Genomic DNA, 287,641 nt, shown 5'->3' on the forward strand with positions numbered 1-287,641 from the left:
TCGATTCCACTCACCCTCAGTATTGGATTTGTCCTTTATGTTTAAACAGAGTTAAGTATATAATTTATAGTGAGCTAGTATCAAATCAATTGGCCACATCTGTACATAAGTGTGACGACGATACATTGAACCAGTTAGTATTAAGTTGATAGCAACCTTTGTGTATATTCCCCCCTATATGTCTGATGGTATTACTTTTGCTCTATTCTGAGTTTAGTTCTCTTTTGTTCACCTTCTTTAGGGTCCCAGTTAGTTGATAATTAGATATATTTTTTTCTTTTTTTGGGATAATTAAAAATAAACTGGTATTACCAGTCCCAAATTCACTGGATGAATATCTTAGTCTGGACACGCTTCATTGAGGATTGTTCCCAGGCGTTGCATCTTACTGGGCCTAGACCTCGAGTTACTTTTGGCATTTAACCAATCGGCATTTACCACCATATATCGTGCACCAAAACTCTACCAGGCTCAATTGTTAGAACTACATCTAGAGACAAATGTTTCACTTGTCGCTGAGTGCCCTTCAGTGTGGCTGAGCAAACCTTAATGTGAACAGCATTTAAAAATCATAATCACAGTGAAGACTGAGGCTTTCAGCAGCATTTGGGTGGAGCCAGGCTAAAATGAAAATTTAATTAAAAAATGTTCAACCCTACATCCAAATTTTTCTGCTCAGTTGGAGACAGATGCCCTTTTCATTTCAGACTAATTTAAAAAAATTTCCCCTCGGGGATTAATAAAGTAAATACCTACCTACCTACCTAAAGTCAGTGTTTGTCACAGCTGCCTGTACAATGTAGGAAAAAAATGCCCAAAACACAAAGACGTGCCAGTTTAAAAATGATTTAATTCACTTCTATGGCCACCCAAACATGACCAAATACACATGATTGATTGATATAATTAGGCACAAATAGAGCTGTAAGATCTCTGGGTAGAAGTAGGCACACACAGTTTACCTGGGAAATAACCTTCTGGTGCTGCAACCATATCTGTGACCACAGCTGGTTTTCCCCCCAGATGCTGCAAAGTTGTGCAAGTTGTCTGTCATAAAGCAAAATTCCCAAATGCATCTCAGTCCAATTTCAAACAATGTGCTATCAAATTTAAACACAGGGCTCTAAAATGCAAAGCAAAAAAAAACCTACAGGGAAGTAGTTCCATGATAAACATCTCTTCCACAGAAATCAGAAATCTATTCAAATATCACTCAAACCTTTGTTTGACAAAACATAGTTATCTACTGTGTTTACCGAGAAAGGCTGAGGAAGCCGCCCACATGAGTCATTTAAGAGCTCGTCGAGAATTAGACCTTTAACCACCACCACAGAGTTTTAAACAAAAGTCTCCCACTCTGACCCCGATCAAGCCCTTCAAGCCCGCTCCCCCAATCATCAGCCAGTATTCCCTTTAACCATCCCTCCCAGTTTTCTTTATTTAAAATACTTTCCTTCCACCACCTGCCTCGGCCTCGCCCCACCCCCTTCTCCCCCGTCCCCCATACCCGCAAGGGTCAGTGCTCAGCTGTTGATGACGTGTCCTGCCCAGGTCTCGTGTTTGGTTCCTGGGTTGAGATGGGTGATGGTCACTTCCACCGCCTGCACCTTCTCATATTTGGGAGGGATGGAGCACACCTTGTAGCTCATCTCGTCGCCTTCCACCGGCACGTACTCTCCCTCGATGCTGGAGAGGAGGAAAGGAAAGAAATGACAATTTACAAAAGCAGTGGAAGCAAAGAGCAAGTATGGCATGTTGTAGTGATGTACTGAAGTCTTTCATTTCTTCAATCCTATTTAGTGCAGGAGTAACTGCGCATGTTTATTCAGATACTCTTTTTCACATGCACAGTGTTGTTTCGGGGTAACAGCAGCACTGATGGGGAAAAAAGAAAGAGTTTATTTTCCAGCCAATTAAAGCAGCAACATAAACTCAGCAGCAGAGGTTTGCTGGTTGTGTGTGGTTCTGCTGCTAATATTTTCAAGTAGAGTTTGCCCATGAAGTGCCCATTTGACTGCAAAACAGTAAAGTGGTGGAGTGAACTGTTAAACAATGAGCTGAAATTCACTTTAAATCTCTGTGAAGATGAAGGCAGCAGCAGGAAGTATTGTATTGTGGTCAGTTTTTCACACACACACACACACACACACACACACACACACACACACACACACACACACACACACACACACACACACACACACACACACACACACACACACACACACACACACACACAAACAGCCTTTTGGCTGGTTGGAGAAGAACACGTGTCCAAACCGACTCTAGAAGGAAGACTTTGTGAACTATTTAACCGTGTCCTGTTCTAAAGTATACATTGTGCTGCTTTTTTTCCCCCACCCCTGTGTGTGCGTAGGTGTTTAAGTGTGTGTGCATGTGTGCACTAGCGACGTCACTGTGTTTTAAGCCTGTCGGTGATAACAAAGGCACTGTGGTGAAGGTCATCAGATATTCTGTTGTCCTCCTACACACTCCTGCAGCTGCCGCCAAGCCCTGTGTGTGTGTGTGTGTGTGTGTGTGTGTGTGTGTGTGTGTGTGTGTGTGTGTGTGTGTGTGTGTGTGTGTGTGTGTGTGCGTGTGTTTCCCCTGTACACCTACACACAGCCGTGACATTGCTCAATGTCAGTAATTAAAACCAAAGCAGCCCTCTCACACTTCATCAGTGACAAAGAGGAAAAACCCACTCACCAGTTCAACCACTGTGTGAGTGCTCATTCACAACCGCCAATCCCACCACACACTTACTCTGAGATGTGGACAAAGATGTCTCTGCCCCCGTCCGATGGCGTGATGAAGCCGTGGCCTTTGGAGCGGGAAAAATATTTACACACGCCAGAAAACAGAGGACCCTCCGACGCACGAGCCGTCCTAAACAGAGAGAGCGAAACAGACGAAGGCACGGAGGAAGAGGACGAGAGAAACAACAGCGAAGTGATCAAGAGTGACCAACTTGGTCCAAATCAACTCTGAGCCACTTCATGAGTTAGCAGATTCAGAGTCTTTTCTTTTATGTCATAACTTGGAATCATATGGCAGTTTAACTAACAAATAATTTGTCATGTAGTTTTTACATTAACAAGGAAGGGAAGTTCTTATATTTTCAAATAAAAATAGAACTCCTTTCAGCAAAATTAATTCATTAGCTTTTTTAATCAAAGAACTACATATTTTGGACTGATGATGTACTCGGGCGTCTCCTGCCAATAAAAGCAGTAGAAGTGCTCCCACTCGGAGTCATTTAACATTTTCTATTGAAGAAATCCATTGGATTTTTACTTCTAGAAGCAAGGGCATCCAAAATACCTATTTGGATACGTGTTTCTGCCCTCCGATGAATTAAAAGTGCAACATTCACTTTCTTTTCAGCTGTTACAGGTTGGTGGAGACCAACCTGTAAGGGAAATATTTACTGTATGTTCATCAGCTAGTCTCTAATTTTGTCCGCTGTTTACCGGAGCCTTTCTCCTGAGAAACAGCTGCAATTAGTTTTAATTAAAGCAAAAACAATGTGCTAAAAAAAAGGCTCAAACTATGCTCAGATCTGAGGATAGTTTGAGAGACCATTTGATCGACTGTATATATAGAAATATTGATAAGTGCGGCTTTAAGAACTTAGGAGAACACAGAGACCCCGACCTCATTATGGATTTTGTTATACACATCATCAGCAATGTAAGCGTGCGCCGCCTTTTGTTTCCAGCAATCACGTCTCATACATGTATACATGCCTTCCAACATATCCCTTGGAATACACAACAAGCAGGCAAATGACTACTGTTGAAATGAGTTGTGTCAAAATAAGAGTTTTTAAATATGAAAAAACTTGGAGCAGTTTCTGTTTATAATCAGCAATACTTCTCCCAAAGAAAAAGCTTCCTGTGCTGGCTGGAAGTTCCCACACGAGATGACGGGATGTCACTGTCCACGGATCGTTTCATTGCTTCCACACGAGTGCTCACTAAACGGGGTCATCCGACATGCTCTAAAGGGTCCTTTCCCTGGATCTGAAAAAACTGATTAAGTCAGAGTGTCCGACAGGAAACAGTCGAACAGTTTGCCTCTGTTTTGTTCAACAGATTTTCTATCTGTAAATAATGCATTCAACCAGATTGACTTACAATGCTGCAAACATAGCATAATATTAAATACCGTTTTATCTCATTTAGATCTACAGTGTGTGTGTGTGTGTGTGTGTGTGTGTGTGTGTGTGTGTGTGTGTGTGTGTGTGTGTGTGTGTGTGTGTGTGTGTGTTTGCGTGCGTGCGCGTGCGTTTGTGTCCTTACGCTGAGCAGGTCCTGTTTCTGCGTGTAGGCAGAGGGCTGGGGATGAGGTAGCCTCTCATGGGGGAAGGCGAGCGGTCTCTATGTCTGCAGGCTGGAGGCTGCAGGGACTCTTATGGGACAAAAGAACAGTGTGTTACATCATAACAAATATCACACCTCATTACGGTACGTCACTGTCGGTTCCAGTACTACACCTCCCTACACCGGGTACCACTGTGGGACAGCGGAAGGACTGAGCACGTGCATTGATAACATTTTACAGCTTGATTGTCTTATATATGTTGTAATATCCCAGTTTATGTCCAAGGGGCAGAAACACTCTCTCTAGCTTTAAGGTTAGACTCAAAACTTTCCTTTTTGCAAAAGCTTATAGTTCGGGCCGGCTCAGGTGGCCCTGAACCATCCTGCAGTTATGCTGTTATAGGCCCAGCCGCTGGGGGACACTGAGCTTCTTTCCTCTCACTCTTTAACTCTCTGTAGACTCATATCTCACCATCACATGTCATTAACTTCATGCTTTTTCTCTCCCATAGTTTCTGCTTATTGTCTGTTGCCTCTCCATTCAGTTCCCTCGCTCACGTAGTTTTCTGTTCTTTATTTTGCAGATGTCCCAGCTATGGAGCTGCATGGCTCTGCTCTGCTGGATTAAGTTACCGCTGATGCAACATATCCAACTGCTGCTTTACGTTACAGACGTTCAACTGGTGAAGCATCTCTTGTATTTTACAGAGTAACGGGACAAGCAGAAGCAGCCACAGTGAGCTGTCAGGTGAAGAGGTGCAGACGACAAGCTGTACAGCTCCGACTCCTAAAGCAAGGTCAGCGAGGCGTGACACAAAAAGACTAATTTCTAGTCTTTCGAAGGACCTGTTTAAGACTGTTTAAGACACACTACTTATTCTGACAAAGCAGCTGCTCAAAAGGTGGCTCAAGTATGAAACAGCGCTTGTTTTGACCACTTATAATATTTAATCAACAGGACTGAAAAAAGTGGTCAAAATGGAGACATCTGAGGCCAAGATAGTCAGAATTTTATTAACTTCTGTGGCCTCCAAATGTCCTGGTTTCAACTTTTCAACAAAATTCAACTTGATAGCATCTTTTATGCCGTCTGGCTGAGGTTTTTTCCAACTTCAATATTACAGGACACTGCTATTCATTGTGTTAAATCAGTGGACTGCCTCTTTAAGACAGACGGTGTTGTATGTGTTGTCAACAGTCTAAAAGTTCCTAAAAAAATATATGTCTTTACCTGGAGAACGTGGAGATCCCGCAGAGGGCAGCGGAGGGGTCACAGGTCGAGCCCCCTGGATGGGCGTGGCCTGGGAGGACATGATGAAAGACGCAGAGCCAAAGGGTGGGGAGGAAGGAAGGGGGTGTCACTCAAACGTTGGCACAGCAAAGCTTGTTGAAAAACCTGGGGAGAAGATAATAGGAGAAGATTTAGAGTTGTCACACAAACAACACATTTATTACTGTCTGCTTAAGACATGAACACACACACACACACACACACACACACACACACACACACACACACACACACACACACACACACACACACACACACACACACACACGTGTTAAGAGTGTCACTGAGCCAGGTATAATTTCAAAGCACTTTTGTTTCAGTCCCTCAAAGAATATAATCTTTTCAAATTTACCTCCTGAAGCACAGACACACACACACACACTGAAAGCCCTCATTTCCACGGCAACAATAATTTGAGGACAGGTCGATGACACTGCGACCCATCAGAGATGGAGAAGGAGAACAGTCCCGTTATTCACCTCGGCCCGGGGGCTTACATCATCGGTTGTTACATCACCGGCTCTCTTAACCAATTAGGGAGAGGCAGAGAAGAAAACCTCCATTGATTTCTCCTTTCCATTACTGGTATGTTGTTGAATGGGCGCTACGGGGAAAAACACTGGGGACGGTAACACAAATATAAGAAAAGGATACAATGACAGAGGCACAAGAAGAGAAGTTCAGTGCCTGGATTCAATGTCAGTGTTACTACAGTTGTTAAGAAATAAGGGAGAAGCAGATTTTCCATTTTTCAGGTTACCAAACGCAGCATTTAATACTATTACAGGTGAATCCAATTAATAGAAATTTAAAGCTGCATTAACTAATATTTTTACACCTCTAGTGGATCAAATGACAAACCCAAAGCAAATTATAACACAATTATTTAGGTCTGCCCAGCTGAGCGCTCTAGCTTCTTTTAGCTCCTTGTTTTGGTTATCTGGCCCACAAACTTTGCCCTCAGCAAAATCTCAGCAGAAAACATTTTTCTGTAAAGTTCTAGTAAAAATCCCTTTAAACTACATGTTCAACACCAAACAGCAGATTAACAAAGTTGGTGGCTAGTTGGTGAAGAGGGTGACGCATTTAGCTGCTATAATGTTCATGTTTTTCCATAAGGAGTTGGTGGGACCAACTTAGTTTTTCCAGGCAGATCAGAGAAAGACTTTCTACAGTCAAAAAGGGTGGTTGTGCCATAAACAAAGAACGGAGGAATAATGTAACTTCAGCTTTTTCTTTTTTTTCCCCCTTGGTTTTAACATTAACAGTAAAATACTTAGCTAATAATTCCCAGGGCCCAACTGGCCAAACAAATAAATAAATCGATAAATGCAGCTTTTGGTTAAATATTTCTAGGAAACAAATAGTTAAATGATCATTTTAACAAAGCAAAGAGTGAGCAAAGAGAGATTGTGAACACTTCTAAAAAGGTACATGAAACCTTAATATCTTTGTTATTTACAAACAAATAATTACTGCTGTGTAGTTTTAGTTTAGTTTTTGCTTTAGGGATTATATCAGTTTTAGTTTGTCGGTCAGTCCACCGTACTGATCCAGACATATCTCAACAACTGTTTGGTGGATTGTCATGACATTGTGCGGACATACTGGACCACCCAGACGATGAATCCTACCAACTTTGGAAATTGAATTAGTCTAATAACTTTTTCAGACTAAACACCTGTAACATTAACATTCACATCTGCCTCGGCCGCGCTTCACAGAGGCCGAACTACAGCCCCACGGAGCTGCTAGCACGCTTTGAATTGTTTTTGATTATTAATGCTCCGTGTAAATTCTTTGTCAAACTGTGGTCTGACTATAGGGCTAAACTGAAGAGACAATAAAGTGTGCAATACAACAACAGAGAACCTCTGTGACTTCCTGTGGGTGTCAGGTAACGGACAGAAAACAGCCCTGATAAGAAAACAGGCACAATAACCGACAGGCAAGGCTGCTTGCTTGTTTTGATGGATTATCTAACACGGTGGAATCTGGTTTTTGTACTGGAAAAGGATGATTAATAGATATTGAAGGGCAGAAAAACAACCACCAATAACTTCAACTGGAACAACTGTGTGCAGACGAGACAGAAATATCTGTCTAAATCTGCTTCCAGATGTTAACGGGCTCTTTGAAGATCTGCAGATGCACAGCTAATTTCCGGGTTTCTTATCTCTGCGCGGGAGTTTTATCAAATCTACAGCACATGTATATTTTATCTGGGAAGGTTTGATCAGCGCACAGCTACTTGTTTATCATTCATTCTACGGGGGACACACACACACTGGCGAGCAGAGGTCTGAATATACACACAGTACATACACAGTTTCCAACCCGAGAGAGCAGTGAGCATGGCATCGGATCCATCTTAACTCAATAGATGAGAAGTTAATGCAATCAGGACAGCACGCATCCTTCATGACCATGACCGACCATCAACACACACTTGCAAACATTTTTCGATCTTCTGTTTACTGGGACATAGGAAACACCCTCCAAAAAAAAAAAACCTGACCTAAATTTATTAAAAGGTGTAGAAAGAAAGAAAGTAGCTTCTCCTGAACCCCTGCAGGGAAGCAGGGAGGGTCTATAGAAGGACATGAGAGGGAAATGAAGCAGAAAAGTAGCAGATAAGGACAAGATATTGGCCTGAGGGAGGTTTGGAAAACATGATAAGGTGAGGACAGATTTAGCCTGCAAAATCTTCACTTCATGCTGCTGTTAAAGGGCCACAATCACGGTTTTTGACTGCCTGCAACACCGTTGTTTTAACTCCTGAGGACAATTTCTGCAGCACACTGTACGTTTTCAGGTTGCGTTTGATTTCAGCTGATCCACGAAAACCAACTTGAAACTTGCAGTACGATGCTTTGCTCACTGTCTTTGGTGGTGCACACAAGGGTACTGACTTTAAAAAGGTTTGGCATTCATAAGCTCTATGCTTTTCAGAATCTTAAAGCAAACCAAACCTGAAACCATTAAGGCTGCAACCATCACTTTTTTCCATTGGTGATTAATCTCCTGATTATTTTATTGGTAAGTGTGTTATGATTTCCCAGATTCCATAGTGCTAACTTCCAGTCCCTTGTTATATGACCACTAGTCCAAACATTCAAAGATATTCTGTTTACTTTGTATGACAACAAGAGGCAAACTTCAGGAGTTTTGCACCTTTGCTTAAAAAGGATTGTAATCATTAAAAGATTGTCAAATCTCTATTTCAAACTGTCAAAACAAAAATTTTCTAGCAACTGACACATCCAACTCATTATTCAATATGTATCATGGCCAGTTAACATTTATCATATTAGCTGGCTTCATCCTCTCTGTTGGGCTCTGTAGAAGGGTTTGGGTCTCAGACTCATGGACGAACACTGAATCCTCTTTGGGTAACAAGTATAGCTGGCTCTCATTACAGTTTGAAAAGTGACAGTTTTATTCCTTATTAAGTATTTCATTTTCATCGGTTGCCATGACAACGTGTCATTTGTCAAAGTCACAAGACAAAAGAATAATCGGGCACGCTAGAGACTCTGCTGTGCTGACACAGCCGTTGTTTGAGCTAAATGCTAATGTGCTCACAATGTTTAAATGCTGCCGTTTAGCATGCAGTGATGTGCAGTAATTCATTTCTTTTGATTTCTTGTGAAGATTACGTAATATGCCTATTTTTCAGTAGGGCAAGGGACTATAAGTTAAAATGTAGTAATTACATAATTGTAGTAATGATGTAATTTCTACATTTTAAACTAATTGGAGTAATGCTCCATTACTCTGACATGTTATCAGCTGGTTTTAGTGTCCTCCCAGAAGCTAACACTAGATGGAGGGTTGATAACAGCTCGTTTTATCAGGAATCAGAGCAGCCTTCAGTTCTGATACAATTAGCTTAATGCAGAGGAGAGTTGAGGGAAGGATCCTCTGACCAAACAGAAGAAATGTGACTCTAGGTAAGTGTTGAGTTCGTCACTAGTTTTCTATCACACAAACAGTCAAATGTCACCCAGTTTTTATTCAAGTTCTGGATAACTCCCAAATGCCACCAAATCGTAGAGCAGCCTCTGTCTACACGGGTTAAATACAAGCTGTCTGCAGCAAGTGTGTGTGGAGGATGTGGAGTTGGTCGAAGGCACATGAAGAAGCTGGGGTGAGTATCCAAAGTAACGAGGGATTTTTACAACAGTCTTACTTCACACTGCTCAACAAAACATCTGTTTTGGACATAATTAACCTGTTTATGTTTCCAAAGGTTAACAGGAACAAGTAATGGCAACAGAAAATAAAGTAGGTAATGTGACTTTGCAAATGTGTGGTCGAAGTCCAGAAGAAGCACAAAAGGATGGTTAAAATACTATCCTTACTGCATAAAACTGAGCAGATAATTAAACACAATGGAGGAAAACACATTTTACTATTGTTAGAAAGGTTATTCTGTAACCAACAGGTTGAACGGCCGATCCTTCTTTCTCATTAAATACCTTTGAGCGAAGCACTGAGTGTCTCCCTTTCTATTCACTAAGGACTAATCGACATAAAAAAAGAACTGAATATACAGTATATATATACAGTGGGTACGGAAAGTATTCAGACCCCTTTAAATTTTTCACTCTTTGTTTCATTGCAGCCATTTGCTAAAATCAAAAAAGTTCATTTTATTTCTCATTAATGTACACTCAGCACCCCATCTTGACAGAAAAAAACAGAAATGTAGAAATTTGTGCAAATTTATTAAAAAAAGAAAAACTGAAATATCACATGGTCATAAGTATTCAGACCCTTTGCTGTGACACTCATATTTAACTCACATGCTGTCCATTTCTTCTGATCCTCCTTGAGATGGTTCTACTCCTTCATTGGAGTCCAGCTGTGTTTAATTAAACTGATTGGACTTGATTAGGAAAGGCACACACCTGTCTATATAAGACCTTACAGCTCACAGTGCATGTCAGAGCAAATGAGAATCATGAGGTCGAAGGAACTGTCCAAGGAGCTCAGAGACAGAATTGTGGCAAGGCACAGATCTGGCCAAGGTTACAAAATAATTTCTGCAGCACTCAAGGTTCCTAAGAGCACAGTGGCCTCCATAATCCTTAAATGGAAGAAGTTTGGGACGACCAGAACTCTTCCTAGACCTGGCCGTCCAGCCAAACTGAGCAATCGTGGGAGAAGAGCCTTGGTGAGAGAGATAAAGAAGAACCCAAAGATCACTGTGGCTGAGCTCCAGAGATGCAGTAGGGAGATGGGAGAAAGTTCCACAAAGTCAACTATCACTGCAGCCCTCCACCAGTCGGGGCTTTATGGCAGAGTGGCCCGACGGAAGCCTCTCCTCAGTGCAAGACATATGAAAGCCCGCATAGAGTTTGCCAAAAAACACATGAAGGACTCCCAGACTATGAGAAATAAGATTCTCTGGTCTGATGAGACCAAGATTGAACTTTTTGGCGTTAATTCTAAGCGGTATGTGTGGAGAAAACCAGGCACTGCTCATCACCTGCCCAATACAATCCCAACAGTGAAACATGGTGGTGGCAGCATCATGCTATGGGGGTGTTTTTCAGCTGCAGGGACAGGACGACTGGTTGCAATTGAAGGAAAGATGAATGCGGCCAAGTACAGAGATATCCTGGAAGAAAACCTCTTCCAGAGTGCTCTGGACCTCAGACTGGGCCGAAGGTTCACCTTCCAACAAGACAATGACCCTAAGCACACAGCTAAAATAACAAAGGAGTGGCTTTGGAACAACTCTGTGACCATTCTTGACTGGCCCAGCCAGAGCCCTGACCTAAACCCAATTGAGCATCTCTGGAGAGACCTGAAAATGGCTGTCCACCAACGTTCACCATCCAACCTGACGGAACTGGAGAGGATCTGCAAGGAAGAATGGCAGAGGATCCCCAAATCCAGGTGTGAAAAGCTTGTTGCATCATTCCCAAGAAGACTCATGGCTGTACGAGCTCAAAAGGGTGCTTCTACTCAATACTGAGCAAAGGGTCTGAATACTTATGACTATGTGATATTTCAGTTTTTCTTTTTTAATAAATTTGCACAAATTTCTATATTTCTGTTTTTTTCTGTCAAGATGGGGTGCTGAGTGTACATTAATGAGAAATAAAATGAACTTTTTTGATTTTAGCAAATGGTTGCAATGAAACAAAGAGTGAAAAATTTAAAGGGGTCTGAGTACTTTCCGTACCCACTGTATATATATATATATATATATATATACATACATATATATACATACACTGAGCTATATCCCAAATATTTAATCCAATGTGGAAGCAAAAAGATTAAACTCAAGAACTTGCAGTAAACAGTGTTCAAAACATGTGTAAACATAGAAAAATGCCAAAAAGCCAAGTCATTAGAGGTGCAAAACAGGATGATAGTAAAGCATAAATGGTAAGAGTTCAAGATGAGGACAGGCAGACTGTCAGCAGGTCACACATGAAAAATGCCCATTTGTGTATATGTAGATATAAATGTGCATACAAAAACCAGAACATTCATCCAAGACACACGCACATGCACACGCACGTTAAGGAAACTCATAGAGAACGGTTTTAAAACACAATTCCTGTGAGGTGAGACCTATTGCTGACAGCTTCAGTTTTCCACTGTGATTATGGTCTGGACATACTGTTCACCTTAACGTTCGCTCAGCCACTCTCAAGGGCAGACCGAATCAGTGACCGGTGTGGTTAAGTGTGATGACGTGGATGTCAAATGTTATTTTCTAAACGTAGCTGACCCCAGACCTGTCTATTCATCCAGTGAATTTGGGTCTGGTATCACCCGGCGAATAGATAAGATGGAAAGTTACAAATCTGTGATGAGAATGCAGCAGGCTTCTACCAGATATACAGCAATGCTGCTGACTGGGTGTCTAACATGCGTGTAGAGGCATGCAGAAAAAGCATGATGAGGCATACACGTGTGTGTGTGTGTGTGTGTGTGTGTGTGTGTGTGTGTGTGTGTGTGTGTGTGTGTGTGTGTGTGTGTGTGTGTGTGTGTGTGTGTGTGTGTGTGTGTGTGTGTGTGTGTGTGTGTGTGTGTGTGTGTGTGTGTGTGTGTTGTATCTTAAGAGGCTCGACCGCAGTGCCTGGTAAAGATGTAATCAAAACTATAAGGAGATAAAGCGCATTTGGCCAGGTTTGGGCTGACATTTAGAATCATTCTTTCAAAAAAGGAAGGGCTGTTAATGCATGACTAAATAGTCTTTTAGTATATACGTGTATGCAGCTACAGTCATGTAAAAATGTAATTACATCCCATGAAAACCGTTTGTCTTTTTTGACATTAGAATAAGCAAGCATTTTATCCACTTTAATACAGTAGTAAAATAAAGTTGCTATGCTGAGGAACAAGTAACACCTCAAGGAAAATTATCTTTTTCAATAATTCATTCAACAAAAATATCAAAAGATGTAATTCTGTGGAAAAAGTAAGTTCACCCTTGGCCTCAGAAGGCACTCACGCCCCTCATGTGATTTGCATAATTGTCCGCCAGTCTCTGACCACTGCTTGGTGAAATTTTTGACAACTCTTTCAATTTCTGACACGGGATTTGAATATGGACATTTTTCTATCCCTCCATGTCTTCTTTTGAACTAATTACTTGCTTAATTTGCTAAGTGCGTTTGGGAACATTATCCTGAAAGGTCCACTCCTTGATCAACTTGAACTTTTAGACAGATTACCTCACATTATCTTCAAGCACTGATGCAGAATTCATAGTTGAATCAATGACTGCAAGCTGCCCAGTCCCCGAGGTAGCGAAGCAACCCCAAACCATAACATTTCAACCACCATCTTCACAGTTGGTATGAAATCCTTGTCATGAAAAGTTGTCTTTGGCCTGTGCCAGATATGTCAACAGTTAGAGGCCTAATAATAACACTATCATAAAATGAAATCATCACCTACTGCCGATGGTCGCTTAGCCAGTCAACGTCAAATAGTACAACACGAGTTAGCTGCTATTTCTTTGGTCAGTTCCAACTTTGGCTGACTATTCTCATGTTAACGAGTGACTATGTCCATATATGAGGCTCAGAAGTTCCCTTTGATATGAATATATAAAGTCAGGTTTGAGTTGTCTGCCTGAACTCTAGTAACAGTATCTATAAAATATCAGATCCAGCAAATCAGTGGTTCTGGGGCTTTCTGAAAAACCAAACAAATGACTTCTTTTCTTTTTAATTTCCTCTGTATAAACAGAGCGTTGACCATCTTTCTGTCCCCCGTACAAATACAAACAGTAGCCAACACTCTTTGTCATTCTCTCTTGTCACGCACAGCTCTAGATTAAACCTGTGTCCTATGGAATTTTCCATGACAGTTCTCTGGATAACAGGCCACTGAGAGACCCTGCTGATTCAGCAAATACCAATCCACTGGGATGCAACACACACACACACACACACACACACACACACACACACACACACACACACACACACACACACACACACACACACACACACACACACACACACACACACACACACACACACACACAATGCATTCCGTAGCCCCTTACCCTTGCTTTAACCATCACAACTAAATGCCTAATCTTAACCCTTCCCTTACCCTAAACTCTAACAATTAAAACCAGGTCTTCACCCTCAAAAAGCATACCTTCCCCACAGGGAGCTCGATTTTTGTTCCCACAGTGGCACGATTATCCAAGTCTATGCGCGCATAGATTCGTACATTAACACATGCGCACCTCTGAAACGGCAGGATAAGACACGAACCACGCAGACTCCAGGTTTCATGGTGGCACCCTCTATGAGATTAGACACATTCATCTAGAGCTGCACTCACAGAGACAGCAATCTCGATAGTGTCTTTGACATTACATCAGCAAGTGCAGCATGTAAAGTATTGCTTATCTGTGATAATGAGTTCCTGTCCTAACCACTCAAGAGTCAGGACAACACGTTCATAGATATTATCTGCCGGACAGGGTTGTTTTCCTGCTTGGAGCAATTACAGCAAGGTACAAAAAAAAAAGTAGAAAGGGGAAGAATTGGATGAACTGATAAATACAGTGATAATTTTGTTCTTCCAATGCGGAGAATAATTTACTAGACCACTAGATCTTCATCATACTTTGTGTCTCCTTGTCTGAAAGTGGTATAATTAACACATTATATGTCAGTTAGTAGATACACATAAATCCAAATCGTAAAATTGCAGTTTTATGGGGATTTTCTGCAGCAGTAACTTCCTTTGGACGGAGACCGGTTGGCAGTTTCTGCCTGTGTTATGCCAAGAGGACTTAAGCCACAGCATATACTTTATATTTCCACCATTGCATCACAACACTCCGTGCCGACCCACGTTATTGCTTGACTAGGTTGACCATGGCTTGTCTGCAATGAGGCATCTTGATTAAATATTTCATGAAGTTATTTGTGATGCACTACAATAAATGTTTTGGCCTTTGGTGAAATCAAACTATTGAATCCTGAGGAGCAGAAAGTTCTGTTCCCTCGGAACACCTGACTTCTTATGGCTGGAGGAGGATGGACAAAATACACAAGCGGGAAGAGAAGACAACTGACAACAGTCACAGACCAGGAAAAACAGAAGCATATAATAAGTGCACAGGTTATCCGATTTTGAGTTCAATTCTTTTTCTGGCAACATCAACCTCAAATATAATCAGCCGGCCTTTTGGCAAATCCAAACGCAAGAAAAAAGAAACGGGGTAAGGAAAAAAAATGCTGTTGTCTTTGCACAACCATCATCTGAAACTGAAAAGTAGTAATTACGGCTAAGACAGGCTAAGACATGTGCCGAAGGTATCAGGGTGCACACCTGCAAACATCAGATCTCTCCCATACGGATTACACATTTCAATTACCAAGAGACAAATCACACAAAAGGACAGATGTGTTAAAGTGGAGAAAAAAATAGAAGTGGCAAAACGGGACAAACTTTTAACGAGGTCAGTGTCTTTGTCTGCTTCTCCATTTCTCTCCTCTGATGCTCGTCTTTTCCTTTCATCTTTTTCTTTTCCTCTATTATTTGTCTCTCTCAGCAGCTTCTTCACAGGTTCACTCCGGGGTAAAACAGAAAGGAGAGGAAATGTCAACGAGGACAAGATGACGGCAAAAGGAAAGAAAGCTTAAAATGAGGGACCTGCCTTTCTAAATGACGTTCGTGCCCCTTTAATATACTTCCTTATCGGAGATGGTGAGACTCAATGTGGCACCCTCACTTCAGCCCTAAAATAAAGAGCTGCTGCATTAAAGTGGACGGAGCTTCTGGGCCAGAAAATTTAGGCCAACTGCAATGCCACCAAGGGCCACAAGGGGTTGGCTCCAAAAAGGTTCAAGCTCCATTGACTCCCATTTAACTTCTCTTATGAAACACAAAGTCGATGCATTTGTTCCACGAGTCATTATTGTGTCATTCGCTCCTTCTTATTCATTTTCTAAAAGGTCAATCTGAAAATAATCCTATCATTAATTAGATAAGGCATTTTTAGGGGCGTGTGTGTTTGATTGACAGGCCTGTGGTGTCAGGTTCCTGCTATCGATGGGAGGGGCGTGGTGTCTTCGGGTTCCTAATCAGATCGAGTCAGATCCACCGCTCGCTCGTCCAAAAACGGTCACTTCTGGTTCACAAACCGATGAGTGACGTCACCGTTGGTTACCACTTGGCTAACATCAAGCGTAGGGGTGCAAATAAGAAAACACTCCATTACGGATTTATCGGAATTATTTATGCTCAGTCGACTGTTTGATAGAAAATATCCGAAAATAGTTCAAATCCACAGAAGAACTTATCTCACAGCTTGTCGCGTCTGTCCCACTGAGTTAAAGTGAACGGACGCTGACATTAACCACAGTCACATTATTGTTATCACTGTGGACCGATGGCGGTCCGGTTGGTGTGGCGTCTCAGCGATTTAGCAGTTGAAATGAATGACGTGGACGAGGCCACTCGTTGAAGACCTGCATGCGCCGAAGGAGAAAAACGAGACAATCTGCTTCAGACGCGTTACGCAACCCGTGTGGAGGACAGAAGGAAGAAAGCATTTACCTTCAACACAAACAGCCTATTATATTAGGCTTTCTGTGCTTTGAAGTCAGCGTGGGTGTGTGTGTGTGTGTGTGTGTGTGTGTGTGTCTTTCCCTTTATGTGTGTGCGCAAGGCCAAATGTGATATGCTTGTGTGACTGCAAAAGATGGTCTCGATCCTACAATTTGATGACTCAGCTGCCACTGTGCATCAATGCAGTGTCTCCCGTGTCAATAACACGCACAGACTGATGAGGGCTGAGCTCACGCTGCTGTCGGCAATCGGCAGCCTCCCGTTCACACGAGGAGCCGCGCGTCCATTTGCACGTGAGCTTCCGGCTTTTTCCAGATTTCAAACTCATACATTCGGCGTACCGTCTCGCCTACTTTGAACGTGATGTATCAGCATCGAACAGGACCGAGTCTAAAACAACGCTCACAGCTTTGTGACGCCGCACTTCATCAGGACAACGATGGGACGTCGATGTGAACAGTTCTCACGTGTACAATGTTAATCGGCTTAGTGAGCTAGTTGCTTGTATGTGCTACTTAGCTGAGGGTGATGAACGTGCAGTTTTACAGGTATTTTGTGGTAAAAAAATATTTTTTTTTGAAAAATATAAATTTAAATGATGGATGTTTTTTTTTAAATTTTTAAACGATGTACCAAATGAAGATGTGAAAATAATGTGGCAATGTGAAAATTGGTTGCTTGTACCGAGAGAATTATCAACACAATCCTCGGCTCCCTCCGCGGCTTAAGCAGCCTCATCATAACAGTAAAAAAAAGTTCCAACAATCTCCGCTGCACTAACCAACTTTAGTTGAATTCAAAACACTTCTTGTCATTTCATTTGGGGTTTCTGAAATTTTGGTTTGAAGTGAGAGGTTCTGTTGGAAAATGATATTATCACGCTCTTTGGATCACGATCAGAGTTCAGCAGTTACACTGATCTTTTTGGTCAGCTTAATGTTACCTAAAAAACCCATAAAAACTATGTTTTGTGAGGCCTTCAGGGCCCCAATCTTTGTGTGTCTTGTCTATCAGGATGATTCATTTTGTGCATAAAAATCAAACAAAGGAGTTCATTTGAATGGATTTATTCATACAGATACTTGTGCCTTTGATTAAAGTATTTTTACCTCATCTTTTTTTTTTTATCAACCTTTGAGCTCATGTTAATGGAAATCCTCTCACAAAGCTAAAATAATGTTGGCGCGCATTAAGAAACAAGCCTAATGTTGTAATTTACTATAGCTGTTCATTAACATGGTCTTCTATTATGAAATTGCAAACAGACACATATGTGCAGTCAGAGTCTCCACTCTGCTACTTTGATTCGTCAGTTGTTTATCAGGCTGTCAGATTTCACCTGCATTGGTTGACAACAGCAATAAATGTATATGTATATGTAAGATGATACCTTTGCTGTTGTTTAAGAATGACAACACGCATAATTCTTCGTTTGCTGTCGAAGGCACCCTCTGTGGCGTTTTTGACCACTAGCTGGGCAACCGAGCGATGTTTTTACAAATGGGTCCAACACGTATTTATCATTTTGCCACAACAAAATCCCACAAGGTAAATCCAGAGTTCTCCTTTCTCTCACCCGACTCTTTCCTTTCCCTTCAACTCCTCCTCGGTCTGCCCTTTCCTCGGGGCGTCACAACCTCAGCTGACGATCACCGCTTCCTGGATACGACAGGAAGAAAAGGAAGCGGCCGAGTTTCATCCTGTGTAATCACCGGAGAGGGGAAATTTTTTGCGGCTGTGCGTGATTTGACTTTTCGGGGGACTCACCTAAATGCCACACATGTTAAAAAAATTAAAAATTAAAAAATCATATCGATACGAGGTGCAATTAAAAAAACGTTCTGGCTGCGCCCGTTGCGTGCAAATGGAGCATGCCAGCGTGACATGCATGTACCAAGGTGAAACAATAACTTGCGAGTGTGAATATTCAAAGTTACGCTGATGGACTAACATCAGCCACCAAGTTACGCACGTTTTTGGGAAATCTGCAAAAAGAAAGTCTGAGACGTTTGTGGGGGGAAAAAAAACCATTTGAGGCAAAGGGTTTGAGCTCCCGTGTGACGGCACTTAGATTCACATCATCAGCTGAGTTTTAACTGCAAGAACTGAATGTAGAAGTATACACACCGTTGGATTTTTAGAGGTTTCGGAGATAATTAATTCAATTTCACATGTTTACATTTAGTTTCACGTTTCCTGAAATCCAATTTCAAAATAATACATTCAATTTCAAACTATGCCATTCGGATACAGTTTTATTCGGATTCAGATTCGGATTCAGTTTTATAATGCAATAAAACATCAAGCAAATTCAAATTTTGCAACCCAAATTCAGTTTTTTTTTATGCAGTCATTGAAGGTGAGCAATTCAAATTCATATAGAAATAAAGCAAATTCTGTCTTGTAGTGACAAATATTTCTGCCCATACCTTTAGGCTTTGGGCCTTTTTCTCCCTCCTGTGGTACCAGCTCCCGGTTTGGGTTTGGGAGCCAGACACTCTCTCCACTTGTAAGATTAGGCAACAAATTATGTGATAAATCTTATCATCTCTTAGTCCTACTGCCTTAGGTCTGTTTTTTATACTACTGTTTTGAATATCTTTTTTGGTATTAGTTTCTTTACTGCGTGTTGTTTGGCCATGTTGCATGGTGATTTTACACTCTAAATAAAATTGGATTGAATTGAATTCCTGTTTTTTTGACTGATTGATAAATCAACTAAATGGGGGAAGTTTGAGTGGTAATCATCATTCAACTGTCGAACGAACGGTTTCTACTCTCTTGCACTCTCTTTGCACTGCATTAGACGGTGAAACTGAGGCCGTGGTGAACTACGTCAGACAAACAAGACGCTCTGAGGGAGGCAAATTGTTAAGCCTGCAATGAGATACTGAACCTGAAAATTAAAGGAAAATTGCATGTTTTGGCCCACTTACACGGCTATTTACCAACTGGTAAATTACACACACCAGTGAATGATAACGGTGAAGAAAACTTTGCAGTGAACCCATTTTCTTCAGTCAATGCTGTCTACCATCAGAGAACTCAGAAATCCTTTTTTTTTTTACATGTTGGTGAGGCAGAAAATGGTGAAATATGTTGGACACAAAAATCCTTTCTGATGATGATTTGGATGGAAAAACTTGATGTGATACTATTAATAGCACATCTACATTTGGCCGGTTAGACACTTGCAATAAATACATTAGTGCAAGTAATGTAAATTCCATCATCTGCCCAAGTTTCAAGTATTCAGGTAGACTTGGTTTGTTTTTATTTCAAAAACTCACATTTAAAATGTGTATAAAAGCTATATATAGCTTGTCTTACACATTTTAAATGTGAGTTTTTTCTTGGTCACCTCCCTGACTAAGGCCCTTCTCCCCCGATCGCTCAGTTTGGCTGGGCGGCCGACTCTAGGAAGAGTCCTGGTGGTTCCAAACTTCTTCCATTTACGGATGATGGAGGCCACTGTGCTCATTGGGACCTTCAATGCTGCAGAAATTTTTCTGTACCCTTCCCCAGATCTGTGCCTCGATACAATCCTGTCTCGGAGGTCTACAGACAATTCCTTGGACTTCATGGCTTGGTTTGTGCTCTGACATGTCAACTGTGGGACCTTATATAGACGGTGTGTGTCTTTCCAAATCATGTCCAATCAACTGAATTTACCAGGTGGACTCCAGTCAAGTTGTAGAAACATCTCAAGGATGATCAGTGGAAACAGGATGCATCTGAGCTCAATTTTGAGTGTAATGGCAAAGGCTGTGAATACTTATGTACATGTGGTTTTTTCATTTTTGATTTTTAATAGATTTGCAAAAATTTCAAAAAACATTATTTCACGTTGTCACTATGGGGTACTGTGTGTAGAATTTTGAGGGGGAAAAATGAATTTAATCCATTTTGGAATAAGGCTGTAACATAACAAAATGTGGAAAAAGTGAAGCGCTGTGAATACTTTCCGGATGCACTGTATGTTCGGCCATCGTGGCTAACTTTGCTTGTGCCAACGCAGAAACAGTCGTTTTCATTTCGATGATTATGAATTTATCGTTTTAATAATGCGCTACCTTGTTTGGTGATATCCCTTCACACACACACACACACACACACACACACACACACACACACACACACACACACACACACACACACACACACACACACACACACACACACACACACACACACACACACACACACACACAAATCCTATAAATATTCCCCAAAGTGTAACAATGAGTAATGTGGTGAGAAGCACAGATCTGCCTCCAGGAGCCATTCTAGTCATATTTCATTAATGCGAGTGGAATTTGCCCTTTCGGCAAACAGCAGGAAACAAATATATGCAGACAATAAACTCGCATGCATTGGGCTTGTGCACACATATATTCAGTTTACGGAGCTGAATGAACAAACATGGGCCACAACAACATAAATCACTCCCTTTTATCCCGTCTTATCTTCCTGCCTCACCTCCATATTTTCTCTCCAAACTTCCATTTAAATGTTTTCCTTTTTACAGTCCACTGGCTCTGGACAAACACACGGGCTTTGCCCAAAGCACAGTAATGTGCTGCTTTTAGAGCACTTTTATAGCGACAGTTTGTGTTTGTCCCTTTTCCTGTCTGAAGGGATGGCGACACCCCACGTGCTCAAATCCAGCTCCATAAAAACAAATGCTTACCCTGATTTTCTGTGAAAGAACTTGACTGGCCTGACTTCAAGTTCACCCGACGCCTTTAGAATTTGCGGGTACAGAGACTGCAAGCCGAGTTTTGTCACCCAGCAGTATCACTAATGTCATTGTGGCTGAATGAGAGAAAATCCCTGTAGCCACTGTCAGATAAATCAAATAAAAGTCTGAAACCAGAAGAGTGGCGCATGTTATAGCAGCAGATTCATTTAAGATGAATGGCCATGGTTTGGACTGAGGTGTTGAACTATCTCTAATGGTAATGATCAGGAGTCCACATACCTCTTCTATTCCCTCCGTCTTCATCACTTCCTTTCACCTCTGCCTATCTCCTCCCTCGCCCTCTCGTTGTCAGTGTCTTTGGTTTTTTTTTGCCAACGGCCAGCGCTCACAGGGGACTATTAGAGCTGATCATATTGAACAACAACATGCGAGGCATCACCACATGCTGCATCTCGCTCGGCACGGAAATCAGTAAAGTAGGCACCCTGAAAACAAACGTTTTAAGATTTGACCTTTTTCTGCAGTGTCAAGTAAACCAGCTCAAAACAATAACATGTAGCATATGAGCTGCCTGAAAGATATTCAGATACATTTGCTCCTATTACTGCTCAAAGAACATGCCTCTGCAATGCCGAGATGAAATGCCAACACCACACCGAGGCCCATATAGAACCGTGAGGCGGTGCGTGTTTTAAGATACTATTCAAACTTGTTTTGGCTTTCGGTTCAGTTGTTATGGAGAAAAGACAATAATAGTTTGACAGACAGCAAAAAACACTGTGCCAACATCCGTGCATATTCTAGATTTCTCAACTCTGCCCAAAATAAAAAAGTAGCTGCCCAAGAATGTTTGTAATTGGCTGGTTGTATTTGGTCTTCAGTTGGCAATACTGATGGTGCGTATAGTTACATATATACTAACTATAAGAAGGTATAGTCGTAACAATCAGTACAATGAAAAGAGTAATCCTGTAATAGTGATGGACTCGTGAGTGACCTTGAAAAAAATAAAAGTAACAAATCAATCTATCACGACCAGAAATATTGCCTTTTGAATTACCCGTCAAGCTGGTACCTCCATTTTCCTAATATGCAACTCAACCACTGACAGTTCATTCGGTTATTTGTGCTTCCAGCCTCAAGCAGAGATTAGAGGCTGACTGGTGAAATCACTTCTTTCTCGCGCTACACAGATTTTGTTTTCGTTTTCGAGCTTGCAGTCGTCAGACACAACCAACGCCGACCTAATTGACATTACTCGTGGCAAGTTATCAGTCTTCCTGTAGCTCCTTCGGGAGCCACTAAAGGCTTTGGATACTTTTTTTAATTTATTATTGTACTCACCATCACAGTACAGACACGTACAATTTGTAATTTAAGTAACTAGTTTTTGAGCATGTTGCTGACTAATTGTCGAGGATTGGGAATGCACCTTAGAAAAACAATAGAAAAAACTCCTGGGGACAAATTTTGCAGACTCTTTGTGAAGCTCAATCGGCAGAGACTTTTCAAAGCAGCAGTTTGATTGGCATCCGATGACGCAAACATTATAAACTCCTATAAACCAGAAAAATATGTTTTTGTTTACCACTTGCCTACTATTTTATGCACTTATGGACTCCGGGTACAGCATGGGATTGATTCTGATCTATTATTCCCAGCATGGGATGTTTTCTGCATTGCATTCTTGTCTGAAGCTGTAGGCTATCGTTCATGAATGACTTTCAAATTCGAGCAAACATTGATAAACCTTCATGTCAGGGAGGCAGCCACCAAATGTAATGTTTACCATGTTGTTATTTTAAATCATTTCTGTTAATATACTCCACATTAGCTGACTTAGAACTGTCTAGAAGAATTTTGTTGTTGTCTAAATCGGAGAGGATTTTCAAGACAGTACAAAGAGCGAACAATAAAATGGACCGAACATTTAGGCCTGCTGGAAGCATCCATATGAAAGTCTTGTCAGTCCTGAACACTTCTTAACAAGCTGCAACATACACTGATCCACCATACATGTGGGTTAATCTGTGGGAAGATCTGAAGAGGAAGGGGGCACCTTAATCTTTTCAAATCAGCCACATCCTGACTATGTGATCACAACTCCACCTCTATAGAAATCGGGACATTTTCAGACACAAACAAGCAAATTCACAAACATCCTTTGCCCACCACATCAGCTGATGTTTTTCCTTGTTACAACCAACAACAGTCCAGAATCAGGGCTCAAAACAAGGGCTTTCCCTCCACCTCTCCTCTCCTATGTGCCTCATGCACAATCATCCTGAGAGTTGCTGAAAGATATCTGGCAACATCCTGCAGCTCTTAAGCGCCCACAAAAACTCATCATCATCCCCACACTTCATTAGCTCAAAATGAGCGATGAGAGGGGTGGGGGTGGAAAAAAAAACAAAAAATCTTTTCAAGTCTGTGAATTAAGGCTTTTGTCTTTCATAACACACACGCGCGCGCGCGCGCGCACACACGCACACGCATCATCGGCTCAGGTCCAGGTTTCATATTTTGCTCCCTCCCAACACACCCCTCGAGTAATTGAACGCCAGCTCGCGCCAGGAAAACAGAATCTGCAATGGAAATCAAGGAGTATGGAAATTCGTGATCTTAAGAAGTTTCAAAGAAAGAAAAAAAAAAACAAGTGACAATCTCAACAAGCTACCCCGTTTTCCACTTCGACCGCGAAACATACTTATTGACGTTATATGAACTGAATTCTTTGATTAAAATAACTTCCACTGAAACTTGACTGGAGGATTATTGAGTAGTGGACAAGTAAGACAATCAGCATACAGCATCAAACGAAGTGAACTAGCTCCTGCTGAAATTATGCGCGCGACGTTCATGAAGTAAACAGTTGGTTGTTTGTGAGTGTTTTCAGCGCATCACTCACCTTGTTGTCTCCAACCTCCGGACTGGAAAAAGAGCGTGCGACAGGTAAACAATAAAACTCGGAGGAGTTTAATTAAGTAGGTTATGTGTGTTCTCCGCTCCGCTGTGTTGGACGTGATAGGTATGAGCATCCGTTTCCAGGAGTCCAGCACGCGTGAATACTTTCTTTCTATTCTCCCCTCTCGCTCTCTTTTTCTGAATGGGCGTGACCGATCTGTAGGTACGTCATCTGTTACCGTAATGGACTCTACAATGCGACGTCAAAAACACGCAATGTACCGTAAGTACAAGCCACAACCCGCAAAGCGTCCATTTCTCTTTTAGGGCATTTTTTTTTCTTTGCTGTTAAGTCGTTACCCAAATGTTGACATTTTTGAGCCATTCAAATTGATCTCAAAATAGGGCAGTGAAGTACAATGCCTTCATACATTGTTAAAATATGTAAAAAAAAAATTAAAAAAAAAGTGCAACAGAAGTGCAACTATGACTAACTCAAAAAGCCAGATTTATTGAGTCAAATAAAATGGCAGACTTAAATAAAAGGAGGTCTTATCTTCAATTAAATAAAACAGCGGACATCTTGAATTAAATAAAAAGGGGCACTTATCATAAATTAAACAATAAAGCAGAATTTAGAATGAAAGGTTCAGTATATAGGAGGATATGATGGCAGAAATAAAGTACAATACTCATAATTATGTCTTAATTACTAGATAATTACCGAAAACTAAGAATTGTTGTCGTTTTATTGCTTTACAATGAACCTTTAATCTCCTTGGGGAGCGGGATCTCTTTCACAGAAACCTATATGTTGAACCACTGTGTTTCCATAGTGGCCCAGAGGGTACAAATCAGGCTCTCCAGAAGCCCTTTTCCTGTTTTTCGTGTGTAAATTGTCCTGAACACATGCAAGGGAAGGATAAGGAGAGGGGTCTGCTTCTAAATCCTTCATAATGATCCTTTAAACAAAAAGGCAGATTTCTTTAGAATAAAATTTTACAAAGCAGACTTACCTTGAATTAAATTCAAAACAGACTGAGCTTGAATTACAGGTAGGCTATATATGTTTTATAAACAAGTTAAACTGGTGATGCTCATCAAGTTTCAAGAACATAAATTTAACTGGAGCGGAGATTACCAATCATTGCATATGTACCGAACAGCTTGCAGATGGACCCAGCACTCAAACTGTTGGACCTGTTTCACAGTTCTAAGAACTGTAGGAGCGAGAAATTTTTTTTTCTCGTAAATACTACTACTCCATTTCTGAGAACTTTAGCTCTTCCTTCAAGGTAGGTACCTTCCCCCTCATAAGAGGAACTATGGTGACATAACTGTCCAGTGATTGGTCCAGGTGAAAGTGTACATTGATTGGTTGAACATATGAGCCAATGAAGCACAGACAACTGTCACTTTAAAAACCTTGTGTAAACAGTAAACCATGCAAACAAAAGCGATGAACAAAACAACAATGAAACAAGCACACAGACAAATGGACTGACAATGAAGTCCAAGCTTGATTGACAGAGGTCATAAAACATGATTTTGAAACATCAAAAATATATAAAAGCTTTCTCGACCCATCTTCTCTCAACTTGCTGCGCTCAGCGTCCTGCACACAGCGAAGCACTGTCGATAGAAAATAAAATAAAAACTGAAGCGTGGCCATAAGAAAAAAAGATAACCAAAGTGGGTCTGACCAAAAAACAAGCAAGCGGTACACTGACTGGACACTATCATCTGTCACAGAGGGGTGTATAGTGGTGTAATTGGGGCAATCGGCAGCGGCACAGGGAGCTGCAGATCACAGGCGGAACTCTCTGGCGATAATTTGTGGCTCTGTGTATACTTAACCTTAAAGACATATAAAGAAAATACTTATCAATATTGTAATGTTATGCAGCTCAAATGACCACAGAGTGGTTTGAGTCCTCTAACGTTTGCTGAATGCTAAATCTAGCACCCAGTCAAAATCAGTCAGCCAGAAATCTAATCACGAGTTTAAAAAAATTATCAATTGAGGTAATACAGCTTACATAATAAATGAGGGGGTTAAAAACAGAGTAAATGATGGTAAAATAAGTTTGAAAACAGAGTAAGGTACTACAGGTGAAGAATAGAAAGATGTTTGTAATGCACATTTTTAAAAAGCAAAAATCCAACATGTCCTCTTTTAATCAGTCTCTTTCACCATCACAGACTACTGATACCTTTTGTACAATCCATGAAGGAAAAACAAAGAGACCAGAGGCAGGAACAGAACATATACTACATATAACCTGGCGTTACCTCAGGAGTGACACAGTGGGAGCTTGTCTCACAAATTTCACAAGCGATGACGCTGAGATAAGACCATCTACCGTTTGAAATTCAGATGACAAGAAACACAACCCATGAGAAATTACGGTAAAGAGAAGAGACTTATTCATAATGGCAGCAGTGCTAAAGGAGAATAATATTAGGTTGAAAACTTGCATTTCAAAGATCAGCATTTATCAGTTGTAAAACTGGTCTGGCCACTCAGCATTTAAACGTGCTGCAAGGGTAAATTAAGAGACAGGCAAATAGATGAAGGTATCTCTCCTTAAACGGCTAGTATACTTTATATAAAAGCAAAATTGATTAATGGACACTTTCTACCATGTTAATATAAGCAAAACATGGGAAGAACATGATATAAATTTTACATCATTTGTTTACATCAACCACTCATAAAAGATCTATTGATACTTTTATTTTGAGTACTCAGTCCGTCTGTCCTTTTCTCTTGAATGCGGTATCTTAAGAGCGCAAAAACATTCACTGAAGAATTTTGGCAATCGTTAGTTCCCCATTGTGAAGTCAATATTTCAGGAACACGTTGAGGGAATCTCTTCAAAGGATGAAATGATAAGATTTTGATGGTCCAATGGTCAAATGTCACTCCCGCCTCACCTTGACTCGTGCTCATGAACATGATAACTCAGCAATGGCTGGAGGCAATTTCTTTAAATTCGGCAAAAATGTTCACTTGGCCTCAATGATGAAGGGACTAGATCTTGGTGGTCAAAGGTCAAGATTAAACCCAATTAATCATATGCTGATTATGACTACATTAAATGTCTAATGGCTTAAAATGATGACACATTTTCTATCCAAAAGATCGATTTCACTGTGACTCGTTACCAACACTTAGCTTCATCAGCCTCATTCAGCTGGCTACCTGGGAAGCCTGCAGACAATTTCAGTTGAGCAACCACAGATCACAGAGGCTCATCAAAATCAGTACAGTTGAGTGCCGATTACAGAAAATGTCAGTCTGAGCTTTTCATAGATAACATTAGCTCACATTAAAGAAAAAAATGTGCAAAGTTATCCCCAATGTTTCACCTCAGTCTGTTAGCACACTAATGTACTGGTTAGTTTAAAGACTTCTCCCAAAGTATGATCAGACATTGTAATGTTAAAGAGACTTTAATTGTATTTGTTTTAATCTTTTTATTATTATTATTTTAGAGGTAAATTGCCTTTGCTCTTCAAGATATCCAATATTTAAAAATGCAGAGGACAGGCCTTCCTCTTTTAATGTTGTTTCCCCTCCCCTCTATGTATTGAATATGTATTGAACAACAGGATCATAGGTTTGAGGAGAAATGTGTCCTTCAGAAATATCCTTCACCCTCAGCCCATTTCTTGCTCCTAGAGCTAAACAGCTAATCAGCTAAACAACAAAAACAAGCAATGCAAAGAAACAGGCACCCGCTGATTTACTATAACATAAAAACTTGCATCGTTTTAGAAACTTATTATTGAAACCACATCGTGTAGAAAACCCTTCATGGCGCTAGGACCAAGCAAAGCCATTTTATATGCACTTGATATTGAAAATGAATAAGGTTTGGTGAGAAAATCGATCCATTTCCTTCCTTCTCCTACAAGAGCTTAATCTATTGAAGAGCTTTGTTTTGGCAGGATAATGATGTTCCTTTTGCACCTTAATGGCACCAAATGTCTAAAGTGGAGAGGATACAGTATAACTGAGTTTTACACAGTAAGATCAGTTTTCTCAAAAATATTTGGATAGTATTTTCTGTGACTCTCGAGGATCATTCCAAAGTATAGGAAGATAAACCCTGTTGTCAGGGCCATCTCTTAGATTTTGGAAAGTACATTGTTTTAAAAGAAAGACCAGAGACTGAGTGTATAAAAGATACTCATGGGTCGTGCAAGTACACATTGCTAGAAAAATGCTTTGTGGGAAGTGTTGTTTTTTTCTCTTCTAATTCAATGTACTGAAATCAACCTTTGATTTTGACAATTTTTTAAAAATCAGTCTCCTTTGAGCCCCAAAAAAATGTAAATAAGTGCAACAGTGACAAACTGTTGAAACCATGGCATATTGGGAATGAAAACAAGGCTCAAGTTTATGACAAAGTAATGAGATAATCACAATGAAAATGTTGAAACCATGTAAAATAGTCCTACAACAGGGGAAGTTAGACTGACTCAGTCTGTACAATCTCTCAAGTGAAACAACTTTATTGCATATACAATGTCAAAATATTTGTTTTGAGTTGACTTTCTGGGGCTGATAAAATGAGAAATTTTCCACTTTTAACAATGAATGCACTTTTTTTTTTCACCCTTACCTTCAGTTCTATGTCATGTAGAAAATCTAAGATCTGCTCACTGATTGACACTCTGGATCAGATTGGTAAATCATTCTGAAGTGCAACAAAATGCAAATAAAATCGAGGAACTACAATGTTGCTCTCTGACAAAGTTCCCATTTACATCATTTGTCGTCCACTGAGAGATCTCACCAACGTTTGGCACTTACTAGGTGCTAATTTCGAAGCCTGTGTGCATATAAAAACATTCGCACAGACACACACACCTGCATGGATGCAGGTACACAGGGTGGAGCATGTTTGTGTTTGGAAACATTACTTCCTTTTTCTTCTAGAGGACCGACTTAAAGATCTAATCTGGGCCATATTTTAAAATCTGGATTAACAAGTGGACATTTCTCTACATTAGCAGCAATATTACAGCCATGGAGCAGACACTCAGGGCTGTAGTCAGTTACCATTTAAAATGTTTTGAAATAATGACCCGAGCAACTGTCCCTTACTCTTGTATGAATTATGCAGGGAGAAACATTTGGAAACAATGCAGAGGCCATTTTGATTGGAATTATGACCACATTTCTTCAAACAGTACTGTATAACATGCGAGTTGGTTGTGAACATTGCGTTGCAGTAAGTACTGACTGAGTGCCATTTTATAACATGTTTCTTGATCGATGTAACTACTAGTTACTTGTACAATTATTGCACACAGCAAATTGAGAATTTATTTATTTCCAAAAGGAAAATTCACATTTCTATTGAATAATGTACCCTTCTACATTGTGTCTCAAAGCTTCCTGTGTATAAAAAAAACTTTATTCTTAACTACTAGCCTGTTAACTCAGAGCTAGATTCATAGGTCAATTACATTTAACTTGTGAATCTATTTTCCAAACTGGAATTGAATCTGGATTCAGTTTATACTCCAATGGGGACAAGGATGGATTATCTTCCAACTAGGCCTACTAACAGCATAGAATAAACATACATATTTAGAGAAATTTATATATTAGCTTAGTATATATAATATACAAACAGTATACATAGTCTCTGACAGTACAGTAGTGAAAAGAATGAAGGGGCGGAAGAAAGATAGGCAGGGTCGAACCTTTAGTCTCTGTACGATTTTCCAGTGTATGTGTTACACCCCTTTCACACCAAAACAACAACCTGTGTTTTTCATTTGTGTGACCATACGAGTCAACATATGTGACCCCGGTCCTCCGCTGCCTGGCCTGAACGGCGCTCCGACACTGCTCGGCTTTGGAATGACTGGGGAAACACAATTACAGTAACTATGGGATTCTGCGATATCTATATCCTTATTTATATATATATATCTATATCTATATATATAGATATATATATCTATATATATATAGATAGATATATAACACAATCCTGTGGTTTTACCAGAGGTGTGTACTACGAAGCAGGTTTAATATACCCAGAATATGTTTCAGTTATCTGGCTAAACTAAACCTAACAAACGTGATCACACTGAGCAGTCACACAAAAGTGGTTTTCTAGAGTCATCTATGATCGCGTTTAAATAAAAAGGGGGAGTGGTTTGCAGCATCTGACCGTCAGCAGAGCGGCATATTTCATACAAAAAACACCAAACTATGAATTTAGACACATATGTAGAAGTTAAACACGTAATCCAGGTAAAAGGTTAAAAACAGACACAGCTGCCAAATGCAGGAAGGACAGCAGGCACAAAATAAATAAATCACTGGCTATGTGAATGTGTAAATTAAAAGGCTTTTAATATCGCAGCCCCATTATTAGAGCACAAGTAAATCTGACAAGCTGCAGATAAGTTGCCATGGCAATATATCCCGGTTAGAAGTGAAACACCTTCGCAGTCCTGAAAACCCAAAGATACACCTGAAGTTACCTAGCCAACAAATCCGGCTTCGTAGTACAGGCCTCAGATCAGATAATCTACCAGTAACACAGTGATGCACTTTTAATGATGTTGCAATGCAAAAACCCTGCAAACCCGAACTTCATGTGAACAGTGCCAAATGTGTATTTAATCCAGGGTGAACGGTCAAACACAGGTTGAACCTGAGTCCTGTTTCTAACACAGGGTGCAGAAAGCTGTACAAGGTTGAGAGTGTGTGTGTGCGTGTACATCTTGGTGTGTACAGGGGAAGACTGATGACAATAGGAACAGTTGCCCTCCTGAAAAAGAATGTGAGACAGGGAAAAAGAGGAAAATCAGACATCTAGTGATGGACAAAGGTAGAGAGAAAGCAAAAAGGTACCGCTCCTGTCACCACAACTCCCACCCACCATGTTCTGTCACATTGTTCTGCTGTACTGTATGCCGGTCTTGGAGGCGATGTTGGACCAGGGGAGGAGGGAGCGCAGCAGAGACTGGGCCTGTCTGTACAGCCTCTGAGGGATGGAGCAGGGGCTCATGCTGGCCAGGGTCGAACCGATGTGCTGGATATAGTCAGTGGGACAGGAAGTTAAGGAAAATGTGAAAATACTACATTTGGTTTATATGGCAGACATGTCTGTGTGACTGCCCGAAAATAAAAAGGATCTGCAGCAAAGAAGACTATCACGTCTCCTCTGATCAAGATGCCGTAAAACTGCAAACACTGGAGCAAGTTGAGTTCTCATGTAGAAGTAGCCCCCTAAAGAACACTGAATAAGTGGCGTGTTTTCCTGCTTCCGCAAAAGGATATAATATTGTCCAGGGTGGATGACCTCCATTTATGTAGAGCACATATGTGAAGCCATCTTTGAGGACACCTCGTATGGAGTAGTAGTAGGGCAGGTAGTGGTGCTGCCTGAAGTCCCTGTTCTCATAGAAGTGGATGGCAGTGTTGTTGGTAGTGAGGACATGTAGGTAGATTGCCTTACAATGGTCCTGGGCTGTCGTTGAGATGTGCTCCTTCAAACTGTCCAGCAGCAGAGAGCCTGAATGGTTGTAAGGAAGGAATGGGAGAGAGAGAGAGAGAGAGAGAGAGAGAGAGAGAGAGAGAGAGAGAGAGAGAGAGAGAGAGAGAGAGAGAGAGAGAGAGAGAGAGAGCTCCATGAGTGAAAGCAAGACTGGGTCGTGTAAAACATTTTCTTATCTGTGCGTCAACAAAGAACCACAGGAGAAAGATGAGGGAGACAGTCGACAACCAGGAGATAAGGTTATAGAGATGTTAAACCCTCCCATGTGATTAAGTATTCATGCGTTTGGCAGCAAAATAGCAAGACTTCATGCAGTTGTAGCATTTTCCGAAACTTCTACATCACTGCACCAAAATACAAAAGAGAGTGGATGAAGACCTGATAACATTAGCTTGTATTGGACCATTTGAAATTTCAATCTGTTTGAATCAATTTAGCTTTTATAATTTTTTCACAACTTGCTGTTTTTAGCCTATATTTGTTTACATTATGGCAAACTTCAAAGAAAGCTGAATTACCTTGTATAAGTTGTGGTTTTACACTAAAGAAATTTATGAAAATCAACAATTTCTATGGAAGTTCTGCAGTTATAGTATAGAATCATTTGGCTACAATTTCTAAGCAGATTTATTAGATATTTAGTTGCAGTTTACTCCAGTCAGGCCACCGCCTCATCCATGTGTTACAAACAGCCGGGCTGCAGCTCCAACCGCTAACTCGTTCGTGTGTGTGTGTGTGTGTGTGTGTGTGTGTGTGTGTGTAAGCCAGTGGGAAAGGGGAGCAGTACCTATGCCATGTTTCCTGAACTCTTTGACCACTCCCAGACTGAGGATGTAGGCTACCTGTGTGTCCACAGGAAAACTGGAAGCCAGGATATCTCCATCCTAACACACACAGAAACAGGCAGAGTCAGAGAGAAAGTTGTGGAATAAGATGCACCAGTCTCTATGAGCATAAATAAGATTATTTTACCAACCACAATGGATTCTAAAATAAAACCTCAATTTGATTCAGTTTTGATTTCTCTTTAAAGGATCTGTCAGCTTTGTAACGTGACTTTTTTTTTTTTTTTTTTTAAACATGCTCTGAATTTCCTCTCGGACCTGCCCATTTCACTCTTCATCGTTGCCAAGGCCAAGTACCCACAGGGAAAGCAGATTCCGAAAATGCAAATCCCCTGCCTAAGAGAAATTACTAAGCAACCAGCTTGAAAACAAACTGTAGCCCAAAGTTCAAGGAGCAGAAGTCCCGTGTAATAAGTAGCTGACACCATCTCCGAGGAGTACAACATCAACGAATTCATATCGGTCTTGTGTTTTGTGTGCGAGTGTGTACAGTGCATCCAGAAAGTATTCACAGCGCTTCACTTTTTCTACATTTTGTTATGTTACAGCCTTATTCCAAAATGGATTAAATTCATTTTTTTCCCTCAACATTCTACACACAATACCCCATAATGACAATGTGAAATAAATTTTTTTTGAAATTTTTGCAAATCTATTAAAAATCAAAAATGAAAAAACCACATGTACATAAGTATTCACAGCCTTTGCCATTACACTCAAAATTGAGCTCAGGTGCATCCTGTTTCCACTGATCATCCTGGAGATGTTTCTACAACTTGATTGGAGTCCACCTGGTAAATACAGTTGATTGGACATGATTTGGAAAGACACACACCGTCTATATAAGGTCCCACAGTTGACATGTCAGAGCACAAACCAAGCCATGAAGTCCAAAGAATTGTCTGTAGACCTCCGAGACAGGATTGTATCGAGGCACAGATCTGGGGAAGGGTACAGACTTGAACCTGATTGAACATCTCTGGAGAGATCTGAAAATGGCTGTGCACCGACGCTCCCCATCCAACCTGATGGAGCTTGAGAGGTCCTGCAAAGAAGAACGGGAGAAACTGCCCAAGAATAGGAGCCAAGCTTATAGCATCATACTCAAAAAGACTTGAGGCTGTAATTTCTGCCAAAGCTGCTTCAACAAAGTATTGAGCAAAGGCTGTGAATACTTATGTACGCGTTATATTTTCGTTCTTTATTTTTAATAGATTTGCAAAAATTTTAAACAAACTTTTTTCACTTTGTCATTATGGGATATTGTGTGTAGAATTTTGAGGAAAAAATGAATTTAATCCATTTTAGAATAAGGCTGTAACATAACAAAATGTGTAAAAAGTGAAGCGCTGTGAATACTTTCCGGATGCACTGTATATTACAGAACTAAACATTACACCTCTTTGTGTACTTTGGTCCGGCCTTTGATCTCGGCCACAATCATTCCCACGATGCCTCCTCTGAAGGTGGCAGCGAGGGAAAAGAACTTCTTGTTGGAGGTGATGTCTTGATACCATGAGTCTGGGTACCTGGGGTTCAAAGTCAGACAGGACAGAATTCCTTAGTCAGAATTTTACTCAAACCCTGAAATGTTTGCAAGGTGTGTGTCTGCAAGGTGCAAAGCTCAGTGCACTGAGGTGGCACATATACACTAAAAAGTTAAGTATTAATGATAGTTTCTGCACTAATCCTATGTAAAAAAAATGTCTGCAAAAATAACACTGAATGACATCTTACTCGATTGGGAACCAATCACCACAGAGCAACTTGACATTCTCTATGTCATCGTGGCAAAGGAAGCGGAGCTGGACTTCACTGAGAGCTGTGGGAGGCACCACGTCACTCATTCACCCCTGCAGGGACCAAGAGAGAAAGGTTTAGTGAATCTGCTAAAGGAGGCATAATATCAGTCACACGCCAACAATGTCCATTAGTTTATATAAATACTCAAAAAACTACCCGTGGCACCCAATATTGTGTGTAATGAAGGAGGGTGTAAGTCACTGTGTGTGCATCCAGTTCACTCAAACTCTAGCATGTATGACTCTACCAATGTGCATTTTTCAGAAAAAAAAATCAGAACATAATCTTAATCTTAACATAATTTAAAAAGCAAAATACATTGCGAGCAAATAACAGAATGCTAAATAATTAAAACATAAAATGAAACGCAATCATGAACAATCTGCTAAATAGTCAAAAGAAAATGAATCAGGCTTCAATCTCTTTCTGATGAGTACATGACATGTTCCTACAATTACAACATGTCTCCTGGACTTATTCATCTCCTGTTGCAGATGTTGAAAATACAATGCACCCTGCTAGGACTTCTATCAACATCACCGCTGTCTTTTAGCAGTGCAACCTCATTTTTTAGCGTACTATTAAATTAAAACAATTTGACAGTAGCAAAACAACGGACATACATGTAGTGGCCTGTTAAAGCGCGCTCTTACAACTTAAAACACCTGCCTGATAATTGCATATGGGCTCAACTTAGCTGACGCTAGCTAACGCTCTGTTGTTACGCTAACGTACCTTGTTTCTACACCCTGACCGGAGGAAAGTCGAGCAGAATTAAATTCCCCGGGTATCAATCGATACTGTCACTACGCCGGACATAGCATGATAGACCACCGGTTTATTCCCGACTCTCAACGCTGTTTCATTCCTGTGCCAAGGCTCCACAGAATGCTAAGCTAGCTACAGCTCTCCCTCCTTTGGTAGCAGCTGGATGTTTTCTTCCTGTTTGTGGCTGCTACGACAGTGACGTCACACTAAAGGCGGTGTTTTTTTTTTCTTTCTTTCTTACAGGAGGTCGGTGTGCATCGAACATGTTGGTGCTATACCGCCACCTACTGGCCTGAAGACTACAGCAAGGATTCCCTATTACTAATGACTTGCTTATACCTTAAGGGTTAGGTTAGGGAGTTACTTTACTCATCTCCGAGGGGACATTTTTTTCGCTACAGCAGCATACAGGAAGCAATAAGATAATAATAGAATAATAGAAAAGCAATAAAATAGCAATAAAATAGCAGTAAAATAGCAGTAAAAAATATAAAATATAAAATGCACAGTATATACAGTATATACAGTACAGTATATATATCTACATATATTATATACTTAATATTATATTAAAGGGGGTAATTTAGCAGTTTCCGAAATTGCAAGTTTGCAAAATTAACGAAAATAATGTGTAAAAAAACCCCCAAGTCTTTAGATTTCAATCAAAAAGAGAAATGACTGCATTGAGTCAGCTGTAATGAAAACTAGGTTGGAAAAAAGCAGACAAGTCTAAATGGATAGCTAAACGTAATAAACTGTTATCTGAAAGAAATAGAGGAAATAATTTGCTAAAAGTAATGGATAAATGCTTGAAATAGCTACAAGTAATCAATAATTAACTAACAGGAACATGTTGCAACATATTAATGGTAGATTTATCAAATTGATTCTGATGCCAAAAGTAATAGATAAATGATTTTCAAAAGCTATGGGTAGTTACTTAAAACTAAGTGGAAATCGCTAAGATGATGCATACATTATGAAAATATCTAATAATGGGATGGAAAGGAAATGGAAAAAGAGTTAAAATAGTTTAGCTAAATGTAAGTGATGGCTAAATTGTCCACTGTCTGCCGATAAAGGGTGAATTAGAAGTATAGTACAGCTAATTGCATTTCTGTGAAGAAGAGAATAAATAGTTCTATGAACAGCTTTGAGACAGTTTAATAATATAGCTTGTCTGCTCTCCTGATAACTGAGTCTGCCTTACAGACAAATTGCTGCATTGTATGTTGGGATAATTGCTACATGCGTTGTCTATTATTAAAATTTGCCTAGCTCCATTGACACAAAAAATAAGAGTAATCAATTTCAGTGAGATCCTATTCAATGAAATTCATTCAGAAAGCACAAGCGAATGTGTTAAGACTTCATGACAGCAAATGTTGGTGACTTGTATTGAAAGATTTTTTTCATTTTAGAATTAAAACACATGTAAACGTGGTTCAAAAGAGCAGAAGGTTTGGATCACATGACCGTAAACCAACCCTCTTCATCATTAGGCCATCTGTTGCCTTCCCATCGCTACTTCAAACACTACAAACAGCCTCTGTTGATAATCTGTACTGAAGTTCAAGAGATCAACCAGCTGAGTTGGTCAATACTGATTGCATTCTAAACTTTTAGCATTTATTATTTGCAATGGTTTAAAGATTTAGTAAATTTTTGTCCATGACTGCTGAAATAAATTGTTTAAAATTACAAGTTGACTGCATACTACATGTACATATTTTTCCATGCATATTTTAGTAAAATATGTACATGATATTGCATTTTTGACAACTTTGAAAATGTATAAGGCTCATTTGTGAAAGTGTGTTTTTGGAAAATGGACACAATTCCTCTTTTTATCCTCTTTTATGCATCACAAAAATATTTCAAAGCATCAAAGCTACTGCATTTTTTAAATATTTTTATTTATACAGATTGGATGGGAAGCATCTATGAACTGCCACCTACAAGTCTCTCTACAGATGTTCTGTGATCTGAGTCTGGGCTTTGGCTTGTTCTGAAACCACTCCAGTGTTGTGTCGGCTGCTTCCTTCAGCTGCTGAAAGGGGAACCAGGCCTCAGTCTTGGGTTGCTGCACTTTGGAGCAGATTTTCTTCAAGGACCTCTCTTTATTTGATTGCATATTCTTCCCTCAGTTCTGACCAGTCTCCCTGTGAACCATGCCAGAACAAATGTCTGTTTTTCATTTTTAATAAACTTGCAAGAAAACTCTGAAAACATGTTTTCGTTTTCTCATTATGGGTTGAAAAACAATGATTTAATCCATGTAAACCAACCAGCTTGCAACAAGCCAATTTCTATAACTGTTCAAATGGTCTTAATATAATTGTGAGATATTGGACATGTTTGAATTGGATACATATTTTGCATATCACACTGATTCAAATTAATATTTTCTCATCAATAAATTCATAATTCAATTCATAATCTTTTCAAGGCCCAAATGCATCGATTCAGAGAAAAAGCAAGAGAGTATCGAACTTCAGCTGGTGCTCACAAGAAACAGGTCGGTAATCTAGTTTTAAGCATTTATAACTAAAATGTCATTTTCATAATCTATAGACTTAAAATCTAAGATCTGTTTATTAGTTTTAAGGTTGGATCATTTTTGTGGTTGCTAGATTTATATATGGCACTTTAAGAAAACAAGTATTTTCTTTTCACCACATTAGCAGATTTCTTTGCTTAAAAATGAGAAAACATTTCATTAGTTAACTGTATATATTGTTGGTTTTAGTGTTTGTTCCTTAGTTTAGTAGCTAGTATGAAATGTATTGTGTTATTACTTCAAGGTTTGTATGTCTTTGTTTGAAGATGTTAATTCTAAGGTGAGCTATATCAAAAGAAAAATATTCTAAATTGTTATATTTTTATTATTTCATGATGGAGTAGCTTGTAAATGGCATCATGTTTTAAGAATGACTGTTTTTTATATAGATTTGTATAACGTTCTGTGTAGTCTTGATTCAAGATACAAATTTCTGGGTGCCTTTCTGGGTCAAGGCACTGGCCATATCACTACAAGGTCCATGATTTTACTGATTGTTGTTGGGGAAATTTTGCAATGCAAATGTACTAACAGAAGAGACACAGTATTCCTGATGAGTCAAATTATTCCAGAAAATAAATCGAATCAGTGCCAAAGTGCTACACTTCCACTCATACTGAGAAAGATCTGTGAGTATAATAATAATATAAAAACTCAAAGTATCCATTATAGCTAAGCTATCCCAACAGTAAAGACCTGAACACCTGAAAACACTGCACACCATTCACAACACACATCCTCCCTTCACTCCTCCCCGGCCTGATGGAGTCACATGCACTCGCAGGTAAATAAAAACCTGAAAGGAAACACTGTCAGTGGTTCTGTTCAGTGGTTGCAGTTGAGCCTCTGAGGATTTGAAGCAAGCCTCTGTCTTCTATTTGCAAAAAGCCTTTTCCTTCCCCGTATACAGAAGAAGGTAGATATGCACCTTTGACTCTTCTTTACCACAAAAATAACTAAGCTAAGCAGAACAAAGCTTATTTGTTTTTTATAGATGAATTGTTCAGTATAATACTATTAGCCCATTTGTTGTTTAAAATTACAGTTTTTGCAGGCTACATACACTACACTCAGTAACTGTTATCCACTGTAACTAAAACATTTTTACTTTACATTCCATGTTCCTTTAAAGGGAAAAATGTTATTTTATTTTACAGTAACACAGGTTGTGGTCTTACAAATTAGTAACACACCACAACTGTGTATGCAAGCTACCACACGACAAGTGTTGCTCTCAATTGACAACCTTGGTCCAAGAATTGCTCCCGCACTGACTCCAATAGGACTATGTAACAGGATCATATCTTATCCTACTGGAGTTAAGCCTCTACTAAAAGCTGCACATTAAATAGCAAGTTCTTGACAGATCATGTTATCATGTGTATAGTTGAACAGGTGTTCTGTCTGTGCTCACTCCCACAGTGAGGCTAAGGTCAGTAGAGGGTCAGGGTCCCGATAACGATCCCACAACTGCACTTTTGAGTGCATTCAGTCCCTGCAATCATTTGGCATAAAGTCAGTTGACCCACTGATCCTGACCACAATCAACAGGATATCAATTAGCCATGTTTATTTGGATCTCCATTAGCTTGTGTCGTAGTAGACTGAGGCTTCACATTAAAACTTTAACTTTAACTACCTAACCTAAAAAAAAATTATTTTTTTTTAAAACTTCCCCTCGGGGATTAATAAAGTAACTACCTAACCTAACCTAACCTAACCTAAAAATGTCAGAATAAAGCATAGGAAAGCAAGTTCCAAACCAAACCAAAGAAAGTACTAGATAAAGCAAAGCAACTAATCCTAATCCAACATGGCATTAGTAAATGGTTTAAAATAATGATAGTGAACAATCAGCAGCTTTATTTTGGGCTAATTCAATTCAATTTAAATTTATGTCAATAAGGGAAGATCATTAGGAATGAATGACAACTTGCTGGAGCAGTTTCAGTGATACATTTTGGTGATTAAAGACACCTCAGGATCCTAACAATTCAGCAATTCCCACATGAATGACAGTTGGAAGGAAAAACTCCCTTTTGAATAGGAAGAATCCTGCTAAATCCTAACAAAAGTTGTCTTAGGTCACTTAAATAAGATCCTTACAACACAACATTAGAACATTATAGAGAGGAACCCAACAAGTCAACAACTCCCACATTAGTGACAGTTGGAAGGAAAAACTACCTATTAACAGGAAGAAATAGAGAGAACCAGGCTCAGTGGTGGGTGGTCGGGGTGAGGGGAGAGGGGAGAGGGGAGAGCGGAGAGCGGAGAAAGAACAGCATAGAAAGACAATATACAATAAACATTGAGGAGGTTGGTGTGTCCAGTAATGGCGTTTGTAAATACCCATATAATGAATCTTTCGATTTTAATTGAATTTGAATGTTTACGGAAGTCCTTTTGAACCTCTTTGACCCAGGATGCGTTTGCTGTGCACTCTGAGTCTCTTTTTGGTCCTACTGCATCTGTCCACCTCTCTGCTGCTGGGGGCTTTCAACATCAAGTCATTTGGGGACAAGAAAGTGTCCAACACCACACTGATGAACATCATCAGCACGGTATGGAGCTGCCCTGTTTAAAAAAAAAAAAAAAAAAAAAAAAAATCTTTCTTAGTTTTATAAAAAATTTGGGCAAATCTTGAGTTTGTTAATTTTTTAAGTTAAGAAGTAACGGCAGACGTGCAAGCAAACAGACATAAAAAGGAACCTGTCTTTGGAAGTTAAAGCATTGTTGATTGTGCTTCTAGATCATGATGGATTTTGAGGTCCTCTTCTGGACACACTGCACGACATTTGCATCCAAAATTATTGGATATTTAGTTTAATCTATTCACCCCTATATCGGTGCAATCTTTTTGTTAACCCATGAGTAAATTATTTCTACTGTCATGCTTAAGGCTCGAGGCTGAGGGGTACTTGATCAGCAAACTGATCGTAATGTGTACAACTAGTTGTTTGCTCCTTTACTACATAGACCAATGAGGAACATCTGATTATTATGATACAAATAAACATACAAAGGGACTTAATGCCACAGGAACAACAATCACAGGGTATTCTGTTGTGTTTTGCAGATCATCCACCGCTATGACATCATTCTGATCCAAGAGGTCAGAGACGTTGATCTGTCAGCAACCAAAAAACTCATGGAGCATGTGAACAAGTTAGACTGACCACACCTTACAAATACATATACAAAGTGACATTATGAAAGTCCAAAACACAGGGACTTATTGTACAAGTTTGTAGAAACGAGGCAAACTCAACAACTCACATGATACATGATAAACAAAATAATGCTTTTTAATCTAAATCTGTATGTGTGTGTTTCCCTAGAGGTTCTCCACAGTTCAGGTATGTCGTCAGTGAGCCTCTCGGTCGCAGGACTTATAAGGAGAGATATCTCTTCCTCTACAGGTATATTGAGGGGCAAAAACAAAACCATTACAATGGTAAAGTTAAAACAGTACACATCTTTACCCTTTACAAAACAGAAATATCTCTGCTCTGCAGGCAGGTAACAGATGTAGTATTATGACTATAAATATGAAAGTTGATCATACTTTATTACCATGCAGTAACTATTTGGTAAATGCATTTTTAGAGCCCGAGCACCGATGGTGCGAAAGCCCTATTGTTATTCAAGCGATTATTATTCTTGTTCCTTATTTTTCTCCGCAAAGAACTGCATTTTTGGCGGTTTTATCATATTCAAAAACTCATGAAAGTTGGTACACACATGTCTCCCGGTGAAAATTTTTGTATTCTAGTGGAGTCGCGAGTGGGCGTGACCAAATGGTTCGCTAGGGCCCCCAAAAAAGATATGCCTAAATGCACGAAATTCACACCAAGATGTACAAAAATTTTCCAACGCACCATTACGTCAACTCAACAGGAAGTCCGCCATTTGGAATTTAGTCGCCATTTTTGGCGATTCGCAAATGTTGTACTTTAACGAACTCCTCCTAGGGATTCTGTATACTCTTGACATGTTTGGGATTAAAAGTTGAGAAAAAATTTCATTTTTGTCGATGGGTGTGACCGTGGCGTGGCGGCCATTTTGAGCGTCTCACCATGAAACTACAAATGGCTGTAAATCTTATTTACATGGACCGATCATCTCTAAACATTGCATGTATGATAACAGTTCGGCCCTGAAGACACCTGTGTGGTTATATTCGCTCATAGTCATAGCGCCCCCTGGTGGCAACTGGAAATGACACTTTTCATGTTTTCACATACTACGTCGAGCTGGTTGGTCACATGAACATAAAGTTGGGTCAGAATAGCCTAAACATGTGGTTGATGATACATTGATAATTTTGTTCAACTTTGTCAAAGTGGGGATGCGGCAAAGTCTGACATTTTGCCGCGACACAGGAAGTTGATGTTTAAGGTCAAAGGATGCTCCAAACCTCACGAAACTTTGGACATGCGTCAGGCACCAACTTTCATGAGTTTTTGAAGATGTTAAAGCCTCTAAAAATGCAGTTGTTTATGGAGAATAATAATAACGCGGAATTAAAACTGCAAGCAGTGATATGCGGACCCTCGTTGGGTGCGCAGAATAAGAAATGAGATCGAGAAAAAAATGTAAACTACAAGCGGGAATATGCGGACCCTCGCGTGCTGCACGTCGGAGGCACCGCTGGATCCCCCGCTGGATTCCCCGACGTGCAGCGTGAGTCCCGCATATCACTGCTTGCAGTTTTAATTTTTATTTATTTTTGCTGCACGAAATGTATGTTTTATATACAGTATTTGACAGTAAGCATACCATATGCATTCATTCACATATGACCAATTGTGGACAAGAAAAAGCCTCTGAACCTAAATACACAGCACAGCAAAACAGATGGAATTAAGTAGTTTCTCTTCACCCAAGGGATCAGAAGGTGTCCGTGGCTAAAAACTACACCTATGATGACGGCTGTGAGCCCTGTGGGACAGACACCTTCAGCAGAGAGCCATATGTTGTGATGTTCTCCTCCAAATATACTGGTAGGCTTTTGGACACAGAGGAAATATTTGCTGTTGTTTCACTGTCACATGCTTAGTGATGTAGAGTTTCACATTCAAAGCAATACACCTCTGTAGAATGAGGTCAAGAGCTGTGTTGGTAACCAATGCCCCTCTACAACTTAAGTTTAAAACCTCATTAGGATTTCTATTGGTTTGTCAAAAATGTGTCTTTTCTCCCCCTCTTTTTTTCTAGCTGTGAAGAACTTCACTCTGATCCCTCAGCACACCTCTCCAGCCCATGCTGTGAAGGAACTGAACGCTCTCTATGATGTGGTGACTGATGTCCGCACGCGCTGGAACACCAACGTGAATACTTGCTTCAACGTCGACAAGCAAACACCTTCACACAAAATCAGTTATTTAGTGGAACTGCATTAAAAAGCATGCATTAGGTAAAATATGAATTAAGGTAAAGAGCGGTTGAAGCATCACTCTCTTCCTGCAGGACATTGTGCTGCTGGGCGACTTCAACGCAGACTGCAGTTATGTAAGGGACTCCGACTGGCAGCAGATCCGTCTCTTCACCGACAAGAGTTTCCACTGGCTGATCCCTGATGAGGCCGACACCACAGTGTCCCACACCAACTGCCTTTACGACAGGTACAAAGACACATGTTGAAGCAGCTCACTCGCACAAATGCACGCAGACTCTCAATCCCACTCATCCTCCTGCAGAATTGTGGTCACTACCGACATGATGAAGGGAGTGGTACATGGCAGCGCTGAGGTTTATGACTACATGATGGACCTGAATCTCAGCCACAGTCTGGTAAAAAAACTATTTAACTTTAATTCTCCTCCATTCACTTCAATTGCAAGCTACCAAAAACGCTGAGTGATTTATTCGCAGTCTGGATGGATTGTTTTGTCGTCTGGGAAATGTTCATCATAAAAGATTTGTAGCTGCTGCGGTAAAACAAGCAAAACCACCTGTAGGGAAGCTGCTACAAAGGTTTTTGGAGGTCATTGAGTTTTAGAACACATAACAAAGCGTATTGTACAAGATAAACGCTCTTTTTTTTCTGTTTAACTGTAGAAACATATCTTCTCTATCTCTCTCAGGCACTGGCTGTCAGTGACCATTTCCCGGTGGAGGTTAGGCTGACTGGTCAGACTCCTGCTGCTTGAATCAGGACTCCCACAAGCTTTCCACAGGCTCTTCAATCAGCTCAATGATTATTCAGTGGGAAACCTCTCTAATCATATATGCATTAATTACAATATCATATATATAAATAAACAAACCTGCTAAATGATGTTATTGTAAAGTTATTTCTTGGAACAGGAATATTAAAAAAAGAGAGTCAGGCCTCTTATTGAAGGAGAGTTGAGGTCATAAAGCAAAAAGCGTCTTCTGAACATTTACGAAGAGACTACTTTTGATCTGTAAATCCCTTTGTTGAAGCACCAGTGTTGAAAAAAAAAAGTGTGTTTGGGGTCATATTTCTGAGAGGGCACAGTGCTGCGGTCACATTGTGTGCAGCACGAACTGAAGTTCAGTGATGGGATGCTCGTGGAATATAATGACACCTGTAGTCATAGTAGACCTTGATCTGACATTTTTTTTTTAATTGAGGATGTTCAAAAAGCCCTGAAATAAAGTATCACAAATGTAAGTGACAGTGAAGGAGAGCTATGTGAATATGAGTGTTTGATCACACCATTTAATTAACTGACCATACGAATCCACCCGTTTCAGAAATGTCACACTGAAGAACAGACAGAAAATACTAAAGTAGACAAATCTGTTAAAGAGATGAAAAATGGCAATTCACCAAAGGTTACTATTAGCTATTGTGAGGGCAGGCACATGTGATGAAGACCTGTGTGGGACAGCAGTTAACTTTTTGCTAAGCCCCTCCTCCAAACACCAATTGGCTAATCACAGTTAGGCAACCATTACTAGACATGGCGAAGTGCACGGAGCTGTAGGAAGAGTCGCTCTGCATTTAGAGAGCTTCAGTGATGTCACTGTAAAATCATTTCCACAACCAAAAACACGGATAAAAGTGGAAGGAATTGACGAAACTGCATTAGTCTGGTTGCTGATATTAGCTTGTGCAGCTAATTAGCTTAGCAGTGACCCACTTTACACTGCTTAAAAAGGCTTTCATTTAGACAACGATATTCTTTAGTTACAGGTTACATTAGAAAAATACCTGGAACATCCACCTCGGAAGATTCTGAGAAGATGTTACTTTATCTGCTCTGTCCTGCTCTTTATTTCACCAAAATCTTTTCCTTTGCAAAAGTGAAACATTGTCTGAAAATATGAACATGAAAGGATAAAATATAAAGCAGCCATAGCTGCCTTACAGTGTTAGCTGACATCTGTTATCCATAGCTGTTAAACCCCACAGCCCTTTTATTTATTCATTCACCCTTCCAAAGTCCCAACATTTTTTTGAGTTACAAAACATTCAGAAGGACAGTAATCAAGAGAAAGTTATAAATCCGCAACGTGTTATGTTACAACAGCAGGTTGGCAGGTAAGCTTAGCGTACAGTAACTTTCAAATCCCTCAAATGACAAAAACTTTGAAAATAGCAAACATATGATTTTGGACAGAAACCTACTACTCGGGGTCAGTCCAGGGTGTTAAGGTACAGTGATTCATTCTTATTTGAACATTGTTATTAATATCTGTCTTTGAAGATTTAGTACAACTGTACTTTGAGACACTGAAGGCAGATGCATTTTCAACTAGTGTCACAAAGTCCCTCTGACGTGTGTGTGCATATATGTGTTAATGTTTCCCTCTCTCCTCTACGCCTTTCTCTTTTTAAGCATCTCCAGATACATGCCCAGCGACTTCTGGATGGAGTCTTTGGTGATGAAGCCGACAAAGTTTTTGATGTCAGCATCTCTGTTGGACGTCAGCTTGTCGATGGTCGGCTTCCTCATCATGGACTTAGTGATCTGCCTGGCGTGGTCTGAAAAAAAATGAACAGATGAACAGTTAACTCAGAAGGCTCCAATGGTTTTTCCCAAAGCTTTCTTTAAATTCCATCATCTTCAACGGTCTTTTATTTTTTTCTTTACAACATACACTCTTTACCTTTAACCACAACAACCACAACAGTGATGTCACAGTGTCCCCTTCAGAATCAGTGAAGCAAAGTGACAACTTCTATCACTGGAGGTCAGCAAAAACTAAGTTTATCCATCAGTGACTCTGTATAACACACCACCACCATATACTGCATATACCATCATTATTGGGTAAAAAGTATTGCACAAGCAGGAGTATAAAAGGTTACAATTTTGCCAAGTAGTTAACCATTCCTATTTTCCAATAAACAAATATACCCAGAAAGGATGCATTTAGCTTTGGGGGAATAATAATGCATCTTTTGTGCAACTAAAAATCACAAAACTGGTGTAGCTTTTAAATCAATTATCACAAGTGTATTTACCTAAAAGAAGGAATTTAATTTAATTCTCTCTTTATATGTCTATATGTTAATTCATCTTTTTTTGGTGCAGTATCTGTGGGCATTAAAAATATATCAATTTAACTTCAAATATTCAGTTTATCTCCCCTTTTAACTTGGAGGGACCATTTTGACATACATTTAAGTTTTGAAACTTGAACTTCTGATATCATAACAGTATGTAAATGACAGAAAGAAAATCACAAAAAGCATCCAGTCTGTCATCTTTAAAACAGTGCCAGCACGATGTACTGCAGGCAGCAGGACACAAGATGTCGACAGTGGGTCTCCTAGCAATGCTCATTTTTAAATGTGACCTTAATAAGAAATACCTACCTAGCGGTTTTAAACTAAAAAGTAAAATTCACTTAAAATATATATATATATTTTTTTATTGAGCCCAATTACAGCAACAGTGTATACTTTATATTCCTTACACAAACATTAAAAAAAGGGAGGAAGAATTTAAATTTTGGTTGGACTATATGTATAGTGGCAATTCAGTTCACAATGGTAATATGGCTTGCAGCTTTGTTTTTTTAGTTTCCACCTCATGCGCCTAGATTCTCTCCGCGTACAACTTTATACTTCCAGCCTCCTTGTGTAAACCCAGAAAGATTGTTTGCTTCAAGATAAACTCGGTCTTTGGCTTAGATCTGACAAATATTTAGACACAATGTCTGATTTGAGATGAAGGTAAATCACCGCAGGTGGAAGAGAAACAAGTATGGCTGGATGAGGCGGTTCAGTGATACGTTTGTGATGACTTTAGGGTTTTAGATGATGGTGTAATGTACCTGGAATAGCCAACCACTTGGTCATAGTCTTTGTAGCTGCGGCGAGGACCTGGTCTTCAGGGACTATCTGGTCCACCAGTCCAATCTTCAGGGCGTCTGCAGGGCTGTAGAGCAGCCCCAACTCCAGGGATATCTCTGTGTTCCGGTGGCCAACAGTGTTCATCATAGTGTCCTTAAACCTGCAGATGGCAGCGATAACAGTTTACAAAAGTGACCCATGACAGGAGCCAAAACACCACAGTGGTTTAATTTACTCTATACACTATCACTCATCATCCTAATTAGCATAACCACTGATGCTACGACAGCTGTCATACTCATAATTCTGAGCTTCTGTTCTTTCTTTTGCAGATGTCCCCGACCATGGAGCTGCATGTCTCTGCTCTGCGATTGTCAGCCCCACTAACAGTTCATGTTTTGTATCTCTATGCTGTCCTTTTCTCTCTCTGCTCTCCCCTCACCCCAACCGGTCGAGGCAGATGGCCGCCCACCTCTGAGTCTGGTTCTGTCGGAGGTTTCTTCCTGTTAAGAGGGAGTTTTTCCTTCCCTCTGTTGGAGGTTTTTCTCCCTTAAAGAGGAGGAGCTTATGTGGGAATTGTTGAATTTTTGGGATTCTCTGTATAATGCTGTTCAATGTAATAAGTTCTGCTGAAAGGACTTTAATGTTTTAAATGCCATGAAATTCCCAGTGTTGAGATTTGACGCCATAGATCTAAAATTGAATTGAAATGGAATAATTCCTTACCAAAATGGTGCTACAATGCCGAGCAGCGTCTCATTAAGGCCGATGCTGTAACGAGGGTTATCTGCCATTATCCTGTAGTCACAGGTCATAGACATCAGACAGCCGCCTGCAGGACTGGAACCCTGTGGGGGGAGGGGAGAAGGAGGCTTATTGCTGTATGGGTCTTTGCACTGCACCACACTTGTATCTCTGGGTAATGTTGGGACAGAGTGGAGGTGGAGGTGGAGGAGGAGGAGTTGCTTTATACAGTGGTTGAAATAGTAGTCAGATCCTTTACTTAAGTAAAAGTACTAATACAACAATGTAAAAATACTCTGAAAAAAACCTGAATTTAAAAAACTACATACGAATTAGTCGCAAAAATGTAGACATGTAGAAGTGCTGGTTTGGTCCCTTTGACAGATATATAATTAGAAATGACATCCCTAGATTATTAATAGTGAAACATCAGAGTGTAAGTAGCATGTTAATGTTGTAGCAAGTTTGAATTACTTTATACTAAGTTATATATAAATAGGGACACCAGATGAATCTAAGGGGTTGTGAGATGATTACTGGGAGAGGGAAAAAAAAAGAAGTTCTGATACACAAAATCTGTTTTCAGTTTGTAGACTTTTTCCTCTAATCTTAGATTTTTGGTGAGATACTGGACCATTTGAACATTTATTGAAATGAAACGATGTGACTAGTCAAACGTACATTGATGGCTGCTATAGTGACCATGTTGGAGTTGTAGAGTTTCAGCCACATCTCCTGTACAGCTTTCCAGAACTCCCCGCAGCGCTCTGGACTCTTCCCGTACATCTCCATGATGTCCAGCCCGGCCGAGAACACCTTGGGCTGGCCCTGGATTGAAGTGACAGGACACGGCATACATAAAAAAAACAGTCACACACTCTGTCAGTCAGCCACATTGATTAAATAATATTCTAAAACTTGACTGCAGAGGAATTATAAATATACTTCGAGGTATCAATACATTAGTTATGTTGTAATATAAGACATCTTAACAAAATGTCCTATCTGTCTGTCTGTCTATCTATCTATCTATCTATCTATCTATCTATCTATCTATCTATCTATCTATCTATCTATCTATCTATCTATCTATCTATCTATCTATCTATCTATCTATCTATCTATCTATCTATCTATCTATCTATCTATCTATCTATCTATCTATCTATCTATCTATCTATCTATCTATCTATCTATCTATCTATCTATCTATCTCTCTACCTTAGATCTATGTATCTATCTATCTATCCATCTTAGATGTATCTATCTTAGATTTATCCATCTATCTTTGATCTATCCATCTATCTTTGATCTATCCATCTATCTATTGATCTATCCATCTATCTATCTTTGATCTATCTATCTATCTTTGATCTATCTATCTATCTATAAACAACAATGAGGTGATTGTGTACCGAAGTGATGATGAGGCCTCTGCAGCTCTTATCCATCTCCAGCTTCTCCACACTGATGCACAACTCTGTGAGGAAATCTAAACTGAGGCTGTTGACTGGAGGACTCTGCAAGCACATCACCGCCACACCTACAGAGAGACACACACAGGCTGGTCTTTAACAAAAAACTGTCTAAAACAGATCTACTTCCCCCCCCCATTTTTTTTTTTTTTTTTTAAATAAATAGCAATAACAATGTGAAAGTGTAAAAACATTTTCCTATGGTAATTTTAACTCCAAAGCATAACTACATCAGCTCCATTTCAACACATACGATCATGCAGAACACACAGCCATCTCCCGTACTGGTTATCTGATCCCTGGTCAGTTCAGTCAATTCTTGAATCACAGTATTGATTTGTTTTTCTGCCTATGGATTGTATCTAGTTAGCAAATCGGTGACTATTGTAACGATGAAACTGGATACCGGATTCAAAGATGGTGCCCACTCATTTGAATTGATTGCTTCCTGTTGTTGTTTTGTGTCTTGCTCTTAATCACTAATGAATGAATGAATGAATGAATAAATAAATATATAAACCGTCTATGGGTTTATCATTTACAACAAATTACACAAAACAACTTACTTCAGAGTTTTAAAACCAAACAGCTCCTTCAGCAAACAATTCAACATCAACATAAACGCGGTTCGACCAGTTTGGACATTTCTAGATCCAAACAAGCAGCGATCTAACAGTTGTGAATTCAGACGGCTCACGTGTTTGTTTTTGTAGGCTTTTCTATTTCCATCCATCAATCAATTATTTCGTACAATATTATCCTCAATGTAGCTTCACACAAAAACAAGTGAATCTCTTCCATAATATTAACAATCATTATGTAGTGGTCTGCTGGGGCTGTGCAGGCACAGAGAGGGACAGGAGACGACTGAACAAGCTGGTCCAAAGGGTCGACTCTGTCCTGGGCAGTCCTCTGGACTCCATAGAGGAGGTGGGTGAGAGGAGGATGTTGGCCAAGCTGACATCGATCATGGACAACACCTCTCACCCCCTCCATGAGACTGTAGGAGCTTTAAGCAGCTCCTTCAGTGGCAGACTGCTGCACGCTCAGTGCAGGAAAGAGCGCTACCACGAGTCGTTTGTTCCGACGGCTGTCAAGACTGTTCAACACCAGCCTAAAATAATGTAGCACTGTACGTCATAGCACCTGACATTTTTTTTTCATCCCAAGTTGTATTTATTTATTTTTGTACATAGTTTGTTTGTGTACATTTTTTCATTGGTCTTACTTGCGTATTTGTCATTTTTTCTTATTGTGTGCACCTTTTTCCTAACTGTGTTTAAAATTATGCAAATTATGAGTCTAAATACTACAAATACTACAAATCCCCAATAAACCTCCGCTGCCACAGAGAAGAAGTCAGTAAGAGGCATGTTGAACCTCATTGGGTCTCAAGCATCCCTGAATCTTTACCTGTGCTTTGGTCAAAATCCACTTTGATCTTAGGTGAGGTGGAGTTGTTCCTCCTCTGAGACACGATGACGGGAGACACACACACTTTGCCATGACTGCTGCAGGGGGACAGCTGGGAGTGAAGAGCTGCACGAAATCACAGAGACACATAAATGTCCATGTCTTTGAAATGTGTTCAAAACGTGCAACAGATCTACGGGAAAATAATTCAACATTCAGCAAATCACAACCGCAATAAACCACACTCGCGTGCGTCACTCTAAATATTAAAATATCATATGTCGAGGCTGTCACAGATATGGATTAGTGCAGCATGATGTCATAATGTCCATTAGTGATGTATCCAGTAGCTTTGACTATGTGAGTTAACATGGAGGTTGGTTTAAATAGTGTATATAGGGAGATTGTTATGTAAAGGTGTTTTATACACAGTTTAATGGTTTAAGTATGACTGTTTATTAGTATAAAGTCACCTTTACCGTCTCATAATCAGGAATTATTGTATTCATGTAAATTCTCGTATATAAAGTGTTAAGTGTTGTTCTTACGTGGGAATTTCTTGTCAAACTAGAAAACGTTGACACCAAAATATCAATAAAGGAAGTAGGCGGATGGATATTTCTTTTTTTGCATTAAATACACGAGAGATGCGTTCAGTGTCTTTTATATCTAAATAGCTGTACGCTTACGTATTCTGCGGTGACAATGTGTGATAACTGTAAGCCACAAGCTCTCATAATTGACAATAAAGGCTTGTGTAGGTATGAAGTTACAAATACAGTATAGGCTGTATAGGAAAAGTTACACAGTGGTCACAAGCAGCAGCGTCCTTCGACCTTTGCTCTACTTTCTGCAGCGTCCAACTGGCGCAGCTAACAGCCGGTGTCCAGTCGTTGTTATAAAGACATAAAGACAAGAATGGCGATGCATACAATTAAACTTCCCCTCCATGATGTTTACTATGTCTACACTCCTACCTGATAAGCTGAACTTGCTTCTCAAAGCAGCTCTCAAAGCCATTGTACGTTTCTTGATAGAGCTGCTGGTATTTAGTTTTCTTCTTTTGTGGTTGTGGAAGCTCTTCTTCGTTCATTATTTTATAGCGGGTGCATTCAATATTAAGTTGCATTACCGCCACCTACTGTATCTGTGTTGGATTGCGGACCAAACTTAATTTACCCCTCAGCGAAAAAAATCTAATCAAATCAAATGTTTGCGTCTACAAAATAGCCTGTCTTATATTAAGGATAAAAATAAAGACAAAAAAAAATGTAATTGACCATGCATCAAAAAGATTCTGCCAGTAATAGAGACAATACTAAGGCCGAATTACCGATCAGGCAAAACCATCAACTGCCCACAGACCGTAGAAACCCCAGGTTTACTCATTGAAGTCTATTTAATTTGGCAAATGTCCCTCTTCCCACACAGATATGAGCAATGATATGATTTTCTGTAAAACCAAATTTGATGTTTCAAAAGCTCATAAGACAACTCATCCCTTTCAGAAGAGCTGTAAGATACTCTTTTATATACAGTCTATGGGGGGATACTAAAACCTTCATCAATGTTACTCAGCTCCTCACAGTTGCCCATTTCACCAGACTCCAACATGTTGACGACAAGAACCGAGAGTTCACTTATCGTCTAACATATCCCAAAATTTTCATGTGTGCCATTTTTACACAATCAAACCTTATATTGAATAAAATGGCGTATGATGACGAATGAAATGTCGGTGAAAGGTGAGCAATGGCAACAGACTAGCACAAGTCTGGCTGGGTTGGGTACAGAGTTAAAGTTTAACTCTCCATGTAGGACAGCCTAAACTAGCCCTGCAAGTATTCACCATGTCACCAAGTTTCTGGCTGCACTTCTTTCATGTAGACAACCAAATTATGGTATGTAGGCTGCTTTAATCCTCTAACGACCCCTCAGACTTATCATGTGACCCTTTGGAGGGAACCAAACCCTCGGTTGGGAACAATCAGATTGAAGCAAAGTTTCTACAGAGTACTTAAAACTAGCTCCATCTAATAGTTTTAGTTGACTAAAGGGTCTGTATTTAAAAATGAATGAAACATAATTTGATTACTTTTAAGATCAAACTGTCTTGAAACTCATAAAACACTGTTTTATTTTGAGGTGTAAAAAAAAGTCATTGGCATGTTGGTAAACTTAAAGTGTCCTCATGTAAACATGTATGATGTGTAACGGGTAGTGCAGACAACAAGTGATGTGTGTGTGTGTGTGTGTGTGTGTGTGTGTGTGTGTGTGTGTGTGTGTGTGTGTGTGTGTGTGTGTGTGTGTGTGTGTGTGTGTGTGTGTGTGTGTGTGTGTGTGTGTGTGTGTGTGTGTGAGACAGAGGTATAAAAGGTGAGAGAGAGTGAAAAGAGAGAGAGATCATAGGTGTGTAAGTCACGGCCAAAGCAAGTGTGTGCTCGCAGCAGAGATACACCAAGGCTCCTCTTCGTCCGTGAGTATATCATTTTTTTAAATAAAATCACGTGGTTTTGTGTGTGTGTCATCTTTTTCTAGCTGTGGACACTAATGTATAGTTTTAATCCCATATTATTTTTGTGAGATCTTCCAAAAATGAACTGACTTTTTAAATGGTTTGTTTTATTGGCATTAATGTCAGTGTTAAAAAAAATAACAAAAAAATAAAAGTGTTTCAGAAGATTCAATTAAATGGACATTAACTCTGTTACTGTACAGTTTTCCGTGTAAAGGTTGATCTTTTAGACATAATTGGTGCAGAGTGGGCAGACAGAACCCTGAATTTAACTACGCTGTAGAATGTATGCACTTAAATAGCTTGTGTTCATATGTGTCGGGCATTTATCTCTTGTTTTGACCGGGCAGCACTTTTCCACCCTGACTATCCTCTTCGGTGTTGGCTGTTATCGAGCATCATAGGAAATCCATCAGTGTGCGTCACCTTTTTCGCCCTGTAACCTGAGGGACACACTGGTCTCTGCGGTCACTTTTCCTGTCCACCCCACCCATCATCATCATGGACCTGATAGACTTAGGAGACGTGGGCAGTGGCTGTGAAGAAAAAAACTGTGGCCTTACATCAAGCTTCCAGGAGGACTGCTCCAACAATGACTGCCACTGGGAGGAACCTATGTTTGGACTGATTGAATTAGGTGGGTAAAAACAGTGGTTATAATTGTGCTGATGCATAATGTTTTAGAAAAGTTTTGTAAAAAAGAAACATATCAGCAACTTTGGTCTTTATTATGTTTCACTGAAGGAAATTGTTGCGTCAACTCAAGATGGCAGCTGCCAGTCTTCTTGTGCTGCTTCTCTCTTATTACCAAGGATTCCAGCTGTCTTGATCAATAAACACTGACTTAAAAAAAAAATGAAAGACACAAATATTAACTGTAGAAATCAAGAAACCTGTGAAAATTGTTCGCTGGAAGCTTTATTGATGGTTTCTTGAGTGTCATTTGGAAAAAACAGTGTGATACTTCCCTTAATATAGTGTATATTACCTTTGACAATAGGTTGGCTGTTGAAAGTTGTCCATGCTTGCTTGCTTTTAATGGTATATCTGTCCTTCCCAGCTATGACTTGGATGTGAGGAAAATTAATAAAGAATATTCTCACTCTGATTATTATTTAAGCATGGCATAAATACACAGCCGATGCCAGCTATTGGTTAGTTTTGCCTAAAAAACATTGTAAATGGAGGAAACAGTTGACCTGGTTCAAAGGTAAAAAAAAAAAATCCACCTCCAATCTTTAAAGCTTTTAAGTTAATGCGTCATTTGTTTGATTTGTAAAAAAAAATGGCATATTGTGGTTTTATGGGAGGTTATACCCTAAATAAATATATAACGTTAATTAGAGAACCAGGCTAAGACTCGAAGTGTCCCCTTTTCCAGTCTGTGCTAAGCCAAGCAAACCAGCTGGAGGCTTTAGCTTCTTTGTACAGTACAAATTGTTTCATCTAGCACTTAGAAAAAGATGACTGCTTCAAGATTTCACATTGGTAACAGTGTGCTAAAAACTAAAGATTTCAATTCTTAATTTTCCAGACAATGTGTGTATTTGTAACACTAATGATGGCAAAATATTTGTTTTGTTTTTTTCTAGTGTGTGTGACTGTGATTTACATCCCACTGATGCTATTTGGCCTTCTGGGAAATATACTGACGATTCTAGTGGTTTTGCTCCGCCCACACATGAGAAGTTCCACCTACCTGTACCTGAGCAGCATGGCTGTTAGTGATCTACTGATCCTCCTACTGCTGCCTTTGGATCTGTTTAAGGTACACACACATAAACAAGGTCCACCTTTCTCTATGCATGCATGTTACGGCAATATGGAATCAGATCATGTTGCAGCTCAAGAGGAAGTCCAAGCAGAATTTCTAGATGAGTTGTTTGAATGAAGCAGCAGGTACAATTTGCTTCCTGTCAGGAGTAGAGATGGTGGTTTAAATTTGTTTCCCTCAGGGGGAATCCCTGCCTCCAAATTAAGTTTTGTTACATTCGAGGGCTGTGTCACAGCCAGAGTGCTTTTAAATTCTTCTATCATTTCCTCTGCACAATGGCATCATCTTTAGGTGTAAGTAAATAACAAACAATATTTCATTGTTTAGATTTATTTTTTGCTGTTATTGCAACCTAATTCATCTAAATGACATATCAATTCTGACAGCATCATTCAGTCTCAGTCTCCAAATTGTGTAAATGTGGTGGAGGGTTCTGAAGATGACGTCCCCATTTTTAATCGCTGAAATGTCTGAAATGTTAATGACAGTTTCAAAGTCTGGAGCCAGGCTGACTCTGTGGTGATGTGGTAGTATCATATTGTATAATGGAAGTGAAGAGGGCCATGTTAAACAAGCTTTGAATTGAAATACATATGCCGCCTAATTGCCCTTCCAGTTTTCAATCTATCTGAGTTGTGTCTCGTGAAATGACAAGACTTATCAAATGAACACAAGGGAAGATTGATCAGGCCTTCTTGGAAAAGCCGAGAGCAAATATCATGGCAATCCTTTAGTTTGCCATAGCAACAAAAATGTGGAAAATCAGGGGATCTGCAAAGTCATTCTGAGAGGAACACAAATGTGTGCACCATCTTTCATGGCTATCCACTCCATAGTTGTTGATACGTTAAACTCTGAACCAGAAATGCACACCTGATGGTGACACCTAGTGTGTACACCACGTTGTAGGATTGATCATCTAAGAACCATGAATGTTGTAGATTTAAAGTTACAGAAAACATTGACATTGAGGCATTGAAAATCTGTAGGAAATGTTTCATTCATTTGATGTCATTTTTCATTGTAGTGCCTAGTGCCATTTTGTTTGTTGTGAAAAATGTTTTATTTAGAATGTTAACGTAAGCTAACTATCTGTGAAAGTTTTAATGACTAGTTCTTACGCTTGAAACTCCGTCCACACTACACAATGTGTTTGACTCTGTCAGTTCCAGTTTGTCATCATATATAATTGCTTTGTCTCTCGTAGCTCTGGAAACCCAGACCCTGGACATTAGGGGACCTTACCTGTAAACTGACCATGTTCCTTTCGGAGTGCTGCACCTTCTGCACCATCCTCCACATCACCTTCCTCTCCCTGGAAAGGTACCTGGCGGTCTGCTGGCCGATCACAGCCAAGACACTGGTGACACGGCGCAGAACCAGGACTGTCATTGGCTGCCTGTGGCTGGGTGCGGCCGTTAGTGCTGCACCAGTGTTGGTCATGGTTGGAGTGGAAGAAGTTGGGGGAGAGGAGCTTGGGTTTAGCCAGTGGAGGGAGGACAGAGGCTGGACAGGCAGCAAAGGAGAACAGGGAGGATTTAGGATTGGTGGAGGGGAAAGAGGAAGTGGACATATGGCCTTGAAGGATGGAGGAATACAGGAAATAATGTTGGGGGAAAGAGAGACAAAGGGATGGGGTGAAAGAGTTGGGGATTTGAAATGGTTTAGCAATGATGGGGAGGACAAACTGAGAATAGGAGATTTTAATGAAAGGAAACAAGGAGATGGAGGTGAAATGACGGATAAAATACGAGCAGATGAGGAAGGAGGTGAAGAAGAAGGAAAGGTGGAACTTGAGGAAGAGAAGCCAAATAAAAAAAAGGAAGATGAGGGAGGAGGAAGGGAAGGGAGGGTTGATGGAGGTCTTGGAAGAGAGATTGACAAGAGAGAGTGCCGCTGCACAGACTATGCCGTCTCCTCTGGTCTGTTGTCGGCCATGATGATTCTCTCCAACTTGTACTTCCTTGTACCCCTCTGCATCCTGGGACTGATGTACAGCCTGATTGGAAGGACGCTGTGGCTCCGTCCAAAAAGCAGCCGTAGAGACCAGAGTCACCGACATACTGTCAAAATGCTGGGTGAGGAAAAACACACATCACTATTGCTCCAGTAATAATTACTATGGTCACAATGAATGTTACCTTCTGGCTTACTGGAAGATGCAGGTTGCCCAGTAGATTGAGTAGGCTCCCTTTATGTGGAACAGAAATGTGATGATAACCACCTAGGAATAATATAAAGATATAAAATACATTTTAAATTTTGAGCTGTTTAAGAATTACATTTAAATAAGACATAGGCTGTGTTTCAAATGACATACTTCCCTTAGCACACTAATAAACATGTTAGGATTCTTGTGTAGTGCATGAATTTCAGCAGAGTAGCCCTGTCTCAAACTGCACAATGACATGCTGCGCTTACCGGAAGTAACTGTAACAATTGAATGCATCATCAACATATCTGCCGACTTTAACTATTTTACCCAGAAATTAATTTTGTGTTGTTTGTTTCACTGATGGCTTCAATCCAACAGCAGTATGGAAGTACTTAGTGAAAAATAAACACTTGTGTGTTGTGGTCTACAACCACTGCAGCTTCCTGAGACAATTTTATTTTGAAAATTATTAATGTCAGTGGTTCCCTCATTTTCCACTACGTAGCCAACATGGCGACCATTGAGCGTGGAAAGTGTCCAGTGATTCACGCTCATTTTTTGACTGTTTTGAATGCATCGTCCAAATACCTGTATTGCACTGCATGTCTCCATACTACCTCACTGTGAATGCACTTATGCACTCAAAATAATGAATGTCAGTATGTAAGGATTAAAACACATCAAGAGACATGCTTGATAGTGACTTCCTGTTTTATAAATGTTTTTATGGTTTCTCAGGATGTGGGTATCTAATTAGTGATTGCTCTATTGAATCAGTTCTCAATATTGGAAATCTATGAGCGTTTTACTGATACTCTGGAACCAGTTGGAACCAGTTTGCAAGTTCAAATTTAGCCTCCGTATAAACCAAGCATACAGCTGGAATATATGAACTGTTTAAACTGAAAAATTAATGTGGAATATTGCTAGCATGATCAAAATCATATTTATTGTAAACTTAACATATTTTGAATTACAATTGCATAAATGACACAATACAGCTGAAATTACAAGATATGACATCACAATAGTTAGAATTACCAAAGTAAGTGAATGAGATTATTATTGGCTGTCCTGATCCACCTAACCAGCTTTTGTTTTGTTTTACTTAGCAGGTTAATGTAAGCTTTGTCAGTTAGTTTAGTTATAGCCACCACAGTGCTGTTACTGTTATGTAACTGTTGAAGTTATAAGGTTCGCTGTTAGTTATGTCATGATGCCTCTTGTTTACAGTAGAGGGATTTTGATTGGACAAATGAATCTTAGCGACAAATTTACACAATTGCTTGAGTTTTCACTGGTTATCACATGTCTTATGTTTAAATGGTCCAGACCAATTAGAAAATCAGCCCAGTCCAGGAAGGTGTTTGGAGACCTCATGTCATTTTTACAGGTCATGCGGCACAGGTCCAGGAAGCCAGGAGTGGAACAGGACTGATTTTAATGTTCTCCTCCTGTGTCCCTCTCCCTCATTTGTCTTTCTCTCTCTCCACCTCCTCCAGGAGTGATTGTCCTGGCCTTTGTCCTGTGCTGGCTCCCTTTCCATGTGGGTCGGACAATATTCTCTCTTTCTCTGGGCACTGGTACTGACAAACAGGAAACACACACAGACACAAACTCAGACATTAACACACTCTCTGATATCAGCAGAGACAGCAACGATATCAACACACATGCTGTTACGAAATCTTTCGGCCACATGGACACACACTTCTCTGAGGCCCACTCCCAGACCGGAGAGATGAATGAGCACACTCTTACAGAGAGAGATGAAATATACTGTGAGATCTGTGGAAAGACAAAAGTCAAAATCAACACACACACTGATGATATGGACACAGACACACAGTCATTTCCTGCCATTTCAAACACTGGCACAGGCCCACATGATCTGGATCCTAGCATTAAAACAAATACACATATGGAAACACACAATGATTCAGCACATGATAATACTCTGCTGAGAAGATTTGCAGATGACAAAATACAAAACAGGACACCTATATGTAAAAATTCACAAAACAATCAAACTAATCACACACAGCCTACAGCAGGTACAAACACATATGCTGCGCCACCCACCGACCTGTATAATGATAACACACACAATCATGCACGCTTCAACTACACAAAGTCGCACCCTGACACACACTTGTATTTTTTATACTATCTGTCTCAGTATTTTAATCTTGTGTCATCTGTTCTCTTCTACCTCAGTGCTGCTGTCAATCCTTTACTGTACAACCTGATGTCTGCCAGATACAGACATGCTGTACACAGCCTCTTACACACACATTCTCACACACAGGCTTATCGCCTACGAACACTTACGACACAGCAGTCCACGACTACTTTGTAAGGGCAAATATTATATGCACAGGAATAAATGCACACACTGAATGCAAAAAAGAACAAGCCTTGATTTCTTTCAAATGTTCTTCTGTAAAATCCACGACCGTATAAATTATAGCATACTGACATATATTTAAAGAGTAAATAAAAAGGGCAAATGTGTGTTTCAGTTAATGGATGCTGTTCTGTTTGATGTAAATGTTACATTACTAATGTAAAAGCTTAAGAAAATTGTGACATTTGAATTAACTTAGACCAGTTCCAATTTGTTCCAACTGTTGCTTTAAAGCACAGCAGTCATTTTGACTTGCCACAGGTGTCACTAATAAAATTTAAAAAATGGTTGGATTCCATTTAGGCATTTCTGCCATAAACTGTGTATAAAAGCTTAAGTAGCTTCTTCTGAGTCTGAAAAATGAGGCCTATGCAGAAGTGCCTTAAAGTGTCACTAGCGGGTTGGCTCCAAAATGGCTCCACAGACTACCATTACTATCTTCCACAACCCATTATTTTGTCATCCGCTACAGTTACTCCTTCTTAATCGTTTTCTGGCAGTCTATCTGAAAATAATCGCATGATTGATTAGATATTAAGCCTCAAAAAGCGGTAAAACTTGGGGGCGTATGATTGACAGGTCTGTGGTGCAGTCAGGTTTCCACTGAAGTTGGGCTTGGCGTGATGTTCTTTTGGTTTCCAATCAGATCGAGTCAGAGCCACAACTTTCTCCTCCTTGGCTCATCCAAGCATGGTCACTTCTGACTCCAAACCGCTCCGAACTGTTGCCTGGTTTTATCCAAAGTTGGAATATGGGTTCACCTTGAGGCTTTATTGTGAGGAAATTGTGGCGAGAGGACTTTAAGGATGCTGTGTGCAGTCAGGGCTTACGTTTACCTACAGTAGCTCACTGTTGATGGTCAGTAAATATCTCCAGGCTTCAGGCTAGGTGCTTGTTCATCCACAATGTTGTGTTTTCTTTTCTTATGTGTTTTAAACAACGGATTATTTTTGACACATTAATATTTATATAGAACTGTGTGGCTGGTTATTCAATTATTGTATCATAAAGTAGGTCCTGTATTTACTCTCTTTTAACTCTGTTTTAGGACTTTAGCTGCTAAAAGCACCCTCAAGTTAGTTGCTAACTGTGTCTGTCTGGTTTGGTGCTGAGCACATAGTGTATATGGCGCTTTTAGAGCCTTAAAAAAAACACACAAAAAAACAGCTGCATGACGTGGCTAAAAAGGTTCACTATATACCTGAGGTATGTGACCCAAAAGTGTATAGTTGAGGGGTGGTCAACAAAACAATGACCTATTTCATATTGAAACTTTGTTTTCGTATTGTTTTTCATACCACAATGTGAGTTTGTAATGAGCAGTTGACTTTTCTTCCCAGACATGAAAGCTACACCTGCAATGTTCACAAATGCATCCCTAGAAATGTTTCCAAATTCTGTTGTCAGTTAACCTATTTAGTTGTGAGATGTTCAAACAGGTGTTGTTGTTTTTTTTTACCTTTACACAACTTTTCCAGTCTTTTCTTGCCCCAGTCACAACTTTTTTAGAAATGTGGATACCAGCAAGCTATCAAATTCAAAACGAGCACAAATCTTTCATAAATCAAAAAATGTATCAGTTTCAACATTTGTGTTGTCTTTGGTCTATTGTCAATTAAATAAGGGTTTATGAGATTTGCAAATGATTGCATTGTTTGAATTTACATTTTACACACATCTAAGAGAGAGAGAGAGAGAGAGAGAGAGAGAGAGAGAGAGAGAGAGAGAGAGAGAGAGAGAGAGACAGACAGAGACAGAGAGAGAGAGAGAGAGAGAGAACAGGGCTATTGTTTTGATTCATGTAGTTTCATACAGGCTGATGTGTTTTGATGTAGTATATATTACATTACGTGTCAAATACAGATATAAATGCCTTTATTTGCTTCACATTTGAGGTTTTATCTCTTCTGTGAAGGAGGTAATGTTTTCTCCCATGTTAGTCTGTCAGCAGGAAACACTTTAAAATGGATTTCTTAAAGTGGTGGACAGACCGGCCTCAGGCTAAAGGACAATTGATTCGATTTTGTCAGTAATCCAGGCATTTTCTGCCATGAGATCTGATCCTGTTTTAGAACTATGTATATATAAAACAGAATTTATTCTAAATTATAGTTGTATGAGAAATGTACAATTACAATTTCTATAGTTATTGACATCTCCCTTTGTTTTTTTTTAATTATCTTTCTAGTGTCTCCCATCTTGTTTAATTGCCATTATAGCTCACAATCTAGTTAACTATGACTCTTATAACTGCACACTATTAACCAAGAGGAGGTTTAATGGTCTGCTTGTATTTGACACATTACAATATTTCATATATAACTGCTGACAAAGAACTGTTTTTGTTTAATTTTTATTGTACTCTATTAATCCACGAGGGGAAATTATTTCGCTACAGCATCATCCCGAGGGGGAGCTGCTGCAACAGGCTGCCTCGACCGCGGCGCCAACTAACCTGAGGGGCATGTTTTGGGTGTTGGGAGGAAGCCGGAGAAACTGGAGAGAACCCACGCAAGCACAGGGAGAACATGCAAACTCCGCACAGAAAGGCCCAGGACCGGATTCGAACCCGGAACCTTTTTTGCTGTGAGGCGACAATGCTAACCACTGCACCACTGTGCCTCCCTATTTATTTATTTGATTGATGTAGTTTCATACAGGCTGATGTGTTTTGATGTACAGGTTTTTACAGGTTTTTCTTGCTGTAGTGTTATAAAATGTTGGCTGACTCAAATGTTTTGCATTGCTTTTTGTCTTCTGTTTAGAGTGGCCTTTGAACACGCTTGCATGAATATAGTGTACAGTGTGTTGAAACAATAGTGGATTGTAACATTACAGTATTTTATGGTCTGAGGCTGGAGAGGGACTGATATTTTTCTTCTTTTGGAGAAAACTTTTTAAAATCTTTGGGTTGAAATCGGATCGTGCACCAGCACAGTCATTTGCATACACACACACCTGCCACAACTTCTCATTCATACCAAAACAAAGAAAATACAGATACACAAAAACAACACTACGACCACAGTCGTAACACTGGACAACTGGCATATTCTGTCATGTAAAACTGACAACCAGTTAATCACATGAATTTGACACTGTGGAAAATACATACATTTGCTTTCTTGTCAAGAGTTAGAGTAGAAAATCAGTGCCAGTCTCACATCTGGACATTGAATATGAAGCTACAGTGCATCAGCAATTAGCCTGGTTGTTTTATCTTGGCTTTATAAGTCACTCAAAAACCAAAATGTAATAATTGGTACATAGTGTAACAGAGGTTTATTTGTTGGCCATCTCTTTGCTATAACTAATAATAGTGTACGGTATAGAATAGTATTCTTCACAACCCTCCAGTACAGAGCAACCCGGCAACATGGTGCACCATTTTCCAAATTATTATCCAGATGTCATCTTTGTTTATCTACAACAGTCACAAAATTAAGGACTTTTTCAGCTTCACTTATTGCAATGTGGATTACTGCACAAGCAAAAACTGATGACAAAAGATTTTTTTCATTTTAAAACAAAATACATTGTACCAAATCATTGAGCAGATTGCCTACAACTCAAAAAAGAAACTGTTTTAAAGAAGGCAATACTCCTCAAAAATAAATAATTTAAAACTAGTTCCAGACAAAGCTACAGTACAGTCTAATTACAGTCCTTCTTTAATATCCCTTAAACAACTCTCTAATTTGTTGAACTTGTTGGCCATGTCAACCAATTCTCATCCCTAGGGTGTAATATGAGGGTTTTACAAAAGCAAAGTAAATACATTTGTATCTTCTACACATGGAATAAATGTTAAGGTGTGGTGTGTAATCGGACCCAAACGCAGATACAGGACAGCAGAGTTCTTTCTCAAGCCAGGATTCTTTATTTTCCCAGGCAGGAATAAACGGGGAACAAACAGAATGTCTAAGTTCTGAGGCGGCCAAGCGCCAAAAAAGTCCCTTCTCTCTCCTCTGAATCCGAGAGTGGCAGGAAAACCGGCAGAATACAGTCACGTCAGACGGAGGTGCATCCATGTGCTCCGCTTGGGTCCGAGCTGGTGTGTGGCTCTGCTGCGGAAGCGGCTGGCAGGCAGGCAGGCAGAGAAGGCATGGCTTTGCTGTGGGGAATCCCGAGGTCCGCCACAAGAGCAGCAGACAAGCTGGATCGCTGTGTGGATCTCCGTGGTCCTACACAGGAGATCAGGCAGGGTCGACTGTGTGACACCCGAGGTTCGACACAGGATTGCCAAGACTTTGGTAGGTAGGTAGGTAGGTATATACTTTATTAATCCCCAAGGGGAATTTTTTTTAATTTTTTTTTAGGTAGGTATATACTTTATATACTTTGACAGCTGATCTCCGAGGAACGAACTGGAAGACTTCTTTGCACAGGTGAAACCTGAGGCTCGACACTGGACGGCAGGGCAGACTGTGTGACACCCGAGGTTTGACACAGGATTGCCAAGACTTATACAGCTGATCTCCACGGAACGAACTGGAATCTTCTTCGTTCAGGTGAATGCCCGAGGCTCGACGCTGAATGGCAGGTACAGGAAACAGACGGGGAGTCAGAACCGGAATTTCTCAAGCAAAGAGACAGACAGACTTACGGGACGTGATACCTGGTAGGTGGACGGACGGACTGACAGCTTGGAGGAGAATGACCGGAGCATTTATACCAGCTGGAGGTGATCACAGGAGATGAAGCACAGCTGTGCTGACGGAGAGAGCGCATCAGTGGGCAGAACTCGGAGGAGGGTACTGCTGAGGAGATGAAAACAAAACAGAAGCACATGGCACAACAATAACAAACAGAGGGGAATGACAGCACACATGAGGAGAGGGATTGGGGGTTAAACAGAGGAAAACACACTAGGGATAGACAGGAATCCTCACAATAAAGAGCACAAGCCCGACCTTTCAAAATGAACAAACAGTGGGGAAATAGTTTTGCTGAAGGAAGCGACGTTGCAGTCTGCTTTAGGCTATGTACAGTAGATAACTTTGAGGTTCACTAATCATTGAAAGTAAATTAAAGTTTTCTTATTGTTTGCCTCAGTTTGCTTGCCAAATACACCCTCACACCCCACTAATGTTGTCTGTTAGCTAATGCTAGCGCATATCAGCTAACATGTTGCTGTAAGCTATGGTTCAATAAAGAAACACTAGAGATGGGTATCATTCAAGCATTTTTGATACCAGTAAATATTTGACTTCAATACCAGTTCCTCAAATAAAAAACAAATGTTTTTATTCCAAATTTAACAAATCAGTTTTAAGAACAATCAAATTACATTACATAATGGTACAAATCCAGTTTTAGATAGATAGATAGATAGATAGATAGATAGATAGATAGATAGATAGATAGATAGATAGATAGACAGACAGACAGACAGACAGACAGACAGACAGACAGACAGACAGACAGACAGACAGACAGACAGACAGACTTAATTGATTCCACAAGGGGAAAGGTGTTCGCTACAGCAGCATGGAAAGATACACGATAAAACCAATACAAATTGCCCGAATAAAAATAGAGTCCAGTTTGCAGCCAATTATGGAGCCAGCCTTCTTCACCAGTTTGTTAAGTCTGTTGGTGTCACAGGCTCCAATGCTGCTCCCCCAGCAGACTACAGCAAAGTACAGTTCACTGGCCACAACAGATTGGTAGAACAACTCCAACATCTTGCTGCACACATTGAAGGATTGAAAGTTTTCTCAAGAAAAAGAGCCTACTTATCCCCTTCTTGTAGACAGCGTTGATGTTGGCCTTCCAGCTCAGTCTGTTGTCGATGGAGACACCCAGGAACTTGTACTCCTCAACCATGTCCACATCCTCTCCCAGAACCCACAGCAGTGGTGCAGCCGTGGTCTTCCTTCTGAAGTCGATCACCATCTCTCTGGTCTGGGCCACGTTCAGAAGCAGCTGATTTATACCAGCCCACTCCACAAAGTCACCCACTACTGCCCTGTACTCCTCCTCCCGTCTGTCCCTTATACACCCAACCACTGCAGAGTCAGCAGATGGCATGATCCCGAGTTGTACTGGAAGTCAATGGTGTACAAGGTGAACAAGAGGGGAGACAGCACAGTCCCCTGTGGGCCTCCCGTACCACTGACCACCGTATCAGACAGAACACCGCTCAATCGGACAAACTGTGGTCTGCCTGTCAGGCAGTCAGTGATCCAGGAGACGGTGGACGTGTCCACCCCCACCACCTGCAGCTTCTCACTCAGCAGCAGTGTCAAAGATCATCATTTTTTTTAAATGTTAAACTTGTTGTCATGTGTCTTTCTGTAAATTTATGATTTACTGTATCTCTCCGTCTGCAACCCAATCAACAGAAAAAAGACCTTCAAAAAACAAAAAGGCAAAGAAGGAATACCAGTTTTACTTCTCATCCAGTGTACAGTTACAGTGTATCTGTAACACTACTACTGGAAGAGTAGTAGTTGTAGTAGTAGTAGTAGTAGGAAGAGAAGTAAAACTGGTATTCCCACATACGATCATCAACACAATGATCTGCACACCAGACAACTCTGCACCACTTTCTCTGGATTGTTTGTCTTTTTTATTTTTTGAAGGTCTTCTGTTGATTGGATTGTAGAGGAAGATATATATATATAAAGTATGGTGGACCGGGGGCTGGTTTAATGTTTAAAATTTCAACTCCACCTGGATGTGATTTCAACAGGTAAGTCTTTTATCCAAAGTAATTTTTTTTTCTTTAATTGGCCTTTGCTTTGTCTTTTCTCACATGGTGGTTCCCCACCAAAGATCTGGAGTCAGATCTGTTTATGTGGTCCAACCCAGTAGTCAGAAGAAAATTTTGACCAATTTTCACACTTTAGAAATTTGATTCCTCCAAAACAAAGTTCAACTAAAGCTAATATGAGACTTCACTTTGTCAAATTCCGAAGTTAGTGAGAAATTGACGTGGATACTGTTTCCTTGGTGATACATGAATGTCAGCACGATGAGGTCCAAAGGACCGAGTATATTTTCTGTAAAACTGACTGATAGAACCGAATGAAAGGGGAACAGATACAAATCTGTTTGCAGGTTGTAAGGGTTAGAGTTAGGGTTGGGGAGTTCTATTCCATTTGTGAAAAATGTTTTATCTCCAGACAGAGTAGAAATAGCAACTGAGGTATAGCGTTTGTTGCGACTGAAAACTAAGAGTCTGAAAAATTCAAAAAAATCAGTAGGCGTGGAGTTAGAAAGTGAGTATAGTAGACTTCTGTAAATATACAGTATTCATTATTTTAATTCCTCATTGATTTGCACAATCCTCTGAAAATACAAAAATCTTGAACATCCAGGAAATCTTCAACTCCAGCCTGTCAAACCTGTTTTTTGTTACTTGTGGAAAACTTTCAGAGCACTAATCGTTCAGGCATTGATTTGGCATAGTATTGAGGAAGTCAGTCTTTGAGCAATTTTAACACCATTATTTTAAAGGTGTCAGTAAAACTGTTGGTATATTCTTTGGTCAAATTCATGTTAAATGAGATTCCCTCTGCTGGCTCTGTCTATCACTGTAACTCGTTAGGGGAATAAAAACAATTTTCTTTGGATTCACCCTGGATCTCAGTGCAGTGTGTATTTGGCTGCAACCTCAGGCAACATGATGACAGTGCAAGTGTAGGCCCAACCCACGCCCTGTTACAAGTTATGACTTGTTAATTAATTCCTATCCTAAGTGGCTGCCTTTTATGTTTTATGAAGGCAGCTGAGTGGAGTACCTTGTGATCTCATTCACTAAAGGTAAAATAAAATCTGACCAGTTTTCCTTGCTCAGTTCAAAACAACTTAATATTTTATCCTTATGATTCTGTTCTGTCTATTATTCGACCGAGGAGCATTAGGGGAGATTGTGAACATATTTCAAATTTGTGACAGATACTGAATTGATATTGATATTAACCCTGGATGTCCATCCAAAAATGTTGGTAATTGTATAGATATTCTGTGCTGTAAGTATTGAGGTTGTATGCAAAGCGTCCAGGATTTAAAATTTAGACCTTTTATGCAACAACTTCTATATGAGTTTGGAGAGATATGCATGTAAACTACAGTTTGAGTGATGAGCCGAGGCATAAACCACTAGGTGGTAATTCTAGTTCTTTAGGTATTGTAGGTATACAGAGATTTAGACTTTGTGCAGTTTTGTGAAATACAAGTTAACATGTTAACTGTATTTCTTACAAGGTCTCTGGTCAGCAATGAGTCAGTCTGAGAAGAGGGAGGAGGGAGTCCCTCCCTCCAAATCCACCCTGTCCGGAAAACATGGGAGCCAGATCAAAGCTAAGAGGTGAGCTGAAGATCTCAGTGTGTTTGTAACCATCCTCAAGAGTTCAGCTCTCAATTAACTCCATCATCATTATGCAGTTAAAAAGATATGTCTGTATTGTGTTAAAGGCCATCGCAGCAAGAGGCAGCAGACTCTACCACACCCAGCTGTGTGTCCCTGCAGAGTTATCGATCTATGGAACAACCACTTGCTTTTCAAATGCATTTTTCTCAAGCCAAGTAAGTCAGCATAAATCGACTGTAATAGTGTTGACATTAAAGCTATAATGCCTTACATATGAGTGAATGTCAGTCACATTCAAGTCTTGACCAAATTAATTCACACAGTGATGATTTAAACCATCTCCACCAGTTAAATCTCTCTGCATTTCACAGTAATAGTAGTAGTAGAGTTTTTAGAGCTGGTGTCTGGTGGGACATTCCAATGCTGGCTGAATGTATGCAATAGTGGGCATACTGTATGGGCAGACCATGCATGAACCAGAGGCTTTTGCTGGTCAAGCTGATTAACTTCTGTTTAACCCCATCCTAATTTAATGGGGATAAAATAATTAAATCACGGTGCTCTGCTAGACTTTCCAGAAGTTATCAAAACTGGATTAAATTCATATAGTGAGACAAATGTTTTGCGGGGGTTGGGATGCTCACAAAAAAATGATCCACAGTTTTACAACTAAAGCAGTAGCGACAGAGTATAGGCTACAGAGGAGATGTATGCCCACGTTTCAATTATCAGTAGAACAAAACTCTGCTGTAACAAGCTATATGTCTATAAGTAGACACTAAGTAAGTAAGGACACTGCTCTGCTGAGCAAAGAAAAGAACATGTGTTTATTACTGTGTTTATTACTTCCAAAAGATATTAGTTTATGTCTGGCTGGTAAGTATCCTTCACATAATTGCATCCTTTAATTATCATTTACGGTGATGTAGATCTTGGGTTTCTATCGAGAGTGAACACAGCAACTTTAAGCAGATGTGTCAGTGTGTTTGTTTTCCTTTGAATCTAACACTGTGCTGTCTTGACAGAGTTCACCAGGAGAAGTCAGAGGTTCCCAGTGATCAACCAGTCCAGCGGCATTCGGCAGACCTCGCCTCCGTATTTATGGTCCACACATTAAATGCTCTTTAGAACTTTATAAAAGTGCACTTTAGATCAGTATTTATCACTGAATCACTCCCATGAATTGTCCAGAGGATTTGATTATGGGCCTAAAATGACCCCCGACCTCGGTGATACTGATAATGTGTACTACATGGATATGTATATGTATATGTATATGTATATGTATATGTATATGTATATGTATATGTATATGTATATGTATATGTATATGTATATGTATATGGACTAAAAGTTAAATTTCTGTTGAAGGTGCTCGAGGAGAACATGATGTCTTTTGTGAAGAGTGAACTTAAGAGGGTCCAGAAGCTTCTGAGTGCAAATTACCCTAAGTGTCAGAGTGAGGATGAGGAGGAGGTGGCCAGTGAAGAGGAGAAACGGAAGAAAATTTGCAGAGAGTCATTTTTGAAGTTCACAGTGCATTTCCTGAGGAATATGAAGGAGGATGAGTTGGCTGAAAGTCTGCATACCAGTAAGACTGAACAGGTTTAATGTTACACTAAAGGTAGTTTGAATCATATCAAGCAAGAAAACGCTGCCGCTTGACGCTTCCATCCATTACATTCAAACCCTTGTGAAACAGGTTCACACAATGCTGATTAAACCTATTACCGCCAGGTTGATCTCTCTGTGTTTCACTGTATACACAGTTTTAAAACATGATGTCTTGTGAGACATTCCCATGCTGGCCCGATGAATGCGTACTGGGCAGAGCATGTGTGCACAGACTTCCGCCAGACTAGAAAAATAATAATCAAATAATCAAATTATATGGACCATACAGACTTTCTAAATGTTAGCCAAGTGAATGGATTCAATTCCTTTGAAATAATGTGCTCTGGACAGAGGAATAGAATATAGAGTTGTTCGGCTACAGTAACAGCAGACATGTTTGGTGCTGACCAAAAACAGCTTTTCAGGAGAAGAACCTAATACCAACAGTGGTGGAAGTGTTGGAAGTGGACAGGGCAGCTTCCAGTCATTTTGCATCATACCAAAGAGTGCTTGAAAATAATTTGAGGTCATCTGTCTGAAAGTTGAACCAGAAGTGGACCAAAGAGTTTAAAAATGAAAAACTCTGGGTATGTCTTGTTTAAAAAATTGTTTAGCTTACCAGACGTCCTCATCTCTGCTTAAGGCAAGAGGCTCGAGGCTACATTAGCCGCTGCTAGTATAACACACCCGAATCTTTGGAGCTACTGTATTTGTTGGTGGTTTAGTTGCATTATGGGTAATTTAGGTGGCAGGGACAAGAAAACTCTGAATAAAAATATGATTTTGCTGCAACAATTTTTAAAATCTGTCCATTGTGAGTCCGATAGTGTAGTAGGAAGGCAATGCTAAATCAGTGTGGTAAAACACTTTTTAGGGAACAATGTAATCTGTACAGTCAGCCTACATCTAATTAGAAGATCAGAATCTCCCCATAGAAGCACAGTGAGGGCAGTATAATTATATAAAGTGTAAATTCACACACAATTCAGCTTTTCTGTTTACATTCACTAATTGATTTAATTTGTCATATCTTCATTTAGACAGTCTTACAGCTCTGTGCCAACGCACCCTCAAATCTCACCTGAAGGAGAATTTTCAGTACCTGGTTGAGGGCATCCCCAAAGAAGGAAACCCAACACTTCTGAAGGATATCTACACGGAGCTCTACATCACAGAAGGGGGGAACGGAGACGTCAATGACGAACATGAAATCAGACAGATTGAAGCAGCATCCAGGTACCCGACAAAGATGGAAACCCTGATCAGATGTGAAGACATCTTCAAACCCCTACCTGGGAAAGGTAATTCAAGCAGAACTGTTATGACTAAGGGTGTGGCAGGGATCGGAAAAACAGTCCTAACACATAAGTTCACTCTCGACTGGGCTGAAGGCAAAGCTAACAAGGACATACAGTTCACCTTTCCATTCACTTTCCGAGAGTTGAACTTGCTGAAAGGAAAAGCCTTCAGCTTAGTGGAACTTATTCATCTCTTCTTTACTGAGACTAAAGAGGCAGAAATTTGTGGCTTTGACAAATTCAAGATTGTGTTCATCTTCGACGGTCTGGATGAGTGCCAACTTCCTTTGGACTTCCAGAATAACACGATCCTGACTGATGTGACAGAGGCCACCACAGTGGATGTGCTGCTGACAAACCTCATCAGGGGTAAACTGCTTCCTTGTGCTCGCCTCTGGATAACAACACGACCTGCAGCAGCCAATCAGGTACCTCCTGAATGTGTTGACATGGTGACAGAGGTGAGAGGGTTCACAGACCCACAGAAGGAGGAGTACTTCAGGAAGAGATTCAGAGAGGGGGAGCAGGCCAGCAGGATCACCTCCCACATCAAGACGTCCCAAAGCCTCCACATTATGTGCCACATCCCGGTCTTCTGCTGGATCACGGCCACAGTTCTGGAGGATGTGCTAAAAAACAGTGAGAGAGGAGAGCTGCCCAAGACCCTGACTGAGATGTACACACATTTCCTGGTGGTTCAGTCCAAATTAGCAAACGTCAAATATCACAGGAAAGCTGAGACAGATCCACTCTGGAACCCAGAGACCAGCAAGATGATTCTATCTCTTGGGAAACTGGCTTTTGAGCAGCTGCAGAAAGGAAACCTGATCTTCTATGAAGCAGATCTCACAGACTGCTGCATTGATATCAGAGCAGCCTCAGTCTACTCAGGAGTGTTCACGCAGATCTTTAAAGAAGAGCATGGGCTGTACAAGAAGAAGGTTTTCTGTTTTGTCCATCTGAGCATTCAGGAGTTTCTGGCTGCCTTTTATGTCCTCCTGACTTTCATCAACACTGGAGTTAATCTCCTGTCAGAACCAGAATCAGCATCCACATGGTCTGCAATGATAAAAAGCAAATCCAGATTAACACATCTCAGTCAGAGTGCAGTAGATAAGGCTTTACAGAGCACAAACGGACACCTGGACTTGTTCCTCCGCTTCCTTGTGGGCCTTTCACTGGATCTGAACTCGAGTGTCTTTAAAAGCCTATTCAAACACAAAGGATGTAGTTCAGAGAGCCGCCAGGAGACAGTGCAGTACATAAAGAAGAAGATCAGAAATAATCCATCTCCAGAGCGATGCATCAACCTGTTTCACTGTCTGAATGAGCTGAAGGATCATTCTCTAGTGGAAGAGATCCAACAGTACGTGAGTTCAGGTAGTCTGTCCTCAAGGAAACTGTCTCCTGCTCAGTGGTCGGCTCTGGTCTTCATCTTACTGTCATCAGAGAAATACTTGGACATATTTGACTTGAAGGAATACTCTGCATCTGAGAAAGGTCTTCTGAGGCTGCTGCCAGTTGTCAAAGCTTCTAATAAATCTCTGTAAGTAAATAACTGGACTGTTTCAGAACACTGTTGTTCAAGTTAGAAAAACAAGTCATTTCAGGCACTTCACTTGTAATTCTTCTTTAGGCTGCGTGGCTGCAAGCTGTCCTGGAGGAGCTGCAAAGTTCTGTCCTCAGTTCTTAGCTTGGAGTCCTGTAACCTGCAGGAGCTCGACCTGAGTATTAATGACCTGCAGGACTCAGGAGTGACACTTCTGTCTGCTGGACTGGTGAATCCAAGCTGTAGACTGGAAACTCTCAGGTTAGATGATGCTATGATGCATTTATGTGATGTTATTACAATCAAGAAGGGTTGAGCGCACTCTAATAAGGTTCTAATGGTTTGACCTGTAAATATTGTGGATGTACAAGCTCAGTCTAGAATAGGCCTGGTCAATTTCTTTGAGGAATTACTTGTTAAACAGGACACCACCACCACCAGTGTCCCACTGAAGTGACCCACTGAAAACTTCAGGCCACAAACACCAAACATTCCTGCAAACTAGGGAGACAACAGTTCTTCTCAGAGGCTTCACCTCTGTGACAATTTACATTCCAATACACAACCACAGTTGTCTGGTACTCCAGACATGACAAATAATGGGACAAACAACATAAATTGCTGTCTGTCATTAAATTAAACAGCTGACTTTAACCTCACAGAAATCATAGTTTAGCTCTGAACTTTATGCCACATTCCAGTGTAAGTCTTGATTTGATTTAAAACGGTCAACCCATGGAAAACCTATCAGAACCCAGCACACACACATTCATTTATATAAAAAAAAAAAAAGAGACCCACTCCAAAGGAAATCTGAGAATTACACTGGATCCAAAATGGGTTCGAATGATACATTTAAATATCATAACTAAAACAACAACAAAAAGTTGTACAATGACTGATTTATAAACTTAATTAAGTCGTATTTTTACCGTCTGAACCAACGATTAAAAGATTCTGTAGAAAGGTGGTGTAGCAAGGTGATAAATGGGTAATCATTTTCTAACCAATTTGATAGCTGTGAAATTATATTTTAAAATATTATTGTCATTTGCTAGAATACATTTTAACATATGCCACTGATTTCCTAAAATATCTTATTCTGTAGTTATTTTTGATGAGATCAAAGCTAATAATTAGTGTGCTCTGATCCATTCTAATTTGTTTGGTTATTGGACAAATTGGCACATAGACCAATGGAAGTAAATTAAGTAAAATTTGGGTCCAGTCTGACTTGGGTCTTTAGGTAAAGGCTATAGTACAGGATACTATGGTCTTCAAGCCCATGTAAAAAAAAAAAAAAAAAAGAAGACACTGCTGATGCTGTAGTTTGGTTCATATTTGAAATCACACAAAATTTGTCATTTATTGCGCCAGGTTGATTCAAACAGGCCTAACGGAGGTTTCGTGTCTGGAGCTCTCATCCGTTCTCAAATGCTCCAGTCTGAGTGAGCTGGACCTGAGTCACAACAACTTTCAGGATTCAGGACTAAGGTGGCTTTCTCTGGGACTAGAGAGTCCACAGTGTGCACTGAAAACTATCAGGTCAGTATTTGTGATGTTGTGATGAGTTTCTGGTGTATACAGTGTTTAATAAGATGCTTTACAAGTAATTATAGAATATATCACTATAATTATTCCATGCATCCAGCTATCGACACACAGGCAGTAGTGTTTGTCAGAGAAACATTTTCATTAAAACTAATCATTATGTTTATGTGTGAAGGCTCAGTGAATGCAAGCTGTCAGAGGGAAGCTGTGAAGCTTTGGCCTCAGTTCTCAGTACTCTGTCCTCCCGTCTGAGAGAGCTGGACCTGAGTGATAACAACCTGCAGGATTCAGGAGTGAGCCTCCTCTCTGCAGGACTGGCGAGTCCAGGCTGCACACTGGAAACTATCAGGTTAGGATCCCCCAAGAATTTAAACCTTTATCCAAAAGCTGAAATGACGATTGTTCCACTGAATGAATATCTTTCTCTGAAACAGTAAAACCCTTGTTAGCTGACATTGGTAAGGGTTTTTATTTACAATCAACATTTGGTTCCATAACTATATTACTTAAATTTCTAAATGTACTTCTTAGTCTTTAATGTTTCTGTGAAATAAGTGTAATATCATTTGGGTCATGTAATGCCGGTAGGGCTCCACAAATCTAAAGTTGCCGTATGTTAATGAGTTTTAAGGGGTTTCATTGCCCCTCAGGTGCTCAGCAACAAATGATGTAAAAACGAATTATAATATATAATAAAGCAATAAATACAGAAATAAATCCATTTACATATATTCTTTATTAAATTGTTCCTGTTGAAATTCTTCTTCAGACTCAGTGGCTGTGAGCTCTCATGGAGAGGATGTGAAGCTCTGTCGTCAGTTCTCCGCTTACAGTCTTCTAACTTGACAGAGCTGGACCTGAGTCACAACTACCTGCAGGATTCAGGAGTGAAGCTTCTCTCTGATGGACTGCAGCATCCACACTGCACACTGGAAACTCTCAGGTAAGCTCATAACACCATCATTCTGCACAATCAAGTTATTGCTGCTCATTTAGAACAATGAAGGCTGAAAGAGAATTTTGTCTTGATTTTGAAGGTTGACTCAAACCAGCCTGACAGAGAAGTGCTGCGAGGAGATTGCATCAGTTCTCAGCTCCCGTTTTTCTGGTTTGAGAGCGCTGGACCTGAGTAACAATGACTTGAGAGATCCAGGAGTGACACAGATTTCTGCTCGACTGGCAAGTCCCCACTGCACTCTAGAAACCCTCAGGTAAGAGAAGAGGAATAAAGCATGGGTATACTGTATAACACACATGCAGGAGAATTAAACTGCTCTATTATACAAAGGTGAACCTGGCAAATAATTATCAAGGACATAAGACAAGAAGAGAACTCTAAGTAGTCAGCACGCTTCTTTTTTTTAAATATCTTTATTGTAAAAACAGGCCTTGAAATAGTGACAACAATTTGCAATCTAATAGTGCATTGCCAGTGGACGGAGTCCACTCTCACTGCTGCACAGAGCGCCAGTTGCCTTTTTTATCAAAGTTTATTAATATCAAATGTGTCACGTGTCCAAATCGCACTGAATTTGTCAGTGCACATCCTCGAGCTGTCCACCCACCAAGTTTGAAACAGATGGGACGAACGGTTGTTGAGATATGTGAGGTACAAACAAACAAACATAGAGATCTCTTGTAATATAGTATGAAGATAAGAAAATACAGTACTCTCTCTTTTTTCTTCATTTTTCATCATTTGAGCTCCAATTACACATTCACTGGGGGCAAAAAGCACAGCCACGGGTTTATAATATCAAACATCAACATGTCATTATCCTTTGATTCCCATAAAGCCTGAGAGGATGCAAGCTGTCAATGAAGAGCTGTGAAGCTCTGTCCTCAGCTCTCAGCTCCTTCTCCTGTCTCAAGGAACTGAATCTGAGCAACAATGACCTGCAGGATTCAGGCGTGAAAATGCTTTCTGCTGGACTTGAGAATCCAAACTGCAGACTGGAAGGTGTTTGGTAAGATCAAAGTTGCACTATAAATTCATCTTTTTTGTCTCCATTTCTCACTTTACCAGCAGGGTTTCTTTTCTGTGTTTAGATTTATTTAAAACAACATCCTTATGAGCAGTTAATTTACTAAGTTTCCACAGCATGCAGACAATCTCTTATGTTTATGTCCATTAAGGCTGAGTGGCTGTAAGTTGTCTTGGAGAAGTTGTGATGCTCTGTCCTCAACTCTCACCTCCGAGTCATCTGAGCTAAGAGAACTGGATCTTAGTAACAACGACCTGCAGGATTCAGGAGTGAAACTGCTCTCTGCTGGACTATCGAGTCCACGATGTAGCCTGGAATCTCTCAGGTCAGAGTTATTCACTATTTTTAAGAGGTGGTCTTTGAAATCTTGTTTTACATGCAGGTTAATGCCCTGCCAAAGATCAGACAACCTATGTGGCAGCAATTTCCTGCAGAGGATATTTTTAAATGTGACCTTCAGAAAACTCAATGCTAAAGACCCAATATAAATTTCTATACCAGAAATATTTTATTAACAATGTAGTAAATAAAAACACTGAACACGGTGGCAGCATTGGAAGTCCAAAGGAGGCTTATGCAGTCCATAATACAGGAGTGTTGGCTTAAACTGTACATTTAATACGTGAATCAAATTAACCCTGAATTAACAACTGAAGAAAATAAACAATGTGGGACCAGACTGCTCTAAAATGGCAAGTGTAGAGTTATGTGTTAACTGATGAAAAAAAAAAAAAAAAAAAGACAAATCATAAGATATATATATATATAAAGTCAAAGCTGGTCTGCAGCACTACAATTTGCAACTCACAGCAGCTAAGGTGACTCAAACCAAAAGACAGCTACGCTAACATTTAGTCTCCACGCCAGCAGATCAGCCAGCCCCACCACCAAAGAAAAAGAACAAAAAAAATTCCCAAACAATTGAGGGATTAAAGGTACAGCCAAATCTAATAAGTCTGGTACAAACAGTGGCTGGCTCCTCTAAGTGTATCTTTGGTAAAAAACTAAAAAAAAAACTAAAAGAAACAGGAGCAAACCAATATACAAAAGGATACTTTTTTTTACGTGTAAAGCAGGAAGCGGACCCAACAGCAAAACACAGAGGCTAAATTATTAAGAAGTAACCTGGAAATTATTGGCTTTGTGATGCAAATGTAAAGTAATGTAATTACTCTAAAAAAGCAACATACTAAGAAAGCAAGATGCAAAGGTTGATGTTTGAATCTGGTCCTGCAAATTTACAAAAGTGGGAAAACTTAAAAAGGCAAATCTTAGAATCAATAAAATGTGTGTCTGTGTGTGTATGTAGGTTGTCAGGCTGTCTTGTCACGAAGCAAGGCTGTGCCTCTTTAGCCTCAGCTCTGAGCTCCAACCCGTCCCATCTCAGAGAGCTGGATCTGAGCTACAATCATCTAGGAGACTCTGGAGGGAAGCTGCTCTCAGCTGGACTGAAGGATCCACTGTGGAGACTGGACACTCTTAGGTATGCAAAGACAATGACTGCTAACAACAGTTGATGGTTAATATGGAACAAAAGTAATTAGTCATTAGAGGGGGTTTATAAAAGCCTGTGTGTTAATTGAAGAGAACATGACGGTCATTTCTTCATCCAGGATGGACCATGAGGGAGAGCACAGGTTAAAATGTGGTCTGTTGAAGTGTAAGTTGAAGTTTGATTACGGAAAACAAAACGGCACGAGATAAATTGACAAAATGAAATTTAGAAGCTAAAATTCATCTTTTTCTCTCCATCAGATGCCAGTGAACTTGCACTGGACCCAAACACAGCACACAGAAAGCTCATAGTGTCTAAGAACAAGAAAGAAGTAACACTGGTGACAGAAAATCAGTCACGTCCTCATCACCCAGACAGATTTGACTACTGGAAGCAGCTGCTGTGTATGAACAGTCTGACTGGCCGATGTTACTGGGAAGTGGACAGAGAAGGAGGGGTTTATATGGGTGTAACCTACAGGGGTATCGGCAGGAGTAGCAAAGGAGATGACAGTAGGCTCGGGTGGAACGAGGTGTCCTGGAGTCTGTTCTGCTCTGATGAGGGTTTCTCTGCTTTTCACAAAGACAGAGAAACAGAGATTTGTGTTCCCTTTTCTTCCAACTCTAAAAGAATAGCAGCATATCTGGACTGGCCCGCTGGCACTCTGTCCTTCTACGGAGTCCAGTCTGGCACACTGACGCACCTCCATACCTTCCACTCCACATTCACTGAACCCGTCTACCCTGCGTTTAGGTTGGGCTGGCCTGGTTCCTCACTCACTGTGTTTTCGTGCACTGAGGTCCAGAGATACCTGTACCCGGTTTCAGATAATGAAAAATGATGATTTTAGAAATTAGGAGCATTCTCGAGGGCAATATGCTCTTAAAGAAACAGATACTACTCTTAGCTGTACTATGAATTTGAAGCTACTACCAGCAGCTTGTTAGCTTATCTTAGCATAAAGATTGGAAAAAAGGGGAAACAGATCACCTGTATCTGTCCAAAGGTGACACAATCCACCAACCAGCTATTCTAAAACTCACCAATTAACACATTATATATTGTTTGTTTATTCAAAATTGAATTAAAAAAAAGCAACAAATTTGTAGTTTTACGCAGGGCAATGTGACTGTTCATCGGCTGCTGGCATTTTCCAGTTTTCATAGCGGGCTACTGAAAGTGATTTAAGGATACTGATGTTTAAAAGTCAAAACAAGTAACATAAAAAAAACCCTGACCATTTATAGCAAATAGCTAAAAAGAGGTGGAGGAAAAGATGGACTATGATGGAGCTCTCGATGAATCAGAGAAGTGACACTTACTCTACTCAGTGATCCTGGCTCCATGAATAAACATACATGAGCATACATTTATGTTAATATAGTTACTACTTTAAGAGAAGCTTGGGTTGGTGGACGGAACTGAAGCAGCAAAGCGTGTTCTTCTTTTAATTTGTTCTTCAGGCTACTTTAAAGCACTTGTAAAGTCTTTTGTGAAATAAATGGAAACTATTTTAATCCCCTTTATGATGTTTGAAAATAAAGGTTATGAACAATCAAATATGCTTACCCTTTTATGTGACAGGTTACGTGCATAAGACAAGGTGAGATACATGTTTTGAGTCATTTCTCGACTGTGTAAATGTGAAGTGTTTAGTGTTACTGGTGCAGACAAAGAATGTGAGAGATGCTTCTCCACCAGCAGATGGCGCTGTGATCCAAAGATCTGCACGTTGCAGTTGAACTGTTCAACTCTTGGATTTTTTTAATGGAGGCCAGCCAACAAAAACGGATTATCAGGTTTAAGATCCTCATGAATGTTCAAAAAAATATACATTTTGGACAACTAGTGATCAAGCTTCACTGAATATCAACTCACAGTTGGTCTAACTTGTATGAAACCTGGTGATAGCCACATTTAGTGTTACATTAATAACATTATGTTTTGGTAAATAAAAGGAAATAAACAGTCTAAACAATTATTACATATACTACTAAAGATGAGTAATTTAACAAACCACAATTAAATAGTTGCATTCTTTTTTTGCTTATTCTGGTTTTCATAGTATAACCAGGTACTCTCTCTCTCACACACACACACACACACACACACACACACACACACACACACACACACACACACACACACACACACACACACACACACACACACACACACACACACACACACACACACACACACACACACACACACACACACACACACACACACACACACTATTGTGTAAGTGCTGTATATTTTGTTCAGTCCAACAAGGACAGAGCAATCAGTGTTTTAAAACCAGCTCCGTTGTTGTTCTGTGGATTAAAAGTTTGTACAATACACACCTTGCACAGCTAGATAGTTTTTGAGAACTTTGTGAATTGAGTTATATCATGTTCATGATGTGGAAGTAGTCTGTCCTGTAACTCTTAGTGAAAAGTGAATAAACCTGAGTGTATATGTCCCATAATATCAAACCATCCCTTTAATGTTTGGTACCAAAGTTGATTATTGGGAAAATAATACAAAGTAAAGATCCATGAAAAGAAAAATGCATTTAATTACTTGTTCATTTCCATCTGCCTCCATCTTTCTCTGAACTACACTGACTCTGCAGCATTGAGGGCAATTAGAAAAAAACAAAGCAACATTTATTTCATGGAAGTGATCCCAAGACATTATACAAGGCAGAAATTAGCAACATGGATCTCTCTTTCTGACACAAACTCAATACACATCTTAATACTTTTTAATGGACCTAAGCGGCAGTGTTTCAATAGGATTAATGCTTGCTTCAGTCCAGTAGCACGTGTGAATTTTATACAAATGCATCAACCAATGAAGCTTCCACATAGAGCACTTCAGAGCACAGAAGTACATGCGAAATATACTGAAAAAAGATTATATTAAAATGCTATTACAAAAACACAACCCCACACATCCAAACACGCTGCACAGAGACATAACTCTCTCTCTAAGCCCCCAACAAGGCGAACATCTCCGCAGCAAATGATTGAGTAATCTAATTATAAAGTGGGTAAAACATCCAGTCATGTTTACAGCCAGTATTTGTTACCTGCAGTGGGGCTGCTCTGGATTTCAGCAGAGACCTGTAACATATGGAGCAAATTAATGTGATATGGATTCAGTGGGCTTCTGGGCTAAGAAAGAACTAGGAGCAATAGCTGTTTTTGCAGCAATATTGCCTGAAAGACAGCTTCTATATCTTAGCAGTATTTGAATCAGGGTCTTGGGCGGGGCTCCCCTGTTGGAAGGTCTGATGAAGTGGCCAGCAGAAGTTTAAGGCTATTCGTTTAAGGTGTGATGTGCACACGGGTGCAGGTGGATGGTTATGTTGTGGCTTTTTTCTAATGTGGTCCAAATATACAAAGACAAAGGTAAAATAATGTATATTTCCATTGCTTTAATTTAAAAAGTTGACAATATGATCGCGCTGTTTTAAACTGTTATTCTTGACCACTCATCTGATTTAAGTCACAACAAATTCCTGCAAATGTTTCACAATAAAAGCCATGTTAAGAAAATGGTTTCTGCTACTGAAACACAAGAGTGCTTTTAATTTTAAACAGATACATTAATAGTTGAGTTTATATTAACAGTGTAATGCAGTAACTTTAAGAGGATTCACAGCAGCAGATTAAGACAACTACAAACATTTTATTTCCTCACTGAGGAAAAAGTCTCAGTTGTTCCAGTACAGTGACGAATTTCTCATAAATGCAGCTGCTACTTGTTAAACAAAGCAAACAAAAAATGTGGAAAACAGGTTACAAAATAAACTTTTGCATGAATATATTAATGAGTAATATGACAGCTGCATCTCTCCTCCAAAAGTATTAAACCACTTAAAGTGAGCTTTGACTAGTGTGCACGTGGACATGCATGTGCATGTGTCACCTATAGATATCAACAGAATTACAAATGCCAAAATGTGCATTCCATCTCGATCAAATATGTGTCAGCATTTTATAAGAATTCAAACACAGGTGTAGTGGTGATGTATTCCCACCTCGGGGCACAACTATTTTTGCAGACTTTCTCATACCATGAGTGATCCTAAATTGCAAGGAGCAGTTGCATTGTGTAAATACTTTTTCTTTTTTGTTATTTTCTGCACTGATGTCCGGCTCATTTGGGTTTGCATCTTCAATATCTGCTGTTTAGACCGAGAGACAAAAAGAAAGCGAAAGAAGAGAATAAGGTCAGGCGAAAAGCAAAGAGAGGTTAAATGAGTATGATCAGACAAATAAAAGCTGATTGGATCTGCAGGTGGCAGCACGACAGCAAGCCACCTCTTGTCCCCCCCAATCCTGGACCTCAGTGTACCTCACAACATTGACTAACCATGACTCATTTACAGGGTGGCCGAGCACAGATTTGTTTTTCTTCCATTATACCAATTTCACTTTGTCTCATCTGAAATACCGTGGAGCTTCTGTAGAAAACTGGACGACATGGTGAGAGAAGAGATTCAACGGAAGTCATGTGTCAGCCGAGTGTCGTCATATTCCCAAATATATGCATAAATAGTGGTTGACAATCTATAAAAGGAATAAAATAAAATACAATTAATTGTTCCTATGCTATACATGAGTTTATTGGTAATACCCCTGACGAGCCAGGAATTTATGACAAATCAGTGTCCAATATAAGAATATCACTCAATAACTGAAGTTTTGGAAGGTAGCATCAAACATATCAGCATTGAGTTGACAATGTTTTTCTGTATTGATGATCAAAACTATCCAAAGGGTTCACATTTTAATACTGTAACTAATTAACTGCAGTACATACGTACATCCATGCAATTCAAAAAAAAGTCCCACGTAAGTGTTCCTCTGCCTCATGGAGTTTTAGTGTTAGCATTGACTTAGAAATAGCTGCTGTTAACAAAATATTCCAGGCACAGTAATTTCACCTCAATTTTAAATTTAAGACTCACAAAAGCAAATTTCAAGTGGAGAATTTTGCCACTGTTTTCAAGTAAACTGCATAAAAAATGTCTGCCTATTGCATACTTGTAGCAAAAGCTGCTCAGTACAAGATAAGTAACCACAGTGACTTCACACAGTACGTTTAATGGAGACAATCCTCAGCAATTTACACACCGGAGTAAAAAACCAAAAAGCGGTTGTGCGCTCTTAAGTTTCCCAGCTTCAGAACACAACTGTGTTGAACAGTCTTACTGTTGTCAGCCTTTCAACGCCATTTCTTTGCCATCTTCTGTTGTCAGTATGTGAGAGTCAAGACTTCCAGCACGTTACTGTCCGACATGTATATAGAGAAAGAGCAATCAGTCAATAAGGTGAACAAGAAACACCTGTACCTCCCTCCCTGGAACCACTCCCACTATTGCTGCGGGTCGACCCAAATGGGGTCGTGTTTACCGTGTGCACAAGTAGAGTCCATCTATGAACAGCTCCCCTATGTGTTATTCACAACGTCAGAACTCAAAATGTTCTAGTTCACGAGTTGTGACGTGTTTGTTGACATCTACGGGAATGGCAGAGGCCATGGAAATTCATTTTTGTTTGGATGTTAAGCTGATACATTGTAATTTCAGTCAAATAGTTTGTCTACATAACTAATTTAATAGCCTACATCTGAGGAAAATATTGATCTCCCCAACTTCTTATGTTTTGCCTCGGTGCCTTTGCATTTCCTGTATTGTGTTATCTGTTACATATCTTATCTGTTATCTGTTTGCTTGCTAAATTCTTAGCCTGTGTAGCCACACAGGCACACCGTCCATATTGCCTAGCAACAGCGTTTTTGCGACTTAACCATTTGGACGCCAAACATGCAGTACACAGGACTTGCCATGTTGTAACCAAGAGCTCACGAGTTACATTTGTTTGCAGCATGTCTCCTTGGCTCTTCGGCACCTTCCATGTACCACAGTCGTTGGGACACGATAGGAAAAATGTATCAGCTACAACCTAAAATGGAATAGAGAAAATATGCAGTGGGTTTCCTCTGCTTATCCCTTGAGAAAGTGGTGGCAGCCAGAGTGATGTCTCTTATTTTGTTTGGCAAAAACGGCTCCCCTGGTTGTTAACTGGATTCAAATTCAGCTTCATCCATCATGTAAAAAGCTAAAGCAATGCAGGGATGAGAGCTAAGAAAAGGGAAAATAAATATTTACTCCTCATGTTTCACAACAATCTTCTTTTTTTTTAAACAGATTTCTTCTTTTGCTGAATCCTAAAAGTCAAATGAGAACAACAGACCTCTTTGGAGGTCTTTAGAACACAAATGGTTTGTTGCTGGCATCCTTGATGGTCACTCCTTCACTGTCCGCTGAGGCCACTATAATAATATCATTTTTAAATATGCTGTAGTGTAAACCTTGAGCTGAAATCATAACTTTCGGAAATCCACTCCAAGTCAACATCCAAATGTTGATCGCCTTTTACGGCTCATCATGCCGAGACATATCTCTCCCAAAGCTTGGAACAGACAGTCAATACTAAAGTCTGGACTTCTCAGAGAAACAAGTGATGACTCATAGTTTAGTTTTTATACATTGCCAATAAATGTGGAATGTAATTTGTCTTAGTTGAAATTCAATGCAACAGTACCCAAATTAGTGCAGAAAACAGACAGTGATGAAGATTTATTCTGTCCCTTATTGCCAAGCAGCTGCTGAAAGTAACTCAAGCAGCTCAACATAGGAACAAAAGGCAGTTTTCCTGGTCAATATAGATGTCCACCAAGTGCCATGGTGCCTCCGGGAGAAAGAGAGAGGTGGTTAAGAGACACACACGGCTGATGCTTGCTTTTTATTAGAGTTCCTTTCCATTAAACATGACTCTCACTTCCAGGTCTAAACTCACACCTGTAAAGTATTTTGTCATGAAGATGATTATTCATTTCTTTTTTTCCACTTTGTTTATCTAAAGCCATGCTTCCACAGAGTTAACCATGTATATTAACCACTATTGTGATAGCAGGGACAGTTGAATGTAATGAGAACGCTGACCTGCCAAGTCAGTCCATCACTTCTGTTCCACATGGAAATATCTTGTTTGGACATCTCTGGTCCCTTCAGGAGGAATAATGCTGACTTTTGTGATCTTCGGTTCTTCCTGTGGAACCACAGTGAGGATAACATTTGCGTCAACTATGGGATGTTTGCCATGAAGTTTGTCACACACACATTCATGTTTTCTTTGGGATAAATTGTGATTATTTTGGAGATCCCTTGAAACAATTATTAGGAGATTATTGTCCTGTAAAGTAGCTGTCACCATGTAATGTTTCTGCCTTGGCGAGTACAACATTTTGTGAACAGGGTTAATGAAATGTTGTGGATATAGGACTTGTATTTGATATTTTCTCATGAACTACTGCAGTAATGCAAAGGAACATAATTTGGCACGTACCACCGGACTGTCCATATCTTTAATCTGAGGATTGTGTCACTTTTGTCTGAGGTTTCTTGCAGCTTTCTAATTTGGAATTCATTTTAAAGTTTAGTTTTAGAGAAAGTTATTTTGGTAGGGTAATTCATATTATATAATTTATCTCCAGTTTGTGAACTATTCAACTACTTTAGGTGAACATTTTAAGACTGTAGAACTGAAGCCCAGCACAGATCCTCAACATGTTCTGTACTCTTTGACGTAATTTTTATTGTGAATGTTCATTCCAACAATTATGTGAGTCATTTAGTCATCATGGTAGAGTGGTTAAACATAACTCAGCTGACGACTTTGTGATTTTGTTCTGTGAACCATGCAGCCGTCCAGCGTCAGATCAAGGCAGGTGGTCCGTGGATTTCACAACAGTGCAGGTGTCTAACTAAACGACAGATAATCATTAAAAACAACAACATCACATTTAGGTGCTGTTTGACACTCACTTACATGGTGCTGATGGTATAAGGCACAGAACGATACTGCATGGTAACGCTATCAAACCCAAACGGAAATGTGACAGCATCTAAAGTAATTGTTTTTTTGTATGGATTAACCAAACAAAGATACTGAGTTTTACTTAGTGAATTTTATAGGTGCTGAGAGGTGGATTTTATTACCAGGCTTGCTTTTTTCCCCCTTATTCTAGTCTTTACGCTTAGCTAAGCCAACCAGCTGCTAGTAGCTTCATATTTGCTGTATGAACATTAGGATGTCTCAAGTGAATATTTCCCTTTCTTTAAGCTGAAGCTGCTTTAGCTGTATAACACTGAATCAGGTAAGTCTCTGCAAGCTTTAAGTAGCATCTCACTGTTAGTTTCCTGGTCCAACAAACCAGAACAAACCACTTCAAGGACAGAAATTCACTCAGACTGATTGTGCTCCACCTGCTCAGCGTGAAGCAGCAGAGGAATGATGCAAATAAGTGGCCGGCAAGGAGAGCTGATAATTTAGATGGCCAAATAAAGGTGCAATATTGTTGTGATGGGTTGGCAAATCAAACCATACCTTGGTATTTGAGTATCATGAACAGGTATCACAACCTGATGTTTCCTGCTAAATTAAATGGAGGTAGTAGCTGGGTTTTGCTGTACTATACAACAAAATACATAAAAGCAATGCTTTATTGACAGTTGTCTGTGGATATCTTTGTTGGCTGAGCTGAAATATCCATGGATGGATTAAAAGGAAATATTGTCCCAAGATGATGAAATCGAATGACAAAGGTGATCTGATTTTTTTTTTCCTGTAGATCCACCAGCCAGCCAAAATGTTTTATGTATTTGGTGAAAAATTTCAACATTGACTACATGGATTGTTACAAAATTCTGTACAGATAAAAACAATTTTCCCCCTGTGCTTTAAAGGAAAATATCCCAGAAAATATATCATAGTTTGCCATCAAATTTGGTACACAGATGAGTTTTCTCCATAGGGTGAGCTGCAATGACTTCAGTGATCCCCTGAATTTTTCATAGCACCATCATCAACCTCAGTTGCACCTTGGGTTTTTGGCTAGTTACAGTTGTAGTAAATGTTAGCAATTAAAATGCTAAACTAAGCTAATAAACAAGGTAAGGAGTCCTGCTAAACATTAGCATGTTAGCACTGTCACTGTGCTGAAGGCAGCATTTAGATGGAAACTGTGCACAAGCACATTCTCATACTGCAGCTGACAACGCTGTAGACTCTTCATCCTGTTAGGCTCTACATTTTTGTTTGCACATTTCTCACGTGTTGCATATGTACTCATTACTTACTAGTAACTACTACAAAATGATGCTCCCTCTTTGATTCTCAAAAGGTCTTGATTGAACAGACACTGATTGCACTCTCACACACAATCAAAATGGTGAGTGATACAGAAACTTCAACCACTGGCATTAGAATAAAGAAATTGATACATAAATGACTGATCAACTGGTCAACCGCAAAACTGTTTGTAGATGTCTGATTAAGGTTCAGCTACTGACCCACAACTGGAATGTGGATGAATAAAATGTATTTATTTTACGATGGATGTTGCTCCTGTTTGACATGTTTCACTAAAATGCACCCAAGACATAATGTGCACTGACAATGAAGAGCATAACACAGGTTCTATGATAACATATGCATACAGAGCTTTTTTAGTTTGTGTAATTAGGTGTTAGTCCAGACGTGATGTGTCTCTAACCCTGCTGTGTGTTTTTGTCTGTGAAGCCGAAGTCTAATTTCCTCCATTCCTCTTCAGCACTGACTCCCAGAACACTGGCAGGATTCTGCAGAGAAGCTCAGAAAACTCGCTTGTGATCATAAAAGAAAAGCGTTTGTGAGACTGATCCTTGGATAGTCAGTTAGAACACTTCTACCTCTTCTCTTCTGTGAATACCATAATATAATATAATATAATATAATATAATATAATATAATATAATATAATATAATATAATATAATATAATATAATATAATATATTATAATATAATATGGTCCTTAGCGCAACTCAATTTAAATCAAGCAATAAAGTTCCATAGGTGAATTGGAGTTTGATGTGGGTTTAGCATCACCAGTATTAGTTCTTTAAAGAGAAAACTGAATTTTTTTTCAGTGTCTTGTCCAAAGAGACTTCAGCATGTGGACAGCAGGAACAAAGGATTGAAGAACCAGCCATAAATAATACATGTGTCTGCAGCACTTCACAGACACGTCTCCCTACTAGGTAAAAACAAAACTTACTTGCCAACAATTGTATCTGCTTTTTTGTGCAGCTGGCAGGCTAATGTCACCCCTATTTACAGTGTATCATGTCAGGCTCGTTCCTCCCCAGAATCCCAAAATGCCCTGTGAAGCTATTTACTTCTGTCCCACAGAAATCTAAAGGGGACCTTAAAGAAAAAGAGACGTCCGCCAAGGCAAACATTTCTCTCTTCTCAGATATGCAAATCTTGATCCACAACCACTATAATCAATATATTTACAATTGTAATGATTCCCCCATGAAACCACTGTCCCAGAAGGCTCCATAACGACTGCTTGCTGTATTAAGTTTGAGCAAGTCCACATGTATCAGAGGATTACTGGTACCTGTCATTGTGGATACTGATATGGAGTCATCGTATTTCTAGAAGTGTGTTTTTTTTTCATAATTTATTGGACTTTGAGATATATGGCATACAGTAGACCACATGCATGATCTCACGATGTTCATCAAAGTGAAAAATAATTTGTGGATCTGCCCTGATACTCGGTTCCATTCCAAAAATGTTATGTTTCTTCCTTTGCCCATGGTCCACCACTCAATCAAGTTTCATTCAAGTTAAGCCGGTAATTTGTCCATAACAAAAGCATCATATTGTACTACACTCAGTGGGTCTTCAGCCATCACCTTCACAGCAAGCTATTTTTCAATAATGATGTAAATTTATATTTCTATGCATGTACAGTATTGATGTGTATTAGCCTACTCATGTCGTGAAGACAAACTGTGACTTTGAATCTTTGAACTGTAAATTAATATCAGCAGATTGATTTGATGGTTTGAAAGAAATTAGAGTTACGAGGTTGTATGCCTTCACCAACAACCATGTTGTAGTTTACATGCATGTCTGTACAGACTCACATGATGTAGTGAACACTCTTATGGCCAATAATGGTGATACTGATGAAGCACAAAGCTGCAGCCATGTCAGTGGACAGGGCTTCAAATATGGATGTTGCTCCAAAAAAGCTATAAATTCTAAAACATGGATGCCGCACACACATCTTAACTCTGACAGCACAGACACATTTTTAAGATGGACGCCCAAGATTAGTGTCACCAATTCAGTATCTGACCAAATGTGAGCTGTGGTCACAATCTTCCCTTCTGTTCCTGAGTTAAGGAATTAAATAATGGCCAGAAAAGTGTTTGTGCAAAATTCTTTGGTATCACAGTGACCTTTGCTCTTATGGATATTATGAAATATACACGTCATCATTTTATCCTATTTGACAGTTTTGTGAGATTTTGTCATAATTAGTATTAGAATTCTTGAGTTATTGCCACAAACGTGTTTTGTGAGGTTAAAGTGACTTTTGAACCCCAAAATCGAATCAGTTCATCCCCCGGACCAACTAAACATTTGTGCCAAATTGAAAGACGTTTCTTTATGATGTTCTTTAGATATTGGAAAAATATGAATGTGTTCTTGCTCGGATTTGAAGGCTGGTTTGATATCTGAAAAGATATAATCATGTCAGTTTTCTTTAGGATTTGGATTGGCATATTTATTTAAAAAAAAAAAAATGTGTATGTTTCATACAACATTTTGCTTTCACTAGTGAAGAAAAATGTTTGGAAGAAAACAAAATAAACACATTAATCTCTCAGTTTGGGAAGTTGTCAGATGGCTTTAGACAAAGAAAAGTTTACCCGATGTTTCCGCACGAGTCATACAAAGAAAAAAAAAAAGGGTCTGCCCTGCAGAATGTGTTCACTTTAAAATGAGGCTGCAGGAAGTGGGGAGGAGCGAGCAGAAGGAGTTTATAAGAGCAAACGGAGACCTTCACTCAGGATCAACACACAAAGTGCAGAAAAATACACACGCGTTTGGGGGGGAGGTTGAAACTAGTTGGCTACTGTATGCGTCCAAACCAGGGAAGTTTTTCTTGACCATCTGCTGCCCTTTTTATTTCTGGCACCCTTCGGTGACGATGGAGGCTCTGAAGTGTGTAGTTGTGCTGCTGGTCGTGTTCGTGCAGGTTTTCGGCGCGCTGGGGACTCCGCTCTCTAATGAAGAGGACAACGGAGAGATCTGGACGGTGGACAACTGGCAGGTAAAAAAAAAAAAAAAAAAAAAAAAAGAAGAAGGAGAAGAAGCAGAGACGTGGATTTGTGGGTTTTTATTGAGGTTTCACCTTTTTGGAGGATGAACAGAGTATGTTTGCATGACTTGAGAAAGGGGAAAATATCGTAGAAAAATGCCATAAAACCAACATTTCTCTGGGATACTTTTCCAACTTCAAGTCTGGATATACATTTCGATTAAATCCTAAAATGAAAAACAAAATCTCCCGCTTTGCTTTTCCTTCAATTATCTGCAGTTTATTTGACACACACATTTCAGCACCATGGAGAGTGACATCCAGTCCACAAGTCCACTTGTCACATGCGATCTAAACATCACCAGTGATATTAAACAAATTGTACACAACGATTCGCTTCAATCAAGAGTCAACATTCAATCTAGCGCAAGTGACTGACGCAAAAATCAGCTCAAACCCCTGCACCGAACCAGTAAAAGAAACCAGATCTTCTTCTTTTGGATTTAGAAGTAAAAAAAAATCTGCTGTGTAGGCTATAACTGTGTTTTACAGCTGGAGTTTGTAATACCTCAAGAGTCATTTTATATATTAAACTTTTGAAACATACAATCATTTCAAAACGATGTTTATACACATTTCTTATAACACTAGAAAACATATTAGAAGTATTCAGCTGATCATATAATGTTAACAGTGTTTTTCGAGCTGTGAAAGGGAGCCAAATGTCCAAAAACAGACATGTGTTAAAAAGCATGTGTTAAGATGTGAAATGATAAAGTGATCACAGTTAATTGCACAGGATTTAGTGAGGATGTTTTAAAATGCTTTGTGAGAGACTTTGGAAGGGAATTGTAGCAATACTCTAATTTGTGTTCATTTACACAAGCTCATCACATCCTAAACTGTGATGAGCACTTTTCAGTTTCAGCACCATAGACAGAACCAGCTCCCCATCAAACAGCAGCTCGTGATCGGATCATTTATATGAAGAATTACTTACAGTTTACTCAGTCCTGTAGCCCACCAAAGCAGTGTGTGTTTCTGTGTGTGTGTGTGTGTGTGTGTGTGTGTGTGTGTGTGTGTGTGTGTGTGTGTGTGTGTGTGTGTGTGTGTGTGTGTGTGTGTGTGTGTGTGTGTGTGTGTGTAGGGTTACCCACTAGAGAGAGGAATAACTATCCGGCTGGCGGATGTGATCAAGCGCTCCAAAGCACAGCAGTTCCACGGGCTGATGGGAAGAAGCTCGGGTAAACAAAATAATAAACAAGTACAAGGGGAGTTTAAAGTTGATTTGTAGTAACCATATTGTACTTTGTGGTATTTTTCCCATGATATTTTACAATAATATCTGTATAATCTTCCAACTGAAACATGTGATTTCCCTGTTGCATTTATTTATTTTTTTTACATCATTTTTACCACTTCTTTATTTCAGGTGCATCTCAACCTGTGAGACTGGGCAGGAAAAGTGAGTATAATCCCATCATAAGAAAAAAGACGGTTCTGTTTGGCCTTTCTTCTCTCCATTTTGTCAGCTTGAGAATAATTCGATTTCTTTTTACCCTCATGAAGATCTTTTGTCTCTCTTTATGTTTGTTTTAATCAGGAAATAAAGGGGAGATGTTTGTTGGACTCATGGGCAAAAGAAATTTAGAAAGAGGTAAAAAACAACAACATTGTCTTTCATAATTCTCCCAGTTTTATATTTTAAACAAATTGGTTCATAATTCTGTCTCAATGTGTTCGTCCTTGACAAGCCCTTCTTCCTCATTATATTCTGCTCTTTTCTCTATTGTCTAGACATGGCAGACGAGTGGAAAACTGACTCTTACTGAAGATGAAAACTGAAACAAAACTTCACCTTAACCACCATAATCAAAGCTTCATTTCAACTACAATGTCCTTATTCAGTCCTTTGTTGTTGATCAACAGGACGTAGAGTGATGCACTCCACCAAGGTGGATAGTCTAAACACCTGTTGCAGTTAACTGAGATAAATACAATTTGCTGCAAACCACTAAATTCATTGGCTGTCCCTGTTCAACTGTTTTGTCACTGATAATATTTAGTCTTGTTAAAAAATAATGTATATGTAAGCCAAATGTCTCTTAAAGGACTTTGCTTTTTCTTGCCAAATCTAATAAAGATAATTACATTAGCCTAATGTGTCTTCTTTCTGCATTGCTACTGTAAAGAATCAGACTGTTACAACAGCATGACAAATTATTCAGTTCGTTGCTGATTTGAGGACCATTTTTTTAATTTTCAAGAGGGGTAAACATCATGTTCCAGTCCCCTCCATAATTCCACAGAAATGGTATGAACTTGCAGATAAATGAATAAAACCTTGTTTTGTTCACAGCTGTCTCCACTTGCTTTTGTTCTGAAAGATTGTTTATTTCTTAGTGTATCTGTAGAGAAAACGGTTTTCTACCTGAGCAATTCCTTCACTTAGAATTATTGCCTCCATCGTTTCTTTAAAGGGAAACTTATTACCGTATTCAGTATTGTATTTCTGAACTGGATTGACTAACAATAGACAGCTTGAAAAAACAGAGGCTGACATCTTGACTTTGAGTCCCTACCATGCATACCTGTATGCTACAAGTCCGTGCAACTCAGCAGTATCGCTTTACCAGAAGCTCCATGCCTCATTTACAGTCACATTGAACTCTATGTCCCAGTTTGTAACATCGATGCCGTCATCGATGTCTCAAAGCCAACGCTGAACCGTTGACGTCACCATGACATCATCAGGATTTATTTTGTCAAACTAGACACGCTGACGGCCACGACACGTAAACTAACCTTTCCATGTAACATCTTTGCAGTCACCCTTTTAACTGTCAATGCTGTTTACCACAAATAAGCTGTCTGTGATATTTTCATGATTTTCTGTCGCATAACCCCAATTTCAAATTTTTCGTTTATCTATCGAATATGCAGTCGGAAGCTTTGACTCTCATAAAGTGTCTTGGGTGTTAAATGTTAACGTCATGATTAAACTATTTAAATTTTGTCTACAAGTTAATTATGCATCCATTTTTTAAAACACCGACGTTGTTTTTTAAATGTGCTCCATACAATGATTTGACTTGACTTGACAAAGTCAATAAATGACATGAGTATTGTAAGCTCCCTCATTAGCCATTTATGTTCCTTATTATCTAGACACACTGACCAGACCCAAGCAATCCTTCACCCCCTCAGCCTGTTACTAGGAAGAACAGCCAACACACAAACAACACATCAGACAAACCTCAATATTATTTCACCGTTTTGCATTTATTGAAGAGGAAGGCAGGGGGAGAAGCAAGTACAAAAGCACAACTGAGCTACATATCAATGCCACGCTACTTTTGTGTCGCTGCTTTGTGTAAGTAATTGAAATAGCTAGCAGTACCACAACAGGTTGCTGGTGACTTATGGAAGGTGACGGAATGCCTTTTGTTTCTCTAAGTGACTGTGATCCTATTCAGATGCGTTAATAGCCGGCAAAGGTGCTCTGAAGCTGTCCATCTATAGCTGCCATTGGCACAGAGAAAAACAGGAAAACAACAGGATGCAAAGGACATGTAACAAATAAAAACATCGAGACAGATACGTTTCTTAAAAACGGCACATTTGTAAAGGAAAAGAAAAATCTTTTTGGATCCATCACGTGGTGAGATTTGAATGACTTTGATGTTCAGCACATTCTGGGGAACTGTTAGTTTTATCGAGTCTTTTCCAGACAATAAAAATTTTACATTCAGGTCCATTTACCGCGAAGGTGAGAAAAGAAAACGCTTTCTCTGCATATGATGGATTTCTCCCTATATGGCTGTTAAATATCAGTACAACGGTAGCCCTATAACACACCCATCCTCTGTAATTGTCAGGCATTTGAGCCAAAGCCTGATATTCATGCAGATCATTTAGAATCACTTCATCATATTATGCAGGTCAAATCTCAGCAAAAAAAAAGAGAGAAGTATACTAAAATTAAAAAAGGCCCCAGTTATTTATAGAACATCATCATCAGGAGTGTGGTTTCAAATGTTTTTTTTTATTTTTTTATATATATTCCTTTGGAAGTCCTTCAAAAGAGTAAGTGCACTTTCCTGTTAATGCACTTAAGGAGTTGGCAAAAAACTCCCCACACTCACAAAAGTCATGAGTAATTTCAGTCAGCAGCACGTTTCACAGATTTATTGAGAACAGGTGCTGAAAGGATGAACGTGGTTCTTTGAAATCAACGGCCTGTTTTACGTCTGCCAGTCAGCGCCCCGACTCTTCTCCCTCATGTAAGACCCAAAGAGGACATTTGACCACAAGATTAGAGTAAAAAATTAACATGTAAAATACAGGTAAAGGAACATTAAAAAAAAAAAAAAAAAAAGAAATTGAAAAGAAACATAAAACAACATCTTCAACCATATAAACTTTAAAGGCAACATCTCTTACACCGACAAAGAAACGGAAATGTAACTTTAAGCTGAACTCTGAAAAAAAAGAAGATTCCTCCACTATTCAAATTACAACACAAAAGCAACAAAAAAGAAAAAGCACCACGAAAGCAAAGATGATGGTTGATTTGATCTGACATTGTTGGCCACACACCTCCAATTTCACAGCCAACTGCTGTCTAACGTCAGGCACAATGTTTCAAGGAATAGTTCGACATTTGTTTTTTTCTTGCAGGGAGATAAGATGAATCAGTTGAGACCACTCTCATGTCTGTATGGGCAAATATGAAGCTATAGCCAGCAGCTGGTTAACTTAGCTTAGGACAAAGACTGTAGACAGGGAGAAACCTTTAGTCAAGATCTGTCCTAAGCTAATAAATCCACCTACCGGAACCTCTAAAGCTCAATAATTTATGACACATTGTGCTTGTTTAGTCTGTGCAAAAAAAAATAAACTGAAACAGTGACAATTTGTTGTCTCACAGGAGGCTGTGTGCCGGAGTTAGGCTAATGATTTCTCCCTGTTTTCATTCTTTGTGCTAAGCTAAGCTAACCGGCTGCAAGCCGTAGCTTCATGTTCAGCGTGCAGGCATGAACGTGATAATGATCTTCAATCAGTTTTTGAGCATATTTACCAAAATATTGACCGATTCTTTTTACAAATCTTAAATGTCGATCCAAATTGATCAAATATAGAGATTGTCAATAAAAGGAAATCAGTTTCCGACCAATCACAATGACCTATGGAGAACTAAAACATTTTCCAAAAATGCTGCCAGCCATGCGTACTGCGCTCACACACGACCCTGTAATTTATCCCTTTCAGCTGCTCGCAGCCGTAATTACGGTGGTGACAATGTGCCAACGAGACACGTTTTGATTCAATCCTGTCACTTTTGAAATCTAAATGACTTTTGTCATTGTCTTTGTTGGTAGCGGGATGCCCTAGATTCGCCCTCTGGAACCTTTAAAGAGCTTCTAGAAACATTCAAATCTACATACAAGTTTTAGATAAATATTTATATTCACAAGGAAGCAGGTCCTACAAAGTAGACATTCCTCTACGTTCCTTAATGCTCTACACAGTTAGCATATTTTTTTTAAGTATATAAATAGCTTATCTTTTTTTTTTTTTTTTTAAATCTAGTAACAAAAAAAAAGAAGAAGAAAACAGCTGCTAGGCAAACACAGCTACACATAAAGAATAAAAATAGGTCAACATAGTAGCTTAAAATGGGCCAATCTAGCTTTAATACAGTGGTAAAACCTTAGAGGTAGAAAAAGTATTAAAAAAAAAAAATGATTGAGAACTTCAACGAAACCAAACAAAGGACACAGAAAAAAAAACAGCAACATATTTGGGAGCTCACACACTCTTAACAGCGGAGATTTCCCAGAATGAAACCGTAGACATCAGAAAATATCACAGCTGAGACAAAAGCTTTAAAAAAAAAAAAAAAAAAAAAAAAAAAGGGAAGGGGTGAGGGGGGGGACAGGTAGGTCCCTCCCTGGTGATGCAACAAGGTCCAAACAGGGCCAGTGGCAGCTATAGCTTCCTGCTAACCGACTGACTGGTGACATGGGCTAAATACTGGACACAATGTGGAGTTCCTGACTGGCTCTGGGTTCAAACAGCCGCCAGTTGGTGCGAGAGCCATTTCTGTTCTCTGACTGAAGAAGACGGTAAACTTGATAAAAGCATCTCATCTCCTCATACCACTCCAAATATCTTACACGTCTTTCCAAAACAACATTTTGAAAAACCTAATATGACGGGTCGCATGATGTCACGCAGCTGATGTCCATCCTTCAGATTGATTAGTGTTTAAATATGTGAAATGACTCTTTTCCAGTGTTTTCCAGTTTCTGTGTCAGCTGTCTATTTAGTCATGTGACACGAGCGGCAAATCAAGGGCGCCTGTTCTTAGACGCTGTCCGTGTGCCTCGGCCTTCTCCTGCTGAATCACCGCCAGCTGGTCTTTGTCGGCTAAAATGTGTTGACGAGTCAAAAGTGCTGCTGACTGACATTTGTAATGAAATGTACGTTGGACTAGCTGTAACAGGTTAGATTGGCGGGCATGCACGGTGCTCGGTGCTGATTAAGCATTAACAATGCACAATTACTTCGACTTTTTAGATAACCAATCATGGTCGAGGAGAAAGAATCATTCATCCTACATATATTGATATCACTGGTTTTCTATTACTTTGCATTTTAGTCTTACAGTTTGTTGGACAATAATTTATGGTTCACATGAAGTCTAAACATTGACAATAAATATTGCTACAAACCTGTTAGAACCATGAAATAACATCTTAAACTTGAGTTTGAATAACTTTTTCACAAATTGTTGTTCATTTACCTATTCATGTGAGTATTTCATTCATAACTATTTATTAATTGATGTATTAATTATGGAACACTCCATACTTCTGGGCTTGTCATTTAAAGGCAGTACTGTGTGCGTTTTCATCATTTGAAGTGAACAGTAGTGTTTAAACAAACGTTTGAAGTGACGAGGTGTTTCATTCTAATGAACTGAACATATTTTTGATTAGACATCGCTGTATTACTTTAACATTCATGAACATTTTTCTTTTTTTCCCCTCTAATTTTGTGAAATGTCTCAACAGAGTTTTACCTTCTGAACAGGCAATACATCAGCGAGCTCATGTGGTATTTGTTGGACTTAAGTCATCTCAAGGACTGTTTGAACCCGGAGTAACAGCTGACTCTGGAAGTGGAATTGGAAGTAACTGTGCTGTAGCTGCTGAAAGCGTTTAGTACAAGACTGTGTGGGTTTAGGCTCAGGGTCTGTGAGCATGCCAGTGAACGGAGGAGGATCTGTTTGTGTGTGTGTGTGTGTGTGTGTGTGTGTGTGTGTGTGTGTGTGTGTGTGTGTGTGTGTGTGTGTGTGTGTGTGTGTGTGTGTGTGTGTGTGTGTGTGTGTGTGTGTGTGTGTGTGTGTGTGTGTGTGTGTGTGTGTGTTTTGGGTTCGGAGTGTGAAAAGAAAGCTCCTCTACGTCCCTTTAGGCGGGGTCCATTTTAAGGCTGTGGGATCGATGGTCTTTCCGTTACCACGTTTGGTCTCCTTGGCCTTCCAGTCATCAATAAGGTCCTTCAGGAACAAAATGAATCATAGTTGTTAAAGAGACATTTTAGCTTCAACAATAACCAATCAGCTAGCAGCTGGATGAAGTAAGTAGAAGACAGGAGAGCATGAAGAAAAAAAATCTGACTTTGTTTCCTACCTGTCTCTTTAAAACCAAGTGTTTTCCTTTCCAGTATTTGAGCATCTGTAGGGACTGCAGAGTGCTGACGATATCTACCGGGTTCACCGCGGTCTCCTGGCTGATCTCTATGAACACAAGAATGAGACCAAAGTTAGAAGGATGGATCAGGACGGTACTTCTCTGAATGTAAAATCCAAATAAAGTTGAAAAAAAAAGAAAAGAGACCAATCAAAGGACTTTTACAAGATAAAACCGCCATTGTACAACAGGGATGTGTTTTCTAATCTCTACAAGCGCTGCAGAGTACAACAGAGACGGAGCCGGCAAATCATGACAGTACAGAAAGAACGTCTTTTGAATGCAGGCTCAAAAGAAAAAGACAAGAAGAGGCTCGGATGTGAGAGAACACAGTGTTATAACTATGTCATAGTGTTTTGGCTGCTGTCTGACCCTGGTCACGATCTATTATTGGATGCTTTCTTTAACCTTTTTATTTCTGTGATACAAGGTTTTGAATAGCAGTGAATCAGTAATCCATAAAAAAACGATGTGCAATATTGTGTCTTGGTAGCTGTAGTACTAAGACTAATTAAACTCTACAATGCATGTAGTAATAAGTATAGTTCTGCTAAACATTTCCTAACACTTCAAACACAGAAAATCGCACTAGATTATATTTAATATGCATTGAATGAAAAGAAACGTGGCCGCAATGGCAGACAACCGCATCTGCTACTAAACAGAGGTGTAAATAGTGCAAATGCCTTCTGAAGAAGGACGTATTAAACACATTTGTTGGACCAGACGCTGTTGTTTATGTTGAAAAAAAAAAGGTGAATGCAAACAGTGTTTGTTTGTTTACAAGAACACTTGGCCGGTATCACTGACAGCGTGGCGGCTCTAAGGATGGCAGTGTTGTTAGACTACCACTTCAGTTTTAAGTGAACTACCTCAACATCTGTAGTATGAATCAGCATGAAAAATGTTACACACATTCATGGTCTCCAGGGGATGAATCCTCCTGACTTCAGGGATCCCCTCACTTTTCCTCCAGTACCAGGTTCAGGTGGTTTGGTGGAAAGAAATCGCTCCACATTTGGAAGCGTTGTCATGAAATCTGGCATTGACATTCTTGTCCAGCATCATTATCTGGTTAAAATGTTAATTTTGGCCAGGACTTTGGTTTATGACCAAATTCTTGCTAAACTCACAATATTCCCATGAACTCTGCTGCACTTTGTGTCTTGTGCAAGCAAATGTAAGCCTGCTAAGATGGTGAACGTATCAACATTATACCTGCTGAATGACGATGTTTACAGCGTCACAAAGAGCTTGCTGATATTTGCATTTCACTCGAAGCACTGCGGTGCTTATGTACAGCCTCACAGAATTGCGAGTGTGGGACTGTAGAGTCTTGTTTTCATCACAGAAGCAGGTCTTCTCTTTGCAAAGAATACAACAAGAAGAAACAAAACTGATGTCCTAAGCAAGCAGGATGTTCATCCAGTCTTCTGAATGTGTTTGGGATGACTTATTGTTGTTGTAGGAACCACGGGTGAAGTCTCGTGTGCGTCACCTTCATTCATCGTCCGAACATGCTGACTTGGTGCGGCCTCAGTGCTCTCTGATCCATTCAGAAAACGGACACACTTGAATGCATGCATGCACATATTAAAACACACACACACACACACACACACACACACACACACACACACACACACACACACACACACACACACACACACACACACACACACACACACACACACACACACACACACACACACACACACAAAGAGCTCCAACTTTGCTTTGTCCTCATAAATCTAACATGTGTGGGCTGTGATTCAGAGGTCTGGATCAAGTTATGCAGGTATGCTGCTATGTAGTTCTCCCTCGCTCCCTCCCTCCCTCCCTCCAACTTCATTGAAATGGGTCATATTCAGACCTTTGATGGAGATCTCCTTGCCCTGAAAGTTGTTCAGGTAGCGCAGCAGCACCTCCTTCCAGTAACTTCGGTAGCTGATAAGTCCGAGGTCGGACAGGGGGCGCTCAGGTGAACCCACCTTCTCCTCCACCTTGGACAACAGGTAACCTGGAAGGACAGATCAAATTCAGTTCTTTGTTGGCTACTTTTCTTTAAGCATTTTCTTGTTCTAGTGAGAAAATGGGAATAATAATATTATGGAGTGTAACACCCAAATCACAAGAGTGTGCAGTGTTTTTCTAAGAAGAGCGAGTGCTTTAGACAGCCTCTTAAATCTGGTGTTATTGTGCTGGGCTGAGTTTCTGGCCAAGGGTGTATTGGTAGTAAAAATTATGAGACAAAAACCACAGAAGGACACATAAAGAGGAACACTTAACTGTCTGTACTCACTGAAATCTATGAGCATTTTGCCGTAGCCTTGTCTCATGTACTGTGGCATGGTCAGGATGCAAGACACGTTGTAGTTTAGGAAAGAGTTCTTCTCCTGCAGAAGGAGAATGAATGCATAAACACAGTGGCTGGACACACATGGGTTTTTCATGGGTGGCAGTAGTGCTAATATTTTTTTAATTTGAGGTTACTGGCAATTTCATAGCTGATGTATATGGTATAAAAAGTATAAAATGATGTCTGATCTTTACTTTTCCCAATCTCCTGATTACTTTTGATATTTAATTTGCTTATACTCACTTGTTCCCCATATGTTGAAATTCCGTGAAAATGAATTGAACTTAGACTGTTTGTGCACCAGATTATATATTATATCATGTCCTAACGAAATAAGCAATAATAAAGAGCATTTGCTAAAGCCAGTTTAGAACCCGCTCATCGGAATTTGTGCACATTAACAATTCACCCCTCAATTTGCTGACTTCCCACATCATCAAGCAACTGACATTCCAAAGTGTACGTAACATGCATGCTGATTCCATAGGTTTTAAATTCAGCTTCATTAATGTTTTGCTTCTCACTAAACACATTTCTAAACGATTAATGAAATGAAAACCAAGTGTGTGCAACATGTTAGATATGCCATTGTAGAACATTTCTTTAAAAATCAACCATTTGTAAAGTTACTTAATGACCCTTAACTCCCTTAAAAGAGTTCAGTAGTTTTAAATACTCACTAATTTTGATGTCTTTTTGGAAAACCCTGTATGTTTGAAAGGAAGACTGTAATTGGCTACCTTGGAGAAGTATCCGACAAGATGGCACCCTGTGTTATCAGCCTCGGTCATGACGTAGAAGAGGAAAGGTTCAACGTCATAATATAGAGTCTTGTGGTCCAGGAAGAGTTTTGCCAGCAGACATAAGTTCTGACAGTAAATCTGAAAGACGACGAGAACAATAAACATTATGATGTATAAAATCTGACAGGAAACGCCGATGACTGATCTTGCAGTCAGACCTCCATTATGCTCATCGTGAGGTTTTTGGGAGTTAAAAAAGGTCAATCTTTAATACAAAGAGGTAACAGTCCATGAAACCAACCAGAAGTGACATTTTAACACTCAGCCAATCAAACAAAAGACTTGAAGGCAGCATTTCCTCTCCTTAACATTCATACCATTCACAAACTCATCTGTTGAAGCCTCTGTAGATGTCAAAGGGTCTTATTGTGTTGGGAACTTGTTGCATTGACAATGTTTCTCATTATTCAAATTCTGGCTTTGTAATGAATGAAATTCACAAGTGGTCCATGACTGCATTGTGAACAGACAGTTTTCCCTTTATAGCATTATAATACCTGGACAAATTGGGAGTTAAGTGGGAAATTCAACTGAAGTAAAATATGTTACGAAAACAAACTTCATACAGAATTAATATCCAGCTCACAATGTCATTATTATCATGGCTTGCCAAATTAATAGAGGTATATTTTGACAGAACAAGTTCAGTTGTTGCAGTTCTGACACCTGCCTCATACGAATCTCTGTTCAGGGGAACATCCTCTATTGCACCCAATAGCGTGGCATCACGCACCGTATAATGTATTTACATCCTGTTGACCACCTTCCATTTAAGTTGCGCATTACTTTACTTTGGCAAGAATGTTATCTAAGTTAATGTCATATCGTCCTATCTTAATCTCAGCACAGTGCAGTTCTGGTGACACATTGCGTCACTAAACGTTTCAACTTGTGTAATATGTGTTGTGTTTCCATCGGTTGATTTTCAACAGAACAGAGCAGAACACATAGCCGATGCATATCTACTTACAAACAAGTGGCATTCATCAAGCTGAATCAATTTTCTGAGTTCTACTCAAAGCACAAAAAAGTGAGAAGTTTAGAATAAGACTATAAAATGTTCTTCTTGCATGAGGTTCATTGATTACTGGACCTACTGGGGGGAGGGGGGGTTGTCTCTCACCTTGTTCTTCTTTCCATCCACCTCAAACACAGAGATGTTGCCCTTCCTGTAGATCTCATCCCCTGGAGGGTGCTTCCACACACACTTGGCCTTCATAGGAGACGGCAAAGACAAACAAGACAAAACCAGAGCAGAGCAGAAGTAAACAACAAGTTAGTAAAACATCTCACTTTTAGTTTTACATAGCAGTCTAAACTAAATCTAAACTAAAATAAAACCTCTTTTTAACATTCTGAAAGAGTACTTCCAGTGAGTCATTATAGCACTAAAATAAGATTAGAGACTTACAAGAGCCACATTAAACTTGCATGTTCAAACCTGATGCAACAGAGGACTGAATTTTAGTCAAAGTATCAGCCAACCTGCAAAGACACTGGATCCCACAGTTCCAACAATCGCACCAATACCATCATTATCACAACCTGCTTTAAACCCTACAAACCAGTTTTAAATGGTACGTGATAAAGTATAGTGCTTCATCACCTTACGGACTCAAAGGGCTTTTACACGGTTTCCCACCAATGAGAATGAGCTGCCATGCAAGGTGCTCGCCATCAGGAGGACATTCACACACTGATGGTACGCCATCGGGAGCAACTTGGATTTCACTGTCTTGCCCAAGGACACTTAAGCTTGTGGACAGGAGGAGCCGGGGATTGAACCACCAACCTTCTGATTAGTGGGGAACCCTCTCTACCATCTAATGAAAATCCACAAAATCCACAAAAAGTTTAACACCAGTGGTCTGTTGTATTGATGTTAAAACAATCAAATTGTGTTTTAAACATTTTAAAAAAGGTCTTTGCAGAACTCTCACTCAAATACCAAAACAGTTTGAACTGCATGAGAAGGGCAAAGTTATACAGTCTATCTGAATAGAGTCAGCACAGTCTAGGAATATAATTAGCCTTAGGTGTTGCGATAGTAAGGTTATGGTATGATCTCAGGCAAAGGCACAGGATCACAGTCCATTTTCACTTCAACATCAACATTGTTACTGATCAGAGACATTTTAGCGGCGATAAAGCGCGGCTCCTAATCCACAGCATATTTGACTTTTCCTCTCACAGAAATATGGTATAAGCAAACCATAAAGCTGCGCCAACGGGGGAAAGACCAATGAAACTTCAAACAACATATTGTATTTTACAAGGTTGGTACAGATGTGCATTTGTTTTTGTAATGGCCTGTTTTATTATAAATGCGAAGGAAAGTCAAAAGTGGTCATGCTTGATGATACGTAGAGTATCAGCTGACTGAATCTGGGAAATTAATCCTAATGTTGAAGCTACACACTTATACAGCACTTAAAATTATAATGCATGGGTTTCCCCATGTGAAAATCAAAACGTATCCGTGATGTTCATGACAGGAGCAGACAAACCACAATGTACGAAATTGAATTAAAAAAAATAAATGAATGTGTATTGGAAAAATATCAAAAAACCTACAACAGCAGGATTAACATAAACGCACTGTAGACCAGCAAATTAAAAGACAGACAAAAGGGTGCAGCAAATTGGTGTATTGTATCAGCCCCCTTTGATTTAAAAAAGTCAATACTTGATAATCCTGATAATAAGAAAGAAAATGTAAACAGGACTTTTTAGACCATTTTTAAAGAAAGAGTTTTAAGATAAATCCCTCCCATGTTCAGTAAATTGAGATTTCGGACATCTGTTGGTCATTTTGCATCATCACCGCTTTAGTATCACATCACACTCAGAATTCAGACACTCAAATAAAATGACAGAAAAGTAAATTTTGTGCACAAAGTTGTAAATAGGGAGAAATTTTGGACACCGCCACTCTCTTCATGTTTATGTACCTGCAAGATCTGCTGAAAAAAATTCCTTACCATGTGTCTGCGCAGGATGGTCTGGCTCTTCATATACTTAAGGCAAAACTCGCACATGTAGAGCCTCCCCAGGCGGGCATACTCCTCTGGGTATGGAGAGTGGTACCACGTGTCCAGCTCGTAACGTCCAAACACGATAGTCTTTATCATGTTGCTACCCTCTGACACTTGGCCGGAAAGACGGAGCTTCTCCTGTACAGCCAGGACAGGAAGGACAGGGAGGCAAAAGGTACAAAGGACAAGCAGAGAGAGTCGGCAAGCAGGCAGATGGGAGAGAGGAGAAAGAGGAGAGAAATATCTCAATTAGTCAGGGAAGAGGACGAGATGAACCAACGAACACACTAAACCTCAGTGGAGGGAACCATCCAAAAAAATAAAAAAGATGCAAAGTAGAAACATTTGTATGAAGAACTAATAAGAAAAGACTTCATATGAAACACATTTCCTCAGACAAGTTTAGAGAGTACCTGTTTTCTGCGAGGAGACCTTTTTCATTGACACACTTTGACACTAAAATTATGACAACTCAAAAAGTATGAGAAAATTAGTCCACTTGTGGTACCACAGCATTTCAATAGATCATTTAGGACTAGCTGCAATGACACACAACACTTACATAACTGACAAAGTGACAAGTATGGGGTGTAAAAAAAAGTTGTTGACAATCTTCCTTTTTAAGTTTTCAAGATGGATTTTCTTTTGTCGCTAAAAAATAAACCAATAGCAGCTTGACAAGTCTGTAATTAATCAAAATCTATTGTTTGCAGAGCAAAGAATTTGCCATTTGAAGTTAACAGGTCAAAATACTCAAAGCAATCTACGTGATTGTGTAAAGTAAGCCTAGTTGAATAACAGTGCCGTCTCATCTGCATGGGGGGGGGGGCAAGTAACAGAGGAGGAGAAAAAACAAACACAGAATGACGGGAAGTGATTTTCCAAACTACCAAAAATATCTCAGACTCCTCCTGTGGCTGCAGAGGAGGGTTTGCGGACTGAAACAGAGAAGGAGAGGAGTAAGGCAGAAAGGGGCGCACAAAAAAAATAAAAGGAGGGAGAAAAAGGGAGGGAGCTGATGATGAGTTTTCTCTCTTACAAGGTCCTCCGAGGCACGTGCCTGCGCTTTCCTGAACAGCTCGAGGTCGTAGTCGCTGGTGATGTTCTCCAGCAGCGGCTCCCGGCTCATCCCGTGGCTCTGACGGTGCTCCTGGTGTGTGTGTGTGTGTGTGTGTGTGTGTGTGTGTGTGTGTGTGTGTGTGTGTGTGTGTGTGTGTGTGTGTGTGTGTGGAGAGGGGGGGTGGGGGGGGGGGGGGCAAACGTTTACATTTTCGTATTTGGCAGAGAGAGGCGCATTAAAGGAGGTACCGACATTTGCGGGTTGTGTTGGCATTATTTTTCCCCATCCATTTACCATGTACTTTTCCTTCTGATCCTTATTGAGGCCGGAGTTCCTCTTCCTCCTCAGCTCCGTCACCTTCTCTTTGTAGCGCAGCTGACGGTCCGTGGCGGCCTGACGAGCACACAGAGACGAACACGTTAACACCGGTGCTTATGTGATCTATAAGAAGCCTTTTAGCTCAGTGCCTTTGAAAGAGGGGTAACAACGGAGCACTTCCTTCAATTCCAAACGTCTGACGATAAGATATAAATAATTTCTTGCGAAAGAGTTGGGTATTATTTGAATAATTTTTGTATTTATCGGAAAAGAAATAACTTCCAAAAGAGCGGTTATGCTGTATATGAAGGCTATAATCATCCCATGTTTCACATATTGAGTGGTCGCAAGCTGAATGCACAAAACCTATATTGATATAAGCATAAATCTAAATAAACACAGAATATTATGTATCAGAAACCAAACAGCTTTCACATCCCACACATTTTAAGTACACATAACACCCTGAGCTGGAAAAATGGGACAAAGTATTTCAAAGTGTGACAAAGGTTTTCATAATAAGAATCAGCCAAGTATTATTCCTAACCCACATTTTTTTTCACCTTACTTATTTAGTTATGGATTGTAGCTACCTCACGTATGGTGTATTGTGTCATTATTAATTGGTGGATTTGTACAGTACTAATATGTGCATATTTATTATCTTGTGTCAAACTATTTTCTACGATTAGATCATATTAGATTAGATTTAGACTTTATTAATCCCACAGTGGGGAAATTTAGTCATCGCAGCAGCATAGAAACACAAAAAAGGTGCTCACAATATGAAGAAATTTACAAATACGTATACATAAAATAAGATAGATAAAAATAATTATTTTAGAAAAGAATTTGAGCAATGAATGAATACACACACACACACACACACACACACACACACACACACACACACACACACACACAAATAAATAAAATACAAATAAATATATACAGTTTAGGATGAATAGAAAAAGTGTCAGATGCTATGAAATGAAATGAACAGTGCAAAGTTATTTTATGGTGGTGTTGAAGAGTCTGACAGCCGTCGGAACTAGATAGGTCATTCTATTCTGTTTTTAGGGCGTCTTTTGATACCTGGTCAGGGATAATAGTGTTTTTTGTATATTAATGGAGCATCTGTGCTCATCAAAGAAAACCAATCCACTACGTCAGTCAAGGAGTCCTCCCAAAATAACTTTCACTCAACCTCAGGCAACCCTTCATCACTTTGCCTCTGACCCTGCTACACTGTCAAATCACAATGTGATCTGAGGTATTCCTGCTCTTAGAGTAACGTTGTTGTGTGGGGAACTTCTCACTCCAAAACGCAAACACACAATTGTATCACAGTCCACAAAATGGACAGGGGAATTTGCTGAATAATGATAATAATAAACTTTATTTGTATAGCACTTTTCTAAACTCAAGTTACAAAGTGCTTCACATAAAATAAGACATTAAAACAAAACAACAAGAGAATCCTAACAAGCCTGAACAACACAACACCCAACAATACAATGATCGCATTAAGATTTAAAAGATGTCTCTGACTCTGCAGACTTTAATTCCACAGGCAGTTCGTTCCATAACTTGGGGGCTCTGACTGAAAATGCTTTGTTGCCCTTAAATTTTAAGACGCGTCTCCGGTACAGATACAAGTTTTTTGTCTGAGGATCTCAGACTAACGGGCAGGCTTGTACAGAACAATCAGGTCAGCTAAATAGGAGAGAGGGACGCTGTGAAGTGTCTTAGAAGTCAACAGTAAAGTCTTCAAATCAAATCTAAAACATACTGGGAGCCGGTGCAAGGAGGCTTAAACAGCTTTTCCTGGTTTTAGTTAAAAGTCTGGATCACAACCGTCACCGGAAAAGTCAGTATATGTGTACGTGTGTCCGCTGGTTTTAGCTGTGGAGAGTGTGTCACTGTGTGCCAGGCTTGTTGGATGGACCTGTGCGTTACCTGATTTCTCGTGGAGTGTCTGTTCTCGTCCTGTCGGTGCGACAGCGTCCTTTCTTCGGCCTGTTTGTCGCGCGTCGATGACTTGCCCTGACAAAACATCAACACCGTCTACCACCAAACGACTCAGAAGCCGCCCCGCAGCAGAAACATTGCGGCGACCACCGGCATGTTCCTGGAAGCTTCGCAGCTTGACAATTTCAATTTCATTCTGTTGGTTCTCTTCAGTTTCGTAAACTGGACACGAGGTCACAGCGTGACGGCAGAGTGGAAAAGTGGTTTGACTAATCAGCACTATTTTAAATATTTAAAAGTGGAATGAAGAATATCTATTGCAAAAATGCGGCACATTTCTTCTCCAATGTGGCAGACAGCTGTCCGAAAAAATATGAGGAAAAAAACAAACAAGAAACTGCAGGATAACAGTGAACAAAACAAATGATCACAGGTTTTCTGTTTTAAAATGCCAAGTAGTGTCATGGTTTCACACTCACTTCTTAGGTTGGAATTATTGCTGATAGATCTTCATGTGTGTGTGTGTGTGTGTGTGTGTGTGTGTGTGTGTGTGTGTGTGTGTGTGTGTGTGTGTGTGTGTGTGTGTGTGTGTGTGTGCGTGTGTGTGCGTCTGTACCTTGCATTCATCAGCTGAGAGGTTGTGGTAGAGAGGGCATCCTGATATAGAGAAATGTCTCTCATGTCTCCCTGTTAGATGGCCTGAGAGAAAAAGAAAAGGAGGACGCAGGGAGGGATAGAACGAGGGAATTTTAAGAGATGAACGCAGATATGTAAAAGTTGGTCGGAAGGGGCAGGGTATCGAAACCAGTAAAAAGAAATGTGGTAGGATAGCGTCCGTTCCCTCACCCAATGAGTTGCACCCAGGTGTGGGACACTTCATGTTGAAGTTGTAGCTCTCGTGGAAACGCCGTCGTTTGGGCCGGTGGGAAAGGTCGTGGGCGGCAGCCTCTTTCAGAGACAGCTCTTTGGCCAATCTCTCGTCCTCTTCTTGGGAAACTACAATATCGTTGTTCGAAGACACGATGTCATTGCTCGGGCTGGAAACTTCAATGTCGGATTCCGAGGACGGGGCGTTGCCTGTTGGGGTGCGAGGAGGGGTCTCGTCCTGCTCCGCCCCCTGCTTTATATCTGCTGAGTCAAAAGGGACAAAAACAAAAACTAAAAAACACATAACTATTAAAAATCACTGTCTATTTATAATTCATACAAATCAATAAATGTTTTACACATTTTTGTGCGATGAAAGTATCTATCTAGCTCTATACCGCAACACATCTATCTTTGTAGGTTATTAACATCGTCCAGCTGAGGCTGCCAGAAAAGAAATCCAATAATAAAGAATGATGCTCCCGCGCGTGAGCCGTTTCAACCCTTTCCCTTGCCTATTGTTCCAGTCACACCGGGCTATTCAAGATGTCAGTCTCACACCGTGTCTAAGCAGAAGGTGTAGTGTGAGCTGAATGTCCTGTAGTCTGTTTGTGTCTGGACAGGAGGCTCGCAGGCATATTACTGAATTCATGGTAAAACTGCTTGCAGTCAAACCCACTGTAGCTATGCAGGGAAACTGACTTAAAGCCTAAAAACATGCTCCAGCTTTAGAGACTTATAGCACAAGTAAGAAGTGAGGCGTGATACCGCCTGTGGAGAAAGCTGGATCGATTCAAATGAGAGTGTATATCTTCTGTCAAGACGTACACTTGTTTCTTAAAAACATATAAACAGCTGAACTTTACCAAGAAAACCGGCAGACAGACAAGTAAATGAGTGTGTATAAATGTACCTATGACAAACCTATTTTGTAAAATTATGTATGTGAGATCATAATATACACCACCGACTTAAATAAGATCTATCTTATGACTTTTGTTGTTTTAGTTTGCCTAAAATTTGCACTCCAGAATAATAATTTGTAAATTATATTAGCATTTATTATTCTCACAGAAACCTTAATATTGAACTCAAATATTTATCTTTAAGGGCTTCAGCTCAGCTAAAAAGAGACCCAATTTAACTTTATTTGGATCTCATTAACCACGCTTTTGGAAAGAGGTAAAGGTACAATCTCAATTCTCATTTTGTTCTTTTTGGCAGCACCTTTGATGACAACTGGTAATTGCTGCTGTGTTTTTGGACTTCACCTCGCAGGGATCAAAACAGTGTTGCCTGTGTGACATCATTCAGTTGGCCGCTGGGTACGGATGAATTGAAGAGAGCCTGTTGTGATAGCTCTCCCTACCCTCTCTCGCAGCACTGCCAGCTGATTGACAACATGTTAAAAACTTCACCCCGCTTGTAATTTTCCCAGCGAATGCCACCACAGGCTCTTTCAGTTTGTAATACTGCAAATGCATGGGCATAAATCAGCGTAATTACCAGCGTTACCTCATTTAACCGAATAAAAATGGATTTAATCAAAATCTTATAGGGTATCACTTTAACGTGATTCAGTGGAGGAATGATAAATAATTAGTTTAACTAAAAGGCACATATACCAATGATTCATTTTAACTATTAAAAAGCCTGGGTGTAATTGGCATGGTAAGATACATAAAACATATTAGCACAACATCATCGTTACCATTGCTCCATGATTTTAACTTTCATTTACTGTAACAGTGTTTTGGTTAAAGGTTTACAGATATAATTGCAATATTGTTATCTGTGGGTATTTTGTTCCTGAACTGTTATGTTTTCTCCTCACCAGGGAGCCACATGATAAGTCTCTCAGGATTTTGGCTACCCAGTGTTTGTTGTTACTGTATGATTAATTCCTTGTGTTTCACCCTGTAAGAATTTTGCTTTGACTTTTTACATTTCTTCTTTCTATTTTTTTTTTAATGGGTAAACAAATGAAAAGAGACTGCAAGGCAAAGCCTAGCAGAGATTGTCATATAATTAAAATAAATGCAATGAAAACAGATCAAATCTAAACTGTGTAACATGACATTTGTTTTCCTTCTCAATATTAATGAATTGTAAGGCAATAAATGATCAAATGGAATAAATAGAAAGTCTAAATGCAGAAATATCTGCTTTAATGGATGTAGATCATCATCTCCAATAGTATCTAAAGTTAGATAAAAGTTCTTGGTCTCTGTCAAGTAATTCATTCATTCTGGTGACAAAACACAGGATACTTACTGAGACATATTAGTCTGCTTTAAAATCAGGAACACACTGTGATCACAGACAGGCCTCATGATATTAGCAGAACAACACCACGATGTAAGAATGACACCCTGATCCTCGCCCTCCATTCTACCTCTTCATCTTGTTCCTTCTTTTCTCTGCCCTGTTAGCTTCCTTTTCAATTCTCCTGTTTACTCATCAGCCTTTTCTATTATTCTTTTTTTGCGTTTCTCTAAAACGTCCCTCGACGTTGCTGCTCTCCTTTTTACTTTTCTTTCTGCAGTGTCACTGCAGCCCAGTCGTCTACTCTACTCCTGCCTCATTCATGAATTTATCCCTACTCTCTAGCAACTAATTCATCTGCTGTCTGAGAGGAGGAACATGACAGAATACTCCGCTGAAAGAACCCCCAATGAAGAGATCTTGATCTTATTTCTAAGACATACAGAAAGCACTACCAGTCTCACCATTAGCCTCAGTGTCTGAGCCAGATGACCTGCTCTGACGTAATGGGTACTTTTTGGCTGCGGTGTTTGTCGCCCCCTGCTGGCTGCGTGTGACTCTGCGCCCCGAGGAGAAGACCGATGCTGCCACAGCTGCTTCTGCTGCCGACTCTGCTGCTGAATCCAGGCCTTCCTCAGGACCCACAGCTGCAGGAGAACTGGTACGTAGTGAATTGCAGTTATCTAGAGTAGAGTAGAGTAGAGTAGAGTAGAGTAGAGTAGAGTAGAGTAGAGTAGAGTAGAGGAGAGAGAAGAGAGGAGAGGAGAGGAGAGGAGAGGAGAGGAGAGGAGAGGAGAGGAGAGGAGAGGAGAGGAGAGGAGAGGAGAGGAGAGGAGAGGAGAGGAGAGGAGAGGAGAGGAGAGGAGAGTTTTTCAATTAAAACATAACCTCATCATGTGTTAGAAAAGTTTCCATCTTTTTATGAATTTCTGATTAAAGATTACAACCTTAGTGTTTTAATGCTTTATAATGACTACTTTACTTTGGATACAATTCTCTGAAACACCTTCTATTTTTACTTACCCTTCAAATGTTCTTTATTTTTTCATTGCTACTTATGTCTACTATAGTTAGATAACAGACTGACTTAGAGACAAGGCCCTTTAGTGCAGTGTTGGAATGATTAGTCAATACACTGAGTCGTCAATCAAATCAAATCCATCAAAAATAATTAGCAACTACCCTACAAATCAATTTTTCAAGCTAAAATGACAAACATCTCTGGCTTCTAAACTGTGACGATTTACTGCTTCCCTTGTCTTCAGTGATCGAAGTAAACTGCACATCTTTAGGCTTTAGACTGACCAAACAAGCAAATCTGACACCACCAAACAATATTTCAAGAAAATAATCAATCATGAAATGATACTTAAACTATTAGTTGCAGCCTTTTTTCAGTGCCTGTATGAATTCTTCCATGAAAATGTACTGCAGAAACTTCTCTGAACAGATTGATTTCTTAAACCTCTGTAACTGATCAAGTCCAAGAATAAATGGTAAGAACAAAATAGAGTTACTTGTTGCGAACGGCTTCAGCGGTTATGAAGAAACTGATCCCATCAAAGAAAAGAAAACGAGATGTCTGAATCCCCTTCTTTTAGATGATAACTGGCCTCTGTGCTTTTTTAAGCTTGTGTGAAGACTATGACAACGTAGGCATATTTCTCTTCGTAGCAGAGGCCACAGTGTTAGTCTGTCTTTCTGTTTTAAATCCCCCCTGGCAGCCACAACAGAAAGAGGTCACACAGGGGGTGGGAGTGGAGTTTATGTGGGAGTGGTTGGGGGGAGGTCAGGCTGTCTGAACTCATTCATGCTTTATGGCTGCCCATATGCAATAGCTACTTCTGTGCTGGTAAAGTGAGGAGGTTTTAAGCCTCTATGTGGTCTTCTTCCTTATTCAAATGATCCATATAAATGAAATTAAACTTTCAGAAGTGTTTCTTGGCCCAGACAATGTTTTCACTACAGATTTGAGTCTGTTTTTAGTGCTGCCTGAGGCCCCAAAGATCACGGCCACCCAAAAATGAGATTTTTCCAGATTCTCAGGACCTTTTAATGATTTTATGTACCATAAATGATGAAATCCCCAAATTCTTTACAATTTTACATTGAGGAACATTATTCTTAGATTGTTCATTATCTTCCCACGCAGTCTTTCACAAGGTGATGAACCCCCCCCCCCTCCCTATTCAGAGCCTCTCTGAAATTCTCTTTTTATACACAATAATATCACTGGCCTGTTGCCAAGTAACCTAATTAGTTGTGAGATGTTCAACCAAGGTGTTGTTGTTTCTTTAGCTTTGCACAACCTTTCCAGTCTTTTGTTGCCCCTGTCCCAACTTTTTTGAGATATGCTGCCGGCATCAAATAAAAAATAAGCTTATATTTTTCATAAAACAATTAAAAGTTCTCAGTTTCAACATTTGATATGTTGTCTTTGGTCTATTTTCAAATAAATATGGGTTTATGTGATTTGCACATCATTGCTTTCTGTTTTTATTCACATTTTACACAGCATCTCAACTTTTTGGGAAATGAGTTGTACAATAACTTCAGAAGACGTTCCATTATTCATTATTCATCTGCCCTCATGAAACTGTCCTTGCATAATTAATACAAATAAATTAGTTTTGCCTTCTGGGAAGAATTTACTCTTCTGTATTGCTTTAAAAAATTAAATAAGAGTAAGATCCAAGCTTTGACTTTTACACAATACTATAAACTGCTACACTGTTTAAACTATTTAAAGAAAACCCAAACGTTAGCATGTACAGTTATAAGCCACTGAGTCTAACCTGTATTTGTTAATTACTTTCTCAGCTCTAAAAGCCTCTCCTATTGTTTTTGTACAATTTCTAGTCCCCAACTTTCTGTTGTTCTTGTTTACTTACGCCTTCCTTGGTTCATGTGGTTTGTGGAACTCCTGAAGTCGATGTTGTTGTTTTTTTTTTAAAGAATTTGAATTGTTTACCTTGTGAGCTCCGGCTGAGGCGCAGGGACGCACGAGTCAGGCGCGTGCTGCTGCGCCTGTGCGCACTCTCTGTAGCTTCGGTGTGCTCGAGATCGGCGGAAAAATCCGAGTCCTCTGTCCCATCCGAACTGCTGCCGGCGGTCCTCTGAGAAAGCAACAACAGTTATCAGCGATGTTATTGTGCTGTCATTAAAACTGCGTCAGACCAGTTATAGAAATTCTGTATGACCAACTCAAGCATTATATTATTATCATCGTTATTATTTTTACCAGTGGATAATTTAACAAAGATCCCATGCTGGGGGAGGAGCATCACCCCCTCCACATCTCCGCCGGCTCTGCGCCCCCTCTTACCACCACGGACCTGTCAATAAATACTCTGGATGAAGCTAATGGTATCACCACGGGTACACTAGTACCGCATATCTCTCGATCCAACCACAATTTACCACAAAGCATGAGATGCACCTTCCTCGTAAATTTCCGGATTATAATCTGTTAAATTGCCTATTTGTTTAAAACACTATCGTCACCAGCACCTAACAATTCAGGAAACCAAACTAATGAAATTCTCCCGGAAACTTGTTTTACAGCATCACCTGACGAATTTGCAGGCCGCCAGGCTGAAAAAAAATTAATGGGGTGATGCAAACGGAGGGCTCACCCCACAACAGAGACCAAAATCCGGCCGGGTGGGGGTAAAGGGGACAAGCAGCATCCAACATTTGCACTACACAAATACCATACTGTGGGTCCCTTCCAGTCTTTCAAATACCCAAAATATTCTACTGCAGGACAAGCTTAGCCTGCTAATTCATGGTGAAATAAAATGCTCTGTATTTCAGTCGCTGCACTTTTTATTGGTTCACAATCATATTTATTAATTTTCCTAATTTATTTCCCTTTGTCTTTTTTACTTTTTGTTGTAGATCAAACTTTACATTTAAAAAGACGATCCGTAGTTCCACTCAGCAAATGTATTGATTTGGGGAAAGTTTATTAATAATATATAAAGTTATAATTAATCAAGACACAAAGGTGATAAACGGAAAAAGCCAATAAAGAATAGCTGCAACATATATAACAGACAGTACAAATGTAAACACAAAAAAAGGGATAGGATTTATTGAAATTACAAAGTTTTATACAATAAAATGCCACAAGCTCGTCGGCTATACTGAGTGTGCTTTCTGTGGGCCAAGCTTAGTTGACAGCTTCACAACAAGACCCTGAGCACTCAATTTGCATGCGACCAATTAAATTAAAGAGAAGGCGGGGTTTAACAAAGCCAAACCAATGAACACTGTGTTTGTCATCAGTCTGTCCAATCACAGTGTTGTTTTGGTGCGTACGGACGTTTCATCCTCGCACCCAAAGAACAGCCTGTTCCTTTGCCATTAGTTAGCTAAAGCTGCCGTTAACGACATGAAACTGTAGCCACCGTCTCTATTAGCTAGTAGAAAACGTGTCAAAACTCCCTAAAACAGCATTTTTTTAAAGCCTTTCTTCATGTACCACCAAGACGCGATACCTACCGAACAACTACACAATTTTGCAACTTAGCAATAAACATTAGCAAGCGTAGCCTGATAGCAACACTACAAACTGTGCGACTCTAGCAACACTGATATTCACTACCAAGCTGCAACTTATTATCGGCGTTTTGTACAAACGCATTTCAGCCCACAGGCCCGTCGGTTCTTTCCACGGAGTTAGATGTTACGGAGTTGTGGTCTACATTGACTAACATTAGCTATGACGTTATGTTGTGTCCGATCTGCAGGCTGCACTAACGGCTGAGTCTGCTGCCTTACCTTTCTCCGGGGCATTTTCAAAGATGTGGCGTGTCGACTCTGGGGGATTATTATCCCCTACTTCGGATAATGATGTATCTCAGGTTATGAATAAATTGTAACAAGAACAAACCACCAGCAGTTGGCATGAGCTAACTCAGCTGAAAAAAAAAAGCGCATAAATGTCTCCGCACTTCCTAGTCAGCACGGCGCAAGCGCCTTCTTTTTTGGTACGTTGACAAAATCCCTCCGTGTGGAAGTACACAGCTATAGTGGATCAGATATTTACAAATATTTCTCAGTGCACCTGAGCGGAATCTAAAAAAAAAGGACTGGAATCCGATTTTTTTTTTTCCCCCCCAAAAAAAAATATTTCATGATGATTCGTATTAGAAAAACAAAACCTTTACCAATGTACATGGTCACAGGGCGAAGACACCGGAAGTAAGTAGGAGTGACACCTCTCGCTCCGCGCTAGTGGGTCGTTGCCCTTTGTCAGTGGGCTGGAAGCTAGCGCGCTATTATTGACGCGGAGTGCCAACTCAGTTGCCTTTCTCCGAATCTTTTTCTCCTCAAATCCTTCCTGCTTTCATCTTACGATCTTAAAACTAGAAACTTTCACTCTGAACGCAATTCAGAAACGCGCACACAGCGACGGCGAGATTGATCTCCTCATTGGCTTCTTACAGTTATGGCTGATAGCAGCACCGAGGCAGTCTACGATATTTTCCAAAGTATGGAGTACGGACCACCTGCAACTTCTAGCTCTGCTACTGCACAGGTACATTTCCGGGATAATATATAATAGAAAAGAGAAGCAGTATCTGTGCTAGCTTTAAAAACAAAACTGTCCTGCGGTCGTTTTTTTCCTGTTCAACTATTTGACCATGTGAAGTTCATTAACTGACTAACTCACAAGGCAAACATGTGACTCAATTTGACAGTACAGAGTGTAGTTATGAAATGTCAAGGGGGGATGCTAACTTGTTTCAGTCAATAAATTGTACTAGTTTCATGAAGCTGGTATCTGTCATGTCCAACATTCAGGCCCATGTATGTTTTAGGGGGGTGGTATTACAGGGTTATCTACAAGCACTCTAACATTTTGACAGATTAAAGGCAGCTCTTATGAGACTCTTTTCAAAATTTGAATTTGGGCTTTGAGACTACAGATTTATAACATAAAAGCCAAATTAAAAACTGAGGCAGGGAGTGACAAATGAAAAATGCTTTTGAGTTGCATTGTAGAAAATGTGGGACCCATTCTTATTTTATTTTTTGTTGAAATGAAATGCTAAATTGCTGGATTACCACCTTACCTTTTGAAATGGTTTAATTTGTCATATTTAAATTGAACTGCCATAAAAATTGACTGGGGCGGGTGCTACCATTGTGTGTCAGAGAAGCTTTAGTTTAGGAGGCTCAAAGTGATGTTGAACTCTGTACTTTGATCTTTTATCTGTAAATAGCTGACCCAGTCTGCTTGGCTTACCCAAACAGACAAACCTTCAACCTCTTTCTGACCAATAAAATGTGAGCATGGGTATGGGTATTTTTCATTTACAGTGTCTGAACGGCCTCATTCAGATGAATATTGGTATTATATGGAATTGAATTTGATATTGAAAGCATGCTTGGCTGTTATTGTTTCCTGTGTGAGACAGATTTACAATTATTTTCAGTTGTTGTGAAATTTTCCAGGTCAAATCCAAAAATCTATCCCCCCCCTGATTTTCCCCAACTTTTGTGCTGCTTCGCTTGAGACAAATTGCAGTAGTTGCATGTGAATTTATTCTCTATTTGCCCTGATTTTTATCTGCAAAGATCACAGGTGTACAGATGCAGATGTTAAGACCATGTGAGAGTTGTTCAGCAATCAACTGTGAGCATATGTATTCAGGATGTTTGTTGTACCGTACCCACGCAATGTGGTCCCATATTAAAGGGGAAGATATTAGTTGATGAAGTGATCTGCAACAACTTGACTACTCATTAAAGCCCTTTTCCTGATAAAAATGCTATATTTTCTCTTTGAGGTGTGTAAATTTGCTGCTTCTCTTTATCCTTTGTGATAGCAATTTGCAAATCTTTTGGACTTTTGGTCTGGCAGATCAAGCAAATTGAAGAGCCCTTATTGTCTGAAGGAACTTTTGTTGTATTTTTTTTTTTTTTTTTTAATCTTGTTTTGACATTCAGCAGACCAAACAATTATTAGTTGCAGCACTAATGTGTATTTTAGGGATGGGCTGCACCCTGTTTTGGTTAACTTCTGTGCTCTTGGCTTTTGGGCTGAGCCTATTTTCTGTTCTCTGTTTTCTCCATCAGGCCTGGCTGGATCATCATTCCCGTTCTCTGGGTTTCTTCATCGATGGCAAGTTTGTCCGTCCAGCAGACAGAAAGACCTGCTCCCAGGCTGATTCTAAAGGTAAGAGAAGCCTGAATTTGCACTGCATGGACCGCTGGCACCGAGATCTTTCGTTCTCTTTTTATCAGTGGGGATTTAGCTCATTTAATAGAGGTCAAAACTTTCTGATAAAGTTCATGTTTCAGCCTAATCATGAACATCCTTACAAACTGAACTAAAGAAATACAAGTCATCTTGTTAGTGATGTTGTCTCCCCCTCATTGTGGTTGTAGCCTTACAAATTACATTCAGATTTGAGTAAAAGGCCATGATGAAACTAACCTCATGCATATTGTTTTTCCCCTCTGTTCTCCAGGTAATATTGTGTGCAGCACAGCATGCGCTGAGGAGGACGATATTTCCCAGTGTGCCTCCTCTGCTGTTAAAGGCCACAAAGCCTGGAGCGGCCTGACCTGCTACCAGAGGGCCAAAGGGTTGCTCAGGTCCAATAAACTCACCTTCTTACATTTATGGAAATTATTTGTTTCAACTACAAGCTTAATATGAAGAGTAGTGTCTGTGTTGCCTGTTCTGCACTAACAGGTTGGTGAGCGTTCTCGGGCAGCACGGACAGTGTGTGTCAGAGCTGTGTGAACTGTGCGAGGCTTCCTGCTCGGCCTCCACCCTGGTCCGACTGCTGCAGTACTACAGCAGCTGGGCTCAGCTCAGAGACACTCTCATCACCAACTGGACACCTCTGGGTGAGGGAATGACAGTGTCTTTACGACAAAGCATTTAGTCTGAGTGCTCATTTTAAATGTCAACATATTTTGTCATTTTGCTTGCTGTTCTTGTTTTGCAGGTGTGGTGGCAGTGGTCGCTTCTGATGACTGCTCTTTCTACTCCCTCATGCTCAAAGCCCTACCAGCGCTGGCCATGGGTAAAACAAACAAACACACACACACACACACACACACACACACACACACACAGAAACATATGTTTGTACTTCTATCTTTGTGAGGGGCCCTCATTGACGCAATGTGTTCTCTAACGCCTTGCTCTAACCTTCACCATCACAATTAACTACCAAACCTCAACCCCTTAAAACAAACCCAATTCTAACCTGAGCACTAAAACCAAATGTGAACCCTCAAAGTCAGTCTGTCTTCACTTTCCACAAATGCCCTCACTCCCAAGGTTTAAAACTCAAGACACAAGTGCACTCGCACTCCAAAAAAGTCATAAAAAAAAATAATTGTCAGTTAGGGCTGCAAGCTTTGAATACTTTAATTATATATTAATCTGCCTTTTAATTTCTTAATTGATAAGTTAAGAACAGTGACCCTGTTCAGGATAAAGGCATGTATAGATAATGGATGAATAGAAAACAATCGCTGATTAAATTTCTGTCAATCAACTCGATCATTGCAGCTCTAATCAAATTCCAAGTTTTTTGTTTCAAACTGGTGTAAAGGGGTGAAGTATAACTGAAAACTGCTTTCGTTCAGGCAACTCTGTTACCGTTGTTCCTGGCCGAAGCACCGCCGCTCCAGCGCTCCTGTTGGCTCAGCTCTTTACAGGAGCAGGACTCCCTGCTGGGGCTCTTAATGTGTTAACAGGAAGTGATATGACGCTGGGTGCCAAAGTGGCCCAGAACAGCAGCATCAGCTACGTCACTTACTGCGGCAACAAGCAGGTTTGTGTGAAAACTGAAGTTATATTTCTATCCATAGTTTAGAACTGAGCTATGTGTGCATTATAAATCTGATTTTACATCATAACAACAGTGTTTCCTTTCTCTCTCAGGATGGGGTGATGCTGTGTAAGGCCACAGCAGGGATGGGGGTTCCCGTGTCCGTCTCTCCATGCGTAGGCGCCTCTTGTCCCTTCATCCTCTTTGAGTCAGCTGATATTGACAGCGCTGTGGAAGAAGTGATAGAGACTGCCTTCAAGAAGAACAAAGAGGTGATGCACACAAAAAAGTATCAACTCGAGAAGGATGAGGTAACTCTCGTGTGACCAGAACGTCCCCCAGTCTGTTTAACAGGCCTCTCTTCCTCACTGCTCTCAGGTACACTGGGTGTTGTGCGTGCAGGAGAGTGTGTTGGACAGTGTTGTGGACCGTCTCCGCCTGCGTATGGCAGGCATGAAGTGTGTCGTCATGCCCAGTGATGCAGACAGGCTCCTTCTGGATGCTGCAGTACAGGAGGCTCAGCAGCAGGGGGCCACGGTTAGTAAAAAAAAAAACTGAGAAAGAGGTGTTGTGTTGACACAATCACTATAAACATGTTTAATGTACAGATGTAATCTAATAATTAAAATAAAATACACTTTTTGTTCAAAATTTGTTGAACAGATAAATTATACTAAAGCCATTAACCACGACGGCAGATTTAATACAGTGATTTTTGATTTCAACCAGGTAACCTACATTAAATTATAATAATCTTGCAAATTAAAAGTTCAAAGACGCCATTCTTCTGTTTTTACAACAATGTCTTCATCTTTTAATGGATTTTTCTTTTCTTAATCAGGACTGCAAGGGACATAAGTCATTGAATTAATTGTTTTATTCTTAGTTTTTTGTTTATTTGTCTTAATCTCTTTGTTTTTATTTCTTTCAGATATGTCAAATTAATGAGTAGTGTTTTCTAACTATCTAACTATTGGGGTTTCAGTACTTTCTGAGACACAAGTGAAGGCCAAAAACGGACAGAAATGTTGTGCTCTTCGATAAAGACAAGAGAAATGCAATTGAGTGGGAGCATAATGTTTATAGGGATAGAAGTGTGGTGTCTGTGAACCTCCATGTAATGGCAGCGAACGTGGTGAGCGTTGCAATCTAAAACGCTTTAGCTGCCATTTCACGAGTTTATACTGTGATGCCACATTAGTATAGCATCATATGCATTGTCTGGTGTTGTTTTATGAGGAAACTTAGCTTCTGCTTGGTAGCTAACTTCAAAGGCAACTGCCCCGTGTCTTTAGTAGTTTCATGTAAACCAGCTCAGCCCAGTCTTCTCCTCTTCTGCAAAACTTTGTCTTTTGTTTGATTATTCAACTAACATTAGTGATGTATTGATGTGTCTACATTCAGTTCACATTTTTATTTAATTTACTTTTGCTGTACTTTTAGTAATAATTTTTTTTTTTTTTAAAACATCCATTATATAGTTACCATAGTGCTGTTTTATACTTGTTCAAATTAACCACTTGTGCAAAACCCAAAGTGTTCGCTTTCACACTCATACGAAGAAAAAAGAGAAGCGAGCAGCAACATTTGAGAAACTGTATACTGATTGATTTGTTTCCAGGGTGAGTAATTATTGTTTCTCTCTGTCTCTCTCTCCTCAGCTGGTTCAGTCATGTGCTGCTCCCCCTTCAGGTGCCCTGTACCCTCCCACAGTGCTCTGTGGGGCTGCCCCCTCCTCACCGTGTGTTGTCAGCCCCGCTCCGGGACCGCTCCTGCCTCTCATGACCTTCAGAAGCAACACCGAAGCAGTGACCCTGGGTAATACAGGAAGCATTATCATCATTACTCTTATCTATTATCACAGAGACTAAGATAAAATGTTGAATGTTTGGGCCCGTAGTGGCTCCTACTCTGCATTTTCAATAGCTTGTACTGATCTCTCTGTTGAATAAAACACATTTCAGAGGAACGTTAGACTCCATGTTTTAATAGTGAATTTTCCATTTTAATCACAGTAATGGTCTCTGTTCTGTGCAGGGAACCACACTCCTCATGGCCAGGCAGCATCCATCTGGACTGAAGACCTGACGTTGGCTTTGGAGGTGGCTAAGAGGTAAACACATTCACACATTTCTCTGTATAATTTACCTCTTCTATTTGTTTTTCAATGAAATCTTCAAATTTTTGTGTGTTTCTTTGTCTCTATGTTCACTATACAAATAATAACATTAATTTATAGGAATCTTAAAGAATTAATAATTATATTTCTTTAGCTTTTGTCATCTCCTCTATTGTACCTTCCTGAATGGCCACTGATTTCTTCTTCCTCTCTTCCCAGTCTGTCAGTCGGCTCTGTGTGGGTGAATTCCCGACCGTTGTCTGACCCGTGTCTACCTGCCTCTGGTCACAAAGACAGTGGTACCTGCACTGACGGAGGACAGGAGGTGGTTTTCTCTCACACGTTTAACCCTTTGACTGGTGACACCTAAAAAGCCCCACTGGAATTTAGTAAAAGATTGTGATTCTTAACAGAGATGAGAGACATCATTTGAAGATTAGGATATTTTGCCATGAAGTTAGATGTATGGTGTTTCTGAACTTCCCAATAGTGTTAGATCGCTTACTGTACCTAGCAGCTGTGATTAAGTGGTGCCAAATTATGTTTTAACAATGACATTCACGTCATTGTCATTGGCAAGATTAACAAACAAACAAACTCTGGACCAACCACTGCTCTGTAAATATTTATAGTTATTTTTAATTAACTGAATGGTGGAAAAGCTTTATAACAAACAGCTCCAAAAATGTTTTTTTTTTTTTTTATACCCAACTAATTTTAGGTTAAAGGAAAATATATTCTGTATTTAGTTATATTTGTACTCATCTCATATGCTTTTACTGTATTTTGTTGGTTCTGGAGCTCCCGCACAGATCAAACAGTCTTACTAACCACTCTGCTGGTAATTTTTTATGAAATATTAACCGCCTTTCTGCTTTCTGCCAGGGTCTGTACCAGTTTCTACGCCTGTCCTCTTCCTCCCCTCCTCTTCCACGCTCCTCCCCTGTCTCTATGGACTACTCAAAGTTTGGAACAGGAGCATCTCCAGCTATCATTCCAGATGGTTCAGACTCTGCCAGGTAGGTTTGCAATTCTCAGTCCACCTCATGTCATGTTTCTAAGGTATCACAAGACCTCACGGCCACAAAAGTAACACAAGTATTTAACTAACAGTATGCTACACATTAATTCAAGCAGGGTTAAAGAGATGACGTTATGTTCTGTACATATCTCTCCCCTCAGTTCTCCTCAGTCCTACCTGCAGTTTGTTGGTGGTAAGGCATGTAAATCAGTGTCTGGCTGCAATGTGGCTGTGCAGTCACCAGGGGGCGGTGGTGTAATGGCTTACTATCCAGACGGAGGTCGCAAAGATGTCCGCAATGCTGTGGAGTCTGCTATCAAAGTCCAGCCTGGGTGAGAGCTTTGCCAAACAAAAATATTCACAAACACATACACACAAGCAGCACACTGAATTACAAAAGTGCAACTATAAAAAAAAAAAACAACAACACAGACATATATTATAGTTGCAAACTCCCACATCGGACACAGTTGTACTTATTAAATGTGAAGAAGAGATGCATCCTGTTCCAAAACTTGGGTTTAACAAACTTTAAGACTAACTCTTGACGAAGAAGAATTTTCTAAATGGTTACCTCTAAGTATGTTAGCCTAACCCGTAAACATCATCAGTGGATCTCTGATAGAACTATTTATCATGGCAATGGAAGAATAACCAGCAGAGCCTCCACTTACTACCTCCATGTAAATTGTGCCTCATTTAAAAGTTTTTAAATAGATACATCCAGCTGACATTGGATGGGGACAAAATGCACTTGTTAGGAATTAAAGATGAAATACATAAATATAGATCAGAAGGGTGACGAAGACAAGATGGTTTCTTTTGCATTATGTTTTTCGTTTAAATTATTGTTGGCCCAACAGCAATCAGTCACTGTATATCTCAGTATGTGTTAGATGTAAATCTTGTCACCATAATGTTAAAACTCTCTAGATGGTGCATATTCAGCTCATATTTACAATCTCTTATCTCTAATATGATAACTATCATAGAGCTGTGACATCAGTGTGACCAATCAGACAATGACAAATTTCACTGATCAGTGGATAAAGTTTTTACTCCTGGATTACCACAGTAATGTGAACTAATGGTCCTATTACAGGAGAACTGCTGATGGCCTGACAGTGTTCTCATTTCATGTGCAGAGTGTTATAATAAAATCTTTTACTTGAGAAAAAAAAAGTAAGGGCAACACATTGATCCTGAGGTGTGGAGGATTCCACAATATTTAATATTCATACAGTCAACTTACAGTTAACAGACTGACTTTTCTCTTCATATAAATCACAGACAGCTCAAATTGTGTATCGCATTATTTCAGGGGATTTTTGACCATCCTCTAATCCTTCATTGTAAAAAAACATTCAACTGAGACTTTGAATTCCATCATTTCTATATCCAGTAGTGTTTTTAGTTAGTTTACTTATGCTTAGCTTACGTACAGTACACTTTAGAAATAGCCCTATCATGTCAGTGGTCTGAACAATCATGATCAGCAATTAAAATATATACATTCAATTCTAGAATTACTTGTGATTGGTGTGATGTGCGTTGTGCAATTGACTCTCACAAGGTCTCGCGTGTTGTAAGTTGTTTCGCAACTCAGTGAACTGTGTTTATCATCACCAATCAAAGTCCAACTTGACTTTGAGAGCCGATAAAAAGACAAATTTGCTGAGTCATTACACAATATATCAACAAAGTACATGGGTAAGCACCAACCAGGTGTCTCAACAGTGTAATTTCACAATAATCCTATAAACACAGGTCATCGTGTCAGAATAAAAAACATTAAAAGCCCAGGACAAGTTCACTCTTATTTTCCTGCAGGGCATTCATACGTTAAGTTTTTTACTTTTATTTCCAGTTTATAGAGCTTAACCAAAACAATGAAATGTAAGATGACACCACAACGATGTTGGCACATCTGTACCGGCACCAATGCTTCTTCACAATCATTTTATTTTTTGAACATCTTTCCCTTCTCTAGCTGGATGAAAAAGAGTCCATCTGCACGCGCTCAGTCACTGTACTCTCTGGCTAAGGGCCTGGAGGCAAAAAGGAGGGAAATAGCTGCATCAATCAACATCCAGACTGGTCTCCCAATGGACCAGAGTGACAAGGAGGTGGAGCTGAGCATCACCAGGCTCAGTGTCTGGGCAGCTTACTGTGACAAAGTCCAGGGAGGATCTCTGGTGAGGCCTTTTATATATAGAAAGTTACTAAAGCCATGAGAATATAAAGTGGTATTAGGTGAGATGATAGTCAGGAAGATTGAGCAGAGTCTACTGATCTCCAAACTTTTGCCTCTTTTGGTTTCCCTCTCTTTCAGCCCATGCCGCAGTCTGGCTCTGCTCTCTCCCTCCCTGAAGCCCTTGGAATCGTGGGGATTGTCCTACCCGACAAAAATCCCCTCCTCTCCATGGTAACACTTCTCGGGGCAGCAATTGCCACCGGCAACGCAGTCATCATGGTCCCCAGTCAGAAGCATCCACTCCCTGTCTTGGCATTCATCCAGGTAAGTGTGAAGATGTTCAGTGTGCTGCGCTGCAAATTTGTTTATGGAGGAGGAAACATTTGGGCTTTTCAGATATTATTACATTTTTCAGCATCCATTTTGATTTAAGAGGTTAAACATTCCAGAGACTGCTGCAAGGTCTTTTTTAAGAACTCTTGAGACAACCTTGTTTAAACTCATGCATAATTGCGACATCCAGCATGTTATGAAGAACAAGGTCAATCAACTTTTTTTCTGATCCACATAAAGCTCAAGCCTCTGCTCCACTAAGGAGTCTAAAGATAACAGCAGACATAAACGTCAGATCTATGTGAAAATGATGAGGAGACTTCAAATTAATACATGAAACAAACATAAGTATCTTATTGTTCAATGTGGTTTTTCACCAATTGATGTTTCTTTTAAATATGTCATCTTGTTGCACCCTCTTCTTCTACAATGGTTTAGTGGCGCCCATCAGGAGAATCTGTGCTGCCAGCTTTTCAATTCAATGATCTAACTCCCTATGTTTTGCATAATGAATAGTGGATTCAAACATACATACATACATATATACATTTTCATTTTCTAATTTTCAGGACATTAGGTTAATATCTGCACTAAATTAGAATGAAAACCTGACAATACAGTCAGTGCTTCAGTTTACTGAGACCATTGGGTTTGACAGACAGATGCAGATAAGAGCAAGGATACACCACAGTCATAAATCTCCATCATGTTGCTGTGCGATAACATTACTAACCGCCAATGAAAACACCTGTGTCTTTATGTACCTGTAAACACTGATTTAAACTTAATGGCACCTTCTTCTCCTCCTCGACCCCCTTCAGGTGCTGCAGTATTCAGATCTGCCAGCAGGTCTGGTCAATGTCGTTACAGGAAGTAGAGACCAGCTGACAGCGGCTCTTGCTAATCACAGTGTCATCAAGGCCATCTGGTACTGGGGGAGCGCTGAGGTGAGGACAGCACACGGACAACACTTTCCAATTTCCAACACTTTTGTCAAATTAAACCGGGTTAGTTAATATGGGTAAGTCTGTGGGCATGACAGTTCTGACAGGACTTGGGTCACAACCCGGAGAGATACATAACATTTTAACTCACAGACAGAAAAAATGTCAGGAGCCTTTCTGGAGTTAAAATGGAGCTGAACTGGATTGGCAAGTGAAGCATGTTGAAAACACTGCTGCACAGATCACACTCCTGCCATTTCACTTTCTTACAACCACTTGCGGCTTTTCTTTTGGTTATGGGTCTTTGTGTACTGTTTCTTAAATGCCTTGAGTTTGCTTATCTGCTTTTGTAATCTGTTTGATTCAACAGCATTTACAATGCTGCCCTTCACTGCCTGGACTGTATCTTGATCTTTTCCATGTAAAGGAGCTCCTGCACTTCAAAATCCTGCCAAGTCTCCATGTTAATTTGATTCTTGTTTATCTCAACCCATTTCAAAAGATTCCTACCGGCGCTGCAGCTTTATATGCAACAGCAACCTGTGACAGTTGCGTTAAAACCATGTGCCTCCATTTGAAATGAGTGACATTCATTTGTTGTTAGCAACCCAAGTAGGTACACCTCGCATAGAAATCGACAGCTGTGCGACCCTTGACCCTCAAGAGGTGTTTCGCAAAACTGTGTTGGACATAATGAGTTGACTCTTTAAACACGACATCAGTGTGGGTATAATACTGGCTGACCCCTCAGTGTGAAAGCCCAAACCCAGATATGAATGGGGGAGGGATCAGAGCTCCTGAGAGCAGCCATCTCCCTAATTAACAATGCCTTAGAAAATGGAGAGAATTCTTTTGACTGAGCCGTATCACATATAACCATCTTCATTCCTGTTCTGATTTACTGCTGTAGGGCTGTCAGTACCTCCAACACACCTGCACCAGCCCCCTAAAAACCCTGCGCCTGTCCTGTCAGAAGGATAAGGAGGGGAACGGCGGCAAGGACTGGACTCGGTCTCATTCCTCTCTTCTAGAGGAAACGTGGAGGAATGCTGTCCAGTGGAAGAGTGTGTGGATTCCTACTGCATAAAGAGACAGAGGCAGGGTGAAGATGGTGACAGGTTTACAGATCTCAACTGTCTTAACATCAGCTTTTAGTGTTTAACAGTTACCTGTAAGATGTAGATTTAAAAAAGAGATTTAAAAACTATTGGAAACAGTCAGAAATAGCAAAACAACATGGATTCAGAAGCAGAGAGGAAATGAGTGGGCAGAAAAGATTATATATTAGATTTGATTTTGAGGTTATGGCAGAATGCCATTGAGACTCAATCTGGGGAGAAGTTTGAAATTAGATGCTTAAATATTTCAGGAAAGAAAACATCGACTTGTTCTTGACTGTAAAATATTTTTTCACATAAATGTATATAAATAAAAGGGTTATTTTTTGCATATTTTATTTGTTTTATTAGATGGCATCCAATAATTCTTTGTTGGTTTTTGGCATTTTCACACAATTTGTAAAAAAAAAAAAAAAAGGAAAACAAAAATGATGCCAGCCTTAACCTTCAACCAGCAAACATAGATCCATTGGAGCTCATGTGACATTTTGCTTGTGTGGCCAAAGACTTTGATACACCACAACAGAAAAATAATAAAATGGAAGGTACATCACCAATAGCTGCTCTTAAGTATGATTCTTCTTTGGTATAAAGAGATGCTATTTAAGCAATTAAAATGACAAAAGCTGTTGATTCTCTACCTCTGTTTTCTGCTATCATGTCATCATATGCCTTAGAGTTCTGTCAGTGATTGAAAAAAATTATCCTGTGTCAATTCAATCCAAAAAATGTTTACTGTGTGTCTTCATTACTGTAGAACAATACTTTAACTTGTTGCCATTGAAGGTTACTTATTATTCTGGGGTGCAAACATTCCTCGTGAAATCCCTTTTTTCCAAGTTGAAGTTCACACTGAAATATATGTTTTTCAAATTTGTATGTGCATATCCTCAGAATGATACTGTCTCTGTCTAAATGCCATAATTAAAAGAAGATTTAAAGAATTTAAACTCTCCTTTGTCATTTTACTGCCTTACTCACAGCATGGCTATTGAGTTGTGAGCTGGTCTGCCACTTTGGTCCAGATTGAAATGTCTCAACAACAGTATGAACATTCGCTCAGCTGTTCATGTATACCAGACCATTTATCCAAATTACCTCTTCCCCAATTGTTGACATTAAGCTAACATTTGTGATTTTAAACTAATGAAAGCATGGTCAGCCTTATTCTTGCTTAACATCCACTTGCATGCATTGTAGACATGTTAGCAGAGAGGCACTTCTGTACCTAAACAGCATCACAGCTGCTAGCATTGCATAGTCTGAGACTTAGGATGACAAAACCAAGACTGCAGCATCAAAGTTAAGACATAAGCTATATGACATTAGAGCTATAAGATGAAAACAGGAGTACATATATGTTGTGACTGAGCAGCTTCACTTACACAGGTTTTAAGAAAATAAAGAAATACAGTAACTTCCTTCCTTACACTGGTATTTCCATGTTTACGCATCTGCCAAGTGTCACTGACGATCCAGACTTTTCTATAGCAGACATTTTTTGTCAAACAACACTGGTGTTACCAATGAATATTAAATGTTTCCCTTCATGCAAGAACTGTTTGGGGCAACTAATGGGGAACATGTAAAAAGAAACATGCAAATCCTGTTGATAATATTTAGACTTGGCTCTGTTAGTTACTACTAATACACATTAAAACATGTAATAATGCATGTTCATTACAGTTTTCAGCAAGTCATGCTCAGTTTTGGTTCCTTTTTTTCCATAATGTCTGTTCCTTTTTATTTTTCCAAACTGGTTCTAGCCAGCAGAGCACGAGGTCAACTTCTAGTCTGTGTGGGAGAAGTCCCCTCCCTCTCACTGCCTCCTTGACCTAAACAGAATATTCTAACAGGAAGGATTGTTTGGAAGGTGTGGAATGCTGAGTCACAACAATGACACAGCACAATCTTCAGCTGAACCTGATACTACTTCTGTAGAAGACTAAGACATGATGACAAAGCACAAATTAAAGATGACAGATAACTGCTGAGTCACAACATGTATATTGTCTATATACATGCAGTGTACCAATAGACACAGTAATCCTTATTGTAATTTCAGTCTTTGAGGGAGTAAACTCAAGCAGAGGATAAAATTCACTTTTTTAATATAATCTTACAGCTCAACATGAAGGGCTCCCACAATATTAACATGTCTCTCTGTATTTACCATATAAGGGATAAATGACATTGTATTATGGTGTCACTGAGTCCAGTTGGATTTATACCCCTGGCAGTTGTGTTGCAAGACTCCAGTAGCTTCCTAAAAAGGCAACTTTGTACATTAATTGTAAATAGAATAATTCTGTTGTCTCTCATTGATAAAATGGTACAAATTCTCAGATTTTTTTTTTTTTTTTTTTTTTTAGCCTGCAACAGTGCTGTGGTATTGAGTCATACAATAAAACAAAAAACACTGTGGTGATATCTGATATCAGCAGTTTAAAAAGTCAGGTGGTGTCTTAATGATGAAGCACAAGTTCAGTTTATAGTGGCTGTATGCACAGGGATGAAAGTCAACTACATCTGACCTAGTTGTATGTACAGTGCCTACATTTATGAGAAGTATCAACAATGTAATGCTGTATCAGCCTACATATGGCTATATTAAACAAGATTGAAGCTAGACATTGACCCGTGTTTTTTTTTTTTTTGCAATTTAGACAAAAATACAATATTTTATTTGTTTTTTTCACTGTGATCATTCAAATGTATTTTGAACAGATATGCAAAACCTTGTAAACATAAAAACTGGTACTAATATACAGATTCATCTATTTATGTAATATTTTGTGTTACATATGTTTTTGTGTGTTTCATTGTTTGGGTGATAATATCATCTATTCAGTTCTCCACATCCACAAATCAAAATAACCTAACTCTAAACCCTCCTTTTATTTCTTGGCAATTTAATCAAATACATGAAGTACAAAAAAATTATGAAGACTTTTAACATTTTAAATGCACAAGGCCTATATTTCATTTGGACTCACATCAAATGCAAACTCCTCTGGTTTGTTTTCCTTTGATATGATTGTATGACAGATATCAATAAAATACCTTAATTGTTTTTTGTTTTTTTTTAAGTTATTGGGAAAATATTAACTTTTATTTCCCTGAATCTGGCGGAAAAAAAATGCAACTCTATTCCTTTTTTTGCAACTCTGTCATGTGCCTCTTTACCCCCGGAAATGCGTACATTTACGTCATGTGTGTCACGAGGTCCGCAGTGGCGTATATATAAATAGAGGAGGTACTCCTCTGACACAGCACACCAGGGAAGACGTTTTCGAGGAGTTCTTGCTTCAACAGTGTTTGAACGGAACTTCTTCCTTCGCCCCGGTACTTATCCAAACTCGTCTGCATTCCGGACTTGGAAAAACCCATCTGCTACTTGAACACTACTGAAGAAGTCGACGTTAAGCTCCTATTTTTGTATCGTTTTGTTAAGAAAAAAGCCTCAGAAAAAAACAGCCAAAATGGAGTCCCAAGTGCGCCAGAACTACCACCGCGACTGCGAGGCCGCCATCAACCGGATGCTCAACATGGAGATGTTTGCTTCTTACACCTACACTTCTATGGTGAGAAACACACACCATTACCAATGATTATGTGTAAAAGTATATATCAATATCTGCGTACTGTTTATTCCCCTGTCACATTACCTCATGATCAGACTTTGTGAGAAAGGGAATAATATTGAACACATGTCCTAAATAATTGTTAGTGTATGAGTGTAGAATATCTCTTGTGTGATTAGTTGATTTATAAATGCAGGTTTTCAGTGCCAGCTGGCTGTTGCTGTGTTTCTTGTTTGTTAACTCATGGGCAGGTGGCCACATATGGAATGAAAACTGCTGTCATGCTTAGGTTGCCCGTTTTCAACTCTGTTTTCTCATAACTCATGGGCTTGCCCACTACCAAGCTGCATAACTACTATTTGTCACAATGTTTTTTTGCACTATAATGATGGGTGATATGTCCTAATAACTGCCTTTTTAATGCTCTTGGCTTTGTCTCTCCTCTCCCTCAGGCCTTTTACTTCTCCCGTGACGATGTGGCCCTCCCAGGCTTCACCCATTTCTTCAAGGAGAACAGTCATGAGGAGAGGGAGCACGCTGAGAAATTGCTGTCCTTCCAAAACAACAGAGGAGGACGCATTTTCCTCCAGGACATCAAGGTCAGTGCAGGCTAGAGAAGTAGCATGGCTGTGACTTGCCTCACATCACTGTGTCTGGAACAGATAAACAGAGGTTAATGGTCACTGTCGTGACACTTGTTCCCTCACATTTGTTTTGGAGTAGAAACTATTGATTCAGATCTTTATGCATCATGTACGCGAGGCCTAATATGATAAGTCTGCAGTCTGCTGTAATGTTGCTGTTTTTCATTTGCAGAAGCCTGAGCGTGATGAGTGGGGGAGTGGCCTGGAGGCCATGCAGGCTGCCCTGCAGCTGGAGAAGAATGTCAACCAGGCTCTGCTGGACCTGCACAAGCTGGCCTCTGAGCATACAGACCCTCATGTAAGTTGTATTTAGAGGGAAGAAGGTCCCAGCTTAAGTCAAACTCGATTTTAAACAAAATGTTTCCATCTTTACCCCACTAACAAATGTTGTCATGTTCTCAGCTGTGCGACTTCCTGGAGACCCACTACCTGAATGAGCAGGTGGAGGCCATCAAGAAGCTGGGGGACTACATCGCTAACCTCACTCGCATGGACGCCCACAACAATAAGATGGCAGAGTACCTGTTCGACAAGCACACCCTGGGGAGCAAGAGCTAAACGCAAAAACCTAGGCGTGAGCCTGGAGTGAAAATCTTAAAACACAGGCTGTCAACTAAACGCCTATCTGCTCCAGGTTTTCATTCACTCAATATAATTTCATATCTGATTTGGTTAACCAAAAAGCTGGCACAATAACCTCTGGTTCTTTGTGGTGGAGTTGCATGGTTTGTTTAATGCCATATGGAAGGATGGATGCCTGTCAGCTTGTGTCTTTGCCAATAAGCCTCCTTGTGTGTGGCATTTTTGAAACAAAGATTGTGGTAGAGTGTTTCTGATCTGTTCTTAATCTGAATAAACTTTCTGAGCTGAACTTTGGTGTCTGTCTGAATCTTATGACTTGTCTTTACCAAAAGCACTGGGATGATGTTTACACATGAATCAAGCTAGATATCTAGCATCAACCTTTTAATGGAGTTGAGAAGAGTCAGTCGGTATAGTTTAAATGGCAAATTCTTGATCAACATTGACAAACTTACTTTAACTACAGTAATGGGATAATTGTGGGTCTGAATTCTTGAGGATGCTTACTTGGCCATTGAAGTCAACTTAACCTTTGACCTTTGCAGAGCTTAGCTGACTGGTATTTTAGTAATCCTTATTTGACAGTAGGGTGCTGAAATATTTATGAAATGTAGATATGTCCATCTTTGAACTCTAAACAGTATGACAGATCTGAGCCCCAAAATAAACTTAAGTCCTATGTTAACTGTTATTAATTCAATTCACTTTTATTTATATAGCGCCAAATCACACCACGGGTTATTTCATGGAACTTAACACATTACAGCTGAAACAGAATTATACAGAGAAACCCAACAATTCGACAATTGCCACAATGCCTCCTTAAGGGAGAAAAACCTCCAACAGAGGGAAGGAAAAACTCCTTAACAGGAAGAAACCTCTGACAGAACCAAGCTCAGAGGTGGGAGGCCATCTGCCTCGACTGGTTGGGGTGAGAGGAGAGCAGAGAGAGAAAAGGACAGCATAGAGATGCAAGACATAAACTGGTGGTGGGGCTGACAATCGCAGAGCAGAGACATGCAGCTCCATTGCCGGGACATCTGCAAAATAAAGAACAGAAACCACGTGAGCGAGGGAACTGAATGGAGACGACAGACAATAAGCTAAAACTATGGGAGAGAAAAAGCATGAAGTTAATGACGTGATGGTGAGATATGAGTCTACAGAGATTTAAAGAGTGAGAGGAAAGTGCATAACAAGGTCCCCCAGCAGCCTGGGCCTATAACAACATAACTAAGGGTTGGTTCAGGGCCACCAGCCCGAACTATAAGCTTTATCAAAAAGGAAAGTTTTGAGTCTAACCTTAAAGCTAGAGAGGGTTTCTGCCGCTTGAACACAAACTGGGAGCTGGTTCCACAGGAGAGGAGCCTGAAAACTGAACGCTCTGCCTTCCATTCTACTTCTGGAAACTCTGGGAACCACAAACAGGCCAGCATTCTGAGAGTGAAGTGTTCTGTCAGGATGATATGGTTCTATAAAACCTCTGAGATAAGATGGAGCCTGGGAATGAAGAGCTTTGTAAGTCAGCAGGAGGATTTCAAATTCTATTCTTGATTTAACAGGAAGCCAATAAAGCTAAAACTGGAGAAATATGATCTCTCTTGCTAAATCCCATCAGTACTCTTGCAGCAGAATTTTGGATTAACTGCAGGGTTTTTAATGAGTAATTTGGACATCCTAACAGCAAGGAATTACAATAATCTAGCCTGGAAGTAACAAATGCATGAATGAGTTTTTCTGCGTCACACTGAGGAAGGATTTTCCTGATTTTATTAATATTACGGAGATGAAAGAAGGCAGTCCTGGAAACTTGCTTTATATGGTGTCTAAAGGACAAATCCTCATCAGAGATGACTCCAAGGTTCCTCACAGTGGTGCTAGAGGCCATGACAATGTCGTCCAGAGTAACTAAGTGATTAGAGAAAGAGTTTCTGAGGTGTTTAGGACCAAGTACAAGTGTCTGAATTTAGAAGCAGGACATTTTTGGTCATCCAGGCCTTTATGTCTTTCAAACATTCTTCAAGTTTTACGAACTGATTAGTTTCATCTGGTTTCATAGAAAGATATAGCTGAGTGTCATCTGCATAACAATGGAAATTGATACAGTGCTTCCTGATGACATCTCCTAATGGAAGCATGTACAAAGTGAAAAGTATTGGGCCTAACACTGAGCCTTGTGGAACTCCATAACTAACTCTTGTTTGTCTGTGAGATTTGAACCAGTCTAATGCAGTTCCTTTGATCCTCGTAACATCTTCCAATCTCTGCAATAAAATCGTATGATCAATCGTATCAAAAGCAGCACTGAGGTCCAGAAGAACAAGTACAGAGATGAGTCCATTATCTGACGCTTAGAAGATCGTTAGTAACTTTGACCAGTGCTGTTTCTGTGCTATGATGTACTCTGAAGCCTAATTGAAAATCTTCAAACAGATTATTCCTTTGTAAATGATCACAAAGTTGATTTGCAACAACTTTTTCAAAGATTTTAGAAATAAACGGCAGGTTGGAAATTGGTCTGTAGTTTCCTAAAACAGCTGGATCAAGAGTCGGCTTTTTAAGTAGAGGTTTAATTACAGCCACTTTAAAAGCCTGCGGTACATAGCCGGGTACAATAGATAGGTTGATCTGATCTAATATGGAAATATTAATTAAAGGGAAGACTTCCTTAAAAAGTTTAGTTGGGATGGGATCCAAGAGACAGGTAGATGATCTAGATGAGGAAATAATTGCAATTAGCTCAACAGGAGAGAAATGTTCAAGGTATAAATCTGGTCCCACGGTTGCTTCCAGGGCTGCTGTGCTTAGCAACATATTAGTGACAGTGGCAGCCACTGCTTTGGTACACGGCATCGAAGAGGATAAACATGTAATTGCTTCCTTAAACTTGGACACGGCATTATCTGACAAACATCTACTCTAATAGGATTTATTCCTACATGCTGTGTAGTCCATTATTGTAACTTCAAATGTTATTACAAAGTGATCCGACAAAAGAGGGTTTTGAGAAAATATGATGAAATTTTCAGTTTTCATATGACAGAACCGGATCGAGGGTGTGGTTACCACAGTAAGTGAGTTTAGTTACATGTTGAGAAAAGCCAATTAAGTCTAACAATGAGCAGAATGTAGAACTGAGGCTGTCATTGTCCACATCAACATGAATGTTAAAGTCATCTTCTATCATCACTTTATCTGAACTCAGCACTGAATCGCAGATAAAAAGTCAGAGAATTCAGTTAGAAACTCAAACTAAGTTTAGGTCTCAGGTTAATTGATAAACTTGAGTGGAAGATTGCTGCCACTCCTCCTCCTCTGCCGGATTTCTCGAGGAATGTGATAATTGATATGACTGGGAGGATTTGCTTCATTAATACTAAAATATTCTTCGTGGTGCAGCCAGGTTTCTGTGAGACAGAATAAATCAATTTGATGATCGGTTATCAAATCATTTACTAATAGAGATTTAGATGAGAAAGATCTGATATTTAATAGTCCACATTTAATTGATAGGAAATTGGTAGGATATATTTTTATAAAATGTTCACCGATAGATCTTTTGTTGAATTTTGTGTATTTTTTTTAAAGTGGTCTGGGAACAGATACAACCTCTGTTCCCAGACCACCTACGTTCATCAAAATTTACATGATGATTATATTTTGTATCAATGTGAATCTGCAAAGTAACTAGATGTGACTAGACATAAATGGGAACTGTGGAGTAAAAGGTAATGTAAATATTTGTTTCAGAATTGTAGTGTGGAGTAGAAGTAAAATGTAGCGTAAAATGGAAAAGTACAAGTACCTCAAAGTTGTACTTAAGCAATTGTAATTGTTTTCCACCATTGGACAATGCAGATGTGGTGTGGCTTCTTCTGCAGTGATGATAATTCTGGGTTGGTTTTGGAGAAGGTTTGTGATGAGCCACCGCCATCTGCTGGAGAAGCTCAGTACTGCACTGTGAAGCCAACTTCCGAGTGTCACTTCTACCCATTAACCTTAAATCTGGTACTCAGTATGTGTTATAGACATGTGGAAGAGATCATGTTCATTTCAGAGCGATAGCACAAATGTGACAGAGTTAGAAAAACAATTTTTCTGTGGTTAACCTCACCAGCTTAACTATGACAGATACAAACATCTTTGGACTTGTACCTGAGACGGGAAGCCAGACTGGTTAATGCTGTAGGAAAAATTAATCACATCACTGAATTTTCAGATTCAACAAAAAATAATGTGTTTGCTTTTTGTTTTATTAAAACAATGTCAGATATAAATCAATAGGATAGGATCCTAAGCAATTAGAAATGCTAGTGTTTTTATGGCAGAATTCTTTTAGCTCTGACTTTGGCCTCTTCTATGCCTGTGGGAAATATTTGAACCTTTACCAGCAAGCTTGTCGCTAACTGTGTCTTGCTGCTTGGTGTCGTGTACACCGGCTGAGCTGACTGCTGCAGCTGAAAGTGAGGCTATATGAGAGCGGTGAGAGTAAAACAAAACAGTCAAGTTGTGAACAGATTGTTAAACAGTGAGCTGAAACTTATTCTAAAGATCTCTAAAGGTGCATATTCAGCTGTTTATCCTCTATAGATTAAAATGCAATACTTACAGCACTGATTACGTTTAACTTGAAAGTCTTCTTAGACACAGGTACCAAAGTGTATCCCCTTAAATGAAGCTGCCTATGTCACCTTACTCAGGGGTCACGACCTTCACGAAAATCAGACCTGGTAAATCAGTGCAAGTTAGGTCGGTTTCTGTCCAGGGTGCTGAATGGAACCATCACTGTCCAGGGTGCTGAATGGAACCATTACTGTCCAGGGTGCTGAATGGAACCATCTCTGTCCAGGGTGCTGAATGGAACCATTACTGTCCAGGGTGCTGAATGGAACCATCACTGTCCAGGGTGCTGAATGGAACCATCACTGTGTGAATGGAACCATCACTGTCCAGGGTGCTGAATGGAACCATCACTGTCCAGGGTGCTGAATGGAACCATCACTGTCCAGGGTGCTGAATGGAACCATCACTGTCCAGGGTGCTGAATGGAACCATCTCTGTCCAGGGTGCTGAATGGAACCATCACTGTCCAGGGTGCTGAATGGAACCATCTCTGTCCAGGGTGCTGAATGGAACCATTACTGTCCAGGGTGCTGAATGGAACCATTGCTGTCCAGGGTGCTGAATGGAACCATCTCTGTCCAGGGTGCTGAATGGAACCATCTCTGTCCAGGGTGCTGAATGGAACCATCTCTGTGCAGGGTGCTGAATGGAACCATTGCTGTCCAGGGTGCTGAATGGAACCATCTCTGTCCAGGGTGCTGAATGGAACCATTACTGTCCAGGGTGCTGAATGGAACCATTACTGTCCAGGGCGCTGAATGGAACCATCTCTGTCCAGGGTGCTGCAACCTGCAGAGAAACTCAACAAAAATGTGTGTATTCACCTGGTCACATCACACATCCAGCTGCAACTAGTGAAATGAGCTAGTATGTGACAGAGATGAACTCTTACCAGCTTCTACTAGCACCTAACAGAGAGGAGATTTTTTTTTTTTTTTTTAACTCCGGTTTAGAAAGATGTTTTCCTTAATTCTGCTTCCTCATGGAATATAAATGGTGTACTTTTAACCACTAAATAGCCTAAAACCAACCCTGTTTGTGATTTGCACATCCAACAATCAACACAGAAATATTTAATTAAACATCATTCACATTAAAAGTAGCATTAAATGCAATGTACATCATATAAAAACCCAACAAGTGAAGGCAGCTTTAATTGAAGGTAAAGCACATTTAGTCCTTTGGGAATCATTTTCTACAATACACCAGTGTGGACATCACTTAACACAATATCCCTCCACTGATTCTGCAGATTAGGAGTCACATAGAGACACAGGGAGGGGGAGAGAGCCTGAGAGTCTGTTGTAAAATGTGGACTTATTTAACATAATACAGTTAATGTGAATCTAAAATGTATCATTTTAAAGGCAGTTTAAAAAAAAATATAAATAAAATAATGTCACTTTCTGCAAAGCAAGACAGCTTTATTTGTATTGAATAAACTTGTTTAACACTCGTGTCTGACAAAATCATGACTCAATCAAGTTTAGGCTGCATGGTAAAAATGTCTCATTGTTTTAAGACAAGAAGTTTTTAAATGGACAGAGACAGACTTTTATTTGCAGCGCTGGTGGTAGCTGGCGGTGAGGGATATTGCAAAGATTAACACAGAAGGGGGAGGGGAAGAGAGAGAGGAGTCGTTCACAACCACTTCTCGTCAGTCAGCAGAGGTGGATTTGTGGTGGAGTACGTTTGGATGCAAATAGATAATATTAAAAGACAAGAGACAAGAAGGACAGAGGCTAAATCGGGTGAGTTACATTGTGATTTCATTCTGTATTTTAGTTTATTTTGGATTTACTCAATTATGTGGATTGCTCACAATTGAGTAGTTATCACCAAACTGCTGTCATAAAATACCTTATTCTAAAATGCAAAGAGTTGAAAAACTGACATTTATTCAATTTACAATGAATGTAAACAGAAATGCACGCAAACCTTTGCATTTGATATGTTTGGTATTATTTAACAAACCTTTTTTTAAATGAATTGATCAGGAAACTTTTCGTGATTCATTTAAAGTAGATGCATTAAAGTCTCATTTCAGCTACATTTCCTTCAAGTTTTTTCCATGTACCTGTAAAAGCATAACAGTAAATCAATCAGTGCAGTAAATCTGTTAAGAAGCAGCTGTGGTCATAGGGCCACAAAGTTAATGTTGAATTATTAGATACTTTTCAGAAATATTTGGTTAAAGCTTTTCATTAAGAAAGTTCCCACATGAGAGATACATTTAATTTCATGCACAATGTAGGATATATCCAAAAGTGGCAAAGATTAGTTTAAGTGGATTATTGAAGGCTAATGCACCTCTATTTGTAGTGCGTGTGTTCACGTGAAGTCACCTGCTGTACTCCTGTTATGGCGGTTTAACACTGCTTGTTTGCACCTTTCATGACAGACTACCGTAAATGCAGATTGCTTTTTTTTTACTTTTTGTACAAAGCTGCAAATCTACAGTTAAATATCATGTTGTCTGAAAAACAACTGCAGTGATTATGTCATACCTTTCAGAACATTTAGTGCTTATGTTTATGCATTTCTTAGACACTTGGCAAAGAAATGACCGCTTAAAGGAAGAGTTTGATATTTTTGGAAACATGTAATATTTGTCATTCTTGCTGAGAGTTATGAGTTATGAGAAGATTGATACCACTTTCATATACAGTGCTGTGCAACAGCTTCAGTCACTTTGGATGTTAAGATTCTTCTAATTAGTTAAATATTAGGGTTGTTAGATTCTGGTTGTGGATTTATTACCAGCTCATTTTAATCAGTCACACTGCAGGTACTAAAGTAAGAATGTAAATAATGTGTTAGCTCCAAATGTCAAAACATGAAAATGCAAATATCTGTTGAGATTTAGCCTCAACTACACAGTGATCATAAAAGTACACAAAAAAATATCATCATTGCCTGATTACAATAATAAATCTATGAGAAATATGTCTTGTATTCTGCTCCGTGACTACAGTAAAGATTATTTCCCACTATGCCTCTGCAGCGACAGTGATTTGACTTCACCTTCACCAGCTGTCATGTCGTCCATGTTTATATAATGCCTGTTTCACAGTGATAACATATTGATAGTACGTTTGTGTTTAGCAGGGATGATGTTAGCCATGTCCATCATGTCCAGGATGCTAAAATTTCCAAATTACAACTAAATACAAGTCATCATTTTGCAAGTTTTGGACAAATAAAAATTTGGACCTGAAAAATTTAGGGACCACCAAAGTCGTTACAAGTTATCCTGTGTGAGTAAAAATTCGATGTCCGTTCATGGACTAGTTGTCAGGACATGTTTACCTTGCTCACTGTCTTCGGTTTGCATGTTGGGATGCTATCATTTGCTACTTTCCACTAAATACATATACAACATTTTTTGACCTGATGTGGAGGGAAGCCTGGGAGTTTACCAAAAGTCAGTTAAGCTTCATCCTCCGGGGACCATGCATGTCTATACAAAAGTTTAACACAATACATTCACTATTGTTAAAATGTTTTTGTCTGGATCACAGTGGTAGACTGACTAATGGAAAGCCGCTGCCATCCATAATGCTGTTAGCATGATCAAAAATAGATCCACAGAAAAACTGCAAGCAGAAGTAGAAACAGCACGGCTGTCTGTGGCTTATGCTCCTTTGATAAAGTCATTTTATATTTTGCACTCTAAATAGTGTATAAGTAAAATATTAGATGAGGACCTTTTAAATAGTTTTTCTAATCAATTGTCTTTGCCTCTTTTAAAAAATCTTTAATTTAAAATGTTTACGATGACCATCAATGTATAACGTTCCTTACAATAAGAAATTTACTGAAATGCAGCTCATGCAGAATCTTCATTGTAAGTGTTTCTGCCTCTTTACACACAATGACACATTTGATTGTTTATGGTTAATATGTCAGAAACTGCTCCTCTCTGCAGAATGTTAGTATAGAGGGCCTTTTTGTGCTCTCAGGCTTTTGTGGACATGACTTTTCATCAGATACTGACCATAATGTAGTTTTGCGTTTTAGAAAATTAAAATCTTTAAATTTATCTTCAGACCAGTTGCTGCTGTTACATGGAGCATTCCTTTTGCATCAAAGCAGCCTCACCACATAATCTTCCAGCTAAACTTCTAATTTCAAAAGTAGGTCACTGATATGTGTTTTGGGAGAGTTTTGTTCCAACAACCTTACAGTTCAGGACAGAGATCATACATTCGTGACTAAGTTTTTGGCTAAAATCCAGCCTAAATCTGCTGTGGCCCAGAAACCAACTGTGGTTATCATCCTGATTTTGGGGTGTTCTCAACTGCAGCTAAAATGTTATTATGCAAGACATAGCATTCTGTCATAAAGAGCAGAATGACACAGAATTCAGTGGTGCCTTTATCCAAAGTATTTATAGTGCCAACAGTAGGCTCAGACACATTTACTTGATTTCAAATATTAGTCTTTCGCTTTCATTCACCTCTGATATGATTAAGGATCCTATAAAAGATTATTTTTTTTTTTTTTGCAAGTTGCTTATTAAATCAATCTTATTTTGTAACTTGACTATTTCTTCAAGAGTAAAATATATTTTATAGTTGGTGGGTGTTTCACTGTAGAATGTTATTGTGCACAGTTAATTTGTTATAAGGGCTTTGATTACAGTTATGGGTGGAATGATCAGATTGAAAAATATGTATTTATTCAATAAAGAAAATGTTTTAGCAATGCATAGAATATTTTTTTTGCCATAAAAAGGAGTGTAAAGGCTATTTTCCTCCTACAATACTGCATAAAAACACAAAATATTTGGCTACCTAATTAAACCAAAAATAGATTAAATCAGTGAATATCAATTGTGCAAATTCGTTAAAAAAGTGAAACGGTGAAATGACTATTTGTCTTAATTCTGGCAGTTATTTGCTACAAAATGGTCACAAATTGAAAGCTATCTATCTATTTATCTACACGTACATACATAGACACACACTGAGGTCTCCCTCTCTAATCCTCTGCTTGTGCATTCCAGGGGGCTATAAGGGTCAATGTAACAAAGCTTGCCACCTAAATCAGATCTCATTATGAAAATATGGTGTGTATGTGTAGGCAGGAGTCTATATTAGTATGTTTCAATCTCAGCAGTCATGAGGGAGGATAAATGCCAGACAGAAGGAGACAACAGAGGGGGAGGAGTGAGGGAGAGGTGGTGGTGGGCGGGGAAAGGGGAGGAAACCCAGAGAGGCAAACTGTCCTTAATTTGTTTAAGCCTGGGATTTTTGGATTACCTTTGGCAATTAATCCTGTTACATTGCTGTGACGGAGGGATGTCTAATGTGGGTGGGGCCTGTGTGTGTGTGTGTATCTGTGTGTGTTTAAATGTCACTGTTTGCAAGTCCAACAACTGACAGCTGGAAAGCCTTGCAGGGGAACAAATGTCCCGTTGAAAAAGCCATGATTACTAGAAACTGATGTGATTTTTTTGTCGTTATTGTTTGTTTTTATAATTTTATTGCTTATTCCACGGTGACAGAGAGGTATAAGTAAATCTAGCTTTTTATTTCTACTTGCAATATACACTCTTTAAGTCTGATTTATATTATACTGCTGTAAATTCACCATCGTTAAAGAGTAAATGAATGGGAGATAATGTTGAACGCAAATGGAAAAAAAGCTCTTTTTTTATGCTGTGAAGATAATGATCCACTCAAAAGTGTTTTAAAAAGTCACAGTGGAAGAAGCAGAGCTGTAAATAATGAAATGAGTGACGGCTAAATTCCATTTAGCTGCTTCAGTTTAAATGTCCTGGTATTGTTCACTTGAATAGAATAGAATTCGTATTCATGTTTTCAGTAACACCGGTCTAAATGCCTGCTGTGCAAAAGGCTTTTTAAGGCCAATGTACTGTGATGACACACATAAGAGGCCATGTCTGCGTCTGTGTGTCTACATCCACCAGCCTTGCTGTCACAAAGTCCGAGGGAGAATGAAGTCCAAGTAATAAGCTGCAGAACTCAGTTTTTATTCTTTCACAAAGCATGAGGAAGCAGGGAGGAAGGTCAGTTCACCTGAGGAGGATAGAGTGAAGGAAACAACAAAAGAAGCAGAGATGAAAAAGGGGAGATACTGAGAACAAATGGACACAGAATGAAGGAGAGGAAGAGAGGCATGAGGAAATATAATTCTTGTGTTTATTGTGGCCTATGTATAGAAATATTGGTAATTAAACTTGAAATGGCAAGTATATCTGACTAATGTATTGGTAACCTAAACCATATCATTTTTTGATCATAACTTGTGGAAAAAAGTCCAACTTCCTTTCATTTCCTATATTGGGGTTAAATTATGTGTTTGCAGATTTATAGAAATAGCTTACGCAAGTGGCTACACTTGGCTGCAGAGAGCACGGAGGCTTTGTACTTAAAAATATTTGCCATACACTTAAACTGACTAATTTGAGCTAAAAATCTACCCAGGCACTTTCTGATTTAAAAAAAAAAATTAACTAATTTATCATTCTTCAGGCAGCTGTAAGTATTGAGACTGTTAACCAGCAGGAAACATGGCAGCCCCCATGAAATGTGTTCTTTTTCTGCTGTCGTAATACAGAAAAGTGACAAACAAGCTCATCATCATCCATATAAACCAACACAGGGATGAAATAGAGCTCAGGAAGTCCAATTTATTTTTACATTACAATCCTACATGTTTCGATGTAGGCCTACTGCCGTTTCTAACATTTTTACACAGCTACCAAATCAAAAGCAAACCCAGTCTGTTTGTTTCATTATATTTTCAAAGCAAGTACATTTTTTCTTGTAACACAAACACTGCCCTGTCGAGTGATGTCAAACCAATACTTCTCAGAGCTCTCAAAAAAATGTTCTGTTCTGTTCAGGTATATTTTTTAACTTGGAATGTTTCTACTTCCCAGTTTCTCATGAACGCACCATTATTCTCTTTACTCTGACCTAGAAATGTTCATCATGCATTATTACGAAGTAGCTACAGAGTTAACCAAATCAGTTACTTTTTGTCCCGTTAGATATTTGCCTGTTACCAAGTAAAAACATTGTGTAGCAGCTTTTAACTTAGCTAAAAGTGTCTCATTGTCATTAATAGTATTTATTTGATAACAGGCCATTGTTGTGCATTTTCAGCAATTCTGCAAATAGATTGCCAACAGTTTTGATTTTCACTTTTTCATTTTTTGAAAAATCAAAACATTACAAGGCGTTACAAAATCCTAATGTCACCAAGGCAGAGGTTGACATTTTAGTTTTTTGTTTTGGTTGCTCATGACAACAATGTAAATGTGAACTTTCCATTAGCATGAAAGATACAATGTAGTTATTTTACTAAGTAATTGGAAAAAGGCTTTTTTTTTTTTTTTTTTTTTTTTTTTTAAACCTCTCACTGACTAATAATAATAAATAAATAAATAAAAAAAAAAAAAAAAAAAAAAATCGAAATTATGTTTCTAAAATGGTTATTGTTCAAAACATAGTCAATGTGAAATATTTTCACAAGTAAGCAAGAGCATGTTAATTAGGCTTGGAGGCATACGTACCTACTTAAAGTAATCAACCCCAAAATTTTCCTTTAAATAGGTGTCACTATCGATCGCAAAATGGGATAACACAATAGGGATTGAGCTCTTTGGCCACTGATGAAAGCCGTTGCATTTGCAATATTACAAATTGAATGAGCCTTGGTGTCTGTGGCGACATTCCCAGGAAAACAATCACATGCAGTGCAAAGTTCGAGATGCGTATTCCATCAGCCAGCAGTGGTTGATCCACCAGAGAGCGTAGATGAAGCTAACACAACAGGCTCGCACTTCAATTTGAGTGTGTGAAAAAGGGCAACTGCCAACACACTGACGTCACACAGGCAACACAGTTTTGATCTCTAGTAAGTGAATTGAGGTCCAAAACCACAGCTGCAGTCACCGCTTTATTTAAGTAGGAGTCTAAAGCCACTTGACTTTACGTGGGTAACCCCATTTCATGCTACATTATATGTCTGCTTTGTTACCATTTTAGAGGAAAATGTATGGATTAAGTTACTTGTTATGCAGTTTGAGAATTTTTGTACAAAATCAATAAGTGCCTAACCTGATGAATATTTACCTAACCTTTTACAGATACAACTATCCACCAGTAATTAAAGCAGGCAGCTAAAAATAGCTCCACCCTAACTGTGCTTACACATGACATTTTAAATGTAACACTTTGTTTATTGGTGTACTTTCCTATTGTGGCATTGCTACTTTTAATAAAGAATCTGAGTATACTTCCTTTTACCACTGCTGTATCACAGCATAATTCTTATGTATTTTTAACAAAACCTTGATAAAGAATAATGTGAACTGAGTACATAGTGGAGGACAGAGTGAGGCATGGATGTGAGACAAGTGAGAGGGGATTAAAGAGATTACAGCCAGGTGAAAGGTCAAACAGGATGAAGTTTCAAAGGACACAATTGAAAAATAAAGAAGCAGGGAGAAGAAATATTTCAGAGAAATAGAATATATTCATGTGTTTTAGCTGTAGTGGATCAATCTTATCACTAGTGGATGTGTGGATTAATTATGTGAATATACAATGCTGTGAGTGAGTACAAATGTTGACTTTACTGCACTTTGTCACAGCATATTTTGCTGGATCATGTAGAAAAAATAGAATAAATATAACGAATTGCGTTTTTTGTGGTGGATTCAATCCAGTTTTGTGTCACTTACCGTTCTTTGTATGCTCCCCTTTGATTTCACAGAATAAGGATGCGACTGGTCAATGTCACGGGGACAAGGCTCCGCAGGGCAGCTGAGGAAGAGGAGAGGGAGAGGGAGCCCCCACCGCCTCCCCCACCCCCCTCACACCACTCCAACCACCAGTTTGCCAGCATGAAGAACAAGTTCTTCAATGAACTCACACACCTGCCAAGTGAGCACACACACTCATGTACAAATACTGTGTATATATATGTGTGTGTGTGTGTGTGTGTGTGTGTATATATATATACACATATATATATATATTTATATTTATATATACATACCAGAAAATAGACCAGAAAGCTCCCTGTGTAAGATTTTGGAAGACTTACTGGCAGAAATGGAATATAATATTAATAATTTTTTTTTTTTTTTATTAGATGTGTTTTGTTATCTTAGGTAGCAGGTCCCCTTGCGTGGAGGACTGCCATGTTTCTACAGTAGCCCACAAAGGACAAACTTAGCATTGCATCTAGAGAGGGCCTTTCACATTTTTTGCAAATGTATACGCCTTCTTGGAAGCGAATCCTATACACTGCTGCTTTAAGTCTGAGAAAATAAACCAAATGATGGAATCTTAGGGGTAAAAAAATATTGTATTACAATCTAGAAATAAAAAGTCGGGTTATCGTCTCTTCTGTTTCATTTCATACCAACATCTAACATTGTGTCTTTTCCTTTTCCACCATTTACTGTTTCATTTTTTCCATTATGTTCTGTCTCATTTCTTCATGTGACCACTCTGATCTGCTCATCAAGATCATAAACTCAACAGTAAGTTCATCTCACATCTTGTACCATTCTGTTTTCCCGATTTTATCGCTCTATGTGTCCATGTTCTTCTTCTACTGCTGGAAAAAAGCAGCTGGAGCATTAACAGACACAGTTTTAAATGCTTGTGCATAGTGGCACAAGTAAAAAAAGGAATATGATCAAACTTTAATGACCATCCATCCAGTAGTTTTAAATTCTCAGTGAGGTTTAGAATCTTTTAACGTCAAGTTAATTATAACTGTGAAAATCACACTGTTTTCAATGTGATTCTCCAGTTCACAAGCTTTGCCTCAGAATGAATAAACCTTCTTATCCAGGCGGTGTCACCACTGTTTTCCCTTTACACATCACCAATCTACCGTTTTCCTTCCTCTCATTTCTTTCTCTAGTGCCCATGTGGGCTGTGGGTGCCATTGTGGTCGTGGTCCTTGCCCTTATCGCCTGCTTGGGTTTCTGTATATTCAAGAAGTGCTTCAACAAGGGTGCAAAAACAAAGAAGGTCCGTGAAAGGAAAGGAGGAAGAGGACGCAGGAAGAAGGACAAGGACGGAGAGGATGGACAGGAGAAGAAGGTGAGGAAAGATGGCTAGTGGGGTTGTGTTTTGCACGGACCGGAGCTGCTTGATAATTCTGCAAAGTTTGGACTACCTTTTTATTTTAGTGTATTGTAGGTTTTTCGTTACAGAACAGTTTTGTTTAGCAAGTTGGCAGGGTTTCTACCGTAACTTTACTTATTCACTCGTCTGCATTTTTAGAATAAATTACAAAATGTTTGTGGTTAATTAGGGAAACATCATGAGTACAAGGACAATATTTCCCATTGTTTTATTGGTGAAACAGGGCATTTTGGGAAAACAACTTTTTTGCTGTTTTGCTAAGAGTTAGATGACAAGACTAATACTACACTTACAGCCATACAGTAAATATGAAACTGAAGACAGCAGCTGGTTAACTCAGTTCACCACAAAAACTGTAATCAGGGGTAAATTGCTAACCTGATTTTGTCAAAAAGCATCATGCAGGTACTGATATTTAGCTCCCAACCCCCATCCCACCCACCATTTGTAATCTTTGTGCTAAGCTAACAGCTGCTATATTATATTTAATATGCACACACAAGAGTGGTCTCCATCTTCTCATCTAACTCATCTAAAGCAAAAGGTTACATTTCAAAACTACTCTTTTAAGAGCTGGTCTAAAAATACAAGTGGGATAATGTATGTGGAAATGTCAGCAGATGGAGTTAGCTGCAACAAGAGGTTCACTGTGTTTTGTATCTGATTGTAGTCTACAGCTGTTTGGCTTTTATCCAGGATGAGATGAGTAAAGGCTGAAATCACAGCTTAAACTAGGCAAAACTTCCACAGTGCACCAAGGCGAACATGATGAAAAGGGAGTAGCGAGTCAGAGCTGCTGTTCTCTTGTGATCGGCCACAGACTGAATCTACAAACCATCAGGGTGGGATGTAGATTCTTTGATCAAAAGCATATGCCTGTTCACTGACTTTAAACCACAAGTTTATTAAACTAGATCACGGTTTTCGGCTGGCTTTATTGTAATCACGTCTGCACATTTGTCTTCAGCAGAGGTTTATTGGCACCTTACTTGACAAAATGGAGGCCCCGGCTATTAGTCTGCATTTTCTTTTGCCGTTTTTCCTGGAAATTTTCTGGAATCACTGTTTTGTGAGGACCTCAGGCCATCACAAGAGTTTAATTATGAAATGTGAGAGTTTAATAACGAGAGTTGTCTGTAAACGGCTAACGAATCTGTGTGTCTTCCAGGAAGGGGAGGATGGAAAGGAGGAGGAGGAGAAGGAGTTCTATGGAAAGCTGGAGTATTCACTGGACTATAGCTTTACTGATAACCAGGTACACATGTACACAAATTTGCACTCGTATCTTTCTGATTAAATGGATGTTCACATTCTTGATTTAGGACACATGGGAATATGTCTGACTCACCAGTTAAGCTCATCTTCTGATCGCTCCTTCTTCTTCCAGCTGGTAGTGGGCATCCTCCAGGCTCAGGACCTCCCAGCCATGGACATAGGTGGGACCTCAGACCCCTATGTCAAAGTTTACATGTTGCCAGACAAGAAGAAGAAGTTTGAGACCAAAATCCAGCGCAAGAACCTCTGCCCTGTCTTCAATGAGACCTTTACCTTTAAGGTCTGTCCACTGAAACAATGTGATCATATCATGAGATGCAGTCAGAATTTTCTCAAAGGGTCAAAAGCGCTTTAACTTTTTAAAATATCCTTCTTCTCCAGATACCCTATAGTGAGTTGGGGGGTCAAACTCTGGTGCTGCAAGTTTTTGACTTTGACCGTTTTGGTAAACATGACGTCATTGGTGAAATCAAGATCCCCATGAACTCTATAGACCTCGCACAGCCCTTACACGAATGGAAGGATCTGGTTGGAGGAGAAAAAGAGGAGGTACAAGTTTTATTTTTTTAACCGCTGCAAACATATAATAAATATACCAGTCATAATCAACATCTAAAACAATATCATAAATGCTCCACGTATATATTTTTTTTTGTTTCTGACAGCAAGAGAAGCTGGGTGATATCTGTATTTCCCTTCGTTATGTCCCCACGGCCGGTAAACTAACAGTTAACATCATGGAGGCCAAGAACCTGAAGAAGATGGATGTTGGAGGACTGTCAGGTGAACAGGTCTCATACTAAAGACTGAGACTGAAAATGGATGGCTCTGCTGATCTACTGTCTGATATCATGTGTGTGTCTCTCTCTCAGATCCCTTTGTTAAGGTGGTGCTGCAGCACAACGGCAAGCGACTCAAGAAGAAGAAGACATCAGTCAAACAAAACACGCTGAATCCTTACTTCAATGAGAGCTTTAGCTTTGAGATCCCCTTCTCCCAGATCCAGGTTTGTACTCCTCAGCACTTTTTATTTACACCAAGGAGTTAAATCGATGAACTTTGTACGGGATAATTTTCTGTCTTGGAAGTAGACGTTAACATAACAACACAAAACGTCCCTAAAATGTATTCAAAATGTGTTAAAAAAAACAACAACCAACAAGTAGGTTTAGTTCCGACAGTAATTTACCGTTAGAAGCGTGGATTTAGGGATGGCAGTGTTGTTTGGTTGGTTTAATCCACAGACTATATCAAAATGGACGTAGCTTCTGGCGAGAGTACTCTCATTCAATTAGTCTCATAAAATTATCAGTCAATACAATTTCTCCAAGAGTTATCTCGGTTTTGTTAGCTAAAGTCGCTACTTCTTATTAGTTTTCTGTCCGTCCATCTGAATATACTGTAATCCCATCATTCATTATAAATGAATAATTCATTATATGCTCCGGACTAGGCCAAGATCCAAACTCGAGGCTTCATAACGGCTGTTCACAAACTAATGAGTGGCGTCACTGCTGCTGGCCGCTTGGTTTGATCAAGACTCAAATTTAGTCAACTATTGAAAGAGTGACATTTATGGGCCCTAGAAAGGGAATCGTAATGACTTGGCAATCCCAATCTTTCCTTGAGCACCACCATGAGGTTCATTTGTGGTCTTCTTGTCTTGACAAAATTGTCTTGATTACCATTGCCCAATTAAGTTTTTACTGTAGACATTTTAAAAATGTTCGCATGCTATCGTTAGTGTTTGGCTCAAAACCCGTTTTTGCTAATTACAGCGTGGTTGTCTTTGGTGACATGTGGTATTACCTTGCAGTTAAATATTACAAACTATGATTAACTCATTTATGACCTACTATTAATTTATTCTCTTTAAACTGAATTGTTGCTTTGCTGCATTTTCAGCCAGGAAAAATAAAAACAGCACCATGTATTCATTTAACCCTCGTCTTTCTCCACCCACAGAAAATCCAGGTGCTGATCACTGTGTACGACTACGACAAACTGGGCAGCAACGATGCCATCGGGAAGTGCTGGATCGGCTACGGTGCCTCAGGCGTAGGGCTGCGCCACTGGTCAGACATGCTGGCCAACCCCAGACGTCCAGTGGCCCAGTGGCACACGCTGCTGACCGAGGAGGAGTTGGATGCTGCTTTGAAGGCCCCCATCCGCTAACACGCTCACACACACATCCATATAGACAGCATTGTCTCCACAGGAGGGGTTAAAGCAAACAGCTGCAGGTTTAATAAAATGACATCAAATTTTTAACATGCTTCAGTTTTACATCGTCATTCGTTTTGTAATGTTTCACTTCGCTATCTCTTTGTGTGACTGCATGTGTGCTTTACATTGTACTGAATAGAGACATGCATACAAATGTGCTCTTGAAACACACTTTTATTTTATTCGGAACCATACAAGGTGCAGTTTAATACATATATTTGTGCACTGGCTTATTGATACTTAAACTGCACACTTACACTGAATTAAATTAAACTAATAAAATTATTCTATTAAAGGTATAGTCCAGCAATCTATTATTGCGCTTTCATAAAGTTCAGACTCACAAGATAATGTCATCCAGGTTATTTTCTCAGATATTAATAACCTCTTCGAGAGCCAAATGAGACATTATAAAAACAGTTTTCACAGGCTGAGTGGCAGTCCCTATTATGAGTTAACTGAACTTGAAAGTGAATCTGGTGCAGTGTCACTTTATTTCCTGTCTTGACCACCTTTATATTTTTGAGTTACACCTCTACTTATGTAACGAACATCCTGGTTGTGTCAAAGTTAAAACCTTACTAACCTGCCAAGGTTTTAAACCTTACTTCCATATAGACTGATTTTGATACCGTGTTAAGATTAGAACAAATGAGAATCAGTAGCCTCCGTTTCACAATTTTTAGTTTGTAATAACTTCAGCAGAAACATTTCCCTGCAGACTTATTACGTCCTTTTTCTCGTCACTGTTTTACTGCAAACCGTTTTTTCCTTCTGTTCATACCTCTATTCACCTCTCGCCAGGTGTTGTACGAGTGAGGTGATATGACCGCTAGCAATCTAATCTGCTGATATGTTTACTTCCTGTTAACTTTCACTGGCTGCAAAGCAATCATGAGGATAACATGGCTAAATTCTTGGTAATCACCAGTCATCTGAGGAGGATGGCATTTTGTCTACTCCACAAGAGGGCAAAATAATAAAACATCAATCTGTTCTGATTAAGTAATACTAAAATGCTGTTGCTGGGCTGAAGTTTGTATCTTCGTCTCGAGTTAGTTGCTCCTTATTCTTTCCTCTTGTTTACCCTGATATCTCTACCCTGAAATTTGTTGTGTAGTTGCATGTTTTTACTAATTATTGGTCTGTCTCTTTGTGGCTGCCTCTATGCTTGTGTTTGTATGAGAGGACATCCTGCTTGGGATGAGTGCTGCTTGTTTCGCATTGATGTGTGTGTGTGTTATATGTCATACAAATTGGAAAGCTCTTTGTGGTGTCACTTTCGATACATATAATGTGGTTGTAAATAAATAGGGGAATAAATAAAATGTTTCCAAACAACGACAGATGGTTTGGTGGATGGATGGATTGACTGTAAGACCCTCATGTGCAAGCATATCCTTTTATTTGCACATAAGCGGGAAGTCACACACAAATGCACACACTGAGGTAAATGCATCATTTAGGTTTAAATATGTCACCATATTTACAAAATTCTATTTGACTAATATTGAATAGCATGGTTTAGAATGGGATTACTCTATGTAATACAATCAGTGGTATTGTTTCTCAGGCGATCAGAATAACTAAACCTTTTACAGTAATTTTCTGAGGTGAATTAATCTATCACCTTGTGATTATTTTTGCCATTTGTCCCAGTAATCCAATTATGATTTTTTTTTTCTTCTGGACAGATTGTAGTATTCATATTCCAAAGGCAGTGAAGCTGTCACTGAAATATATGATTTGAGTGATGTACATAGGCATGCTTTTGTGTGTGTGTGTGTGTGTGTGTGTGTGTGTGTGTGTGTGTGTGTGTGTGTGTGTGTGTGTGTGTGTGTGTGTGTGTGTGTGTGTGTGTGTGTGTAGTCAATGTGGCAAGTGAAAGACTGGATTAACAGTGTGTCCTCTTTAGTCCTTGTCTCACTCAGCGAGCCAAACATGTGAGGCAGGAATTAGCGAAAAGAGAGAAGGGGTGCGTGAGGGGGAGGAGTACAGGAAACATAATTACCACAGACTGGAGAGGTGTATCACAGGAAAGAAGAAAAACAGTCTGAGTTGGCTGAAGAAATCCTTAGATCAGATTTTTTTTTTTATTTAAAAGATATCCAATCCACAATATATGGGCTAAATGTTAAAAATCAGTTCAGAATATTTCTCAACAATAACAGGTGCAAGGGTGGCTGTCTAATGTTAGAAAATAAATTAAACTACTAAAAATGAAAGAAAAGAACAACTAGATTAGTTTTGGTGATTAAACAAAAGTAAAAAGTAATACAAAAGCTGCATTACAAAAAATACTTTTCTCTTGGTTTAAAATTAAAGATGGATCAAACACACAAAAACACATCACTAAATTAATTGAACTGCCTAACAAGTATAACCATTACTTTATTAGTTTGTTAAACTATCCCATATTGGAATAAGTTATTGAACCTGAAATAATGTTGCTGCAATATTGGCCCAGTACTTAGTTTTGACTTAACTCACTGGGTCACTGTTTAATCAGGGTGCAATGATAGTAATTAACCACCTGAGGGAGTGCTTTACTTTGATTTTAGGCTCATACTGACTACAGTGCAAACTTAACTTAATGCATCTTGCTGGAGTTATGTGCTGGGGCTGTCTTTCAGTCGACTAATATTCGTCAGTTAGAGTGACTAGTCGACTAGACATTGCATGTTTATGATACTAAATTAATAATTTAGATATTTATTTTTCAGCAATGAGGAAATGGTTGGAGTTTCAGGTCTGACAAAGAATTTAATAAGTAAAATTGTTAACACCATGCTACGTAGAAGTACAAAACGTGATAATGAGCTTTCAAAATATGCCAACGTACAAAGCAAGCCGTCTGTTAATGACAAAAGCAGTAATGATTCTGAAAGTGAGGGAACAACTAACAAGACTGAACATTTAATTCATTCATTTTCACAGAGTACACAGTGCCTCATAGTGCCTTTTACAGCCCAGAGCAACTCTGCTGTGATGATGAGAGGCAGAGACACCAACTTAACTTTGCTTGACCTGGGCCTTTATTTCATTTTCTGCCACAGCGAAAACAATACACAAAATTTCGAAAGCTAGTCCACCTTCCTGAAGGGGAAGGTGCTAACCAAAACAAATATTTCTGTTTGGTGGTAGCCCCGGTCAATACCTCCCCTTCTAAAAACCCTCCACAGAGATGACTGTTACAACAAATAAGGACATCAATTCTATTCTGTGGTCAATTATCCTCTTCATATTCTAGAATTTATATCATAATTGAAGAGCAGTGTGTGTGTTTTTATGTAATACCATTCCTCTGCTCCACATTTTTCCAATCTCTTTCATGCTTGCCTCAAAAAAGGTTTAGCAGGGCGGCCTTGGATATATAGCAATTTATTAATGATTTTATGATTTAATTTATTTTTTAATCTTATAAATCCCTGGCAGTCTTACTCTTTACTTTCAATGCCTTTAATTTGGAAATGAATGACAGCAACAGTGGCAGTTACACAAACAGTTTGTTTATTTTTTTGTTGTTGTTGATCTTCATCACTGTTTTCGATCACACCTAAAAATGTGCTATTGCATCAATGCAACCCAACACAAGAGATTGGTGCACAGTAGCAAATCTCAGGTAAAGTCAGGTAAGAATTCTGGAGTTTATTGCTAATTTGTTGTTTGTGCACTAAAGTACCAGACTATTGAGTTCAGCATTCGTGGTTCATGATTCTTGTGGGTGCAGTCAACAAGGTGCAGACAGCAAAACCAGTCCAAAATAGAGAATTTAACACGTTTGTTTTAAACATATATGTGTTTTCATTAGCAACTATACCTCATAGTTCATAATGCGATTCTGCCTGTAAAGCCAAACCCTTTGATGCATGGTGTTCACTGTATGTATGTATGTTACAAACTGGTCTGTCGCTCATTTACGGTCATATAAACATTTTCAGTGTCATTATCAGTGAGTGAGTGTGAGTGTGTGTGTGTGTGTGTGTGTGTGTGTGTGTGTGTGTGTGTGTGTGTGTGTGTGTGTGTGTGTGTGTGGTAGGCTCAATTCAGAAGTTAGTGAAGTCTGTTTTCCTGTTTAAATGTGTTTCCCTTGAATCTGAACTTCAACATCTAAAACAGGTGTTGATTTTTTGAAAAATAGCATTTATTATGAAGTTCAACAAATTTGTCCTTCATGCCATTGTGAACTTGATAAGAACATCTAATATAAAATAACCAAGCAGGCAGTTGTGCAAGCAGCTTATAATATACAGTTAAGCCCCAAATCATTCATACCCTTGGCAAATTTTCATGTCTCGTGAATTTGACTAATACTTTACTTCTGGCTGGACTAAGACATTGTGTTAGAGATATACAGTAAGTGAATTTGTTTGGTTTTTTACATTTCTATGAAAAATATCGTGTTCATAATGTAAAGCAGCCGCACTGCGCCACCAAGGGTCCTCACTCAGCTTTTTGGTTTTAGCCATGACTTGCAATGGACTAGTCATGGACTACAAAACTACTGCATGAGATGTTCTCAATTTATAATTGATGGGAATGCTGAGAATTTTGGAGATTGCCCTTTTAGTAAAAAGTGTATCAAAAAACATGGAAATAGTTAGGATTTATTATTAACATCTCTGGCAAAATGTCTTCTAAAGTCATTTACAGATGATGAAACCTACAGGTCAAATAGAAATTCGCTAGACATGAAAATTTGACCTGGGTAGGAATAATTTTAGTGCATAACCGTATACCATAATATGTGTGGAGTTTGTATGTTCTCCAGGTACCAAGGCTTCCTCCCACTGTCCAAAGACATCCAAAGTCAGGTTATGTGTATGGTCTTTGTTTCTGTCTGTCTCTGTGTGTTGATCCTGTGACAGACTGCCGATCTGTCTTCGCCCAATGTGAGCTGGGATCCAGCACCCCTGTGACCCCGTTCAGGATGAAGCGAGTATAGAGGATGGATGGATGGACAAAAAAAAAGATGAAAGCTTGCGTAGGAAAACTGTTGGGGTGGATAGATGAGTTGACAAAATATTGCACCAAGACAGAAGACTGCTCTCCTTTACAAACCAACCATCAATGGCTAAAGTCCTCCTTTCAACCCAAACCCTGGTCTGTTTCCTCAACATAACCAAGCTGTTGTTACTATAAATAACCAAAGGAATAATTATCGGTCCTATATTTCCTGCTTTTAAGTCCTGCCACTAAGTGAATGAATTTAGGAGACCTTTGTTACCTTAGAATGAACCTGTTGTATCTGCATAGGGAGTGGGTCCCCTTCCATGGAGTGCGCCATGTTGCACCTCCATGTTTGTAAAGTAGCTGAGAATGGACAAACCAAACACTGAGAGGTACTTTACTTTTTTTTTCTGAGGTTCACAACCACTGGAGATTCTATTACATGGTTGGAGGGGGAGGCGAGGGGTATGAGATAAGAGATGCAATGCATTGACTGAAATGAAATACCACAACTTCACAAAATCACATCCAAAACCAATAGAAGAGTGACAATACACAAATCAAAAGTCAGTGCCTGTAGTTTTATTATCAATATCTAATATCAAGAGACAATATCTACTGCACACTGAGATGGTCTGTAGAAGGTCTCTGACACTAGAGGACTGTGGAAAAGAAATGTCTGGTTCCTCCAATGCTTCCCTTTTTTTTGTTTTCCAGTTTTCTGTTGTTCGGTTTCAATTTAGTTTTTTTTTCCTGTTTACTTCCAGCGTCCACCCACCTTCCCTTTGCCATGGACCTTTTTACTGAAGGAGAAAGAGAGGAGGAAACAAATAAGTGAAGAAACCCTACAATAGGCAGATGAAGACAGAAAATATTACATTTTGTACAAATTTAGGTACTTACAATTTTTGAGCGTGCTGGATTCTGTTCAGCAGCACAATGATCTACAAGATGCACACAGGAAAAAAAAATGTATGACATGGGGAAATATATGAACATGATAAACAATAATGAAAGTGAACCACGGAAATCAGTATGCAGTGTACAATAATAATTATATATGGATTATTACATCTACAGTACTGTGGGGTCTCATGTTTCTGGCACAGTGTGTGCTGAACTCTGTTTGCAGTCACAGTATTACCTCATATTTCTGGTGTTTCATGTGCTCCATAAAGTCAAACTTCTCAGATTCCAGCTGGTAGATCCAGTTCCACATCTCTTGGGCCCGTTGCCTTGGAAACACAAGATGGAAAGACAGAAAGGATTAATTTGGTTAATTCACTGTTATTTGTGCATATATATGGAAGCTGTGGCTGCATATTTCAGTAAAAAAAACCCAGCATTGTCACCATCTAATGATCCATGTAGAAGACATGGAAATAAATATACACAATTGTAACAAGTTTAGCAAAACTTGCTGCAGTGTAAGCTTCCCCTATTCCAGTGAAGAGCAAGACATGGCCACTAACATTCGATCAACATATACACATAGCAACAGGGACCATTCCACCTGGAAAGACAAACTCACTGTCTACCTTGCTTCTCTGCACAATCTGATGCTTGTCAGCACACAATTAAAGAAGCAAGGAAAATCTGAATCTAATTTGAAAATTTCAAATCTAATTGCTGAACAGGGTCACAATATCGGAATTATTTTTAAGACCTTAAATTCTGTAATTGGTTCCCCACCTTACAGTTGAATAACCTGAAGACAGATGTGAGGAATGTCTGAACTATTTAATCATTTGTTTAGGAAATGTGCAATATTAATAAATCTATTATTATTATTATTATTATTATTAATTACAGATTAGCGGAGGGGTTCAACGAATGGTTGGCTGGTAAAGATCCTTTTGAAAACATCCTCATGTTTTGTCATCAAAAATCTACAATAGAATATAATTTCAGGTGATCAATAATTTACAGAGGCTCTGATGGTATAACATCATTGCTTAGCTGTCTGTTGATACAAGTGGAACAGACTCACTTCAGTGCATCCTCCCTCATATTGTCTATGGCTAGCGGTTCCCGTCTGTCAACCAGAGTCCTCTTCTTGATCTCTCTGCCTGTCAGACGTTTGCCCTTCCTCGACTCAGCCTGGGAAAGAATGCACACGGTCCACAGTCACCCTCTGTATCACCATCTTCTCATCATCATCATCATCATCATCATCTCGGCTGATAATAACAGCAGTTGTCTGACCTTGGCCAGGAAGCCTCCAAAGTTTGCTCCCATGCCAGACAGCACTTTCTTCTTCTTGGCGTCATCATCAGCCTTCTTCTTGGCCTCCTCTTCCTCCTTTCTGTGACGCTCCTCCTGCCAGTTGGACAGAAATGGAGTGAACCACATGTTTACATTTTGAACTGTGTATTGTGCGTCAGGACATGTTATGTTGTATATTTCACTACTTTATTAGAACTAAAATATCTAAATGAAACAATGTATGTATATACATACATACGTATATATATATATATATAGATAAATATATAAACAATGTATAAATGAAAAACAATGTATTCAAATTCCTTTAGTTAGAAATATCAACATTTTGATTTGTGAGTTGTTTTTTTTAACATAACGAGTTCTTACTCCCATGTGCTCCAGATCTTAGTTGTCTTGTTTGCTGAGGCACCAGTTTGACTCACTTCACCTATAATTAAACACATTTGTGTGACTGTGTGAATGTTCGTTACCGTAATTCTATTCTGTCTGTCTTTCTCCTTCTCAGCTCTAACCCTCTGGATCTCCGCTCTCTCTGACCGACGGTGCTCCTGATGGAAAGCAGAACAAAGCCAAAAAACATTTCAATGCAATTATTTTCTTTAATGTAACTAAGAACATTTACTTAAGTATGGCACATAAGTAGCTCACTTCACTAAATGCAATTTCTGTTTCTGTTAATCAAGTGCATAGTGTTCCATTTATATTTCTATAGTGATTTTAAACATCTTGGTGGGAAGTAAACTTGCAATTCTCTCCTTGAGGCCGATTAGTTCTTCCTCGTCCTTCTTCCTCTGCTCGAAGTGCACATCAATCAGAGTGTGCAGCTCCAGTAAATCCTTCTCCATACGCTTTCTGTGGATGTCCTGGTGGAACAAGGAAGTGTTTCTGTCACTTTGACAATTTGTACAACAGCACCTAATCTATTGTTGAAGTGGCACACTGAACATACACATTCAAAAACATTTCACCTCTCTTTCTGCTGTATCACTCAGCAACACCCACGGAATGACGCACCAAATACGAGTGTGGATCAGTTCCAAGACTGTTCCTGTTACAATGCACAGCACTGTGAAGTGCAAGAAACAGGAGGAAACTATAACCATTATGAATAAATACTCCAAGTTTTGTCCCTTGACAAAATTCAGCATCTGAATTACTAAAGTTTTTCTGAGCACAGCGCTGCGTGCGCACTGCGATTTCCCCATGGACATGACCGAAGGGGCACTTCAAATTTGTGTCAAACTCTGGAAATCTGCAACAGAGACCCTAAAATGCTTGAGGAAGCCTACAGCAATGAAGCAATGAGCCTGGAGAGGGACATTTCCGTTTGGGAGAAGTGGAACGTAACCCCCCCCCCCAAAAAAAAAAAGTGCGTCAGTTAAGGCGCTCAACCAGGTGAGTTTTTTCTTTAAAATTTGCAAGCTTGTGCAGCATGAATTCTTACCCCAGGGTCACACTGTCAACACCGATTTCCACTGTGATGTTCTGAGAGCGTCTGAAAAATTCAGTGGAAATGACCTGAATTGTTGCACCAGGGCACTTCTCTAACATGACAACACAACACAGCCAAGTTTCTTGCCCACTTTAAAGCCATCATTGCTCCCCACCATCTCCACTCACCAGATTTTGCTCCCTGCTAATTCTTTCTGTTCCCCAATCATTTGTCACAAACAATGATGTGCGCTCTTTGCTCAAGGTCCAGATGAGGAAAGAATCACAGACACAACCAGACCACTGCTCACAAAAATCATGTGTAACTCAGGTGCTAAATTTCCTTAAGTGGCATAACTTGGAGTATTTACTCACAAAGGTCACAGCTTCTCTGTGCTCCGTGCACATCCCAGTGCTGTGCATCGTTTACGTGCAACAGAAGCAGCAGCCTTGTATGCCTATATATTTTGCCAGGCTTGAAGTGTAATACCAGTGTTGTCAACTGTTGTAACGAACTACCACGATAACATCTGTTCTATTAGCTAGTTATGTCTGAGGTATTTGGAATTTAGTTGCCAAAGTTGAAACAAGTTTTATAAGTGCGCTGCCAAACACAGAGGAAGGGAGGAAGCCAGACAACATGGGGCCCCACCTTCGTACCAGTGCAAAGCTGGTCTACGCTCAAATCCAGGTGCATTGGCATTTTTTTTTGCCAAGCGACGAAAATAGCTACTCAGTGCAAACTTGAAAAAGCCCCTTGCGCTGAATAGCTATTTTTGTTGCTTACCTGGCTGCACTTAAATGGGTGAAACAGCACAATGAGTTTTGTCTGAAAAGATGCAGTGCAATGTTGGTTTCACTTTTGCAGTTAAATGGTGCTAGTGTTTCTGCCAGCTCAAATCAGATCTAAGTGCAGTGCAGCTGATGGAAGGCTATTTTTTTGCAGCTTTAGTGGGCAAGAGCGCACGTGAACAGACCTATCTAAAACCCCATGGATGACATACATATTTAATCCCACTTACATAAATGATTAAAACAAGATTTTTTTTTTTGATTGCAACCTTTTTGATTCAGTTACAGTTAGAATTGAAATTAAAATGCACACAAAGAAGTAACAATACATCATCTGGTGTAATCATCTCAGATGTACAAGACCATGGAGTGTGACACTACTCTTTAATTGATAACTGGAAAATAAATGATGCACATTCAAAGCTCCTGATGCAATTAATTCATTAACAGCTTAAAATCAGTGACATTTAAATCATATTGCTCTTCATCAGTGTTGTTAATGAATGAATTGCATCAGGAGGTTTGAGTGTGCGGAATTTATTTACGCTCACTTTTCAACATTGTTTCAGCACCTGATTTTGCAAAATTCGATGAGTGTTCTCTGTTCACTTTGACATTCAATCAAAGCGTGCAAGAGATAATTAAAGAGTTTGGTGTCTATAAGATGCAGGTTTTTGTCTTATATCACTGAACTGCTTCTTACACTGGGCAGTGGTTATCATAATACCAGGGAAGGGGGTAGTTACCTCTTCCCAAACCAATTAAACATCTTCAGTCCATGGAGGCAGACTCGTAGTACTATAAATTCAGTGATTACAAACCTGAGCCTCCCGGACAAATATGTCCGTTTTCGCCTGCGTAAAGTTTGGCAGGTGGTACCGGTCTCCTCCTTCTTTAGTAATTATAAAACTGACAATAAACTGCCACACAGTGGTTTTAAAGAGGATGTAAGGACCTGATTTGATTGGTCATGATTATAGTTGGCTGTGAAACACCCATATTATCTATTCTTCCTACTTTAGCACTGTGCCATGGATGCCCTTGAATTCAACAAATTACCCAAAAAGTTGGCCACACCTACTTGTGTTTCCAGCGCACAAAACTTAGACTTGTGCTTGCGCGCTGCCTGGATTGACATAAATACAGGCCTGTAGAGACCAGAGGACAATTGTTTACAAAGAGCTGCTGTGATTGGCTTGTGACATGCTAGCTAACCCTGATTGTATCTTTGATTCGGACCGTGTCCAGTTCTGTAAAATACTAAATACAAAGGGACAGGGGCTCACAGACACATTTTTAAAGCAACCGTTCAATTAAATATTGTTACATGCAGTTACAGATGTAAGATCAAATACATAGCAGTTAACAAGCTGACTGATGCCCCAGCCAGCAGTCTATTTGGATACAAGCCTAGACTGAAATTATTAAGAAGATAATACTGGATAAATGCAGTATGCGTTGACAACTACTTTTATCAATTAATCTCAGACCATGGCAGCTAGTGAAATGAGAGCTAATCCCAAATTAGCAGTGAAAATAACTTTTCTGCCTTGAACTATAACCTCGCAGTTGTGGCTGCCACGTGATTTATGATGCAACTTCAAAGTCTAAAAAGGAAAAAAAAAAAAACTATTCTGGTTTAATCCTCTGTTTATCACTTACATCAAAATCCACCCTGTCTCCCTCAGGAATCTTTGGAGGAGCAAGTTGGGGCACCACCGGTCTAGAGAGAACGAAACACAAAACTTGAGTAAAAGAAATGCGAAAGAGTAATTTAAAGATTTGAATATGACATTTTGGACTGACAACAACTTTTAACTGAATTTTTTTTTTTTTAAATAAAATGGTGACTGAACATACTTGGGTTTGGGGCGTTCCTCCTCTGTAGAGAGAAGAGACAGAGATGAGCAAATCACACAAGTAAAAAAGAAACGTTCCCCACAAGTGTGTGAAAGTATGAGGAGTTATTAGTAAAATAACTGCGTAATTAAAATGACTGATAGAACATCAGGCATGGGACTGAGAAAAGAAAATGCAACATAAATGTAGTCATTTGTAATAGTTATAACAAAACAAAAGTGCAACAACATAAAAAAAAAAAAAAAAAAAAAAAAAAAAAAAAAACTTTTATACTAATCCCAGTTTACATAGAACCTCTCCCCTCCAAGATTTTGGGTTATTTTCAAACATTTTCTTGGAAACATAAGGTGTCTAGAAAGTTATATTTTAGGAGTTTGAATTATAACCTTTTAATATTTACCTACACGAGCTTTGCAAAATTGCTGTCAAAGGGTTTTTTACGGTGAGGTTTAAGGGTATTTCAGTGTTAGATAATTATTTTGGGGAATGTGGTGCTGAGCTATAGGATAAAATAATGAATTTTACCACAATAGGGAATCGTAGTTTACATAGAACCTCTCACCTCCAAGATTTTGGGTTATTTTCAAACATTTTCTTGGAAACATAAGGTGCCTAGAAAGTTATATTTTAGGAGCTTGAATTATAACCTTTTAATATTTACCTACACAAGCTTTGCAAAATTGCTATTAAAGGGTTTTCCAGTGAGGTTTAAGGGTATTTCAGTGTTAGATCATTATTTTGAGGAATGTGGTGCTGAGCTAGAGGATAAAATAATAAATTTTACCACAATAGGGAACCACACTTCTACAGCATACTATTTCTCACCTTCTTCTTGGCCATCTTGATCTGATGGACCAGTCACATAACGGCAGAGTGAAAGATGGAATGATGATGACAAAATAATACAGTACGTGGAATGACAAAGGTCATTAATCATGGATGAAATGTAAACATTGGTAAAGCAAGCAAAACAAGCAAGGAAGACAAGAAAGAAACCATATGGAAGAAGAAAGAAAGAAGGGAAGGATAAATAGGTAGATGTGAAAATGTATTTAAAAAAAAGGAGGGGAATGAAAATCTAAAGAACAAAATGTTGTTCAAAAAAGAAGTAAAAATAAAAAAAGCATCATGAACCAGTGGAAGTCACACATATCAAGAGATAAAAAAATTAAAATGGAAAGAACAGAAACAGAGAGTAAAAAAATGAAAGGACAGAGGACAAAAATATGATGACAGAAGGAGAGAGGAGGTGTGAAATGACTGGAAGAAGTTCCAAATTAATATCTGATACTACAAAGGCAGCAAGCTTAAAGAAATAGTTTGACATTTTGGAAATTACACTCATTTTCTTTCTTGCCAAGAGTTATAAGCGAAGATCAACACCAGTCTCATGTCTGTATTGTAAATTTAAGCTCCACCAATAATTCATTTTGCTTAACTTAGCATTTTGGAAACAGCGGGAAACATCTAGTGTGGCTTTGTTCAAAGGTGACCACAAAATCCACCAACCAGCACCTCTAAAGCTCACTAATTTAGACAGCTTTAAAAGTGCTGGTCACTAGCCAGTTGTTTCCAGCCTTGTGCTGAGCTAAGCTAACTGGCTGCTAGTTGAATCTTTTACTAAAAAGTGGTATTAATCATCTCACCTAAATCTTCACATCGAAGCAGACAAACATATGCCCCAAAATGTTGAACTATTGCCTTAGAACTACCATTTCCCATCATGCAAATGGAGCTACACTATTTCCTGGTCAAATATATCTACTAACCACTGTGTCTGTCGGGAAATGTAGTTTTGTGGAACATTCAGTGAACATTCATTAATACATAGTACACATCTGGATATTTTTCTACATGAAGATTAGAGTTTTACTTATGTAAGCATTCTCTGAGATAGAATTATTATATGATCCTGAGCTGAACCTTAATGGTGGGGCCAAATAGCCATAGTCATAACCATCTGATAGGCCTCAGCTAAGAATGAGCTATGTGGTAACCAACACAGAGAAAGTCTTGAGCAGTTAGATGTTTGTAACTGAACTCTGACCAGGTTTTTCACTATATTTTGACTTAATTTGTGATTCAAAACTTTGCAGGACTTTGGCCGTGTCTGTTGAGCCTTAAATCCCTCAGAGAATGTCTTGCTGAAGTAAAACACATCTGGCATATGCATGTGTGTATTGTAATATGAATGTCAGCATACGAACAATGATTGCAGATGCAGAAACGAATAAAATATTGTAAAATTTGTACAAGGCAAAACACATTCCAAAACAGAAGCGGCATATAATACTATGATATGACGTGACATTGTTTAGATCTTGGACTGTTCAGTGTGCATTTGTGTAATTCTGGGAGCAGAGTGTTGTATCTCTGGTTTGACTTTTAGATTTAACCCTGCAAAAATGATAAACAAGAATCTGAAAGACACTAAAACTTTAAAAGGGCTGAGAGGAACAGCAGAGTAGTTTGAAAATAGTAGTATGTTGCTACGAGCAACAGTTTTCACATAATATATAATTATTTGATCCATTGTTGAAGTTAAAATATTAATTATTGCAGCTTTAAATGACAGTCAGATCATTGAAATATTATATTTCAATTCTGTTTTGAGTGTTTGCATCTTTAAAAAAAAAAAACTGCAAAAACATGCAAAGAGAAAAGCAAAATGTTCACAACATTAAAGGCATGATCAACATGGTAAATATGCTCAGATATGAGTATTTTAGCCTTACAAGTGGGGAACTTTTAATGTGTGCTGTGACCCTACCTTGGTACTCCTGCTGCTCTGCTAGTCCAGACCAGCACAGTGTCAGCCAAAGGAAAAGCAGGATAGAGGGGAAGTTGATAGGTCAGTTAGTGCTGCATCACCCATAACTCAGACAGTTATGATGAGGAACAGGAGGTGACCAACTGCTCGGCTCTTTGAGAGCGTCTTCAGACAACAGGAAAAGACATTTTATCTCTTTCAACATCTTTTCTCCATAGAGGTTTTTGGGGAGAGTTTTCCCGACCTCACCTCCTCCATCTTCCTCCACCTCCACCTGCTCAGTCTCCTCCTCTGGCTCAGCCTCCTGCTCCTCCTCAGCCTCTGGAAAAAAAAAAACAACAACAAGTCAGACACAAATACAACAATACAGATTCACCATATCTTCATATCTCATTTACTGTCTCATCACCCAATCCGTGGGTGTGTTTGTGAAAGACACAACTGTTGTGTGACAAATGTGAACACATCTGATTAAACTTACCCTCTGCCTGGTCCCTGGAGAGATGATAAAAAGGAACAGAGAAACATATTGTTTATCAGTAAACGTCTCAGTTGATGGATTTACACTGCTGATGTAAGTCAGAGATGACAAAAGATGTCAAATGATACACTGTTATTGTTTCTATTTACTTACTCGTATTCCTCTTCTACGTCTGACATGGCTGCAATCAAAGGAAACAAATAACGATCACATCAAGACGATCATAGAAAATTACTATTTAAAAGAAAGGCAAAGAAAACTGTTGAAAATTGATTGTAGAACTAAAAATAAATAAATTAAAATGCAAAAAGGTGATGATGCAATTTTAATGTAGTGCTCAAATGGTTCATTAAGTGATTGGTTTATGGTTTAAAGGAAAAGTGAACATATTTTCAAACTTCTCACATGTAAAAATTATTGTATTATATTATAATTACATAATAATTTAACACAATTTCTCAAGAAATAAACAGAAGTACACAAATTAAAGTCAATAAAAATGTATTTGAAAACCCAAAAATCTGCTCAAAGGCAAAACTTACAATACAATTATATGAAAGGGCTGCGATTATGATAATTATTATATGTTATCTCTCCTTTGCTGATTGGGATTTCAGTACAAGTTCCAAACTTTTCTGTTTTGGTACTTGTTCAGTTTCAGTTCTGACACAAAGCTCTCGTGTGCTGATATTATTACAACATCCCCACTGGTAAGTTACCTTTATAGGGACATGAACAGTCCACGAACGAGATGTGCAACAAAGGGTAGCTTACAACTTATTTCCCCCGACCTACTTCTATTTCTCAGGACTGATGATCATAATAATATTAGGTAAAGTCTTCTTTAGTTTTCTTAGGTTATTATTAATGACACTACGCAGGCTAACTACAAATAACATATTGAAAATATGAATCTGAGTGCTACTAATGCATTCTGCCGCACAGTACCTCTTCCCACGGTGACATATTATTGCATCACATTATTTAATTTCATTCAGCAGCCAATGTATCGATATGATTATTTATAATTACAACTAAGAAAAATATAAATTGAAAAATTACACAGAAAAAAGGGGGAAAAAAGAGATAAAAAGGGAAAATATTGTAATCAAATGTAGCACTATTATTATTGTATATTATTGTAAGTTAATTTTTTTCATCTTTCAAATAATTTTCATTAAATTTCAAAACATTTTTACAATTCTTGGGATATTTTATAATTCTGACACATTTATTATCATTGAAAATGTGTGGGTTTTCAAAAAAAAAAAAAAGTTGAAGATATCAGTTTGACCAATTGGAAATGTGATTATTTGGGAGAAAATAATTACTTGCATTATTGAAAGAGTAACTGAATAATTAAATCAAGTCAGTCATATTTTGAGGACTGCAATAGTTATCTTAAGTGGTGTTAAAAAAAAATTTTTTTTTTTTTTTTTTTTTTTTTTTAAATCGTTCAATATTGCCCAATTCTCTGCAGAGCCTTGGGGGCTAATGGATTGTCTTTTCCTGAAAAAAGTGAACAGTCCAAAGGTGATCCTTAATGATTATCCTTCATGAATATTAAATACAGAAAAGAAAACTCAAAACCTTTCCTTAATCCATGATAATGTGCTGTATATTAAAAATGGCTGAATATTCATGGTCGTCTTGGGATGAATTCTAATGCCTTTATGATAAAAGGAAAGTCATGTCTTCCACCTTACAAATTATAAACACCAAAGGTCCAGACAGCAATAAAAAACAGAAAATTCCTTCTCCCAACAATATTCTTTAAATGTAATGTAACATAAAAACACTCCCTGTGTCAAGTTGGGTCTCCTCTCTCCTCTCTAGACACAAGTAATGACACAGTGGGAGTCAACCTGTTGACCATTTGGTCAGTTCATCACTTTATTCTACAATCAGGTATCATTACAAACATTAACAGGATTATTCGTTTCATGCTTAAGCAAGTGTTCCAAGTTGACAATAAACTAGAATTGAGAACATCAATATGTTAACAAGGTGACAACGTTCATGTCTACTGTTGCTATGCCAAAGCCATAGTAATGTGGCCCCATACTGTCAGTGTTGTAATATGATATTAAACCTTGATTTGGAGTTACTGTATGTAAAGAAGAGTTTAATTACAAAATGAAAACATCTACTATCAAAATGAAGATTTACAGGACAAAAAACAAAAAATGTATTCCATTGATTGGTGACCTTTTACTGACTAAAATGACAGGACTGTTTGGTAATATTATATTTGGCAGTCATTAAGGTATGACTGAGTCATTTTCACTAAATCACAAGTGACCATGATTTATATTCTCCTGTGATGAATCACTACGGTGATAGAAAAACACACAACGCACACCGAGATGGTTTTATCTAAATATTTTCCGTCAGAGCTGCCATCACTTTGACATAAAACCAGGCACAGACAGACATTCACAGTGGGTGTGTGCCAACACCTTTCTGGCAGGGGATGTAGGGAAATTGAGGAACCTCAACAGGTGAGAATGTGACAGGGGTCGAACACATACGAGAGATAGGGTTTCTCTCACTTTCTAGTTTCAGCTCTCTGCCACTCCACCCTTGTCCTCACTCACACTTTCTCCCAGTGTACTAGCGTTTTAAACAGTTCAGAAAGTGGGATTTTATTGGGGTCATTTACTTTGAAACAGTGCACAGGTGAACAACGTTTGTGCTGAAACAATCTGTATCTTCTCATTGAAAAAAGAAAAACAGGCATGACCTCACAATGTGTTTTACAACATTACAAGTGCAGTGAACCTTTTAACACCTGATTCACAGCTTTGACATGTTTACTAAGCGACTGATTAACTGAGGAAAGCTGTCGTCAAGTAGCTGAGGTGTTTTGACCTTATTACATACACAAGCAACTTCAAACAGCAAACATGTTACTTGTAAGAGGCAGTTTCTGTTTGAATTAGCCTTTAAACAACCAGAAAGTTCATAATCCATCTTCTTTTCCTTCTTTTATCTCTCCATTATTGGTCATCGGGAAGAATTTATGGCAGCTGCGTAGTTGAATTAAAGAGGCAGTAACTGTTGTTAAAAGTTCTGCCCCCTCCTTCCTAATTCTGCTGTCGTTCTGACTGCCAAGCCAGACTCAACAGCTTGGCTTAGCATAACCCCCTCAGTCCTTTCACCAGCACATCAATAAGTCTCAAATCTCCCATGCTTGCTACTGATGCTTTCTGTCTCCGTGTGCCAACAAAGAAAAAGGTTTTCCACTCAGCAAACCATGTGCTTTTGTAGCTTCACAGCCATTCAAGTAGCAAGCAATTCTGAGGGAAGCTTATTTCACAAAATTTTAATTCCTTTAAAGGAATAATATAGCATGATTCTGAAATAAAGAATGTATCTTGTATTATTTATTTACTCATGGACACACAAGACAGTTTAATTTTCATCAGATCTTAATTATTTCAAATGCAGGGGCAATAATTCAGGAAAAAGATCAAGGCCTATAAATAAAGGCATAAAGGATGGATAGAGAAAGGGTGGGGGAAAAATGACATATGAGGGAGAGGTGCACATTGCAACCCTCTGTCGGAAACCGTCCATTTGGATCTAAATGGAGGGAGGGAAGGGGTGAGAGCAAACCAGGGGATTTTGAAGAAGTGTCGAGTTCCAAAGGGCGACTGGCATCGGCCTTAGCAGGGTTAATTTTAGTCAAGGACAACAAGTGTGTGTGTCTGTGGACTACAGGAGAATGGGTGTGCAATAATGCCTCATTAGTGTTGAAGGCATGCTAATAATAGGTTCAAAAGAGTAGAATAGTGGAGAAGGAAACAGGTTGGTAAAATCATATGAAAAAGAATCTAGCTGTAATAAGACTTTACGGGCTGAAAAATTCAACCAAGCTAATGATGTGTTTTGCACATTGCAAATATTAAATTAGCGTATACAGACACCTCTAGTACTCTGGGTGCTAAAGTTAGCTTGTCTGACCTCAGACTTTTGCCTTTGACAGCTCTAGTTCTAAAAAAGGAAATGCACGCCAGCTAACAGTGCTGTGGTGGTGATGATGAGCATTTGTTGAATGCTTTTATGATGGTCGTCAGGTCTAAGGAACATGTGCGGACCTCATGTTAGGACAGTATTTGTGAGAGGTGTACAGTGAAACCCTAAGGTACTGGATCAGTACACACAGATAGTCTGCACATACATACAGTATGATTTAAATGTTTTGAAACTGATAATGTCGGATTGTGCCGCTGGTCCTGTAGTCCTGCCCTGCTACTATTGAACAACTCTCATATTTCAGTGCAGATGTGGAGAAGAAGAGGCGGCAGCTCAAGCGAGGTACAGCCACATATCAATCAACCATCCAAAGGCCATTTCATAATTTTTAAAGTAACTGATTGAACTAGATTATGTTTTGAAATTATAGATTGCACCACAAGGTTATTGCAGCGATTGCACATTTTTTTGGACGGATTATGTTCAAGATAGCCACATTGATCTCCATTAATTTCATATCAATGTGAAATTATACAGAAAATTTATCACTTTTTATGTAAATGTCCAATCAGCATTGATAGTAATTGTAGTCAGTTGAAGCAATACATTTTCTGCCTCTCTGGGAAGGCGTCTACTGCCACCAGCACCATCATTTGATGTGTGCAGCGGCTTAATTGGTGGCAAGAAAAAGGACAGGCTTTTTGAACTGTCTGGGTAGCCAAGGGCACTCTTGATACCACACAAAAACTCGATCTTGCCAGACAAAAATTAAGCGAGTAATTTTGTCACCTATAACACTGTTTTGGCCAACAAAGTGGGCAAGGGAGGTGATACATGGCAATGTCGGACAAGCAGCTTTCTTCACATGAATTATTTGTGTTTACAATAGCAGCAAGCATTACTGTATAAGATCAGTACTTGTAGCCATACCTGAAGAATGAGCAGCCTCGTTCCTGTCTTTTGCTCTCTGAAAACAATAACTTTTGATACTCAGACACATAAGATTCTTGGTGGTGCATTTAGGGATGCTCAGGCACATAAGATTTAAGTATGCTGATGAGCAGATACATGTAATATTGACAATCCTGAGGTTACATGTTGATTTTTTTTTTTTTTTTTGCTTTAAAGCTGAGTCTCACGCTATAGCATCCCTGAACATAACGAGAGGAAAAAGCATGCAACAAAGTCTCCACTGTGTTAAACTGTAATGACACAAATCACACTTCAATTAATTTCATGTTGGCCATATTCTATTCAACTGTCATCTTATTAGAACAAAACCTAGAAAGATCAGACTAAAAGACAGAAAGACATACCTGTATGAAGGTGTGGTATCAGTTGACACCAGAGACAGACAGAATGGCGATTGTACAGGGACAAGGGCAGTTTTATACAGAGAGGTGGACCACATTGTGTGTGTGTGTGTGTGTGTGTGTGTGTGTGTGTGTGTGTGTGTGTGTGTGTGTGTGTGTGTGTGTGTGTGTGTGTGTGTGTGTGTGTGTGTGTGTGTGTGTGTGTGTGTGTGTGAGTGTGAGTGAGTGTGCCATCTGATTATGTGTGTATGCATGCTGTGAGAATTACTGAGAGTCTGAGTATACAATACAAGAATAACTGTAAGGCTGCGTGAGCAATTGTGCAGATGTGTGTGTGTGGTCAGGGCTGGGGGCCACAGGCGGATTAGGCGGAGGCAGAAAGATGAGCACCTCGCAGGATTAGGGAGAACAGAGGGATGACCTCATCGGACAAATGGAGGGATGCCACAGGGCAGGTGGAGAGGGGGGTGACAAAATGAGGAGGGAGGGTGTGATGTATGGATGGAGAAAGCTGGCTGAGAAGAACTGAAAGGGTAGAATGCAATGGGTATTTTTCGTTCACTCTTTAAAACTTTGGTTTGTATATGTAATAAGGAGTAGAGTTGGCATGGTTACTGGTGGGTCTGACAAAGCTGAGGAAGGGATGATGAGGATAGAAGGTGTATGTGCGCTGATTAATATCTCAGAATCAGTATGAGTGGAACAGAAGACAGAAGAGGAAGAAAGAAAAAGATAAAGGAATATTGAATAGTACAAAATCCTATCATACCTATGAGCTTTGGCAGCTGTTACTATTAAGAGGATGGCATCCAAAGCTACTTCAGCTACTTTAGAGTCACATTTTATTTGCCATCTTGGTGACCTGCACCTTTAATAGCTGGTGGTACGACTTGCCAAACATGTACGTTTGCAGATGGCAGACAGTGACATGGGAAAAAATAAATGTTATATGACTTCCGATCCCATCCTTTTTCCCACTAAATAGTGAGAGAGAAGCATGAGAGAGATGAACAGATGTGGATTCTCAGCAACAGTAGGAAGAGAGAGACAAAAGAGGACAGAGGGAGGGCAGCGACAGAGAGGAGGATGACCAGAGCAGGTCCACAAATAGCGGAGTGACTGCTTCCTAGTTGGCTTATTCCATGAAAGGGGAGGTTTCTAATTCACAGAAAGAGCTCCACATTAAAAGAGCCCACAGAACCAAAGCTAGAATACATTCTAGTACATCTTCTCATGGTTTTGGCCACAAATCATACTGATTGGGTTTTGACCTCATGTTTTGCTTGCTACATTGCTGCATAACAGAATAAAAATTATCCCGTGTTTATAAAGGAATGTAGCTGAAGCTATTTACTGAAGACATTATTGAAATTCGAGTTCAGGTGGCTACATTTAAAATTACTCACACTAGTACTGAAGAGTGGACTTATGTTTACTTTTCTAGTTGCATCTTTTGTGACCCTTAAATTAAAAAAAAGCATAAAAAACAACCCTTCTAACTTTAAATACACTTACTGTCTCAGGGCCTTAATTAGCAAAGTGAAGCTGATGGAGGCCATGAGCTCAAAAGCACCTCTGAGTTTTACTTTTTGACAAACCCAATTTTTTTTTTTTCACAGTATTGTATGCAAAAATCAATTTGTTTTCCTGGCAAATTGGATTTCTGTTAACTGGGGAAAATAATAAAACATCTGAAACACTTGAAAAAACTATTCATTCTGAGGCTGTGCTAAGCAGGAAGAAGCAACCTGGTACCTGAAGGCTGAAGCTCATGCCTAGGTTCAAAACTTGGTGAACACAAATAGAAGCACATGTGTGGCGCATTGGTTAAGGAAGGGAGGAATAGAAGAAGGTGTGTCACTGAAGACCTCAGTCATGGTAAATCAAATCAGCTCAACTCATCCCCTTTAAAACAGCGGCGTATTGACAATTTAGTAATGGCTGAAGAATGAGCAGACCAGCACCGCCGGCCAAACTTCACGTAGGAGGAAACAGGAAACAGACATACTTCTCTGGTAGTTTCAGGGTCTGAGTTACCAAATTTATGCTACTTCGAGTTGGCCTCCATGGGCTGAGAATGTTATTTATGGTAGGGGGTTGAAATACATATGATAGGTCTGTTCATGTGAGCTCTTGCCCACTAAAGCCTCATGTTGAGCCACAAAATAAAGCAACTTGGCTAAGTGAGGAAAAAAAAAAGGGGCTCACAGCCATGTCTGAATATTTCAAAATACTATTAAATAAAAATTAGCAGACAATTCTAATGCAACCAGGCAATTAATTTTTGTTTTAAAGCCAAAAAACAGAAACCCTACCCCTGCATGAAAAAACATTACAGACTTTATGATCTGCTTCTGTTTATTAGAAGACTTATTATGTTCTGATGAACAAATAACACAGAGAAATGTGACTTTAGGAAAACATTTTTTTTTTATTATCACGGCATCATTTTGAGAAAAAAAAACTAAAAACAAGGCAAGTGGACCTTAACTGTAGTATCACAAAGACACCACAGGCATAGTGACTGTGAGGATCTGGGAGAAAGACAACAGAAATAAAGTGTACAGTATATTAAGAGTTATTATGTGTGCAAAAATATGTTTGTTCATGTGTTGTGTGTGTGTGTGTGTGTGTGTGTGTGTGTGTGTGTGTGTGTGTGTGTGTGTGTGTGTGTGTGTGTGTGTGTGTGTGTGTGTGTGTGTGTGTGTGTGTGTGTGTGTGTGTGTGTGTGTGTGTGTGTGTGTGTGTGTGTGTGTGTTGTGTTTAGGTGCTGTGTGTGTTATTGTGTCTTTGTGTGTGTATTTTGTGTTTTGTAGTCTAGTAATGTTTTATGAATATACTATATAATGTGTTTAGTTTAGCAGTGTGTTACATATATCTTAATGTCTTAATGTCCATGTACAGTGCATTTAACAACTATCAGTTGTTTGTGTCTTTGCGTGTACAGTGTATCCTTTCTGTACCTGTCTGCTGTTGTTGTACTCCGCCACACTGTTTTCCTGATCGACCAGGAAGGGGTGGAAGATATCCAGGTGGAAGAGTGAGGGCCGAGCCGTCAATACCAGCTGGTCCTCTCCAACATCCAGAACCAGAGCGCGAGACGACAGCTGCACAAGGAGACAAGTTCACCCAGCTGAGACGCTACTTGGCATGTCACGATGACATCACATGACGAAGCAGCTAAAAAGACAAGTGATCGACACACTGTGTATTTGCTATGCGAAACTGACTGCAGTTCAAAAAATGGAATTTTCTCCTTTTGAATTTACTTTTTCAATCGAATTTTTCATTCATAGTGTTCCTTTATTGTCTTTTTAATCTTATGCAAAGTACTTTGTGACTTGTTTTGAAAAGGAGCTGAATGGATACATTTTCTTCTTAATTTTATCACTATGTTGGATCAAAGAGGATTGATTGTGTGACCTCTGAAATGTTATTGCAGAGGCTTTTGCACTCTGACAGGAATAATAAAATAAAAAAGTAAATCTACTCCGTTGACCTATTTGTGATTTTTCACTTGTTTATAGAACAACCTCAACATTAGCAGTTGCAGTAAGTGACTGTGCCCCATCTCTTATTTTCTGTAGCTATGGGTTTCTTTATCAGTGAGTTTTGGTTTTGCGCAGAAGAAAACCAAAAAAAGATTCCTATCAGTTGGCGATGACAGTGGATTTTCTCAAGTAAAATGATGACTTTTACTATAAAGAATTTATTAACTTTATTTAAAAGTTAATTTTATTGATTAAACAAGCTTTTTAGTGCTTCCAGCTGACAATGACCTCGTAAAAAGGGTGATAAATATGCACTTTATGTTTCATCAATTATATCGTGTAAAAACAGAGTGGCTAAAGCTGCACGTCTGAGGCAAAAGTGTATGAGTACAATACAGTATAATATTTATAATACACTAATTATGAATAATATACCTAAAATTCTAACCTTGGATGATTTGGACGCTTACGATAGAAAAACCTCTTTGACCAACCACTGTTTACATTTACAATTTCATTTTTGCATTTCCAAACAGTATCCTTTATTTTTGCAAGATACAATGATTTCAGGATGAGGACTAACCGATGTCAAATGTGACACTATTTAAAGTTTGGCTGAGGTTGCTGAAGTGTAAATGTCCCTAAACCCAATAAAGAAATTGATAGACAATAATCTGGCTCCAAAGGATGGAGGTTCCAATCCCTGGACGGGTATTTTAATTTATAGAAACCCGTAAACCAACAAAATGATGTAGCTACAGTAACAATTGCTATTTAAATCTGCAGTTTGGTAAAGGTCAAATCATAGTTTTGTTCCAAACTGATTTTCTAAAACTCCTCTCCCTTGAACCCACAACAGTAAGTGAAATGTATAAATCTACATTTATCTTTGGAGGCTGTTAGCTAACACCTTATAGCTGCACCTGTTAAATCGAATGCAATTCAATACAAAATTCTACCTAAAAAAAAGGAGAAATTTTAACTATATGTTAATTTGTCGTGGTGTTCGATTGGACTGTATTGTACCGAGAGCTGCTTTTAATGTTCATATATAAGCACGAGTGGGGAAGAATATCAATCTGAACAACATTTCAATATAATATAATCCCATACAACACACTAACTATAACCTCTGTAGTACCAATGTAATTGACCTGGCAGCTCTCAACAGTGTCAACAGATTTGACCCTTAAGAGTCGTTGTATGTGCTAAACAAAAAAACCACTATGGTACTATGTTTAAGGCAGATAACGGCAGAGGAAGAAACAGGGTAGAGGAGAATCATGGAGTTTGTTCCAAACTGATTTTCTAAAACTCCTCTCCCTTGAACCCACAACAGTAAGTGAAATGTATAAATCAAACGTGAGGTTATGCATGTGTGTGTATTATTCTGTCTCACCACTCCAGGAAGCATTATTTCAGCAATGAGGTACTCAGGGTCACCAGCAGGAGGCTCCACAAGCAGAGTGAACTCTGGTCTGAACAAAGTGAGAAAAGATGTCGATGTGTCTGACAATTCAATTCAATTTTATTTTATTTACATTGCGCCAAATCACAACACAGGTTATTTCATGGCACTTAACACATTAAAATCCTTACAGCAGAACTTTATAGCATTATACAGAGAAACCCAACAATTCAACACAATTCTCTTTAAGGGAGAAAAACGTCCAAAAGAACCAGACGAGTTGCCCTCTCGTTGCATAAAACTTATAAAAGGCAGATAAAGTCAAATGAGTCTCACCTTTTGGGAGCAGCAGTGGGAGTCTCCCTGGAGGAAAAAGGACAGAGAGTAGAAGATTTTAGCATCTAATACAAATCATAAAATAACAAACCGTCACCTTACTTTTCTTTTCTTTTTTATTTCTGGTGTCCAAGTGTTAGAATTAGAGAAATGTACATGTTTCAGCCCTCAGTTTGAATGAACATACTTCATGAAATATCCATACAAATAATCACCATATTGTTGGAGACATTTTGGATCTGTGCCCCTGCAAGGAATTAACTACAATCACATCGATGCACTCAGAGTCAAAGATGTCAGTGTGCACGTGACAACAACAAGAGACTCTAGTGCAGTGGTTCTTAACCTTATTGGAGGTACTGAACCCTGCGAGCTTCATCAGTGCATTCACTGAACCCTTCGTAATTGGAAAATAAAATATGATTTCTTCAAAACATAGATATATATTTTATTAGTGCACAAAATTAACCATGCATCAGTTGCACACAAAATCACTGTGTGCAAAGAACAAAACCAACAAAACATGAATTTCACACAAAAACATAACTCAGTGAATATTTACTGTAAATCAATGTGACTTTTGCTGTTGCCTTTCAGATACAAGTTCAGAAATGCGCGGCTTCACCTTGGCAAGTGCCACTCTCATATCATTTTCGCAGCAAAGTCTGTTTCTTTTCTTAGTTTTCATGTCCACCATCCTCGAAAAGGATTGCTCACAAAGATACGTTGTAACAAACGGTGTGAGTATCTCAAGGGCTTTCTTGGCAATACGAGGGTATGGTACGATTTGGTGACATCAAAATGTTGAGAGCGTTGTTGTTCCGAAGAGTTGCTGTTGAAGCTGGCTCTGCTTAAGGTGCGTTCAGACCGAACGGGGCGCTCGGTGTGAACGCACCTTAAGGAATAGACGGTCATTAATTTTTAAAGCGGTGGCTCACTTGACCGCAGTGTGTGTCTGCCGAACCCCTGAGAGTGACCCCTGGGGTTCGATCGAACCCAGGTTAAGAACCACTGCTCTAGTGTATAGGTCGTGTATTTTCTGTTAACTAGTGCAGAAGGACCTACTGAGGCTGTAGCTCCTGAATCACCGGCCTGCTCTTTGTCCGGATGTTCTGCTCGCTGACAGAACCCAAGAACTTTCTGTTCTTTAGCACCTTCCAGTCTGCAAAAAAAACAAAACATGAAGTCCTTGAACTGCTTCCAGCATGAAAGAAAGGTTACACACACACACACACACACACACACACACACACACACACACACACACACACACACACACACACACACACACACACACACTCTCTCTTACCTCTATTTAGCTCCAGACTATATTTGTTCTCCAAACCCTCTATGGACACCAGAATAACAAACTGCTGAAATAAGGGGTCCTTCTGAAAGACATAAATGTATATATACTGTGATGATGTCATTAACTTTCACACACAAACACACAAATCACAGGTAACTACATTAATGCCCAACTCATGTCACTTATGGTGCCTACTATGAACATTCGAACAACCGCTAGGCATTCTGGGAAGAACCGTTACTATCCCGACTCTACAATACATTTCATATCATATCTTACATGTGAGAACATTTGATTGTTTTCATGTAAAATTTTTATTGCATTCAAGGTAGTTCAAAAAGGGCAGCTATAAAAATATAACTGCTGCATAAAGAGGCCCTCTGTTGGTCAGGTGTAGAAAATTACTTAAGATTAATGCATTACAGATGATTCTAAAGAATAACACATATCAAATGTAAGATAAACAAACACATCCATTATCTAAAATTTTCAAATGTTGGAAAGATTTGAAAAAAAAAAAAAACAAGACCACACACACACACACACACACACACACACACACACACACACACACACACACACACACACACACACACACACACACACACACACACCTGACACTTCTGAAAGAAATCCTGGTTGATGACAACGTCATAAGCAGAACAACCCTGAGAGCCTGAAATGAAGAGTGACATTTTGAATTAGTCGATCAAACAGACTTTTACAGGAGTTTCCCTTCTATTACCATCCCACTGGAAAATAACATATAAACAACATTTTAAAATTAAATTGTTGCGGAGTTCCTGCTGTCTGAAGGCAGAATGTGAATTCAAAACATCAATAGTCGGTCTGCATTAACATTTCCTCTTTACAAAAGTGCTTCACACATTGTATGCTAGAAGCTTATATTGGTTAGCTCGAAAATACCATCTTTGGTCTGTCTTATGAGAGGTCAATGACATTAAGAACCACCTTCTAGTGCTTTAATAAGGTAATGGAATTTAAAATATTCTTCGATGGACCAGCTCACTCGAAGCTCAGTCGTTGTTTTAATGTCCAGATGAAACGTTTCAGGAGCAGAGCCTGAGTTCTTTTGCAGAATTTTTGTGTTTTACAGCATGCCAAGTCCACATTTATAGATTGCTTAGATTCTTTGTGGGTGTAATTAAATATGACAACCATTTGTGCCTCTAACGTTCTCCGTAAACACTCATTTTAATGTCAATATAACAGGTCTCGCGGCATACCTGCTGTCATTAGCCTGTATTTTTCTTCAACTTTGTCTTAAAGATAATTCAGTATCATAGCTTCAAAACAAAAAGATCACTGTAGCTACAAAGGTTTCATGACTCTGTATCAAATAGCTATCTTAGTCTGTGCCAGTTCAATGCCATGATTAAGTTACTGAACCCACAGGCCTAAACACATAAGTATGGTGTTACCACAAAGCTTTTATACGGCCTCCAGCACGTTTTTTTTTTTTTTTTTTGCTGTCACTACCTGAACCATTATGAAATTTACTGCTACACTGCCATCATTAACATTACATTGTATGCGATGGCGTGGAACGATTCATTCACTTAAAGATTATTATGCTTGATAGAAATTGGCCATTACACTTTACTCGGTTTTCAATTAAACTATAACTTTGCGGGTCCCGATGGAGCACTGGTGTGTTTTTTAGGGTTGTTTTGTAAGTTACACACCGGAACTGAAGAACATGATAACTCGCTGAAAAAAGACGGGCTTTCTTAAACAAGTTGAATTCATAAGCAATAATCCGCATCATTGATCAAGACTTAGCGGTTCTGATGACGCAGCCTTGCTTGGTCAGATGTGACCGGTAGCTCATAATGGATAATATTGGCTGAATTAGAAAGCTTCAGATAGAAATTGTGTAACTGACCATAGTGAATCAGTTTCTCCTCTCCACTTGTGCCAAGCATATAATATTGCCACTTTAACCATTTTAAATGAACCTAATTGATATATATTATGATATATAATAACCTCAAATGTCTGCCTAAGAAATATATAATCTTTGGCTTTGGTAACATACTGTTGTCTACTTCTATGTGTGGCTCCCCAAGGCTCATGGGAACTCTGTAGCCACTGGGATCTTCTGATTGGAGAAGCTCCACAAGCTCTTCTCTGGAGAGTTCTGGTGGAGGCGGAACTGAGTTTGATTGACAGATGTTGATGAAGATCTTCTGCTTGCCTGGCTCTAAAATAGTCTTCACACATATGCCTGAGAGAAGGGAACGGAGAAAGAGAAACAAAACGAGATAGAAAATAAAACAAAGGACAAAAAGAAAGAGAAACAAAAAAAAAAGAGAAAACACAAAATAACACTCTCTTATTAATGAACAAATTGTGCCCCCGTCATCTAAATGCGAAGATCTGATAGAACTTGTACAATGGAAAATCTTACCAGGTTCTGGCCGGATTACTTTGGAGACTGGATTTTCAGTTTGCATCCTTCCCATCGTCTAAATAGATAACCAGCAGTTTTCTCAAATTATTTTATGGTTTGCAGAGCCATCGCAGAGTAAAATGCATAAGTGTAATAGAAAATGTAATCTACAGTATGGTTGAAAGGGTTTTATTGTATGGGATTATTCTGAAAGTATTATTTTCTTCCCCTGGAAGCCAGCAGAGAACAGAAAAGTAATGCAATAAGTTCTATAGCTTCACCTGAAACTGACCTAACCTCAAGCATTTTAGTATTAGATCTCCTGACACATCAATATCCACATAATCAAAATGGTTTATAAAGACTGATTCTGTTGCATGCGATTGGAGCACAGCACCCAGACGTGCACAGAGCAGGAGGACGCTGTAACCATAATGAGTAGGTGTCACAGATTTCGTCACTTGATCATCTGTTCCTGAGTCACAAAAGTTTTTTGTGAGCGCTGGTCCGGTGGTTCTGTGATTATTACGTGGATGTGACAAGATGGCGCACCATCCAATTCCGTGTCAAACTCTGGATATCGTATATAATGCACGATATATCGGATATCATAACGGAGAACCTTAATTTGCTTTAGAAAGCCTAAAGGCGATGCGGCAGTGAGCAGGGCAAGGTGCTTTAAGGGACATTTGCGTTTCCTAGGTTGCAGCATGAATTCATCCTCCAGGGTCAGACTCTCAACACCGAGCTCTACTGTGATGTTCTGAGGCATCTGAGGGACAACATTCAGAGAAAATGACCTGAACTGTGGTGCCATAACATTTGAGTTCTCCGACATGACAACACGCATTCAAAACGCAAAGGTTTCTCGCCCACAACAACACAATCGTTGCGTCACACCACTCCTACTTGCCAAATTTAGACACACACCAGACCACATCTCACAAAAGCATGTGTAACTCAAGTGCTGATTTTGATCAAGTAATGAAACTTGAAGCACTTCCTCATGACGGGAATAGCTTTTCTGTGCTTTGTGCATGTCACTGTGCTGCGCTGTGTACGCGCGCACAAGACGCAGTCTCGGAATTTATCAATCCGCCATCATCAGGTCATAACAAAACAATGTTATTGCATTGGTTTCCCCTTAGAGGAATATTTTGACATTTTGGAAATACGTGTTCTCTTACTGAGAATTATATGAGATAAATATTACCACTCTTGTGTCTCCAGTTGGCTTACTTAGCTTAACTTATCTTAGCATAAAGACTGACAACACAGAAGGAACAGTTAGCCCGGCTCTGCCGTAGCTGACAAAATCTGAATGACAACATCTTTTAGGCTAATTAACTAAAACACTTTATCTTGTTTATAATCAGTACAAAAACCAAAGTGTAAATACAGTGAGGCACGTAATTCCGATATGAAATTTACCATTTTATACAAATTTATAAATAATTACACAAAAGATATAACGTGTCAAAAAGCTCTATCCAGGGTCAAGCTAACTGCCAGCCTCCCTATATTTCCAGTCTTTATACTAAGCTATTATGAAATTGCCATATAATATTTTTTTGAGCTGACCGCATAATGGTTAGAATTGAAACCGAGAGAAATGTCATATTTCTATCACTAATTTTCACTGTCACTCTTTTGTCAATGTCATCTTAATGGGTCCTCTTCTGCGGTTTAATGGCACATATCATGTGGAGAATTAGCGCCATGAACTGTTCACTGAAGGCGCTTTATCTCTAATATTCAATATCATGGATTTAGTTGCAGAGTCAAACATTACAGCCAATTATTCCTCATCATAATGTATATGTGTATTATTAAATTATGATCTGGTTAATACCATAACAGTGGCCAGCTACACATTTACCATAAATACATGAGAATGGTATTGATCATATCTAAATCTCTACAAGAAAGTTGTTTCCTACAATGTGAAACTACTCCTTTTACAAACAAATGTATAAGTTGAATTTGACTAGGTCTAAATCAGTCTAAGGGGCCCAGTAACTTATAATAAATAATTTTTTTCAAGATTCTGTGTAATTGATGTTACCGAGTTTGATAGCTGACTTTATGACAGCTCTTTTCACCTTCGTGACTGTTACGCTGCTCTTTTTTTATATATATATATCATTGAACACCCTATTATTGTGACTGTTATGCAACAAATATGCTATCTTACAATTAACATAAAAGTAAAATTACCTGCAAGAGCAATTGTTGATACAGTTCCTCTTGTTGCTGTAACTCCAGCTCAGAGCTGAGAAGTGAGGAGTCTGTCATCCTTGCCGTTGGCAAAAATCTCTTCACCAATCCTGCAATCAAATAAGAGACGGAACAATTAATGACTTTATTTTTTAAATAACACTGAACCAAACTCACTCGTACTGTCATTCTCATTAACCATCATTAATGAACCATGTAAAACTGAAAAAAAAATAGCCAACATTAAAAAAAATGTGGTTCAAGAGGCAGATTTACGAAGTTATCAGGATAACTTGACAGAGCAAAAAACTGGAACCCATGGACCGCGGCTCAATTCAGGGGCAGGACTCTTTAAAGGGTAAAGCTAGGCCAGAATGAACTCAACTTAATATTCACTAATGACGCATGGAAAGAAAGCTGCATCTACTAAAGTGTGCATTAATTGCACATTTAATAATTCCCCATAATGCCACTCAGTAGTCTTCCTGTTGCTATCAGGAGGTTTTCCATTGTGTTATCTAGTTAAATGTGGAATATGAGCATACAAACCTCCAGCTGTACTTATGCATGCTGATGTATGATAAAAAGCCACTTCCTAAAACCTTGTTTATCTACCACATTTCATCTACTACACCTCCAGCTTGTAACAAAAACCTTTACTTAAGAATTTGAAGTCTCAAACCGAGCTTTAAAAAGGTCCCTCGTGCAACTGGGTACTACAGTCGTCCAGGTGAAGATTAATGAGCTGTAACTGGTTCAAATTTTTGCTGCCGTTTGGGACAAAACTCAAAATAAAGATTCACGTTAAACAGCAAAGTCAATGCTCTCTGCACACAACTTATGGTGCCTATTATTACAGTCATATAAAGGCATTATTTTAGTAGGCAACTAGAACTACCACTAAACGGTGTGTGTGTCAAAAGACTCCTATCATTTATGATAGAGTACACGGTAGAGGTTATTTTGCAATTTTAATCAATATTTAATCATCACAGGGTGATGTACATCGCTTTAATTCCCACCAAAGCTAATTGATACAGGCAATGGCAACTACAGGCTAAAGCAGGCAAAAGTTGGTAGTCTTGGTTACACGTCTCATCAGCGATGAGTCCATTTAAGATTAGCTTAGCATTAGCTTACTAGCATCCGGACCGACCGACTTGCCTCCTCCTTTTCTGTTACAAATAATTTCACTCTCTGTTGTGTATGTTGTGGGGTTACTACGCCCATCCCATGACTAAGACCCCCCAAAAGATTTTATTTTGTTTACCTTTTCAGCCGTCCCTCTAAGTGGGACTTGTGCGAAGCCGATTTCAACGTAGCAACAACTTCCTACCCAAACTTTTCAGAATAAAAGCACCATTTCCACTTTATTATGACTTTATTGTCACACAGGCACACACACACACACACACACACACACACACACACACACACACACACACACACACACACACACACACACACACACACACACACACACACACACACACACACACACACACACACAGTGCCTTTGACTTTGGAAATAGTGACCTTCTTTACCAATAAGGAGCAGTTTAAGACCTTTTAAATATATGGACAAAAGGAGCCAGGATTCAACCAAGGTACTGGCCAAGGTGGAGCTAAAGGTCAGATCTGTACATTTTAATCATTTATTCATTTATTTTCCATGGCCATTGTGTGTCCCTACAGCGCTTTGGCATCCCATAGCATCTGTCTTCTGTATATGACAGAAGCCTGATCTGGTCTTTGCTGTCTAAAATCAACCCAATGTGACAATTGCACATCATGATGTACAACTAATACCTAGTACCTAATTTCGACATCATTTCTACTGCAAAATGACAAAATTGGGTATTTGTGGCATTAACTTTTTCTTTTAGAATAATAATTCCTTCCTTAGTAATAATGCCCTGTTGTGAGCCTGATGAAGACCTCTGGGATTATAACCTCTGCTTAAAGCACAAAGTAATTTACTAGATTTTGGCAACAGTTACATTGTGTCTTTGTTTTTGGCTATATGTACTGTCATTAATCAGACATAACTTTGCAATGAATTGCTGTTTGAATTAAGTTTTCCAAGAGACTGAAGTTCAGTCATCAAGACATTCCAGTGATAATAACTTCATAACATACAGACAATATTTTTGTATAGAACATGAAACGTTTCCAAGTGTAAATAGTGGGATCAAAAGTGTGAGAAGATTAATCATATTTTGTATTTGTTCAGAATTTGATACATTTTAATATTATCACCTTCATAGATTTGAGTGATTTTTTTTTTTTTTTTTGACATGAATAACCTCTATTATCCAAACATGATGTGATAATGTTCCAAAGAGATGTGAGAAATGTTGTCTTTAAGTGCTCCATAAATGTCCAATGGGGTTGATCAAGGGTGACTGTGGGGTAAAGTCCATGACAGTCAGAAGTCATTGGTCTTCTTTAGTCTTCAACTAGTTCCTTAAAGCTTTGAGGTGTGTTTACGCTTATCCATCATTCACTGAAGTGCTGCTGTTAGGTCACCCCAAGTGTTTGGCCATGTTTCCCCTCCTAAGAATTGTTTTTGAAGCTGTACTTGTCCTCTGAGATCACTACTAGACAGCTTTCTTTTGACAGGACTTAAGCTAATCGGAGGTTTGCGTTCTTATTCTTTTTTCTTCATCACAGATCTGTGATGAAGTCATTGTTTTATCTCTCAGTGATCAAAGCTTGATGTATTTATCTTTTGGTCTGATCCTGATCCTGCTTTGGATACAACTTACCCAGTCTCTGCAGTTTCATAATTGTCTATATAGTCTAGACTCTACACAAAGTCAATACTATCTGTGCTTGTGACAACCCTACATTATATTGTTTAGCGCCTCCCTTAAGGCTGTTCAGGTAAAGGTATGTACAATATATTTCACCCAGCATGTTGTGTAGTGTCATCATTTTTAAAGCTTTCTACACAACAAGGACAGCAAAATAAATAAAACCTGCTTTAATGTGACGGTACAATGGGGAAGCACCAGGTCAACTATAAAAACAGGAATGAGAAACCAGGGGCTGAGTAGGTCGCCCAAGATGCATTTCCTTTCACACTGCTAAAAGAATGTGGTCAAATGTGTCCCAGACCACCTCCGCATGTGGTCTGTGCAGATCAGATCTATGTGCCCCTGAATGCTTCCTGGGTGCATTCACACATGTACTTTTATATGACCTGATCAACCAGGATGAATGTTTATGCCAAGGGAGCTCTGTTGAGCCATGCATTACTTTAGTTCTCAGTAGTGAAATCATGAAATCATTATTTCATGAGTTTCTTTACAAATATAACTATTGGGGAAAACATTAATCACATCATTCCTACAGCTGTCAGATGTATCATCAAGTACAGCAGCTTTAGAATCAGGTATAAGGCCTGATTTATTTTTTAGATCACTTCTCTAATAAATCTCTCTGAGCTAAATTCAGAAATTATTTAACCTAAGCAATCAACACACCTATTTGACCCCATCTCGACAAGACTGTTCAAGGATGTTTTATCCTCAACACTTCCACACAAGATCAGTTCAGTCTTTATTAACAGGCTATGCACCAAAGGCTTTTAAAGTTCCTGTAATTAAACCTCTTCTTGAGAAGCCTGGATTCCTGGATTCTGGAGTTAAAGTGTATCACAGCAAATAACCTTTCAACAGTGAAAGTTACCAATGATCTTCTCATTGCTTCACACAATACACTTGTCCTTTTACTTGTCCTACTGGATCTTGCTGCTTAATGTGGATCTCTGTGCTGGTGTCTCAGTAAGCCATGACAGTGAAGCAGCTGGCACACAAGCAGGACCTCTTATATTAGGAATGCAGCCATCATTGATACACCTGTGCTTCACCCACAATGACATGTCAAAATGTCTGCCATGAAAAAGGTCTTTAGCCAGGCTAGATCAAATCTGGTAAAGCTTTATCTTGTCATCAGGTCCGAAATTTCAAAATACTTTCCCAATTGAAGTTCCAAATTAAAACTTTATTATATCATTTGGTACTATTCAAAACCATGGACAATGTTCAATCGGTACCCTTCAAAATTCAAAACATACAACAGCAACCAGAGCAAGTTTTTCATTTTATTCGATTTCATTACCCATTTGTGGTGATGAAAGGAATATGTCAATACATATAGTTTCTAATAATAAATGAGTAATCAATTGATATTTACTTGGGTTTAAAGGGAGCTTTCCTGTCAGTGAAATTTATATTATCCCTGTAATCAACATTAATTAGTTATAAAGATTCTCAGGAATTGTCCCAGGAAATTATTAAACAAAAACGAACTCCTCCTGGTCAACCACTTTTTAAATCTACTGTAATCAGTTGTCACAGGTTGCATGCAATATATAGTCTGCTGAGATTAATGAACTATATAGCTGTTAATTAGTACCTGTGTTAATATTATTGATTTGTTCATTTTTGTCAAATGAATGGGTCAAAAATGAACTTTCACAAGATTACTGAGTTACTCAAAACTTAATTTATTTATCACAGTACAAGAACAGAATGTTTTATTGACAACTGTTAGAGCCATCTAAAATAATTACATTTATAATTTATCTTAGATCACAAGTGCAAGTAGTTAATGTCATTTCTTTAAATTACAGATAATCTATGTAATACTGACTGACAACAAGGAGACAGGCACTATTGTCATCATCACCATCGTATTGAGCAACATCCGCTCTCTACAAATCCAACCCTACTGACTTCATTACATGTTCATTAAAATGTATGTTTAATACTAAGTGTAAATCATACAAGACAAACTGACCCTGTGAACTATGTTCAATATTTATATTAGGTGGGATATAATTTATGCAACATGAATGTAAAAAGATGCAAATATATTCATGTATATTTGTGTTACATCGTATCAAGTTAATATAAAGAATGGAATCAATATGGTAAACACTGTTTATAAACCTGTTCACATTCCTAACACTTGCCTAAAAGCTCCATGGAACATTCACAGACAACACTTAAGGTCTGGAGTATCCTACAGAATCAGCTTAAGCAGATTTACATGATCAAAATGGCAAGTATTTATAAGACCTGTGCTATTGCTAGTGCTAGTTGTTTGAAACTTTACTACAGCTTCGTATTACTCATGATTTGATATAGCACCCTGTTTGATAGACCTGTGCTTTCAAGTTCAGATACTTAGCTACAGTTAGCCCTGTTTGGGTCTATCTCAGCGAGGCAACTTGCACCGCTCTACCTTATAAATCTTCCGAAAATCAACATTTGTGCCACTTCCCCCAAATTAATTTTCGAGTGTAAAATGGGCTCATTCTAATGCCGGCAGTTCTGGACATTTGAGGAAAACATCCAGTACAACTGTGTAGTGTGTTTTTAGAGGATAAGAAAAACACAAACAGACAATCACAATGACAAAACCTGATTGGATACCTATTAGTTACTAATAGCAGCTGACTGTCTGTGAAGATAATGGTACATCACATCTGTGAACCTACACCAATCAATCTCATCTGAAGAGTATTTAGCATGGGAATGAAATGGCTTCAAGAATCTAAAGCCATATAAAAAAAAAAAAAAAAAAATACATTATCATGGGATTTTTACTGTAGCTCATCTAATGCAAAAGTTTAGCAAGGAAGCTGCATTTGAATGAGTGCTGGTCAGCTGATACTGCAATAACTAAATACATTTAAACAAGCAGGTAGTGGCTTGAAGTACCAGCAAAAATTCATAATGTTTGTTTTTGTTTTTAGTATTTTATTACTTCATGTAATGTTTGTGTTTGTACTTGTATATAATCTTTAATTTGGGTAATATAGGATTGGCATCAAATTACCTTAGTGTTTGGGTTTTTGTGCCAATGTAGTTATCTAAAAGACAAACGGCACTCAACATCTCAAAAACAGCTTGATGCAAAGTGTAAATAGTCAGTTTCGTTCTATATAATTCAATGCCACTATTACCACTATCTGCATTGTCTCATTAATGAAATATGTTAAATGAAATTATAATCAAGTGAGATGTGAAACTGATAATTAAATGAAGAAATGGGTTTCTAAGAATAAATCTGAAATAAAGCTCTTGTTCAAGATTAAAATGAATGTGTTCACCCAGGGTTTACAGATAACTGCTCCGAGGCCAGTGACAAAAAGAAAGAACATTTAAGTAACATGCAAGCACGAATTAATCTAGGACATTGTCATTTTCATGGTCAATTTAAGAATCACATTTTTCTGAGCTACAACATTTCAAGCTGGAAAGTCATTCCTAACACAACAGTCATTATCATAACATGGATAGTTCTAACAGATAGCATTAAATGACATGCAAGCTGGCAGTTATGTTTTGTGACATACATGGAGTCATCACTGACACAGGAGTCTGAATCCAGGACGACTGTCTGCCTTCTTACAACAAACTATGATAACTTCATTGATTGAGTTAGGCGGCGAGATGATGTTGGCATATGAGCACTAAAAGAAGTTGTGTGCAACACTTTGTTCTGAGCCATTAAGTAAAGTTTAATAGGAATTAGGTTCTTTCTCAATTTGTTTACATTTATCTATTGATCTGATACCTATTAAAGTAACAGACCCCTTAATCTCTGAAATTAGATTCATTCACAGATTCTGAAAGTGTTGCATCTGCAGCTGTGTTGCAGCTACTTTCCTTGGTTGGAAAAACATCCAAACCGTACAGTTTTGTCGACCAGATTTAGAATGAAGATGTAATTTTTTTGTGCCAGAACCAGAAAAATGACAACAGAAAAACTGTCACAAAAATAGCCAATTAACACAGCCTTACAGGTTGATTTAACTTGATTTACAGGAATACCTTTGAAAACAACATTTCAGAGAAAAAGATCAACGGCTCCAAGCAAACACTACCACAGAAATCAATGAGTATTCATGTAAAATGAAATGACTGATTGTCTGAATGTCAAACTGCTACATTTGGAAATGTGGTTGGGTGATTTCTCAGCGCTTCCAGTACTTTGTCTTAAATAGAGATTGTTTTCTAAAATGTTGGAATCTTTCCTTTAATGTGTAGGATTTAGTGGCATCTAACGGGAGGGTGCAGACTGCAACCCAATGAGTTCCAAGGAGAACTCATGGTGGTCTTTGAGTAACATAAAAACGTGAAAGTCCCTCTCTCAAACCAGTATTCGGTTTGCCCATTCTAACACAGAGGGGGAAGAGGACCTGCTCCCTTTGTAGATATGAAAGGCTCATTCTTAGCCAACAAAAAGACAACAATTTGTAGTTTACCTAATGAAAACATTATTATGAACATTAGATTTGATTTTTTCCAATAGATCCACCTAAATCCTACACAATGATCCTTTTTAGTGCTTGTTTTGCTGACATGATGGGCAGTCTGTCATGACTTAATCAAGAGTACTTGTACTCTAATCAGTCTACTTGTAAAAACATGAATCCAGATGAGAATGATTCTGGAGTCATTTCAATGTTTAGATTTATTTTCCAAAAGCATGAAACTTCTTGGCTATTGCAGCAATAATCACTGCCATCAGCTTTGAATGGTTTCTGGGTACATCTTTGTGGCATCACAAGTGAGAGGACGTCATTATTATTTCTGCCTATAGAGATGGCCAATATTCACTGTTAGAAATTAAAATGGCCCTGGATCATGAAATTAAAGTTTGATACAATATATTATTGTATGAATTGTGCTTATCATGACATAAACTGTCTGGAGTTTCCTTCCCTCCATTCTGGATGAACTCAAACATATGTAGTTTCAGTTAGGTTCTTTCAGGATCAGGATTTATTTTTGCTGGGCCAACACATCATTAAAGATGTTGAGGAAGAGGTGAACATGATACTCCTTGAAAACCAGTGATGGACGGAAACGGATTGATCGCTCCCCACATCCTCCCAGCAGGACACCTGTCAATGACAAACACTGTTACTATATATCCACACTGTTGACTGGTGTCCACCTTCATGTAAACATTGGTGGTAAAAACTACAACTTGTTTTTAAAACTAATTTACACAGTGCAAATCACACACTTTCAGTTTGAATGTAGTGATGTAAACTGTTCCTTAGACTGAGTTATTAAACACTATGAGATTAGGTATATCCAGGTTCATTGCCACAAGTGCTGTTACGGTTCAACGCCCTAAAAAAAGAATGTTTAGTCATCACTTTCTACCATTTAAGAGCTGTGTTAAGTTACTGATAATGCAAAGAGAATTATAGAAAAACCATTTTTCTCAGTAAAGAACAGTTTAGTACATCATCCTTTAGTTTTGGAAAGCTTGCTGTATTGCCAATGCATCCTCGTATCAGGGGCTAACCTGCAGGGCCAAACCATGAGTGTCCGCACCTTAAACTAAACTGCAGTACCCACTCAGCATGAGAGGGTGCAAGAATGAAAAAAACAACAGCCACCCAAGTTAGAAAAAAAGCATGAATGTTAAAATATTTTTATTATAATTTATACCTCTGTCCCTGGCCTTGAGCAGGAGTTTGTCGCGAGTTGCATCATCTTGGATATCAATGGCACAGAAGGTCCCCTGTCCTCGAGCTCGGCTCAACATGCCAGGGTACTGTGCCTGGGGATCAGACAAATGTAGGTCATGTTCACACACATTTAGGTCATAAACACACTGAGCATGACCCGAGCTAAAAAAAAAAAAAAAGCCATGATTATGATTGAGAACATAAAATATCAAAAAAGCTACTCTGATCATTGATTCCAACTTACACAATAGTTTAATACCCCCACACATATTTAGGGGGTAGCTAACTCAGTATTAATAATATGGCAGGATGGCAGCATGGATATTGATTTTATCATTACTACCGCTCATCTCAATTCTCCCTACAGGTGCCATACTTATTTGACAGGTTTCTTTTTACTACTGTGTGGGAAGAATAAATTCAGAACAAAATTTTTAAAACAATAAAATATAAATTAATATTCTGCTGCAGCAAAAGCAATTAAATAAATGGCAAAGCTGCTTTATGACATGTAAAATATATACAATTCATATTGCATTATGCATGCTCTTATTCATTAATTGCTGACATGGGTCACTTAAATTCGGGGAGTGTAAACCTGAACAAGTTGTATTGAAAATTTAAAATATTTAAATTGAGACAAGTTTGGAGCACATACAATAAACTGTGACTTTAAATATGCACAAGCACAGTACCTGTAGCTCATAAAGGCCATTTAACAAGGCTTTCCCAGAACGGGTCACTTCATCCAGAAGGTTTTCTTTACGAATCACATTGAGAACCTCAGCCAGGAACAAGTTCTTTGATGGGTCACCCATCCATGTGTTGAAGATACGGTACGGCTGAAATAAAGACAACGCAAGTAAACACACTGCTTAAATAAAATATATTTATCTTATAAACAGCTTTTAACTTCCAACACTGAAAATCCAATTTAAAAAAAGATGGTCTTTCTTTAAGGTAATTTGATTGTACCCATGAGGTGGTTGTGTAAATTAAAAACTGCTGAGTTTTGTGTTGTAAGTCTTGTAAATAATGTGATGTGTGTCTTGTATTTTGCATGTCAGCTCAACCTGGGATCCATATCTAGTTTGGAAATCTATGCATGAACCTTCTTTGTTATGTACTGAATATGACTAGCAAAAAGTCCAAATGTGGTAACTGTGTTCAATAAATCCGATTTTCTTTCTTTTTTTTTTCTTTTTCTTTTGTGACTCGAATTTTATTCCAGGACAAAGACAAAACAAACAAATTACAAACCTTATCAGCCTGTAATTCATCCTTGTGGTAGTAGCCCCCAGTCAGAAGCTTCTTGCTGAAGGAGACGATGTCAGCAGGGTCATCCATGCCCCAGTGCTCATGGGCCCAAAATTTTCCCGTGGCCCCCCCACCAGTCTGAACTTCATCCACATGAAAAGCACAGCCATGCTAGGGTGATAAAAGATGAATGTACTAAGACATAGAAACATGACTTAGGTAGACAGATCATGAATACAAGCAAGAGGAAAGGAAGGAAAAAGAAAAGTTTTTAAAAAACAGACACATTCAGGGCCAAACTACAATTTTCAGTTCCACAAAGATGCACGGAAGACCTCCACTAGAACCTTGCATCCCAGCAGAGAAACCACTGTATGACTGTTGACATTGACAGGGCTTGCACACCCTAACTCGACAGCACATGCCAAATAACCATTGATGCACAAATGGTTTGCTGAAAAACTATCAAGTCTTCATGTCTAGTAGGTTAAACCAGTAAAAGACAACCAGTTTAATAAATTAAACTTTTTATACTGTACAAATAAAAATTCAAGAGGAAATCTTGTGTTAAAGGTACAAAAGCATCTGATCAATTTATTGCCTCTCAAGATGCAAAATAAATCTGTTCTTGGGTAAATTGTACACCGCATAATACAAGTTTTTCCATCCAAATGCTGTAGATGTCCTAAGAGTATTTCTGGATCTGAACTGCCACAAGGAATGATTGGATGTAAATTGTACTTTGTAAACAGCCCAATACCACAAATCCCTGCAGTGAGAAATGTGCTGTCAAAACGGGTTTTTTTATTTTGCAAAAAAAAAAGACAAAACTATCCACCAAAACTGTCCGTGTGTTTTTGGAGAGGCCTATTCATGTGCGCTCTTACCCACTGAAGTAACTCAAATAGCCCTTGGTCGGCTCAACTTAAAGAATAAGACCAAAATTGCATTGCACTGGGATATCTTTACAGACACACCCCTTGTTTTGATGTTCCACCCATCTCAGCGCAGCACGGCTCAAGATGCAAGCATAGTTAAAAAGTAACTTGAGAGTATTAAATTCAAATTCCCTTGGATATGCACTTACACTAGCTTTGGGCTGGTACGAAATTAGGGCACTAAAATTTTGACATGGCATAATGCTCATGGGCGTGGCTCTATCTGTCTCTAAAAATGTCATGACTATCAGGGAGCTAAGTCCAGTGAAGTAAAATAAAGTTAAAGTCATAAGAGGCTCAAACAACATAGTTACAAAACCAGACAACCAACATATTTATGGTATTAATAGTATTATGTATGAGTGAGTATTCACTTTGTGGTCAATTAGCACTCAGTTCACCTACATTAGTCTGTCCTCATTGTTGTATAATAAAATGCATCCCAATCCAGTGTTGATTATCCAATCACTCCTCTATTGAAAGATGTTATTTTACCAAGGGACGGCTATTACAACCTATGACTCAAAATACTTGATGCATCTCATGTTAGCTTGCAAACCAGTTTGTCTTACAAGTTGATGCACCTCAAAATAAGCGAAACATGCTGAGAACTTCTAAAAACTCTGTTGCAATAGTGATATCTTTTACCTTGCGTGCAATGTTACGGAGTCTTCCGAAGAAGTCTGGAGAGGCGTGGTTATCTCCGCCTTCAGCTTGAATTGGTTCAATAACAATCCCTGCCACTGGCTTACCCTTCTGCCTCCACTTCACAATCAGATCCTCCACCTAGAAATGCACACAAGAGTCACAATGCACAAGCACACCATTTAATTTCCTATTTTTGTTAGAAGAGCCATTTTCAGGTTTTAATATTAAAGACTAAATGAAACATTTCAATAAATTAATATAAGAAAAATGGCAAAACTTACTATATATTAGCCAATACACTGAAAATATGAATTGGTTAAATGTGAATAGAAAGAGATTTTTAGTGTTATAGTTAAAAACTCAAAACTTAAATAACTCTGAACTCAATTTTTTTTTTAATGTAATTTATATCTTAAAAGATCTATTGATTAATGAATCACCAAAGGTTATATAAATATGTATAATTACCAAGAATCAAGTTTTGAATATTCTTTAGAAATTGTCTATTTTCCTTGCAAGGCTATGGTAAATTAGAATCAGGAACTAAATACAAGTTAATCAACCAACTGCTGTGACTGCCGTCTGGGCTATATAGAATGTAGGCCTACTTTATGACTGTGCACACATGCCAGCACTAGGTCCAAACATATATACAGAGCTTTATTATTTGTATGACTTCAAAGTGCTTTACACTAGGCCTCCATTCACCCACTCACACACACAAAATAAACATTCATACACAAATGGCAGCAGAACTTGCCATTGGGAGCAACTTGGGGTTCACTGTCTTGCCCAAAGACATTTCAGCATGTGGATAGCCTACACACAGCCTACCTCCTCCAGACAACGAGCCTCTTCCTGGGCATTCTCTCTGGCAAACTCTTCCAGTGGGTACTGCAGTTTGGGGAACGGGGCAATCGGCCAGTCGAATGATGGCACATCCAGCTTGTGAATTACTTTGGAGTGTGTTGTTGCCAAGCAACCTTAACAAGGCAAACAGATTGTGTAAGCCACAATCTATAATGTTGGAATAATAACTCATGTATCTATCCAATTAATCTAATAATCATTGCCAGTTTTATACTGTATATTCACTTAACTTTTGGTGTTACCAAAGACTTCAGATTTCCATAGTCAGGGCATGTGATGATAATACCTAACCCAATTCTACTAGCTTTGAAAATGCAACTGTGGAACATTATTTTGTTACATATATTTGAGATTTGTCATGGTCCTGCCCTTTTAGTTAGCCTTGGTATATTTCCTATTTTGTTCACCCCATGTGGTTTGGTCTGTTTACTTCCTGCTTATTTTATTTATTCTAGCAGGCTCATCTAATTCCACATAGGAAAGAAAAAAATAGGCCGTTAACGTGCAAGGCAGAATAATCAAATAGAGCTGTATTCCAAATTATGTACTATCCTAATTACACGTACTATTTTTGAGCGCACTGTTAAGTTTGGTAACATGGAGTGCACTAAAAGTAACCAGATGGTGAACTCAAAATGGTCCAAAAATTTTGTATAAAACACTGGACACTTTTCACCCTCAACGCTGCACTATACAAATACACGTTGTACACGTCCACACAAGTGTTTTAAAATTTTACTAAGCACCACTATGCTGATGTTGGACAGAAATCACATTTAAGTCAAATTTGGGTGTCTGAGCATCAGCCAGTGCGCAGCTCTCAGACAGAGGTCTCTGTCAAGAAAATGCTTCATCCTGACCCGATTCAATAGATCTAGATCGTTAGGGGAAGAGCTGCTATACTGGTGTAATATCTTCAGTATAGCACAATGAGGAAGCTCTAAGTTCCATTTCTTCATCTCACTACAGTAACAAATCTATTAGAGAACACTGATATTTATATGTATGCAAGTATTTAACATACCCATTGTTCTTCCATGAAAACCTCCCATGAATGATAAAATACTAAGGTCTGGGCAACCTGGGGTCTGAGATAGAAAAAGGAGGGTGAGCAGCAGCAAAAATGCAAACATTTAATACCATTTAAGGAGAAATTGCAAAAAATTATGAGAAATAGTGAGACCTGGTTTATCATGCAGGAAGTCAGGTCTTCTTCAGATGGTGTTTTGTGGCCTCGCTCCTTGTTCTAAAGCAAAAGTAAATATGGATAGGAGCTTGATACAGAGGTGGAGCTGAATTCACATTTGGTTCAATAATATTTAATGTTTCCGGTAGCTCTCAAGGTTGAGTACATGTGTGTTGAATATCAATTTGTTATTGCTAACATAAAAGAAGCTTATTCGGCTGGTTTGGTGGAGTTCAGCTGCGAATAAATGTAGCTCACTGACACTTACATTTTTTCAAAGTAGCTCTCAGAGAAAAAAAGTTGGAGACCCCTGACTAAAGTTCTGTTAAACATTATATTTCTCTCTCTGGCACACAAATGTATGTTTTTAAATTTTATCGAATGCAGCAACCCTAGCCAAGAAAACTGAGCACATCATATTTGACTCATCACAGGGAGTACTTTCCAGCAATGAAAACAATGTTACGCTCTTGGCATCGTGGTTCTCTTAAGTTGGATTTATCACTATCCAGTTGCATTGTGGGAAATGTTGGATCTAGCATTTTTGGAGCTTGAATTACAATCTTGATTTTGGCACCTGGTTTGGATTTAGTTTTTTCTTTTGTGGCGACATCAGATAACATTACTGACAAAAAAAAAGTAGGTTACTGAGTGCAAAAGGCTAATTAAAAGGTAGCACAACCAAACAAACAAACCAGAATAACAGTTATTTAGCTGGGGAGGCGACCATTTCACTAACTGGGGGTTACGGCCCAGGATTCTGCAAGTAGTTGAGGAATATTTACTTTGCATAATACAATAATAAGGTCATTAGTCCATTTGTCTTTGGCATTATTTCGTTTTTATCTGTTGACAAATATGAGAGATTATCATAGATGACTGCTGAAAGTTTGAAAAATTGGTCTTTTTCCACATTAACTTTGTTCTCTCTTTTTTCTGTCTCCCAGCATAATGAAGGTGCAGTTTAAATAATGCTTCATGCTGTTATAAACATATTTTTTTCACACAGTCTTCTAGTTTACACTATGTTAACCAGGTAACTGTTAACATGGCCTGGATGTGAACTCACTTACCCTGTACCAGATAAACATGGCTTTGTAAGCATTCTCATTGGAGCAAGAGCCACAGGCCATTGTCTGAACACGACTCATTCCACTCGGAGCCACCTGAATGAAAGTAAGACAGAAACAAGGAGGGGCGGTGAAGAAAAATGGATTGTAGTGCTGCTGTTTAAACACGGTCTACAGAAAGCTAAATAAAAAAACATAAAATCACAATAATAAAATTTTTATCAAAACGAATATATGTGTTAGTGTGCATACTTATACATCTGTGTGTGTGTGTGTGTGTGTGTGTGTGTGTGTGTGTGTGTGTGTGTGTGTGTGTGTGTGTGTGTGTGTGTGTGTGTGTGTGTGTGTGTGTGTGTGTGTGTGTGTGTGTGTGTGTGTGTGTGTGTATTGTGTGTGTATGTTTTACTAACCGACAGAAGACTTTCAGCGAGTTTGTCTGGAAAGTTCTCAGGTGGCAGGATTCCCAGGGCAGGTCGGTTCACAAATGCACTCTGAAGAAAACACAGAAAATACTAATAAATTCAGGAATACACACGCACGCACGCACGCACGCACGCACGCACACACACACACACACACACACACACACACACACACACACACACACACACACACACACCACCTCAGGGGACATCACATTTACTTCCCCCCACAGTGGGACTGTGTAGACAGATTTATGGCCCCAAAATGTAATACAAGTAGACAAGCCAAAACACACAAATTTCTTTGGTTAACTAACCACAATTTCTATGGAATTAAATTTGTGGTGTAATATTTAAAGAATCTCCCAAATATGAAAAAAAAATTCTGAATTTAAGAGAATAAAACTCAATAAGAAAAATTTCCTTTCAAAAGCAAAACAAACAAATGACGTGTAAATCATGTAAACAGTCTTTTACTTTTTTGAATTATTTGTTTACAATTAATTATTTTTTTGTTTGTTTGTTTAGATTTCCGTCTACTCCTTTGTCCATGATTACACTTTTGCTCTCACTGTCAGCTCACGTTTTGCGCTGCCTGACTTTTTGTTTGCTGTTTGCCGTTTTAATTGTGAGTTTTTTCAGGAGTGTGTGTCATTGGCTAATGAGTTTTTCTAATGGTCATAAGCGTCTGGCTGCAGACCTCCACTGCAAGGGAACTTCTGGTTGAGGCTCACGGTTGTCTTCAAAGTAACCACACATTAGTGACAACAGTAAGTTGCTAAATTGTATTACGTGAAACAGTCTGACTGTTGTGCTTTGTGCTGGCTGTTCTGTTAGGATAGCCAATACTATCAGTTTGTGTAAAACTTTAATTAGCATAACAACTGAATGTTACACATGTAGTCAGCCTATCTGATGTCTGCAAGGTATTGTATGCTAATGTGATTAGTGCCAGCTCATTAAGTTGTTATTGAGCAGCTAACTAGCTGCTTACAGTGTTACATGTGTGACACTGAACACACATTTTCATTTTTAGACTTCCTAGTTTGGACATTGTTACACTAATGATAGCCAGTGGTTTATTGTGAGTGTGAACAGCTCTCACAAACTGTATAAAGTTGTGAAGGAGAGATTAGCAGGAGACCAGCTGAGACTTTGTTGCTTTCCTCCAAAAAAAGGAGGAAGAAGATATTAACTGTTTTCTAACGGTCAGGCGTACTGAGATTTATACTACTAAAAAAACAACACTAATTGCTCATAAACAACAGTGGATTAAGATTTGCCAGCTCTGTGGAGATGATCTATTCCAGTCCCTGCTACTAAATATATTGTTGTTTGTTGCTACTGTTGCTGCTGTCATATTTTCATTACAGCAGGAACCTAATAGTAAGTCTACATTTCTGTATTATAGAGACTTGCTTCATAAGTCCAACACACAATTTGTTTTTCTGGTTTGTTTTAATTGTATTTGTCAGACTGACTGACTGACAGATGAACTGACGGACATCCACGAGATGAATGTGTCAGAACTGCAAACAAAAAGTCAGGGCAGGGCAGGTAAGGGCAAAATTCTGATCAGTGAGAAGGAAGCAGAGAAAACTGTATACAAAAGGACATACAATCAAAATGTAAAAGACCATTTGTTTAATTGCAAAAATACTTTGTTTTCAGGTCATTAAGTTTTACTTTTGAAATACCTTTAAAATGCTTTTACTACTCAGGAGTATAACCTCCATTCACTGATAACATTCACCAGAGAGATTTTTTTTATAAATCCACAATGTGTCTTTAAATGTACAAGAGGGAATTTTTTTTTCTTTTAGAAGGGGCCCATATTTTACACTAATCCATTGTTTAATTTGCAGACTTAATATTCATGAGTGGTGTTAACTCTCAAAAAACATCTCCATATAGGTTCTTTCGGGGGCTCTACCAAGAATAGGCTGTTTTGTGTATGTACCTTTAGGGGACATTGATATCAGTGGCCCTCTCTTCTGGTTGGGTGACTCTTTTCTGAGGTGATACATGCCTACTGCGACTTAATGACTGCTCTGTGCTTTCTTCCACATGAAAGATTGGCCAGTGGACCGTGCTGAGGTCCGACATATGCCATAAGCACAAAAATCATCACAAACATACAGCATACAAAAAGCTTGTCCAAACTTTGCCATTTGGGCGAGCTGTTTAGAATAAATATGGGTTATGTACATTTCTATGTCAACAGAGCCTCTTAACACATTCAAGTATTTATATAGCACCTATATATATATATATATATATATATATATATATATATATATATATATATATATATATATATAACAGACACACACATATATATATATGACATTCTGTATGTGGGTTGATAACCATTTGATCATTTTGCTTTCTCTTGAGGGGACATGCAGTCTTCTCTTTAGATGCAAGCTTTTTGGTGCCAAAGTCTTTGTGAACTTGGGAATAAGCAATGTCTTTGCTACTCAGACAGCAGTAGAAGCATTAGAGTGTTAATAGATGAAACCAGCAGCTTTTTGAAAAAGAAAAGTGGTGAGTATGGGATGTCAGAACTGTGGTCCATTAACATAATATATCCTTTGCCTGAACAGAATCTGCTATTTTCTGTGAAAATTGTATAATTTACTTTACTGGACTGCAATGTATCATTGAGTAAGATGATTCAATGCCCTTACCCGATTACACAAATTATCTTGGATGTGGAGAGGACCTACCAAATTGTTGGGATTGGTCATCAGTTTGAGGAGAGCAGGGTGGTTGTAGCCTAAGGGAAGACAGAGTAGGGGGGTGAGTTACAAAGTGGTGCGAATACACATACAATATTTACTTCTAAATTTTTTTTAAATGAGCCATTGTTTTTCATAGAGGATGTACAATAAAACTGAATACATCCCTGTGCAATATCACAAAAAATGTAAGTGGTTAAAAACTGTATCAACTTACAATAACTATTATTTTTAACTTGAAGTGAAGGGTATTTGATCTTGGGTACACTGTATAACTGAAAACAAGCATGCAAGACTGTAAATGCAGGCCCCAAAGTCCACCATCAATGCAACAAAGTGAATACGCCTCTGAAAACTGCAACAAAAGCACACACAGAAGTAATTAAGGCTAACCGTATTCAAAGAACCAGTGAACACCACTGCTAATGGACCATGGCTACAGATGGCAAGGAACTGTCAGTAAATAAGTTGATTGTTTGGTTTCATAGATAGAAAGAGCTTCAGTAAGCTACAGAAATTAAGCTGAAAGCATTTCGGTAGTTGAGCTGTCCTCTTTGGACAGTGTCAAGATCCAGACTCTAGCAAACTCATTAATCTTGTTATAAGTCTATATCGCAACACTTAGTCTTATGGCACAACACAAACTAATCATGACTCCATATTTTAGACATGTTATGAAGAAAATGTTAGTATGGACGATAAAATAATTTTGTCCATATCCTGTTATCAGTCTGTTTGTATGATATGCACTGTAGATGAGAGTATGTTTCTGTATCAACAGTGCAACTTGTTTTCTTTGCATGAAAAGAAAGCTTTGAATCTTGAATCTTACCTAAACTGATGTGACTGCTTTACATATTTGCAGTGCTGTTCCACTCCCAACCAGCAGAGTACAGTGTGGTACCATCATATGTTCCACTTTTATACATTCTCAGTATTACCACTGCCTTCTTTCGAAACTTCAATCTCACATCTGGGGTTGAATGAGCTGTTTTCCTTTTAACATATTAAAGTTCAGAAACATTTGTTACGCCATTGTTTCAGACTTAGTGAGCAATTCTGAACTGTTTTAATACACCGACATCAAACTCAATTTATGACCATAAATATCATATTTGATATGCCATTCTTAAACCCCTGGTCATATAAGAGAAAAAAATACTGATTACAAATTAAATGTACAAATTTAACATAACAAAGTAGGTTTTTTTGGACATACTTAAACCTTAAAAATGAAAATCATGTTTGACAAAATGCTATGCTGCCTATAGCTATCACACACACAAACAAATAGACACTTACACAAACAGATGCACACAAATAAAAGAGGGACAGCAATACAAAGAGAGAGCGAGAGAGAGAGAGGAAGAGAGGGGCAGGGGCGGGGGGGGGGGGCAGGAAATGAGGGGTTCTATTCTAATTCGGTTTTCCATTTAAGTCATTTGAATGCTGGAGGGCAAATCTGTAGTCCACAAACCAAGGAACTTCCCCCATAAGACAAATAGAACTCACACAAGACACATTGTTTCACAATACCCTCATTGTCATGTAAATGTATCCTTCGAACATTCAAAACACCATCAGTTATTCTGTAAAATGGTTATTACTAACAAATAACATCATTGTCTCAATAGTTAAACGATGGTCACTTTTGGAAATTATTTTCTGCGTTGTTTTGGACGCATTCTTCTGAGGCATCTACATGTCTTCTGCAGGTATATGAATTTCATTAAGTTATAAAAGCTTTGTGTGGAAAAACTCTGGTTAAAAAACAAGGGCATGTTAGCACTGACATTTGAAATGAAGGCTGAGGTAGAATTTTTTTTTTTCTCTCTGTTCTGTTCTGTTCAGAACCATAGTTACATAAGAAAGTAGAGCAGAAACAGTTACCAACTCCAGTTGTCAGGCCCTTTCAAATACTGAATTAATTAAGTGTGTGAGTTTCTGGCTACAACAAAAAACCCTCTGTCATGGAGGCCCTGCAACTTGGAATTGAAACCATGGTTTTGAAAAATAACATCAATTAGGCTGGAGATACTGCAGTGAAGCTGGAGTAGTGGTTTATTTTTGCACAACTGGATCTTTGATTATCTATTTTAAAAAGAGCATTTTTTTTTCATACCTGGACATTAGTCTTTTAATACAAATGTATTAAAAGACTAATGTCGATAAATATCGTGAAGGATCTTATTATTGTTGTGAAAGACTTAGGATGCTGTAGGATTTCTACTGTTCAGTGTTAAATTGAACAATAATTGAACAATAGCTCCCCATAAATCTTACCTATATTATCTTTGAGTGTCATTACAGGCCAAGTTTAAAATTACGAGCATACTGATGGTAGTTTTGGATTTGTATCCTTGCACCAATGTGATCAAATTCCCTAATTTGTTGAGCATTTGATTGTATTAGCCAAAATCAGACAATGTCAAATAATTTGATCCTTTTATAAGATGTATTGATACTGCAATATATAGCTTGGATTTTTTGCAACTGACCGATTGGGATGGAGGAGATCTGAGTGTAAACATCCAGCATGCGGTTGCCGTCCACGTCCACCAGGTAGTTCCCTCGGCTCTCCTCATAGTTACAGAAGAAGTTGACAGCACCAACATTCTGGGAAGAGACATGTTCTGTATTAAGGACACCATACAGTAAGTACGTATCGGTCATGTTACTCCTGCATTAACTTGGCAGCAAACACACGGACAACAACAACAAATACCCATGCCATGTGACACACAAATAATTTGACTGTAAATACAAAAAGTTGTGTGTGGTTATGTGCTTAAATTGAACTGAGGCTTCAAGCAGACAGATGCTTCTATTTTTGTAAGATGTAAACAACTAAACAGGGCATTATAGGTGTATATACAAACATACTTATTGTTATCACTGTATTCCTCTAGGTTTTTAGATCTCAGATGAACCAGGTGGTCCCTGGGTTGAAACAAGACCATATACACTGTAATGATGGACAGCGCTACTATATGTGGAACAGCAGTTGCGCTCCAAGGTTTATTTAACTAGTTCACTGAGTTAACATAATTGGAGAGCCTATCTGGCCCCACACACACACACACACACACACACACACACACACACACACACACACACACACACACACACACACACACACACACACACACACACACACACACACACACACACACACACACACACACACACACACACACACACACACACACACAGGCACTGTGTAGTCTCAAAAAGCTTTACACAATTTTAGTAAAGGAGATAGAAAATTGTGCGTATTCACTGTCTGATATTTCACTGTTGTTTGCTAATCTCCGCAGCACACGTCACTGTCCAGATAAGGGCACATGTATCTGTTGTTTGCTAAATCTCCGCACACGACACTGTCTCGGGGACAACTCCAGATAGGGGCACATGTATCACAAATGTACAGGCAGTGACTATTGGCGACATCACGGCGCCAGGTGCACAGCCAAGGCTACCGGCATGCAGACAACACACCGGGCAGAGAGCCAATTGAAGGAAGCCACCACCCCAGAGGAACTGCCTATACAATGTACTATAAAATACAGGAGCCAGGGACAGACAGTCAGTCAGACTTCGCGAACTGACACATTCTGTTGTTGTCAGGGACACATGGTCTGGGCTCCTAGCTAGAGATCTGATACTCTGATGCTTTTATAATAGATGCTTTTGAGACCAGCCGATTCTCTCCTATTGCCTCATTAAAAATACGCAGGACTGGGGGCTGACACATATTGGCGTTGTACTAGCATGAGCCCAAAAAGTCCAACAAAATGTACACAACGCCTTTTTGATACAATATACAAAATTAATGACACCACAAAAGTTGGTCTATATTTCCTTAATTTTCAGCTTATAAAGTAGACATTATGCAAGCCAGAAAGGGAACCCGTTCCCTGTTTTAAGATTAAAGCTTACATTTTCTTTATGATAAAGCTCATAGGTAGAGCTGGCTCAGGTGATCCTAACCCATCCCATAGTACTGGTGCTATAGCCTCGGCTGATGGGGGACCTCCATGCCTATCCTCCTCTACTCTCTTTCACTCTGCATGCATTTATATGTCAATATTAACTTTGTGTCTGCATTCTAAAGGTATCTCTGGTTTGGAAGCTGCATTTTTTTTTTAATCTGTGGTTATTGGCCCCATCAACCTGTCTAGTGTTGATTGGTTGTTGTTTGTCTATACTGTTCTTTTCACTCTATTGTACTGAGTTTGGTTCTGTTAGACATTTCTTCCAAAAAGGGAGTTTTTCCTCCTGACTGTCGCTTATTTGGGAAATGTTGAATTGTTGGGTTTCCCTCTACATGTACTGTAAAGAAAATGTAATAAACTGAAAGTGAGTTGTACTTCATTCAACTGGACACGTCCTCATCTCCAACTCACTTGGGACACAGACACACACATACCAGCACACACATTTCAGCTCACCTGAATGTCTCCCAGTTGTTTCGTCAGCTCCTACAGAAAAAAAAAAGAAAAAGTTTTTGATACATATTAGGACCTGAGGGGGTGGTTGGTGATGGAATAATAGAATGGTGTGTTTGTGTGTGTGTGTCTTACTTGTGAGCGTGGCCCAGGGACTGTAGTTTTCATGGAGGGTCCATCATAGTCAAACTCCACCTGGGTCTTTGCAGCTGCCTTGCTGACAAATCTGTACCCTGATGGAGAAGGCATAATAAATAACATAATTAAAAAAATTTACATACACAAATATTCAGTGTTTAGTGTTATGTGTTTTCACATGTGAACATAATTTGGTTTGAGATTTCTCAATAAGCTTCTTGCACGTTTTGATCATCTCTATATTCTGGGTGTGGTGTTTTAGTTGAAAACAGGTTTCTGTTCACTGCCTCATGGAAAGGTAAATCGTCAGCAAAAGCAATGTAGTAGTCAATCGGTAAAACACAAATATAATGATGCTTCTACACACTGAATTCTGTCACAGCAGAAAACAAAATAAAATTGTTGTCATTACTGCTTTTCAAATGGACAGAGTGCAGGCAAACACACAAAATACTTCTTTAAGAGCTAATTTAAAAAACAAAAACTGAAGGCAAATGTTACTGTTGTGATCACTGTATCTGATTAATGTTTTTGTTCAATAAAAAAATAGATCTGTTAAAATAAACTTGCAGGGAGCTATCGGTACAATGTGTGGATCTTTTTCGCTGATATCTGTGTACAAATGCAGCAGTGACAATACTTGAAATATGGTTGTTGTTGCAAAGAAGCTATAACATTTAAAATTTGGATTCTTCACATACATCTTCAACCTGACAGCAAATAATATTTATACAATCAACATAGTTTAAGGGCTGACATCCAAAATTAGTGTCAGCCATTCAGAATCCGAGCCAATGTAAAATATGGTTCTAATTTTTCCCTTTGTTCCTGAGTTATGGCATGAAATGCAATACATTATGATGTCACAGTTAAATCGACCTCGTGGTTTGTGTAGACAAAGCGTGAAGCAAATTTCTTTTTGTGGCGTGATTACAAACTAAGTCAATGCAAAGATGCAAATATATGCAAATTTGCATTGGGCAATATGACATGTCCGCGTGATTTGAAAGTGTTTCAACTTGAGCGAAAGATTTGTGTGTAAACCTATTAGTGCTGAGATTGTCATGATGTCCTAGAGAATCAGAACTGGAGGACAACCTTATTTAGGGCCATAGAGGGAGGGAGGGAGGGAGGGACAAGTGGAATTTTTTTCGCAGGAAGTGTAAGTACACTGCAGTCCTGTCTTCTCAACGTAGTTGTTACCCTGAGAGAGATGAGCATTGACATGCAGTGGGGGGTCAACAAAGACAAGCCCCACATCGCCACAATAGAGGATTCAGGATTAATTTTCTAACCGGCAAGTCTCTTTAGATATTTGATCTATTTTAAGAGAAACCTGACCAAAATGGCTACATCAGATATTTAATGCACAAGTACGCTATTTATTCATAGCAATCAGATTTTTCAAAACGCAGTGGGACCTGAAAGACATAAGGCTGATATCTAACGGTTGTGATTCTACTGGCTTCATAGGACCATGGCTTCCAGCAGGCTTTGAGAAAGCCAGTGCTGATATTGATGATGATGGGGTGGTGTAGGGTTAACAATAATGTGATAATGGCAGACTGTTGCACTGAGCTGCGCCCCAAGGCAACTCGCTGAATTTACCTATTCATTTAACTAGCAAAAATCCCCTTCTGTCCTGAGCTTTGGTGAATAATACGGATATGGGCAGCTGAGCTGGCTTTTCTTGGAATGATGGGTTCACCTTTAAGTCCTTTCCAGTCATGTACTGTTTAATCAAACAGCAAAATCGGATTTTGATTCTCTATCATGGTGGCCAAGTCACCATGGTAATCTAATGTCAGAAGAGTGACACACGTATCACAAGTCTGAACTGAATGCCGTCAGATTAGAAAGAGTGCAATGTAAAGGCTGCAGTAGCACAGGGTTAAATATACAGAGGAATTTTCTAGGATCAATGTAATTACATATTAATTATATTATATTATGTTGATTACATACAGTACATTCATATTTTAAGATTTGCTACTCTGTGGCCTGAATACAATCACTACTCCATCATATTAAAACACCTCGTTTAGAAAAAATAATGGAAGGCACAGTTCTTTTTTTTATTTTGGTTTTGATGGAAGCCATTTTCCCTATTTTAAATGCTGGCTTTACGATTTGCTAAACATCACAGAACAACCTATAGATGCTAGATATTAATCTCGGTAAATACATACTACACAGACGGGAATGAATGAATGCAATCCTAACATTTGACACAACTCTTAGAAAAAACATATTTGCAGTTATGTCTGAATCCACAAAATGTTTAAAAAGGAACTCAACAAAAGACAGGCCTGTGTGATACTGATTGACTTGAAAATATGATGTTATGAATGCAGGTTGACTGTGAAGATTATTGTAAAGTATAGTAAAGCCCTGGGGCCAAATAACAATCACAATTTACAATACAATAAACAGAAATATTTAAGAAAAGAGGAGAAATGAAACAGGAATATAGTATAGTATAGTATAGTATAGTATAGTATAGTATAGTATAGTATAGTATAGTATAGTATTCTACATAATATTAATGAAATCAGGAAAATCCTTCCTCAGCGTGACGCAGAAAAACTCATTCATGCGTTTGTTACTTCTAGGTTAGATTATTGTAATTCCTTGTTGTTAGGATGTCCAAAGTACTCATTAAAAACCCTGCAGCTGATCCAAATTGCTGACTCATACCTCACCATCTTTTTCTCTCCCATATCTTTTTCTTATTGTCTGTTGTCTCCATTCAGTTCCCTCACTCGCATAGTTTAAGTTCTTTCTTTTCCAGATGTCCCGCTATGGAGCTGCATGTCTCTGCTCTGCGCTTGTCGTCTCCACCAACAGTTCTTCTCTTCTATCTCTATGCTGTCCTTTTCTCTCTCTGCTCTCCTCTCACCCCAACCGGTCGAGGCAGATGGCCGCCCACCCCTGAGCCTGGTTCTGTCGGAGGTTTCTTTCTGTTAAGAGGGAGTTTTTCCTTCCCTCTGTTGGAGGCTTTTCTCCCTTAAAGAGGAGTTTTTTCCTCCTAGCTTATGTGGGAATTGTTGAATTGTTGGGTTTCTCTGTATAATATTGTAAAGTCTTGCTGTAAGGACTTTAATGTGTTAAGTGCCATGAAATAACCTATGTTGTGATTTGTCGGTATATAAATAAAGTTGAATTGAATTGAATTGAATTGAATAGTCGCATCAGTTTTGTTTCATTTTCAAAATAATAGGTGCGAGCAAAAATTATTAAGCAAACGTGATAGATGCAAACTTGTTTGTGTTTAAATTTGATTGCTTTCTAACTTAAGATAAGGCCCTACCATTTCCTTTAGTCTGCTGGCATCACCCCTAGCAAAATCTGCTGACGACGTTGATTTGCACCCCGAGGCATATGTAAGAGTATATGGTTGTTGTTGCACTACATGAGAAGCTCCGATTTAGGCCTGTTTTCAAACCACAAATTAAGATGTATTAACTGTCATGGGGTAACTTTCATGAAACCTGGGAGCTAGAGACGGACTGCCACAGGATTACCCGCTTTGGAAATAGTAAAGGTCCCGCGAAGCGGGGGGCCAGGTTTTGGGACTCAACTCGGAGGGGAAGATTTCAGGTTGAAAGCCAAACCTTTTGGCCAGGGCAAGAGGAGGGCGCTGGAGTGCGACTGCGCACTCTTCAGCTGGGTCCGTTGTGCCAAAGCCCAGACGCGGCGAATCCTACGAATCAGGGCATGGACATTTGACCTCCTGGTACAAAGTACCTGGAGGCACACTGGAAGGGGGAAAGACCCGAGGAGTCGGGTAGTGTGTTGCGCACTTACTCTACCCAAATTACGTGTTGACGCCAGGAGATGGGTGCTGGGAGGTCAGGCAATAAAAAGCCGTCTCAAGCTCCTGATTCAGGGGCTCAGTTTGTCCGTTACACTGCGCTCAGCTAAGAAATTTCAAAAAATGTGGTACAGTCCAAAGTTATTTTAAATACTAGACAAAATTCAAAGGAAATAGATAATGAGAAAGAGAAACCGAGAGGTCTATCTCCATTCGCTTCTTCCCTGATTCTTTTCGCACAAGAGAACAGTCTAGCAAGGGTTCCCACAGTTATAAGGGAACAATAACCTTCGTCACTCATTCCCAAATATTGCAAATGGAATCCACATGCTATCTTATCTTTATTCACACACCTTTTAAAAATAAAATCAAACAGTTGATCTATTGCATTACTAATACAATTACTAACTAAGCATAAACTTTGAATAAATTCCAATTAATACTGTAAACTTTCCCTTAAACTCCTCCTAAATGAATGAACAATGTGCCGGAAGTCATACATCCAATAATCTAAATCATTTTCATTATAAAAAAAAAACTGAGAAAAAGATAGGCAAAACCTTTGCTTGTAGTTTGATCTTTGTCATGGTTGTGAGACCTTTAACTCACTTACTGTCGATAGGAGTAACACTTTTAACCACCACAGAGAAAGTTGATAGCAAAATTAATTGCGTCCCTATTGATGTTTAACTTGACTCAGCTTTTGATTATAGACTTGATCACAATTAATGAGTGACTTCCAAGGACTGTAGGCAAAAACAAGTGTCAGTCCACTCTTACTGAGGACCCATGTGTGTATTAGCTGAGGCGATCAAAGCTTGCTGCTGAAGTTGTTTGCTGTGACAGACCCCAGCTGTATAACTGCATTTTTCCCACTGATCTTTGCTATTTACAGAAAACCTTTTTAAAAATTGTTTGTATCTCTTTAAAAGTCCACTGTTGTAAATTATCAAGTCATCTCTGCATAAAATATAATTTCTTTCACAGGTAAGATAATAGTTAACAAAACACTAAAAATTAAGGCAAATAATTATCAAATATGTTTACTCCTAAAGCTAAAAGCTGGATCAAATATGCTTCACTGGGAAATTGTGTCCGATTACAACTGATTTCTTACTCTGAGGTGCCATATAGACCCCGAGTTGCCTCTAAGTTGTTGCACTGCCTGTAATGCTGTTGACGACTGAAAAAATATCACTGAAACTAAACTAACTGTATATCATTCTGGTTACAAGTGTTTACTGAATGGGTAGGCTGAAGGAGTAAATATGACACAAACAGATTGGCCTGTTGATGAATGACAGGAGAGATGACCTTTGACACATGGCTGATTCAAACATTTACATTGTTTGCATAATGTTCTTCTATTTTCACTCTTTTACATGAAGTATTCCAAACTTAATATTAGGGGTCGGTATTTAAGTACAAACTGATCCAAAAAAAATAAATCAAATACTCAAATTTGCAACACATACCTCACAATCTGTCAAAGTGAGGCAAATGCACATTTATTTGCATTTTTTTCAAAAATCTGATTGGATCAAATTTTTGTATCATCTCCTTTCTCAGACTCTGCCATTACTTGATTACCACAACTCAAAAAACAACATACACTGTTGATGGTCCTAACAGTCTACTTAAGTAAACAGTTGTAGTCGAATCTGTAAAATGGCTAAAGAAACAAAATAGACAAAAGGTGGTCATTGAGAATTTATGAAATGACTAATATGTAAACAGGTGTACTAACGCTTTAGGTTAATCAACAAAACAACGGTTGCAAACAAAGCATCATGCCATTGCCCAATGGAACAGTATCTACTGAAGGGATTAAACAGGATGTGAGTTGATATTGAGTGAGTGACGGATTTACCTGGAGCACTGAGCCACAAGTTTTTCTGCAGGGAGAGAGCGAGCTGACGGCTGATCAAGGAGGTGGCCATGACAAAATGGCTACGGACAAGAAGTGTGAGGAGAGGCAGAAACTGCCCTCAGGGTTTCACTTTTCCAAGTCACCTACAAAGAGAGAGAGAGAGAGAGAGAGAGAGAGAGAGAGAGAGAGAGAGAGAGAGAGAGAGAGAGAGAGAGAGAGAGAGAGGGAGAGGGAAAGAGCGAGAGTGAGAGAGGGAGAGAGAGAGAGAGAGAGAGAGGGAAAGAGAGGGTGAATTAGTGAGACATGTCTATGAAGTGGACAAGACAAAACCAACAGGTTGTTTAGTCCACTAACTAAATGGGAATATGGTGTCACTCAAAGCTGCCATGTTATATATTTAGATGTATTTGTCTGACTGGTCTTTGTCACTGTGATCAGCTAAGACTGAGTTTATTCAATGAATAATGGCTGTGAAAATCAAAGACAGAATACAAAATTTAAAATAAATTGTTTTCTTTTTTCTGCCTTTTTTTTTTAGACAGAAAAGAGAACAAAAACTAGAAAAGGAGAGATAAATGTCACTGATGGGCTGCCAGAAAAAGCTGGTGAAAGTTGGTATGGCACTGTAGGGCTAATTGAAAATGTAAAAATGAGAAGCTTTGTGAGTTGTCCCTTTACCGGTCAGCTCAGCAAGCTTCTGATACAATCACACCTTAACTGTGTTTGAAGGAAACATTTCAGTTCACCAAGATCTATTAACTTCCAAAAAAACCTAATATTGCCTATTTTTAGCTGCTGACACAAATATGACAATAAACATTTCATCAACGCCCCATCAGTTTAAAAATCAAACAAATATTCATTTCTTCTTCTATAACAGTTATAATTCTGTAAGAATATTCTGCCTATGTTTGTGGGATGAACTGATATTGTTTAAATATGGGAATAATAGGCACATTTTCAGACACTCTCTCCGGGAAGGCTTTCCTACTGCTGTACTCATTAAAAATAGCAGATTAAAGACCATCAAATGAGCACTTCGGCTGGACTGCTGTGGTGACATTATTTTATGATAAAAAAAAAAAATAATAAGGGCAGAGTGAGACAAAGACAGGCATGGCTGTCTGTGCTATCTCATCTTGCCATCTCTTATGTAACACTGGTAGCAGGAACAGGAAAATTCCAGTTATCTGCCTTCACACTGAGTAGAAAACCCTGACTGCTCTCATGCACACGCACACGAACAGCGCATGTGAAGCGTACACACACAAATAGAATTTTGCATGCGCATTCACACACAAATGGTTTCTTGGTAAGGCAACACCTCATGAACTGGATGAAACTGGTTTAGATTGTGAGAGTTACACAAGCCTGCACCTTCATATGGCTACGAGGGGTGGGGTGGGTTATGTAAGGGAATGTTTAATAAAGTGATGGAGGCTGGCTGAGGGGACACAGCCAGTTTGAACTACGATCAGCTGGAATCGAAACACAAAGAGGGGGCGGAAACAGCACCAATGCCAAATGGAATACTTGAACTGAAATAGAAGACTTCTAATGTGTTCTCTGTTGTGCAGTGGTGGAGATTTGAGTGGTCCATCAACCACAAAGAGGATTTTACCCACTGATTATTAAAGCACCATAGAAATTAAAATGTTCTTTACACTACTTTAAACTTTGTCTGATGTTCTGATGTACAGTGATGATGGGAAACTTTGCTTTTTTTGGCCTGATTTTGACTCCGTACACACCTGGGCAACCAGGACAGATTGAAATCCAATCTGCTTAGGACACATTCAGAGGTGGTCTGGGATGCATGTGGCCACATTTGTTTAGCAGTGTGTATGCGTTGGGTCATCAATGCGTCCTGCGACACATTTAAAGACAGCTGATGTCCTCTGAATATGCAGTAAAGAAAAATGCAGCTCTCAGTGGTGCGTTCTTGTGTTTGTATCTGACCTGTTGCTTCCCCGTGTTTGGCCAGGGACACACCTCCTGCATGGCTTTGTGCATTAACTCTTCCGCACTGCAAAGCTGCAGCTCGCCTGCGTGTGTGTCCACACCGGCTGCGTGTCAACAGCGATTCTGCGGCTGCAGGTCCTACCATTGAATCTATCTTGATAATGGCCAACAGGATTGAATTAATGAGGTCCGACAAGTAATGAATTTCAACCAAAAAGCAAATGCGTTAAATTTAGTTTACCCTTGTTCCAAGCAAGACACACAGACACACATAGGGACACACAGACACACATAGGCACTCACACTGACACACAGGGGGAGAGATACAGTGGGTACGGAAAGTATTCAGACCCCTTTACATTTTTCACTCTTTGTTTCATTGCAGCCATTTGCTAAAATCAAAAAAGTTCCTTTTATTTCTCATTAATGTACACTCAGCACCCCATCTTGACAGAAAAAAACAGAAATGTAGAAATTTGTGCAAATTTATTAAAAAAGAAAAACTGAAATATCACATGGTCATAAGTATTCAGACCCTTTGCTCAGTATTGAGTAGAAGCACCCTTTTGAGCTTTTGAGTAAGGAGGAAGCTATAATCTTAGCTATAAATTTCACCTGAGTTACACAACTTTTTGTGACCACTGGTACAGCACATCGATGGATTGTCCATGGACACGCCTCACATCAAACTTAAAGTGTTGCAATTTAAACAAGAATCAAACAAACTAAACTGCACAACTGCCATTTAAAGCCTGACCTTCTCTGACTGGTTTTATAGTCTTCACAATTTTACAACAAAACAGAAAACAAGACTAAGTCTGGACAATGAATGAAACTCCAGAGGGCTTTCAATTGAATTTGAAATATATAAAGTTAGTTACTGCATTCAGCCTACCAATCATGTAACTTTATCACTTACTCAGTCCCAAGTGGGAGACCTGCGCTCAGTAGTCTGTCTAGCTCACAAATCACAATCAGGGCAGCCCCTCTGACAAGGTTATTTGATCCAAAAGTGACATGATGTCATTATTGTGCAAATGAGTGATAACCAATCACGCAAACCTCATCCTTCCAAATTTTGTGCGCGGGCCCCCTGATTCCTCCGAGAAGATACTGCCCTGTGCAACTGCCCATGTCGCCCATAACTAAATCCACTTCTGCTCAATGATTTGTTAAACTAATGGTACTCCATACACTTAAACTTCCGAACAATGGAATGAGATAACAGAGGCCATAACGGTGTGATTCAAAAATATTAAAATATACTGGATTTTTTTGACAGTCACCACAGATAAAAGTTATCCAGCATCATCAAAGTCAGACACCAGCTGCACATATGCTCTTTGACCAAAGGGAATCAGGTGGCAGCTTACATGCACATTTAGAAGAGGTGGCGGATTGATCAAGTCTGAAGTAGACTATTACAGAGGCAACAGTTTATTATATAATTACAGTGGTGGTTCAAGCTTGCATTGGTAGAGAATGTTTTTAGAAAATTATTTGACCTTTATTAGATTTTGTTTTGTTGTATCATGTTGTATAACACTGTTATTTCGGAACATGAATAACTCTGAATGTTTTGCCCTGTCAGCCATGACTACAGAAACCATCTGAAAAGGCATGCTATTTCAAGCTACAGACATCTAGTGGATTTTCTAGCATAAATCACCTAAATCGAATTGTAGAGGTGGCTGAATCAGATATAGGGACACAAAAAATTTGCTCTACAAAATGCTGAGCAGAACGTTTTAGGTTTAAATAAGTCCAATTTAAAAAGAGGACTATTAACGGATAGCTATCCGTTAATATATGGATGGATGGATATACGAAGTCACATTCAGCCGACCATTATCACTTGCTCTTTGACAAGAGTAGCTCATACATCATTTTGTCAGAGAATATATCATAATATATGACCAGATACCGACATAAGCTTATTTGAACATGCATACTGAGAGCACATACAAAAATATCAAACATACAGTAACAACCCACCAGGTACAGCGAATACTTGGAGTACTGGATGACCCAATGAAGAACCTGTTATTGTGGGTTCTGACTTCAATTTCTAGAGACATCTCTTACAGAAACATTGAAAACGGTGTTTTTTTTCATTACAAATCATATTCAGGGTTAAACACTACTTGTCTGATCTTACTAATGCAAAAAAGACTTGCATACATGCATTTATTATGGATTTGATCAGCTCATCCAGACCTAACAGAACTCTTGTCATCTGGTCTGCGCATTTGATTGTTCTGAAAGTTACATGTAAATCTAGTGAAGAGGCTTTATTTTTGTTTTGTGTGTTTTTTAATTTATTTTAGCATTTGCAATACCATGTCCAGACTATATTATGCGCTCCAGACCGTATTATGTGCTCCAACATTAACAATGCAGACAGAAAACCTTCACGGTTTCTGATGCATTTTTCTAACTTCATTTTACGTTTTGTGGCATTGCACTCTGCACATCAAATTTTGCTTGCTTGTTTATGTGTTTAAAACTAGTCTGTGCCAGTTAAATCAACTGCTGTTCTACTGTCCTTGAGTGAACTGACACTGCATTGATAAGATAACTGTTGTATAACTGCTGCACTGTGTTGTTATTGAACACTGAGGCTCGTCGACTGCACAACGCAGCTACAACCTCTGCAGACATTCAATCCTAGGAATGCATAGCTGCTATCAGTAAAATAAATGATAATGACATTCTAGAACTATTGTTAAGCTTTATTTTAATAATAAAACACAAAGTAGGTTGATTGCAGAATAATAATGCACTGGTATGTATGTGGGTATGTATGTGTCAATTACTGTGCTGGACGATAGGATTCTTGATTCTTCTCAGTACGATAGCGAGACTCTGTATCTGTGAGCATACAGAGCATACATAACAGGATGTGTGATCATCTCTGCAAAAATTCAAATAATGGAAGTCAAAGAATGGCCTAAAAATTGCTAATACTTGTAACGAACTTATCACGTGTTTAAGTAGTACACAAAGACTAAATCCTCAAAATGTTTGATTATAATGTGTATCCACATTATATCCACCATTGAGTTCACAAAGCTCCTGAAGCCGCTCACTGAAGATACTGATCTTGAACAATTAAGAGCATGCAAGGGGCAATGTGGGGTGGAGGAGGGTGGTGGGGATGGGGGTGGGGAGTGGCTGCCTGCAGTGTGTGCACTAGCTTTGAGTGACACCGTCACGTGGCTCTGATTGGTTGTCTTGATTTGGTCACGGTGGACTATTACGAATGGCATTAAGAGCACTTGGTGGAGACAGAGGAGTGTTTTTGTTTTGTTTTTACAGATTTTGTGTCTCATAGTACTATCAGAACATAGTGAGAGTCATAGCAAATATGACAGAGATATTTTGCCTGGCTAGTGCTCCTCAAATCTTTTAACCACAACAAACATAGTTCCAGCGTGTCCACACATCCAGGACTTGACCTAAAACCATAAAGGTCCCATTGAATCAATTTGAATCAATTTACTCCTGCCTGAATGACATGGAAACAATTACACTTATTTTCCAACCACATGCTGCCTCTCCTGGAACATGGTCTTCATGTTGGATAATCTCTTGATCCACACAATTGCTTACTGGATCCTTTCCACCTACTTCGACATAGTTTGGATGATATAAATGTTTTGTGCTTAAGGTTTACACCTTAAACTTGGCAACAGCCTTGTGACATTCTGCTGTCAAACAGCATTTCTGTCATTTTTCTCATCTAATTATAGAGAATGGACTAGCCTTGGATGTCTGACTTTTGCTCTCCACAGAGGAATCTGTGTCTGCTGTTTGCCTTGCTTATCTACGGGATTATTTCAGAACATGAATAAGAAGTTTGTAACCTCATATGTTTTTAATTTGTCCATTGTCCCACTCACATGGGAGCAAGGAAGGCTGCACTGAGGACGTATGTGTATCAGCTTTGCTAAATCAGTCAAGAATGCTGCGTTGTGTCAGATTTCTTGAATGTTGTATTTGTAAGTGTTTTATGGGGTTGCTGGTGTTATCTCTTTGCAACTACCATTTTCCATTTTGCATTTGTTAACAGTACTGTAAGTCCACAACTCTGAATGTTTTGCCCTGTCAGCCATGACTACAGCATAGAATGTCGCTATATATATAAAATGGTTAAGGTTAGCATATCAAAGGCATGGTACCAATGGTTACCATGTTAGTTCCGGTTCTCAAAACCTATTTCCAGCAAGAACAGTCAGACATCCCCACATATGTTGGTGAAGAGCAGAAATGGTGCAGATTTCTAGAGTTGAGTAAAAAGCAGAGGGGTATTTGTTGCAACGTATACAAGTGATCTGCACCAATAAACAAACACAACAAACTTTTACCACCCTTTCAAAAAGTAGCGTGAATTAGCACCGAGACAAAAGCAAGCCTCTTGTGGTTCTTTCAAACTCCAGAAGCTGTTGCTCTGTTTGCCTTTTTCAGTCATTGCAGAGTCCTTCCTATGATAAATTCAACTATTTGCACTAGTGTGCAATAGTCAATTTGAGTACCATTACATCTTGATTGTGGTACTCATTATAAAAATATCTGTTACTGTTATCTAGTTGAGGTGTAAATGTTTAATCACGCCGTCTTTGGAGAGAATCAAGCAGGGTTAGCTTGTGTAATAAGCAACATGGGCAGTCACCAGGGGCACAGAACATGGAAGGGGCATGAAATGACTATGTTGTGACAATTGAACACTAATGGGCCGTTAAGGATCCGCGTGTAGTACTTAGTGTTGTCTAGCAGTGAGGTTGGTGATAGCAATCAACTGAATACTCCTGACCCTCCTTTTCCAAGTCTGCAAGAGAATATAGTGGCCATGAAACACTTGAAAAATGCAAAAAGCCCTTTCTGAAGCCAGTGTTTAGTTTTTCTGTTCTGGGCTACTGTATGAACATGGCATGCTTTCACAGGGCCACATTAAACACGATTGTTACTGTCATGACAACACTGCCAGCAAACTGCCATTTCTTCCTCCACTAAATCCAGAGACTACGTTGCTAGTATGACTTGTGCCAACATATTTTGGCAAAGTTATTTTTGCTCAAAGCCACAAGACCATAATTGCTATACACCGCCACAAATACCATTGCTTTTTGCCCAATTCAAAGACTGCCCTGTTCAGCTGCTTCCTCCATCTCCATCACTACCTGCTGCTGGCTCAGTCGCCCCCATACAAAGCTCCTCTACCTCCACTGCTAATTCGGAATATCTTTTTCTTTTCCTCTCATATGCCTCTTCAATATGATCTACCCACGGCACTGTCAGCTTTATGAAATAAACTACATGCTGATTTCCCAGTCTCTACCTTTATTTTAACACGCTAAAAGCTTGCCTATCTGGGCCCTTTATTGTTTCCACTCTTTTCTGCTCTTACTTCCACTCTCCTACCACTGAACATAATGGACAGGTTCCATCCTCAGCTACCCACCGCTTGAGGTTCTGTGGCGATGGAAGCACGTCATAAATGCGTGAAGGCAAGGTTCCCTATCAAGTGTTCCCTGAACATATCTGTTTGCAGTCAGTTACTCACCAGAAAACAAAATTATGTGAAATAATTTTTTGATAAATATTCTTGGATGCATGTTATGCCTTATTAATTGTATTAAATGTATAATGCAATACTTCCTGGTGTTGATCAAAATAAGAAAAATTATATTTGCGATAATATTTTGCCTCTTGCTCAGCCCTAATTGAAGCCTAAATTAATGACTGTCTGGAAAGCTTCATCCACAATAGTTTCATAATTTAACATTACTAGAGAGTGAATAGTTCTGCCTGTTGTATAAAGTCAAACAGCATAAATGCCTTCAATGACAGGGAACTAAATCCACATAATCAACATGAATGAATGATCTTGCAATTGCAATAATAATGCAAATTTCACCAATCACCGCAAAATTTGTCTGAGCTTGCAATTTTGCCAAATTACCACGATTTTTCCACCGAAAACATTTTCAGAAGAAGCTCTTCTGAAGACACTTCAACACAAAGTAAGCCTTTCCAAACAAAACGTCCTCTATTAACAGAAGTAACTCCTTATTTCTAGTCAATAAAGTTTTTTACCTCTCCTCTCATTTTCACAACAAACTCGTTATGTGGGTTGACTGGAAAAACAGCAAAACCGGAGTGACAGAGGTTAATGGCAAATTTGGTCATATAATGAGGATTAAGCAACCAATTGTCATCCGTCCCTTGGTCTGCCGAATAACTGAAGTCATCATCGGTCAGCTGAATACGGCAACTTCCTGTAATGATTTCAAATTAAGAGCCCTCGTTGCAAATGAAAACCTTTACGGTGTTTCATACACAGTCCAGCCAGGTTTTTACCTTGTCTTGTTGAATATTCGCATTTCACAAAGGTTTGCACATGGATCAGAACAAATAACAGAGGTTTCTGCATGTTTATCATGATTTAAAACAAAACCACTTGCCTGTACACAATAGGCCTACATGTTTAAGTTATCTCTGTTTAGTTTTGTAGTCCTCGTTTTGTATCTTCCACTACATTGTTAATGGCACTGTAAGTACACTGACACTTACACTATAAGCTGTTTACAAATTAATTGCAAAGGTTAACGTACTTTTCTCGGTTAAAGCAATTGAGGTCCAACCAAAAAAAGCTATCCACAAATCTATGGAACATTGTAGACATACAAAAGCCTCTTGAAATGCAACCTGACAAATTAAAAAAATAATAGTTAAATTTCCTTACTTGCTGATCTCAGTTATCCAGCATGAGTTAAAACACCTCCACAAGTCCTTAACTGAGCTGCATGGATCCTAAAACCAAATAAAAATATACTGAAATCCTTAATAACAAATGTGCATGCTATTTATGCTGATACATGAAATAGTTATTTTCAAATGTGTCGATTTCATAATGGCCATCCCTCAACATGCTGAACATTGAGTTGCTGAATCTTAAACCAAATGTGAAACCAGTCTTATTATGAAGGTAAATTATGTTGGAGCAGTCGCTGTAAGGAATAACGTTGCAGATTTGGATTAATTTACAATGTCATGATTTTGTGCTCCTGCAACAGTGCAGCCAAGGGTTACCCTAACCCAGTCCATAAAAAAATAATAATGGTGTATTCAAATGACTAAGACGTTTTTAAACTTGTTTGAAGGAAGCTGTTTGCTTCAGTGTTTTTTTTTACGATTCTGGTATTCTTTTGAAAAATCTGGTTCCGACTGGATCTGGCTGGCTCACAACATCAGAGGTTATGTATTAATGTAGGTGGGCTAGGATAATAACCAATCTACGTTAAGAGGCTATGTGAAATTAAGACAGATGTTCTCATCAAAAGCTTCCCTGTCGTGGACGCTGCAGACTGCTGCATATCCAGATGCTGTCACAGTTCAGCAGCACGCGCACAATAACCGATACGCGAGTGTCAAGGCGACACGACAGTGGTTTGACTCGTGCTACTTTTTGTTGCAGGACCGGGTGTTTAAACGGCGTGTAAATGATTAAGGCTTTCAAAAAAACTTACCGTTGGTCCAGTGACAACAGCGGGATCAGCACGTAAAAAGAAAATCCTCATACGGAGAGCGGGACAGCTGATGGCAACACGGAGTCTGTATCTCTGGCAGCCAGGCCTGCTGTCAACAGGAGGAGGGGCTTATTGGGGTTTTTCTCTGCCTCACTCCATTGTAAAACAAAACCACTTCCTTGCATTTACATACAGCTCTATGTCTCAGGAACATAAACAAGCTGCAGTTTTAGCGGTTTAGTTTTGGGCCTTTAATGCTTTAATAGGAAGAGAAATAGGGGCAAGGCTACGTTGACATCGACCACCCACCTTATGCTCTTCCCACTGTGGGAAGAAAACTCCAAAACAGATCATTTCTCGTTAATGGAAATGGCAACTTTCATCCGCATAGGTTACAGCCCAGATCTGATCCAGAATTTGAGATTGGGCGGAGTGAAGATCAGCAACAACAAAGATGATTAAAGAACGTTTGGTAAATATCATGCTCAAGCCTGCCTTACTAGCTGCGTACTGTGTGACATAACGGGTGGATTTCGTGGTGCTTGAAAATTTGCTTTTTTTTTTTTTTTTTTTTTACATTTGTGCATAAAAATGACTTGAAACATCAAATTTTCACAAATGTTCTTAAAGTAGAGGAAAAGAACCCAGTTAAACAAATGACACCAAAATATTTAAAATATAGCTGTTGAGGAAAATTGTATTACATATTGCATTTGAGTGGCAAAAGTATGTGAACCTCTATTGCAGTTAATTTGATGTAGAAATTAGACTAAGGTGTTTTCAGTCAATGCGATAATATTCATGTGAGTGGGCACGACTCAAAAATATTTCCCTAAACACAAAAACATTTCACAGAACACAAAAAGAATTCAGAAAACATTTCACAAACCAAAATGTGTAGGACAACGCATGTTGCTTGTGATTGGACAGAACCCAAGTCAATGTGCTTGCAAAATCCTGATCCTCCCATCATAGGCCGACTGTTTCTGGTCCGAGCATCTACTATGTTAGCCCGCAGGGCCAAAATTCCTTCAAGCTGATGTAATTGACCAGAAACATTTAGTTGCAGTCATTACTGCACAGGCTGGTCACACCAGATATTGACAGCAGAAGTTTAACAGATATGTGATTTTGGAGGATTTTTTTCAACAAAAACATGAACAAGTATAATATTTTAGTCTAATTTGGTTAATTGGGTTCTCTATCTACTTTTAGGACTGCTGTGAAAACATGTTTTAAATCAAATTTGTACAAAAACAGAACATTCTGAGAGTTCGCCAACTTTTAAGTACCACTGCCTTCTTACAACTACAAGCTGTATATATATTTGTATATGCCTCTCTTAATGGGTAATATATTTGTAAAATGCACAAGGTAAGTGTTGATCCACCTGTGTTTGTAATTTTAGCAGCATCCCTTTAACGAGATCTTCTTTGCCGTTTGAGCGCGCTCAGATGAGACGACGGGCGAAGGAGTGATGCTTCGTTCAAATTGAACTCGTGAGCTTGTGGTTACAACATGGGAAGTTGTGTGCACCGTATGCTTGGCATTCAAGTGGTTAATTAAAAAAAAAAAAAACACCATTGGCCACTGCAACATGGACAGCGTTAGAAGTCAGAGGCCAACAATTTAGCAAGCCAACAGGGTGATAACATAATGAAAGAAATGCAAAGGCACCGAGGGAAAAGATGAGGCTATTAGTAACATTACCTCCGACGTAAACTGTAATGTAAGTTATGAAGACAAACTCTACATGACTGAAATTACAGGATATTAGCTTGCCATCTAAAAATAACCTCCATGGCCTCCAAATGACCTTTTATTGAAAAAGAAATGTTAGCTTTGACTTTGATTTTAAAACATTTCAATGTGTAGATTTCTATGCCTATGGTGGTCTTCACAGATCAGAGTCCTCTGACCTTTTTCGGTTCTTTACAGTGTCCAAACCAGCAGCTGATTCACTGGGCTTTGCTTCAGCCCTGTAGTCTGGACATTCAACATATCAAGGGCCAGGACAACTTGGTGGCGGACACATCGATTTTGGCTCATTGTCAATAGTGCTTGTATAAAGTTGTGTTTACGTCCTGTCTGCTCTGTTCCCATCTTCCGAGGCCTATTTCTTTCCTCTTTTCTCTTTCAATCCATGAACCAGAAACACAAAATACAACACAGGAGACCCCTAACTGTTGAACAGATGAAATCCTATATTAGGCAAGAATGGGACAATAGTTCACTTTCAAAACTCCAGCAACTGGTCTTCCCAGTTCCCAAACGTTTGCAGAGTGTTGTTAAAAGAAGAGGTGATGCGACACAATGGCAAACATGCCCCCGGCCCAACTTCTTTGAAACGTGTTGCTGTCATTAAAATTCAAAGTGAGCAGAAATTTTTCATAAAACAATAAAATTTCTCAGTTTCAACATTTGATATGGTGTCTTTAGTCTATTTTCAATTAAATATGGGTATACATGATTTTAAAATCATCACATTGTTTTAATTTCTATTTTACACAGCATTCCAACTTTTTTGGAAACGGGGTTGTAATACCAGCATGTATTTTTGTGATAAATAAATATACTGAGTGTATTTCCCCAAATGAATTAATACAAAGTGCTGTGTATTGTATTGTTATGTGTTGTTTGCCATAAAAACTTTTTTGTGCAACAACTTGCAGATTTTTCTCATGCCTACGGTTATAAGTATACTATAGTTAAAAATAGCTACTTTCTTAATAGTAACAATAGTTATAAAAACTGCTTTTCGAGCTCGGTGGAAATCCCACGCAATATCAATCTTTCTTCTCACGATCATTAAAATACTGATGAATAATCACAATCAGAAGACGGGCAGATAGTTAATTTACCAAATGTAAGTGAAAAGATAAAGATGATGGTAGGCCTTTACATTTATATTCAATATATATAAATACACACATGATTTCTGAATTTTCCTCATAAACAATTAACTCTCAGTGTCAGACTGCAACTTAGACATGGCACAACTTTATTTTATATACTATACAACCAAAGTGATTTGTTATTTTTAACAGAATGGATGACTTAATGGAAGTATTTATAAATACAATGCAACTATTAACATAGAGCATAATGTATGCTAAATTCTAGGGAGAGTGCCATCTTCAGAGTGGTGAGATGTCAGCACCAGGTCAAGATGAAATCTGTTCAGAATCAGACCGGGCCTTCTCACCAAAAAGTGGAGTTGCAGTCACCTTCCACAGCTCCTGCAGAAATGAATAATAATGTATATTAATTAAAACCTTATCTTTGGGGAAATCCATCCACTATATCTGATATAGCCCAAAAAAATTAGGAGGGATCTACCACACGTGCAATAGTTGCATCAGATAATAGTTAGACCACTTCATTTTTTTGTGCACTTTTTTGTGTTGTAAATTTATCTATAAATGGATAAAACTTGTATTTGTCCCATTAATCCACACAAAAAGCCCATACTGACAAAGTGAAAACAATATTTTTAGAATTTTCTTTGCAAAAATATAATGAATAAAAAACTGAAATCTGTCTTTTCTAAAAGTGTTCAGACTCTTTTCTGTGGCACTTAATGTTGTGGTCAGTTGCAGCTTGTTTATTTTTCTTGAGATGTGTCTATAACTTGAGGGAGAGGCCTAGCTGCCACTCCATTGCACTTGCAAGAGAACATTGCCAGTGGAGGTCATCCAGATGCTAAGCTGCAAAGTAAGTTAGTGTGGTGATACACAGCAACGTTGGACAAGCAACACTCAAGGCACAGGGAGAACATGCAAACTCCACACAGAAAGGATCCAGGCCAAAGTTCGAACCCAGAACCCTCTCGCTGTGAGGCGACAGTGCTAACCACTGCAACACTCTGCTGCTCACAAATATCACTATAGACTCAATATTATCTCACTAATATTGCCGGATATTGTCAAAATAGTGAGTGAAGTTTAGACGGAATGAAGGAAAGACGTGTGATCATTATCAGTCATTATACAGTCTATAGGCGTTTTCGGACCGGACGACCTATTTCACTGTTCTAAGAACGGTGGGAGGGATTTCCCCCTATCTTGTGTGTCTGCACCGGGGAAGCTTAGAACCTTTTAAGTTTCTATAACTCTGTTTTGTGGGACTTTTTCAGCTCCTACCTCTGCCAGGGTACTCTCCCCCGCTTCAATGGGAACTGTCGTGGCACACACAGGAGCACAGACAACCGCCGTGTTTAAAACACATGGAAACAGTAAGCTCGGTAAACTGCAGCTATGAATGAACAAGCCTTTCAAAACAATGAAAGAAAGAAATGTTTCACGAGAAAAGCCTTTTTATGAGGGATATTTTTTCTTATAAAACTCTACAGAATATATAGGAAGTGTTGAGTTTCTATTGACCTGCAATGCACTTACTGACAACACAAATGATAGCGGATCCTAACAAGGCTTTAAGTGAATCAGTTAATACATCTTAAATGGAATTATGATAAATTTGATAATTAATTTTGTTTTTATTGGCCATCTTGAGTAAAACACACTTTGGATATTCAAACAGGTCAAATATGAACATGAATTTCAACCAGATCAAGTAAACTGAAAACCGTATTTACTCAATTGGAGAAATAAGCTCCAATATAGCACTCCGGCAGCAGCTGTCATTTCACAGTTCCTATTCGTGATGTGAATACTATAGGCCATAGAACCTATTCGGTTCTGAGGGAAACTCTCTGGGGGGTAGTTCCCCTCAAGAAAGTCTGTAGAACTGTTTGGTCCGAAAACACCTTTCGTCACTCCTCTGTCTGCTGCAGGTAGAGGGAGGAGAGGTTGACTTTGGTGGGGGTTTGCCGTCTCAGCCAGCAGCTGACAGCAGACAGTTTGACCAGTTTTAATAGCAGCCAGAAATTCCTCAGTTCTCTGTTTAGGTGCTACCTTCCTACTTCACTCCGACTTCCAAATGTCATCCTCACCATCACACACACACAAGCTCTCAGGCTCTCTCCCCACTCGGTGCCAGGTTGTTGAACTCTCTCTTTCTCCCTCACTCTTGCACGTTCTCTCTTCCTCCTGCACGCCTTTGGCGTACAGGAGGAAAAGGTTTTAGTGTTTATTTGGCTTAGGCACTGCGAAAAAGCACTTGGAGAAAGAGAGAGTTCAACAACCTGGCACCGAGGGAGAGAGCCTGAGAGCTTGTGTGTGTGTGATGGTGAGGATGACATTTGGACGTCGGAGTGAAGTAGGAAGGTAGCACCTAAACAGAGAACTGAGGAATTTCTGGCTGCTATTAAAACTGGTCAAACTGTCTGCTAAAATAGTAGGACAAACCCTATTTCTTGATAACAGCTCGCTCCAGAAGTAGGTGAATGAATACTGGACTCCATCCACTGCGATGCTGTGTAACTGCATCTGTGCTGTGCCAACTCCGCCCCTACTGGTGCACAGAGCGGTGGTTGCCTTTTAATCAAGTTTTTTAATACTTGAGTGCTGTGTGTCCAAATCATACCAAATTCGCCAGTGCAGTCCCCAGCTATACACCCACCAAGTTTGAAGAATATGGAAGAAACCTTTACGGAGGGACAAACATACAACCCCATTTCCAAATTAAAACCGCAAGCAGTGATATGCGGCCGGCTCCCCAACAGCATGCGAGGGTCCGCATATTCCCGCTTGCACTTTAAAAAATTTTCTCGATCTTGTTCCTTATTCTTCTTTAAAAAAAAAAAAAAAAGAAGCTTTTTTTGGCGGCTTTAAAATCTTCAAAAGCTAAGCAAAAGCAAAGTTTCGTGAGGTTTGGAGCATTGTTTGACCTTAAAGTTCAACTTCCTGTGTCACGGCAAAATATTAAACATAGCCGCAAACCCAAAAGTCATTTTTGAGTCACTTTTTGGACGACATGCTACAGCATGACTTTTGGGTCACTTTTTGGACGCCACGCCACGGGCACACCGATCGACGAAAACTAATTATTTTGATAACTTGTAATTGTTAAGAGTGCAAAGACAACATTTTAAGTCCATCTGACAAAATCTGTAGGAGTTTGTTAAAGTACAACATTGCGTGAATCGCCAAAAATGGCAACTAAATTCAAAATGGCCACCACGCAACGGGCACACCGATCAACAAAAACAAATTCTTTTAACAAATTTTCATCTCCCAGGTGTTAAGATAGGACAGAGAAAATTTCAGATCAGTGTGTCAAAATCTGTGGAGTAGTTCGTTAAAATACAACACGTGCAAATAGCCAAAAAAGGCAACTAAATTCAAAATGGGGGACTTCCTGTTTAGTTGAGGTCATGCTGCCAAGATACTTTTTTGTACATTTTGTACAAATTTTGGTGCATGTTGGTGAAACTAAGTGCTGGGGCTGCACTTTAGGGGACGCTAGCGAGCTGTTTGGCCACGCCCACTCGCAAAACATATCAGATGTATCGTCTCACCACGCCGGATGTATGTGCCACGTTTCATGAGGTTTCAAGCATCCTTTGACCTTAAACATCAACATCATCTTTTCCAGTGTTTTGTTGAGCCTGTCCCAAATGGAAACAAGGTTTTTGTGCTCAGGCTTTGTCTTTAATGTAGGCCTCTTCTATGTTCTCAATCCCCACATAGCTGTGTGCCCAACAGTGAAGACTGAAACTGAGAAGTTCTTCTCTTCTATCTCAATGCTGTCCTTTTCTCTCTATGCTCTCCTCTCACCCCAACCTGTCGAGGCAGATGGCCGCCCACCTCTGAGCCTGGTTCTGTCGGAGGTTTCTTCCTGCTAAGAGGGAGTTTTTCCTTCCCTCTGTTGGAGGTTTTTCTCCCTTAAAGAGGAGTTTTTTCCCTCCTAGCTTATGTGGGAATTGTTGAATTGTTGGGTTTCTCTGTATAATATTGTAACGTCTTGCTGTAAGGACGTTAATGTGTTAAGTGCCATGAAATAACCTATGTTGTGATTTGGCGCTATATAAATAAAGTTGAATTGAATTGAATTGAAACTGCATTGTATTCCTGATAGAAACATGAATTTATAATTGTATTCATTCATAAATGATTCTATTCATTTTCTATTTCTATTACATTTAGAAATGATTAAATCATTTGTTCAGGACAAAAATTCTAGCAGTGGTAGAGTGGGTTACTCTGGACAGGAGGACACAGCAATTCAATCCCTGTGTCCTCCTGTCCATGTGCCAAAGTGTCTTTGGGCAAAGCACTGAACCCCAAGTTGTTCCTGATGGCAGGGGAGCACCTTGTATGTCGTCATTGGTGTGTGAATGTGTGAGTGGGTTAATGGTAGGCAAACTGTGAAAATTGCTTTGAGACCGCCACAGTAATAAAGCCGAGTTGACCATTTACCAATTAGCTAAAGCAACTCAACAGTCCAATCATGATTCAAAAATCCAACGTTTGCTTTAGGCGGACATTTAAACTACACTAATATAGGACATTTTTGTACCAGCCAATTAGCTAGTGTGGTAAGGCTGCTGTTTTTTCTTTAACTTCATGTAAATTGTCAAAAAACATGTCAACTTTAGGGTTCTGTGTCTCCAGCCTACTAGAATTCTCTGTGGTTCAGGGGTCTCCAACATTTTTTCCTCTGAGAGCTACTTTGACAAAAAGGAAGTGTCCGAGAGCTACTCATGAAGCTTTCAGACACTTTTCACACAGCCGAGTTCCACAAAACCAGCTAAATAAGCTTATTTTATGTGAACAATAACAAATTGATACTCAACACACACCTTGTCCAACCTGCACTACCTGTTGCTTGGTTGACACACCCGTATGCTCCCTTTGCCAAAGAATAGGGATCCTCAAGCACATCTTGAACTGCTGTCCAAAGCAAAGGGAAGGCCGATATCGCTGGCGGCATGACAAGGTGCTAATGACCATTGCTGAAACCATTTGCAATGACATCACCAGCTGCCAAAGGCCAAACACTCAGCGCAAACAATCAGCTTCATGTCTGCAAGGCTTGGCATCACAGAGGAGAGGAGGAGGAGGGCCATCAACAACAACACAATGGCTGCTGAAAAAGCCTCCAGGTGGCTCTGGATCAGGAAAGCAAATCCATCGGAGTACAGCTTGGGCACAAGTTAAGGCCTGATCAACCTTAACTGGGTCGCCTGAGGGAGGGCTGATGTTCGAGAGACCCGAAACACCCGATTATCTCAGAATACATCACTGATGAAGTAGATATTTCATTACAACGCTGGCCAAAAGTATGTGGACTCCTCACTGAAACCTAATTGATTTACAAGGAATTCATTAATTTTTTTGTAAATATGTGACAGTATGTGCTGTACTTTAAATCTATACGCTATCATTGGCTGCATGACCAGCCCAGGTTATGTCCAAGCTGAAGACAAGGATGTCTGTCTTCTGTCATTACTTTCTTACTCCGATCAAGAGAAGCAGCAGATTGACGAAGCCACAGTTGCGCAAGCAAAGATCGCATTATGGTAAGAAGGAGCAATAATTAAAACAAAACTATGCTGTCGCTCAGAGCTCAATTTACTGCATCTTAAGAAAACACTCCAGCAAAAACAATACACTAGCAAATTAAGAAAAACTCTTCATTTGACAACACGTGCATTATTTAGAAAACTGCAAATCAAACCTACCTGTAACGAGTACTGTATATTGTTGTGTTGTCTGTGTTGTGTTTTGCAGCACCTTTTTGTACTTGTACTTTTGTACCGACTCGCAAAACACATCAGATGTATCGTCTCACCACGCCGGACGTATGTCACTCGTTTCGTGAAGTTTCAAGCATCCGTTGACCTTAAACATCAACTTCCTGTGTCACGGTGAGCGAGCCGTTTGGCCACGCCCACTCACAAAACACATCAGATGTATCGTCTCACCACGCCGGATGTATGTCACACGTTTCGTGAGGTTTCAAGCATCCCTTGACCTTAAACATAAACTTCCTGTGTCACGGTGAGCGAGCCGTTTGGACACGCCCACTCGCAAAACCCATATCACATGTATCATCTCACCACGCCGGATGTGTGTGACACGTTTCGTGAGGTTTCAAGCATCCTTTGACCTTAAACATCAACTTCCTGTGTCACAGCGAGACATCCAACTTTGCCGCATCGTCACGGCGACACCCATTGACAAAGTCGAACAAATGTCTCAATATATCATCAACTACAAGTTTAGGTTATTGTGACCCGACTTTACATTCATGGGATCAACCAGCTCGACGTAGAATGTGAAAGTATGAAAAGTGTCATTTCCAGTGGCCAACAGGGGGCGCTATGACTATGAGCGAATATTACCCCACAGGGGTCTTCAGGGTGGGGCTGTTATCATACCTGTGATGTTTGGAGAAGGTCGGTCCATGTACATAAGATTTAAAGCAACTCGTAGTTTCATGGCAAGACGCTCAAAATGGCCGCCTCTCACGGGCACACACATTGATGAAAACAAATTATTTTGATAACTTTTAATCCCAAACATGTTTTCTATCCATAGAACCTAAATTCAAGTCGGTCGGAAAAAAATCCCTCGGAGGAGTTCAACAAAGTACAACGTGTCAGAATCGCCCAAAATGGCGACTAAATTCAAAATGGTGGACTTCCTGTCGAGTTGACTAACGGTGCAATGTAACTTTTTTGTGCGTCTAGGTGTGATACACGTGTCCACCAGATTTGGTGAATTTAGGTAAATGTGGCCGCCGGGGCATCTCTTTAGGGGGCGCTCTAGAGCCGTTTGGCCGCGCCCACTCGCGACTCCACTGGAATACGAAATTTTTCACTGGGAGACATATATGTCTCGGTGCTCAGGCCCTAAGTAGTAACTGAAACAGTTCAACTTCTCTGAAACTTTGAGAAATTGTATCAACTACTGGCTGCAGAAGGTCAGATTGTTTTTACGTCTAGAACTGCATAGTGAACTATGTCTAATTTTAGGTTTCCTTTGGACAGATCAGCATATTGCAAGAAAGAGATTGCAGCAAGCAAATTTGGTTTGATCTATAATGCACTAAACTAGAAATCTAACCCATCCATCCAGCCATCCATCCATCCATCCATCCATTATCTATACCCGCTTTATCCTGAACAGGGTCACGGGGGGGCTGGAGCCTATCCCAGCTCACTTTCGGCGAAGGCAAGGTACACCCCGGACAGGTCGCCAGTCTATTACAGGGTGAAATCTAACCCTTATTCCTTATTCAGAACAAAGACATGTAGTTTGGGAAACCTCCAATAGCTAAGGGGAAAAGCAGCAACATACAAACTTTACTGGCCTCGTTATCCAGAAGAAGAGACTGCTCCTGTCTGACCTGCTTAGTCCGCAGTCCTCCTCAGGCTGGACAGAGGAATATACAGACTATGAAGCAACTGATAATATAAACTAATGTCTGTTCTTAATCCTGTCTAAACTTCACTCAGTATTTTCATGTCAAGAATATTAGTGAGATATTTCTGAGTTCATAGTGACTTTTCTGTTGTAAACATTTCTGTTGGTGCTATAAAAACTATTTTGTCATATTTAAAATATAAATATTCTAAGGAGAGCTCCTTTTTAGTCCCATCGTCCCATCTGCCTCAAACTTGGTGAGTGTTTCGCTGGGGTTCTGAGGGTTAGCACTGGCTAATTTGGTACGATTTTCACACACGACACACTTAATATAAATAAACTCTAATGAAAAAAAAAGGCGACTCGTGCTCTGTGCGGCAGTGGAGGCGGAGTCGTCACTGCCGTGCAGCTACAGTTCCAGAACGTGTGAATGCGCGTGTCTTCACCTACTTCCACAGTGAGCTGTTGTTCAGAATCAGGGTTTGTCCTACTATTATAACAGTTGGGTGCAGTGCCCAAGAGCTTTTTCACTGAATCAACACAAAAAACAAATCTGAGTGTGTGGCGAGGGGGAGCGCAAGGAAGAGAGAACGTGCGAGCACAAAGGAGAAAGAGAGAGTGCCACACGGCGAGTCAGCGTTACATAGGGAGGGAGCCCGAGAGAGCGTGAGTGTGTGACAGTGAGGACAATGACGGGACACAAAAGCAGAGTGTGAGAATACATAAGACACTGACCCCCATTCAGGTTTTAGATTAAAATTAGGTGAAGCTTAAAGGTTATTGTATCTTAACAATAAGCAATAAATACAGTCCCAATTAAGATGCGTCTCTTACCAGATGCTCGATGCGTTCATACAGAAGAAATTGTGTAAAGTTAGCAGGGAGCTGTTCCACTTTGAAGCTACATTGTCCATCCATCTGGTCCTGGAGTTGGGACAGACAGTGGCTGAAATGATCATAGGCCTCACAGGAAACATCCATGTGTCGCAGGGTGAAGTTCATCCTGGTAAGATATCCAGGCACAGCAAGAAGCACAATTACTGCTTGAACTTGGAACTAAAACTACAACACAATGGTTTCATCCAACCTAACATAATCGAAAGTCCCACATGAATATCTGAATCAGTGCTCCATACACTCTGTCATGAGTCCACATATCTTAAATTTGAACCAAAAACAATGCAGATAAGTTAAGAAGCAAAAAATAAGGCACAATAAATGACTATATTGCAGGAATGAAATCCCCAACAGAAATATGTCTTTTTTAGGAAAGTCCAAATAGTCAAATCATGCCAAAGTTCTGTTCACAAAAAAAGAGTGAGTTAAAAAAAAGTTTGAACAACAAACAACAGAAGGCAGTATTTCATATTTGAGATCTCAAAGCTCTGGTCAGTTGATCTGCTTTGTGCACAAAGGAGTGCCTGGCTAAAGCTCAATATTTGCTGATGTCAAAGAAACATGTGCAGCGAAGAAGATGAAACTGTATTTCCTCCTGCTGACTGTACACACGGCCAATGATTGGCATGTACACTGCTAAAAAGCTACACTACATGAGTGACTCTGCACTCTTGCCCACTGCTGATGTTTTGCTTCCATTTTGTTTTGATCGTCACAATTTCCTGTCATTGATTAAACCCCTAAAAAATAATCTCTATTCATGAAAATCACATATTTTGAAGATTTTTTCCAAGAAGCTGATTGGTAAATGCCTTGGAAACCTAAAAGTGACTTTGACATAACTACACCTTTGCCACTTGGATGCATTATTTTGCAAATAGTCCCCAATCTATTTCTCCAACCACATGTGCAGACTCCTGATCGTACAACACCTAACTACATCGCCTTCTAACCCCACGATCTTTCAATTTGAGTAAGAAATGTGTTCTCCTTCTGCTACAGGCACTTGGCATGAAACACTTACGAAATAAGAAGGAGAATTAAGGTTGTTTAATGACTAAAACACAGCAAGCAGTAATAACTTGGTCTGTAGGCTGCGGCACAAAGTAGGTAATAACAATAACAAAAATAACCCATTTAACAGCATTTACCTACAATAGAAGCAAAACCAAATCGGGAAGTGAGATAAAACGGGCAGACAGAATTACTGCCGGTGGGATATGAAGCCATGCAGAGGACGGACTAAGATCGCAGTGCATACATGACGTGGGGAAAAATGCAGGTAAGACCTCTGCATCGGTGCAGACTTGAGTAAACTTGACCGTTGCTGAAGCATCAATGGGAGAGAAAAAGCAAAGTTTTTTCCTTCCTACCCCAGTCACGAGGATTGTCCCAGCCTGACTTTGTCCAACTAGTGTTCATAGCTTCAGTTGTTGATGTGCTTATAGTTAAATGAAGGTTCACTCAACCAATCAGCGAACAGAGATCATTGAAGAAAATGAATTAAAGTAGTGATGGAAAATTGACTCACCAAAAAGAACATAGGTTTTAATGTTTCAGCTTTCCAAAATATGTTTAAATGTAGATGGTATTACAGGATATGCTCTTGTAAAATGTGCCCTGTCAGAATAACAGTCATTTAAACAGGCGTGACTTACCTTTTCTCTATGGCGAAGAAGATGGTGCAAGTGTGAGGAAAGTTGCTGCAGAGTTTGTACAGTGTTCGGAAAAGGCCATCTGTCAGATCATCATCATAGCAAACTGGGGACACAAAATACAAATACAAATAATTATTCTGCTTTTCAGTCTTGGCATCTGCATTGTTTGGTTCTGTGGTTCACACTGCAGCTCTTAAGACGAAAGTTAGAAATGCAATATACATTGCTTTCAGGATTATGTTTCTCCATGAGGAGATGTGATGTAATTTCTCTATCAATTACATGTCATTGACCCTGTGTTTTCACACTGTGCTTTCTCCTCTCTGTCCTCTCTCTAACTGTGCCTTCATGTAGGTCTCTCCTGCTCTGGAGCTGCATGTTTACAATTTGCTGTCACGGAGCCCTCCAACTTGTTGTTGTTCAGTGTTTCAGTTATTATTTTTGTCATTATGACCACTATCATTAGCATTTTATGCTTGTAAATATCTGTATGACTATAACTATACAAAATAATAGAACTAAAATAACCAAGTTGACAGAACTTAAATACCATTTACTATCTTTATTCTCTCCACGCTCCTCTCATCAAACCTGGTCGAGACAGACAGTGGCTTTTAAACTTTTTTTTTTCTTTGCCACTGTTGCCTAGCGCTTGCTCAAGAGGGAATTACTGAATTCCTCTCTATAATATTGTAAGGTCTTTATCTTAGTGTGTTAAGTGCCCCTGAGATCGCATGTTATAAATTAGCGCTATTTGAATTAAATTAAACTGCGGTATCATGTTTGAAAACATCTGTTCAGAGGCATGTTTCTTTTGGTACCGTCAGAGCGAATTGTTTTTTTCTGCAGCTGATGAATATTTAGTTGAATTGGAGCAAGCTTTCTTATTGTTTTTTACATCGCGGAAAGGTACCACTGCTGGATACGTCGGGTCACTACTAAGCCATTTTCAAGAAAATGTTAGAAAAACATCATAATAAACAAACAATCAAAACAACTAATAAAAAAATAAAAAACTCCAATGAAAATCAAGTTTTTAACCTTTTTAACATGTCCATGTGGTGTTACTTATATGCGGATGGAGGCTTACATCTAAAATACTTGTCAGCATAAAATGATTTTGTTTTTCTTCTCATTCTCGCCAGTGATTTCGACCACGCAGACCTTAAGACTGTGCTTCCAAAAATATACCAGCATGTGGATTTTGGATTTTCCAACAAGGGTAAATAATACACTGGACCTGGTCTACACAACCCTTAAAGGAGCATACAAGGCTACACCCCTCCTGCACCTCGGCCTCTCTGATCACACCTGTGTTATGCTAAAACCAGCATACAGGCCAAGGGTTAAAGTGATCAGGCCAGCTCAGAAATCGGTACAGGTGTGGCCAGAAAATGGTACTGCTGCACTTCAAGACTGCCTTGACACCACAGACTGGGAATATGTTTAAGCAGGCAGCCACCTACAACAACCACACACACACAAAAAAAAAATCCAGGAATACAGAGACTGTTACTCCCTACATCACCAAATGCATTGATGATGTGACCCACATGAAAACCATCACCACCACGGCTAACCAGAAATCATAGCTGACGGGGGAGGTGCACAGGCTGCTGAGGGTCCGGTGCGCCACCTTTAGAGCCGGTGATGCAGCTGGTCTGAGAACAGCAAGGGCCAACCGGTCCCGTGGAATCAGGAAAGTCAAACATCAATAAACACAGACTACAAACCCTCACCATCTCTCTGTGACATCTCTCTGCTCAAAAACCTCAACAACGTCTTTGCACGTTTTGATGCACAAAACAACATTACTGCACAGAAGCCCACAACCCCCCCCCCCCCCCCCACCAACCTGTTTGCCTTTCTCCAGCCAGCGTAAAAAGCACACTCTCCAAGATCAACGTTCGCAAGGCAGCTGGTACCTGGTCGTGTGCTGAAAGAATGTGCAAAGGAGCTCAAGGAAGTTCTGACAGACATGTTTAACACCTCTCTGAGCCAGGCTTTTGTCCCCACGTGCTTCAATGCCACCACCACCATACCTGTGCCAAAGAAGTCATCCCCATCCTGCTTTAATGACTGCACTAACCTCCACCATCATGAAGTGCTTTAAAAGACTAGTCATGCAGCAAATACAATCCACCCTCCCTCCCTCTCTCTCTCTGGACCCGTGTCAATTTGCATATGGAGCCAACCGATTCACCGAGAATGCCATCTCCTCTGCCCTCCACTCAGCCCTCTCCCACCTGGACACTTGAGACTCATACGTGAGAATGTTTTTCATAGGCTTTATTTCAGCATTCAACACCATCATTACTCAGCAGTTAATATGGAAACTGGACCGGCTGGGCCTCAGCTCTTCTCTCTGTAATTGGTTGCTGGACTTTGTCACTGAGAGAAGCAGTACGGGTTGGAAACAATACATCAGGAACCATCACACTGAGCACAGGGGCTCCCCAAGGATGTGTGCTCAGCCACCTGCTCTTCACCCTGCTAACTCATCACTGTGCACCTCTCTACAGCACCAATCACATTGTAACGTTTGCGGATGACACAACTGTGGTGGATCTCAACTACATGAATGAGGTGGACTGACTGGCCACGTGGTGCAGGGATAACAATATCTCCCTCAACGTGATGAAAACAAAGGAGATTGTTATAGGCTTCAGGAGAACCCTCACCCAATAGTGGTTCTGCTGTGGAGCGGGCGAGCGGCACCAAATTTCTGGGTGTGAACATCACAGAGGATCTCTCCTGGACAAACAACACTGCATCACTGGCCAAGATAGCCCAGCAGCGCCTCTACTTCCTCTGTAAATTAAAGAGAGCAGGAGCCCCAGCACCCATCATGTGCTCCTTTTACTGAGGCACCTTCCAGCATCCTGACCAGCTGGATCACTGTGTGGTACGGAAGCTGCACCGTCTCCAACCGCAAGACCCTGTCGTGGGACTCAACCCGTCCCTCACACAGCCTCTTCAGCCTCCGTGTACGCTCCTCCAGACAGAGGAACAGCTTTGCCCATGAGGCTGTCAGGATGCTGAACTCTCTCCCCTCTCTCCCCCTTGCCCCATAAAGTCTGAACTTTTGCACTATGGACCCGTATTTGCACTACATTGTACATATATATATTACAGTTAAGCGTCACTGTGGTTGTTGTTGTGTTATTGTTTTTATTGTTACATATTTATACTTTTCTTGTTTGATCTTTATTTTTTTTTTTCGTGGGACTGTGAGAAACAATATTTCGATCTCTCCATATGTCTTGTACATGTGGTGGATTGACAATAAAGTTGACTGAAGGCACAGCTTTTCCAAACAAGACTTGCTTTATCACCAAAAAAAAAGACACACTTCCAGTTGTTAGAGATTGCACCTAACTTTCATGCATGCAGTATGTGTTGAATTAATATGAAAAACATTTAAAGCACTAATTTTTTTACATTCGATTTAGCCTATGTATTCCACATTGCAGAAGATTTTCTCCCATGAGATCATAATTAAAGAACTTTCTTTTGAAAGTACTTTTGCTTTTTGATGACAGAATTTCTTTCATCAAAGAAACAGTAAATATTGTTTTAACTTTGGTTGACTGTCTCCTTTGTAGATAAATTACATCACACTTAAATTGCCAAGTTAACCTGAAAATATTATTATTATTCCTAAAAATTTGTGAAATTAGTGAAACTCACTACTTTTGTTTATCCCTGCTGATCTCTACCTGCCATGCAGTATTTCCAATGTGTGGTACTGAATTGATATTATATGATGCAAGTAAGGCTGGCATGTTGTTTCACTATAAACACAAACAGTACCCACAACAAGAGGCCTCTCCTGATAGCTTTCCAAATTCATCCAAATTCACACAGTGGTGTAATCTTCGCAAGACATCATTCAGGAAAGTTTAGTGTGAGGACAGAATTGGAAAAGAAAATTAAATGTCCTGTGAGGGTTATCCAACTGCACACCAATCAGTTTGCTGATTTGTCTTTTATGTTGTGTTTTTTTTTTTACTAACTGCAACAGATTTCAAGTCAGCCTCACTTTTAAAAGGATCATGCAGCATAACACCTGCTTGGATAAATTATTTCCCTTTTTCTGTCAATTGAACATATTGATCAAGCTGAGAAAGACAGTGCGAACACTCCAGGACAAAATAAATCAAAGTGCCATTTAACCATGGCATCCTAGAGAGATATATGCCCCACTGTCTGTCAAAAAGTGTTTTATGACTTGATTGAATGATTTATGACCCATACACGCATTTTAGGACTATAGGTTTACAGTTTTTTTTTTTTTTTTTTTAACAACACACACATCTGCACTTTCCAGTGTGCGATTCATTGCCCTTTTGTAGACCAGTTTTTATTGGACAGAAAAAGATTGATAAATGTTGTTAATATAACACAGCTAATAATCTATGTATCTATGTATTACATAGAAAAACTCAAAATTAAATTGCAGATGGTCGTGCTGTAAAAAGTAAACAGGATGCTATTAAAACAAAGCTACATAGTCTGGGGTAAAATACATAGATTATTAGCTGTGTTGTATTAAGAACGTTTATCAATCTTTTTCTGTCCAATAAAAACTGGCCTACAAAAGGGCAATGAATCGCACACTGGAAAGTACAGATGTGTGTGTGTGTGTGTGTGTGTGTGTGTGTGTGTGTGTGTGTGTGTGTGTGTGTGTGTGTGTGTGTGTGTGTGTGTGTGTGTGTGTGTGTGTGTGTGTGTGTGTGTGTGTGTGTGTGTTTTTTTAAACTATGTAAACCTATAGTCCTAAAAGTGATCACACTAAGATAAAACATTTGGTAAGTGACCACCAGCAAGTTTGTTGACTCAGAAGGCCAGGGACACCGGCGGAGACCCTGTGGGGACATGAGCCATTGGCAGAGCCCCTGTGGGGACAGCACTGTGGGAATCGGGGATGGGGGGAAGGAGGTGAGGGTTATAGGGATCACCTCATGGGTCTGGGAGAGTGCGAGACGGTCAGCGTTTGAACAGTGGGACTCCTATTGGGAAGACCTCACCAGGTACTGGATTATTTTTTATTTATTGTATCTTATTTTTAAATCAAGTTAAAATGACAGATTGTGTTTAATTTTTCTTCAAACAGCTTATTTAAATTTGCCTGTGCTATGCCTCTCATTATGCATGAATGGATTGCGCAATAATTGGCAAAATCATTTAATAGTAATGGTACAAGAATTTGCATTTAGTGACCAGAGGGTAGCAAATCACTGAGTCTGAGCCCAAAGTGGAAAAAGTAATAGCTGCTTCAGATTCACTGGTAGCAACTAGCTGATAGTGAAGCAGTTATACATGGATATTCAAATCCCACAAAACACCAACAAGGACTTAATGAAACAGCAGGTCCCTGCTTTCAATAGCACTGTAGTTGCGAGCTCAATATGTTCCAGTTGTGCTTTGACTGCCGTCATTAACTTGATGACTTACAAAGATCTGTGTGCTCTGTGGTTGAAGGCTGACTGTCTGACACGATACCCTAAATGTTTGCTAAACAGTGCTTACGTGGACATTGTTTGATTCTGGGCCAATGGATTAATTAATCGGAGACTTGGATGGTTTAAGTTTTTAGTTACCTGTTGTCATTGCGGTGGTTAGAGTGGCGACTTCATTTTGACCGTATGAATCCATTCGCTCCATATAAAGCTGACCTACTCCATTCTAGTCTCATTGGTTTGTTTCAAAACTCTACCCCAGGGTCACGTGACCGGGGGAAGTGTGTATGGGGGCTAAGGTCAGCTAAGATCAAAGGGTCTGTCCTTTTTTCTTCCTTCCTTCCTTTTCCACGGTAATTAACTACTTTTTATTACCCTGCTTAATTCATTAAGATCTATGGATCATAAAAATCTGTAATTACAAAGTTTATTACATGTCGTCAAATCAATAAGATCCATGAACCATAAAAATACTTCCTTTCGTCATAAATCATTCATCAAAGTACACCTGCCAAGATCAAAGGGGGTACCTGATTGGAGGAAGACCTAAAAGGGGGTGGGGCTTAGGGGTCATAAATCATTCAATCAAGTCACAAAACACTTTTTGACAGACAGTTGAGCATATATCTCTCTCATCCTCCATGGTTTAGCTCAAAAACCTTTTGAACAAAACATGGTATATAGGAGAATCTGAATTTTAAAAAAACCTCCCTTCTTCCCAAACGGTAACTGTTTTGTCACAGATTCTCAAGATAGAATAAAAATTGTAAATATACAAATTCAGCAGGAAAAAAATAAAGCAGCAAGACCCACGCCTCTTTCTCTGCCACTCTCAGATCAATTCCCTTTTCCCCAAGCTGTCTGAAAGCTGTTGATGGCAACATTGTGCTCTTATATTGATCCGCTTAAAAACCTACCATCAGCAGCGATGATGAAGTTGGTGTTGTTATACAAGTCGGCTACTTCCTCGTCTGTCCAACTAAACTCCACATCAGCATCTAGAAAGATTAGACACATGGAAAAGGCAGACATTTATAATGGCCAGAAGGTGGTTGGTTCAAACTCACACAAGCTGGAATAGGAGGCCTGTTTTACATCAGAGTTAAGAAATGTTTTTAAAATGTCAATATCATGGTCTGAACAAATCGTTACGATCCTCTGTACTATACTCTGAGATTTGACCATCTCAGCCACAGAGTGCTGCATGGTTGCTCCTCCATAATATGTTCATAAGAGGGTTGAACATTAGTGTTTGATTTCTACATCTGTAACATACACTGAAAGTAGTAAACAAATACGGATAAAACTTTTGAGGTATTACTAGTATGGTCAAATAGGTCCAACATTATAAGGCTCACAGAGTTGTTTTTTTGGGAGCCGTGAGGGAGAGGAAAACACTGAGAACCTAGGTTCCACTAACAGCAAGGTTCCGATATCAGAGAAAAAACCTCATATAGGATATTTTAGATGAATTTAATTTAAAAAAAATAATAATCTAAATCTGAATTCCCTGATATCGATTAGATGACATGATAAACTATCATTCTGAAAGTAAATTGCTCTCTGGACATTTTCCTTTTAATATCAGTCTGACATCAGAAGGAATAAAGCTCAAATGTGAAACATTTTGAACGGGCTGGGCTGGATTGTCTACTTGTCCATTTTATTGTCCACTGTATAGTCTGTCACCCACTTTGTAGTGCTGATCAAAATCTCAACTGTAAATTTTCTTCTCTATATAGTGCACTTCTAGTGTATAGAAGCTAGTCCCTATATTGATCAGTCTAGACCATTTATACAAGTGCGGCCTCTCTTGTTTGTCATCACTTTAGGTGCTAACATTAGCTGCTAGTTGATGTGATTTTATAACCTATTAAAAGTGCCTGGTGGATTTTCCTCCTCCATTCACCAAGCTGGTGAGCATAATATTTCTCTTACTTTTTGATCATGCTAGTCTCCTCTGCCTGAGCAACAGGATTTGAATGACAGTTTCAACAAAAACTAGACTAGACTAGACTTTTTCATTGAGAATATGTGTGTTACCTGTGCAAAGGCCATGCTGGAGCCAATCCAGCTGTCTCACTCTCACGTCCCCACCTGATGGTCCAAAAAATAATTTAAAAAAATTGCATTAGGCCAGCTAAACTGTCATAGGCTTCTCTTGTATTTAATAAATTATAAAATTGTGAAATCAACAAATAACTAATGGTACAAACACTCTAAATTCTCTCAATAATAAGTAGAAAGGTAAATATAGGTAAATTTGCAATGAAATAAAATTTCTTATTTATTTCTTATTTAACAACACTGGTCTTATAAATATTTCTATATGCGCTCTAGTTTTTTTTTTTGTTTGTTTGTTTTTTTATTATCTTGGTGAGCATTTACAAAGCTGGCTTTTGAGGTGCTCTCCTTTTCAGAAAATATTTACATGAATTTTCAAATAGTTTCAGAGGAAATGAGTTACATTTCATAACATTACTCAGTTTCAAGGTAATTGAAATTCAGTTTATACGGAGATGCCAAGTTAGTGAATGCATTGATTATGCAAGTTAAGCATTGTTACTCTTATTTATTACTCATTTAGCAATTTGTTAATGATTTTTTAAATTAATTTAGTCTTTTTAATACTTCCTTTCATGTTTAGAACAAAATCATCCATCCAGCCAGCCAGCCTGCTATCTATCCATCCATCCATCCATCCATCCATCCATCCCATCCATCCATCCATCCATCCATCCATCCATCCATCCATCCATCCATCCATCCATCCATCCATCCATCCATCCATCCATCCATCCATCCATCCATCCATCCATCCATCCATCCTCCCATCCATCCATCTGTTAATTCTAAATTGGAACAAATAAATTGTTGGAACGGCTTTTGGATCCAGTGTTTATATGTGCACACCACATTAGGTGTTCAGTGAACCAACACCACCACCTTCACTATAGTTTTTCCCATGGCCTTTTAAGTTGGGTTGAACATTTATGGTGGAAAATGGATTCACAAGTCCCTCCACCTGAAGATGATGGACAGCGCCAAGGAAAGCCTCAACAAGAAAGATTACCTCCTAAGTACCTGCAAGACTACAAAACTGAACTTTATGGAACGCCTCTAATACAACCAAGAAAGTGTGTAGAACCCACTGCAGAAAATGCAGAGACTGTTTCATTAAAAGAGGAAGTGGCACACCTAAAGTGTCTGCTCAAAGAGTTAATTGGAAGGTTGGAACAGGGTTATTCAGAGGGTGAAAGTGACCAACATTCTCAGGATGCCAAACACGCACTATAGATCTGACCAGGCATGTTAGGACAAATGTGAAGCCACTGAGAAAACTTCATTTGAACCAAATTTAGCCAACACAGTACCCACTCTAACCACTGGACAAATTTCCCAGTCTGCCCAAACCCTCTTTCCTTACTGCCCTAATCACGCTGCCTTTCTACCGTGGATGCATAGAATGGCTGTTTCTGGGCCCCTAGATTCAATATGGTTCCGAGTTTCAGCTTCTGGAGCCTTCAGCAGCTCAGGTGCCATCAAACAGTTCACCACTGCCATCCAGTGAACTAGGCTCTCGTGTACTCTCAGGCTCCCTTTTGTCATCTAGTAATATCCTTTCCATCATTGTGCAAGTAGGCCAGCATTCTTTATTTTGATCAGCACCTCGAGGGCCTTTTTAAATGGCACCCACTCCTCAGCCATCTGACCAAGTCTCTCCAGTCTCCCCCTGTTCCCACACCAAGTATACCACCCTGGATCCTGGCCCCATCATACACAATCAGACCTTCACCTATTACTACTCCTCAAGTTCGATCAGCCAATTTGCAGCCTTCTACTCAACTTCAAAGTAATTATGGTCCATATCAATGTCAGCACCTCCCTCAGCAGTCTGTACAGAAGTGTCAATCTCAATATCTGGTCTCCCAGCCAGCTCTAGTTTCATATGCCCCACAACACTGGAGCGTCTCCTAAACTGCCCGTAGATCTGATACAACAGATGAGGGGCTAAAGATATTCATCACATCATTCTCTTATTTCAGCCAAAATGACCCCTAATGAATTTAAAATTTTGAAGATGGCTCTCAATAACCTTTTATCACTAGAGGAGCCTGAAGTGTATAATGGACGTATCATCAACGTCTCCCCTCTGCTCGTCACATTGCTTTGTCCTATCCCCATGACCCCCGACCTTTCGCCATGGCCAAGGTTGGTCGTTGAGACACTAAAGGGTTTCAAAATGTTGCGGTAAGAGTGACATCATTAGTGGGAATGTTGCAGTCTCTAAAACCAGGAGCAGGTGCCTCAGAGATATTTCTGCTGAATTTCTGCTGATTCATGGCCAAAGAAATCTCCGTAGATGGCGCATTCACCTCTGACATGCTTATGTTTGTTGAGCAAAGTTATCCTGTAAATAAACTAAAGCACCGCTACCCATATTTGCATGGTCTCCCACTGAACTCCTCCAACCACACATCCTCACTGGATCAGATAATCCATTCCTCATTCCCCCCGACTGAAAGGGTTGAATATGGGCCAAAGGCATCTTCAGCTGCAGTAAGGACAAGGGTGGGATGGGCCAACTTTCTTTTGCTGAGTCACCTGATTATATCAATTGCCTATTTGCCTCACCAGGCAACCCCGACACTGAAAGGTTGTGGCCGGTTGACACCCTTCCATTCAGCAATGAAAAGTTGATCACCAGATCAAAACAGGGTAAGAAGGCCATGGATCTTTTACATCCTTAAACCATAGGAGTAGATGTAAATGTAACTTAACGCTACGTAACCCCTCTGCTCAGAAAGAAACCTGCATCTAAACTGAAAGCCCCAGTTGAGTTAGTAATGTCCCTTCTCCGTCGATCTAAGCGCAAAACTTGAAAGAAAATGAATAAAATTGATTTGACCTGAAAAGCCATCAACATGTGCATGTGTTGATATGTAGGAACTCCTTCAGTAGTGTAGGAAAGGTATTCCACGTGGCTTCTTAATGAAGGAGGAGAAAAGGACACTAAAGAGTGTGCAGAGATCTTTTCAAAACAACAGGTGGCTACTCTAAAAAAATCTCAAATTCAAAAATAGGTTGCTTGTCTACTCTTCTTTTTCCCTTTCTGAATAATTCAATGCTTGTTGTTGCATAATTTGGATGTCTTCAGTTCTATAATTCACTAGAAAATAAAGAAACACCCTTGAATAAAACGAGTTCCTCCAAACTTTTGACTGGTACTGTATATATGAATCTCTTTTCAGACATAGAACATTTAACATTGCTGGCCTCATCAAACTATTGGCTATCAAGATTTTGGTTATTCAAGACAACTTTTTCATTCATGCTCCTATGCATTCCTTTACATGTGGACTTTATCAGAAAGAGGTAAGTCAGCGGTTAAGTTGAAATATGTAATGACAGGAAGGAAGAACTGTGTTTATTTAAAAATGCGCTAGTCTTTCTAAATTAATAACCTCTGTGAGGGTAAGGAACACCTGCTTCTTTTTTTCTCTTTTTGTGAAACTCCTAAAAGTTGTTAGTTGTATCATTTATAAGATTGGGATTTCTTCTGTCTCTTGACCTGCAACTGCCAGTGCATAAGTGTACAAGATGCGTGTTTAATTACTCTCATTTTTACTTAAATTTTATTAGTTTATACCCACTAACAAAAATATTAATATTATTTTGGCAGTTTGGGGCAAACAGCGTTAACTTCCCTAAACATCACAGCTTCTCTTGGTGAAATTTCACTGCTTAGTGAAAAGGACAACATGCAATTTCATATGTTCTCGATGAAGCATGTTGTAAGTACCCCTGGCCAGTTGTATAGCAACAGCACATTAAGTATCAGTGGGAACTAGAAATATTTGAAGGGGAAATTAGTGATAAATAGGACAGCAACTATGTTATCTCACCTGCTGGCTCCATCATGTGTTTATTTAGTGTAACGTTTCTCTTGCACATGTTTAGAAGGTCTTCCCCCACATCTGTGAAAAAACAAACAGTGTAGTTTGATCAAGTCCTCTGCAAAAAGGCTTGAAGAGCACAGTTAATTGTTAAGTGCACAATCAAAAATGAAGCAGCCCATGTCTCCAGAGTTCAAACACAACAACAAGTCTTGTCTTGTCTTTTTTCAGGTGCTGTTTTTATAAAATTTCACCCTTTTCCTTTTTTTCCCGTTTTTTAATGTTTAATTACTTAATTTAAATGTTGTTTTATTATTTTAACATGCTCCACATTAGTGTACGGTATACCTATTATATCATGGACACAATGCCGTCACTGTGAGAAAGGTTCACTGGCATAACATAACACAAAAAAAAAAAATCACTTTAACTTTAGATAAATTGGGAGGACTGTCTCGACTTCTGAGCTAGCCATGTGTTGGCCATAAAAAAAACAAGATGATTCAGCATAAGGTGGTTCCTAAGAGTACTCAGTACCAAATAATCCTTTTGAATCCTTTTGAAAAATGTGTCATATTGACACGTAAGTCCTTGCAGCTCTGTAGCTGTTGCAGCACTTTGTCTTTTTTTTTTTTCTCGTATTGATGTATTCAGTGTTATATTGTATTTTTTTTATTTTAGTTTTTTTTCAACCAACAATGAGCACATTTTTGTGTACATAAGGGAGGATCTCCTTGCATTGCAATGGACCAAACTGAATTAAACATCCTATCCTGACAGAGTGAAAGAGAACATACCATGGATGCGGGATTGGGGCTAAGCAAAAGACTAAGAGATGGAGATATAAGCCTTCACTGCCATTAATCCTCATGGGTAATGTCAACCCTCTGAATAGCAAGTGTGATACGCTAGTGGCACTTGTGAAAAGCCCTTGGCTATACTGGGAGTGCAGCCACATGTGTTTTATGGAGACCGGGCTAAACAACAACAACAACCTGACTCCTGTTTAGATTAGGCAGGCTTTAGAATTTCACGAGCGGTTTGGTTTTTGAACAACAAGTGGTCTAACCCCAGTTATATTAATCTGAAGGAGAAGACCTACTGCCATGACACTGAACCTTTAGCTGTCAGTCTAAGACCTTATTATGCACTGAGGGAGTTCTCTCACACCTCTGCCATTGTTGTTTGCATTCAACCGAGACCGAGGGCTGTAGTGGCGTGTCACGTCATCCACGAGACCGTTGGAGAGACTACAGACCCAACACCCTGATCCCTACATTCCAATATCAGGAGATTTTAACCATGTCACCCTCACCTTTCATCTGACCCGCTTTGCACAGTATGTGGACTGGCCCACAAAGGAAAAAATAGTACACCTGATCTATTGTATCCTAACATGCATCTGCAACAATCATAGCTGCAAAAACTTGGTTGAGGAAGAGTTTAGAGTGGCCATTGAGAAGGACTTTGGCGAGAAGTTCTGGAAACCATCAGGCATCTCAGGAACAGAAAGACGGGTTTACCCCAGGCCCTTCTCAGAATGGGAGAACAACTGCTATCACAGACTGGGAATATCGTTGTGCTGTGGAAACTAATAACAGTGTATTGTGGGAAGCAGGACAAAAGCTTATTTTGAATCTAAATCAAGTAATTTATGAGCTACTTGCTTTGACAGTTCGTTGTTTGTTTGTTCTTTGTTGTAGTGTCAATTTGTGCCTGTTTGCTTGATAACCAGTTGAGGAAATGTGCAGATGAATTCAGAGATTGACAGGAAGAACGTTCTTAAGATATGATACACCTTTGTGGGCAGTACCCTCATTTTTTTAGGGATTGATTAGTGGGTGAGGGGGACTTCCCAAATCAATTTTGGTGTTTTAAGGCCTAACAATTTATACAATAAACCATCCATGTTATAAAATGTGTTGCTTCTTTGCAGCAACATCTATGACTTTGGGCAGATATGCATGTAAATTGTAACTTCAGTGCGCATCAGAGGCATACAACCTCTAGGCTTTAATTTTAGCTTTTAGCTGAGAAGAAAAATTTAAATAATAATCAGAGCAAAAGTAGCTTGGCTGCTTTGACTCCCAATGAGAGCTAACCAAAGAGAAAGACACTAAGGCTACTGACTGACTGAGCTTCTGTGCTCAAGTTGGTTCATTTGGATTCACAGAATGATCATTGGTTTAAGATCGATTAAGACATTCAAATAAACTCTAGACAGTAACAAATCTGGGTAAGTTTGAATTGGGATATCTGATAGCATTATACCTGTGCAGTACACTGTTTTTGCCATTGTTGCCATTATGATGCTGGTTAAGCCTGTTCCTGCTCCCAGATCTAGGACTGTAGACCCCCTGAACGTGACCGTCTCAGAGAGGATGAAGTCCGCCAGGAGGAATGCCCCTCGCCACACCTGATGCACGCAAAAAAGACATGATGCTTTAGTTTTTCTTAATATCAACAAACACTTGTGTAAAACATTCATGTCACAGTTCAGAATTAAAGGGGACTTCTTTTGCTCATTTTAATTCTTTATATTCTGGGAATCACTAAAGTAGCTTTCCAAGATCCTGACTCTTATATTGACCCTTTAGGCAGCCCTTCAGTTCATCCTGAAACAAGTCGGTTTAGCTGCTGTTTCTTGTTTCTTTAAGGTCAAATGTCTCAGTCACTGTGACCTCATATCTTTCCCATTCTTGTGAACACAATATTTCAGCAACTCCCTAAGGGACCATCTTCAAATTTGGCACAAATGTGTATTTAGACGCCTGGATGAACTAAATATTTCTTAAAGTGATCATAGGTCAAAGGTCAAGGTCACTGTGACCTTACGTCCATCCTCTCCATCCATTCCATTCTCTTGAATGTGATGTCTCAGGAATGCCTTCAGGGAACTTCTTTAAATTTGGGAGTAACTTTTACTTGGACTCAAGGAAGAAATTGTAAGATTTGGTTGGTCAAAAGTCAAAGGTCAAGGTCACTGAGTTTAGATCTGTTACCCACTGTGAATGCTTTTTTTTTTTTTTTTTTTTTAAGAAATGCCTTTAAGGAATCTCTCCAAATGCTGTACCTACATTCACACAAATGCAAAATTTTTTATTTTTTATTTATTTTTATTTATTTTATTTTTACTTTATTAATCCCCGAGGGGAAATTTTTTCGCTACAGCAGCATCTCGGGGGGGGGGGGGGGGGGGGCTGCTGCAACAGGCTGCCACTAGCGCGGCGCCATCTAACTTGAGGTGCATGTTTTTTGGGTTCACTTGGCCTCAAATGTTCACTTGGCCTCAACATTGAAGTGATTAGAGCTTGGTGGCCAAAGGTCAGAGGTCACGGTCACTGTGACTTCACATATTTCTCATTATTGGGAACACAATACCTCAGGAATGCCTTGGGGGAATTTCTTCAAACTTGGCAGTGATATTATAGGACTCAAGGATGAACTGATTAGAATTTGGTAGTCAAAAGTAAATCCAACGGCACAAAACACGTTTGTGTTTCTGTTATTCAATACTATTACTGAGGAGCAAAAGGTTAGATTGAGAATATATTTCACATTTATTACCGATACTAAATTGGTGACATAACCCCTGAATGTCCATCTGGAAATTGTGGTTGTGATTGTATAGATCTTCTGTGCTGTTAGGGTTGAAGTTGTGTGTAAACCATCCATGTTATAAAATGTGTTGCTTCTTTGCAGCAACATCCATATGACTTTGGACAGATATGCATGTAAACTGTAACTTCAGTGGGCATCAGAAGCATACAACCTCTAGGCTTTAATTTTAGCTTCTAAATATTGTCTTGTTAATGGGTGTATTGTATGTGCTAATGTAACAAGTTAAAAAAATTTTATCAGCTTTTGAAAAAAAGCAAGTACATTATCTCCCTGCCCCGTTGGTCTGTACATTGTGAATGTGCTGTACGTAAAAAGAGATGATCATACAAGGAAATCCATAACTAGTTCACATCAGCTTATTGTGAAGTGTTCAAAGCAGGCTGAAGTTTTTTTCCCCAATGAATTACTTTTACATACATTTTCCTCATTATTTAAACCGTAAGCAATGTTTGGATATCTGATATCGTAATAATATATGTGACAGAAAATAGGAAAAAACACAATATATCTGTTTTAAGTTTTCAATGTAAGATATTGACTGCAGATACATTTAATCGTCATTCCTCATAGGTCCTCATAGGCCAATTTAATGACCTCTAACTGGAAACTGTTAATACATTTTTCAAAAGATAGACTGGGATTATTATTGACAGAAAGCTCTCATTTGTCATCTGCACTCAGTGTCTGCAATAAACTAAAATATTCTGCAAATCGTATGTGGTGGCGGGGTGTGGTTAGCTCAGCTGCAGGGGGAGGAGTGGTTCAGGGAACGGTGCTGGGCAGGTGTAATGAGCACAGCTGAGCCGAAAACAGACTGATGAGCACAGCTGAGCTGGATGTGAACTGATGAGCTCTCCCCTAATAAAGGGGAGCAGGGAGAAGGAGGAAGAGGAAGAGGAGGAAGCGGTTGCATGAGGACATTAGTGTATGGCCCGGGCAAATAACAGCATTTTACACCTGAACGTACGACTGAGCGTGTCATCTGTGTCCAGGAGAGACCTTGCTACATCGTACTTTTTTTTTTTTTTTTTTTTTTTTTATAGTTCTATGAGAAACTAAGAGAACTGTGTAAGAAAGAGACACACCAATGCAGTTTGAGAGCACTACTTACATACAGATGTTAGATGGGGCCAGCATACCATTTAACAAATGACACTCACAAACCACTGATAAAGTGTAGAGAAATTTGTGAGTAAGTTTTACCTCTTCCATGCACACGCATGGATCAAGTATCATGTTTAAAGTTAAAAGTGTACAATTCAACATAAGAGAAGACTAACTCCTGTTGCAGTTGCAGCTTGCAGATTTATGAAATCACTGCCTCAATAGTCAGTAATCAGAGGTGAGGGAAATAAAATCTAACAAAAAATTGATTAAATTTTACTTACCTGCTTGCCGACATCCTCCAAAGTTGTGGCCATAGTGTGCTCTGTAAATAGATTGGATTCATATATTAAACACAGGCTGTGTCCAAAATGTCTCCTTATTTAATTATTTCTTGCACAATATCAGCACTACGGTGACTGTCATTCTGTCCATAGTTTCTGTAAAGTTGGAAATATATTGGTAGCTATGAATCAATAACTCATAAACTAAATGCTGTTAAAACACAGACTACAAGTTCACAATTAAGAAATGGGAGAATGAATGGCAACTGATACCACCAGGCAGCCACTCAGTGGTTGATGGCTTGCAAGAAACTATCAGCTTGTTACTCAAATCCCGTTTTAGAGGAACAGTCCCGTTGAAAATAATTGCTACTCATGAATGATGTGGTCTTTTTTTTTTTTAAACTCAAAAGAACCAATTAAACAATTAGAGAACTATTATGGAGAGAAATAAAGTATCGAAAAGACATTTGATATGTATCGATATCGATAAGCGGTATTAATATTGGAATCGGTATCTATAAAATCTTAACAATACCCATCCTCGGTTTGTAAAAGTTCTGACAATAGTGAGAAATGCCGTCACAAGTACTATTGTCAAAAAAGTGGATACAGGTAAAATGATAAGTCTAGTATTTTTTAATAACAGTAATAAGCAATTGTAGATGATATGACAACATCAATATTTCTATTGCAGTATACCATAATAGGGGTATATACAGTGGTGTGAAAAAGTGTTTGCCCCTTCCTGATTTCTTATTTTTTTGCATGTTTGTCACACTTAAATGTTTCAGATCATCAAACAAATTTAAATATTAGTTAAAGATAACACAAGTAAACACAAAATGCAGTTTTTATTATTAAGGGAGAAACAAAATCCAAACCCACATGGTCCTGTGTGAAAAAGTGTTTGCCCCCTAAACCTAATAACTGGTTGGGCCACCCTTAGCAGCAACAACTGCAATCAAGCGTTTGCGATAACTTGCTGTGGAGGAATTTTGGCCCACTCATCTTTGCAGAGTTCTTGTAATTCAGCCACATTGGAGGGCTTTCCAGCACCAACCTCCTTTTTAAGGTCATGCCACAGCATCTCAATAGGATTCAGGTCAGGACTTTGACTAGGCCACTCCAAAGTCTTCATTTTGTTTTTCTTCAGCCATTCAGAGGTGGACTTGCTGGTGTGTTTTGGATCATTATTCTGCTGCAGAACCCAAGTTGGCTTCAATTACTTTCTTTCTCATTTGTTCCTGAATTTCTTTGGATCTCGGCATGATGTCTATCTTCTGAGGATCTTTTGGTCTACTTCACTTTGTCAGGCAGGTCCTATTGAAGTGATTTCTTGATTGAGAACAGGTGTGGCAGTAATCAGGCCTGGGTGTGGCTAGAGAAATTGAACTCAGGTGTGATAAACCACAGTTAAGTTATGTTTTAACAGGAGGGGGCAAACACTTTTTCACACAGGGCCATGTGGGTTTGGATTTTTTTTTCTCCCTTAATAATAAAAACCTTCATTTAAAAACTGCATTTTGTGTTTACTTGTGTTATCTTTGACTTTCAATTTGAAAACTTTCAATTTGTTTGATGATCTAAAACATTTAAGTGTGACAGACATGCAAAAAAATTGGAAATCAGGACGGGGGCAAACACTTTTTCACACCACTGTAGCTGCAACCTTATTTGGCTATTCTGTTAGTGGACTGGTGGCCAGTGTATGTGACACCACCGGTGTGGCTGTACGTTTGAGGTCATGTTACCAGTTTATGTTCCACTCATGTTTAATAATCACATATATAATCGCATATATTTTATCACCATTCTTTGTTACAAATTTTAGGTTTGTAATAAAATATTACCGTAGGTTGTAATCTTTACTTGCACATTGTGCTCAAAAAAATATTTTTTAAGATATTCACATTGTATTATAAAAAAAACAACATTAAGGTTCTTACCAATCTTTATGACGTCTTTGAAGCAATGACCCACATCATCATCCAAATTCTCATCTTGTTCTAGCACAGGTTCGGACTGTTTGAGAATGACTGGACAGACCAAATCTCTGTGACAACCATCCAAAGACTTTTTCCGTGGTCTGTAGAAAGGAAAACAACAGTATATAAAATAATATACTAATCAAAGCTGTAATTGACATTTGTACATGGTACTCCATTTCAGGTTTTCAGGCTAAATATAAAATGATAATATGGTCATAACCTTTACATTCCCCCGAAGTAATTTTTACTGTTTAAATATAGATTTTACAGGCTGACAGAAAATATGCTGAAAAATGTCTCTTTAAATAATAATAATAACATTTTACATTGTATCGTAATGTATTTTTAGACACGGGGGGCCAACCAGTGAGTGAACTGAGATGCTGCTACTGCACTGGAAGATGAGAAGCGTTTTGTGAATGGAGAACAATAAATGCACGCAAGCTTTCAGTCAGTTGCTTTGTTCCAAATCGCAAACTTCCCTTTGTACAGTCACATATTGTACTTTTACATGTTAGTACACTTACATGGGGAGTACATGAATTTTAACAGGGTGGTATTATCTCAAATTGCACACTGCCATTTTACACTTACCATACATAACTGTAACATTTGAATGCATCACCTGCCAACATATCTGCTGGCTTTGACTATTTTATCGAAAACTAAACGTGTTTTCATGCCATCTGTTTAATACCTACAATAAACATACTGATGGCCTCCATCCAACAGCAGTTTGATAGTTATTAATGAAAAACAAACATATTTGTGCGGTGTCCCGGCCACCACAATTTGAAAATACTTTAGGTCAGTGCTCCCTCCCTTTCCATCGTTGCATACTGAATTTGAAGACTATTTGGAATTCGAAGACTATTTGGAATACAGGCACTGCATACTTGACAGGGTAAACGCACTTATGCTCTTAAGTACAATGTGATCCACTATCTGATATTAGCATAATATGAAAGTAGTTTTGTATCTTTTTTATTCAAGCATAAAAAACTTTTTTGAGAGCAAATTTCTCATTTTACAAATACAAATTATTTTTGTACGCAAAAATATATGGACTGAGGATAAAATTATTCAGATTGCAAATTAACCATTCTAGTTTTGTTGGTTTTGATCACAGACATGAGAATTTTGTTTGTGTTACAAAACAACATTAGACTTAGGATCTCGTCATAATATCTTTTTGCCTGCCTGTGCCATACCACAACTGCACAAGCCCCAGGAGTTACTGTACGGTGGCAATCCATTGACTCCACAGCAACAACCATCATCAGGCAGCTTGGTCGGCCTGCAATCTTGTGACAAAGACTTTTAGGCCTTAGTAATGTTTTTGCCCAGGTGGCAATTACTTATGCCTTTTACCATGTGGAAAGTTTGGTGGAACAGGGAAAGGCAACTATAGTATACTGTATATCTAGACAAAGCTGATAGTGTGGCGTGGTAGTAATTGATGCTATTGATTAGCTCAACTAACCAGGGTGCTAACTTTATGGCGACAACTAATATGCTCTGTAGTGAAGAGTAGGGTATTATTGATTGAAAAACACATTTAGTGCTAGTGTACCATGACCAAGGAGTTAGCGTTCTCAGTTAGAATGTTAAGCTATACTGCCAATAGCAGTCAGAAAAGGAATAGAAGCTTTTGAGGTAAACCAAGAAGAGGAATTGAATGTCATCCTGTCATTGGGGAGAAGTGGCTGGAATAACAAATAGAGGCTTCTAAAGATTTGAAAGAAAATTACTGATAGCCTTTTTATTACAAGTTGAGAGGAAATTACGATGTTTATGAGTTAGGGTTTGTTTGTTAAGATCGCGTTGTTATTTTGTTTGCATTCCATACCAAGCAAATTTACGGTGGCCCTGCAGATCAAAACACAACATGAATTCAGAAAATGCAACAACATTTCACAAAACGCAACAACATTTCACAAAATACATACATACGTAGTGATTTTAGCCTATCGGAAGATGGATCATAATGAGAAAACACACCAGCTTCTACGTAAAAAATATCTATACCGGGAGAAAATGGCTGATGCTGCAATGATTGCAACCAGTTTATTCTCAGTCACTCTTACTCACTCGATTTATTTATGTTGAATGATAAATATGCCATCAATATGTTCTGCAACATGGAGTTTTAGCTGATGCAATGCTCATCATGTTCACCAAATAATCCAACGTGCCAAAATATATTAGGCTTTTTGGTGACTACATTTCTGTTTTTGATTAGTCACACTGGCTCTGGTGGCTTGGCTAACATTAGCTTTGTTAAGCTAGCCCCACTAGTCGAGTCGAATTTATTTATGTAGCATATTTAAAACACAACGAAGGTTGACCAAAGTGTTGGACATTCAAACAGTCAAATAGACTTGATCAATAAAAAAAACATTAAAATCTAAATAAAGAAATAAGCTAACATGAACCACACTACATTTTAGGAGCAGTAAATAAAAACTTAAATGAAAGTGAAAAGTGGAAAAGCCAGTGAAAACTTTTTGTTTTAAAGGTTGACTGAACAGAGGTTTTTTCCCATACCGATGTGTGATGTCAAGGTCTCCGTCCTCATCCAAGAATGGTGCCACGTTTATTTCCCCACCCTCCTTTCTATCTTGTCCTTGAGTGGGTTTTGTGTCTTTCCCTTCGGCCTCTTTTGGGTCCTCGCATTCCTCTTTCTTTTCTACACCTCTCCCTGGGTCATTGTTGTCATGTCCTTCTGCCAAGATCTTGAATGTGGACATGAAGACTGGATGGATAAATAAAGGAACATGAGAAACTGAGGACAAAAATCTATCTATCTATACATCTATATACAGTGGGGCAAAAAAGTATTTAGTCAGCCACCAATTGTGCAAGTTCTCCCACTTAAAAAGATGAGAGATGCCTGTAATTTTCATCATAGGTACACTTCAACTATGAGAGACAGAATGGGGGGAAAGAATCCAGGAAATCACATTGTAGGATTTTTAATGAATTAATTGGTAAATTCTTCGGTAAAATAAGTATTTGGTCACCTACAAACAAGCAAGATTTCTGGCTCTCACAGACCTGTAACTTCTTCTTTAAGAGGCTCCTCTGTCCTCCACTCGTTACCTGTATTAATGGCACCTGTTTGAACTTGTTATCAGTATAAAAGACACTTGTCCACAACCTCAAACAGTCACACTCCAAACTCCACTATGGCCAAGACCAAAGAGCTGTCAAAGGACACCAGAAACAAAATTGTAGACCTGCACCAGGCTGGGAAGACTGAATCTGCAATAGGTAAGCAGCTTGGTGTGAAGAAATCAACTGTGGGAGCAATTATTAGAAAATGGAAGACATACAAGCTTAAGCCAGTACATGTCCAGGCCCGTCTGAAGTTTGCTGGAGAGCATTTGGATGATCCAGAAGAGGATTGGGAGAATGTCATATGGTCAGATGAAACCAAAATAGAACTTTTTGGTAAAAACTCAACTCGTCGTGTTTGGAGGAGAAAGAATGCCGAGTTGCATCCAAAGAACACCATACCTACTGTGAAGCATGGGGGTGGAAACATCATGCTTTGGGGCTGTTTTTCTGCAAGGGGACCAGGACGACTGATCCGTGTAAAGGAAAGAATGAATGGGGCCATGTATCGTGAGATTTTGAGTGAAAACCTCCTTCCATCAGCAAGGGCATTGAAGATGAAACGTGGCTGGGTCTTTCAGCATGACAATGATCCCAAACACACCGCCCGGGCAACGAAGGAGTGGCTTCGTAAGAAGCATTTCAAGGTCCTGGAGTGGCCTAGCCAGTCTCCAGATCTCAACCCCATAGAAAATCTGTGGAGGGAGTTGAAAGTCCGTGTTGCCCAGCAACAGCCCCAAAACATCACTGCTCTAGAGGAGATCTGCATGGAGGTATGGGCCAAAATACCAGCAACAGTGTGTGAAAAGCTTGTGAAGACTTACAGAAAACGTTTGACCTCTGTCATTGCCAACAAAGGGTATATAACAAAGTATTGAGATGAACTTTTGTTATTGACCAAATACTTATTTTCCACCATAATTTGCAAATATATTCTTTAAAAATCAGACAATGTGATTTTCAGGAATTTTTTTTCTCATTTTGTCTCTTAGTTTAGGTATACCTATGATGAAAATTACAGGCCTCTCTCATCTTTTTAAGTGGGAGAACTTGTACAATTGGTGGCTGACTAAATACTTTTTTGCCCCACTGTATCTATCCATCTATCTATCCATCCATCCATCCTCCCATCCATCCATCTGCCAAAGGAGCCAGAGAAATTATTACACGTAAATTAGAACATATGTTTGACATGACGTTGGTGACCACAACTGCAGCCTGCTTGAGGCGATAGTTAGGGCAATTAAAGGAAAATTTAAAGTGGACTAAGTTAAGGATTAAGCCGAGTAAGTCACGCAGCATCTCGTTGGAGAAAGGAAAATTAAAGAAAATGGCCCTTTTTGTTGGTGAGGAAGAAATTCCCTCTAGTGAGTCTAGGGAGCTTGTACACAAGTAAGTTGAGCGATGCCGAGCAGGTTGAGCAGCTTACAACAGATGTCACTGAAGTCAGGACTTCTGTGGAAGCTTAAGCTGTGGTTGGGGCTATTTCCAAGGGTGATATGGCCACTGAGAGTACACGAATGTGCAGTTTCTAAAATAGAAAGGCTGGAGAGACTGATAAGTTCATATATTAGGAAGTTATTTGGGGGTTCCCTGATGCCTCAACAGTCTAATGTGTGCTACAGTGTAGTGGACGGAAGGGGCATCTTTTAACTACCACTGTCCAGCCTAACAGAGGAAATGTAAATGTTTAAGTGTGCTTAGGTAAGAGTAGTTGCAGTTGGCAGGAAGCAATCATGATGAGCTGAGGAAGTTGGCACCAGATCTAATATAGAAAGGAAGTGGACTGCAAAGGAGGCAGCTCAGGAGGCACAGGCAGCAGTAAGGCAGGCGGAGGTGTTAAGCAGGGGGCAGCAGGGAATGGGAGACTTAGGTCTAAGAAAAGGGGTCCAATATGGAGTAAGGCTGGGCCAGCAGAAAGAAGAAAGCTGATGACTGATCAGCTGTGTCGTGAGGAGGAGGCAGAGAGATAAGTTAGGGAAGTTTCTCAGTGAAAATGGTTGAACTGGGGGAGTGTAGAGAAGTGAGCACTTAGTTGGAAGGACCTGTGGTTCATGGAGGAGGAGGCTTTTTGATGGGAGCAACGTATGACATGCTTTTTTTTTTTTTGTCTTTCTCTATGCTGCTATGTCGAGTAAATTTCTCCACTGTGGGATTAATAAAGTCAAATCTATCTATCTATCTATCTATCTATCTATCTATCTATCTATCTATCTATCTATCTATCTATCTATCTATCTATCTATCTATCTATCTTCCATTGCCACAGAACCTAAGGCAGTGGGTAGGTAGGGATACAACTTGTATAATATGATCAGCAGTAGAAAGCGGTACAGCCCATTCTGTCAGGGTGTGTGATTAGTTTGGTGAAGGGTAGGTACACATGCAGGCAGCCATCGAGAAGAGGAGAGTGGAAGTAAGAGCAGGGAAGAGTGGGAAAAAAGTGGCAACTATTAGGTTTGTTAGATAGGGAGTGAAAATCAGCGGGAGGAAAAGGGCCCAGGCAAGATTTTAAATAAAGTTAGGGACTGGAAAATCAGGTAGATCTGGGTGGGAAGCTTGTGATTGCGATTCCACATGATATGAATAGTGCCAGCCTGAGACCAGAAATTTTTGTTGTTGTCAGGTAGTTAGCAAAAAGTGTATTTCATTGAGTCGACAGTGCTGTGGGAAGCTAATATGAGGCATATGAGAGGAAAAGAGAATGATATCGCAAACTAGTGGCTGAAGTAGATGGGTGGTGATGGTGTGGGGGGGGGGGTCATGTGGAGGCAGGTTGTCAGGGGTTTGTTGCGTGGTCAACATCAGCAATATTGTGGGGGCTTGACATTCGGGGACGGAGCCTGCAGCGGGCAGCGAAAGAGAGGGCAGAAACAGCTGAAAAGGGTAGTCTTGGGATTTGGTGGAAAAGGAATGGTATCGGTGGTCACGTGTAGCAGGACGTATAAACTTGGAGCCTTAAGCAAAGATAATGTTGCCAAAGTATTTAGGCCCATGTCATACTAACAGGGTAGATTGTGGATTTTTTTTTTTTAATTAATGATTTTGTTTTTAACAAAAAAAAGTGTAAAAAAAAAAAGTCACATTTGAGTTTCTTAGAACAAATTGACAAATTTCTGTTTTACTTGAACAAACAAACAAATATATTCTGTTTGCAATTATATAAACCAAAGAAAAACAGAAAAGTCATCGAAGACCAGTTCATTCTTTCTATATTTTATTTATTCTATTTAAAATAGCTGCCAATTGATTTGCTAGTTTTGGATTTTAAGCAGAGGCAGTGCATTTTGGTAAAGGTTTAGCTGCTACCAAGATATCTTGAGGTCTTGTGTAATTTGCTGTCACCCCAAGTCTGCATCACTTTGTGTCTGGGGAATCCAGTTTTTGTGATGTTAATTTTCTAGTTGCTATTTGTTCATTTGTTTTAAAACTTTTAAAATGATGAAGCAAAATCAAATGATAGTTTAATTGTGAGAATATAGCTTCAGAAATTGAAATTACGCAACCAACTGATGGTGTAGGACTTCTTTAGGATTAGTTGTCTTTAGTACTAACATCTATCGCTTCATTTTGTGAATTTGATGCCTCGCTACACATACGTGTCAAACATTATTTCATTTTCCGATGTACAGCCCTTCGTACAAGGTATAAAAACGATTAATGTAACCATACACACCAGGCTGTCCAACACCGTTGAGGCGTGTCGTGAGGTGGCGTCCACTGGCCCTGTGCATATGAATATCTGACAGCACAGTGTCATAATGAAAAACGATCTGGTCCATGGCGGATCAATCAGTAGTCCACCCCTTCCACCCGCTTCCAAATACCTGGGGAGACTTTGCACACACAGGTTAACAGTTACAACATCAATTTTCAATTCTTGCAGCATAACATACAAAGAGAATGTAAAATAGGAAGAGTCAGCCGAGTAGGTTTTCGATATGAAAAGTCTAACTTTAAAATTCCTTCAGAGGTAAGTTTCCACAGAGAAATGCAGCAGTTCGGTCATGTAAACAGTTTTTTTTTCTAAAACAGGTGCTGACAAAATAACAAGACTTTCATGTTACTGCGTCTGACTTTGCTTTGCACTGATTAGATCAGTTGAGATGAAGATGGGTGTAGGCTGGCCGATGGACAGTAAGAGCTTGCTTTCTAGGGCTGGAGAAGATGGATGTTCATCCGTGTGGAGTCTGCAGGAGGAGACGGCTCAAGAATGATATAAACACCTTGAAGATACAGTGGGTACGGAAAGTATTCAGACCCCTTTAAATGTTTCATTCTTTGTTTCATTGCAGCCATTTGCTAAAATCAAAAAAGTTCATTTTATTTCTCATTAATGTACACTCAGCACCCCATCTTGACAGAAAAAAACAGAAATGTAGAAATTTGTGCAAATTTATTAAAAAAGAAAAACTGAAATATCACATGGTCATAAGTATTCAGACCCTTTGCTGTGACACTCATATTTAACTCACATGCTGTCCATTTCTACTGATCCTCCTCGAGATGGTTCTACTCCTTCATTGGAGTCCAGCTGTGTTTAATTAAACTGATTGGACTTGATTAGGAAAGGCACACACCTGTCTATATAAGACCTTACAGCTCACAGTGCATGTCAGAGCAAATGAGAATCATGAGGTCGAAGGAACTGTCCAAGGAGCTCAGAGACAGAATTGTGGCAAGGCACAGATCTGGCCAAGGTTACAAAATAATTTCTGCAGCACTCAAGGTTCCTAAGAGCACAGTGGCCTCCATAATCCTTAAATGGAAGAAGTTTGGGACGACCAGAACTCTTCCTAGACCTGGCCGTCCAGCCAAACTGAGCAATCGTGGGAGAAGAGCCTTGGTGAGAGAGGTAAAGAAGAACCCAAAGATCACTGTGGCTGAGCTCCAGAGATGCAGTAGGGAGATGGGAGAAAGTTCCACAAAGTCAACTATCACTGCAGCCCTCCACCAGTCGGGGCTTTATGGCAGAGTGGCCCGACGGAAGCCTCTCCTCAGTGCAAGACATATGAAAGCCCGCATAGAGTTTGCCAAAAAACACATGAAGGACTCCCAGACTATGAGAAATAAGATTCTCTGGTCTGATGAGACCAAGATTGAACTTTTTGGTGTTAATTCTAAGCGGTATGTGTGGAGAAAACCAGGCACTGCTCATCACCTGCCCAATTCAATCCCAACAGTGAAACATGGTGGTGGCAGCATCATGCTATGGGGGTGTTTTTCAGCTGCAGGGACAGGACGACTGGTTGCAATTGAAGGAAAGATGAATGTGGCCAAGTACAGAGATATCCTGGAAGAAAACCTCTTCCAGAGTGCTCTGGACCTCAGACTGGGCCGAAGGTTCACCTTCCAACAAGACAATGACCCTGAGCACACAGCTAAAATAACAAAGGAGTGGCTTCGGAACAACTCTGTGACCATCCTTGACTGGCCCAGCCAGAGCCTTGACCTAAACCCAATTGAGCATCTCTGGAGAGACCTGAAAATGGCTGTCCACCAACGTTCACCATCCAACCTGACGGAACTGGAGAGGATCTGCAAGGAAGAATGGCAGAGGATCCCCAAATCCAGGTGTGAAAAGCTTGTTGCATCATTCCCAAGAAGACTCATGGCTGTACGAGCTCAAAAGGTGCTTCTACTCAATACTGAGCAAAGGGTCTGAATACTTATGACCATGTGATATTTCAGTTTTTCTTTTTTAATAAATTTGCACAAATTTCTACATTTGTTTTTTTCTGTCAAGATGGGGTGCTGAGTGTACATTAATGAGAAATAAAATGAACTTTTTTGCTTTTAGCAAATGGCTGCAATGAAACAAAGAGTGAAACATTTTAAGGGGTCTGAATACTTTCCGTACCCACTGTAGGCTTTGATTGGGCAATTCACCATCAGATTGACCTATAAGACAAAATGGAAGACACTAGCGAGCAAAGGCTTGCAGAGCGAACAACCATGACGTGAAAACATCCAAGAAGCAGCGTGTCAGTATTTTATGATTTCAAATGTAATTTTTGGAAAAAGTGAGTCCTATTGCAGGGTAACGGCTGCTCCAATAGTCCAAATCAACACAAGTTCCATTACCATTAGGATGTAGGTAGGTAGGTAGGTAGGTAGGTAGGTAGGTATATACTTTATTAATCCCCGAGGGGAAATTTTTTCGCCACAGCAGCATACATACAGGAGCAATAATAGAAACAATAGAATAAAATAATAATAGAATAGAATAATATAATAGAAAAGCAATAAAAAATATAAATATAAAATATAAAATGCACAGTACATACAGTATATATACAGTACATTAAATATCTATATATATTATATACAACAAACCAATAAACACAGTCAACATATATATATATATATATATATATATATATATATATATATATACATACAGTACAGTATATATCTATATATATAATATACATATAATATACAAGCAACCAAGAAACACAGTCAACAGTGTTATTGTACTGTGATGGATTTTGCCAGAGGTGAGTTATTGTAAAGTCTTATGGCAGTGGGCAGGAATGATCTCCTGTATCAGGAATGATCTCCTGTATCTGTCCTTGTGACAGCGGAGCTGGAGGAATCTTTTAGAGAAAGTGCTCCGCTGTCCCTGCAGCAGGTGGTTGAGAGGGTGGACAGGATTATCCAAGGTGGACAATAGTTTGATCAGCGTCCTCCTCTCCACCACCTTTTCCAGACTATCTAGTTCGTAGCCGATGATGGAGCCGGCCTTCTTAACCAGCTTGTTGAGTTTGTTGGTGTCACCGGCTCCAATGCTGCTCCCCCAGCAGACCACAGCGAAGTACAGTTCACTGGCCACAACAGACTGGTAGAACATCTCCAACATCTTGCTGCACACATTGAAGGATCGAAGTTTCCTCAGAAAAAAGAGTCGACTCATCCCCTTCTTGTAGACAGCATTGATGTTGGTCTTCCAGTTCAGTCTGTTGTCGATGGACACACCCAGGTACTTGTACTCCTCAACCATGTCCACCTCCTCTCCCAGAACTCTCAGCGGTTGTGGAGCCGTCGTCTTCCTCCTGAAGTCAACCACCATCTCTCTGGTCTTGGCCACGTTCAGGAGCAGGTGATTTCTACCAGCCCACTCCACAAAGTCCTCCACTACTGCCCTGTACTCATCCTCCCGTCCGTCCCTTATACATCCTACCACTGCAGAGTCATCAGAGAACTTCTGCAGATGGCAGGACTCTGAGTTGTACTGGAAGTCAGTGGTGTATAAGGTGAACAGGAAGGGAGACAGAACAGTTCCCTGAGGAGCTCCAGTACCACTGACCACCGTATCAGACAGCACACTGCCCAGACGGACAAACTGTGGTCTGCCTGTCAGGTAGTCATTGATCCAGGAGACGGTGGGCGCGTCCACCCCCACCACCTGCAGCTTCTCACTCAGCAGCAGTGGTTGGATGGTGTTGAATGCACTGGAGAAATCAAAGAAAGTGATTCTCACAGAGTCACCGGTTCCATCCAGGTGAGACTGAGCTCGTTGCAGCAGGTAGATGATGGCATCGTCCACTCCCACACGAGGCTGGTACGCAAATTGCAGAGGGTCCAGAGAAGATTTCACCAGCGGCCTGAGGTGGGCCAAGACCAGCCTCTCCAGCACCTTCATCACATGAGATGTGAGGGCAACCGGTCGGTAGTCGTTGAGGCCAGATGGAGTCGTCTTCTTCGGGACAGGAACCAGGCAGGACGTCTTCCACAGCACCGGGACTTCCTCCTGCTTCAGGCTCAGGTTGAAGAGGTGTTGTAGGACCTCAGCCAGCTGGACGGCGCAGGTCTTCACGACCCGGGGCTGATGCCGTCAGGTCCTGCAGCCTTGCGCTGGTGGAGTCTCTCCAGCTGTCTCCTAACCTGGCCAGTCGTCACAGAGAGGGGGGTGAGGGGTGTGGGGGGGGTCGATGGAGGAAGAGCCCTTTGAGATTGAGGGCTCTATGCAGTTCACCAGGGGGGGTGGAGGGGGGAGGCAGCAGAGGTGTTTGGGAGGTGTGAGGTGTGGAGGAGACAGATGAGGGTGGTGAACTAAACCTGTTGAAGAAACAGTTTAGTTCATTTGACCTCTCCAGGTTCCCCCTGGTTGTCTCTCTCTCCCCTTGAACCCAGTAATCTCCTTCATACCTCCACACCTCCCTCACGTTGTTCTGCTGGAGTTTGGCCTCCAGCTTCCTCCTGTAGGAGTCCTTGCACTCCCTCATCTTCTCCTTCAGGTGGCGCTGCACTCTCCTGAGCTCCTCCCTGTCCCCAGACCTGAAGGCTGCTTTCTTCTTATTAAGAAGAACTTTCAGGTCACTGGTGATCCACGGTTTATTGTTGGGGAAGCATTTTACAGTCCGGGATGGTACGGTGGTGTGTTCACAGAATTTAATGTATTCTGTGATACAGTCCGTCATGCTGTTGATGTCCTCCCCATGTGGTCCACACAGCACATTCCAGTCCGTGGACCCAAAGCAGTCCTGCAGGGCATCTTTAGCCTCCTGTGTCCACCTCCTCACAGTCCTGGTGGTTACAGGCTGCCTCTGTACCAGAGGAACATACTTTGGTGTCAGCAGGACCAGGTTGTGGTCTGATCTACCAAGGGGGGGAAGGGCAGTAGTACTGTATGCATCCATGGCATTAGCATACAGTAAGTCCAGAGTTTTATTGTTCCTTGTGGGGCAGTTCACATACTGGTGCAAAGTTGGCAGTACTTTATCTAGACTGGTTAAAGTCTCCAGTAACTAACAAAAACGCACCGGCTGTAAGGGCTATGTAGGCAAATATTACATTAGAATACCTTATTTCACTCTTTTCAAACCAACACATTTTTGGTGGGTCCCTCTAAACTGAATCCAAAGCAACAATACCACTGGGTAGAAAACAGCAACTGTGATACATTTTGTACAGTTTTCTGGCGATTCCCAAAGACAGGCTTCAGTGCCATAAAATGTATCAAGACAGAGAGAGAGATCAAATGAGACATGTGTAAGTGATGGGTAGAAATCATTTTTTTCAGCTTTTTTCAGGGTAATTTCACGACCTTCACTTTTAAACTCATATCCTGGTCATTTTCGGGATAAGCCATTCATGCTGTATCTTTTTTTTTCTTTCTTTTTTTTTCAGAACGGTCTAGGCTGTCCAAATCTTTCATGATTTAATTTCATAAAACCTGGTGAGAAAAAACATGTTTCATGAAATTGTTATATTTTTACATGTATCTCACCACAAGATAATGTCAGCAGAGATATCTTTTTATAATTTTTACAGAGGAGATTGTGTAATCGGGCAATAGCTGAACTATGTTGTGGGACACAAGTATGATTTAGCAATTTGAAAAAATATGTGCTTTGTGCCGGACGGAAAATAATTGTAATGGTTTTATTTAGTTACATTTTGCACATATTTTAACCACAACTTTTCTATTACAGTGAACCCTCGCTATAACGCGGTTCACCTTTCACGGTCTCGCTGCTTCACGGATTTGCATCGTGCATTGAAATCACATTACGACTATATGTAACGTAGATATATTTAATGTCCAGTTCTATCTATTTCAATTGTAAAATAAAGGTTCCTACTTCACGGATTTCACCTATCACGGTTTCTATTTGGAACGTAACCCCCGCGAAAAACGAGGGTTCACTGTATTGCTTTGAGGAGGCCGTAAATTATTCATATTTTTAAGAATTATATTTATGGGCATTTTATGCCTTTGTTTGACAGTAACATTTGAAATTGAAAGAATATAAAGGGGAAGCGAGCAGGTAAATGACTCCAGTTAGGGTTAGGGTTAAGGGCCCAAAGCAGGCACTCGCACTCAGAGCAGAGGCCCCTGTGATATGTGCTAATAACTCAGCTGTCGGTTCGGCCTGCAAATACGTTTTTTTTAATACAAAGTGGGATGTAATGTCGGCCCTATGTTGGAGACAATGCAGAAGTCAGCTGTGATTTCAAAACATGCTTATGTTTTGTAGGTTGTAGCTTGTAACTTCAGCGTTGTACACAGTATATTGGATATACTCATGTTAATGCCTTTCCTGAGTTTTGATAATTTTGTTAAAATGTATAAATTTAACTCGGTTTAGGCTTTTGGCTTTAGGGTGGACATGGGATTGGGCCATTCAAACCGTCAAATGTTAGTTTCTAAGGGATAACTAAGTTCCCCCCACGTAAATTAAATACACTGTTTTCATGGACACGACGGAATAAGATGTTTGTATTTTGGAATGAAAATGCCATTGTACTTGAGAAAACGGAACAATGTGTGGATTATTTGACTTTACATCTGGGGTGTTGTACAATTTCAGCAATTATGAAAAAAAACAGGGATCTAATCTGATCAATAATGGCAAAATTGTTAAAAAGCACAAAAAAATGTAAAAACAAAAAGAAGCAGGACATGGCCAAACAAGTGTGGGAGTGAGTTTATATTAGGCCTGCTTCCATAAATAATTTGTAAAAATTGAAACACCTCTATAGGCCACATGCCAATGCTGTATGACCTGTATATAATATACTATATATATATGTATATATATGTTGGTGAGTAAATATACAGTAAATATACAGTATATATTTAAATGCGATTTCTTTTTGAAATAGGCTATTAAAGATTACATGTTTATAATTTTCTGGCGCATCTCACCCTCTCACGCGAAGGCGCATGCGCGTGCGAGGGGGGCGGGGCGTTAATAGTAGTAATTTAGGCAAATAACTGATTCGTAGGTTCACAAAATCAAACCCTCCAAACCAATGTGTGAAATGTGCCATATAACTATCATACAATGTGTCTTCGGTTATTCATGTGCATACAATGTATTGCGACTCTGTTGTCAGTACTTTTGTTGAAAAACAAATAGTTGTAACGTTAACTCACCCACATTAGTGGCCATGACGGTCGGGACAGCGGATGTTCCCCCTTCTTCTTCTTCGGGTTTTACGGGCAGGTTTCAGCCATAGTGTTGCATTACTGCCATCTGGTGCTAGTTACCTCTTACCGCTTCCAATCTGTTAGATTATTTTTTTTTTATCAATCCTGTTTTTAGGACACCGAACTGAGAAGTCACAACTTTATTTCTTTAAAAATTTTAAAAGGCATATATAGATGATAATGAAACCAAAATCTAAAAGTAAAACAACTTAATTATGCAACAGAAGCATTGTTTTTTTTTAAATTTACAAGCTGGGCCTCTAACCTTTAACCTCTCACCCAACTTGCATGTATTATGCTGAGCTAGTCAAGCTTAAAAATACACAAATGAGACAACCTGACTCCAAACACAGCAACACATGACTTCAGGCAAAAATAAAGTGATTATCAATTAGTAGTTCATATAAGAATAATGATATATTACCATACATTTATTACAAAGTTTACTTTGACAGTCTAAAAATTTGATTTGATGATGTACAGTTTCAATAGCATCAGCTGTTGCATTCATTTTTAATAATGTCTGAGCTCAAAGAATAGTAAATTGATACGACAAATGAATGAGTCCAGTAATCCATTAAGAATGTATTGTCCTGTAATTTGCAACATGTTCTCCCCTCACATCATCGAGGTGAACTCCGCTCTCTTGACCAGTGATCTGCTCACTTCAGATACAGAGCGGCAACCTAGACAGACAGACACACACAGTCAGGTTTTCATCACTTTATAGTACATGACATTCACTTACATAATTCTTTTGGACACTTATTTTAACCCTTCGAATTCTAAAATATTGTTTTAAATTAAGTACACAGTTCTTAATTAAAACTAAGCTATTCCCTCACCTTACACCAAGTCTTTACCTTTAAATCCAATCATTTATGCAATGGCAACTTGCTTTTTGTCCCTAAAAGGATGTCAGTTTTGATAATGTGATAGTGTAACCAGATATGTTCACACAATATCAGTAATAATAGTAACCACAAGAAAATGGCTGGTAGATGCTTATTTTCACAATGTAAATTAAAAATAAATATATATATATATATTTATTTTAAAAATATATATATATATATATTCAAGATGGCTCATGTCTGATGGAGCTCAATTCCAAGAACAAGCTGCATGAGAACACTTGCAACATGTTTATCTGTGTGTGGGTGTGTGTTACCTGATAGGGCCATAGCCAGTCGCAGCTCCTCTTTTAAAAGTTCCAGAAGCTCAGTAACTCCTTGTTCTCCCTGTACACAACATAGAGAACATAGGTGAGTTTCTTTTACAACCCCATTTCCAAAGATGTTGGGACGCTGTGTAAAATGTAAATATAAATAGAATGCAATTATTTGCAAATCATGTAAATCCATATTTAATTGCAAAAATACACAACTGTTTTTTTTTTAGATGTGTTGCTGGCATCTAATTCAAAAGGAGCACATATTTTTTTTTATAAAACAATAACATTTTTCCATTTCAACTTTTGATATGTTGTATTTGGTCTATTTTCAATTAAATATGGGTTTATGGGATTTGCAAATCATTGTATTAATTTTGTATTTTACACTTTGCACAGTGTCCCAACTGTTTTTGAAACAGGGTTGTATGTTAGTCACTACCTTGCATTTTTAGTCAAATTCGGCAAACTTTTGTTACATGCTAACTGCTTTGAAAAGAAAAATGGTCTAAAACAAACACGAATAAACTGTTTTATATCTGGTATAGTCGAATTTCCAAAAGCCAGATGGAAATTTTACTTTACATAATCAGTAACGTTTAGTTTAATTTCTGCACACAACTCAAAACTGTTATCAATTCAAACTAGTTACTAACATGTCTCTGTAATACAGTATCAGAGTGGTTAGTTTCAGTGCACAGTGGTGACAGTAGGTGAGAGCAGTGCTTCACCTGACAGGCGAGGCCCCACAGCACTGGTCGGCCAATGAAGACAGCTTTTGCTCCCATAGCCAAAGCCTTCAGAATGTCTGTCCCTCGCCTCACTCCTCCGTCCAAGTAGACATCACAGCGACCCTGCACCGCCCTCACCACCTCCTCCAATACATCCAACTACACACATACATATTAAAAACACTGTATTATAGTAGGAGGGAGACATGCTATTGGGTGGCAATGGTTATTGTTGAGACTGAAATGGACAAGTAATTATAAACCTCATCCCTGAAGTATTTAAGTTTAGTTTCTATCTGCATCTATGTGTCGACCAAAGTGCCTTATTACTGCAGATTAACATCGCAAGGGTTAACTGACTCAAAATAACTACCTGCCTTCACGTATCAAACACCTCAATAATTCACAGGACGCGTATGCTTATACTATGCATGCTATGCTCATACACACAAGTGAAACACTACATAGTACAAAAGCCTTAGCAACAAGGTGAGAGTGTGCAGTATCTTACTGGGGTTATCAAGTGGGCCCCTCCTTTTACTGGTGTTTCGTCAAGTTAGGCCCACGACACCTCGGAAAGCTCAGTTCAGTAGACAGCGGTGACATCCTGGAACTCCTTCCCTTACCACTCACACCCACCACACCTGGTCTACCTGTTTTACATCTAAATAAATCGGACTTTGGCTACATACTTTAGCAACGTTATCTTTGCTCAAAGCCACAAGTTTATACCTGGTACACATGGCCACCACTCCCATTTCTTCGCTACTTAAACAAGACACAACTCAAACCCTAATCTTAATCATAACCAATTCATGCCTAACACTGATCTTGACCTGACTTCAAGTCACATCTTACCCCAAACTCTAACTAGGACTGTTGAAATGATGTTTTGCCTTAAAAAAAAAAATATCAGTGTTTCTACCAGAGAAGGGTGACAAAAAAGTGCATTTACACACACACACACACACACACACACACACACACACACACACACACACACACACACACACACACACACACACACACACACACACACACACACACACACACACACACACACACACACACACACACACACAGACCGTGGCAGGAATCCCATCCAACTGTCGACCTCCGTGATTGGACACCAGGATGCCATTGACACCATAGTTGACAGCCTGGACAGCATCCTCACCTGACACAAACTCACACACTTAGAATCACTGCTGAACAAGTTCATCTTGATCCAGACAGTCAGGCACATAATATCAGAGTGTGTTACTGAAAGGTAACTCATGTTGTTACTTATGTACCAATATTTTCGGATAAATGTCTGCTAGTCACTCTGCTAAATAACTATCTTGAGAACTTTTTGGCCTCTTACATGCCAACTAGGACTGGGACAATAAGGGCTAAATTTAAGACAATTAGGGCCATAATTAAGGCCCCATACAGGCCACTTTTCAAATATGTGTGTTAAAAATTGCCAAACGTTTAAACTTTACTTAAAATGCCAGGAAGGCAAATACACTCACCCTTGACTTTAAAATCCGCCCCATTTATAAAAACGTGTTCTGGTCATTCCTTCTTTTAGATGTTGGGGCTTCTACAGAATACTCTATGTTCAAAGTTTGACACACCAATAGAGTTTTCAGGATCCTGTGTTGAACAGAGTTCACCTAAAATCTTAGGGAGTTTAAGGCGTGGACCTGAGTGTAAGTCACACTGAGATGTTGTATCCAGTTATTAAATTTTTAAGATAAAAAAATATTTTCATATTGATAGATTGTGGATTTTTCAAAGGGGGAGGAGGTGTAGAATCATTTTAACCATTTCTAACAAGATAACTGAACTTTTATTTCGGAACCATAACACACAAATTACTCTGCGATTCAAAGTATGTTTATATCATCAAGAATGTCTTGATTGTATCTTTAATTACATTTTAGATTAGTGTACAGAGTAGAAGCACTGGTATGGGCGTTATACCAGTGCTTAAAGCTTCTCTAGACAGCATTATTTTGGCCTCCAGCAATACTGTGCGGAACCATGGAGCTATTTTTGAGTAGGATATGTCCTTTAACTCACACATAAAACAAGTGTCTGGGAGTGCCTCATTCTACCTGTACAATATAGCAAAAATGAGGAATGTCTTGAGTCAGATTAATGCTGAAAAACTAGTCAACGCATTTGTTACTTGTTACTAGGCAGACTATTGTACTTCCTTATTATCAGAATGTCCCGATAACTCTTTAAAAGGCTTCCAGGACAGATGAAATACTTCTAAATTTGTGGAATACTTTCTTTCCAGCTTCCACATTTTCTGTTTTAAGTAGCATATTCGTGAATTGTACCACGGGTGTGTATGTGTGTGTCTGTACCATTCAGGACTCCTTTCACAATCACAGGTAGATGTGTGTGTTTTTTCAGCCAGGCGATGTCGTCCCAACACAGTGTGGGGTCAATAGCTTTTGCAACATAAACAGCCAAACCACTGTTGTTGCCATAGTTGCGCTCAGAAAAAGCCAGGGAGGCTGTTGAGAAGTTAGACATGCTACGGACAAATGCACACACATGCACACACAAAGACAAACACAGAGTAAGGAGTTAGGAGTAGAAGCCACCATGCACTGTGTGGTCTCCATGGTAGAAAGTGTGCTCTACTGTTGCTGTTATATTTGATTCCTACCTCAGGTGAGGGGAGATTTTAAAGCGGTTGCGCACGTCATCCAATCTTTTCCCCAGGTATGGTGTATCCACTGTAACAAAGATAGCCTTATAGCCCGCCTTCTCTGCCCGGTGTACCAATGATAGTGTGAGCTCTCTGTCTTTAAAAATGTAAAGCTGCAGCCACAGGACACCCCCATCACCCGATGAGGCTTTCATTGCTGACATCACTTCCTCAATAGTGGAGGTGGCCCAGGAGCTCAGCATCATCCCTGTTCCCGCTGCTTTGCATGCTGTGAAGACACACACAATTACTGGTTATCATTGGATGAAATGTCATATCAACACCAAAGCAATGAAGTGTGACCTGCTGTATTAGTCCACAGTGACTTCTGCTGTGCTGACTGTGTGAAGGTTTTTGAAAAAGTAAACCCAGTGTGGTGAAAACTGTTTAAAAGAGACTTTTTCCTCTCCATAGCATTTTCTTCTCTCTATACTCTCCTCTCAACCCCAACTGGTCGAGGCAGATCTCAATCCACCACTGAGCTTTGTTCTGTCAGAGGTCTCCTCCTTCTACAACTGAGTTTTTCCTTCCCATTCTGAATTGTTGAATTGTTGGGTGTCTCACTATCATGTTGTGAGGTTTTGTTTTTCGTACTCTGTTAAGTGCTCTGAGATCACTTATGTTGTGATTTAGTGTTATATAAAGAGAATAGAATAGAATAGAATAGAATAGAATAGAATAGAATAGAAAATGAATTAAAAAGCTGTAATCAAACTTCTGAAGAATATGAGCTTTTGCATAGCTGTTTTGGAGGCCATGTTGTCTCAGTACAACTGTGTAATAAGGGTTTCAATCCCCGTTACAGGAAACGTTTGATCTAACAGTTGAGCACATAGAATTCTGTTGAACCTTTGAGAATAGTTGATTGCTCTCACAAGATGATCTTTCCTGACTATCAGGTTCCATTCTCTATGATTCTGGATCCACAGTCCATTCTGGACTCCCAAGTTTACATATTGTGCTTGTGTGTTTTTGATTTTTTGTTTTGTTTTGATTTTATACACTTTATTAATCCCCGAGGGGAAATGTCTTCACTACAGCAGGGGGGCTCTCAGGGGGGAGATGCTGCAGCAGGCTGCCACTAGCGCGGCGCCAGGTAACCTGACCTGAGGTGCATGTTTTTGGATGATGGGAGGAAGCCGGAGAACCCGGAGAGAACCCACGCAAGCACAGGGAGAACATGCAAACTCCGCACAGAAAGGCCCAGGACCGGATTTGAACCCGGGACCTTTTTTGCTGTGAGGTGACGGTGCTAACTACTTCACCACCGTGACGCCTAAAAATGTTACCTCTTGCTGTAGCTGTCTCTCCCTCAGGGTGAGCCATCCTTTGCATTGCTGTGGCTGCAACACCGAGAGGCATGCTGAGCTTCTCGCCGAGCACAGAGACAGACAGATCCACAGAGGACACATCCCTCAGCACTCGAGGGACAAGATTCCACCTGTAGCACACACACACACACACACACACACACACACACACACACACACACACACACACACACACACACACACACACACACACACACACACACACACACACACACACACACACACACACACACACACACTTATAGACACACTGTATTGCACTATTTATAATTGTTAATAATTATTATTGTTAGGTGATCCAGGACTTAGTATTTGTTTGTCCAAATCAACACTGCACATTTGGCACATAGACGTAACTCGTGTTGGCTACAGCATGCAGTACTAAGCCATGCTGTACTAGTCCTTCCCACTCTTTTTTTTTTTTATCCGTGCTTCATGAGCATTTTTTGTATCTCTTTTACATTTGTTGCAACATTGTTAGAACATCTCGAGAAAACAGTCCGCCATTGAAAAAGCTGATTTTGACCAGTGACCAAAGGAATATAATGGGTGGGTACTCATTTCCATTAAAGGGATCATTTCAAGACATTGACTGACTACTGGTCAGACTCCTTGTTCATTACTGCCTTTTCACTGGTATTCACACACCATTCAGTGTACTAAGTGGGCAAAGGATGAGGGTTCAGTAGATCAGGGGTCTCCAACACGTTGCTCGCAAGCTACCAGTAGCTTGTTACCTGTTTCTGATTAACTTGTTTAAGATTCAAACAATATGCAGTTTTTCCCATACATAGACTTATACTTGGGTGGGGCGCCCTGGCATATTGAAGGCTGTCCAAGTATATTTGGTGATCTATTGTGATCCATAACTTCAATGATGATTATGATACTTTCTGACAAGCAAGTATCATATTCATCGTCATCATTAAATCATGATATACGAAGGTGGACAAATAAGTTCAGAGACTGCTCCAATTGTGCGTGAACGAAGTACGGCAAAGAGAAGCTGTAGCCTTCATGAGTAACTCGATTTTAAGTTTTGTCGCTCGATCAAAATCAGCACCTGAGTTATACAAGTTTTTGTGAGGAGTTTCATGTTGGAGAACCCAAGTACCGTCTTGCCTCGGTCGAGGTCATTTGCGTGAATGTTTCCCTCTGCCACCTCAGGACATCACACTGGAGCTCAGTGTTCAGAGTTTGACCCCGGAAGACAAATTCCTGTTGACAATCCCGTGAATGTCAAAAGGAAATCCACCTGGTTGCGTGCCTAACCTGGTGCGCCTTGATTGGTTTGAACAGGGATGTTCCGCCCCTCGCAAATGCAAATGTCACTCAAAAAACCCGGCTCATTGTGTCATTGCCGTAGGCTTCCTGTTGAATTTTAATGCTGATATTCAGAGTTTGAGACCAAATTTGATGTGCGCCCTCTGCTATTGATGATCATCCACCAACACAATTTGCAACACTTATTCATTTAGGTTATAGCTTCCTGCTGCTCTGTGCACATCACGATGCTGTGCATTGTTCGTGTGCAACAGGAGCAGTCTCTGAACTTTTTGATCAACCAGTACAGCAGTGATTTAAAGGTTGTAAACCCTTTGGAATTGTCTATATTTTTGGATAAATATGATCGAAAACATCATCACATTTCCACACAAGTCATGAAAGAAGATCAGGATAACCGAATTTAAAAAAAAATTGTGTACAATATCATACATGGTCATTTCATTATATAGAGAAGTGATCTGCTATTAAATATTTGTGTGTGGCAAGAGTATGTGAACCTGTAAGATTAGCAGTCACTGCAGATGAAATTAAAGTGAGGTGCTTTCAGCTACTCTGTTTTATTGTTAAAGAACAGGGATCTATCAAAGTCTGTCCTTCATAACACATTTGTTGAAGTGTTTTAGGGCACTAACAGAGGAAATTTTAAAGGGTCTCAGAAAAAACATTGCTGGTTGTCATCAGGCTGGTGTAATAGTCTGTGAGATCACAAAGGAGACTAGGGTGACTTGTAAGCAACTAAAGCCTCTCTCACATTGCCTAATATTAAGGAGAAAGCCACTGCTCTACAAAAAAGAACATTTCTGTCTGATTGTAGTTCACAAAAGACCATGTAGACAAGACAGTAGACTTTTGAAACAAATGTTTTGTGAATGGCTGAAACAAAATTTGAACTTTTTGTATCTAAATGAGAAGGATTAATTTTGGAGAAATGAAAACCCTGCATTTCAGCAGAATAACTTTATCCCAACTGTGAAACATGGTGGTGGTAGTATCGTGTTTTGGGCCTGATTGCTGCAATTTCGCAAGGACAGCATGCCATAAAAATGTCGGTGACAATCAGCGGTGAAGTGAATCTCGAGAAAGTGGGTCGTGCACCCAAAACAACCACAATAGTCGTCCTACCAAAAAATGGTTAAAGAAGAATAAATTCTTCAACTGTTTTAAATGGCAAAGATAAAGTCCTGTACTGCAAATCCAGATCAGTGGGTCAGTGAGGTATGTTGAGACTGAAGGTTTTCAATGTCTCAAAGGTGGCTCTTTTTTAACCTGGCTGGATCACCGTGGTAACTTATGCTGCAAACGTGACCTGGTCCGGAGCAGGTTCTGTTGGAGATATCGGATCAAAATCTAAGAAAGTACCGCCTGCTGACCAATCAATTCTCTTGGAAAAATGGCATCACCAATCATAGAAAACCCCATAGACAGAGTGTTCAGAGAGCAACAGACCTCTCTGGCTTTCCCCTGGGATTTTTTTTTTTTTTAGAGATATAGATTCCATTTCATTGTGTTTGATTGTTTTCATTTTACAAAGAGATAGACTAAAACCTTTGTACTTGCACTTATATGATTTGACAGTGAGACAAATTTACCACTTTGAATTATGTTTTTATATTCACTTCTTATTTCCTCTCCTGTCTGTTTGACACTGCTGGGGCTGCGGGTGAAGGAATAAAGCTTAAACTGTCAAACATATCACAATAATACATCTCAGAATAAATTAATTTAATGGAACATGTTATTATATTCACATCTTCCCATGCACAAGTGATGGGAAGGTGATATTTTGATCCTTTTAACTAAGGCTATGCATTCACACAGTCAACAATTTTTTGCCTGCACATCTTCCCCGCATTTGGCAGCTGGAGATGTGTTGTGTTTATTAACTTCTTGATTAAATGAGTAGTGTGATCTCATTTAATCAAGATTTAGTTAAACCGGATGACAGAGAGATATCCTGGCCTTTCTCTCTCTCTCTCTCTCTCTCTCTCTCTCTCTCTCTCTCTCTCTCTCTCTCTCTCTCTCTCTCTCTCTCTCTCTCTCTCTCTCTCTCTCTCTCTCTCTCTCTCTCTCTCTCTCTCTCTCTCTCTCTCTCTCTCTCTCTCTCTCTCTCTCTCTCTCTCTCTCTCTCTCTCTCTCTCTCTCTCTCTCTCTCTCTCTCTCTCTCTCTCTCTCTCTCTCTCTCTCTCTCTCTCTCTCTCTCTCTCTCTCTCTCTCTCTCTCTCTCTCTCTCTCTCTCTCTCTCTCTCTCTCTCTCTCTCTCTCTCTCTCTCTCTCTCTCTCTCTCTCTCTCTCTCTCTCTCTCTCTCTCTCTCTCTCTCTCTCTCTCTCTCTCTCTCTCTCTCTCTCTCTCTCTCTCTCTCTCTCTCTCTCTCTCTCTCTCTCTCTCTCTCTCTCTCTCTCTCTCTCTCTCTCTCTCTCTCTCTCTCTCTCTCTCTCTCTCTCTCTCTCTCTCTCTCTCTCTCTCTCTCTCTCTCTCTTTGTTCAACCTGCGTCATAGTAGAGGCTACTGATTTTAATGTAATAGAAATGTTGTGGAAGAACCTGAAATGCATAGTTCGTGTGATGAAACCCACCAACATCCCAGAGTTGAAGCTGTCCTGTCTGGAGTGGTCGAAACTCCCTCCCAGCCATTGTGCAGGATTGACTGACAGTTACCGGAAACATTTAGTTACAGTTATTGTTGCACAAAAGGGTCACACCAGACACTGAGAGAAACTTTTGTGCCTCAGATATATGTAATAATGGATTATTTTCCTCAGCAAATAAATGACAAAGTATAATATTTTAGTCTCATTTGCTTAATTGGGTTGTCTTTATCGACTTTACCGGCTGATAATGTTCTAGATCATATCTTTTCAGAAATACAGAGAGCCACTGTTGTATGCTTGGCTTGCAGTTGGTTTGGCTTTAACTCAACATCACGTGACATTTTCATTTGGCGCAGTGAGACGTTTGCTGAGCCAGCGGAAGGGTTCATCAAACACACTACACACAACTTTTTGATATTAGGTCACACCAGTTCTACAGAGTAGGTGAGATAACTGTTATTAAAAGTTTAATCAAGCATTTCATCTCACCATGTCCTCATAATAAGACAAACGTAAATAGTTTGTTTTGTTTATACTGATTACGGTGGATGTATGCTATGCATCTGGAATGAAACTCTCTGAATTTACTTGGACTTTTGTTTTGCTCTTCAGCTCCCGTATGGCGTGCATATGAAAAGTGATAATCGAGTGTATGTCAATGCATACGGTTCAATGGGAATGTTATTTATAGCTGTTATGGCACTAAAGTACTGCTGAGCAGACACTTTTCTTTTCCAACATGATACAGGAGAAGATACAGACCTGAATTTTCAAGAACATCTTATTAAACATATCAATTTCATATTGTACTTGTATTAAAATCGAGGAAAGTGATTTAAATAACAGACATAACTTCATAAACACAGGAATTAGAACAGAAAGAAATATGCATCAGTGTGACTGGTGCTTACAGTAATTGAAAAGGTCAGTCAAAAATGGACCGGTGAAATACTTAATTACTATAATCTATAATAAATGAGAATACTACAAGGCATTTAAGCAACAAAACCAAAAGCCAGGATGAACCTGCCTGTTCAAACTTGTACAACAGAATGACATGAAAACAGAAGAATTGTTTTTAAAGTACAGGTGTTACACACCCAACATCCTGAATGAACTCCACTATGTTTCCTGTCACACTTTTTGTGCAGGATGTGATTGGTGCTCGGGGCTTAATTGTCACTGTAAATAGTTTTGGTACTGCAGGCTCTTGCTCTGTTCCCATCGTTACCGTTTAGAGGCAGGAACAACTGCTGCCGAGTGCTGTTTTAATTCCACTTTGGCTTCACAACAGAGACTGTCAAGTGTGCATGCATTGTACCTCTTAAAAGCAGCCACGTTGTCAGCCAGTGTGTTTTGTTCATCAGCTCCTGAGCGGTAGTAGTCATACACAGATTTGGGAAGAACTTTCCTGGCCTCCTCCTCAAAGTCCAGCACACAGACGCGCTGTCCTGACATCGCTGGCCAGTCGAGCACCAAAACAGAGGCTTCTTGCTGCCTGTCACTCTGACACAGTCGCAGGACAAGCTATAACAAATAGAGCTCCTGTAATTATTAACCTGCTGGAGGTTTCTAATGGCCCAAGGCCTCTTCCTCTTAATCATAACTTCTGAAGAGTCGCTGCTCTGCTCGGTTTACACAAGATAAAGACTGTGGGCACAACTTTGGACCATCTGGACCTTTATATCTTTTGTGTTTGGATTGTTGCTATGTTTAGATGGCTCCTTGTGAACTTTGAATCCTTCATGTGTGTTGATGAAACTGCTGATGCATTCTTACAAGAACTGTCCACACACGGTGCAAAATGCTGTAATGTTTAACCCAGAGTCCGAAAAGCTCTGCGCCATTGAATGTTGATTATTTCTCACACTTGCTTTTCTGTTAATGTTAGAGAAAGAGCACATTCCAAAATGTATCTGTAGTCTTATAGCAGGTCTACCTGTTGTGGGGGTCACAGTACAGCAGAGGCTGTACCTTGATCAGATACTGTTTTATGTTTACTTTAAATGACAATGTTTGTTAGTCCAATACTTAGTCCAAGGTTTTTTCCGGCCCTTTTTCACCTTTCCTTGGTGAAATAAGGGACACCTTACATCTCTTTGGGGTATCAAAACATTATTTTCATTGAGCATTTTACAAACTTTAATGTGTGCTTACATAAGATTTGTATTTTTACGTGGGTTTCATTGTGTGCATGTACTTTATTTGATTGAATTGAACTAAAAAAAAAATGACACACATCACACCTCTCGGTCCCATGTTTATTTGGCATCCAACAAAATCCAGTAAAAGCTTTAAGAATTAACATGTTTCACCGTCACCAAAAACATAATTTGCCCAATAAAAATGTAAAACTAGAAGGTCAAGATTCATAAAATGCAAGAATAAGGGCCGAGGACTGAATGCGTGTATGATGCAAGCAACAGCTTCTGACAGGCAGGTCAAAAAAGGCAGAAATCTACTCCTACAGATAGTTACAAAGCACAACACAGACTAAAGATCCACACGGAAGAAAAACAATCAAATAGAGGTTCTCTCTCGTCTAACGGACTTCAACTGTGTTCATTCGAAGCTCACAAATGAACCCTCCAACGATTCCACACGACAGGATATTTCAGTTTAGTCCACAAGAGCATAAGAAACCTTCCTGAGAAAAAAGAAAAAACTCCACGTAACAATTATTTGATTCTGTGAACTTTGACAACACTCTAGAGACGTGTCGACACACTGTTTATCAGTCAAAGCACAAGTTTGATTTTTGTTTCCCACTTTGATTTCCGGTTTCAAAGGGGTTTTGTCCATGTCGCTATATCAATCCTGGTGAACCTTTGTTTTCATCATTTCTGCCCAACTGTGTCACCCGTTGGCCAATCAGAATCACAACGCCACTGACGAAAAGATTAGAGAAAAACAAACGTGGCCACCCCGTTCCCTCTGAGCTTTAAACCCTGGTCAAGTCCCAGCCGCAGTATTCAGCTGTGTGCTTCAGAGGGAAACGGCTCACTTCCTGCTTCATCCTGCCCTCTGATGGAGTTTGATGGGCATGAAAGGATGCAGTGATGTTTATAGGTACAGCATGATAGTGAGCTATGCAGGTGAGGGGGGGGAAGGTATTTCCTGGTAGAGGGTGAGGACGCCTTCGCCCTCCTTCCCCCCTCCCCCTTCCGGCGCCACTTTGCCCACCTCAAACCCCGAAAAGGAAGGCGGGTCTGCAGGCCCACTAAGCGTTGTGTTAGCCCGATCGCCGATGGTTGGGGGAGTGTGGTTGCAGCGATACTACGAGGGGGCTGCCCCAGTTTGGGAGCCCAGGAGTTAGGGAGGGCGGACGATACATCCGCCTCCCGTTTCCTCCCCCTAATGTGGCCCGGTGCTGCTGTTTCCGACACCCCAGACCCGCTGGACTCTGGTGGATCTCCAAGCCTTTGCTAGACCAAAGACATGAAGCAGCATGGCGTTCACACCCAGGCAGTCCAGCCTTCATACAGCTGGGCCAGGTTATCCATGTTGGTAGCCTCCTTGATAACAAAGTCCACCTGCAAACAAATAAAGGACACCAGCACAGAAAACATGTTTAACAAGCTGTCTTATTTTCTTATTATTCAGAGGTCAATAATTAAGTCAAAAGTCAACATTGTTATGGTGATAAGATTGAAATAAACTAAAACTCTGATCCTTTGTTTCCTTTTTCAGGTAACTTCGGCTACTGTTATTACAAGAACAGAGATCGACAGTGCTTGAATATTTCTGAATGCTATTTTGCTGACATTACTCAATGAGAGGAGGAAAGATATCAAATGTGTCATAAATCAATGCAATAACACAAATACTGAACATCACAAAACTATTTTAATTCTAATTTGTCTAAGAAGTATGTTTTAATCATAGACAGGTTCTGATGGTTGAAGATCCTTGCTGAGTATAAATGAGTTATTTTTAGGCCACAGCCAGCGGCATTTGGTTTTAGGGTTGTCTGGCTGTCCTGTTCTTGTGAATGTGTTATCTCCAAAAAAAAAACGCGTTGAGGGACTTTCTTCAAACTTGGCAGAAATATTACGTTGAAAACATGAAGACATTTTTAAGCACTCAAGAGATTGATTAATTAAAAAGCCTTTCATCAGTCACGGCAATTCAATCACAGTAAAAACCACATGCCTACATGTTTCAGCCTCGAAGGCCTCCCTTCATCAACTGATTTGCAGCTGCCCTTGGGCTGTTCCTTATATCTTTTTGGTCAGTGGTCACGTGACCAGTATGGACCAATTAGCAGTCACCAATACATGGGAGCAGGTAAAGAGACATGATGTGAAACATAATGTCATGACTAGAAACCAAATACAGATATTCATCAAAAATCATATAATCTTAAAAAAAAGTTTTTTTTTTTAAATTTATTTATTTATTTTTAAAGGTTATTGAATAAGTGATTAAAGGCTTTTTAATTAATCACCCTCTTGAGTGCCTCAGAGTTCTTCAAGTTTTCAACTGAAACTGTTTGATCCCGAAACTGAAGAGCACCAGAGGGAAAACCATCCACACACCTGAGCAGCAATCCACGCTGACAGTTTTTGGCAAAAAGATTGACTTGGTAACCAGGGTAATCTGATTCGATTTTGGGGATCAAAGGTCAAGGACACCGTGACCCCAACGTGAACATGATATCTAAGGAACGCCTTGATAGAATTTCTTCAAATGTGGCACGGTCATTCACAATGATGAACTGATGTGTTTTTGGTGGTCAAAGGTCAAAGTCACCTCACATTGACCAATGTTCAAGAACACCCTGTTTCCTTAACGCTTGGAGGGGAATATCTTCATATTTGTCACAAATCTTTACGATCCCTCAGCAATGAACTGATCTGACCTCACGTCTGTCCCATTCTTCAAATTTTGCACAAATTCACTCGAAACACATTGTGGGAATCTCCTCAAATGGTTAGACAAAAATAATAACTCACAAACAAAAAACTATACATAGAGTATACAGTATTCATTACATTGATTAGCGTATGTTTTTATTGAACGAAAAACTCAAGTATGTTATGTGTAAGATGGTCCGCATGCACACTGTCGCTCCTTATAAAGTGTAAAATCCTTCATATCAGCAGCCGGTGTGTTACCTGCTCTGTGATGCTCATCCTTCTGTTGGGATCGATGTCTCTGCCCTCCAGCTTGGCTTTCACTCTCTTCCACACACTGACTGCGTACGAATTCCTCTCTTGGACAGCTGCAACACAGCAAGCAGCAGGTTTCTAAAGAGTGTACTTGGATCTACGCGTTGACCTTAAGACCTTAAGAGGTTAATAAAACATTTAAAATGTATTGCTTTGTCGTGTTTGTTACTTTAGCTGTATCACATTACTTTTACTTAAGCAGGGGAGGGGAAAAAACCCACGAGCAGATTGTGAAGAGAGTGAAGAGTGGTACCTCGTCCTGTTTTGGGGTCCCGTATGGCCCTCTTGGGGCTGGGGTTGAGACCTCTGCTGTTCATCCCCAGAGTGCTGGGCGGGGTATCAGTGGGGGTTCCCAGGTTACGTGGCAGAGCCTTCCGTGCATTCTGGGACATTGAATCTGGCTGGGTCTTCACACCAATGCATTTAACAGCTGAATCCAAACCACACAACACGGCGTAAGAGAAAACAGTTAATCAGTCGGTGCATCTCATCTTTCAGTATTTCATGCATGCCTGCAGCTAAATTTGATGTTTGTAGATTCCTTCAAGACAGAACAGCAGCTGTGGTCAATAAAAAAAAACAAGAAGAAGCAGCTTTTCGAACTAAATCGACAGCTGTCTGAATGAAGCTCTCTTACAATCTGTAATAGCCATAAGGTCTGTGTTTGCAGTGCTGTATCACCACTGGTTGCTCAAATGCTACTGTGAGAGTTTCTTGACTGTCAGAGAATACCTAGTAATTAGTCACGGTTTCTTCTGGCTTTTATGGGAATGCCACATTGCTTCCTACTGGGTGTAGACCTCGGGCTAATTTGGAAACTATAAGAGCAACTTGAACCAATCGGTGTGCGCTGAAACCACTGCAACTACGTGTAGAAAAATATAGCTGTACTTTAACAGCAATGCACTTAACTGCCAACACTGGTCGCTGATGTTCCATGCTTCAGAGTGGCTGAGCAAATGCTGGTGTTACACTGATATGCCAAACCTCACTCCTCATATCATATCCTCAGAGAATCTGACCGGTCGCAGATTTTAGTGAAACATCAAAGTGAGGACAGACTGTCTGGATGCAAAGTGGTATTAAAAAATGTGATTTAACTCTTACAAATAATATAATCAAAATTTTACAAAAAGTTAAGCATTTTTGACAACAGCCAAAAATAAAGGTTGGAGAAATAGAGAAAAATGAACCACTTGAACATCTCCCACATTAAAAAGAATAACATTACGCTTTTGCAAAGGTTGTTGATTTTCTAAATTAACTCTGCTAATTGATGAAAAGCTTTGGCACATTCAATACTGTTCACATTTTATGCCAAGTGGAATTTTTACCAGTGTTATAGCTTAACTGGACTTTCTGATGAACTCATTATTGAGTGCATGAGAAGAATGTGTCATAAGCGTAGCTTTTTAGGCGTCACGTACTTAAGGAACCAATCCTGTCAATTTGCAAAGTGGGCTTTCCATATCGTTGAGCTGCCCCCCAGGAGCTGTAGGCAAGAGAAGTAGGTAGCGATAGTGGTGGGGGCTATTTGCATATTCATTGATCCCTGTTTACTGAATGAAGGCAAAGGTATAGAGTTGCATCTAAGCCACTTCAAGGACAAAACTTCTAATTATGTAATTTTGGTAAATGGAGATGAGTTTTTATGGGTTAAATCAATGCCAGGAATATTAACTGGCATTTCTGTGCATCTTTATTAAGCATAAAAACACAACACTCTACTGTCATATTTATTTCATTTCATAGGTGTCCTCATTGCAAAAAGTATCAGTTGTCTGGCAACATGAAAGAAAAAAAGAACTATGTACACTATTCAAACCACTGAAGATTCACCATTTATAACGTTTAAAGAATGCTATTTAACCAAGCAAAGACCCAGAAGACCAACACTCACCGTCACTTGGTTATGAAATTAACATTACTAAACAGCGTACAATAATAACCAGATTATTCTAAAAGCTTTGTGTGAATTACCCAAATATATGGGTCTGGGTACGCTCCATAAGGAATCGTTCAAAGTCGTTCTATGCTCCTGGGCGTAGACTTCGGGTAAATATTAAAAGTATTGGAGCAGCTGTAACAAATTAAGCCAATTTTCTGCCACTGCTGCAACTACCTTTAGAAAAAAAACACTTCACTACACTGGTCGCTGATTGGCCTGCCCCTCAGAGAGGCTGCGCAAAAGTTAATATGAGCAAAATTGAAGCTGAGTGTGGGTGAGCCAAGCTATATGTGCATGCTATGTTAGGTCGAATTATGGTATTATGACATTAACATACAACGCTGGCAGCTTTAGAGCATATTCATGCTTTACTGAGTGGATGTATATGTATCATTCAAACCCATATATGTTACAGAACAAACAAAGTCCCAGCTCTACAATTCTCTACGTGACATTTGAAATATTTTGGACAGTTGCTGTTCTGAGTCATGGAGGAAGCTACGGTGTCTTTACAGCTTAGTTTAAAAGACCACAGGTGAGTGTTTCGGGGGGAAACTGTTTGGGAAGTCCATACCTGTTGCAAAGCTCGTCTGTGCTGCAGAAACAGGGCTGGCACATTCACCATCTCTGTCTGTCACCAGTGGGGAGGCAAAGCCCACCAGGCCATTATAAACACTGTAGTGATGCGCACACACACACACGCGCACACACACACACACACACACACACACACACACACACAGATTAATAAGAGATCTGTACAGAGAAACAGAAAGCTGGAATGAGAGTATACATATATGCGAGTACCTCTGGCTCTGGGAGTGCAGCTCCTTCAGGGTAGCAGGAATGTCCTCCAGTAGTTCGAGCTGCTCTTGGTTGCGAGGCTGCCCGCTGGCCTGGACCACAGTGAATAAGACAAGCTGAATGTTGTCTTGCCAACCTTTGTAGTCCAAAAGGAAGTGACGAACGCTGCCCTCATACGCAACCTCTTCACCATCTGCCAACGCTGCCTCCTCATCCTGCATGAAAGCATTTACAAAAAGATTGAATGCTGGGTCACACAGCTAAAACACACTCATGGATCAAGGTGGAACATAACTGCAAAATTAGAATTACCGCTTAGTGGTTTCATGCCTCAGGTCTTAAACAATGCTCAATGCCCTTTGACCAACAAAAACACATCAATTCATCCTTGGGGCCAAATGAATGATTGTGCTACATTTAAAGAAACTCCCTAGTGGTGTTCCTGAGATATCATATTCATTAGAATGGTTTGAAATGGGGTCACAGTGACCTCGCCCTTTGTTTCCCAAAATCGAATCCTTGGTATCAATAAAATAGTTTTTCCCAAGTTTGAGAAATTCCCTGAAAGGAATTTTGCCTGGCAATAACTTTTGCCAGCATAAAAACCCAATCCACTGTAACCTAGGGCGATCTGAAACCGACTCGGGCAGCATTTAGACCTCTTTGCTTTTTGAACACTTCCAGGTACACAGTATATACAATTTGAAATTGATTCAATTGACTTTTTCTGCACTCTTTCATAGTATGACACAATTATAAAGAAGAAAACATATTTCCAGGTCCTTCTCCTGGGTCGTGAATGAACCCTTGATCACTTTTAAAGAAACTTTTTCCTAGTGCCGTTCAGTGGCTTAGATGTAACTCTAGAACTTTGGCTTCATATATTATGCGCCTATCTATGATTATGGAAATAGTCCTCGCCTCTGTCCTTACCAACCCCTCTACTACTTGCCTGTAACTTGATGATATGGAAATCCCCAACCTGCAAGGTCACATAAAACTATGGCTGTCTAAGTGCGTGTTTTTCAGATATTCACTAGGAAATGCAGTTCCATGGCGCTGACGTCTCATTGCAATCATGATAAGACTTTTACAATAAAAAACACCGCATGGACATGTTAACAAGGTAAACCACTTGACTTTCATTTGAGGGGGTAATTTGTTTTTTCCAAATTTACTAAAAATGTAATGCAAGTGCTGGGCTTTGAGTTTACCTTCGCCATGGCTCTCAGCAGGTGCTTGACATCTGCCAGTTGGCGGTTGTGGTTAGACAGAATGGTTTTAATGGAGTCAACCAGAAGCTGCAGTGTCTCTCCACATGACTCCAGCTGCTGCTCCCGCTCCTCCTGAGTCCTGCGCTCGATGCTCAGCTCTTCCTCCAACTGCCTCTGAGCATAGGACAGCCAATCAGGACTGCCTATGGGCAGATCTGGCACTGGACTCTGTAGAAGAAAAAAAAAAGACAAAGAGTTTAAAGGTACCCTGTCTAATTGGACTATCGGGAAGATTCTGTGGAGTGGACATGTTTTGTTTTTCTCTTTCACACGTGTTATCATTTTCAAAATCCCTGTCGCTGAAGAAAACGACAACCTCCAAGGTAGCCTCCTACACGCTGAAAATTATTTGGACCATGCAATAAGGCAGACCTAATTTACTGTTTAAGTCTAAAATCTAAAAAGGTCTAATACAAGTCAGAGCTTTTCCCCCCAAAACAAGATTAATAAATGGGTGCCAGCAATAATAACAAATTATAGAGAAAACTTCATAGGGCACTTTAAAAAAAACGATGTCATCTGGAAACCTGGTATAACATGCTAATGTTTTCAATTGCAAATTGGCCTACAGGCATTATACACCAAAAGATGATTTTAATTGTTTATTTTTTTCTTATTGTTTTTACTTACAACATTTCAAGAGTTGCATAAATGCAACATCTTTGATAGGAACATAAACTCTGTAGATGTCAAAGGTCAAATTTACCAGTCTGTGCAGTAATTGGAGTTCGAGTGGAGACACTGTACTGCTAAACTGGGAAGCGTAGGAACAGGTTTGCTGGCAGCGCTTCAGGAGCTCAAACAATGCTGCATCCATGTTCAGGGCCTCGGGGGATCGGGTACGAAGGCTTTCGAAGTTGAGAATGGTAGAGCACAAAAAGGTGACCTGGAAAAAAGACAGGAAGAAAATTTGACATTTAAATAAAAAAAAAAAAAAAGGCCATCTATATCAAGTGCTGTAGATGGTAAAAGTCTTGTTGCTTAAGTTTTACAAGTGGGTCACTGGAACATCAGCAGCAGTGATACCTGGCTGGTGCGCTGGTTGTCTCTGGCCACCATGGCCCGTCTCTCCCTGATAGTCATCTCAAAGTCCTGCAGGACCGGTGCCAGCGCTGGGTTGGCTCCACCAGCCCACTTCAGACGCTGCTCGATGCTAGCCTCCAGTGAAACCAGCTTCTCCTGAAGACACCAGCAGTCAAACAACACACGTTATGGAATTATATTTGAACACGGTATTTGGATATTTTTCAGTTTTTCACAACTGATTTTACCATCACAAGTAATTAAAGCTTAATCTATATGATGTAAAGATCTCTTTTGCATTCATCTTTCCTTCAATTGCAACCAGTCGTCCTGTCCCTGCAGCTGAAAAACACCCCCATAGCATGATGCTGCCACCACCATGTTTCACTGTTGAGATTGTATTGGGCAGGTGATGAGCAGTGCCTGGTTTTCTCCACACATACCGCTTAGAATTAACGCCAAAAAGTTCAATCTTGGTCTCATCAGACCAGAGAATCTTATTTCTCATAGTCTGGGAGTCCTTCATGTGTTTTTTGGCAAACTCTATGCGGGCTTTCATATGTCTTGCACTGAGGAGAGGCTTCCGTCGGGCCACTCTGCCATAAAGCCCCGACTGGTGGAGGGCTGCAGTGATAGTTGACTTTGTGGAACTTTCTCCCATCTCCCTACTGCATCTCTGGAGCTCAGCCACAGTGATCTTTGGGTTCTTCTTTACCTCTCTCACCAAGGCTCTTCTCCCACGATTGCTCAGTTTGGCTGGACGGCCAGGTCTAGGAAGAGTTCTGGTCGTCCCAAACTTCTTCCATTTAAGGATTATGGAGGCCACTGTGCTCTTAGGAACCTTGAGTGCTGCAGAAATTATTTTGTAACGTTGGCCAGATCTGTGCCTTGCCACAATTCTGTCTCTGAGCTCCTTGGACAGTTCCTTCGACCTCATGATTCTCATTTGCTCTGACATGCACTGTGAGCTGTAAGGTCTTATATAGACAGGTGTGTGCCTTTCCTAATCAAGTCCAATCAGTTTAATTAAACACAGCTGGACTCCAATGAAGGAGTAGAACCATCTCAAGGAGGATCAGAAGAAATGGACAGCATGTGAGTTAAATATGAGTGTCGCAGCAAAGGGTCTGAATACTTATGACCATGTGTTATTTCAGTTTTTATTTTTTTAATAAATTTGCACAAATTTCTACATTTCTGTTTTTTTCTGTCAAGATGGGGTGCTGAGTGTACATTAATGAGAAATAAAATGAACTTTTTTGATTTTAGCAAATGGCTGCAATGAAGCAAAGAGTGACAAATTTAAAGGGGTCTGAATACTTTCCGTACCCACTGTATGTCATATAGCTTCATGAGATTGTCATCTGTAATGGATTTCAAATAAGAGGCGAGTCTTGTCAAAAGTTAATCGCTAGAATATCTAGCCTCCTTAATGACCATTACTGGTGTCCTGGTTGAATATGAGTGTGTAGTGAGCAGTTCCTACAGCTTACTTTACAATGGGGTACGACTTCATATTGCCGTTGATTTAGTTTTGGGTGCACAGACAAGTAGGACACTTGACACACTTCAGAATTTGTATGACTTCCGACTAACGGATTTTTGGTTGCTTGAGCGTGACCGAATGTCTCAGAAACAGACAATTTTATGTGAGATTAAAGTGACCCTTTACCGATTGCCATGTTTTAGAAAAGTGACAAAAAGTCCAGTAATGTTGACATCATATCCTCGTCGGTGGCACTCTTCCTCAATTTAGTGCAGTTAGCTTTTTACACCAGATGCATACCATGGCTGATTATGCCAAGACGAATCCGCGTCTTCCAAACGGACCCAGACATGGATCATCGTACTGTGCATTATGCAATGTTCAAATGTACTGGACGATAGGATCAAACATATTTGAGTAAGGTACGGAGTAGCAAGTGTGGAAACACCTTGAATTTGACAGAGTGATCAGTATTTCGACCTGTGCTTGGCCTTCTGTGACAACTCAATATGTCTTCTGCGTGTTCAGTTCGCTTCCTGCAGTATTTGGACCTAGAGTACAAATCTTTCCAGTAAAGCATAATCAAAAATAGTACTTTCCTGAAACTTCAGTATGTTATTATCTCTGAGTGAGGACATTTGATTTAATGGTTTAGTCACCAAGGACTGCACCGGATGGTGTACGTGGTGTGCTACTGACCTGAATGGCAACAATCGCGCCCTCATCTTGACTCAGCTTGTACAGCTTCTTCTTCATGTTGCTGAGGATCACGGAGCGTGGAGGAATACTGACACTTAAAGGCTGATTGTTGGGGCCCAGAACATCCTCATGCTGCCACTGAAAGTGAACACACAAAAACACAGTGGTACATCTGGAAGACCCAACAATAACAACATTCATTCTCTAGTCCATGTCTGTAATTACAAGGTTGAACTCAACACTTTCCATAGATTGGCCATCAGGGATCATCCAAGTTTTATTTTAATGGATCAGTATTGGCTAAAATCAATCAAAACCCAATCCCTCTTTTACTGTACTCTGATACTGTACTCACACCATATTATTCAAGGTTCAGATCAGACCCCAAAAACTTTGATTGGGAAATTCTAAACACTAATCTAACTTGTGTACCTCACATGAGCTGACATGCAACATGTTACAAATAAAGAAAGCCATAGCCTTTAAATGGTACTTTATTTTTTTAAAAGGGGGAACATTTTGTGTGTGGTGGTTATCTCTGCTACAATTCTGATCATAGATTTTGTAGGTGCGACGAGTAGAAAACTAATGTTGGTCATTTATGATAACGGATACAAAACCTGACGTTATAAAACAGTCAGTACCAACTCTCGATATTACAAGCAAGCTTGTAATATGCTTGTGAATTTAAACATGTGATTGCTCTGAATATCAACCCAATCTTAGAATAGGATATAAACACAGCTCATCAGTAGCATGCACACAAACTTTTGTGTGTACCTGGAACATGGCAATGTGCAGTTGGCTCCTCTGCAGGCTAGCCTTGGAGGCCTCCAGGTTGACGTCCAACCTCCTCAGCAGGTCTACTTTTTTCCAGGCTGTGTCGTAGGAGGAGGCCAACACTGTGGCTCTGTTTAGCAACAGCTGGGAAACCCGGCTCGATTCAAGGCTCTGCTCCATTGCCTTCTTACAAAGGTCATCCAGAGAAACCTGGAGAGAAACCTGCAGAGCCAGGACAGAGTGAGAGTACCGATTAGGAATTGACTGATAATGTTTTGTATACTTTTTGAATATTGAAATGGAAAAGGGGTGTGTAATAGTAAGTTATTGCATGTATGTCAACAAATATTTGTATTGGTTAGTCTTCATATTTTCTCTATAGTATAGATGGGTGACAAATTACAGAATACACGAACAAACAAGTGGTGAAAATGATGAAGAGACTTGCAGAGTCAATACCGAAAAATAAAAAAGTGTTAAAAAAACAAAATTTTGGTTTCTTCAACTATTGAAGAACAATTTTGCCTTGATGAAAGCTTTGCAAACTTTTGGCAATATCGTCATGAGGTGGTCGCCTGAAATGATGAGCCCTGTCAAAAATTTATTGACTTCTTTAAGCGTTTGAGACCGAGTTGTGTTGTGCCAAGGCAATGTGTTGCTGTACTTATGGCAACTAGCCCTATTCAACTACTGTAGTAGCACGTGCAAAAACTGCTCAATTAATTAATTAAAAACAACAATACACTGTTATTTTAAGAAATAAAGGTCAAACAAAAAAAGAATTAAAAAAAAAATCCTTCTGAAAAATTTTAAGAACTTTCCAGAATTTTCAAGTTCAGTCACAAACACTAAAGGAAACTGGGTATCATAAGGACCTACCTACCAAAGAAAGGTTGACCAACCAGTCCCTCTGCTGCAGAAAATATATTCATTAGAATTAGTAGTCTCAGAAAGTGCCAATTAAGGGCATCTCAGATTACAGGCCACATCAAAGCTTTACATATCCACGGTTTTCTTGGTACAATGAGTGAGTGTCTTACGATTGATAATGCCACGTATAGGCCCTCAACAGAAGCCTTTTATTAGAACCCTTTTACCAAAAAAGACGTGTTGTGTAGAATGTGAATAAAAACAGATTGCGATGATTTGCAAATTATTAAACTCATTAAATTTAAAACAAAATATGTACACCTTTTCTGGGCCAAAGCTAATTTAAGATGGAAAACTGCCCTGTGATCTAATGAATCAAAACTTGGAATTCTTTTTTAGAAATGAAGAACTCAGTTTTTTGGGATGAAGAAGAGCGGGACCATCCAGTTTAGTGCACAGTTCAAAAGTCAGAATCTGTGAGTGTATGGGGGTGCACATGGCATTG

At 39.5% G+C, this 287,641-nt stretch overlaps 17 protein-coding genes and 1 long non-coding RNA gene across 32 annotated transcripts in view; 8 read left to right on the plus strand and 10 right to left on the minus strand.

Annotated features, from left to right (window-relative positions):
- Window positions 1–1,495: 1,495 nt before the first annotated feature.
- carhsp1 (calcium regulated heat stable protein 1) lies at window positions 1,496–24,459 on the minus strand. 3 transcript variants are annotated; one of them, XM_069710159.1, is made up of 6 exons: window positions 24,300–24,459; window positions 18,266–18,348; window positions 5,557–5,721; window positions 4,305–4,413; window positions 2,767–2,889; window positions 1,496–1,686 (listed from the first exon to the last, which is right to left on the minus strand). In XM_069710159.1, exons 3-6 carry the CDS (start codon window positions 5,636–5,638, stop codon window positions 1,524–1,526), a joined length of 477 nt encoding a protein of 158 aa, XP_069566260.1. In that variant the 5' UTR covers window positions 5,639–5,721; window positions 18,266–18,348; window positions 24,300–24,459; the 3' UTR covers window positions 1,496–1,523. The 3 variants fall into 3 exon arrangements, with proteins under 3 accessions (XP_069566260.1, XP_069566259.1, XP_069566261.1); XM_069710158.1 differs by lacking the exon at window positions 18,266–18,348; XM_069710160.1 differs by lacking the exons at window positions 18,266–18,348; window positions 24,300–24,459 and adding an exon at window positions 15,568–15,667.
- A 4,341-nt stretch (window positions 24,460–28,800) lies between these two features.
- On the minus strand, window positions 28,801–35,422 carry naa60 (N-alpha-acetyltransferase 60, NatF catalytic subunit). The gene is made up of 7 exons (XM_069710157.1): window positions 35,211–35,422; window positions 34,410–34,525; window positions 34,072–34,201; window positions 32,615–32,711; window positions 31,611–31,845; window positions 31,210–31,375; window positions 28,801–31,098 (listed from the first exon to the last, which is right to left on the minus strand). Exons 2-6 carry the CDS (start codon window positions 34,517–34,519, stop codon window positions 31,219–31,221), a joined length of 729 nt encoding a protein of 242 aa, XP_069566258.1. The 5' UTR covers window positions 34,520–34,525; window positions 35,211–35,422; the 3' UTR covers window positions 28,801–31,098; window positions 31,210–31,218.
- A 3,224-nt stretch (window positions 35,423–38,646) lies between these two features.
- Window positions 38,647–44,016, plus strand: dnase1 (deoxyribonuclease I). Its single transcript, XM_069710156.1, has 9 exons — window positions 38,647–38,719; window positions 40,229–40,367; window positions 40,883–40,971; window positions 41,145–41,225; window positions 42,694–42,809; window positions 43,024–43,136; window positions 43,276–43,430; window positions 43,506–43,599; window positions 43,893–44,016. The coding sequence occupies exons 2-9, from the start codon at window positions 40,230–40,232 to the stop codon at window positions 43,956–43,958; spliced, it is 852 nt and encodes a 283-aa protein (XP_069566257.1). The 5' UTR covers window positions 38,647–38,719; window position 40,229; the 3' UTR covers window positions 43,959–44,016.
- A 1,148-nt stretch (window positions 44,017–45,164) lies between these two features.
- On the minus strand, window positions 45,165–51,797 carry eci1 (enoyl-CoA delta isomerase 1). The gene is made up of 7 exons (XM_069710154.1): window positions 51,690–51,797; window positions 50,713–50,838; window positions 49,240–49,367; window positions 48,506–48,652; window positions 47,807–47,928; window positions 47,062–47,240; window positions 45,165–45,763 (listed from the first exon to the last, which is right to left on the minus strand). Exons 1-7 carry the CDS (start codon window positions 51,730–51,732, stop codon window positions 45,597–45,599), a joined length of 912 nt encoding a protein of 303 aa, XP_069566255.1. The 5' UTR covers window positions 51,733–51,797; the 3' UTR covers window positions 45,165–45,596.
- Window positions 51,798–53,728: 1,931 nt separating this feature from the next.
- On the plus strand, window positions 53,729–59,405 carry LOC138627687 (growth hormone secretagogue receptor type 1-like). Its single transcript, XM_069710190.1, has 6 exons — window positions 53,729–53,864; window positions 54,820–54,995; window positions 56,209–56,731; window positions 56,780–57,079; window positions 58,659–58,739; window positions 59,374–59,405. The coding sequence occupies exons 1-6, from the start codon at window positions 53,729–53,731 to the stop codon at window positions 59,403–59,405; spliced, it is 1,248 nt and encodes a 415-aa protein (XP_069566291.1).
- Window positions 59,406–67,791: 8,386 nt separating this feature from the next.
- On the plus strand, window positions 67,792–78,216 carry LOC138627689 (NACHT, LRR and PYD domains-containing protein 3-like). The gene is made up of 15 exons (XM_069710191.1): window positions 67,792–67,880; window positions 67,988–68,098; window positions 68,909–68,987; window positions 69,255–69,474; window positions 70,538–71,256; window positions 71,350–71,648; window positions 71,760–72,341; window positions 74,071–74,244; window positions 74,665–74,838; window positions 74,933–75,106; window positions 75,692–75,862; window positions 76,032–76,205; window positions 77,190–77,363; window positions 77,494–77,540; window positions 77,636–78,216. The coding sequence occupies exons 1-15, from the start codon at window positions 67,792–67,794 to the stop codon at window positions 78,214–78,216; spliced, it is 3,768 nt and encodes a 1,255-aa protein (XP_069566292.1).
- Window positions 78,217–89,373: 11,157 nt separating this feature from the next.
- LOC138627702 (protachykinin-like) lies at window positions 89,374–91,938 on the plus strand. The gene is made up of 5 exons (XM_069710217.1): window positions 89,374–89,613; window positions 90,749–90,845; window positions 91,034–91,066; window positions 91,205–91,258; window positions 91,399–91,938. Exons 1-5 carry the CDS (start codon window positions 89,491–89,493, stop codon window positions 91,431–91,433), a joined length of 342 nt encoding a protein of 113 aa, XP_069566318.1. The 5' UTR covers window positions 89,374–89,490; the 3' UTR covers window positions 91,434–91,938.
- Window positions 91,939–92,862: 924 nt separating this feature from the next.
- LOC138627727 (histone acetyltransferase KAT7-like) lies at window positions 92,863–115,119 on the minus strand. 4 transcript variants are annotated; one of them, XM_069710268.1, is made up of 16 exons: window positions 114,822–115,119; window positions 113,008–113,152; window positions 110,501–110,719; window positions 107,751–108,032; window positions 107,521–107,603; window positions 106,893–106,979; window positions 104,910–105,008; window positions 104,595–104,705; window positions 104,446–104,493; window positions 103,502–103,693; window positions 101,644–101,733; window positions 100,458–100,598; window positions 99,661–99,754; window positions 99,232–99,378; window positions 97,299–97,405; window positions 92,863–97,165 (listed from the first exon to the last, which is right to left on the minus strand). In XM_069710268.1, exons 1-16 carry the CDS (start codon window positions 114,834–114,836, stop codon window positions 97,067–97,069), a joined length of 1,959 nt encoding a protein of 652 aa, XP_069566369.1. In that variant the 5' UTR covers window positions 114,837–115,119; the 3' UTR covers window positions 92,863–97,066. The 4 variants fall into 4 exon arrangements, with proteins under 4 accessions (XP_069566369.1, XP_069566368.1, XP_069566371.1 ...); XM_069710267.1 differs by having other exon boundaries at window positions 107,751–108,035; XM_069710270.1 differs by lacking the exon at window positions 104,446–104,493 and having other exon boundaries at window positions 107,751–108,035.
- Window positions 115,120–115,265: 146 nt separating this feature from the next.
- Window positions 115,266–127,248, plus strand: aldh16a1 (aldehyde dehydrogenase 16 family, member A1). Its single transcript, XM_069710225.1, has 17 exons — window positions 115,266–115,581; window positions 117,126–117,225; window positions 117,521–117,647; window positions 117,748–117,905; window positions 118,007–118,084; window positions 118,656–118,843; window positions 118,954–119,112; window positions 119,219–119,377; window positions 120,502–120,658; window positions 120,878–120,953; window positions 121,179–121,284; window positions 121,845–121,978; window positions 122,142–122,312; window positions 123,971–124,175; window positions 124,313–124,498; window positions 125,329–125,454; window positions 126,362–127,248. The coding sequence occupies exons 1-17, from the start codon at window positions 115,492–115,494 to the stop codon at window positions 126,536–126,538; spliced, it is 2,397 nt and encodes a 798-aa protein (XP_069566326.1). The 5' UTR covers window positions 115,266–115,491; the 3' UTR covers window positions 126,539–127,248.
- Window positions 127,249–129,827: 2,579 nt separating this feature from the next.
- LOC138627705 (ferritin, middle subunit) lies at window positions 129,828–131,668 on the plus strand. The gene is made up of 4 exons (XM_069710222.1): window positions 129,828–130,153; window positions 130,606–130,752; window positions 130,970–131,095; window positions 131,200–131,668. Exons 1-4 carry the CDS (start codon window positions 130,052–130,054, stop codon window positions 131,353–131,355), a joined length of 531 nt encoding a protein of 176 aa, XP_069566323.1. The 5' UTR covers window positions 129,828–130,051; the 3' UTR covers window positions 131,356–131,668.
- A 6,011-nt stretch (window positions 131,669–137,679) lies between these two features.
- Window positions 137,680–150,955, plus strand: syt5a (synaptotagmin Va). The gene is made up of 9 exons (XM_069710177.1): window positions 137,680–137,753; window positions 144,760–144,923; window positions 145,918–146,099; window positions 147,313–147,399; window positions 147,532–147,699; window positions 147,801–147,968; window positions 148,085–148,202; window positions 148,292–148,425; window positions 149,385–150,955. Exons 2-9 carry the CDS (start codon window positions 144,761–144,763, stop codon window positions 149,592–149,594), a joined length of 1,230 nt encoding a protein of 409 aa, XP_069566278.1. The 5' UTR covers window positions 137,680–137,753; window position 144,760; the 3' UTR covers window positions 149,595–150,955.
- A 4,202-nt stretch (window positions 150,956–155,157) lies between these two features.
- On the minus strand, window positions 155,158–169,527 carry tnnt1 (troponin T type 1 (skeletal, slow)). 4 transcript variants are annotated; one of them, XM_069710180.1, is made up of 15 exons: window positions 169,453–169,527; window positions 164,312–164,339; window positions 164,159–164,172; window positions 163,927–163,998; window positions 163,678–163,698; window positions 161,733–161,753; window positions 160,908–160,929; window positions 160,710–160,770; window positions 157,571–157,687; window positions 157,295–157,372; window positions 156,801–156,914; window positions 156,586–156,695; window positions 155,740–155,830; window positions 155,499–155,539; window positions 155,158–155,398 (listed from the first exon to the last, which is right to left on the minus strand). In XM_069710180.1, exons 2-15 carry the CDS (start codon window positions 164,335–164,337, stop codon window positions 155,353–155,355), a joined length of 834 nt encoding a protein of 277 aa, XP_069566281.1. In that variant the 5' UTR covers window positions 164,338–164,339; window positions 169,453–169,527; the 3' UTR covers window positions 155,158–155,352. The 4 variants fall into 4 exon arrangements, with proteins under 4 accessions (XP_069566281.1, XP_069566282.1, XP_069566284.1 ...); XM_069710181.1 differs by having other exon boundaries at window positions 163,678–163,695; window positions 169,453–169,526; XM_069710183.1 differs by lacking the exon at window positions 161,733–161,753 and having other exon boundaries at window positions 163,678–163,695; window positions 169,453–169,526.
- Window positions 169,528–171,856: 2,329 nt separating this feature from the next.
- pih1d1 (PIH1 domain containing 1) lies at window positions 171,857–181,957 on the minus strand. 2 transcript variants are annotated; one of them, XM_069710179.1, is made up of 11 exons: window positions 181,894–181,957; window positions 180,624–180,733; window positions 178,425–178,482; window positions 178,053–178,241; window positions 176,608–176,669; window positions 175,994–176,072; window positions 175,750–175,846; window positions 174,685–174,711; window positions 174,340–174,418; window positions 172,413–172,556; window positions 171,857–171,983 (listed from the first exon to the last, which is right to left on the minus strand). In XM_069710179.1, the coding sequence occupies exons 2-11, from the start codon at window positions 180,699–180,701 to the stop codon at window positions 171,948–171,950; spliced, it is 849 nt and encodes a 282-aa protein (XP_069566280.1). In that variant the 5' UTR covers window positions 180,702–180,733; window positions 181,894–181,957; the 3' UTR covers window positions 171,857–171,947. The 2 variants fall into 2 exon arrangements, with proteins under 2 accessions (XP_069566280.1, XP_069566279.1); XM_069710178.1 differs by having other exon boundaries at window positions 175,994–176,075.
- A 4,748-nt stretch (window positions 181,958–186,705) lies between these two features.
- Window positions 186,706–218,144, minus strand: abat (4-aminobutyrate aminotransferase). Of its 2 annotated transcripts, XM_069710147.1 has the most exons (17): window positions 218,020–218,144; window positions 217,236–217,303; window positions 208,529–208,671; window positions 202,842–202,939; window positions 202,710–202,739; window positions 200,757–200,874; window positions 198,247–198,296; window positions 195,506–195,586; window positions 195,099–195,191; window positions 194,023–194,085; window positions 193,864–193,927; window positions 192,804–192,952; window positions 191,970–192,107; window positions 190,387–190,554; window positions 189,822–189,968; window positions 189,107–189,218; window positions 186,706–188,547 (listed from the first exon to the last, which is right to left on the minus strand). In XM_069710147.1, exons 3-17 carry the CDS (start codon window positions 208,596–208,598, stop codon window positions 188,426–188,428), a joined length of 1,503 nt encoding a protein of 500 aa, XP_069566248.1. In that variant the 5' UTR covers window positions 208,599–208,671; window positions 217,236–217,303; window positions 218,020–218,144; the 3' UTR covers window positions 186,706–188,425. The 2 variants fall into 2 exon arrangements, with proteins under 2 accessions (XP_069566248.1, XP_069566247.1); XM_069710146.1 differs by lacking the exon at window positions 217,236–217,303.
- LOC138627668 (uncharacterized) lies at window positions 218,107–220,442 on the plus strand. Its single transcript, XR_011311406.1, has 2 exons — window positions 218,107–218,491; window positions 219,958–220,442. It is a non-coding gene; the product is annotated as an uncharacterized lncRNA (long non-coding RNA).
- A 555-nt stretch (window positions 220,443–220,997) lies between these two features.
- On the minus strand, window positions 220,998–263,268 carry mettl22 (methyltransferase 22, Kin17 lysine). The gene is made up of 12 exons (XM_069710152.1): window positions 263,207–263,268; window positions 255,998–256,157; window positions 251,752–251,959; window positions 249,163–249,302; window positions 247,214–247,254; window positions 244,476–244,620; window positions 242,214–242,285; window positions 238,351–238,404; window positions 237,225–237,305; window positions 230,846–230,948; window positions 229,125–229,293; window positions 220,998–221,258 (listed from the first exon to the last, which is right to left on the minus strand). Exons 2-12 carry the CDS (start codon window positions 256,101–256,103, stop codon window positions 221,184–221,186), a joined length of 1,194 nt encoding a protein of 397 aa, XP_069566253.1. The 5' UTR covers window positions 256,104–256,157; window positions 263,207–263,268; the 3' UTR covers window positions 220,998–221,183.
- A 123-nt stretch (window positions 263,269–263,391) lies between these two features.
- hao1 (hydroxyacid oxidase (glycolate oxidase) 1) lies at window positions 263,392–274,639 on the minus strand. Its single transcript, XM_069710153.1, has 8 exons — window positions 274,403–274,639; window positions 269,165–269,316; window positions 267,834–268,104; window positions 267,526–267,698; window positions 266,248–266,339; window positions 265,163–265,321; window positions 264,432–264,501; window positions 263,392–263,946 (listed from the first exon to the last, which is right to left on the minus strand). The coding sequence occupies exons 1-8, from the start codon at window positions 274,537–274,539 to the stop codon at window positions 263,879–263,881; spliced, it is 1,122 nt and encodes a 373-aa protein (XP_069566254.1). The 5' UTR covers window positions 274,540–274,639; the 3' UTR covers window positions 263,392–263,878.
- A 689-nt stretch (window positions 274,640–275,328) lies between these two features.
- The window catches only part of smg1 (SMG1 nonsense mediated mRNA decay associated PI3K related kinase), an 87,524-nt gene continuing 75,211 nt past the window's right edge, over window positions 275,329–287,641 (minus strand). For all 5 annotated transcript variants that reach the window (XM_069710123.1, XM_069710120.1, XM_069710122.1 and 2 more), the window contains exons 55-64: window positions 286,267–286,488; window positions 285,487–285,624; window positions 283,305–283,457; window positions 282,985–283,164; window positions 282,219–282,446; window positions 281,008–281,219; window positions 280,775–280,875; window positions 278,506–278,682; window positions 278,199–278,305; window positions 275,329–276,614 (exon numbers count right to left, since the gene is read on the minus strand). In XM_069710123.1, the coding sequence (XP_069566224.1) occupies window positions 276,537–276,614; window positions 278,199–278,305; window positions 278,506–278,682; window positions 280,775–280,875; window positions 281,008–281,219; window positions 282,219–282,446; window positions 282,985–283,164; window positions 283,305–283,457; window positions 285,487–285,624; window positions 286,267–286,488 (1,596 nt within the window). In that variant the 3' untranslated portion in view covers window positions 275,329–276,536. The remainder of the gene's footprint in view (window positions 276,615–278,198; window positions 278,306–278,505; window positions 278,683–280,774; window positions 280,876–281,007; window positions 281,220–282,218; window positions 282,447–282,984; window positions 283,165–283,304; window positions 283,458–285,486; window positions 285,625–286,266; window positions 286,489–287,641) is intronic.

The sequence above is a fragment of the Brachyistius frenatus genome, unplaced genomic scaffold, assembly GCF_029030835.1.
Source record: "Brachyistius frenatus isolate BFR_SWC_R1_liver_20210118 unplaced genomic scaffold, ASM2903083v1 Contig_90, whole genome shotgun sequence".
Taxonomy (NCBI): Eukaryota; Metazoa; Chordata; class Actinopteri; family Embiotocidae; genus Brachyistius; species Brachyistius frenatus.

Excerpts from the sequence above, each read along its gene's own strand:
- carhsp1 (XM_069710158.1), bottom strand. The coding sequence starts at position 5,638 with ATGTCCTCCCAGGCCACGCCCATCCAGGGGGCTCGACCTGTGACCCCT. Across the intron at positions 4,414-5,556 it reads GGGATCTCCACGTTCTCCAG|AGTCCCTGCAGCCTCCAGCC; the intron begins GTAAAGACATAT and ends TTGTCCCATAAG. Across the intron at positions 1,687-2,766 it reads ATCTTTGTCCACATCTCAGA|CATCGAGGGAGAGTACGTGC; the intron begins GTAAGTGTGTGG and ends CCTCCTCTCCAG.
- naa60 (XM_069710157.1), bottom strand. The coding sequence starts at position 34,519 with ATGAGTGACGTGGTGCCTCCCACAGCTCTCAGTGAAGTCCAGCTCCGC. Across the intron at positions 32,712-34,071 it reads GGACCAAAGTACACAAAGAG|GATGGAGATATCCTGGCTTC; the intron begins GTGTAATGTTTA and ends TGTGTGTGTTAG. Across the intron at positions 31,846-32,614 it reads GTTCAGGAAACATGGCATAG|GCTCTCTGCTGCTGGACAGT; the intron begins GTACTGCTCCCC and ends ACAACCATTCAG.
- dnase1 (XM_069710156.1), top strand. The coding sequence starts at position 40,230 with ATGCGTTTGCTGTGCACTCTGAGTCTCTTTTTGGTCCTACTGCATCTG. Across the intron at positions 40,972-41,144 it reads CTCATGGAGCATGTGAACAA|AGGTTCTCCACAGTTCAGGT; the intron begins GTTAGACTGACC and ends GTGTTTCCCTAG. Across the intron at positions 43,137-43,275 it reads GCACGCGCTGGAACACCAAC|GACATTGTGCTGCTGGGCGA; the intron begins GTGAATACTTGC and ends CTCTTCCTGCAG.
- eci1 (XM_069710154.1), bottom strand. The coding sequence starts at position 51,732 with ATGGCTTTGAGAGCTGCTTTGAGAAGCAAGTTCAGCTTATCAG. Across the intron at positions 47,929-48,505 it reads TCACTATAGCAGCCATCAAT|GGTTCCAGTCCTGCAGGCGG; the intron begins GTACGTTTGACT and ends CTCCCCCCACAG. Across the intron at positions 47,241-47,806 it reads GGCATTGTAGCACCATTTTG|GTTTAAGGACACTATGATGA; the intron begins GTAAGGAATTAT and ends TGCCATCTGCAG.
- LOC138627687 (XM_069710190.1), top strand. The coding sequence starts at position 53,729 with ATGGACCTGATAGACTTAGGAGACGTGGGCAGTGGCTGTGAAGAAAAA. Across the intron at positions 54,996-56,208 it reads TGCCTTTGGATCTGTTTAAG|CTCTGGAAACCCAGACCCTG; the intron begins GTACACACACAT and ends TGTCTCTCGTAG. Across the intron at positions 56,732-56,779 it reads AAGGAAACAAGGAGATGGAG|AAGGAAAGGTGGAACTTGAG; the intron begins GTGAAATGACGG and ends GAGGTGAAGAAG.
- LOC138627689 (XM_069710191.1), top strand. The coding sequence starts at position 67,792 with ATGAGTCAGTCTGAGAAGAGGGAGGAGGGAGTCCCTCCCTCCAAATCC. Across the intron at positions 68,988-69,254 it reads ACCTCGCCTCCGTATTTATG|GTGCTCGAGGAGAACATGAT; the intron begins GTCCACACATTA and ends TTTCTGTTGAAG. Across the intron at positions 74,839-74,932 it reads TGCACACTGGAAACTCTCAG|GTTGACTCAAACCAGCCTGA; the intron begins GTAAGCTCATAA and ends TTGATTTTGAAG.
- LOC138627702 (XM_069710217.1), top strand. The coding sequence starts at position 89,491 with ATGGAGGCTCTGAAGTGTGTAGTTGTGCTGCTGGTCGTGTTCGTGCAG. Across the intron at positions 89,614-90,748 it reads GGACGGTGGACAACTGGCAG|GGTTACCCACTAGAGAGAGG; the intron begins GTAAAAAAAAAA and ends GTGTGTGTGTAG. Across the intron at positions 91,259-91,398 it reads CAAAAGAAATTTAGAAAGAG|ACATGGCAGACGAGTGGAAA; the intron begins GTAAAAAACAAC and ends TCTATTGTCTAG.
- LOC138627727 (XM_069710267.1), bottom strand. Across the intron at positions 106,980-107,520 it reads TCTCAGCTGATGAATGCAAG|GGCAAGTCATCGACGCGCGA; the intron begins GTACAGACGCAC and ends ATGTTTTGTCAG. Across the intron at positions 101,734-103,501 it reads CCATCCTGCGCAGACACATG|GCCAAGTGTGTGTGGAAGCA; the intron begins GTAAGGAATTTT and ends TCTCCTATGAAG.
- aldh16a1 (XM_069710225.1), top strand. The coding sequence starts at position 115,492 with ATGGCTGATAGCAGCACCGAGGCAGTCTACGATATTTTCCAAAGTATG. Across the intron at positions 115,582-117,125 it reads CTAGCTCTGCTACTGCACAG|GCCTGGCTGGATCATCATTC; the intron begins GTACATTTCCGG and ends TTTCTCCATCAG. Across the intron at positions 117,226-117,520 it reads CTCCCAGGCTGATTCTAAAG|GTAATATTGTGTGCAGCACA; the intron begins GTAAGAGAAGCC and ends TCTGTTCTCCAG.
- LOC138627705 (XM_069710222.1), top strand. The coding sequence starts at position 130,052 with ATGGAGTCCCAAGTGCGCCAGAACTACCACCGCGACTGCGAGGCCGCC. Across the intron at positions 130,154-130,605 it reads CTTACACCTACACTTCTATG|GCCTTTTACTTCTCCCGTGA; the intron begins GTGAGAAACACA and ends CCTCTCCCTCAG. Across the intron at positions 130,753-130,969 it reads TTTTCCTCCAGGACATCAAG|AAGCCTGAGCGTGATGAGTG; the intron begins GTCAGTGCAGGC and ends TTTCATTTGCAG.
- syt5a (XM_069710177.1), top strand. The coding sequence starts at position 144,761 with ATGCGACTGGTCAATGTCACGGGGACAAGGCTCCGCAGGGCAGCTGAG. Across the intron at positions 147,969-148,084 it reads TTGGAGGAGAAAAAGAGGAG|CAAGAGAAGCTGGGTGATAT; the intron begins GTACAAGTTTTA and ends TGTTTCTGACAG. Across the intron at positions 148,203-148,291 it reads GGATGTTGGAGGACTGTCAG|ATCCCTTTGTTAAGGTGGTG; the intron begins GTGAACAGGTCT and ends TCTCTCTCTCAG.
- tnnt1 (XM_069710180.1), bottom strand. The coding sequence starts at position 164,337 with ATGTCAGACGTAGAAGAGGAATACGA. Across the intron at positions 160,771-160,907 it reads GAGGAACGCCCCAAACCCAA|ACCGGTGGTGCCCCAACTTG; the intron begins GTATGTTCAGTC and ends CGTTCTCTCTAG. Across the intron at positions 155,399-155,498 it reads ATCCAGCACGCTCAAAAATT|TAAAAAGGTCCATGGCAAAG; the intron begins GTAAGTACCTAA and ends TTTCTCCTTCAG.
- pih1d1 (XM_069710178.1), bottom strand. The coding sequence starts at position 180,701 with ATGACAGACTCCTCACTTCTCAGCTCTGAGCTGGAGTTACAGCAACAA. Across the intron at positions 174,712-175,749 it reads ATTCAGGAGCTACAGCCTCA|GGAGACTCCCACTGCTGCTC; the intron begins GTAGGTCCTTCT and ends TTTTTCCTCCAG. Across the intron at positions 174,419-174,684 it reads CCCACTGCTGCTCCCAAAAG|ACCAGAGTTCACTCTGCTTG; the intron begins GTGAGACTCATT and ends CACTTTGTTCAG.
- abat (XM_069710146.1), bottom strand. The coding sequence starts at position 208,598 with ATGGCCACCTCCTTGATCAGCCGTCAGCTCGCTCTCTCCCTGCAGAAA. Across the intron at positions 198,297-200,756 it reads GATCTCCTCCATCCCAATCG|GCTACAACCACCCTGCTCTC; the intron begins GTCAGTTGCAAA and ends GTCTTCCCTTAG. Across the intron at positions 190,555-191,969 it reads TCCGTAACATTGCACGCAAG|CATGGCTGTGCTTTTCATGT; the intron begins GTAAAAGATATC and ends TTATCACCCTAG.
- mettl22 (XM_069710152.1), bottom strand. The coding sequence starts at position 256,103 with ATGGACCAGATCGTTTTTCATTATGACACTGTGCTGTCAGATATTCAT. Across the intron at positions 244,621-247,213 it reads TGGAGGATGTCGGCAAGCAG|GTGTGGCGAGGGGCATTCCT; the intron begins GTAAGTAAAATT and ends TGCGTGCATCAG. Across the intron at positions 242,286-244,475 it reads AAAAACAGTGTACTGCACAG|ATGTGGGGGAAGACCTTCTA; the intron begins GTATAATGCTAT and ends GTTTTTTCACAG.
- hao1 (XM_069710153.1), bottom strand. The coding sequence starts at position 274,539 with ATGTCAGGACAGCGCGTCTGTGTGCTGGACTTTGAGGAGGAGGCCAGG. Across the intron at positions 269,317-274,402 it reads AACGTGGCTGCTTTTAAGAG|GTGGAATCTTGTCCCTCGAG; the intron begins GTACAATGCATG and ends TGTGTGCTACAG. Across the intron at positions 263,947-264,431 it reads ACTGGCTATGGCCCTATCAG|GTTGCCGCTCTGTATCTGAA; the intron begins GTAACACACACC and ends CTGTCTGTCTAG.